We start from the raw sequence: 288358 nt of genomic DNA, 5'->3' as shown, positions 1-288358 counted from the left end.
TAGCTTGTGTGTTTTTTTTTATTCCACTTTCAAGGTGATGTAACTCTTTTTAACATTGTTATCAATTTTCACTTAGTATATCATTGGGTGATACTAAAATAAAAATGTCCAATAAATCTAGTTTAGCAAATGCATGCACAAATAAGCATCCGTTGTTCAAGGTAGTTTGCATCAGATTCCTTTGTTATTTAAATAGAAAATTGATTTACACTTATTTGTAATGTAAACTGCTTCCCATATCTAGGAAGCAAAGTATCAAATGACGCATCGCTTTCAATGGAAGTTGATAACTGTCAGTAGGGAGCCTCCAGGCGAGAGTTTGGTGGAATAAATCGCATCGACTGCCTACAAAAATCAATGTCTACCGCACAGTGGTTCTGGCAACCCTTCTATGTGGATCTGAGACATGGGTATTATACAGAAAGCAACTAAGACTACAGGAACGCTTCCACCAGAGATGTTTGCGCTCCATCATAGACATACTGTATACTGTATAAGGGGACATAAGGTCCTATAGTTACACTGGGCAGGGCACGTATCCCGTATTGTGGAAGAAGGTATTTTTTGGGTGAGCTGAAAGGTGGTCGATGTAACAGAGATCCCCACGGAAACGCGTTAAAGACCAGCTTAGCGCCAACTTGCTTTAAATAACAGAAGAGAGCACCTAGTTGCATGCTGCTTCAAAACGAGACAGCTGGATGTCACTAACAAAGGCCGCTGGATACACATTTGAGACCAAAAGAGAATCCGCTGTATAGGACAAAAGTAGACGGCGAAAAGAAAATCTAAAACAACCACCTGCGTACAATGGTTATGCCGGCTCTGAATTTGGCAAAATATTTAGGTCACAGTTGGGACTGCAAAGCTAAGAGAAATACTGCATTCTTCTTTGGAATTAATCTTTGGACTCGAAGACAAACCTTTATTATTATTATTAATGTAAACTAATAGATCCTTGGTTAAACTCACTATTTTATAGTGATTATATTAATTAAACTATTATAATAATTGAATCTGATTGTCACAATTTTCAAGAAGTTTTTCAAATGACATCTTAATAAATGGTCAAGGATAGTAATCAGTGCCATCTTCCAAATGACATGTAAGTCAAGACCCAGGACAGTAAATAGTGTAACCTTTCTAATGACACGGTAATCAAGATCTTAGATGACATTCGTGTGGCGGAAATAAAAAAAATATTTTTAAAAATCTCTTGAAGATGAGCTTCTATAGTGTTATGATGTTTCGGTGGACAAGAATATCGTCTTGACAGCACAATGCTCAACGTTCATGAGTGACGTAAGTCAAGCCATGTTGACGTCAACATTGAACCCCATGTCAAAGTGTGTGCGTGTTGGGTGGGGAGCTTAACCAGATCTCTGAGAGATAAGAGGGTGGGTGGGTGAGTATGGTGAAAGGCCCCAGGCCCTATACAGCACTTAAGATTGACAATCTCTGCTCCAGAGAGATAAGAATTTACATTCAAAATATTTTGTGCGATGTTTTATTTGTAGTCCCGTCCACACCTTGCATTCCTGACATCCCACAGTGCACCCGTCTCCGCCCCGCACACTCCCACGCCGACCCGCACACCCCACCTCACACGCTGGTACGACTGTGCTTCACTCCCGTAATAATATTTTAGCCTCCCACCCCACCCCCTTTATTTTGCCTCCTAGCATGCTCACACACACACACACACACACATAGTGGAACAGGTTATTGCAGTCACATTTCACACCATGTTAAAATCCATTAAGCGCCAGAGTAAATTTAGTTAAGCCCCACCCCTTTTTACACAGCAACCTCCCCCTCCCCAGTACACCTTCTTTTAATATTGAGACATAAGCAATACACTTTTTTTTTGGCAACAATTTAGGAATCACAGGTTGCGCCCACAGCGCCCCCTTCACCACCGTGTCGCTGAGCCACGGCTGTTCAAAAAAAAAAAATTGGCTCTGATACTCAACTACCAACCTAGCCATAGAATTTTTTTGTTTTGTTTCGCTCTAAACTTGCCGGACAGGTTTTTGAATATATTGTATTTACATAATATTATTAGTACAGGCTAGCTCCCAGTAGGCCGCGTGCTAGCCAACTACTGCTACTAGGTCCATCTTTCTTAAGTTCACATTTCGATGGGAACTGTGGCGAAAAAAAATAAAATTTTAACTCCCAACGGACAACGGCTTTGTCTGCATCAGATGAGACAAAATCTCTGACTGGTCCGAGCAGTCACTGATTTGGTGCACTCTAAGGACTGGAAGACTATCGTCATGGATTGCCTTTTAAACTATAACCTTTATTTAGCTTTATTTGTTATTATTATGTTGTTGTTGTTGTTTTATCTTTTTTTCTGCGTGAGACATACGTTCGTTTCTTTTCAATGGTTTAAGCTGTTTTCCAAGCTGTACCCTGTGTGAAAGTCTTTGTCAATTGACTAAAACGACATGTCACATCAAAGCAATGTGAAAACAAAATAGGTTTTAAAATCTGGTTAAAACATTTTGGAGTTACTTTGGTGCAACAGAGAATGACCAGTGCGCCCTGCACGACCTATAACGTTGCAGAACTAGCTGCAGAAGATTGGCTATGTTTTGTTGTTGTTGCTAAGGCGCATGGTAGATGGTGGTTAAAAACAACGCCAGAAAAAGGGCTTGTTCTGGATTCCCCCAAAGTCCAGGAGAGACCTTATAGCCACTAGTGCGAGATGAACCCTGGGTAATGACTTGTCAAGGAGCTACCTAAGTAGTACACGTGTATTGACTACTACGCTAGCCCCATCTTTCTGGACATAACATCACACATACCTCCATTTTTATCTCCCATTTTCTCACCATACGCTCTCCCCTCCCCCCCCTCCATCCTTATCTATCCCACTTGGTCTTCTTTCTTCTGCTTGTCTTGAATACTTCATCTCTCCTGCTCCCTTCCTTCTGCTAGTCTTGAATACTTCATCTATCCTGCTCCCTTTCTTCTGCTAGTCTTGAATACTTCATCTATCCTGCTCCCTTCCTTCTGCTAGTCTTGAATACTTCATCTCTCCTGCTCCCTTCCTTCTGCTAGTCTTGAATACTTCATCTCTCCTGCTCCCTTCCTTCTGCTAGTCTTGAATACTTCATCTCTCCTGCTCCCTTCCTTCTGCTAGTCTTGAATACTTCATCTCTCCTGCTCCCTTCCTTCTGCTAGTCTTGAATACTTCATCTCTCCTGCTCCCTTCCTTCTGCTAGTCTTGAATACTTCATCTCTCCTGCTCCCTTCCTTCTGCTAGTCTTGAATACTTCATCTCTCCTGCTCCTTCTCTCCTGCTCTCTCCCCATGTTCTGTAAAGCTTCCTATCTACCTCTAGCACGCCCATTTAACTCGACTACTCACAACCAGTCCAGTATGTTGCAGTAACACTTCAAGAAATTATCCCCCTTGTTAATGTCATTGACTTCAACAAAGACTGTCTGAATAGAAAAAAATATCTGGACCAAAATAAATGAAACAATTTTTTTTAAATATAAATTTCTAACATTTTACAGTGTCAAGAGGAGTCTTCGTTTCTGCTATAGTCAACTGGCATTCAGTGGACTGTTCTACCTGGCCAGTTGTGTTTCAGTGTGCAGGTTGTGATGTGCTGAGGATTAACTTGTGATACAAACGTGAGGGGTCGATGTGTAAGTGATCAATACACCGGCACAGTGATTGGTTTTGATGTCCAATGGTAGCAATCCAAGGTAAGAAAGTGACTGGCCAATGTATTTGTTTCTTTCCATTTTGTTTCAATTTTCTAGAAATATCCGAATGTGGTCGTTTAGTGAATACCCTTCACCTTCATTCACCTTCAACTAGTCCTTAGTCGTTTGGGGCACCACACTAGATCTGTTGACCGTCTTTCTCCATGTCTGTCTTTTGTCTTGGATAGAATTTCTTTCGATGGGAGGCCCTTCTATTTTTTTATGTTGTTAGTTTTCCCATCACTTTCTCTGTCTCTTACTCTTTTCCCTGAAGGAAGGTGTTTGCCCTGAGAACCTTGTGGTATGGCCATAGAGTTTTAGTTTACATTCTGCTTTCTTTGGACAGTAGTTACCAGTGAGTTACCAGTGAGTTAGCAGTGAGTTAGCAGTGAGTTCGCAGTGAGTTACCAGTGAGTTAGCAGTGAGTTACCAGTGAGTTCGCAGTGAGTTACCAGTGAGTTAGCAGTGAGTAAGCTACTAGGCCTTAAAGTGGTGCCGTTACAATAACACGGAGTGTTAGTTTATGTGGTGTAGAGCATAAAGGTATTTATAAGTAATTAATGCTTTAACGACCTTAAGAAAGTAAGAGTACTTTGACGAATTTGTCCTGGCATATGCAGTAAGAAATGTGCATTTATTTCGGAGTATTTTATTATGTTATGATTTTGTATTCGCTAGTTATGGGTCAGTGTTTTGTGTATGTAACATATTATTGCGACTTGACATAACAGTTGTTGTCTCTTCTCCTGCAATGAATCTAATTTTGTTCGTTTTTTCAATGGTGTTACTCTAGTCACATGTTAGTCATTCTTAATAAACCTTATGTCTCTAGTTTGAATCTGTTCAAGTCTCTGTGTTGAATAGACGATTGGTCTACAATATAGACTTAACTTATACCATAAAAATATAGATGTAGTTACTAATACACTATTGATGTAGTTACTAAATATCATGTTAATTATAAAATATAAGTGTATCTATTCGTTGCTTTTCACTCAGGTGAGCAACAGTAAAATGTTGTTATATTCATGGATATATATATATATATATCAGAGGCGTACTGGGGTGTGCAAGGGGGGTACTATACACCGGGCGCCAGCTTTGTGGGAGCGGGGCGCCACACATAGAGAGGCGCCTAAAAATAAAATTATTGTAGATATTTAAGTTAGATAAAGCATTCTAAAGTTATAAACACTTTTTATTTATAGGCCTATATTTCTATGTGTGGTTCATGGAAAAAAAAAAGGGGGGGGGGGGTCGCCAATGAAGTATCTTGCCCCGGGCGCACGTTTTACTCACTACGCCTCTGATATATTTATATATGTATGTGTGTGTTTGTGTGTGTGCTAGCGTGCTTTCAATATAATAATTGTAGCAAGGTATGTGTAATTATCATACTTAAACAATAAGATTCATGAACATAACAGCATTGATGAAATTATTTCACCTCTGTCGTTATTGCGTGATTGTTAATACTTGATTGGTGTGATTGGTGTTGCCTAGCGATAATGTTTCGTGCTTTTCATTTTGTATTTGTGACTATAGCATCTTCTGCATTATGGTCATCCGCACTATCATCTATCTTTTTCTCAGCTTGGACCTTTTTGTATTCATGTCTAAAGAGACCGACCAAGATCTTCAAATCTTACAAACAAATTCGAGACTCTGTATGTTTAGTTTCTACACCACCACACACATCTGTTTGTTTATTTCTGTATGTGTGTGCATCTTTTTCTGATTGTTTTGTAATGTCAGTAGTTTCTTGTAGATACCAGTATAAGTCACGTGACTTTCGTAGTAGAAGGGATTTGATAATTCTTTTAATTAAGACTCTTTCTCTCTCTCTCTCTCTTGTTTGTGTGATGAAAATATTGTACTCCGATAGTATGCACCTAGACCTGGGATGGGCAACCTTTTTCTATCGATGGCCGCATTACAAAAATTTTGGGACTGGGGGGCCGGATATATATATCAACGAGGGTGTCATGTGGCCAGCTCAACAACCAACTGCCTTTAATTTTCCCCAACTAATTTCAGGTACCCATGGACTCAGAGGCGCCCAAAGATCCTGAAATTAAAAATCCCAGTCTTCACCAGGATTCGAACTCGAGACCTCCGCTTCAAAAGTCAAGCGCTTTACCGCTCAGCCACCGCGTCTCCGTGGAATTAGCTTACTAGTTGTTATCCTTGTGGCTGCTTTCAAATTACAGTCAGTCAGCATCGACCTGTTCTTAAACTTGTTTATTTTCAAACAAAAAAAAAATGGCTGGAACTTCTCTTTCAGGTCATAATTTGCTTGGAGGCATTCCCTCTGGAGCTGAATCAGCTTCTGCATCCACAACCAAAGAATTAAAATAAGTCTTGTAATTTCCAACCATTTCACTAGAAATCGTTTCACTTTTCAGCAAAGGACAATGACATATCCTGTTTTCACTTGCTTGCCTGGAGAAATGAGAAACCTTTGTTTGAAAAGATTTAACATGCGCATACATTACATTCACATTTATGAAAAACATGAAGTCAGTCTTCCACTCCTCTTTAAAAATATTAGTAACAATGTCACGGTCAATGTCCTTCAATGAACATAACAATTTCTTCTTTGAGATCCTATATTTTTCTCAATACCTTGCCCATGCTAAGCCAGAGGATACTACTGTGGTACCGAACATCGGAATGTTTTGCTTCCAAATCTTCAATACTTCTAGGCCTGTGGTTAAAGACCCCTTGCTCTGTTAAGTATGATCGCTGAGATAACTAAGTTAATATGATATTCACTGCAGCTTACTCTTATTGTTCTTTAATTTATTTCAAAAAAAAACTTTTTTTTCTCAGCCAAAACACGGGCTCCATCAATTAATAACCCTTGCTATTTGATTCCTAGCTAACCCAAGACTTTCAACACAGTTCTTCAAAGTATAGTGGCCTGGGTTTGAATATTTAACTGAATGTTAAAAAATATTGCAAATAGGAAAACTCTAGGTTATTTTAAGCTTTTTAGAATGACATGTAGAGACAATGTTTCTTTCGCCTCTTCATCGTACGTGATAAGAATCAGAAATTTAAATAATTTTTATAGATACTTAAAATTAGTTATTTTTAATATATTTGCATTTTTGTATGTATAATCTGTGGCCACACCTGATTTCTGTAGGTGTCTGCGGACCGCATAAGGGAGTCTGGCGGGCCGCATGTGGCCCGCGGGACGTAATTTGCCCACCCCTGACTTAGACTAAAATTCTTGCATGATGTCAATAGAGAACAACCACTATAAAACTGAAGCCAACATAGTGCATAGGTTACATTACTCAAACCATTCAGAAAGAAAATGTGTTTAATGTATCTTAGTATAAGCTCTACATGTCAGATTTAGAAAATAAATTGAAGTGTTTTTAACAAACAAGATTTACAAGCAAGTACGCACACACTACTCCCTTTACCCACATTTTAAAAATAAACACGGGGCTTAACATAGTATAAACGTTTTGGTTTGTATGGGGCTGTTAGCCCAACATTGAAAACATCTATTGACCTGTGACCTTTGACATTTTATTAAATTTATTTCATCTAGTATATTGTCGGTTCTTTTCATCCATTGAATTAACTGTTTCTAGTTTACTTTGTGCTTCTTTAGATCTGCCGACTACTGTACATGTACTGCTATATACACCGTTGGATGCACCTATTATGATCTTTAGAAAATGCAAGTTGAAAACGATCCCATCTCTACCTAGTGATTTACTAGTGTGTTAAGTAGGCAGCACAATGAGATCCCATCTCTACCTAGTGATTTACTAGTGTGTTAAGTAGGCAGCACAATGAGATCCCATCTCTACCTAGTGATTTACTAGTGTGTTAAGTAGGCAGCACAATGAGATCCCATCTCTACCTAGTGATTTACTAGTGTGTTAAGTAGGCAGCACAATGAGATCCCATCTCTACCTAGTGATTTACTAGTGTGTTAAGTAGGCAGCACAATGAGATCCCATCTCTACCTAGTGATTTACTAGTGTGTTAAGTAGGCAGCACAATGAGATCCCATCTCTACCTAGTGATTTACTAGTGTGTTAAGTAGGCAGCACAATGAGATCCCATCTCTACCTAGTGATTTACTAGTGTGTTAAGTAGGCAGCACAATGAGATCCCATCTCTACCTAGTGATTTACTAGTGTGTTAAGTAGGCAGCACAATGAGATCCCATCTCTACCTAGTGATTTACTAGTGTGTTAAGTAGGCAGCACAATGAGCTTGTTACTTTATTGTTTCCCACACTTCTAGAAGTCATGTGATTTTTTATAGTCAATTGGTCTTACGAAATCGTTGATATCTTTTAATAGCCAAATGGTCTTACGAACTCTCTGATATCCCTTAATAGCCATGTGGTCTTACGAACTCTCTGATAGCCCTTAATAGCCAAGTGGTCTTACGAACTCTCTGATAGCCCTTAATAGCCATGTGGTCTTACGAACTCCCTGATAGCACTCAATAGCCATGTGGTCTTACGAACTCTCTGATAGCCCTTAATAGCCATGTGGTCTTAAGAACTCTCTGATAGCCCTTAATAGCCATGTGGTCTTACGAACTCTCTGATAAATAAAACAAAGTTTTAATGATTCAATGATAGGATAGGACATAATGATGGCTACACATAATGATTAATACTAAGTTATGTGCAAATATACAACATAGTTAACATTTTAGTCACGGTGCAAACAGTTGCTATAAGCTTTGTAATCAAAAATGCTTTCTATAATTTGTTTATATTAATCTTAGTTGTAACAATTAGTTTGGGAATACTTGGGCTATCAGTTGTTGCCGGTCGTTGACTAGTGGCACCAAACTTCTGGTAGACAATTAAACCGTTGTAGACGTAATAGATCTGAACTAATAAACTTGAAATGACTTGCGTAACTTTTTGTGAACAAAACTAAATCTAATTTTATTTATAAAATAGACAAAAATCAAGTAGATATAAATTAAATAAATGTATTAGACTTTAGTAATAATATTTCTTAACAAAATCTAACTCGCTACAATAGCACAACCTTTCAGTCTCACGTTCTGGAGTCGTCTGTCCTAAGACCAAATGATGACAATGACACCTATGTTGTATCATCTACAACCAATCGCTAACCTCCTCCCACCGTCACCATAGAAACACTCACACACACACTCCATGAAAACAGCATCAGGTTCTCCTCCATCATAACATGGAACGCGTGTTCGTCTGTCTGTCCGTCCGTCTGTCTGTCTGTTTTAGTGGTGAACACTAAATGTTCATCAAAGTTTAAAGTCACACATACACCCATACAAAAGCCTACACACAAATGTGGATGTCGATAACTTGTAAATTGTATCAAACTTCTGCTCCATTGGTCTCGCTGTGCCAAAAGTGCAAGACTGTTTTAGGAAAAAAAAAACATGCAACCCACATGCCTGCCTTCTCTCTCCAAGGGTCATAGTTCATATTATTCGAATACAATTACAAATCATGAATGGGAAGAAAAACTAAAGAGTCACGTGATGTTAGGCTAGGGTTACCCCCCCCCCTTCCCTTTCCTAAATAATATGGAAACGACTTTATCGCCTGCTGCCTATGTCACATGTTAGCTACCTGACTACCTATGTCATATGATGACAGAATTGTGTCGCCATTCAAGTACCTGGATTAGCAGACGTCTGGACCAAGTGTTCTATTCATACATCTGGTCAAACGTGTTGCTTCGTCTTCATGTTTACCACTTGAAATTCAACCTCAGGGAGGTGGGGAGCGGGGAGTTCGGGTGTGAGAATCATGATGAGAACTAAATAAAATCATCTTTCAATAGATATTTGTAAAGCAGGGCGGATTATCTTTGTGGAAGCCACGCTACTTTAACCTTCATCTAACCGTAACCCATCTAACCCCAAGACTTTTTCAATTTCAATAAGTTACTGTGAAAAATATGATTACAACCTTCATGTTGCGATATGTGGAAAAGTGCTTCGCTTCTAAACCGAGGAGGTCTCTTGCTTGTATCCTGGTCTAGACTATGATTTCGAACTTTTGATTTTTAGGACGTCCCTGAATCCGACTTACTGTATTTGGGTTCCTTACATACATGGCTAACCACACAAAGCCCTCGTTAACCCTTGTTAATAGAAACAGACGAATTACAGAGATCGCAAGGTCTGAAAGGGGTACCTTTACTTCGCAAGGTCTTTAATGTTACCTTTATTTCGCAAGGTCTGAAAGGGGTACCTTTACTTCGCAAGGTCTTTAATGTTACCTTTATTTTGCAAGGTCTGAAAGGGGTACCTTTACTTCGCAAGGTCTTTAATGTTACCTTTACTTCACAAGGTCTGAAAGTAGTACCTTTACTTCGCAAGGTCTGAAAGTAGTACCTTTACTTCGCAAGGTCTGAAAGGGGTACCTTTACGTCGCAAGGTCTGAAAGGGGTACCTTTACTTCGCAAGGTCTGAAAGGGGTACCTTTACTTCGCAAGGTCTGAAAGGGGTACCTTTACTTCGCAAGGTCTGAAAGGGGTACCTTTACTTCGCAAGGTCTGAAAGGGGTACCTTTACTTCGCAAGGTCTGAAAGGGGTACCTTTACTTCGCAAGGTCTGATAGGGGTACCTTTACTTCGCAAGGTCTGAAAGGGGTACCTTTACTTCGCAAGGTCTGAAAGGGGTACCTTTACTTCGCAAGGTCTGAAAGGGGTACCTTTACTTCGCAAGGTCTGAAAGGGGTACCTTTACTTCGCAAGGTCTGAAAGGGGTACATTTACTTCGCAAGGTCTGAAAGGGGTACCTTTACTTCGCAAGGTCTGAAAGGGGTACCTTTACTTCGCAAGGTCTGAAAGGGGTACCTTTACTTCGCAAGGTCTGAAAAGGTTACCTTTACTTCGCAAGGTCTGAAAGGGGTACCTTTACTTCGCAAGGTCTGAAAGGGGTACCTTTACTTCGCAAGGTCTGAAAGGGGTACCTTTACTTCGCAAGGTCTGAAAGGGGTACCTTTACTTCGCAAGGTCTGAAAGGGGTACCTTTACTTCGCAAGGTCTGAAAGGGGTACCTTTACTTCGCAAGGTCTGAAAGGGGTACCTTTACTTCGCAAGGTCTGAAAAGGTTACCTTTACTTCACAAGGTCTGAAAGGGGTACCTTTACTTCGCAAGGTCTGAAAGGGGTACCTTTACTTCGTAAGGTCTGAAAGGGGTACCTTTACTTCGCAAGGTCTGAAAGGGGTACCTTTACTTCACAAGGTCTGAAAGGGGTACCTTTACTTCTTTTTTTTCATGTTGCAATCTACTTTTTAATGGAACCACTAGCAATTAGGTGATTGAGCGGTAAAGCGCTTGTCTTTCGAACCGGGGTCAGGGGTTCGAAACCTAGTCAAGACTGGTATTTTAAATTTCGGGATCTTCGGGCGCCTCCAAGTCCACTCAGCTCTAATGGGTGCCTAACTTTAGTTGGGGAAAAGTAGAGGCGGTTGGTCGTTGTGCTGACCACATGACACCCTTGTTTACCGTAGGTCACAGAAACAGATGACCTTTACATCATCTGCCCTATAGACCACTAGGTCTGAAAGGGGAACTTGCAATAAGTTTTTGAATCTATTGAACGCGTGGATCGAATTCAATTCAATTCTCTTACAGTTTGGTTTTTAATTCATAATATAATAATAATATATTCAGTTTGGATTCCATTAACACTTTCTACATTTAGGATTACAGTTAATATAATTTCTTTTTCGCTGTCTGCGTCTGTCCTCGGCAGCGAATTTTATTTTGGTCTCAACTGTGTATCCCGCGGCCTTTGTGAGTGACCTCCAGCTGTCTCGTTCTGAGGTCGCATGCAACCAGGTGCCATCTTCTATGTCAGCTAAGACAAGTTGGCGCCTAAGCTGGTCTTTAAAGCGTTTCCGTGGAGCTCACCAAAAAAGACTGCTTAATCGATCACCGGTTATGCTTGCCCTGGGTGTGGCAAAATAGGTATCCACATCTCTCATTAAGTAGCATTTATTCCCCTTATTTCGAAATCAACCAAAAATAAATAATCACCAACAATTAATTAACTAATTGTTAAATTTTTGGGGGGATTGATTCATGCCTTGTCAAGTATAATGAATAATTGTGCAAAGTTTTAACTTGATCCGAAAATGCAAAATGGGCGAAAAAATAAGTTCAAACTTTTTACCAGACAGACGGACGGACGGACGGATGGACAGACAGACACAGTGAGTTGATATAATCTTTTAAAAAATCCTCTTTCCCTACTTTTAGGTCTCTCACACTTTTTTTTTTCGATGCATTGGCGACGATAAGAAACCAACGACTTTGTTTTTCTAAAGAAAGAGAGAGTGGCTCTTTTAAAAGAACAGAACATTCATTAGCTTTATGAAAGTCAACACATCAAGAAATAAGGCGGCAACCTTGGTTTGATGTTCAGTTAGGAGAGGAGAAGTGAGGAGAATGTTTACCAACAAAAAAATAAAAAATAATAAAAAACTTAATATAGGCTAGAACTAAATTATTTTTTATTAAATACCCTCATTAAATAAACTATATTATATATATATATATATATATATATATATATATATATATATATATATATATATATATATATATATCATGGGCGTAGCCAGGATTTTTTTTCGGGGAGGGTTTGGGGGGGGGGGGGGATTCCCCCCTGCCCCCCCCCCCCCGCGGAAAAAAATTATATATATATATGTGTGTGTGTGTGTGTGTACATAATTAATCTTTATTACATTCTGACCCTTTCGGAAGACGTTTATTGTTTATTGTAGACTCCCCGCCCTTGCAAGGGGGTCTGGGGGAGTTCGCAGCGCTCCCCCAGCGCGGGGCGAAGCCCCGCCGCCGAGCACTATTTCTGGTATTGAAAGCCAACAAAATGCATATTCTGAGGTATCTACAGTGCATTATCTTGCTATTAAAAAGTTTTATTTCAAAAACCTAATGTGCTATTCTTGCTGATTTAAACCCTCTCGCGCCTTTCGGCGCATTTTCCGGCAAGCTGTTTCCGACACTCTTATTTTGCGTAATCATTTTGTGTGAGAACATGTCCCGCAAAACCTCATGCGACGCTCTGTCACAACCTTACTAAGGATTCGACTCCCAGTTCGGCATATGATTTCTTTGATTTAGACCCGATCTCTATGACTGACTCCTAAAATCTATCTTAGTCATCTTTGTTGAGACACATTTAATGATTTTCAATTTCGTCAGAAGACTATTCACACTTTATTAATGGAGCCCAAGCCACTGGTAGAAATTTGTAGCCTTTCTTGAATACGCTCTTGGAATTACATGCCTGTATTTCGCTTTAGATTTTATATCGAAAAGGAAAGTTTTTTTCGTCAAATCATCTGTTGAGGGGTTTTAAGCTAAGAAATCTCTGGAGTTTTTTTGTTTTGTTTTTAATTCAAAACCCTATTTAGCTACGATCATAGAATTTGGTGACTGTAGTTTGCTTTAAAATAATATTGAAGAGAGAGGTTTTCAACTCTAAACGCTCTGTAGGGGAATTTTAAACTCAAAACCATCTGGAGGGGTTTTAAACTTTAAAGAAAAAGCCATCTGGAGGAGGGGGATTTAAACTCAAAACCCCTTTGGCTACGCTCATAGATTTTATAGTGTGTAATTTGCTTTTTTTTTTTATATTGAAGAGGTACTTTTTAGCTTCAAACCTCAACTGGAGGGGAGGGGGGTTTAAACTCAAAACCCCTTTGGCTACGCTCATAGAATTTTGAGTGTGTAATTTGCTTTTTTTATATTGAAGATGGGGTTTATCGTAAATTTTGGAGGGGGTTTTAAAATCAAAATCTTCCTCAACTGTGCTGTTGGAATTTGGGGATTGTTGTTTGCATTTTTTTTGGTTTTGTTTTATAGAAGAGGGGGCTTTAACTGCAAAAACCTCTGTTAGGGGGTTTAAAATTCAAAACCCCCTGTAGGGGGTTTCAAACTCAAAGCCCCCTGGTAGAAGGATTTGTATCTCAAAACCCCCTGATAGGTGTTTTTTAAATCTCAAAACCCCCTGGTAGGGGGATTTAAACTCAAAACCCCCCTGGTAGAGGGTTTTTAACTCAAAACTGCCTCGGCTGTGCTGTGGTAAGTGATGATTTAGTATTAAAATCTCACCTAAAATAAACAAAATGAAAGTAAAAATCAGTCACTTAATTCAGTCCCCCCCCCGCGGGGGGGGGGGATTTCATTTCGGGGGGGGTTTGAACCCCAAGAACCCCCCCCTGGCTACGCCCATGATATATATATATATATATATATATATATATGATGCCCTTTTTCCCGTGTGACCGAAATCCTTGTATTTGATAGGCCTATACATCGAAGACAAAGGTATATTATGTAGGACTTATTGTTTTTATTAAATATTCTCTACATCATCAACACATTTTTGTAGCATTACGAGGTCCGAGTACACACACGTAGGGCTAGCACATAGCTAGAAGCCATCTCTCACCGTAGCAGCATGTACGTACACAGATATTACATTCTAAAGATATTTATATTGCAAACACACAAAAAGAAACTCAACATCCCTCTATACAGTTTTATCTACAACTCAATAAACCGGTCCGACAACTCCGTCCCGCCTTCTGCGCTTCTGTCCCACACTCACCTAACACACACACACACACACTGTCGAAGAGCAGCCCTCCCCCCCAGTGTCGTTGTCTCTATTAAGTGAATGTTAACTTAGTGATAATACCAGTGCAGTGCAAAGTTAAAGTAGTCACCGGTTATAAGTAGACCGATAAAAAAAATAGTCCGTGCCTTGATGCGCGTTAATGATGTCCCACGGTATATGGACCTTGATGCGCGTAAATGATGTCCCACGGTATATGGATGGAAGTTTTAATTTTAACAAGATCTCTGGTTCAATGGAATCGGCCGTGCCAAGCGCCAGTTTTGGGTTTCTTCGACGAAACAACGGTCGTGGACGGTGGGTAATCGATAATTTAAAAAAAAAGCATTTTAACAATTAGACCTTCAGGAGAATATTTAGTCTTATTTTAATGAGTATCATAAGTTCGGTCTCTCCATAATGCGGTCCAATTGATCAAAGTTATATGCAAACATGAAGAAGATATGTTACCGTCAGCGTGAGAAATCCTACGAGGCAAATTAGAAAAATGGAGAATCATTTCGTACTTTTCATGAAGACGTATAAACATAGGGCAGCCTCCATCCTTTTTTAGGATGGCTGCCTGGTCGAGCGGTTTGCGCGCTGGACTGTCGTTCACATTTATCGATGGTCGAGGGTTCAAACCCTGCCCGCTCCCATCCCCCGTCGTCCTGCGGGAGGTTTGGACTAGGAAGTAATTATCTTCAACTCTGAAGGAACATCCGAAACATGTAAAACATTTTACAACAAACATTTTACAACATTTCGCACTTTGATGATAACAGATACAATGAATCCGATCAACATAGGAATTGCTACTAATGAATGATAAAAACAAATGCACGACAAATTCAATTAAAAGTACAGCAAGACGTGGCTAACAAAACTTGGATTCATCACATTGGGTTATTTTAGGATTTGGGCAACGTCCTAAATATTGGGATGCTTGAAATATATGAGTAACTTCCCTTTGTATCAGAGAAGAGAAATAAGTTGTACGACTTCAAATTGAACTCAAATGCTCAAGCCTCCTCTAGCCTTCACACTAACCACTGTGCCAGCGAAGTGCTTAGGAAAATAAATGCTTTTATTATGATCAATTGTTAGTTTCAAACCTTTAAGCCACGAAATAATTTTACTAAACAAAGTATTAAGGGGACTAATTCAAATAATGCCACCAAATCTGTCAAGTACTATTTATTTCTTAGTTCAATACTAAACAAAATAATTAATTTCGAATAGTTAATAAACTGATTCTTTTTTTTTTTGTTGTTGTTGTTGTTGTTTTTTTTATTATTTCTTGTTTTGCTAGGTAGGAAAAATATGTGCAACATTTTAACTTATCCGACATTGGGTGTGGGAGAAATAGCGTGTACAAATTTTTTACCAGACTGACAGGTAGAGTGAGTTGATATAAGCTTTGTAAGAATACCCCTTGTGATTTATGTGTCAGATAGGCAATCTGTTTCAATGGTCGATGGTCAAAATGTGTTTCATGTGACCAGCACAACGGCAAACCACGAATACTTTCCCAAAACTGATGTCAAAAGAGTTTGTGTCCGAAAAAAAAAACCCGTAATTCTCATTCACATTGTTTATACTGGGTCTTTGGTATGAAGCTCATAACACAACTAGACCGGTCCAGGCGTATTACATTCTGAATGTAGAACTTGAAATAAAGATAAACAAGCTTCTTTTAAAACAAAACTGAATAGAACTTTGATTCATCACCGGAGTTTTGAAAGTAAGACCCCTCGTTCGTAAGTCAAGCGCTTTATCACTCAACCACCATGATGGATTACAGCCTAATTTCAGGTTTATATCTCATTGAAGTTAAGATGTCTTTGAATTTTTAATTTTTACAAAGTTTTATCAACTCACTTTGTCTGTCTGTCTGGGAAAAAGTTTGTACCCGTTATTTCTGCCACACTCATTCTCAAATCAAGTTGGCATTGATGCATAGAGAGACATGAATCAATAAAAAAATAATTTTTTAGTCAATTAATTACTGGTAATTAATTATTTTGTTAGATACCGACAAGGGAAATTAATCTTTCCGTATTAACAAATGCGGCTAAATATGTAGGGTTTCGTTATCAAAGATAACTAAGCAAAACACGTAATTTTCCCTAACCCATTCTCGGATTAAGTTGAAACTTTAAACAATTATTTATTGTAATTAACAAAACATGAATCAAATTATAAAATAACATATTGTCCATTAATTTTTAGTGATTTTGCTAGATATTGAATAAGAGAAATAACTTCTTCATTATTTAAGATATATATATAGTTATTCCTTTAGATAAGCTTCGTTGTTGTTATATATATATATATTAATTTTATTTTGTTTGTTTTTTTTTTTAGATGTTTTACAGTACCGGGCTTAACTGGTTAATAAAGGTTGCTATAATTTAACACTTTTTAATTATCCCTCTGGCGACGCTCGTTGCGAAAACGCCCTTTACAAGACCCGTAACTCTAAAAAAAAAAAAAAGCTACTAGAGAAGTATTGACCCCTAATAGCGGGACCTGACTATTTTGGAATGTTCCACATGAATAGAGTCTTGTGTTGGACGTGAAATGCTTTACATTGTGTGCATTGCACTGCAAGACAAGAAGACAAGGTTGACGAAGCAGTTAGCAGTAGCAGAGACTTCTTTGAGAAGCGACTTCAGGAGTTTCTACCACAATGAATTGATTTACACTGGTTTCCATAAGCTCTCGTAACACGCCTTTCAAAAAAAAAAAAAAACCACTTTAATACATCATTCAAGAGAACACAGAAATATAAAGACAAATTAGAAATGTGGACTACTCTTTAAAGCCGAATAAGAGTTCTACAAAAACTTTTCAGCTTAAGATTAATGCAATTGGATCGCCCGCACATTCAGAGTAGGAGGCGCAGTGGCTGAGCTGTAAAGCGTTTGGCTTCAGAACTAATTTCGAATCCTGGTGAAGACTGGGAAGTTTTGGGCGCGTCTGAGTTCACCTAACTCTAATGGTTACCTGACATTAGTTGGGGAAAGTAATGGTGTGTTGAGCACACGATACCTTCGTTAGCAGTGGGCCAAAGAAACATATAACCTTACATCATTTGTTCTATTGGTGAAACTTTACTTTACTTTTTTTTTTTTTTTTTTTTTTCCTTGGACTTTCGCCTCTTTTTTGGGCTCTGCCTCTTTTTTTTTTTTTATTGGGGGGGGGGGGGGGGGGGCTATTGGCCTCTTTATTGAGCTTTTTTTTTTTTTCAAGAAAGATATCTTTTTTATTAGTAAGGGCATACATTAAATACTTACATTTTAAAATACAATGATTACAAACATGGCAATGGAAATAATTACATTAAGGTTGTCATAACATTTTAACGTTTTAAGTTGCTTTGTGCAGGTTATTCATCACATGGCATTTTTTCTCTAATAGCATAAAATGAATATGTTTTAAATATATGTATGTAGTGAGAATGTCAACAATAAATAATTCAATAGAACAATCTTTACTTCTCTTAAGAAGCACTTGACGTAACCGCGTCTAATGCTAATAACTCTCTTTCTGATCTGCGAAATAATAAACTTGTTAATCGAAATTTTAGTTTTACTCTCAAGAGTTACGTAACTTTAGAGTAATTCTCTGTCAATGTTAGCGGACTGTAAGACTGAAGAGTAGAAAATAAACTCTGCTGATTATATTTACATTTAGAAAGAAATTTCTATAAATCAAATAAGAACATAAAACTAAAATGTTATTTAACTTTGGTTAGGCCAATAATAGAATATGCATCCTCTGTTTGGGACCCCTCAACTCAAGAAAACATTAAGAAACTGGAACAGACACAAAATAGAGCAGTGAGATTCATAACAAACGAATATTCACATTTGACTAGAGTAACACCTTTAGTAAAATCACTAAATTTAGAAAGCCTTTAGGACAGAAGACTCAAAAGTAAAGTAGCAACTATACATAAAACACTGAACCATAATCTTCAAATACAAAAACAAAATTTAATAAAATACTCAGAAAGACACAAGATAAAGGCACATTCCTCATCCCATATACTAGGACAAATTTGTAAAAATACTCCTTCCATAGTGCTATTAGAGCATGGAATGGGTTGTCTGAGCTAGCCAGGAAAACCAGTGACTTGGCAGAATTTAAGTCATTGGTTAATATGCATGACTAAATGCATGACGCGTATGACGTAATCATCTTCTTTTTTGAAGTAATGTCTGTATTATATAAGATAAGCTAAACATGTAATGTAGCCATCTGAAATGACGGTTCAATGAAAATAATTAATTGTCGTGGATAATGTATTGTGCTTCAGACACTTCATGAATGATAGTAGCCTACTAAAACCATTTCAGGAAGGATTGTTTGTGCTAGAGAGACACTTGACTCTCCGTTGAAAACATTCATTGTTGTAGATTTGGATGAATGTATTGAGATTAAAAGTATTGAGACTTACAAAAACCATTTTACTGGAGCGTGTGTGTGTGTTTGAGAGAGAGAGAGCGTATGACATCAGGCGTTACTGTGTTAAAGAAAACCTGCCAGATCCACACTCCATCATAAGAGAGTTCCTCAATATCGTCTGACAAGTGACTTTAGGTAAACCATTCAAGTCTAAATAGTTGGACTTTTATGAGAAGTCAATGAATGTCAATCAGTGGCTAAATCAAGATGGGTGGTCTCTGGTGCTTGACTCACAACACCATCATAAATCAATGAAACACAGAAAAGAAATAAACTCAACATTTACTGTTTCAAATCTTTTGGGGGTCAAAATCTAAACTCTTTCACATGTGTAATTTGGTTTCTTAAATAGACGAAGTAGCGAGTCTTGTTCATTTCTCTTCTCTTATTCAAACATTGTGATCATTTTCATGTCGGAATTATTTGTGTCCAATAATCTTCTCAAATTTTGCTGAGGTTTTAATTTTGCAAACCGCCAACACAAACACACACACATACACAGATAGATTGTGTTTCCTAATAGTGTTACTGGTTCGAATTCGATCCAAAATCTTTTGTTTGGACATATTGGTTACTTAAAAGTTTGGACTATTACCATATAATCGACAGCTGACGAAACAATATTACTTTTCTTTTCCTTAGGAAAGTAAATTATCATTTCTTTATTTTTTTAAATATTTAAACCAGTACAATATGATCGCGCGCACTTTAAGATAAAATTAATTTGTTGTTTTTTTAGTAAACTAATATATTCGTTTTGTGGTTGTCATAGAGATCAAGCGTTTACTTTACGTCATCACAGTGTAACGCCAATAGTTCTCGTTCTGGTTTGGCAAATGATCTAGACCATAGACTTAAATATATAAGTGGTCTAGACATTGATACTCAGACAAAACAATTGAAATTTTGCAGTACAATGCTGACATGCATAATAATCTAAATCCATGTGACTTTAAATTAAATTGTGTCTGTCAAGTGAGTTTGAATAATTTTGTAACTTCTTTCAGATTTCGATGTTGCGTTTTTGGGAAATCCTAATAGTGCGTTTAGGTAACGCACGTAAATTGAATAAAGTCCAATGTAATCGATACCAGTCCAAGAAATAAAAAGATTAATCGATGCCACCAGATTGTAGCGTAATAATCAAAGGGCAACAATCAATAGGTGTATATTTACTCAATAGTTTATGGCAGGTTGGCTGGCTGTTCGTAAGCTATATATTTAGAACTGTCATCAAGATGGCGTCTCGAACTGTCATCAAGATGGCGTCTCGAGCTGTCATCAAGATGGCGTCTCGAACTGTCATCAAGATGGCGTCTCGAGCTGTCATCAAGATGGCGTCTCGAGCTGTCATCAAGATGGCGTCTCGAACTGTCATCAAGATGGCGTTTCGAACTGTCATCAAGATGGCGTCTCGAACTGCCACCAAGATGACTCAAAATTCGAGCCCCTCACCATCCTGTCAATACTGGAGTTACATATAGGTAACATAAGCTACAGCTGAGGGACCCCACTTTCCTTCAAATAGTATTTTGAAGAGCGAGCAAAGGAATAAACTGCCTTATAGCATGTGCCCCCCCCCCAATAGATCAAATAGATAAAGTGTAAATCCAGTCCTGGATCAATACATGAAGGGAAATAATGTCTTTCTAGGAAAGGTCTAAGCTCGCTAAGCCAAGTCAGGCTTTCAGTTCACCGCCACACTTATCTGTTCCTTATTAGCCGAAACAAAAATGTATAGAAATAACAATATTAATTAAAGTGCTGCTTAATGCTCTGCTATAATTCGGTTTAAATTTAAGTAAATATGCAAAGCAAAGTTTACTTTAGAGTAATGTAAATACCAGTTTCCGTTGCAAACAGTTAACGGTGTCATGTGACCAACACATTTAACCACAAGCCTCTGCTTTCCCCCAAGGACCCAGTTAATAAAGGGAAGAAGAAACTCTGCATATTCACTCTCTGTCTCCATTAGAAATTCTTTAAACTGGCGGTGGAAAAGAGCTTTAGTTATAAGGGAATCGATAGACTTAATCACCAATTCCATTGCACTTGACGGGAAATAGTTTTCTCTCTCTTTCTCTAGAACTGAACTCTACGTTATGTCAAGCTCGTCTTTTTTTTAAGCATTATTTTAAAATTATTATGGTTCAGGCGACCGTCTTGGCCTGCTTAAAGACGTTTTTGAGATTTTTCAGAAAGTGAAAGTGACGTTCCCGATATGATATATTTCTTAATTTAATCTAACCTCCTGAACTCTTAAATCTTTATAAAATGATCGGCCTTATGTTGCTTTGTAATTGCTAAATGTGTAGGCCCTACGGATGTAGGCTAACACAATATTAGGAAAATGTGTTACATTAAAATAGTATTACAATGTAGTCTGTAAGAGATTTTTTTTTTAACACGACGCTCAGAGGGCCCTTTTTATAAGGTTTTATAAACACTTTAACAATTTAATGCTTGCCATAGTGACATCCATGCGGCCCTTTCGTGTTCCTACCAGCTCATTAGGGTACCTGCCCACCGGGCATTTTCCAATGGGCCCATATAGACAGTCCGCCCCTGTCTACAGCAGAGGCGGACAAGCCCGTTAGCGTGATGTGGTACGGTATATAAAGACTCAGGCCCCTGCATATGAAACTGGCCCAGGGCCCAGCACTCAAGACCGCATCTGATGTATTATTGGTACTTCTCCAAGATACTCCCTCATCCATATAAGAGTTTGCAACCTTAGCTTACTGAACATGCAATAGCTATTGAATAGAGCTTTGGAAAAATACAAGTAGACTAGTTATATTTGTAAGATATTATAGAACTGTAAATAAAACTTTTTTTTTTATTTTACAGGATTGCTAGGAAACCGTCTGGACCTACAATGACTTAGCATGGACTATTTTATCCATTAGCTCAAGGAAATAATACATACCAAAAACAGACCAAGGAATACATTATTGTCGCAATTGAAAAACAAACGAAAATGTCCAAAAAGGAAATCATTAGAAAAGTGATTCAGATTGGAACATGGGTGGAAGACATTATCAGTAATGATTTCATGAAAAACATCGTCACTTCCGTTGCTCAAAAGCAGGGCAAAAAAAGGAAACTGAAGCTGAGCCAAGCTGGCCTCAAGTTGATCCAGTCCAGGTTTTTGCAAGAGAGCAAGTCGGTGTCTTTCCCCTTGTCCGAAATCAAAACGGTCACCAAAATCCCCGAAGCTCCGTCTTGCATCATGTTCGTCCTGGAGGACAAAGTCAGGCGTTTCAGGATTCTGGCTTTCCGGTGCAGCTCCGAGGAGGACGCTACCCAGTTCACGTCACTGTTTGATTACATCCAACTTGACCAGCCCAGGGCGGTGGAGCTGAAAAAGGAAGATAACGGAAACTGGACATTAAGGGAGAGAAACGCACACAACACCGGGCGGCATATGGCGGACATTTTCAACGCTAGGAGTCAGACCAACGGCGAGGTGAAGCCCAACGGGGTGGTGACCACGCACATTCCAGTGCTGGACCGCAATAAAAACTACACGATCAGCCAGGCTTCGCCAGAGCATGCAAAAAGCGATAAGCCTCGCTTCAAGTATTCCTTCAAGCGCAATAAGGGATCGAAGAAAGAGTCCCACGACGGGGTCGATTACAAGGTGGTAAAAAATAAAGGAGACGATTACGTGATAGAGACCGAAGTATCCCAGCATCCTCACGTGTCGATGACATCACACACCACCACCACTCTCGAACCTGAGTTCGGCGTTGTCAAGGAGACGACCCCAATAGAGGTACACATGCGGCACGAGAACCCATTCGACTACAGTGGGGATCCCAACCACATCATCTACGGTAGCAGCACCAACAGCAGCCGCAGGAGCAGCAACATCCTCCCTTCCAAACCAGTCATCTACGCAACCCACACACACAGTGAGCAACCTGTAGTGTACAGGGCCAATTCCAGAACGTACGACACTAAGCCTAGACCTGTCACCTACTACGCAGACCCTTGGGCCACTCACAGGAGATTTATGGGAGAGTATGGCGCGCACCTCCGACCTGTGAGCCACCATCCTGCAGGTATGGTATTAATGATTGGTGTAGGATTGTTTGTTAGGTCTCTGAAGGTCTGAATGAATTAGGAAAAGAAACATTAATAAACAACAAGCAAGGTCTTGGCAAAATGTATTAAGTCATTAGTTAACATGCTTGACAAGATTGACCTAGATCACGCGTGTGACGTAATCATCTTTTTGAAGTAACGTCTGTAATTTAGAAGAAGAAGACCAAGCAAAGGTTAGGAAGAATACAAATATTTAACGCGAGATTCCCCAGGGGTCTATGACTTCCAAGGGGTCTATGAGAGGGCAAAAAAGAATTGGGGATCTATGAGATGTAAATGGGGATCTACGATAGCGGATCTCATCTAAGCTGGTCGAGTCTTTCAAGTTTATTTCCTATTACCAGTAATGGAATTAATTCATACACACATATATTTGTACCTTAGTTAATCTTTTGAATTCAAACCTGATATTGGAATGAATTTTTAAATTTGTAAATGTTAACATTGTATTTAAATATCTTAATGTGTCTTTATGAAACATGGTCAAATCTAACAAGAAATGTAGACAGCACAGTGTTGATTATTTTAAATTTGGCTTCATTCCTATCTTCAATGCCTATGTGTCTATTATGCAACAAAGTAATGACGCTATGAAACCATTTAAGCTGGAGGATCATTTGAGACGATAATAATAATGGCAATGTCTTCGATTCCGAAGATAAAAGATGAGTGCTGTGTTTCACTTGACTACGCAAACCCAGTTACGACCTATATATTTTTCCGATCTCGTGCTAACAAAAGCCGTCGGTCTATTTAAGTTTTCTCTACGTTTTCTATGCTAATGTTCAGCGTCAGGTTTGAGGATATTCTAACTACGATAATACTTCAATGGATAATCAATGCATATTATGATGATTTATGAAAAACGGGTGTAACAATGCAAGTACTGTTTGGAATAAGTACTAATGAAGAGCTTAAAGTACAATTTAAATACTGGATATCACTCTGAGACTTATCAGAATATCATCACAAAGTTTCTAATTGTAATTCCATTTTCATATCTAGTGGTTACCAATCTTCTAATGATATTTAAAAAAAACTGGACATCTATAATCGAGAAGTTTTAATATTAAACCTAACTAAATTGAAGTCAAATATTGAAATTCCACAATCGAAGCAACCCACTAATAGGCATATATTTTTTATTTGGTAAATATGTGTAATAAATTTGATTTGGCTTCATTTTAAATTTCATTATTCCGTATTAGATATACACAAAATCATTGAGAAAATAAATACACATTTGAAGTTGATTTTATTTTGAAAAATGCATAATTAACTAAACAGGGTGTCTACCGAAAAGTGGAAAACATCATAACATTGCAAGGGGTCCACGAGACAAAAGAGGTTTGGGAACCACTGAAGTATAGACTATAGAGATTTACGGAATGTGATAAATAGACTAGCTTTACAAACAGGGCAATTTGGCAGGGCAAGTTTTTAGGTTCGGCCTGAAATTTTCTATGAAGTACCGTACTTACGATGTGCCAATACTTGTAAACATATTGTTTATGTCAAAAAATATTTAAGCGTTGAACACATTCTTCTTATCTACCTTAGCATTTATTTATTTATTTATTTTTTGTACAATAATGAACTAAGTTTTCTGTACCACAATTCTAATAGGTAATGATGAAACTATGGAATCAGTTTACATTTTTTTCTGTGTATACTAGATTTAGATACAAAGCCGTTAGTTGTAAAGGATGTTAGGCCTATTACTTCCTAGTGTCAAGACTTTTATCCAGGGCTTGATTTATAGTTGGCCTTGTATTTGTTTAGAATCCATTTTGCTTATTTCCTTACTTCCCATTGAGCTCAGACCACATGCTTCACATCGTACTAGAAGAACATTTAGACCTACCTGCTTCAAACGTATTAATACTATTAATATTAATTTGTCTTTTTATCTTATGTCTGTTAAGTTTTCCTAGCGCATTGGGCCTCTAGAGCCCCTCCTTCGTGACCGAAGATGAGAACATTTCTTGTCTCCTATGAACTCGAAGATGACTGCAAAAGTCCAATCCTCGCCTTTAAAAAGCTGGCCGCATACGTGGCATGGGTAGGCTTGGTCAGTTGCAGTTGAGGCCTGCTTCTTCACTCAGCTTTTTTATCGTTCTGCGCTCTTTTAGCGCTATTGACAAACATAGACAGTCAAGTACCTTGAGCCTACACTATGTTTGTCAATAGCGCTATATAAATCGAATTATTAGTGTTAGCACAATCATGCTTTACAAAGGCCTCGGGATACACATTTGAGGCCAAAAGAAAATCCACTGCCGAGGGCAGACGTAGACGGCGAAATCTTTATCGACCTCCGGCGGACAATGGTTATGTCTGGACTGAATGTGGCAAAATATGTCGGTCGCAGCAGGGGGGCTGCGTAACAGCGGGAAATGCATTCCTCATTAATCTTCGGATTCGAAGTCTTGTTATTATTATTATGTTAAAAACGAACGAGTGTCGTTAAAGAGAAACAAAATTCATTGTAGTCCCTTTATCATTTTCTACTGAGGAATTTTCTGGTGATGTGGTTATAATTATTATTAGTATTATTATCATCATAATTTAATTGCCAGGAAACAAAGTACAAAGTATATCTACCAGCGAGAAACATCACCTATTCATTGACACTCGTAACACAGAATCCCTTTCAGACTTTCCGATCCATAGGGCAGTGTTTGAATGACCGACAGTTAACGAGGCTGACATGTAGCCAGCACAACGACCAACCGAATTTACTTTCCCCATCTAATGTCAGGTAACCATAAAAGTTGGGTGGACTCAGAGGCGTCTAACAATTTATTAATCCCGAAATTCAAAATGCCAAGTCTTCACAGCTATTCGAACCCTAGCCCTCTCGGTTCGAAAGCCAATCGCTTTACAATTCAGCCCCCACGACCCTTTCTGTTTGAAATGGATACATCCTAGAATCGTCTGCCTTGACAGTTTTCTTCTCAAAATTAAGTCATGCTTAAACTAGTTGCCTTTTTCATTCCATGGAGAGTCATTTGTTTCGTATATCATTACAGGGATAAGTACTACTTTTTATCTTTCAAAATGAGTACATGAGATTGATAATAATTATTTGTATGTAACAAAAAAAGAACAAACAAAAAGCATAATCTTTCTCTCTTTTTCGTCCCACAGGTTCTGACCACGGCAGCGTCATCATGCGGGCCGAGACAGACTCGGTCAGCTCCAAGATGAGTAAGCGGTCCCGTGCCATGAGCAAGTCCGAGTATTCGGTCAAAACCACGGTAGAGAGGCCCATCGAGGCTACCTACGGCCGCCGGACAGTGGTAGTCAGGCGGACCGAGCCGGGCTACATGTTGGTGCCAATCCACCGAAGGTCCTACCACGATGTTGTTCTGTGAGCCAGCCCTAGCGACCACCACTACTGCCAAACTTTATTTCCGTTATGTTAGGACATCACTGTGACATCTCCTTTGAAATTCCTGTGACAACAGTGAAATTCCTGTCACAACAATGTTATATCTTTGTGACACTTTTTCACTTCCAGCATTCATCAAATAAAAATGTTTTCTTTTAGAAATGACTGAACAAAAAAGGTTATTAAAAATATGTTTGCTCTTTCCTTAAGAGAAACTTTTACGGCCAAACTTAGTCTTTGTAGTGGATAAATGGTTCTCTCCGATTGTGTGTGCGACTTTCAAAACTAGTGAGCTGTTTCTTTCAAAACATGACGGACTTAATTCATGTAAAGAAATGTATAAGTTTTTGAACTATCAAAGGGAAGCAATAATGAAAATTATCATAGTAGTGGTAAAATTTTGTGTCCCTTAAAATGATTATTAGAACGATCCTAATTGACAAAATTATTATTATTATAATGAGAAATGTTTCACATTCTATGGATCACGTAAATCTGGCGGCACTCTGTGAACAGGTTAAATGAAGAAGAAGAAAACGCTGTGTACTACTAGACAGAAGCAGCCTTTGGGTTGACAAGTGAGTCAATCGGCCCAGGATCCGCGCCTAAATGGGGCCCCGCGATAAAGAGAAACTTTTGTCATCGTCAGCACATCGTACAAATAATCGTGGCCCTGATATGACATTCACTCAGGGCCCTGGGCCCCGCGCAATGCCAAAGTTGCGTCCGATTAAGGTGAAAGAAGATGTAGAGGGTAGTCCTAATTGGAAACTCAAAGCCAACTAGAGATAGACGTTAGAAAGACGCGGGTGTACACTGTACTCTCCAGATACACACAAGAGTCAATGCTATCTCAAAAGAATGACTTTTAGTGTAAGCGATTTATCACTGTAGATGTACAGTTCTTAAAACACATTTGTTCTGTTCAATGGCTTTCGTGATAGGATAGGATTTCTAGTGTCATGTGTCACAGGTGATGCTTAAGTGGGCAAGCACAGCTAAATATCCATTCATTAATAGCATACAAGTAGTTCTATGTATGTATGTTAGTAGTTCTATGCATACACGTATGTATGTGTTTATGAAATATATCTTTATATGGATATGTGCGAGTGTATGTATATAAATATACATCTGCTGGGCCTTATTTACTTACTTCGGCTAACCATTTCCTAATGAAATATACATTATACATTTGTAAAACACCACTGATTAACTGACACATTCATTTATCACGAGACCTCTTAAACTGTCGTACGCATCCGCATCAAATTTCGTACAAAGGACCTTTTACCTCCTAGGTGCTCACTAAGAACAAAAACCTTTTGTAGTTTATTTCTATATAGAAAGCAGAAAGCATTAATAGAAATATCTGACAAATGTCGTATTTTTAAATCAATTTTTTTCTTTTTTCCCAAGTCTACTTATTTTTAATATGTCTTGCGTCATTTCCACTTCCTTTTAGACGCGGTCTAAAAAAAAAAAAATCCTAATAGCATTAATAAAATAGATCTAGAGTCTTTTTCTTTTTTTTTTTTTTTTTTTTGAGACAGAGCTATAAAGAGAGAGTAAGGAATGGTACTTTGTTACACTTTAAAAAAAAAATCCTAATAGCAGTGAAAAGGTCAATCTAGGGTCTATTGTTATTTCGTTACATTCCAAAGGGGTCAACTAAACGATTACAATGAATCAAACCAAAATGATATTTCTTTTTATTTAGAGAAGAACAAAATACCAAAATAAATGTAGAAAGGGGAAGGGGAGTGTGTACGAAGGACAAACTTTTTGTTGTTGGCGAGAAGGGGCCGGGGAGGGAGGGAGGGAGCGGAGAAGTCAAAAGTGCTACTAAAATTAACGGGCCTAAAATAGGAGAACGTGTATGTGTCAGGGGCGCATTATAAAGCGGGTCTTTCCTAATCAAGTCAAAAGTTTCAATGAGGGTTCCTGAGAGCGACAAAGAGAGCGGGTAGTGAAATTTCACTGTAACAGATTCACTCATTCACGGGCTAATAAATATGTTAGATTGATACTTAAAATTTGGCCCGTTTATTAAAATTTAAAGAAAAAAGAAAAAGGGGTATCCTGGCCATAATAAACAATATAAAGCCTTGGAACAAATCAACGGGCTTAGCCGGGGTGTACTGCTAGTATGCATGTAAAACAAAAGAAAAAGAGCGAAGTGAGATTTACGCGTACTATAGTTCTATCTTCACAAATGTGACTTGCTTATAGATGCAGTCCTATTATTAAGTCCATTCTATTTCAATTCGAAGAAGTTAAGCGCCCCCTCAAAGTTCTTAATATCCGGCACTGTACATCTAAGTGTTCTTTTTCCTCTGTTACTGTTAAATATTTTGTTCTGACACATCTGTTACTGTTAAATATTTTGTTCTGACATTTTTTTTTTAATGGGAAAGTTAATGAACGATCCGTAACCATAGTTTCATATCTGAATTCCTCATTTGCTTTGATCTTTTTAGCGTTGACGTTTCTGATTTCACTCGAGTTTCTTACCAATCACAAAGGTAGGCATAGGCTTACAATCGAAGCGCATCGGAGGTCTCACCCGACTAATGATATCACAAACATGTTTCTATGGGTCCGGTCTTTGTTTTGTTTTTATACCCTCAACTTCTATTCTTGACAGTTAAAAAAGGAAAAACCAGAACAGGAAAATCCTCGAGGTCTGAACTATTTAAATTAAGCACTACATCAAATTATAATATGTGTGTGTTGTGTTTTCTTTTGCACGTGTGGGCGAGTGGTTTTTCGCGTGTTATCAATATACACAGGCATCATGTGTTTCTAGTAGGCTAAAAAAAATGTTTTTTAAAATGTAAATAATCATCTTGAGCAAATAATCGAACATGTCATTTGTTTGAATGTGTAATTTGTTTGAATGTGTAATTTGTTTGAATGTGTAATTTGTTTGAATGTGTAATTTGTTTGAATGTGTAACTATATTCACATTTAGAATGTACACGTAAGGCCTACATCACATTTGTACAGGCCCTTACAATTATTGTATGGTTTATATAGTGCCATAGATGAGGCTGTCCTATAACAATAACAGAGAGCATATCTGAAGGCCTACCTTTGTTACGTTAAATCCATGTTCCAACTACGTGATTGTGATCACAAAAGAAAACACAAGATGAACATAATGTAATTCACATTTGTGGTATGTCTATAGTTATTCTACTGTACATTGGTATCTCCTATAACTTTATGATCTATGTGTATAAAGTAATGACCATTCTTGGACTAACGTATATTTGGCTTATCTGTGTGTAAATGGTGTATGGATATGTATGTATGAAACTAGGTCTGAGGAAGGGAGGTCTTCTTGAAAATAATCAACATAGATATGTAGATATTTTAATTAAAACAAAAATAACTATTAGAACGAACTGGCTTTAGTAGGCCTATAGTAGTTGCCTATATACAGATTATATACAGTCATTTTAAATCTGAGAAATGACAATGATACTGATTATGCTAACTATTAAATAAGGAAATTTAATAATTCAAAAAAATATCATTGAGGGTGTCTATTCGAACGGTTTTAGTACCAGCCACATACGTTATAAATATGTGTAAGTGTAGATAGCAGAGGTGGAGACGGTGAGTAGTTTCATATTTGACAAGACAGTGGGTCCCATATCTGACACTAAGACAGTGGGTTGTCTCTTAGCTGTTAATGAAACACTAGTATGAGAAAAAGTTATATAAATAAAAGAAACAGATTACGATGGTCCGGTCACCTCGAAAGAATGCCACAGGTCAGAGAAGCAACGATTGTTAGGCCGTATCTGAAAATAAGATAGCAGGCGGGTTGTCTCATATCTGAAAATAAGACAGCAGGCGGGTTGTCTCATCTGAAAATAAGACAGCAGGCAGGTTGTCTCATATCTGAAAATATGATAGCAAGCGGGTTGTCTCATATCTGAAAATAAGACACTTGGGTTATCTTAACTCAGAAAAAAAAGGACAGTGGGTTTACCCTATATCTGACAATAAGCCATTAAGTTGTCTCCTCTCTGACAGTAAAGCAGTGGGTTGTCCTATAACTGACAATAAAACAGTGGGTTATGACATTCATAGCATTGAGTCAGTGGCTTGTGTGTATGTGTGTTTGATTGTTTGAGAGGCAGCGAGTGTTTTTGATCTTATTATTGTTGTTGTTGTTGTTGTTGTTTATTTTTGCTACCAATATTCCATTTTATTTTACATGCTTGAAACTGGCACCTACAAATGGTGGACAAAGACCTATTGTTTAAACACATACAAATAGTGGACAAAGACCTATTGTTTAAACATCTACAAATGGTGGACAAAGACCTATTACTTAAACACCTACAAATGGTGGACAAAGACCTATTGTTTAAACACCTACAAATGGTGGACAAAGACCTATTGTTTAAACACCTACAAATGGTGGACTAAGACCTATTGTTTAAACACCTACAAATGGTGGACTAAGACCTATTGTTTAAACACCTACAAATGGTGGACAAAGACCTATTACTTAAACACCTACAAATGGTGGACAAAGACCTATTGTTTAAACACCTACAAATGGTGGACTAAGACATATTGTTTAAACACCTACAAATGGTGGACTAAGACCTATTGTTTAAACACCTACAAATGGTGGGAAAAGACCTATTGTTTAAACACCTACAAATGGTGGGAAAAGACCTATTGTTTAAACACCTACAAATGGTGGGAAAAGACCTATTGTTTAAAGACATACAAATGGTGGGAAAAGACCTATTGTTTAAACACAAACAAATGATGGACAAAGACATATTTTTTTAACACCTTCAAATAGTGGACAAAGACCTATTGTTAAGGACAATGAATCAAAGAGACTGTAATACTTTCGTACCGGTTAAATATATCAAGTATTTTTCTGTACACATAACAATAATTGTGTATTCTATATGTGTTTTTACTTTGTATTTTTACTGTTACCTGTACTACTTAGATTAGCGTGTAATATCTAATATTAATCTATATGGGTTGTTGTTTGTTCCTTACACCTCCATTAGTTATGTCTTATTTGTGTGACCTATAATACTGAAGTGTAGATCAAGTATCTGTTTAAGTTATTCTAAACTGTTATCTGCAATATTGGTTAAAGTCTATGTTGTAGTGAAGTGTGGATTCTTTGAACTGTACAGCCTGCAATATCAAACATTTGTAGCTACTGTTTCATGAATAGAACAATAAATTATTTATCTTTTTCTTTATTGTTCTTTGTTTTGTTGTATTCGACCTTGGTTTATTTATTTTAAACTGACTTTATTTTGGTAATGGATTTCAATCAAGTCAGGAGAAATAATGTACTCTCAAGGCACGAAATAGATTTTTAAAAATCTCCTACATCGACAACAATATAGATGAGGTTGCGTGTCAATGTGTTATGAGTCAGGAGGTCGATTGACTCCGGATTCAGCCTGCTTTTCTTTTTGGGTGTGCTCCCATAGCCTTTGATCATCCGAAATCATGTTCAGGTAGCAGTTGTTTATTTTCAGAGTTGTCTCTCCTAGATAAACTACTATCTCTAGCTAACGAACTTCATCTATCCGGGTTTAGAGTTAGAGCGCTACTACTATGAGACCTTATTGAAAATATAATCGAAAAATCTGACTTCATTCCAACAGAGCTCAAGAAAATAGTGAACTCTTTTCTACAAAATCATCTCATAAAGCCACCACAAATGGAGGAGCTGGAATACTCATTGAATGGCCAGATGGAGAAAAACTAGAAAAATTCATTACAACTGGAGAGCTCTCTGATAGCCACAAAGCAGAAAGGGAAGCACTACTAGCAGCTACCACGCTAGCAAAACACGCAAGTACCCCATACAGTCAGATTGTCTTTCTAACCAATGCGAAAACAACCCTCCAAAGCTTGGAAAATTCTGATTCCTTCTACATGAAATGAATCTGTACAGCACTTATAAAGCTCAACAACAAAAGCAAAAAAAAATGTCATTCAATAGATACCAGCACATATAGAATTAGAAGGAAATGAGAAGGCTGACACACTTGCCAAGTGTGGGAGAACAAACACACAATTAAACATTGCACCATATCGAGAAAAAATGAAACTAATTGTGAATAGAATAAAAGAAAAATGGACAAGCTCTCATCCGAATCATAAGGAAGGTGATGCCGACAAGACCAATGTCTAATCTTTCGACTCAGCACCGGACTCAGGAACGGACTCAACAGAATGAGACAACATATGTACCGGAAGCTCAAAATTGGAACCAGTGAAATCTGCCCATGTGGAGTGTCATAGGAGAATGCTGACCATGTCCTTCAGGACTGCATTCTCTAACAAGACACCCAAACAAGACACAGGCCCCAAAATACCCCAATAGAAAGAAAACTATATGGAGAGCTCCCTGATATGGAAGCCACTGCACACTAAATCTCATATATTGATCTAGTCATCTGAACACTCCAACAGTTCATCTCATATATTGGTCTAGTCATCTGAACACTCCAACAGTTCATCTCACATATTGGTCTAGTTATCTGAACACTCCAACAGTTCATCTCACATATTGGTCTAGTCATCTGAACGCTCCAACAGTTCATCTCACATATTGATCTAGTCATCTGAACTCTCCAAAATAACCATATGTCCATGATGGAGCGCAAGCATCTTTGGTGAAAGCGCTCAAGTAGTCTTTGTTGCTTTCGGTATAATAACCATGTCTCAGATCCATATAGAATGGTAGACATTGATTTTTGTAGGCAGGCGGAGCAACTCTCGCCTGGAGGCGCCCAAAAGCACTACTGGCCCTGCCCAGATAAATACCTGGGCATCAGCTATGGTCAGAACGATGTCCCCCATACAGCAGTTACCTTACTCTCGACGGCTACTGATTTTTTCCTCCCAAAGCCTTTCCCACGTTTGAGTAAAGCAGCAATTAAGGAAGGAGTGGTTTGACTTCAGAGTTTTCTCCTGGGTGGATATTTATGTGTTTGGGTTTCACATTTTTTGCGTTAGTTTTTCTTGTTCTAAAAACAAAGCATGCTTGTTGTTATATGAACTTGCCCTAAAAATGGAATAATTCCGTCTTTAAGTATTGCTTTGTTAATGTGACAAGTCAAAAACTCGCTGTCAGAGTCACTCTAAATTATCACAGCATTAATTATTATTTTTCATTATTTATTTATTTTATTTCAATTATTTCACCATCCTACCCCTAAGTTCTCCACCCGCCCCACCTTTTCCTCTATACCAGGCTAGACTTAGTCCACCACCTTGGAGAAAACTAGGCCAGTCCTTTCATTTATCTGCCCTTGATCGGGGAAAGATAATCACACTATCCCCTTTGTCTTATCCGCCGGATGTCTGACTGACGGTCGCGGTTGACACCACCTTGGTTTGAATGCAAGCTAATCCTTCTCCCCCCCCTTCTATCACATCTCTCTTTGATCTAAGAGATTACCCTGGTCAACACACCGCGTGATATTCCAAGGTGCGGCTCCCACCTCGAGTCAAATCCACCCACGTGGAAGATAATGCTAAGCCTAGGACATTTCCGGTTCCCGCCCACATTTTCCAGGCATATATAAAGTAGATCCAAATCAAATCAGGCTCTCTTTCATTTCTCATTCGAGCTGAGCTATCGAGTCTGGACTATATCATTTATTCTACCCCCTAGAGGAATACCTGGTGGTAAGCCGAACTTAATCACAAGTTCCATCTTAATTACTTTTGTGCTATTTCCATTGGATTTTATCATGTGTATTTTGCTTAGTTCATTTATATTTAATTAGTGCATTGTGTATTTCTCACTGGCGTAAGTAGAAAACATAAACATGCCCTATGTATTTATGAATTGCATTAATCTATTAATGCTACGTTGCTCAATTGATCGTTGATGCAACCATGTATATATTTGTACATCTTATTTTATTTCCTTTATCTCGGTTGATCGCCTTGATAATTTTGCTAGCGCACTAATACTGCGCTTAGAAAGGAGATATGAGTTATCTCCCCTGTATTGAATTATCTCCCCTTTACTCATTTTACTCTAAGGAGAGTTGCGCCGCTTGAAGGGACACCCTCTCCATTCAAGCACGCTTCATTGTTCTCGACCCACGGTCATATGTAAACAATCATCTGGGTCGCTGACCACCGCCCAATTCAACCCCCCCCCCTTTTCTTTCTCTATCCACCTGTGTTGTTCATTTGAGATTATTATTTCCCCTTCTAGGTACATTTTTATATTATTACTTTCCCTCTTATGTACATTTTTTTATTGCTACTATCAGCCATCTAGTATTCCAAATCCCATTTGGCATCATCTCCCCTTTGTGCTCTAAAGCAATTTTACCCAACTGACGAATGCACCTCAGTCGAGGGGCATCGATAAGATGCATGAGAGACATGTCCTAACTTGTCTTTATTTATCCGCAGCCTCCCTCAGGTGTCTGCCTATTTACCTTTGTGCTTAGTGCTATTCAGCACTGCACTAGCTCACTGACCTGCCTATTTGCCTACTGGCCTATTTAGATGCTTAGTGCTATTCAGCACTGTATTTGCCATCGAGAATCACCTATTGCCTAGTTATTGGATCAACGATCTATTTACCTGCATATGTGCTTAGTGCTATTCAGCACTGCACTTACCCACTGAGATCTACTCAACTCTACCACTTGGCGCTATCGGCATTGCCCGCCTATTCGACAGCCCACCTGTCATCTTATTAGGTGCGACGTCCCTATGGACTCAGGTCTGTGCGAGACGTCATAGCTACGCCAACCCTCTGCAACTCACTGGACATATCCTGTCAACTACGCTGCCCACGGCAGATCAGCTCTGCCCGCAGTAACCTTGTGCCCACGGTAGCCGGCCACCCGCCCTACTGTGCCCACTACAGATATTAGATTTTGGGGATTGAGACTCCACAAGAACTATATCATCGGCGTCCCTCTATCCGCTAGAGCGCCACCTCCAGCTGCAGAACCTCAAGCCAGGACACAGCCAGCTGCGACATCATCAGGAATACCAGCTAAGTCAGAGGACAAAGTGACATACTCTCTTATTAGGTGCAAGAGTGATGATTAAACATAGAATATACTAGAGATAGATGCAAACCCTCCCCCTTTTTATTCTTATATGTATATTTATGTAAATAAATATTCATTTTAACTTTTGTATCTATCTTTCATTGCTTTGTCTCGTTGCGTGTCTGCTCCCGATTCATATGCTGATAAGTGGGGGTGTGATAGCTTTAAAAATAATCATCCCCTAGACATAAAACGTGCCAAACACACGTCACATTTCCCCACCTGTCACAGTTAATAACGCTGTATTTCAGAAGAAAAGGTGTGTAATACTGAGATCCTCGCGAGAACGGGCCTTCCCAGCATTTTTACGGTCCTCAGGCAACGCCACCTGCGCTGGCTCGGACATGTTCGCCGGATGGAGGACAATCGCATCCCAAAAATCATTCTGTACTGGCAACTTGCATCTGGCTCTAGAAAAACTGGTCGCCCCCACCTCCGTTACGTTGATGTGATAAAACATTGAACATTGATACTGACCATTGGGAAGACCGTACTAGTTGGAGAGAGACGGTGACCAAGAAAGCTATAGTAAGTGAGAAAACATGGGCCTCGATTCCTGAAGAAAAGCGTGCCACATGGAAAATGGCCAGCTCCTCTACCACCAAAGCGACAGCCACCTTGACATGCAATATATATGGACGAAAGTGTCTCTCCAAAATAGGGCTCCACAGCTATATGAAAAGGTGTTCGAGATGAATCATAGTCATTTCACGACTGAAGGTGGCCAATGATGTTAATAACGCTGTATTTCAAGCAAATTTAGACGAAGTTTTTGTTTGTTTGTTTGTGGAATAATTAAACATATTAAAAAGGGGGTTTTGTCGAAAACAAAATTTGAAGGGAGTTTTAAACTCAAAATCCCTCTTGACTACGCTGGGCAAGTGATGGTTAAACATTAAAATCTCACCTAAATAAACAAAATTAAAGCAAAAAATTAGCCCGAAAATTCCACACCACCACCTCCCGGCTCTTCCCATGAAATATATAGGCCCTAACTACAATTAGAACAGAATTGTTCCTTGAAAAGAAAAGATAACTCCACAGATTTAGATTAAGGCTTGGAGTGTCGGTGCCGAAAACAAAATGTTTTCTAACAACAATATTTTTTTTTTTAAATTCATTTGTACGTGATTCATTGTGTTCACTACGCATGTTTGTAACTTGCTTTTGTTACAGAATGCACAGATCTGAACAAACATGTTTGTAACTTGCTTTTGTTACAGAATGCACAGATCTGAACAAACATGTTTGTAACTTGCTTTTGTTACAGAATGCACAGATCTGAACAAACATGTTTGTAACTTGCTTTTGTTACAGAATGCACAGATCTGAACAAACATGTTTGTAACTTGCTTTTGTTACAGAATGCACAGATCTGAACAAACATGTTTGTAACTTGCTTTTGTTACAGAATGCACAGATCTGAACAAACATGTTTGTAACTTGCTTTTGTTACAGAATGCACAGATCTGAACAAACATGTTTGTAACTTGCTTTTGTTACAGAATGCACAGATCTGAACAAACATGTTTGTAACTTGGTTTTGTTACAGAATGCACAGATCTGAACAAACAAAAATTCGGAAGACGGAGGCCCTATGCGAAACGGATTGCGCGGGACCCAGTCTGGGTAGTGATAAAGATAATAAGTGAAAATATAGATTTTGTATTAGAAAATAAATTCGTCTTTTGCATTACATTTTTTATTAAAATGAAAGATGACAATGCCTTTTTTTTTCGCGCGTAGGATTGGCGTTTTCGATATTCAATGACACCCCAAAATGACAATATTTTTATTAATTTTCTGGATATTTTGATAATTTCAGATTTCCAGGAGCGGTTATAATGGTTTATTTTAATAATTTACACAGAATTAGCGCGGGGCCTATGAAAGTGCAGGACCCACTACTACCGCCAAGGTTGCATTGGCCTAAGGCCGGTCCTGCGCACCGGTACGGCGTACCGGCACCTTTTTCTTGTATTTTAACGTTTATTATTAATTTATTAGTAGTTAAAAGTTAGACAATCCATTACTGCGTTACGGCTCTTATTTTACAAAAGAAAGCACCGTAGATATGTAACGAATTATGTTAACAAACTGTGATTTCTACACACACAAAAATTGGACCACTCCTCTCACTCGAAAGTTAAGGGTCGGGGGCGGGATTGAGGCAATCGTCTCCTAACCCCCACTCCACCCCCCCCCCCCAATCGAATCGGCCAACATACCAGAAGAGGAATGACATGATATAAAGATTGGTTAAATATTAATAATTAACTTTTATCATATCGATATAGCCTATAACTAATTATTTATTAAAATATTTATAATCGCACAGATTTATTATTATTTGTCCAGATCTATTACAAATTTATCTTATCTTATCTTATATAATACACACGTTACTTCAAAAAAGAAGATGATTACGTCCTAAACGTCATGCATTCAGTCATGTATATTAACCGATGACTTAAACTCCGCCAAGTCAGGCTAGCTCAGGCAACCCATTCCATGCTCTAATAGATCTAGGGAAGAAGGAGTATTTGTACAAATTTGTCCTAGCATATGGGATGAGGAATATGCCTTTATATTTGTGTCTTTCTGAGTATTTTATTAAATTTTGTTTTTGTATTTGAAGATTATGGTTCAGTGTTTTATGTATCATTATTATTGCTACTTTACTTTTGAGTCTTCTGTCCTGAAGGCTTTCTAAATTTAGTGATTTTACTAAAGGTGTTACTCTAGTCAAATGTGAATATTCGTTTGTTAGTAGGCCCTAAATCTCACTGCTCTATTTTGTGTCTTTTCCAGTTTCTTAATGTTTTCTTGAGTTGAGGGGTCCCAGACAGAGGATGCATATATATTCTATTATTGGCCTAACCAAGGTTAAATAACAGTTTTATGTTCTTATTTGATTTATAGAAATTTCTTTTAATAAACCCTAATGCTTTGTTTGATTTTTTTTATAGTTTCATCAATATGTGGATTCCATGACAGTTTTTCATGTAGCCTATTATAACACCTAGGTATTTTGCGTTTTTAGTCTGTGTTACTGGTTTGCCATGAATAAGATAAGTGGAATTAATGTTTTAGTTTTTTTTTTTTTTTGTTACTCTTAAAAACTGACATTTTTCTGGGTGGAAAGACATGCTCCAATTTGATTTCCATTTCTACATGACTGATCCAAACTAATTGATACACTTGATAGATCTATAATCTTTGCCATTTAAAAAAAAAAAATCATTTTTTTGTGTTTTTCTTGTTTATAGAAATTGTTTTGTTAAAATAAAATTATACGTAAATAATTATACTTTTTTAAGTAATAAGGGGAAGCAACGCAATGCTCGTGGTAACGAGAACAATTTCGAGAGTTCGCGTCATCCTGATAAAAAAGTGTTGTTAATGAGAAACGTATACACAATCTAGATTGGAAGATCTAGTTTGCCGGCTTTAAGAAATGGGATCATTTGATTTCCTCGATGAAGTGCGTCGTATGAATGGCCGACAGGTATGTTCTATTTTTAAACATTTAGACAACAGAATAGAATTTAGCTAATTTGATAGAAAAACAAAGTTTTAGTTTTATAATGAAATTTCAAATACGACGCAAAGTCCCTAAAAACAAAGTTGACAAAAATAGATTTATTTTATAGATCTAAGTATAAGATAAGTATAAATCTAGAATCTAGATCAGATTCACGGCATATGTCTAATTATCTAATAGTAATATTTAATAGAAGGGTAAATAGACCACGATATTGATACGCTAGAACAAATTTAACAAATTCGTGTAACAAGTGCAAAAAAGTGCTCCTTCTTCCGTACGTCCCTAGTCTAGTGCCATTAGAGAATGGAATGGGTTGCCTGAATCAGTCAAGAAAACCAACAACTTAGAGTGACTTACTCACTTAGACTTAGGACTTAGCAGAGTTAAGGGCACTTGATGTAAAGCTCATTAAAGAGGGTGTCATGTGGCCAGCACCACGACCAATCTTGTTTGCTTCCCCAACATATGTCAGGTACCCATTAAATTTTGATGAACTCAACTTCAGAGTCATGGATGTCCTAAAAATCCATAAGTTCAAAATCCCAGTCATCACCAGGATTTGAATGAGACATCCATTGGGAAGCCAAGCCCTTTACCACTCAGTCAGTACTTATGATGGTTTTGTAATTTTTTCAGTATGATGCCTTTAATAGCCAGTAGGATACTTCTGCATGTTACCTTAGTGAATTAGCATCTACTAGGAAACATTATAAATTAACAATTCGAATAAAAAATACATATCATATACTTTTCCAACCCAAAAGTAGAGCCATAGATGTAAAGGTATTTTATTCCTAGGCAAAATAATATAATAATACAAATAAATAAATATTGGTAGATCCCTTTATTTTGGTTGATTATGACCATCCACAAATATGGACCAAGTATATATATATATATATATATATATATATATATATATATATATATATAATCTATATATATACTCAAAATGAATGAAAATGCAAATAATTCTGCAAATTACATATCTAGATTTTTTTAACAGTTCTTTAATAAAAGATTGTATTTTTTTCAGTTGTACTACCAGGTTCTCAACTTTGGCATGATCGTGTCATCTGCTCTGATGATCTGGAAAGGTTTGATGGTGGTCACTGGCAGTGAGAGCCCTATTGTTGTAGTACTCAGGTAAAGTTGTTGTTTGAATTGTTGTATAGTGTTGTTGTTTTTTTTATAAAGTAAATGCCACGACATGGCCTAAATTGTGCCGATGTGCCTAAACTCAGACTAAAGTAAATGTCCTTTTAGGAACAATATTTTTTACTAATTTAGTTACATTTGACTTGTGACTTTATTTCATGTAGTTTGTTGTTGTTTTTTTACAGTGTTCCTTGTACTATTTATTTTGTTTTTAAATTATATAAGAAGAAGAATTTACTATTCAAAATGGATTGTTTATTGTTACAAATCTTCTCAAATATTATAATTATTATAAACTTAATTAACTAAGCTTTTGAGTTAAGCAAGGAAGTAAGGTACACCTGTTTTAATATAATGTTGCACAACAATATAGATAGATGCCTTGGCATGCTATGCATGATTATAGTTGTTGCTATAATGCATTCAAAATCTCAACAGTGGAAGTATGGAGCCTGCCTTCCACCGTGGTGACCTCTTACTTCTGACCAACCACAGAGAGGAACCCATTAGAGTTGGTGAGATTGTAGTGTTCAAGATAGAAGGAAGAGACATTCCCATAGTTCACAGAGTCCTCAAGGTTCATGAAAAGTAAGCCTAATTATAGAAACATCAACATTTCCTTTGTATACTTTGGGATAATGTTTTATTGTTGAGGGAAGTGATTCACACTCATAATTGAAAATCTCTACATTTCAGTTCAAAAATGTGATATTTATATTTTAACAAATATAGGGCAGATGTTAATTACGTATTAATTAAATTTATGGGCTATCATTTTAATGATGGCCAATTAATTTTAATTTATTTTTGCATTGAAATTAAAAATTCTATTTCTCTTACAGCCTCTTGACATTATACAGAAAGTTTTGTGCTGACAAATTTATAAAGTATTGCATAGTACTGAAACGGATGTTCCAAATATACAATTTAGAATATTTGCATAACAATTATATATGTGAATAAATTTTTTTTTTAAGCTTTATAAATGTAGTGACAAAAATAAAAAGGAAATTAAATTCTTCTAACAGATTCTTCTTCTTCGCAATAGTCTTTAGAGTTGAGTCTAAGACTATTGGAACTCTAGACCTATGGAAGCTTGCCTCTGTCTGCCTGTTAAAACAAACTTCTGTCTGGGAAAGATCCCAGGGGATTAAAAATTTTACATTCCTATTACTGATAGCTCATATTCCAGTTTGCAATTATCATTAGCCCAGGCTAGAATGCATCCAGGTTAACATATTGTTTTTCCTTTACCTCCACACAGAGAAAATGGCACAGTTAGATTCCTTACTAAGGGAGATAACAACTCTGTAGATGACAGAGGCCTGTATGCCAAAGGACAACTCTGGCTGGAGAAAAAGGATGTAGTTGGCAGAGCTAAAGCGTAAGTACGATTTTAAACTAGATAGAAAAATTAATACGCTTAAAATATAAAAAATATTTTTTTATTACAAAGCTTGTACCTCACTCTGTCTGTTTGGGTGGTTTCTTTAACATATTTTTTCTCTCACTTCCGATTTTCTGGTCAAAATGAAATTTTGCACAATTATTCATTGTCAATGACAACATATTAAGCAATTTAAAAATTAAACAATTAGTTAATTATATTTTGGTAGTTAATTAAATTTGTTAATATAGAAAAGGGAAATAAACCTTGCAATATTGAGAGATGTGCCGCTAATTGTCCTCCTGTTTTCTAAACAATATTTTTTTTTTATTATTATTGCTATGGCCAATAAAGAGATGGAATAAAAATACTGACTTTTTTGGGGGGGAGGGGGTGGGGAGGGGTCATAACATATTTAATTTGGCTTCAGTTTTGAGAAAAAGTAATTCCTTGTCAATTGTCCTTAGGAAAGATAATATTTAGTTCATCTCATTCTCAGCAACAATTAATGTTGTTTGACCATCACAGTCCCATTAGCTTATCTAAGCCAAGACTTCTTAGAGCTGGAATAATGAGGCCCATTCCTCATTCAGGACTAAAAGTCCCATCAAAACTTGAGCTCACAACTTCAAGATTTTTAGCCAACACTGAAGCAGTCACCTACCCCAGCCTCAAAGAATACTTGGAAAGGTCTAAATTCTCAATAATGTTCTCTTTCAGATTCTTACCTTATGCTGGCATTGTGACTATTCTTATGAATGACTACCCTAAGTTCAAGGTTAGTTACAACTCCTATGTTTAAAAAATATAGTTAAAAAGCATAATGATATTAAAACATGGTTATTATTAAACATATTTTTAAGTTTAGCTTCTTACTAGTTATAACCTATAGGTGTTTAAGTGTGCATGGGTTGTGGAAAAGAATTATTTTAGCTGCAGATTTCCAAAATGGATTGCATTGTCTCAATGCACACTTTGTTAAGCCTTTTTAAAAGTAATAAAGACCATACAAGTGTTAATTTAACTAATTACTTTTTTTCCTCCTTTAAGTATACGATTCACAAATACCTAGATTTATATTGGCTCATTTTTTAAAATATTTTTTGTGTGTTTGTTATGATAGGACCCCTCATAATGGGTTTTTTAAAAATTGCCACTTCTGCTTTAGATGATACCCTCTTCCACTGACCTATATTTCATTTTATTTGGGGAAAGTAGAAGAATTTCACAATATTCAGTCTTTGTTTCATCAAACTCTTATTTTATATTTTCTTTCGATTTAATGTATAACATACAAAGATTTAATATTATGTTTTTGGGCTTGTTTCTTTTTTTTTTTTTAATTAAAGTTAAGTATTAGGACTGCAATAATTAAGTTTCCTAATTATGGTAATCACTGGATGTCATAATTAGCAATTAGTTTAACATTGTTTCTTTAATGCTGCAAGTCTATTAATTTATTTATCTTTCTTATTATGAGATGATATAATGTAATTGTGTTGGAGAGATTTACAATAGTTAAGAATATAAACTTTTATGCTTTAAAAGTTAGTGACTGTGAGTTGTGTCTCTTACCCTTTGAATTCAAGAACTAATACTGTTGTAATCTCAGTGACAATTAAGGGTTAATTGTTATTTTTCTAACTAACATTGTTTTGTTTTGTCTTTTCAGTATGCTATCCTGGCCTTCTTAGGATTGTTTGTCTTAACACACAGAGAGTAGAAGAGATTGTATGTGTTAGAACCTAGAGAGTGAATGAGAAGCTTAAGAGAGCAAGACTAGTCATATGATATCTACATCAAGTCATAGTATGAATCAGACCAAGAGCATCTTATGTCAGTTTCAAACAACTGCTGTATGTTGGAGAATGTGTGTGTGTGTGAGTTTTATGCAGCTGAATGTTTTTTTGGATTGTTGTAATTAAATGAACATGTGACCCAGTGGACACAAACCACTTTAAAAAAAAATTTTTTTTTTGCTCTTATAGTTCTAAATTACGCAATGGGAAAAGATTACACATTTTCAACGTCTCTCTTCTAAAATGTGAACTAAATTATATTTATTTCAGGAGAAAAAAACTTTCTTATGCTCTTTTATAAATGTTTCTAAGTTTCCTCATATTAATCTACCCATAACCAATATAACAGGGTGTTCCTTTCATGGCATTGGTGCACATAAAGAAAGCATAGTCTTGTATTTGTGAAAAATTAAATGTTACTCTTTATTATTATTTTTTTTTTAGATCTTTCTTTCTAATACTTGTGTGCGACAGGCATTTTGTTAAAAACTCCTTACATGAAGTATTAAATCATAACTAACAGAATCAAACTTCTCTCTTGAATGTCAAAGAAATTCTTCAGAAGCTGGTGGCAAACAAATACACAATATAAGTATTGAACTTACCAATTATGATCATTAATGATGTCACTGTTACCAGACTTGTGGTGTTGAATTTGCATTCAATCTCTGGCACTTGTCAAAACCATATCTCCAGTATGATATGTCTGAAAATCCCAGACTTCCAAAGAATACCCTTTTGTTTAATGTGACCATTAATGTAATTTTGTATAAGTAATGATGATAGACATTGTTTCATTGGGTGTTTACATAATGTGTTTTTGTATTAGTAATGATGATAAGACATTGTTTCATTGGGTGTTTACATAATGTTTTTGTATTAGTAATGATAAGACATTGTTTCATTGGGTGTTTACATAATGTGTTTTTGTATTAGTAATGATGTGACTACATGTTTTGTTTTATTTTCACTCTGGTGGTGGAAGGATAAATGGCGCTTCGTCCATTGAAAAATATTTTAAATATTTTATTTAATCTCACAAGGTTATAAGGCTCATCATTGTCATTAAATTACATACAAATTGTCAAGAAATGGCTTTAGTACAAATGAAATTAATTAACTGCATGTGTTCAATCATAACTTTTAACATTTATTTTCCAGATATTTATGCCTTAAGCAGTCTGTACAATTTCATAAGTAACAGGTATTACAGTGTTACAACTTAGGAATGCTATCCTAGTAGCTTCATGTTTATGCTGTAACAATGAAACAATGTTGAAGAGCACAAACACTAGTAGAACATTTTTAATGTACTTCATTGTTTTCTGCTTTGTTGAAGTATTGGGTTTTGGGACAATAAAACATTTTCCCAACTTGAATCCAACTTGTGCATTTTATTTGCTAAGACATTGTAAGATTACACAGTAAATACACAACATATTTTTTATTTTAATGAAAAAAACTTTAATGACAAGGAATGACAAGGAATATGTACAAGAAATGAAGCCCTCATTTAGCATGTGTGTAAAATGATACTGAAACACAAAAGACATTGCACTAATGACTAAATGTCATCTCTTCATAGGAATTGATTACCATGTAGGTGCTGTATTGGCTAATCTTCGCATTCGCCTAAAATAAGTAAAAAGAAAATGATTTACAATAATTATTGTGAAGATTTAAATGGAAATATATGAATTAATAAAAATATTTGTTAAAAAGTAGAACAATATGGTTAGGGTTAGAACTAAAAAAAAAAAAATTTTAACACCCGATTTCCCGGGTAGGCATTATACTATTTGGTATCAACCCTTTTATTTTAAAATATTGCCAAAAAAAAATTCAATTCGATTTTCACTAAAATAGAAACTCTTATCTTCTCTTTCTGAACAAGATATGATGAGCCCTTACACGAAACAAAAAAGTACTGGTAACTTACTGCTGAATCATCCAGCATTAATAAGTGTACTATATACACTGCATTTTATCACAGTAATTATTGGGCTAAGGAACATGAATGTTAAAAAAAATATGATTGGTATGAACCTTGTATTTCTGTCCTGGTCTCTGATTTTCTTTTCCATTTCTGCATCTGTCAAGGTTTCAAGGAAAGGGCACCATTGGTCAGCTTCATTCTGATTTCTAAATGCTACTTCCACAACAGGTAGAGGTGCTTCACTGAGATGTAAACAATTTAAAACTCATTAAATATGTCCTGGCGAATTTTCAATTTTCAACTAGTTAGCATTTTGCATATACCCAGAGTTCAATAGAACTTTCATATTGATTTGCTACCATTTTATGCCAACAATTAAAATGAGGTAGCATGTGTTTCTTGGGGTAAGTTTAACCTTTTCAATATGCAATGACCATTTATCTATCTACAATAAAAGACCATGCCCCAATAGTCTGATTTATTTTTCTCTACCACCACGGACAGAAAACTAAAAACTGAAAAAAAAAAAAATTTTTTAAATACCATAAGATCTGTTACAACAGTTCATTTGTTTTAAAGGATAAAATGAAAAAAATTAACTTATATGTGTGGTAACAGTTGTTCATGCTTGTGCTAAGTATTTCAATCAAAAGTAGCTTACCTAAATGCATATGTTCTCTGGTGCCAACTTAACTGTCCTCGTATACTGTAGGCTATGGCAGTCACAAACTCTCCACCAAGTCCTTGCAAAAAAAAATTAATTAAATAACTTAATAAAGTAGGATTTTTATGTGATACGATTTTAAAGTTAAAATCTTGGCTTATCTTAGAGGCCAAAGATTAATGAGTTATGCAATATTTCCCGTGGCTATGCAGCCTCAGCTGCGACCTACATATTTTGCCAAATCCAGTGCAGACATAACCATTATCCACCAGTGGGCAAGTTAGAGATTTTCTTTTCGTCGTCTACATCTGCCCTCAACAGTGGATTTTCTTTTGGCTTCAAATGTGTATCCTGGGGCCTTTATAAGTGATCTCCAGCTGACTCGTTCCAAAACCCTGCAGCCAGGTGCTCTCTTCTGTCAGTTAAAGTGTTTCCATGAGGTACACCTCTGTTATGTCGACCACCTTTCAGCTCACCAAAAAGGACTGCTTTTGGCATACATTCATCCCCCATAAGGGATCATATGTGCCCTGCCCAGCATAGCTGTCGGACTATTAAGAAATCTCTCTATACTGGTAACTTACTGTTGTATTATTTCACATAAGTGTACCAGTAATTATTGCTGAATTTTTCAAAAGATTGAAATGAACCTGTGTTTTGGTTGTGATGCCTCACGCTGAGTTTAGGAAGTTGAAAATAGTTAGTGTCAATCAATCAAGTAATATAAGATCATTACACTGTTCAATTTGTACACAAAACTTGTTCTTGCTGCCCAGCCTCATCGTGGCTCCCGGGTGGAAACGGTCGTGAGAGGGGACGACTAGGCCAAATGGGTGGCGAAACAAAGCTCCCAAAAATTTTTTTGAGTGCCTAAGAGGGTGCGAGAGTATCCTCATTGCACTGTGCGGGGATGTAAAAAAAGCTCCCGCAGCGATCTGTCAACATCCAGGAGCCGCCCCTTGTTACACAAATGGCATGTCCCGCACGGTTAGCCTGGTAGATCAAAGGAAAATGGCGGGGGTCCCAGTGGTGCAGCCTTTGGCCGGGTCTCTAGTCAGCAAGTCTGGAGTGTCCATGTCCATTGGAAGTGAATGCAAAATCAAACTCTTAAGTTTAACCCCGAGTCTCACCCCCCCCCCACCTCCAGACAGGGTGGCGGGAAGGAGAAATTAGACGCCCACTTCAAGCTGGTGGAAGGGAGCTTTTGTTAGCTTTTGCTGGCCTTTAGAGTTCCAAGTGCGACAAACAACTCTACAAGACAATTTCAGATGTTCTTTTTAATCTCTCTGAAATGGGATCATTCTACACAGTTCATTTTTCTATAATGTGGGTGTCAATATTATAATTTCTGTTTTGTAACTTTAGTCACATAGTGCAACACTTTTAAAGCAACATCTAAAATTATTCTGAATAAAATCATGAGGCTTCCAAGAAAACTTTATTTTTTTTTTTAATTTAATATCAGAATGTGGATGCATGTTAGTGATTTTTTTTAAGAACTAAAGATTGTGGGTGTTGCCTACAATTGTTCTGAACTACAAAGTATATTTCAACAAATGACATAACGTCAGAAAATCACATTTAAAAAGAGTATCTTCTTTGTTTAATAATTAACATTTTATTTCCTGTAACAATATTAAAACAAAAAAAAATTGTTTGTTTAAAAAAAAAGAGAGGTTATCAGCAATAATTTAAAAGCACAAGTTATAATTTGAAATCTAGCATAATTTAATGACTTGCATTTTTCTTTTATCTTGTTATATGTAATTACATTTTTTTATCATATATTTTGTAATTAGATGCACAAAATGATTGTCTTGTCTAAAATCTTACCTAATTCAGCACACAATTTTGTTGCGAATTCTTCAGGACTGTTCAGAGATTCAGACATATCCCATTCAAACTGATCCACAAGAGATATATTGCCAACATGAATGTTTAACTGTTATAAAAAGTAATGAAAAGTTGGTGTTAGTTTTGATGTGATTTTCCTTCAATCCTAGTCAGCAGTAAAATAAAAGAAAAGTAAGAAATCCTCATCCTCACTTTGATGATAACTCTTTGGTCAGCTTGTTCTTCTGCTCCTTCAGGAACAGCTGTGTTTTCAATCTGTTGCCTAATAGCTCCAGCTATGGCTGGAATGAAGTTGACAGGATTCAGATCTAGGTCATCACAAAGTATTTCAGCAAACTGTTCTGGGGTAATTAAGGTTTCTATTGGACAAATATGAAAAACAAACAGTAACATTGAATCACTGTAGGTGATTTCATGAAGCAATTATTTTCATCTTTAAAATGGCAAAAGCAAAAAAAATAAAAAAAGAAATAAAAAATATATTAATAGGATAGGAAGTTATTTGAAGTGTTCTTTCCCTAAGGCTTTTTATTTTAACAATTTTAGAACTTAATATAAATTTAAAAATCATTTCATATCCTTTTTTTTTGTTCCTAAAGATTTAATCAATAAAATACATCTTAATTGATTGAAAACCAAAATCATATATTATATGGTCAAGGGTTCAAATCCTGCCCCCTCCCATCCCACGTCGTCCTGCGGGAGGTTTGGACTAGGAAGTAAACTATCTTCAACTCTGAAGGAACATCCGAAACATGTAAAACAAAACATTTACAAACATTAATACCGTTTTTGTTCCATGTAAAACAATCCCTCAGCTTCTGTCCTTCTATCTCCATATCCAATCGTATTGGAACCAATTCCTCTTTCTGATTGGAGTTTTCATGAATCAGTGATGGATCTGTGTCATCAAAACTAAAGTGACAAGTAATTTAAAAGAAATTAGGGAAATTCATAAAACAGGGGAAAACTATTGCTCAAGAATTTTTCTTTAATTCATTAGAAATATTTTTGATTAAATAAATGTTTATTTTATTTTTAAACATATTGAAATAAAAAAAAAAGGTCATAAAATGAAAAAAAAAAAAAGTCTCATAATTAAGGAACTAGAAATTTAAATTTCACAATTCAATAAAGGTGTAGCTCACCAGAGAGGAAAAGTTCTAATTTTTGTTTTAGACAATCTGTTTCTATTTATATGTGTGGAACATGGCACAGCATCCAAGTGGTGGGAACTACTGGGAATAGTGGGGACCCAGCTGTTGCCTCTTTTACTCTTAGCTGTTTGTCTACAGAAAAATAAACAAATAAAATCAATGAACAATAAAAAAAAACCCACTAAAAATAGCAAACATTTTGAACAATATGTACATGTAATAAATATAGTAAAATCTTTTACTATATCTATATATATATATATATATATATATCTCTGTGGCATTTTACGTCTCGAGAGACAATCTTTTCCCTTTGCAACAATATAAAATGAGAAGTGAATGTTAATCAAAAGTCACCTACGTTATAAAAGAAGTATCCGAGCTAAGAGCCACAGCTTTGTATTTCTCATCACAGCCATTAATGATTTCATCTACTTCATTGGCTTTGAGCAGAGTTATATTGGTGGCCAGAGAGTGATGCCCATAACCTAAAAAAAAAATGCAAGCATTTTATTTCATAATTCTTTTAGTAAAACTTCCAAACATTAGAAGAAAATTCTTAAAATCAACAAACCCATATATATATGTTAAGTTGTGTAATTTTCCGAGTTAGATTTCAATTATTATTTTCTTTTTTACATGCCAAGCGTATCATGTCATAAAAAGGAAGTATCATGTCAATAAAACGCAAAGTAAATAACACTTTTGACTAGACTTAAAATTTAATATCTGATCTTTGATTGTAATAAATTGGAGCAGGTAACTGGGACAGAAGACAGAGACTTACCCATAGATGCTAGTTTTTTCCTTTCGTCTATTGTTATTAACCTCCTCCACATAGAGGGATATCTTTTATACAAGGAGCCACGGAACATGCGCAGATAATTACCAACCTGATAGAGAAGGCCAAAATAAAATTAGATGTTAGTTCTTTTTTTTTTTAAACCTGGTATCCATACATCAAGAATCCTAAATTTTAAAATGTAATTCCTTATCCTATCAACTAATATGAAATACAATCTTGAATTTCACTTTAAAAGACCCCATTTCCCCTTTCCCTTACTACTAACCTAGCTACACCATAGTTTGAGAAACACTGTCACTGGTCTAAATCTAAACTGACACTTTCTAAATCTGATAAGCTAAAATATAATCTTTATTGAGTTAATTGCTAAAGTGACCTAGACTGCCTAGAGCCTTGAGGAATGACAATTATTAATAATATTAATAATTAATACTTTTTAACAATACTATAGCTATAGTATAGATCTACTATCTAGTTCTACTTTTTTTAATTATTTTTTTCAGTCAAAATTATTTATTATTAATTAATTATTCCTTCAGTTCAGTGAACTGAGACTACTGAGAAGAAAAGAGATGTCCCAAACTTTTCAGTGTTCACTACTATACTGTGACTTAGACTACTAGATCTAGAATCAGTCTACTCACAGACAACTGCTACTGTGTGATGTGTTACACCAGCGGTTCTCAACCTTTTAGGCTTGGTGACCCCTTCTTACAACCCCCCACTCTGCCGCGACCCCCCTCAGGCAAACACACACAGCAATAGAAGAATAGACAAAAACAATCCATTTTTTATGGTCTTATCCGACCCCTTGCAAATCGTCAATCGACCCCCCAAAGGGGTCATGACCCACAGGTTGAGAAACCCTGTGTTACACTAACTGTAGCAACACTGATCTATGTCAAGACTCAGTGTCATTTTATTTTTAGTCTTAACTTCAGTAGTTTAGTGACAGTTTAGTGACGTTTAGTCAGACTAGTAACTAAGTCACAGTGGACTTAGATCTAGTGACCTAAGATGCCTAAGTGATTCTAGATCTATCATCTAGTCATTCTAGTTGATCTAGATCTAGTCACTGTCAAGACCAAGTAAAAGTTACTTTTTTAAATTCTAAACTTGTCTAAAATTCTAAAGTGACAAATCTAAAGTCAGTAGAGTCTAGAATAGTCTTTGTGTGACTAGCGACTTAGGCTAACTTAACGTTTTTCTTTTTCGTTTCACGGTTTTGGGACAGAGAGTGAGAGTACAGTGGCTGACTCAGTGACTGTCACTGACTGAGTCTGAAGTTTCTGACTTAGTGACTACTCTCAGTGAGTGAGTGACTGAGACCTAAGTCGCCTGAGACTGAGTGAGTGAGTGAGCTGAGTGCCCGTGAGGTTTTCGGCAATTTAAGATCTAGATCTATAAAAGAAAACAAAGCCAAACAATTAAGTTTCACACCTCGGAACCAATATAATATGAATCCCCATCTTCTTCTATTTTAAAAGCTTTTGGTTTCTCGCCATAAGTTTTGATTCCGCTGACCGGTGTACAAGGAGTAGTAGGATTTGAGGGAGACGCCATTGTTGTGTGTATTAATGTACCAGAATTTTATAAATGTTAGATCTAATGCGGTAGCGGCAGGTTGACACATGAAAATTAAAAAAAAAAAACTGACAACACAAGAATAAATTATAAAACTAATCAATTAGTTAATTAACAATAATTTTAAATAATATAAAACCTTAATTTGAAAAAAAAAATGAAGTAAAATTATGTTTCTGATGTGAAACATATATTGAAAAAAAAAAATCACCATTTAAGATTTTGTATTAATTTTCAGAAATTTGAAAAAACATGAGCAATGATTCATAACAATGTTTAAAAAAAAATCAAGAATCGCACATCAGATCTCATCTTATTTTACAGAGTCTGATTACTGACATTACTTCAAAAAAGAAGATGATTACGTTCAATGCGTCATGCAGGTTAATCAATAACTTAAATTCTGCCAAGTCATTGGTTTTCCTGGCTAGCTCAGGCAGCCCATTCCATGCTTTAAATAGCACTGGGGAAGAAGGAGCATTTGTACAAATTTGTCCTAGCATATGAAACGAAGAATGTGCCTTTATCTTTCTGAGTAGTTTTATTAGAAATTTCGTTTTTTTTTTTGTATTTGAAGATTATGGTTCAGTGTATAATTATAACTTTTATATAGCGCTACTTTCATGCTTTTGTGGACCAGTGATGGTGGGGAGGTGGGCATCTGGGAGGTTTTCCGTACTGCCTTTCAGCACACAACTCTGCCCATGTCGGGTGTCGAACCTCGAGCCCCTCGTATGCAGCCAAGCCAAGTTCAAGCATACTTACTCACTCGACCACGTTTTGTACTTTACTTTTGAGTCTTATATCCTGAAGGCTTTCTAAATTTAGTGATTTTACTAAAGGTGCACATTCTATTATTGGCCAAACCAAGGTTAAATAACATTTTAGTTTTATTTTCTTATTCTATTTATAGAAATTTATTTTAATAAACCCTAATGCTTTGATTTTTTTATACCAGTAGTTTCATCTATACGGGGATTCCATGACAATTTTTCATTTATTATAACACCTAGGTATTTTGCGTTTTTAGTCTGTGTTATTGGTTTAACATGAATAAAATTTAAGTGGTATTTGTTTTATTTTTTTTGTTACTCTTATTAACTGACATTTTTCTGTGTGGAAAGACATGCTCCAATTTGATTTCCATTTCTGTAATTCATCTACTCTTTTTGTAAAATTTCTCTGTCTTGTGTTGTTTTTATTGTTCTATATATTAAGCAATCGTCTGCAAATAATCTGATTTTTGTTCCTGAACTAATGCAATTTGGTATATCATTTATGTAAATAAAAAATTGTTGAACTAAGACTGTTCTTTGAGTTAACTGTTATTGGTGTTGACTTAAGAGTCATTTATTATTACAGTTTGTTCTCTCCCTATCAGAAAATCTTTAATCCAGTAATGCAATGGACCATCAATGCCAAAATATTTTAATTTAAATCAAACTATGGTGGTAAGCTTTGTCAAAATCTTGGAAAAATCTAATAAGATAGCATCTATTTGTTATTTGTAAAGATCAACTGGCTTTTTTAGTAGCGCACAGACACTTAAACAATGATCGCACATATTGATCAATACTCACTAAAGGAAAAATATTCCTAATGAACAACTAGCTAATACAAGAGTTAATTGAAGATGATCATGGTAACCTCTGTGTCATGCTCCTGAATGAATATCAGTGCTATAAACTGACACAAATGGAGCTCAACTAAAGCTTCCAGAAAACCATTTTTTCAAAGATTTAATTAAAAAATATATTCCAACTTCATGAAAACTCTTTAAAACAAGGCCAGGCAATCAAATAATGTCTGGGCACTTAGACAATCAGAAATAGCTTCCAAAATTTATCACTATATTGTTACGTATTTCTGATTTTCTGGCTAAATGTACTAGGCACACAAATAAAAGAAACACTGCAAAGAACTTGACGACTCAACTTTCAGCTTTAAATAACTTTATTGAATTATAACTATAACAATTTGTCACTGTAACATGTAGCGTATACGTCTTACATCGACTGTATCGACTGTAACGGCTCAAGTCCACTCTCTTCTACTGTCTCGCACAGTAGAGAACAGTATCGACGACTGTACTGACTCTTTTCACATGAACATCTCTGGTTTATAAAGAGTCCCTAATCGCTTGTCTATTGTTGCAAAAACACTGCTAGTACCCTCTGGAACAACATGGGAGGAAACATCACATCCTGTTGTTGTTTATACATGTCGATTCCAGAGGATGCCTGCAGCAGTGTCATCTCGCCGAGGTCACACGTAGTGACCTCTAACTGTCACTGTTCATTTGTCACAATGCCCCCCTTCGTAAATCTGTTCGTCCTCTGGAACAACACGTGAGGCACGTCCCATCCTGTCTTTGTTTACATGCATAGATTCCAGATAACACTCGGTGCTGTGTCATCTCGCCGGGGTCACACATAGTGACCTCTACCTGTCACTGTTCATTCGTAACACTGCCCCCTTCTTAGATCTGTTCGTCCCGAACAGATTCTATTTCACCACGGTACTGATGGAGTCGGTCAACGTGGACAACCTTCAGCTTGGACCGTGGACTTTTCTGTATCCGGTAGACCACGTCGTTTATTCTTTTTACGACACGATATGGACCTTCCCAGTCTCTTTGGAGTTTCGGGGATCTGCCTTTTCGTCTCTGTGGGTTATAGAGCCACACTAGATCATTCTCATGGAACCCCGACGTATTGGCCCGTTTGTCATACCTCGTTTTCATCAGGTCACTGTTGGTCTTGATGTTTCTGCGGGCCAATACATGAGCATTCTCCAATCGTCTTCGGAGATTGGTGACATATTCAGTTGAAGACACTGGCGTATCTCTCGGAATCCCAAATAACAGGTCACATGGTAGACGAAGCTCACGACCAAATAACATCTTCGCTGGGGTATATCCTGTGGTGCTATGAACGGATCCTCTGTATGACATGAGGAACATGGGGATATGGCTGTCCCAGTCGTCTTGTCGGTCATCAGTAACCTTAGACAGATGTTGTTCTAGGGTTCTGTTGAATCGCTCCACCATCCCATCAGATTGCGGATGGAGAGCTGTCGTGTGAGTCTTTTCGATGCCAAGTGTCTTGCACATCTCCTGGAAAACTTTGGACTCGAAGTTCCTGCCCTGGTCAGAGTGCAACTCATTAGGTACACCAAAGCGACTGATCCAGTTATCCACGAGTGTTTCGGCCACTGTGATAGCTTCTTGATTTGGTATGGCATAAGCTTCTGGCCATTTGCTGAAATAGTCCATGACTACCAAGATGTATTTGTTTCCTTTCTTGGTTTCAGGAAATGGGCCTGCTACATCTATTGCGATCCTCTCGAATGGAACACCAACATTATACTGTTGCAAAAGACCCCTAGTTTTGCGTCGAGGGCCTTTTGCTGCCGCACATATGTCGCACCTTCGACACCATTCCTCTACATCCTCTCTATATCTGAACCAGTAGAACCGCTGACGAACCTTTTCCAGAGTCTTATTGACACCAAGATGAGATCCGCTAGCGCCATTATGCATCTCTTTCAGTACTTCAGCAACTCTCACCTTCGGTAACATCAGCTGAAGGCGATTGGATGTTCCATCAGCAGATTCCCAAACTCTTTTGATGACACCATTGACTAACGTCAGCGAGTCCCACTGAGCCCAGTACGCCTTGGTGGCTACCCCCTTCTCAGAGATGTCTTTCCAATCTGGCCGTTGTCCATCTTCTTTCCATAGAAGAATGGGAGCCAGATCTTCATCTTGCATTTGGTCCTCTCGAATCCTTTTATCACACCAGGGTCCGGAAACATCTACTCCGAGCCGAAGACAATTGACAGCTACCTCCTTTTCTTCAGCCCTCTTGCAGTGCTTACATTCTGCTTTGCAGGGTCGTCGAGACAGTGCATCAGCATTTTGGTGAATTTGCCCTTTTCGGTGCTTAGTTTCAAATTCATAGGTTTGAAGACGTTCGATCCACCTTGCCACCTGACCTTCAGGGCTCTTAAACGAAAGCAACCATTGCAGAGCTGCGTGATCTGACCTTAAGATAAATTTCTGCCCGTATAGGTACTTGTGGAAATGTTTTATTGCATCCACAGCAGCCAGCAATTCACGTCTCGTCACACAGTAGTTCCTTTCAGCTCTCGATAGGCTTCGACTGAAGTATGCGATGACTCGTTCAGTTTCATCCACCTTTTGGGACAAGACTGCGCCTATTCCAGTGTTGCTTGCATCTGTGTCGAGTATGAATGTCTTCCCTGGAATGGGGTAGGCCAATACTGGTGATGAGAATAGTGTGTTTTTCAGCCTCTCGAAAGCTTCTTGACATTCAGATGTCCAAATAAATGGCCTCTTTTGCTCTGTCAGTTGATGAAGGACCTTACAGATGTTTGAGAAATTTGGCACGAAACGTCGGTAGTATGTACAGAGTCCCAAGAAACTTCTCAGCTCATGGATATTACTTGGCGTAGGCCATCGTTTCACTGCCTCAACTTTGTCAGGGTCAGTGCTGACTCCGTCATTTGACACAATGTGACCAAGGTACTTAACGTTTTTCCTGAATAAGGAACACTTCTTTGGGCTGAGTCTCATTCCCGCACTTCTTATCCGTTGAAATACTTCCTTCAGATTTGCAAGGTGCTCTTCAAACGTTTTGCCAATGACAATAATGTCATCAAGGTAAACAAGGCATGTAGTCCAATGAAGTCCTCGTAAAACCCTCTCCATCAATCGTTCAAAGGTGGCTGGTGCGTTGCAGAGACCGAATGGCATCACAGTAAATTGCCAGAGGCCATTGCCAGCAGAGAAGGCGGTTTTCTCTCTATCATTGGGATGCATTTCAACTTGCCAATACCCACTCTTTAGGTCGAGAGTAGAAAATACCTGGGACCCTGCAAGCGTGTCCAAAGTATCGTCGATTCTAGGAAGTGGATAACTATCTTTATGTGTGACTTCATTCAGTGCTCTGTAATCTACACAAAATCGCATAGATCCATCCTTCTTCTTTACTAAGACAATAGGCGAACACCAAGGACTATTTGAGGGCTCAATGATTCCTTGCTGCGTCATGCCCTCTATCATGTCCATAGCTTCTTGTTGCTTTGCTAGCGGCAAGCGACGTGGTGGCTGTCGAATCGGTCTGGTGTTTCCAGTGTCTATTCGATGTTGTACCATGTTTGTCCGTCCGCAGTCTGTTTCATCAGATGGCAGAATATCTTCAAACTCAATGATCAACTGTTCCGCTTTGCTGAACTGCTCATCTGATAAATTCACTTTCATTTCTGTCAGGAGCTTGGTAATTTGTGGATTGAAAGGTTTGGTGGAATTAACGATCGTGATATCATTATTACAGTTTCTTATCAGGTCAAGAGTATTACATATTGCGATGGGGCTGTCTTTCTCTAGATGTCTCTCCTGTAGGCCGAGGTTCATGATTCTGACGGGCACCTTTTGATCTTTTCCGACAAGGACCAATGTTTTTCCTACTGCCATTCCGCTGTTGTCATTTTCAATGCCTTCCACTATCGCCGTCATCGTTGCAGTTTGACCATGCTCTAACTTTCCCCAGATAATTGCTTCAGACTGAGCTGGCAAACTTGTATCTTCTGTTAAAAGGATTCTTCTTATTTGACCATTCTCTTCATCTTCATCCCAGAGCAAGGGAATCTCAACATCACCACATTTCAAAGTACCACCTCCGATGTTCAGAGAGAATTCACATTTCTGCATAAAATCGAGCCCAATAATACAGTCATCCGTAATGTTAGCGATCAGAAATTCATGTATAAATGACTGATGCCCGAGCTCAAAGTTTATATTTGTCAGTCCATGTATAGGCATCATCTCTCCACTGGCCGTCTTCAAGGAGTAAGAGTTCACTCTCTTGATTTCGTTCTTTTTGACAATGTCTGGACGAATGACTGAACGTGAGGCACCAGTATCTAGAAGAAAACGGTAATTTCGAGATCCAATTCTACCATTGATGTACGGACTTTTATTCTTCCCTAACACAGCGACTGGAATTATAGTTGCAGGGGCTGTCATGTTCTTGATCGCCGATTTTTGCCCCATAAAACCGGCGAAAGTTAGTTTCCCTGGTAGACATGAGCACCTGACCTTGCATCTGTCTCCGGTCTGTGCTGATACTCTGTTTGTCGGGGAAACCTTCTCGTGCAGTTCCTTTGTAGATGGCCAGGTTCTCCACAATTCCAACAACGTACACTGGTTCTATTCTGTCCTTCTTGCTTCTTATTTGGTCTGCGTTCTTCTAGCACTTCAGTTACCCTTCTGAGAAGTTGTGTAAGATCTTCTTCTTGGACTTCCAGCATACGCCCATGATGGATATTCTTAGAGGCGTCTTTGGCGGCTTCATAGGAGAGGGCGTAGACCAGAGCTTCGCTGGATTTGCGCTTACCACTGATTCTTATTGCCTTCTTCAGTTCTGGATCTCGAATAGCATCAGTGATAATGACGTCCAGAAAGTCTTGTGCTGCTGTTGGATATGCCAAATGAGCAAGACGTTCTATGTCCGCCTCTAGCTCTTGCAAGGTTTCACCGGAGCGTTGTTGTCGGGTTTTCAACTGAACTCTATAAACTTCTTGTAAATGTTCGTCTCCGTAACGGAGCTCCATAGCCTTAACAATGGCAGCGTAATCTTGTTGATTTGTTATTGACTGAAGCAGTTCTGCTGCCTTCCCTCTTAAAGCTAACACCAGAGCAGTCGCTTTCTCTTCTTCAGTGTTCCAGTTATTAACCTTGGCCGCTGCCTCAAACTGTCTTTTGTAAACAGTCCATGAGATGGATCCATCAAACACAGGCGGCTTTATCTTCCCAGAGATTTCGGGCACTAATGTTTTTGTTCTAGTACCCCGTTCCTTACTCAGTTGTTCTTGGACATGAGTCCTTATCTCTTCCATTTCTTTTTCCACAGTGTTGACTCTCTGGTCAATCTTCTCGTTCATAGAGCTCATCTGTTCATTTACTTTTTCATTCATGGCGTTTATTTTCTTGAGGCTCTCCTTCATTAAGTCCATCTGGCCCTGCATGTTACTCAGGATCTCTGTCATATCTGGGTTTAATTCAAATATGTATTCATCTGGATCTTGATCTTCCTCAATAAGGGCCTGTCTTAGGCGTTCTGTTAGTGTTTCTTTGTTACCATTGAGCTGCAGACCTCTCTCACGAAGTTCTTGCCTTAATTCTTTGATCAACAGCTGGTTAAGTAGTTTCCTCGAAGACATTTCAGCCAGAAAACATCCCACTTCTGACACCAATTGTTACGTATTTCTGATTTTCTGGCTAAATGTACTAGGCACACAAATAAAAGAAACACTGCAAAGAACTTGACGACTCAACTTTCAGCTTTAAATAACTTTATTGAATTATAACTATAACAATTTGTCACTGTAACATGTAGCGTATACGTCTTACATCGACTGTATCGACTGTAACGGCTCAAGTCCACTCTCTTCTACTGTCTCGCACAGTAGAGAACAGTATCGACGACTGTACTGACTCTTTTCACATGAACATCTCTGGTTTATAAAGAGTCCCTAATCGCTTGTCTATTGTTGCAAAAACACTGCTAGTACCCTCTGGAACAACATGGGAGGAAACATCACATCCTGTTGTTGTTTATACATGTCGATTCCAGAGGATGCCTGCAGCAGTGTCATCTCGCCGAGGTCACACGTAGTGACCTCTAACTGTCACTGTTCATTTGTCACAATGCCCCCCTTCGTAAATCTGTTCGTCCTCTGGAACAACACGTGAGGCACGTCCCATCCTGTCTTTGTTTACATGCATAGATTCCAGATAACACTCGGTGCTGTGTCATCTCGCCGGGGTCACACATAGTGACCTCTACCTGTCACTGTTCATTCGTAACACTATTAACAAGCTTCAAGATGAAAACTAAAGCAAGAAATTTTAAAATAAGACAACACATAGATGATATCTGGAAACAATCAGAAAGGTACAGATCTCAAGAAATAGAAAAAGAACAGAAATATTGAGATGTGATTGATGATGGAATGAAGAGTCTAACACCTGGAGAGAAATTAGTGAGAAATTAGTTATTTACTTCACTAAACATTTAATGAAGACAAAAAGAAACAGGTAAAAAAAAGTGACAAGATGTATTTAAGAAAAATAGAACAAAAAAAAAAGTCCAAGAAAACAGTTATGTGTATCACAATACAAATAAGCTCAAGGCACAAAGTGTTTTAAATCTTTAATAGCGGATGCAGTGGATAAATGTGTGGTAACAAGGCTAGGATATATTACAAACGATGGAATGTGCATTGAAAAAAATGTCAGTTGATACAACTATTACGGTGATGAAATACATAAAGTTAACAGACAACTGGGTAAACATAACTATTTACATTCATTCTTTATTAGCTCTGAGTAAAATAAAATGCTACTTGAAGTAAAGTAAACTTGTTACTTGTTAAAAACCAAATGTATAGAAATCGATGAAACAGAAATTAACACTATCATGATGATGCTACTCTGAAAAAAAAAAAAGCTTTAATCAAGAATTTTTGTGTAACAGTCTTTTACAAAATTTGAACTTACATGGTGTAATACTAAAGGTTTCTTTTTTTTTTCTTTTTTTGTAAATGATGAAAAAATCTTTATAAAAATAAAGTCTACATCTATGTCTTGAAATGACTAACAAAGTATCACTGTATTAAGGACTTCACTATACTACCACTACACTAGAAATTAAATCTAAATTATTTTGTTTGATAAACAACTGACTTTGGTAAATGGCCACCAAAATTGAGTGACCTTCATGACCTTAAAGACCAGTACAAGCATCCTGCCGAACATTGGCATATAGGTCCCCAACAGCAAGTGAATCAAACTTCTACAGTCTTATTGACATATTTTTTCCTAAGGCAAAATATGCAACATCCCTGTTAGAGTTAAGATGTTCAGCCTAGTCCTACTCAACTAATTGGGCAAAGACATTGTACAATACATGTACATTGTTGTCTAGAAGATAAACCTTAAAAAAAAAAGACACTCTTCAACTGATCATGCCTTAATTAATGGTTTGAAGGAAATACCAGGAAATTAACGAGCCCAGATTTGTTAGTGTATGAGAATTCTACTGTTATTCAAGTTTATTAGAATATTGAAAAGAAACCACTGTCTTAAAAAAGAAAACTAAATACGATCTATCAATATTTATTGTCATAGGAAAAGTATAAAGTTAATGGGGTATATGTTGACATTTGCCAACTATAATCTTTCAAGTTAAAAATGCCTGTGATGAGAGTATGGTATCTGATCTAACAAGCAAAACTTTTTTTTGGGAGGGTTAGATAAAATAACTTCAACTTCAATAGTGTAAACACTGACAGACTCTGGATTTGAGCCAAAAAATTTCTTACATGCAACTAAATGCTTTTTTTACCCCTCAGCCACACATGTCCTAAATACCTAAACATGTTATTGAGGGAATAACACTGAAACAAAAGATAAATCTATATACAATCATATCTTTATGAATATTTATTCTTTTAGTGTTCTCACAAAATATACAAGACATAGCAGTTGTAAAATATTTAATTCAGTTGACTTAGATTTTAAACAGTTGTAAGTGCAAAACTGATATTTACCAAAGTTATTTTCAAGTTACCTATTATTTTCTTATTTCAGTGTAGCATAAGAAAAATGTATGAACAAAGAAATATAAATTAAAAAGAAAGGAAACAAAATAAAAACTGTCAGAGTGATGTATAAGATAAAATTTGAAAGATCTAAGATTTTGCTGCAAAAAAATAAATATTCATTGACAGATCATGTTAATATTCCTATAATTTATTTATACATTCTGAAAAATACTTAAAGCTTTTAATTTCTTTTATTCAACCAAAAGTTAGGTACCGGTGTATAAAAGTATTTGCATGTGACAGTATTCTACAGTACTGTGATCAAGAACATGAACTGATTACTGACACTACAGACTTGGGTTTGACTTCCACTTTGGACTAGCAAACACCCACTGTAAACTGTCACACCATCTGATTTTATTGAAATTATTACTTTTTTTCTGCTACCTGTACATAAAGATTAAGAGCGCCATTGAAAAAGAAAAAAAATGAATTGTATCACAATGGGAGTATGCTCGCTCAAAGGAAAAACAGAAAATTGATTTTTTTTTGCTCCACTAAGAAAAGTTCTAAAATTATTAAAATATACAAAATATTGATACAATGTTGCACTGATATTAAGGGGGAAAAAAAATCTGAATTTTCCTTTTTCTGATTCTTCTCTTTATGGAATCTTTTAATTTTTATTAAAATTCAAGATAAGCCCAAAAGATCTATAAAAATTTAAGTGTCAAAGCCATAAAGTTGTCTATGAACAATAATGCCAAGAAGGTTATTGATCTGTATATTATTTGAATTACAGAAAATCTTAAATTTTTAAGAAATAATTTTCAAAATTAAATGTTTGTTACAAATAAATTTTAAATATGTTTCATGCTGATAAGAAATCAAATGAAATTTGTCACGTGTACAACAAAACTTAACTTCATAAAAAGAGTTTCCCAAACAGATGCTTTGACTTTTAAATAACTGCAGAAGAATAAGTGAATATACACATTGTAAATGTGACGAAAATAGTGTCAGGATGTGACTAGGTCAGTTAAGGTTAGAGATTGAGCAATGCAAATAATCTGCACATCAGACAAGATCTACTTCACCAGAGCTGATAATTACTTAATACCTATTTACAAATTCAAACAAAAAACTCACATGAAAACTGATGGTAAAAGATTTAAAAGATAAGGTATAAAATGTGTAATCTAAGTGATGATTGCCACAATGTCCATATCATCATTAAAATTGATAAAATTTTTGATCATCATATTAAAAAATGTCCACCACGAGTAATACTAAAAATAAAATAACAGATCTTATGCTGCAGCACAAAAGATGATGCCCACTCATACAAACTGTTAACATTTTAACCAATCAAGTAAATACAAATATATATATAGGTAATTATTTCTTTAGGAACCAGCCCACTTTGTACAATCTAAGAAAATAATGTTACATCTCGTCATAAAGTTTAAAATCTCCCAATAGTCTGATTACAACAGCTGTTCAAAGTATAGCACACACAAATCCAAGCACAAACATATTTTACTTTTATTTAAAAAAAAAAAATGTACACATTTTTGCATCACTGTAACCATCACATAGCACAGTCTTAAATTATATTTACTCCATCTCCTCTGTTGTCTAGTTCTCTGGCCATTTCATCGAGCTCCCGCAGCCCTTCTGTATGCCTCTGATATTTGTGAGCCATCAGCCTTTTGTAGAACATGAGCGAGAAGGCAATGAACAAAATTCCAGCGGGGATGACTATAACAGTAGAGGCAATGGCAGTGTTCTGGCTGATGGTGAAGAACTTGACCCAGCACAGTAAGGCTATCTCCAGGAGAAAGAGGAGTATGCCCAGACCAGTGGAGCAAACCCAGGCCATTTCTACACAGACTCTCATTTCATCATGTGGAGACTCGTTGACAGCCTGAACACTGTGCACATTGCTGACAGCCTCTATGTTCGGCAGGATGCAAGTACTGATCATTAAGGCCATCAAGTGTACAACTACTAAAAGGGTAGTACAAATACCAAAGACAATGAGCAGTGCATCTGGGATAGGATTTTTCTCCTCCGCTGATATGGTAATCTCAACCATGGCCACCTGCAAATAAATAAATAATAAAATAAAGAAAAAAGCTTTAAAATAATATTTACCTTACAGAATGTATATGTGTAGTTCTAAGATCTATATGTATTTCCTTCTATCATCTACTTCGGTTTAGTTATCTCTGTTTAATAATATGGGTTCAGCTTAGTCATTTACGTGCATTTAGTTCTATCATCCGCAGCATATGTGTTTAAATTCCATAATTTATATTTGCTTAGTTCCCAGTCAGTTAAAGCCTGGTGAGATGCCTTTATATACCCTGTGTGTTAAATTATTTACTTCTAATTTGATGATAAAAATATATATATATATATATAGGGTGCGTCAAAAAAATGTATACACACTTTAAACTGTCATAGACAATTTATTTCCCGTTCCACAATGCTAAATTTCTGGACATGGAAAGCTTAATGTCCAATGGGAAAAATAAATGTGATTAATGCGAGTAATGTTCAAACTGGTGGCCTTCAGCATCAGTAATTGCAACATGGCGGACATGCCGTTTGAGTTTTGAAGCGCGGAAGCAGATAAGTGGTACTGGAAGTTTGAGAATTTTGCTGTGGTTCGAAGACAGTGGAGACGTGAGTATGGTACAGAACCACCTTTAAGGTTAACAATTACACGTCTACGAGACAAATTTGAAATTCATGGAACAGTGTGTTATCTGCATAAAGGTCATCAGGACGACATCGTACAGCTACAAGTGATGAGTCCACAACTGCGGTCTTGGAACTTTTCAGCATTCACCTAAAAAATCGTCAAGCCAAGCCGCACGTGAGAATGTGCTATGTATTGTGAGGAAAGGCAAGTTTCATGTGTACATTCCAAGGCTGGTGCAACAGCTAAGTGACGACGATCCAGATCGAAGGTTAGAATTTTGTGAATGGGTTCAGGAGAGGGTGAGACATGAACCAGGATTTATGGGTGGCAAAATTTGGTCAGATTTATTTTTCCAATTGGACATTAAGCTTTCCATGTCCAGAAATTTAGCATTGTAGAACGGGAAATAAATTCTCTATGATAGTTCAAAGTGTGTATACATTTTTTTTGACGCACACTGTATATATATATATATAAATCTTACATTGATCATTCTGCACTATTCAATTAGGGTACTTCCAAGCGAGAGTGTCAGAATAAATTGCTCCACCTGCATTCAAAAATCAGTGTCTAGCAAACAGCGATTCTCACCACACTTTTGTATGGCTATGAGAGCTGGGTGCTGTATAGAAGACATTTAAGGCTCCTTGATCGTTATAGTCAAAGGTGCTTTCATTTCATAATGGACATTATACAATAGCAGGACTACCTTACAAATGCTGGACGATGGTGAGGACAGCATAGAAGCAATATTTACCTTTGAACAGTTATCCCACAGGGAGGAATGACTGCATGCCAAAGGCAATTTTTAGTTAGCTTAGAGGAGGATGGCATAACAGATGTGCCCTTCATAACTCATATACCATTTTGCCCTCACAGGAAGAAAGGAAAGTGGCTGGCAGCAGATGGCTTATGAATGAGACGGTTAGCCCAAAGAAAAGCCCTGGCCTTTGCCCTTGTTTTCTTTAGAAGACAGGCACAGAAGATGTTTGTAAAGACCCCCCCACCTGAAAAAAAGGCTTTGTCTGCATCAGAAGTCGGAATAATATGCAGGTGACAACTTGGTTTGAGTGGCCATGTGAGACAGTCACATTGCCATTCAAATTCAATGAAAATCATAATGATTATAGATTATATTTAGATATGTGAAAATCTGTAAGACCGGAAGTAAAAAAATGGTGTAAAATCTTGAGTTCCATTTTTCTTACTTTCTGTACAAAGGCCCTTGATTGAAATCGATTATGATTTTAAATCCATTGAAATCATTGGTAAAATGGGTGAATATGGATACATTTTATATTGAGGAACATTTTTTTCATATGGACTTTAAAAAAAATGTGTATTTTCTTACTTTTTTTAAACTTGAAAGTATACGTATTTTTATTTTTACTGATACTCATTTCAGGTTACATTATAGAACTTGATTTTTTTTTGTGCTAATAGAATATATATCTGGCCATATTTCTGCCAAGTTTTATCACAATACCTTGCTCACTTCAATTGTTATCGATTATAATGATGCATAAATTTGCACTGCTCCCTATGGGATTTTAATTTTTTTTTGAAAACTAAACTATTTTAAGAATAAAATCATGCATAGGCTAGTAGATATAGCAATTATATATAGGATTTTAAAGAGTTTTTTTGATCGCTTCTATTTTTTTTTTAAATTTTAAAGCGCATTTGAAAAAAATTGTTTCAGGCGATTTTGATCCCACTTTTAAAATATTTTGTTATTTCTCCCATCACAACACCCCCATTTTGTCCACACCCCTATGACATTTCTTGTAGCTCTAGACCCGATAATTTGTTTATTTTATCAATTTTTACACTCTAAACAAGTGAAGTTCATAATCATAAATGAAATCACTGAAATCAGATTTGTGAGCTCGAAATTTACTTACAAAACTAGATCTATTATATTTCTTATTTAATAAGTAGATCTATCATCTATGAAACTCAATTCCAACTTTTTAACTTTTTGAGCGGGGGTGTGACGGTGTGTGTCTCGCCGCTCTCATCTTCAAAAGTTCATTGTTCCATGTCAACCAATGTTAGGTCAAAACGCCACAAAAAAATAAAAACTTTCTAACTGTTTAACTTACATTCATAATTTATACGCCATTGGAAACTTCTTTCAGAGTATTTTAATGATGTACTAACGAAAATGTTTTTTTTCAAAGATAATTATTTTTATTTCACATCCCTATTTATAGGGATGTTACAATATCCGGTGACACGCCCCTTTTATTAAGTCAAAAAACTGTTTCGACTTTTTTCTGACATTTTTTTTACATACCTTAAAGGTGCACTTTGTTAACCTATTAATTGAATACTTCTCTGTAAAAGAGTTATAGTTTTTGATTGACCAATAAAAATGGCTTCCGGGAATGAAATTACGCTTTCCCACGTGGAGTAGAAGGTTTCGTTTTATTAGACTTAAATAAAGGTTCGATTTCCCTTGTGTATAGTTTAAAAAGCTCAACATTCCCACGCCTTTTGACTCTCCAGTATTGTAGAGCATTTTTCTGGCTAAATTTCAGTGCTTTACTTTTCACATAATACTGTGCACTTTGGATGCTATTAATTTTTTAATATTTAGCAGTTGAATCTAATGCTGGAGACTGGAGGCCATTGTTAACCATTGTAATTTTAGCCTTCTTGTTTACATGCCAAGATAATAGTGATTGGTCAGATTGGTCATGTGACATCAAACAATTTTCTGATAGGTTGAATTATTTTAGCAGTTTAAAAAAAACTTAGACTGAAATGATGTCAAAATGGCTGACATTGATTTATTTCTGCAGTTACTCATTTTGAAATAGATGTAGATTTAGATCTAATGAATATATAATATGCAGCTTAGTGTTCAGATATCTTAATAACAATAAACTTTCATTTGAAACATGTTTTTGGACTAGTTGATTAATATATAAGAAATGGCAAGCATATTTATTCAACACATTCAAATCTCCTCACATCGTGCCCATTGGTTGCTATGATAAGGACAAGCACACATAGAAAATTTATTTTCTTTCAACCAGGAATCATACATACATAATTCATATAAATTTAGAAGGCTCTTTCAAATCTACAACATATCAGACAACAAGATTCTTAAAATAATTTTTCTGAAAAAAATTGTAACATCCCTACTATTTAGATATCTAGTATTTTTTTTTTAAATTATATTATTATAATATTCTCTGGGACCTAGATATAATAACTTTAATAAATTATAGACTATATAGATCTAAATCTAGTTTATAATTTGTAACAAATTTTACTAAGCAACATACCATTGCAAAACCAGATAAAAGGGCTGAGGTTCTGCTGCTAGCTTTTAATTTCGCCCGGCTCAAATATAGCCTTCTCCAAGAGAGTGCCGTGTTTGAATGAGTTTGAGACATTTGGTTGATGTAAGATTTTAGCAACCACTCTTGATAAGACTCTGCTCTGTTTTGCATCTGGTTAGAAGTGTTTTATTTGTTCTTTGTTTACATTTTAAACAAGATGGACATTCGGTGAATACATAGTCTAATAGCTTGTTGAAAAAACGTGAAAAAGATGACAACAGAAAAAAAATCTTGCCGACAATAACAAAACAGTAAAGTTAACTTCCGTTTCCTTTCTAAAATTGAAATCTCTTTCACCAAAGAGCTGAAACAATAAAGATCTATATAGGTCTAGACTACTCTAGATTAGATTATCATTAGATATAGATCTAGATCACATAATCATAGACATAACGTTATAAGAAATATAGGTGCACCGAAATATCGATAAATGTCTATGATCTATGTCTATATGTCTATATAGATTCTAATTATCTATGGATCTATATATAGACTGGCCAACAAGATAATTTTTATTTGTCCATTTTAGTGGGTTATTTATTTAGATCTAAATCGTTACGTTAATAATAAAAAAAAAAAAAAAAAACTTTGCTAGTTAAGGATGTTCCTTTAAACCATATTCTTTTTGAATGCCCCTTCCTAATCCACCTTAGGCAGACCACTCATGCCCAACATACCAACACCCTGTACGCAGATGCGGCCTTAGCAATGCGCGGGGCACAGGGCGAATGTCATATGTGGGGCCCTGAGTCGAAGATGATCTTGCATCAGGGGTCGAATTTGTCAAGCATCTCAACCAAGCTTAAAAACTGTTTGGCGCATGAAGTTTCTCTGTTCTCCTACGAAATGCGCTGTTTGTTTTTATTTGGCAAGGTACTGAACGATCACTAGAATTTTTGCTAAGACAGTGCGCGCCAATGTAGTTTTTATTTTCTAATTTGTTCTAGCATTAAGTTATCCATCGCGCTACCATTGGAAATTCTCATACATAGGCTATAGGCTAAGTATGGATAGCTGCATGCCAAAAAACTAACTAGAAAAAGAAAATACTCCCTTTAGTCTTTGGTATAAGAACAAAGTGCACAGTGGTCCATTGACTTTCGCAGATCAGACTTTCTGATGAAAAAAAAAATACACTGAAACACGGGTTTTGAAAGGCCACTCGATGTATATGCAAAGTAGCATGTTGGGAAAAAATGAATACGTCATCGTCAAGCTTTCTGGATGCTAATTGGCCGATATTACAAGCTATGTCACAGTACCAAACAAGGGATCCTTCGCACACAATTCTGGTCATTTTTTTTCTATAGCGGACTAAAGTAACAGTAAATTTACTTTACACGTAAAAATGTAAAGTTCCCCTTTCATACATTGTGGTCTATAGGGCAGATGATGTAAAGGTCATCTGATTCTGTGGCCTACGGTTAACGAGGGTGTCATGTAGCCAGCACAACGACCAACCGCCTTTACTTTCCCCCAACTAATGTCAGGTACCCATTAGAGCTGGGTGGACTCAGAGGCGCCCAAGGATCCCGAAATAAAAATCCCAGTCTTCACCAAGATTCAGAAGCCAAGCGCTTTACCGCTCAGCCACCGTGCCTCATACACGTACCAATTCCTTTTATACTATAATGCAGTGGTTCTCAACCTTTTATGCTCAGCGACCCCTTTTTACAATCCCCCACTTAGCCGCGACCCCCCCCCCCCCCGCACACACACACAGCAATTAAAGAATAGACAAAAAACAATCCATTTTTTTCGATGGTCTTTGGCGACCCCTGGCAAATCGTCAATCGACCCCCAAGGGGGTCGCGACCCACAGGTTGAGAACCCCTGCTGTAATGCGACATGACAGTACTGTATGACTCTTTAATTATGAAATAAAGTTTTGATTGGTAGCATCTGTCTACGTATTGTTTTTTTTTTTTTTGGTTATGCCAAGGTAAACCGTTAAATAGTGATAACCGCTTAGAATATACATATCATAAGATGCTGTCTTTACCAAAACTGAACAGTATTTCGACAAGGGAATCTCCTATGTCAGTCTCCGAATATTGCTATCTTGATTCGCATATTTTTTTTTTTACTATTGTGGTAAGTGTGGAAGCTAAGTTTTTTTCAAACTTACTTTGATGCAGAAATACTACGATCAACAATGACGAAATTACAACTCACTAATTTTGGCAATTTCGTCTATTGAACATGAGCTAGTGGAAAATACTGATTTCGATAAAATTATCGATAGTTTGCCTGGACATTACAATTTTGTAAAATCGATTCTTTGCGAAATAGAAATGCTTAAATAATGACTACACTTTATTTCAAAATTAGAAACTTTTCGCTGTTTTAAAACCTTTTTTTTTGGGGGGGGGGGCATCATGAGGAACTGCCGCAAAGGGCATCAAATACTGTGTATAGATCAGGGTTTCTCAAACTTTTACCTTCGCACAGTCTGAGTATTTGGAGGAACACTTTGTTTATTTTTTTAAAGAGATTAATGCTAGTTAATTATTCCAGTAGTTCCCGGAACACATATTCAGGTCTCGCGGAGCACTTGAGTTCTGCGGAACATAGTTTAGAAAACACTGGTGTAGATCTAGGCCTATACATAGATCAGGTCTCTTAAAAATAAATGTTATAACTTATTTAAATGCTTAAAATGGCATTCAGGCTAATTAACATAGACTCTAGACCTAAATTCTGCATTCAAAGATTACACATCTAGATTATATTTTCAAAAACGACAAAAATATTTGTTTAAAAGTCCCGCGCCTAGTCATGCTGTTTTAGAATCCCTAAGACGATGATTATGTTAGTGCGCATGTGCTCTGACCTAAGTACGAGGTTTGTGCCTTGACCTCAGTGCCATTTTTATGACGTCACGTTAATGTGTACATGAGAGAAAATTCATTGTTTGCAGCGATTAAAAACTTTATTTGTGTTATAGTTTTAGATATTTTCACACTAGATTGTTAAGTGCACTCTCACAAAATGGCAGAGGATAACGATAGTGGAAGAAGATTGGTAATTCTGTTTTATAAAACATTTTTTTGATCCGTATATTTGTATGGTTGGCAATGTATCGCTAGGGCTCAGCGAGGTTCAATAATAAGCGAATACTTCGGAATAGTCTTAGTCTTACTTAGCCTGGTAAAGAATAGTGCTGGTAGAAAAAAATACGGACGTGACAAATCGCACATTATTGAATAACCTGCTTTATTTCTACTTGATATCATAAATCAAAGATAGATCTATTTTTGATAAACGAAAACATTATCATTAATTAGAAACAAATGTTAAAATTCTAATTTAGTTTTTATTTTTGTCTAAATTGAAAGAGTAGTTTTATTTATTTAATCTGGACATTACAATTTACATGAATTTGGACACTCGCTGTGTTTGCGGTCATTAGATCTTTATATTGATATTTAATTTAATATGAAACTAGCGCAATGTATAGATCTAGATCTATTCTAATGTGCCTGTCCATTTTCTAATGATTCTAACCCTATTTCCTTCCATTTAGCTATCTTTTTATGTAAGAAAAAAGAATTTCAAATTTTCCATTTAGCTATCTTTCTATGTAAGAAAAAAGAATTTCAAATTTTTAAGTCAGGTTGTTGTTGTTTTTTCCTATGTTACCCGGATGACTTTACCTCTTCCTAGGGTTAAGGCTATATTTTTTGGTTGGCTAAGACGGCTAAGTCTGTCTATGCTAATGAGCCCGGCAATATTCCATACAAAAAAAAATTAATAGGGTGTTAAATTAAATTATGATTTTCTTAATTCTTACCAAAATTTATTTCGGACAGCCAATTTTGGACATCAATGTTAATGATCTTATATTATGTTGTTTTTTTTGTTTTTTTATAGAGAATAAATGGGTAAATGTGTGGAGTGAGCTTGGTACATTGAATGAAGTTAAATGCCTAGATCTAAACCTACTAGATAGATCTAGATTTATATAGAGAGAATAGAGGATTCAGCTATTTAGGCAAGAATGGCTATCCTAACCTGTACTATACTACAAAATATCATCTGTATTAGAAATTTATTAAATGAATATAACAAAAAACACAAACATTCAACATACATCTAATCATGTAAACATAAGTCTAATAGGTGTAATATTATTACTAGAGATCTAATAATGAAACAATTTTTTTATAAAAAATAAAATCTTTGAAATACAGAACTGTCAGATCTAACAGTTTATTTCACTATTTGCAAAGAATTTGAATTGACTTTAAAACTTATTGACTTATTATTTATACAACTTATATAAGTAGTACCAGGTGGCCGAGCCTCACTTGGTTTAATAATTTCTTAAGGAAGGTTATATACCCAAAGTCATTTTGGGAATATTTTTGTAATTACAAAAATGAACGATCGGATAAAGACTACTAATCTGAAGAGTTGCTTTAGTGTTCTGTTTGTTCTAAATGTAATTGTACATGGCAATTAAATATAAAGTCTCTTAAGTCCTCCTACAGTCTAGACAAACCACAGCTCATGTGTCTGTCTTATAGTTTTACAATGCATCTTTTAGGTAAAACTATTGTAGGTCTAGTATTAATGGCTTGGAAGAAATTCTTTACAGTGTAACTTCTCAGGTGGTTACGTTCTGATATTTAATTATGCAATTAGTATATTCATTACGGCTTTAGTGCGAAACATCAGGTGACGCAAATCTCTACGTTATAGGGTAAAACAGGCACTTTGTAACAAAGTAAATTGGCACATTTTTTCTTAATAGACTTAAATCATTGCATTAGTTTAGTAAAGAAACGTTTCTGTGGGGCACCTCTGTTATGCCGAACAATATGTTCCCCCCCCCCTCCCCATACGGGATACATGCCCTGCCAAGCCTGACTGTCAGACTATTACAGCTTTTGCCATCCATCCATCCCAGTGGTGCTACAGCCCGTGGGGGGATATGGCCTGCTTTTACACATCCCTCCATTCAGATCTCTCCTGGGCCTAACCCCAAGCTTTTTACCAAGTTTTATAGGTAATCGAAAGATGCTGCAAACTCATTGACTGCTAGCTAGATATCATGTTCAGTGTGAGCAAGTAAGGCGTGGAGAAGCTGTGTTATGAACATTTCCTTTGTTTTGGTATGGGGCAGTAGACACCGAAGCATGAACACATGGTAATAATTCACCAGCAAAATAATAATAATAATAAAGCGTGTCTTCGAGTCTGAATATTAATGAGGAATGCAGTATTTTCCGTGGCTACGCAGCCCCAGCTGTGAACTGGGAGACGAATCTCAGACGAACGTATGCCAAAAGCAGTCTTTTTTTTGTAAGTTAAAAAGTGGTCGACGTAACACTGAAACGCTTTAAAAACCAGCTTAGGTGCCAACTTGCCTAAGCTGACATAGAAGAGAGCACCTAGTTGCATGTGGCCTCAGAATGAGACAGCTGGAGGTACTAGCAAAATAAACAACTAAGTAAAAGGTATCTACACCGCTCTACGCAATTAAAGTGTAAAAAAATTATTAAGCACTTAAAACACAATAACTACATCGGCACATTTAATTTCATTCCTTTTATTTCATAGTTCAAATAATAAATCAATCTACAATAAGATGGTTTAATTAGGTCTATTGATTCTTTAAAACTCGTTCTTGTTTGCAAAGAAATATTTTTGTGTACTGCGGTAAGCCTAGTGACGTAAGGAGCGTTTTTCCCGTTCACGTCATGGAAAATTTTCATTCATAAAAATTCTAGCCAAAATTAATTTTTCGATAATGAGGCATTTTCAAACCGATATAACAGTCGACCTCGAGTTTTCCCGATGTGGCCAATGATTTGAGATTTAGTTTCCATTAATATGCACATACCTTGAAATTTTAAAGAAAATCGTTAGAGCCGTTTTCGAAATAAAATTTATATATAAATATATATACAAGAATTGCTTGCTTAAGAGTATAGGATATGTATTCTGTATTGTATACACAGCTATATTTGAAATTTGATTATAGTATACTGTATACACCATCTGTCATATAGTCTATACAAAAATATATCTAGTAAATCTACTTAATATATTCTACTAACTTTAAACTTTATCCACTCTATCTAGAATCTAGATTTCCAGATCTAATTTTAAAATTGTAAAAGTAAACAGTTTATCCAGTCTAACTAAGTACCCTATGGCCTAAAAGGATAATGGAAAGAAAAAAGAAAAGTTCCCCTTTCAGACCTTATGATCTATCTATATAGGGCAGATGATGTAAAGGTCATCTGTTTCTTTGTCCTATGGTTAACGCCTTTACTTTTCCCAAACCAGTGTCATGTACCCATTAGAGCTGGGTAGACTCAGAGGCACCCAAAGATCCTGAAATAAAAAATCCCAGCCTTCACAAGGATTTGAACATATATATATATTATAAGAGCAAGGGCACTGATTTGATTGATTCACTGATTGACCTTCTATATCTATTCTATCACTAATTCTTCCACTTGCTGTGGACAAAAAAATACAAAAATTTAAACAGTTTTTATTTTCTGTATGCCTAGGAAAATTAAGCACCTTTCATGATCAAAATTGCAGTGATTAAATTTAATATATAATACAAACGATTCTTTATTTGCGATTTCAACCCAATGTGTTTTTCAAAGATTATAATCTATTACAAAATTACTACTTCCTGTTTGCTCCAGCTTATAGTTATAAGCCTAATTTTAATTCTACACATTTACCTACTCCTTTTTTTAACTATGTTAATCTTGACAAGAAGTCTTGAGCATCGAAGGCCTATTTTATTATAATTATCATCTGTTAAAAGGAATGTCTGTAGTGAATGATAAATGATTAGATCTAGATGGACATGTATTATAGATAAAACTAAAAATCCAACAAATTCTGTCAGTATTCAGGCATTAGAGTACTTTGTTTTTTGTACCTCAATTTTTAAACACTTTATACTTTTTATGCTTAATTTTCTCTAATAATAAAAACACTCAATTAGCTCAGTCGGTAGAGCATCAGACTTTAAAATCAGAGGTTCCTGTTCAAGTCCCTAATTGCGCAAAAATTTTAAAAAAATATATTTTTTTTTTTAATAAATAGTGCTTTCCACTATTTTTAATTTTAATTATTCCATCTACTTGAAAGTTGCAGTGGAGTTTATAACCTCGATCCTAAACTCTTTTAAAAAATTGATGGTGTCCCAAAGCATCTGAGAGCCTTTGGATAAAAAACTGACAATTACTAAAACTAGCTGTCCTTACTCTTATATTTTATTGTATGTAATAAAGCATTTTTTTTAGCATTTTACTTACATAAGTAGACACATAGATTTTGATGTAGTTACTCTTTTTATCTTTCAAGCGAACCAAAGAGAGAAAAAAATATGTTGACCAAGAGATAGATGAAGATGATATTGATGGCAGGCGTATGTATAGTGTAGAAGAGAAACTTCTGAGTGACAAATTTAATGCCAATTTGGTTCAGGAAATGAAGGGACCAGGTCAGTTCATACTTGAGTTTATTATTTTGAAAAGATCATTAGGTCATGAAGACATGCCTTTTAGTTTAGAGGTTCATTTGACCATAGGGTTTAAACGTTAAATGTTAATAGGGGCAGTTGAGACCTAAGCAACCTGACCATTTCATTGAAGAAACTATAGTGGCCAAAAACTCTTTTTAAAAGCTTTTGTTTGATAGACACTATCAGTTTCCAATGTGGCACTAGAAAAATTCTTCTGAACATATTGTAATGTCTTTGCTGTGGCAATTTTTAGACCATACAAACTTGAGGTTTCAGCCAATTTATGGGCAGCATATGATGTTGATGTTTGTTTGCAATTACAAATTGAAGAGAAATTGCTAGATTGTATCCTAAAAGGGTATTTTATAAATGTTATAAAACCCCACAGAAATTTTTTATTACAAAGACCATAAACATTTAGGTCAAGAATCTCTCTTTTTTTTTTTCAGTTAATTCAATTGTATGATGATTATTATATTTTTAATGCCAGGATGAATCTAATTTTATTTTTCAGAATTCACAATGGATTGGATGCAAAGGAATGGCCTTGTAAGACCAATTGTTTTCTTGGACAAAACAGGCTTAGGGCTCAGGTAAAGCCATGATGCATTGGCTAATTTAGTGTAATTTGTTAAAACCCTGGATTGGATGTCTACCTGTTATATTATTCTATAGTAATAGTTTAGTTTGTTTTTATAGTCATAAAGTGATTTTGTTATAATTTATATAGATCTAGGTTAATGGCCTATGTTTTGAAAGCATTACCATTTTGCAAAGATTTTTGTAGTTATAATGATTTAATACTTCTTATATTTTAGAGTACCCAGTGAAAATTTCAAAGTTAGTGATGTCAAGCAATGTGTTGGTAAAAAAACTTTAACAGATTTCTTTTAGTCTTGTCTGTGTGGATTTCTAAAATATGTTAAATTTTTAATCGTTTATTTTTTGTATAGATGTTTTCTTCAAAGTTTTTTAAGTTCTTCCTCATGTCTGTGACTTTGATTTCTCAGGCAGTCGAAGGGTATTGGATGTGATGGATGTCAACACACAGAAAGCAATGGAGATGTCCATGAAAGATTGGGTGAAATATTATGAGAACCCAGAGAGAGATCGTCTCCTGAATGTCATAAGTCTAGAGTTTTGTCACACCCGTCTGGAAAATTACGTTGACTCTCCAACACTAGTAAGTCATGTTCTCATATTATTGTTGATTGTTCAGCTTAAAACTTTTGTACATATTTTCTATTTGTCATAGTGTGTTGCTTATAGTGCACTTACTAAAAAAAAAACTTTTTGAAATATGGGTTTAACTCTTTCTCTCCTAATCGATGATACCATTGTTGATTTGACCTCATTAAATTTAATTAATATTTACCTTTAAAAACCTTTTTTTTGTGTTATATAGAAGGAGTATGCATTCCCCTTTAATTCTATACAAAATAAAACATTTTCTGATCACAGCGAACAAAGCTATTGAAGCTTAATCATAATATGGTAGTGAAAAAGTAATGAGCAAAATGAAGAATTCTGTCTGAATGTGCAAAAGTAATTACGGAGGGAAAGAGTTAAGTCCTTTAAATTTAGAATGTTAATTTCAAAACTTTATGAACATAGTCAAACTTAATTCTATTGTTATGTTTAGTGTTGAAATGGCAACCCTGTACCAATTTGTGAAGCTTGAGGCTAAGGTTGAATGAAGGTGATTGCAAGTCTAAAAAATATACTTTTCATACTTTCTTTACTTTATTATGACTATTCCTTTGTAATAGAGTGTAAGTTGTCATGTATTTTATTTTGAGGATTGATTATGTACTGTGGGTGACTAAAGAAGCGTGGTCACTTTAGGATGTAGAAGACAAGGACTAACTACTGTGATGAGAGTGGGAAGGGCTGTGTGCTTAAGACCAAAGTTGATACATTGGGGATAAGTGTCAAAGCAAAACTGCTGTATTTGATATGTTGTGGCTAGGACTTCACATTCTAACTAAAATTATACTCCAATGTTTTGATGACAGGTGCGTCAAGTTGATTGGGTTGACAGGGCTTGGCCAAGACATCTGAAGGAATGTCAAACTGAATCTACAAATGTTATTGAGAAAATGAAATACCCTAAAGTGCAAAAGTAATTTTTCTTGATTTGTTTTTTTATTATTATTTTGAAATACTTATGTTTTTCTACAACAATACAATTAATACCTTGAATAAAGTTGTCCCTATTATACAAGCAATGCAGTGAAGGGACTCATAAAATAACAAACTGTGCTCTGCTTATTAGACCCAAAACTAATGCTGAGCTCATAAAATAACAAACTGTGCTCTGCTTATTAGACCCAAAACTAATGCTGAGCTCATAAAATAACAAACTATGCTCTGCTTATTAGACCCAAAGCTAATGCTGAGCTCATAAAATAACAAACTATACACTGATTATTAAACCCAAAACTAATACTGAGCTCATAAAATAACAAACTATACACTGCTTATTATACTATTATTAAACTAATGCTGAGCTCCAAGGTAGAAAAATACATTTGTATAGGCAGAACGATTAAAGGGCTGGGCTGGCTAATTATGAGGCTTAAGTTCTAAATCCTTGTGAAAACTGTGATTAATGAAAGATATATAAGATCTAAATAAGTAGTCCTATCAGAGCATAGTCAAGTTACAAAGTTACATGTCTTCTTGTTGGCTTTGTGACTTTTCTACCCTGTTAGTCATTTGTAACCTATTGTAATTAATTTACAATTTAAAATTGTTTTTTCTTTTTTTTTCTAATTGTTTTTTTTTCCAATCAATACATATTTTACATACAGATATTGCCTGATGAGTGTTGCTGGCTGCTATACAGATTTTCACATAGATTTTGGTGGCACATCAGTCTGGTATCACATTCTCCATGGTGAAAAGGTGAAATTAACATATTACATATACAGTTTGCATTTAAAAGTTTAGATATTCAAGAATTTTTTTTTTCCTTATTCCAAGTTGCCCACTGCCACAATTTTGTTTGTACCTAAAATTTTCTTTTTAAAATACCCATCATTACCCTAGAAAAATCATTTTTTTTTGTTTCCTGAAATAGTGGACAAAATAATAGACATAAAAATAATAATTTACAATGACATGGCTTCAGAATGTTTTACCACCTATTTCACTTGCCAGTTCAAACATTTCTAGTACATCTAAACAATGCTATTAATACCTATAATAGTGTAACAATGTTGATCCATGGCCTTATTCTTCAAGGTAGTAGAAATAAAATATTAGTAATATAACTTTCTGAATTTTCTGATTTTGATTATTTCCTATTTTTTAATTAGAAATATTTGAAAATAGATGAGAACAGAATGAAGTAAATATGCACAGCATGGCTTTGGGATTTTGATGCAGTATTGCTTATTTTTCATCTTAGAAACACTTTTTTGTTACTTTCTCAAGCTTTGACATTATTTTTTTTTGTTTTTGGTTTCTGTAGATTTTCTGGCTGGCTCCACCTTCTCCCAAAAACATAGACAAATACACAGAGTGGACTCTTTCAGCTAAACAAGGAGAGACATTTCTGGGAGACTCCTTGGAGCAGTGTCAGAGAATAGTCTTGTATGCTGGGAATACTTTCATTATCCCCTCTGGTCAGTAGAGCTACAAAATGGCATTTTTATCTTTTAGATATCTGATATTGAACATAATTGTTTTCTTTGTACTGTTAGATATTTTTTTAGGAAATAAAAATCATTCTTTGATCAATTTTATATTACACTATACACTATAAAAAAAATAATCTTAGCCTTTAATGAACTTGCAAATTAAAAAATACATTTACTAGTAAACCATGCAGTCTATAGGGCAGATGATGTTACGTTCATCTGTTTCTTTGGCAAACGGTTAATGAGCAGGGTGTCATGTGGCCAGTACGACCAACTGCCTGTACTTTCCCCAACTTAAGTCAGGTATCCATTGGAGTTGGATGGACTCAGGGCGCCCTAAAAATAATGAAATTCAATATCACAAGATTCAAACCCAGGACCCTTGGTTCGGAGGCCAAGTGCTGAACCACTCGCACAAAGCACCCCTAATATTTACTAGTAAATTATGTTTATTTCAATAAAAATAATATTTTTATTAAAGGTTTATTTGTAATTTAAAGCACCTGAGTTCTAGGGTAATAAAAACTATTGTATTGGCATATTGGTAATTATAAAGGGATAGTTGCTCTACCAAGAGGCTTAGTCACAAATTGACATGTCTTGATTTTAATTTTGTGAGTTTTCAACCATGTTTCAATTTGTAATGTGTGGCAAAAAAAAATGTTGGGACTGTCAGTAAAACAAGCAATAAGAAACAAATGGTGCAGCTATTAATACATTAATATTATGTAAGCTGTTAATTTGATGTCTCTACTCTATGTTTCAGGCTGGATCCATGCAGTTTACACACCCAAAGATTCTCTGGTGTTTGGAGGCAATTTTCTGCACAGTTTCAACATTGAGAATCAACTGCTGGTCTCACGTATTGAGGACAAAACATATGTACGCATAACTTTTTCAAATAGTCAGAATTTGTTTTTTTTATTTGAAAGCAAGTGTAAAGGTTTACATTCCTTGCACATTATATTTAAAATTGGTTTCTTTTAAAGTCATCAAAATTTGATTTTCTTTTTAAAATAAAAACTCATTTTAAACACATTTTTTATGCTAAGGTATTCTTTGAATAACTCTTATTATGTCACAGGTGCCATCCAAGTTCAGATATCCATTTTTCTCTGAAATTATGTGGTATGTTGTTGACCGCTACATCAGCTGCCTGACAGGACATACTTATCTAGCTTCAGTTGAAAAAGATGAAGTGGATGAAGATGATCAAGGTCTTATCCAGGTCGATGAAGATTCTAGGCCTCCATCTCGCAACCCAGACTCCAGACCACCCTCTCGCACCATGGATGACAGTATGGATTCTAAGGTTGAACCACTTCTAAACAATTATCTTTCTTGTAATGATTGAATCAAATGGCTGCCTTTGTTCATCTATGTTGGTATTTTGTGTTTTAACACGTCAGGCTTTTCTCATTTCAAAAAGTTTATAAATGTTTGTGCAGTAAAATGTGCTTTGTGTTCATAGCACTTGAGGCAATGTGGTAAAAGCTGTCCAGATGAAAAAGTAGCATCAAATTGTTTTTAGTACTTGAGTTGCCTATAGATCAAACACTGTTTTAAGTTATTTCTATAGTCTCATTTCTTAAAGTCCCATACAAAAAGTTTTGACTCATACAATATTCTTAATTGAAACAAATTCTTATCATTCATCATTGCTCATGTCTTACCAGTGTTAGAAGCTCTTACCTACTTTTTGTTTCTTTGGATTGTTGATTGCCAGTTGAATTCTTGAGGGGAAGGGTTATATTTGTCTAGATCTGTTGATGAACATTTATGTAGGTATGTCCAATCTTTATAATTTTTCTCCCCCAAGATTTGTCCAACCTATTGTTGACAGACTTTAAAAAAAAATTTGTACATTTTTCATTTTCAATATTCTACAGACATCCAATGATGAATTTCTTACTTGATATGATGTGTGAAAAAAATCTAGTTTGATCATTTTTAGTGAATAGACTTACTTGTATACTATCTGCATAAAGTTTTGGTGCTGTCATGGTTAGTCAGTTGTTTTTTTTTTTTGCTTTTATTTACATTTAACTTACATATAGAGTCTATATTTTTATAATCAGATGAGTGGAGAAGATGCCCCAAAGCTGTCTAAGAGTGTGACTATTGAACTGACCCGCATTGACCAAGCACTTAAGAGGTCTCAAAGTGAGGATGAAAATCAGCCCTCTGTCACAAAACCCAGGGTTCCCAGAAAGGCAGTTTCTGACTCAAACAGCTCCTGGGAAGGTGGCGGGGGCACCCGCAAGTGGGTCCACCTGACACCAACTGAGTTGCGTGGTCTTCGACAACTGGTGGACTACCTTCAGGGATTGATGGCATTGCCAGTGAACAAGCGAGGGATACCAAAAGAGCTCCTAGATCCTGATGCTGTTTTGAGGGAGATAAAAGTAAGGACCATTCATTGATTCTAGAGTCAGAGAGCTTCATTTATTGAAAAACAATTAGGATTTACAAATGTGGTGAAAGAAAATTAATAGTAAACCCATTGACTGTTTGTAATTATGAACGAATACTCAGACCTTAATTACTTAATGATTGGCATTTTATGTTTTATAAATAGTAATGATGAAAACTAACCATTTTTGTTTTCTTGTAGTGTAACAGAGTTGTTTATTTTCTGCATGTGTCTAGCGTGTCAGAAAGTCATGTCCAGTGTGTGTGTGTTTGTAATATTTCAACAATGTGAGATGTGCTTGTATTCGTTCATTGTTTACAGTAGCCTAATCTTGTTGATTAAATTGTAATGAAATAACGAATACTAGAAAACCACTATATTGGCTTTATTCAACAAAATTAGGCTACAGTAAACAGTGAAGAGCATCTTGGTTTTCCTATATAGTGATTTGATTCATATAAATTAATTTCTTTTGTTTTGTTAGCAAATTCTAGAAGATCATAAAAATGATGACCCAGATCTAGCAGTGACTGGTGATCCAGTCATCGGATGGCCAGAATCAGCTAAAGTAAGTAGTGCCTCTTACAAATAATATTGTATTCTAAATGAAAAAAAAAGTAGAGAAAACATATTTGACTTAGCTTGTTACAAATCTAAATGATTTCACGTGCAACTTTTTTTTCATTTCAATTGAAAAAGCTTATTTTTTTTTTTTTTTAATTTCTTTTCATGTGGTTGCGAATGTTTTTAAATTTTTATATTACAAAAGATTTTGTGTTGTATTTATTCTCTTTCTACTTTTATAAATTTTTTAAAAAAAATATTTTTTTTATTTGTGAAACTAACAAGGGAAGGTGTTAAGTTTGTGCTAAAAATGTATAAAATTACATGTATTCTTAAGATACTCATTAAAGACATTGAGGAAATTGTCTTTTATTTTAAACCTGTTTCCTTGTTCTCAGAAAAAGCAACAGAAGTTAAAGCTGGGATATAAAACATTCAAAACAACTAAGACAGCAAAAGGTACAAGCTCGAGTTCTTCCTCAATACGACGCCGCAGAACTCGGTGTAAGAAGTGTGAGGCCTGTACCAGGACTGAGTGTGGGGAATGTACTTTCTGTAAAGATATGAAAAAGTTTGGTGGGCCTGGACGCATGAAACAAACATGTATTAGTAGGCAGTGTATGGCAGTAAGTAAAAAAATATCCACTTTTCATATTTTTTATTTATCAGTCCTTTGCCTATTTCTATCCAAAGGTTCTTATAATTTTCTATCTCCAGACATTACTATTTTGTTTTTCATAGTTTCTTTGTCTTCTTTAATAAGAACCTGATTTAAATAAAACATTTAGATACCTTGTAAGCTGCATTGGAAGTTCATGTTTGTGGAACTGTTATTTACAGCCAATTTTGCCCAGTTCATCAGTGTGTGTGATATGTAATCAAGAAGGTCAGCCCAACCCGGATGATTCAGAAGATTTTTCTTGCTCGCTAATGGAGTGTGGCATTTGCTGGGAGATTGTCCATCCATCTTGTTTACAGAAAAAGTAAGATTTCCCTCCCCCCTTTTTTTTTTGGTCTAGTTGCAGAAGTAGCCTAGTAATAATAACTAACACCAACTTGACTTAAGCATATATTTAAGATATTAGAAAGTTATAGTTCTATTATTTCAGTTGTTTGGGTTCTTTTGATATTATGTTTAACTACAGCTGTTTGTTGTTTCAATGAAGAAATATTTAAATTTATAGTTTGATATCACTATACTTTGTCTTCTTAGGCCATAGTTATAGTTTTCTGAGGCCAGTAAATTTGATTTCTTTTTAAAATAAATAATGTGTAGTAACAAAAATTATATGAACTTATAATCAGAAAGATAAAAATCTTGTATATTGCATTTTGATTATAAGTACTTCATAAGTCCATGCAAAAAATGATACAAATAACAATATTTGTAGCTTTTAAATTGGTCTAAGTCAACTTTGATAGCTTGATACTATTTGACAGATATGAAAACTTGGACAATGAAGGTGTTGTGAATGAAGATCTACCCAATAGCTGGGAATGTTCTAAATGCTGTAATGAAGGCAAACAAGGTCAACTTAAGGTAAAGGTCGTTCTACTTGCATTGTGTTTTATAACTTTTGGATATTCTTTTAGAAAGGAAGATTATGTCCTAGTCCAAACCTCTTGCAGGAATGGAAGCAGGTAATGTTCGAACTTGGGACCACCATAACAGCAGCCCAAAATGCATCTCAGTAGACCATCCATCATTTAATTGGAAATTTTCTGTCATTAAATCTTAGTGCAAATCTTGATTCTTTCAAACTATAATGATGATTCTTACAACTTTTTTTTTGAACTTTAATCCTTTCAACCGGCATGGATGGGAACCTCTTATAGGTCTTAACTGTACCTAAAATATTATTGTCAAATTTTCTTACAATAGCAAAACTGTTTATTCAAAGAAAGGATAAACAGTCACATGAACAACTGTACTAAATTTTTGATAATACTGAATTAAAATAATCCATGAAAGTCTTCCTATAGAAAAAGGTTTCACTGATTAATTAACTATCATGAACATTTATATTGTTCTCAGCCTCGTGTGCGTCCAGGATGCACTAAAAAAATCAAAGTTGAGGAGCGCCGACTGTCTGCTGACAGTGATGGACTGCAGGATGATGAGCCCATGTCTCCCATCAGCCCTGTGGAAGGCAAACGGGTTGTCTCCAAGGAAGGCCACAAGAATGGTTCTAGCGATGGTCAGTACATTAAAACAGAACCTGGTGCCACTAAGTGGACACCACTTTCCAAGAAAATATCTTTACCTGATGTGAAAGTGAAAACAGAAGAAGGAGTTTCACCACCCCAGCATGCTTTCACATCGTCTGGCAAAGAAGATGGACATAAGAAAAAAACTCAGTCTCATTCTTCAGTTAAAGATCAGAAGAAAATTAAAAAAGAGAAGGTAAGGCATTTTACAATATTGGACTTAACTTGGGTGGTGTGGTGGTTTAGCGCTTGGCTTCTGAACCTGGGTTCGAATCTCTATGAAGAGTGGGATTTTTAATTTTGGCATTTTTAAGCACCCTTGAGACCACCTAACTCTAATGTGTACCTGACTTTATTGGGGAAATTAAAGGTGGTTGGTTGTTTTGCTCGCCACATGACACTCTGCTCGTTAACCATTGGCCAAAGAAACAGACGACCTTAACATCATCTGCTCTATAGTTCGCAAGGTCTGAAAGGGGAATTTAACTTTTAACTAGTTCATTCCTTTTTTTTAATATAAAAAAAAATCTAATTGAATAATTGTATTTACATTAGGATAGTAATTCATCAATAGTTATCAACAGAATTCAGTAGATAAGTAGAATCGATAATAGTGAATTAGTTTAAATGTGAAGGAACGTGGGTTGCTTGGATAAGTGAAAATTGATTCAAATGTAAATTTTGTAATCTTGTCAGATCTCTGCCCCTAATTCACCCACAAGTTCTGACAGCTCTACTCGGCACCAGCGAAAACGCCCCTCATCTATGCCAGGGAGCAGTGGAGACAAGACATCTTCCTCCTCTCAGAGTGAGCCTGGAGGCAAGAGGCCCAAAAGAGAGGTAGTTGTTCCTCGCAGATTTTTAGATTGAGATCTCATTATCATTCATTTAAAATCTTTTTAACCAAATTCTCTATTTTTTTATTTTTTTTATTTTTACCTTCATTTCACTTCATCATTTGTAATTGTGCACATATTGAGCAAGGAACTGGTAGCATTGGGTTTGAGTCACTCAATGTCAGGGTTACAATACATTGTGTTCTATAATATTTATTGGAAAGTAATATTTGTCTTTGTCAGTGTTATTTTGTTGGCTTAGCTTTTCAATGCATGAAACTTCTATTCCCAAAACCTGTGTTTTTTTTGTTTTTTTTCTTTATTTGAAACTAGATTTTTAAAATATGGACTTTATTACTTTTGTTTTTTTTTAATCCTAAATTCTAGTTTATTGTAAATCTAAACTATTTCCTATAAGTTAATTTTTTTAATTTTTTTTACCCCTGTGTGTCTGTAGCAATGTCTTATTTAGCTCTGATCTCATTTGTTTATAAAATTAATCTTAAATTATTTTCTTTATTTGTATACACTGTTCTTCTCTAAAGATTATATACAAAGTCTTTTTTTTTGTTTTTGTTTACTATGCAATAATTAAGGCGAAGAATGTTTGAAGATAAATATTTGAATGCAGTCAAACCTCAGGAACATGTTTGAGCAATGTACATACATTGTATTCCCTTGATATGAGAGCACATAGATGTTTTTCACCTTGACTAATTGTAGTTAGGGCATTGTGTATATATATATATATAGTCCCATTGTATGTCTGCAGAGGCAGTCTCAGAAGCATCATGTATATAGTTTTGATTTGGATTGGAAAGAACAATCTTTTATAACTATGATTTTCAATAATGTAAGAACAAAATGATAATAAAGACATTTGCTACCTACACTTTCTCCTTCTCTTCCGCCATTTCTTAGCTCCTTCATTGACTTTTTAGATAACATTTTTACTTGTGTAATCATTTTTTGCTGCTTGCTAAGCAAAGGTGACAGTAATGAAAAATGATGCACATTTGATCTGTAGATAATGCCATTGGGAAACTGATCTCAACTTAGTTTGAATAATATTACTGGCTCTCAAGTCGTACCTCAACAGAATTATAATCTATGTTTTCCAGTCTTTGCATGTTGTGGGTTTTTTTTAAAGGCATTTTTAAGGACAACATGTATATATTTTTATTTTTCAATTTTATCTAAAATAGTTGATGCAGTTTTTTTTATTGACTAAATTTATAAAAATATTTTTTCAAAAACCATTCCTCTTTGTATTTCAATGAACTAGTTCATGTGTAAATAGTTATTTTTAACACTAAACCTTATGGCCTTAGACTTGATATCAATTATTTGTACATGTGAATGTTTTAAAAATGTTCTTCATAATAGTAAGCTTAAGAAAAAAAGTTGAACTTGGGTCTATGGGCATTAGGCAGCAAGGTTGTGTTTGTTCAGACACTAAATTTCAGTTAGGCTGAGCATCATCTTTCATCAAGTGTTTCTACACGTACCTTTCAATATAATGTGTCCTTGAGATCAATGTGAATGTGTCTACTCAAGATTTGCCATTAGATCATATGTTGAAAAAGCCATGAGCACACTTTACAATGTAATGCATTAATTGCTTGATAACACACCTGTTAGTAGGTAGACATCATTAGGTTGATTCAAAGTTCTTAGTAAATGGAGAAAAAGTCTACTAGGTCAGATTAAAGCTAAAATTCAAGCATTAATCATCTTAATTTGGGTGTTCGTTAACTGCTATTCGCTGGAGCTAAGGAAATTGTTTCAATGCTGATATCACTGCCTTTACCACACAATTCAATACTGAACAGTATTTACTTCTTTGAAAACCTAGTTGATTATGTTAAATTCACTTTTTTTTTGGTGTGGACAATGGTTAAAGCTGGCATCATGTGGTCAGCACAATGACCAACCTTCTTCATCCTTCACCCAGGATTCAAACTTTTTACCTTTAGCTTTAAAGCCAAGAAATTCACCTCAAGGCCACCGTATTGCAACAGTGTTGTCAAAATGTATCTGTCTCATAATAAAGTGTGCTATCCAGTGTGACTAAGGATGAATGGCTTTATGTATGTGTCACTAACGGTGTATGGCCTTATGTATTAGAAAGGTATAACTATATGTATCTTTGACTAATGGTGTATGGCTTTATGTATAAGTGACTAAGAGTGTATGACTTAATGTGAGAATGATACAACACACTTGTACCTACCTCTTTCAACATGAAGATTTTAGCAAAACTAATAAAAAGTAAATGGCAAATTTCTTTTTACATATTCATTTTATTATGTTTTTTTTTTTCTTTTTTTTTTTTAATCTTCTGTCTCTATGGCAAGACCTCAAGTTTATGTTGTGATGTTAGGTTATTTTCATTCAATTTTTTTTTCCAATCTCCAACAAGTGAATAATTCCTAAATCTCTTGTGCAGTACACCAAATACAAAGTTCCACAATGTTTCATTGCAAGAGCTGTTGTTTTATAACACATTATAACAAAGATGTTCTGCAGCACATTTAGAAAGTGGTTTAAAACTACAATATAATAAAAAAATTGAAGCTTGATTTTTACCCAGTCAAACTTATATTAAAACAAAATGAGTCAAATTAAAACTGGTTTATTTTCTTTGAACTGAACCAGATACATTTGTTATGTTTGTGTGCTCTTTGTGACATCTGACTAGTTGTTGTTTTTTTTACAAAGCTTATATCAACTCCCTCTATCTCTGTGGTAGCTTGTCAAAAGTTATTTCTCCCACTTCCCTTTCTTTATTGTCGATGATCATATATGAATCAATAAAAAATTAACCAATTATGTAAACAGCAGTAATTAATCAATTGTTTTATATAGGAAATGTATTAAGTGAAGGGATATATATATATATTCATTTCTCCTATCCTATGAGCTCAAGTCCTTGTGAGAGTACGAGGTTGTTCACTAAAAATCTGATACTAACAATAGATAACTATGAAACCTATTTTTACAAGTATCGAATAACTCAGTTTCTAAGTGGTTGGCCTTCCATCATGGAGGCCTGAGACTCAGGCTTGAGCAATTAACACACACACCCTGCCATCTGGTCCACCAAAGTGACTAGACTATAGCGCACTGAGCATGTGCTTCTAAACATATTTCCAATTATACAAATTTATTATTGTAAGTCTAGATCTATTAAAAATAGATTAAATGATTGATTCAAAATAAGTGATACTATTCGCTCAATATAAGCTTTGTTGTTGTTTTTTTTTAAATATTTTTTATATTTTACTTGCTAGGTGTTTAACAGTTAGTTGTTTGCTGTTCTTTCATTATGATATAAAAATTATACTGAAATGACACACAAAATTTTTTGTCTGCAATGAAATGTTTATCTTGTTGGTACTTTATTCTGCATGTTACTCTTCTATCATCCAGGCAAGCAAACGTTACACCACTAGAAAGAGTTTAGCCTAGTGTGCTAGTGTTTGTAAGAAAAAAAAAACACACTATTTCTACATTTTCTGTTTCAGAAACTGACTGTTTTTGCTTTAACAAATACATAATGATCATTTAAAACTCTCAGGAAGAGTTGAAATAAACTTGAGTTTGCTGACTTTAGTTTCTCTTGAAAGTAATCTACTTATTGACTGATTTTTGTTTATTGTAAATGGAAGTATTTCAGTCAACTTTCATGTCACAAGTTCATTTCTCTTTTCACTGATAAAGATTTCTTTGGGTTAAAGAACTTTATGGAAGAACATTTTGTTTCCTTGTAACATACTTAAAATTTAGTTTTTAAATGTTATAAAAATGTACAGAAAATTAAAAAATTTATATAAAGTCTTGTTAATTCTATTAATAAACTAATGTTCACTTCTTTGCTAAAATTTATTGCCCTTGGTTTTATTTGTTTCACATTTCTTTGTGTTGATCTTACTTTCACTTTTTGTTTTTATATTTGATTTTTTAAAAATATTTCAAATTAGAAGTTTGACTTTTGTTTCTGCATGCTTGCATCCCTTTTTTATTCTGTTGTGTAACATAAGTAATCATGGCTCTGAATGCCAGCCAGTTTCAATGAACAAAGTGAAGAATGACCACAGAGCTGGGAAAGAAACTATCAATACTATGAGAATATTAAAAATGTTTTTATAGATTTTGTCATACAATGTTCTACGAGTGAAGCTAATTCTAAAATGTTCCTTAATTCGTTTTAAAAACAAGCTTTCATTTGATGTACTTTTCTATGTTGTAATTATATTAAAACTATGTCAATCAAAAGCTGTAAGTTAAATATAAACTCATCAAACCAACCTAGAACCATTAATCTAAATAACATTTCATTATCAACCTAGAGCCTTTAATCTAAGATTTCGTTTTATTTTTCTAAGAAGATTTAAATTAAAAAAAAAGATTTTTAGCTTTATTTTTTATTGTAATAGAAAAAAATATTGTTTCAGGTGTACTTTGCCTGCCTTTTTTTTAGTATGATAAGTGACAAGTTTAGTATTTAACACCAAACTAGTTGTGATAAGTTTGTGTTAAGAAGAAAAGAAAAGGACTTAGAACAAAACTTTCCTAGAAATGTTTTTGTAGGAAAGAGAAAGTTTAGCAAGTAAGTATGAGGGGGCTTGTGTTGTCATCTCTGATGCTGATATTTAATAGAACAGGATCCAAGTATTAATGAACTAGCTAGCTTGGGAATTTCTCTAGTCATCAATTATGTATGTAATCAATTTGCAAACAAATTTATTGAGCTGACTTGTTATGTGAGAATGAACAGGCACAGAATATGACACTGGTAAACATTCTTCCTTTAAAGATTACTTCCAATCCTTTGGACTCTCCTAATTTTTTTTTGTTCTAGTAAAGGCCACAATTCATGCAAAAGCTAAACTTTTTAAATTGAGGAAGTTTTCATTGGCTATCATGCTGCTAGCAATCACTCAGCATCTGAGAACAGTTTGCCATGGCTTGTATGCTGTTTAGTATATCAGGATTTATTATTAGAACTTAGCATATTATGACATGGATTTTGTATTATGCTTCATCAAACCATTTTATATACAAATCACTCTTAGTTTGCAACATAAGACCAAGTTTTTAAATGGATTTAGTGTAATAATACTTACTACTAATTAGGATGAATAAACATACAAATGTTAGTTAATGTAGAAAAGTAAGTAAAGTAAATGATTGTTTGAATGTTTCAAATTTCTTACTTGAGTACCTCAATCATATTGGAAAATTAAGTTAAAGTTCAACTAATTAAAAAAGGAATATTTTAGCTTTTAGAAAAATGACTTGCCTGTTTCCTAAAGATTAACACAAGCATTTAAAACAATTTGGTAGTTTATTATTATTATATTGTTTGTTGCCTATTCAAAATATACTTCATTCCTGGAAACAGTTTTTCAATTTCTCTCAGGGTCCTGCGTGTGTGATGGGTGAAGGAACTATGGATTTTCAAGACAGCCTTCTAAAGCAACCTGAAGAACTCCATGGTGCATCTCCTAGTGGTAGTGGTGTTAGCTGCTATAAGAAGTCAAAGATGAAGCAAGGAGTGTTTGAATCATTTGATGCTATCGCAGCAGCCTCACCATTTTCTTCCTTTTCATCCTTATCTTCACCAGCTTCATCACAGGCAGCCATCGGCATGCAAGGTGCTATGCCACCACTGTCTTCTTGTGCTGCTGGTCAGACACCAGCAAGTGAACTTCCCTCTGGTCAGAAAGACGAAAGTAAAAATGGCCTTCAAGACTGTGGTGGGGATCAGGTACCTCGTGTCTCTGCTGAGAAACTACACTGGGGCACGGACTATGCCCCCAAAGTTCCTTTAAAGAACTATGTCATTCGCCCTGCTCCTCAGACAAATATTCCAGAATTCGTAACCATGGCTGACAATACTCCTCATCCACTCCCACACGCAATTTGGACCTTGATCTTCCATTACCTCCCTCAATCTGACCTTGTTAAACTATCATCTGTTTGTCGGACTTTTGATTGCTGGGCCCTAGACCCAACTCTTTGGTATCAGATCAATCTTTCTCGTAAAAGCATCAAACAAGTGCATCTTAAAGGTGTCATGCTTCGCCAGCCAAGATCCCTAAAATTGGCATCATCTGTTATTTCCTATGCCCAACTATCGTGGCTCATCGCTCGGTTGCCTGGTCTACGCCATTTGGATTTATCCAACCTGTCTTGGGCTTCAATTTGTGCTCTGTGCTCATCTGATTGTCCACTTCTTCGTTCGCTCAACCTCAGCTGGGCTACGGGTATCAGAGATTTATGCTTCAGAGAGCTGGCTTCACCTCCAATCAACCTCAAGCCTGGGCAGCGAAACATCTCCCGCCTCTCCTGTCTAGAGAGACTCAGTCTCACAGGGACAGACATCAATGACCAGAGTCTGGAGGTCATTGCAACGCACCTCCCAAAACTGATGGCTCTTGACCTGACTTGCTGCATGCGGGTTACTGACCGGGGCATCAAAGCTCTAGTCCAGTTAGGCGCACCATGCCACCTAAGGGAGATAAAACTAGTCAAGTGTGTGCAACTAACTGAGCGCTGCTTAGAATCTTTGGCCAGTTGCAGGGACCTTAGTTTTTTGGCTCTGACAGACATACCAGCAATTACTCAGGAAGCTTGTATGAGGTTTTCTAGAAATTACAAGTACAGAACACTCAGAGCACATGCACAGGGCATCATTAGTGTTTAAACAAATATACGCTCATCACAATGTTGGGATGGCGTTATTGACCATTTGTCAAGCATCAGGGAAACACAGGGCCTACAGTGGAAAGGATCTGTAATACTTTTTTTTTTCAACAATCTTGCTTTTACATAGCACAGTTAATGTTTGTGGTGACCCTAGATTATTTGATTGTGTCACAGACAGAACATGTATGTGTTTTTTTTCACAAGATGATAAATAAAACTTGTGGACTAAAAATTTTTATTATTGAATATATTTCGTACCGTTTGGTTGAATGCATTGCATTGCATTGAATATGCTGTTAATTTTTTAGATATCATTTAAAATTATTTTTTTTTGTATAGAACATTTATCAATAATAGTCTTGCAAAACAAATGGTTACATGCTGTGTATATTCTAGAATTGGAAAAAAAAAAAAAAAATTCTGGAAATGTATTTTCAGATGGTTATTTATGTGTCCTATGCATTTGATGGTTAGCTTCAGACTTTCAGAGCGACACGCTGAAGAAGTAAAATTTTAATTCCTTTTGATATAAATGAAAAATTATGTAACAAAATGGGTGACACCTGAAACTGTAGATTAATTCTGTTGAGAGTCATAAGTTGTTTTTCTTTTATGATTTTACATTTGCTATCTTTTATTGACTCCATTTCTTTTGTATGTGCCCCTTTTTCCTTAACTTTTGGGTCCCTTGTCTACCATTCATTGCATTAGATTTCACTCAATTTGAACCTTAATCATTTGGAAGCTGATTTTAAGAAAAACCAGTTTCAGTTATCTGGGGATTAAAATCACTCTTTTTAGATAATTTCATTAGGCCTTTATAATCACTATGCTTTCGGGTGATTTCATTTCATTTTTAAAATCAGTTTTCAGGTAATTTAATTTGAACTTAATGTAATCCAGTGATTACATTTGAGCTTTACAATCACTATGTTTTCAGGTAATTTCTTTCAACCTTTAGAATCACCATGTTTTCTGGTAATGTCTTTTGACGTTTAGAATGATCTAGTTGACCTTAAGTAGTGTCTAATTTTGTTTTCCATCTTTATTCAACTGAGGCTCAACTATTGACACTATATGAAATTATGCATTTGTGGAGATGATACTGTTCAAGTGTATGTGGAATAGTCATGTTCATCTCAAAATAAATATTGATACCTACTATCATTCACTGACTGCATGCATCAACCTTGGGGTTGCAAATGTATACAATATTGGTGTGCCCAGCCTTTATTGGTTTCAATGTCTTATAGCTTGTGGGCTGTAGGTTGAGCCTCACTGGTCAAAACTCATTACTTTTTTGTACACTGTTGTAGTTGATATTTAAATGTAATTATTTATCTATATTATGCTTAAAATCAATTTACAAGATTAGGTTTTGATTGATTTTATTTTTATTTGCAGTTTTTTTTTAATAATGAAAACAAATTTCATATGCAAACAAAATATGTCAAGCTGGAGCTTAGTAGTCTCCCCTATTCAATGTTTGTCCTGGTATAAGATGATTTGGAGTGTTCATCTTTAGACCTGGTTAAAGACACATTGATTGTGTGGTTGTGATGCCCTTGCTCTCTCATTCTCTAGAAACACCTCATTGGTCCAAATTTTTACACTTTTTTTGTGGTTGAAATTTTCATTTCTATTACCATATAGATTCAAATTTTCACAATTAAAAAGTTCTTTTTTTTTTAAAATCCTGTTTGTATATAAAGAAATATTGTTTTTCACATTCGTTTCTGTTTTGTAATAAAAAAATTTTGAAACATAGGTTCACATTTTGGGTTTGGAATTTCTTTGTGTGTGTGTGTTTTTTTTTTCCTTGCTTCTATTTTTTGTGAGTTAATGTGAAATAAATGATTTTAAATTTGTAATTGTACTATTCAACTTAATCATTTTTAGAAATGAGTGCACATTAAATACTGCTTTCTGGTACTTGGATAAAAAATGATAGCTTGGAGTAGAGTTAACAAAACATGTCGCTGAAGAACCTATTTAATGAAATAATTAGCAAAAAAAGTTTCCAATCAGAAATATATGGCCAAATACAAATATCAAGTTAGGGGAAGTAATCCAGATGTAATAAATTTAAATATTCAAATTCAATTAGTTATTTTAAATCATGTTCAACACACCATAATCTATAAATATCTCTAATAGAGTTCAAATGTTAATCTTTGTTACACATTTAGACTTCAAAGTTTGTAATAATTAAAAAAGTGGAAAACTGCTATCAATCATTATTGTAATAAGCATCTTTTGAAAATGTTTTAAAGTAGTCAATTATTGTACTTTTGAGGACTTACTTTTTACAAATCAAATTATTAAACGAGGTAAAGTAGTAAAAGCTACCTTTCAAGTCCAAATGTTTAAGAAAAGGTTCTCTGCATCACCTTTCTCTATGCTCATAACTTACAATGATATTGTATAACCAGGTAAAGATTTTTTTATTCTTCAACACTTCACATTTTAGGCTGTTGATTTCCTAACCCATCTGTTGATTTAGTAGCTATAACATTAGCAAGCCGAACCACTTTTCATAACCAGACAAAACTCAAAATGTATGTAAATTCAAAGTTATTAGGCTGAAATAGTAATCAACACTTTCATCCTTTATATTGGAAATGAATTTAGACAGTTATTTATGTCTCCAATAAATAACTCCAAATTCTGATCGTTTATTTCTACATCTTTTTTTTATTTATAGACTGAAACAAAACCTGTGGCCATTGAAAAGACCATAGCTAAACATTCAGTGAACATTGAAACTAAGCATGTGGATTCTGTTCTCCGGGATAAACACGTGAAAAGAAAAAAGGAACGTTCCAGATCTGTTTCTAATACAGCAAAGAATTCATATCCTGATTTGAAATGTAGCAGTAATGTAATGAGTGGTGATACAGGTGAAGATGACAAATGTGAAGGCATTGTAGTTGCAGATGAGAATAGAAATGATGAAACAAGTGACAGTTCATGCACAGTTGATGGTAATGTAACATCAAGTGATGTATCTTGGGGTGATAATTCTCATGTCACGCCTTCATCAACATCATTAAGTGAAAGTTCATCAGTCCTTACCTCCATCTCCCCACTTCCTGTTCCATATTTCCCTCTAAGTTGTGTAGACCTTAAAGATGACCATCATCAAGTACCCTGCACCAAACCTCAGCAAATTTTCAAAAAACCTCAATTAGAACTTAATAAATATCATACCTCTAATCTTGCTCAGAGTAGCCACCTGTTGAAAACAATAGGATGTGTCTCAACTTCCCCTGTCTCTTCGATGTCTGAGTTTCAACCGCAGCGAGGAAATGTCTGTTCCAACACCACCATGACATTGACAACACACACAGCCACTATCATCAACCCTGACTCAATATTTCACAAGCATTTCAGTTGCCGGACTGTATTTCATCCTGTTTACTCTGAGCATGCCTACTGCAAAGAGTTTTCTGTATCTCAGGGTTGATCTCAATTTATAACCAATATTTAAAAAATTCATTTTTAGCACCAAAATTAATTTAGCTTTCAAAATAACCAACTTGATCAACAATTGCTGGAAACCTTTCTTCCTTGCAGTTGTCAAGTATTTCACTACTTCGGTGCAGTCCTCATTGGGCTTTGAAAGGAAGAACTAGTTGTAAACTCACTATCATCGTGAGTAGCAATCCTCTTTGCTTTAGTCTCTTCTTTTGTGTTAATTACCCTTTAACCCCAGATAGTCTGTGCTGTGAGATAGTCTAAGGCTAGCTTTTCTGTTGATTTTACCATTTAAAAAAAAGTTGTTATGAGTGTATTTTACAAGCTCATAGACTGATTTTGAGATATCTTTAAGCTTCATAGTAACTAATGATCTGACCTTATAGATTTTCCCAACATGGCAGATCAAAAGTTTGTATTTCAAAAAAACAGTTTGGTTATTCACTGCAAGTCTGTTACATCCTAACCTCTGATCTTATGGATTTTCCCAACATGGCTGATCAAAAAGTTTTTGCTAGAAATTTTCCAGTAAAATCTTGTTTACTCACAATAACTCAGTTGCATGAGCTACACATTTTTAAAAAAGGACATTTGAAATATACCTTTGTACAATATGAAAAGAAAACATAATCAGATAATTATTAACCTAACCTAATTCCATTAAATTTCATATAACTTTGTGTTGTAACACACAGGTGGAGAAATAAACTCCTGCAATTTGTTTTTCACTTTGTGAAGATTTACCATTTGGATAAGAAAGCATTTATGTAGAAATGTTTCATGTAACTAACATACATAATTTTTAACTGACATTTCCTTTGATAACATAACATTTCTTATTAACACATGCAATGATTGATGACATATTTGTATATATGTAAAGATAGTTTGTTCATTCAATGAATCACTTTATGTAAGACCATTGAAAAAAACAACTTTTTGTATTGTATAAAAAACATACTTCATTTTATTTCTTGAAATATTTTGTTCAATGTAAAAAAAATTTATAATTCATTAAGTCATTTGATTTGTTTGTGCTCAAGGAGTCATCAGTAGCTGTTATAAGTAAAGGTAGCTGTTATTAGGTAACTATTACAGTTTTTATATGGAACTGCATTAAGAGTTGCTTTGAAATTATTTTTTTACATTTATTATAATGTTATATATTGAGACACATTATTTTAATGGGCATTGTGTAATTCCCATTGAGGCATTGCAAACATTTGAAAATTGTGCAGTCTCGTAGTAAACTTCTCAAAGCAAACTTTTGTTTTTGTCTGGCAATGCACAAGATTTGTCCTCAAATGTTTTGTTATTTACTTAATCACTAATTCTGAGCTTTTTTTTTTTTTTTTTTTTTTTTTTTAGAATTCCGTTGAGCAGGATTTATACAAATGTCAGACAACTTCAAGATTGTTTTTTTCTCTTTACAAATATTCAGAAGTTCAGAGAAATATTTTTTTTTTTTTGAGAGGAAACAAAAACAAAAAAAAATTGAACTGTTTCTATTTTTTTCTAAATTTTTTAAAATTATTTTTTATTTTATTAAAATATTAGACTATTCCTTGTAAGCAGATCATTGTGACATTGTCATTTTATCAAGAAGAAAATGTTCTTTGTTTTCTGTGATATTTGTTTTCCTGACTTCATTGTATTTCTTCCATCATCACCTTTGGTGCCATAGGTTTATGTAAATAATAATAAAAAAAAAACTTTTAAAATTTCAAACAAGATATTTTTTTTCTTAATTTTGCTGCTACGTCAGTCTACACTATCGTTGCAAGAAAGTTGTTCTTTGGACTTAGACCACTCAAAATTAAGAAGCTCCCTGGCTCAAATGCCTTCAGACATTTTCAAGCTGTTTCTCTTCACCCTTTGGAATTTTTCACTATAAACTAAACTAGACGCTAAATTTAACTTCATTATTGCCAAGTAAATTAAAAAAGAAATGAGTTCTAATTTTAACAATATCCTAATATCTAGTGACAGTTCATCTTTGTGTCTAGTCTCGTTTACTAAAGCCAGTTAATTGCCCTTTTTTCTGAGAAAGTTTAAAATCTAATGATTCTCCATATTGAAACCGTAATTCACAAATGCAAAAATAAAATCAAATTAAATACTTAGGAAGACACAAAGATAAAGGTACATTTCTTATGCCAGATGCTAGAATAAATCCGTATAAGTGTTTCTTCTTCCCTAGACCTAACCTAGAGCATGGAATATGGGTTTGTCTGAATCAGCCAGGAAAACCGACTTAAAGTCATTGATTATTTACTAACATGCATGACTATATTGACACATGAAACGCGTGGGACGTAATTATCTTCTCGTTTGAAGGGAGTATACTTTTTAAGATACCATTAGAAGAGCTTGTTGACATTGTTTATATGAGTAGCTTGAATGATTCCCCTTGACTAAGGGACTGAATGTTGGGAATGTTATGTGTCATGTGTGTTAACATAGTGTGTAAATAAAGTCACTCATGAATCTGGCGTTATAGTGTTGGCGTTGTTTATTAAGTGTAGCGTTCCATGTTTAACAAATGGTAGCAGAGCTGTAAGTAAAATTATTTACTTTATTGATCCAATTTGGAGTAATAATGGCTACTAGGATAGAGATTCCATCATTTATTAAAGAAAAGCCATACGAATTGTATAAACAAGAGTTACTCGCATGGAATGAAATAACTGACCTGAAAGAAGAGAAAAGAGCTATAGCCATAGCCCTTTCACTACCACAAAGCAGTGCATCTGGGATAAGAGACAAAGTGTTCGAACAATTAGACCTATCAGAGCTCAAGTGTAGGGAAGGCTTTGAGAGACTTTTGCAGTTTCTTGACAAGAACTTGGCCAAAGACGACCTCGCAGATAGCATTCACAAATTTGACGAGTTCGAAGATTTGAAACAGGGGGAAAACCAGTCCATACAGGATTTCATAGCAGAATTTATACAAAATATAGTAGAATAGAGAAGAAAAAGATGAAACTGCCACCTGAGATTCTGGCCTTCAAGTTACTAAGGAATGCAAGAATAACTCGAAACGAAAAGATGCTTGTTTTGACTGGAATGAATTTCGCCAAACGAGAGACCTTGTATGAGGAAGCTAAGTCATCTTTGAAAAAGTTTAAGGGAGAAGAAAGTAAGCTGAAGGACCAAGAGGCATGTATCAAACTTGAGCCAAAGTTTTTGGCTGATAATGAAGAAGCTTTATGGGCAGCGGGATACCAAAGACGCGAGAACTTCAGTAGCTTTGGAAGACGAGAAGATCAGACAAAATGTAACTATAAGCCTAAAGTCGGACATCAAGTAAGAGGTGGAGGACAAGGAAGGGGCGGCACCCGAGGTTTTGGATTCCCAAAAGCTCAACGAAGTTTGAAAAAGATAAACCCAGTTGGTCCCGACGGAAATGTCTTAACATGTAAATCATGTGGATCATACAGACATCTTTTGTCCAAGTGCCCTGACAGTTGGGAAAACATGTCTAAAAGGGTCAATGTTGTAGACCAGGAAGAAGAAGCCTGTTTGTTCACTGGAAATCACAAAGATGAAACTTTCCAATTAGGTGTCGAAGCTTTTAACTGTGCCGTATTGGACAGCGCATGCAGTAGTACAGTGTGTGGAATGACATGGTTGGATGCATTTTTGGGCTCTTTAGATGAAGAGGACCGCAACAAAGTGAAGTTAAGAGAAGGTCACAGAATGTTTAAGTTTGGTGGTGGGACAATAATAAAATCAAAAGGTGAATATGAGTTACCTGTCACAGTGGCTGGAAAGAAGGTAAAACTTCTGACTGATGCTGTAGAAACAGACATACCATTATTACTCTCCAGATCTGCTATGAAGTCAGCAGGAGTAAAAATGGATTTAGAAAATGATACAGCTGTTATATTTGGGAAAGAGGTTGCCTTAAACTTAACATCATCTGGCCATTATTGTATTCCCATTGACAAGACAGAAACAATTCAAATTGAAAAGGTCAACACAGTAAAAGCATTCGACGAATCCCCAGAAAAACGCAAGGTAACTATTAGAAAACTACATCGGCAGTTAGCTTACCATCCAAGGGATAGATTTATGACTTCACTTCAAGATGCTAACATTCGGGGTGAGGGTTTTGAAGAGGAATTAACAGATATAGAAAGAAGCTGTGAACTGTGCAAAGTAATTGCTAAGACACCATCTCAATCTGTAGTGGCTTTTCCTATGGCCAGAGACTTTAATAAAAAAGTTGCAATGGATCTCAAACAATACAAAGGTCAATGGATACTGCACTTGCTAATGAAACTTGAGACTGAAATTTCAGACGTAGATCTGGAAACTCTATTCTGGGCAAATATTGCTAAAAACTCTTTGCAAATGAGAAATGGTTATAGTAGCCATCAGCCTGTGTTTGGTAGAAACCCTAATTTACCAAGCATTCTTCACGCAAAACTACCAGCTTTAGAGAGTAGCACAACAAGTGAAGCCTTTTATAAGCAACTGCCCGCTCTCCGCGAGGCACGTAACGCTTACATTCAATTAGAGTCAAGTGAAAGAATACGAGCCCTGCGTTCTAAAGTTCGAGCATCAGAGCAGGTGTTTCAAAATGGTGACAAAGTTTTTTACAAGCGTGAAGGCAAAGAGAGATGGTTAGGACCTGGAAAGGTGGTATTTCAAGATGGAAAAGTTGTTTTTGTGAGACATGGCGGTGTGTTTGTCAGAGTGGCACCTAACAGGCTTTATAAAGCGAGCGTGGATGAGGAAGAGAGTACAGAAGATAATGAGGAGAACACAAAAACGATTCATGACGTCATCAAGAGTGGTGTAAGCGAAATATTTGATGGAGATCGTGAAATTATCAGAGATCTTATCTTATATAATACAGACGTTACTTCAAAAAAGAAGATGATTACGTCCTACGCGTCATGCATTTAGTCATGCATATTAACCAATGACTTAAATTCTGCCAAGTCACTGGTTTTCCTGGCTAGCTCAGGCAACCCATTCCATGCTCTAATAGCACTAGGGAAGAAGGAGTATTTGTACAAATACAAAGTAACACAAGGACAGACATTCATTCTGTAACTTGTTTGAAACCAAATGAACAAATAGAATACAGAATGGACGAATCAGAACAACGGACCAGTCTCGAAAGAGCAGGCAAAGCCACAGGAAAGTATAAGTATTGGTATAACATAGACAATCATGTGGACAAAGAAAGAAAAAGTGTTTACCTTAAACGAATTGAGAGGAAGTATTCAAGGGGAGGCAACAGCGACAATGTATGTTTATCAATGGTTGAATCAAGCAAATAGATAGATGAAGCCAAACTATTGGAGTTATTGAAATTAAAACAGTTTGAAGCATATGAAGAGGTTGAAGACTGTGGACAAAATGCTATTTCTACACGTTGGGTTATAACAATGAAAAATGGTTCACCAAAAGCATGTCTAGTTGTAAGAGGATTTGAAGAGCAAGACTTAATACCAAAAGATAGTCCAACTGTTGCTAAGGGTTCCATGATAATTTTTTTGTCAATTGTGTCTAGTAAACAGTGGCTGATTAAAACAACAGACATCAAATCTGCATTTTTACATGGAAAACCCCTGGATAGAGAGGTACATATTATACTTCCAAAAGAGTAATACTCCAAGTAATGTTATTTGGAAATTGAAGTATGGACTCAAGGATGGTGCAAGACAGTTTTATTTAAGTGTCAAAGAAGAGCTTATTGAACTTGGTTGCAAACAGTCAAGCCTTGATCCAGCACTGTTCACATTAACGACTGATGGAGTTGTATGTGGCATCATTTGTTGCCATGTCGACGATTTTCTTCATGCTGGCAATAACGTTTTTGAGAAGACTATGTGTGTCACCGATTTGTGTCAGGAAAGACAGAAGAGCGAAATTTTTATTACATCGGATTCGACATCAGACAAGTCACAGATGGGATCATGCTGGACCACACAGCGTACATCGAAAAACTTGATCGCCCAAAGCTAGACCCAGCAAGATGTTTGCTAAAGGAGTTGCAGTTGAATGATACAGAACAGTCTTTGTATAGAAAACTCATTGGCCAGTTAAATTGGGTCGTTCAAGGCCCCAGACCTGATATGACTTTTAAGTTAGTTGATCTCAGCACAAAGTTAAACAAAGCTTTGGTTACAGACCTAATGCGAGCAATAAAAGTCATCGGAAAGCTAAAGGACTTAAGACCCATACAATTGTTCTGCGATGCCGCCTTGGGTAATCTTAGTGGTGGTACAGGAAGTACAAGTTCCCATATTGTATGGATTAAAGACTAAGACGGGCATTATTGTCCCATTTTTTTTTGGCTAGCCTCGAAGATCAAAAGGGTAGTGAGATCTACCATAGCTGCTGAGGCATTAGGCTTGCAATAAGGCCTAGAATCTGCCATCTTTTACAGAACTGTAATAGAAGAACTCTGTGGTATTGAGAAAACAGTCGTTGCCTATCACAGTTTTCATTGAAGCGCTTCAGATCACCAAGCTAGTGGAAGACAAAAGGCAGCGTATTGACATTGCTTCCATCAATGAGACGCACAGGACTGAAAGAATTGAAATTCGCTGGTGTCCAAGAAGAGCACAACTAGCTAATGTGACGACCAAACGGGGCGCATCAGGACTTCTACTTCTGACCATACTGCAAGAAGGAAGACTCCCGGATGAGTTTGTGTAAGCAGCACTATTATTTCATTTTTTTTCCTTACTCACCATATTTTTATTTCTAGTAATGTAAATATACCTTTGTATAAAAAGCCCTGCCGTATTTGTTGTTGAAATATATCATTATTCCTAGTCATGTGAATATGCCTACTATTTCATTTTGTTATTCATCATATGTTGTTTTTGAAAAAAAAAAAAAAGAAAAAAAAAATGAAGAAAAAAAAAAATGAAGGAAAAAAAAAAAACATGAATAAAACAGATTTTTGTAATTTGTTTGATTTTCGAGTTATTTTGCTTTACACAAACTCTTTTACATTGTACTATTGTCATGTATAAAATACTTGTTAATATAATATGTACTATCCTATTTCTCGGTTGATTTTCCATTCTTTTCTGATTCTGGATTTTTGCCTTTAAAGTTGAAAGTAAGAATGAGTGAGAAAAAGAAAAGAGAAATTGTAATGAATGTTGACATTGTTTATATGAGTAGCTTGAATGATTCCCCTTGACTAAGGGACTGAATGTTGGGAATGTTATGTGTCATGTGTGTTAACATAGTGTGTAAATAAAGTCACTCATGAATCTGGCGTTATAGTGTTGGCGTTGTTTATTAAGTGTAGCGTTCCATGTTTAACAGAGCTCTGGCGTCACTGACACGTTTTTATCAAATCTGGGAAATATTTTCTAGAGATTTACTCGGTGAAGTTGTCAGTCAATCTCGTGCCTAACCTTACCCTTCACTTTGACTCTTGGGACGCTGATCAGTATCGAAGTGAAGAAGTAGCTAGTGCCTTACCCTGGATCTAATAAATGATACCACGTGGGTTTTCATACATCATTTTTTCCTCTTGTGCAGATGACAGATTCATCATTGAATTCGTGCAGTATTTCCTTCTGTTTCAACATTGTTTGGAAGGATTCAATGCACACAGCAACAAGCTCCGTTCTGTCAGCAGCGTAGATCTCAGCCGAAAAAGGATTGCGGTCATAGTTATTTAACACGGGTCATTTAATTTGTGAAGCTCATTTAGAACTTGACATGGATGCGAAGTTAATTAAGTCTTGATTAAAATTTGTTCTATGGGGATAACTCTGTATAGTAGCAAAAAGGGTTGTAAGAACAATAAAGCACACGAGTACCACTATTACTTGATTGCTCTCCCTTTCTCTTCCAAACCAGAATAAGATTTTTAGAATTAAGATTCTCACATCGTTACTTTGCTTGCTCTACTGTAATAAACGCCTTGAAATAAAACGCTCTAAAAATCTGAATTGAAAACAATGCTAAAATATTGCCTGTAAAAAAAGACAGTAATTTAATCTTTCGAATGCCTTCGAACTTTATTCTCTACATGGCGTTACATTTTCTGGACACTCCCCTGCTCCTTGGTTCATGCCAGTCCACGTCCCAACAGAATCCACCATGTTAATGATCTCGTTCTCTAGGCACTGGTCAATGGGCTGAATGATCTCCACACTATACTGAATGGCTTTGTCGCGAGTCCAGCTGAAGCTGTTGTCAAACACCAAAGTATCTGAAGGATAGGAAAAAGTGGACAAGATATTTGGTATCTTGAAAGTTACGTTTACTGGCTTCACTAGGGGTATGTGGGGGGGGGGGGGTGCGTGACATGCTACCTTAGTTTTAAATTGAATTACTGAAACTATCATTCATGGCAACGTAAATGCCACGACCAATGTATTCAATAATTTAAATAATATTACCAAAAATGACTGACATAAAACATAACTTTTGCACTCCACATGATGTGCGAAAATAATGCATTCAGAAATGCAAGGGAAATAGGAATTGGATACAACTTTGTTACAGTAACTCTTTCCCAGCCCAATACAGCAAACAAATGAATAGCTCAGAGGCGTAGCTAGGGTGGAGGTTCAAATTCGCATTTCGCTTGTGTATGCATATTCAGTAGATAATTTGCATATTAGAATATTAAAATGTTGGTAAATAAAGTGAGCTACCAGGTCTCATAGAGTTAAACGACTTTTGAAACAAAGGCCAATTTTATTATCCCCCATCTTTTTTCTAACACATAACAATAACGATACCATAGTCAAGCCTAGGCTCTCATTAAAATATTTGAAACGAAAATTATCATGTGTGGATGAACATAAGAATAGCCACGTCGATATCACGTGACGAACGGTGTTATGCTCATTAAATGTAAGAACTACTAGAGAGAGAAACTTGTTTGGCGACGTAGTAAGGAAACCAACCAATCAACTTGCCTCAAGAGTATACACTCCACCTTATCATCAGGACACAAGACATAAAGGTTTGTATAAAAATGAATGGATGTGGTATGCGCTCTGGACCGTTTCTATAGTTTCGAAGGTCCCGGGTTTGAACCCTACCCGCTGCCATCCAACGCCGTCCTGCGGGAGGTTTGGGCTAGGATAAGATAAGATTATTGGTCCAAAAAAATGGAAATTCCGTTTGACTACACCTCAGCGTAACAACTGTAACAATAGGCCTAATAATATAGATAAAGGCTGTGACAAGAGCCATGTAATTACTTTCAGTATGTGAAGGAACATTTGAAACATTTAAAACAAACAATGGGTGCACTTAATTCGGTCTTATGGCAAGCAACAGACCCTGGCTGCCTGGTCGTGTGGTAAGCGCTCTAGACTGTCGCCTAGATGTTCTCGGGCTCGAAATCCCCTTGGCCGCCGACTTTCTACGCCACGCCGTCCCGCAGGAGGTTTGGGCTAATTCTGAAAGAACATTCAAACCAATTAAAACAACTTTTAAAAAAACAAGTGGGATAGGCCTATTAGTGACCTTTCTATCTCATTATCTCATAGGCCTCCTTCAGTAAAAGCAAATTATTGATATGAGTTTTGCATTTTTTCACTAGTAGCTTTTTGGGGTTAGCCTAATATTTGGTCACATATTGATCTAGATCCAAATAACTACACAGAACAAAAGCAAAGGAAAAAAAAAACTAATTTAAGATACTACTACTACTAGACCCGCACATCTCTAGTGCTTCTCTTTCCCGTTCCTGACGTGTTCGTGTCCGAAGCTTGGCACGTCGTCTGCCTCCTCGACCGACATGACGTCAACGAAATACTGCAGCCTTTTGTCTCGTACTTTGCTGTAGGAGTTGTCGAACATGACAGAATCTGTTACAACCGACATTGTGATATGTATAATTGAATTAGAAGTTTACTAGTGTACTTCAATAAACAAAAGAGTGGGGGAGGGCAAAATGAGAAAAGCAAAATGGTGGCTCCTGAAAAAAAGAAGACTGAGAAAAAATAACAATGGGAGGGCAAAATGAGAAAAACAAAATGGTGGCTCCTGAAAAAAAGTAGACTGGGGAAAACGCTTAAATCTGTTCTGATTAATATAAATTAAAATTTAGATTATCATTATCCATTATGTATTTAGGATAGAGCGCTGAGACGCTCAAGTTTAATGTTAAATGTGTATGTATCTAGACAGGTCAAGAGGCTAGTGGTTTCTAGGACCCGTCGAATCGGAATTCAAAAAGTCGAAGAAACCCACGTGCTGGATAGAAACAAAACATCACGTGACTATAGCATGTGATAACGTTTTTTTTTAATGTAATCTCCTAGTTAGGTTTATAGACGTCTTCAAGCCTCATTCCATTTCAGTTGTTCTCAAGTTGAACTTGCATTAATGACTAGAATAGTTTCCTTATCAGAGTCTGACCCACTGCCAGACAGAACGGTGTATACGAGAAGGAAGCTCTTGTACGCTTTTGCTGGCCTTAGGGTTCCAAGTGCGATGCACAACTCTACACGACAATTTCAAATAGGGGACCAACGAATGCCAAAGGCACACCTCAACACACTACGAGAAGACACAATAAGAAAGACAACTCTGCACACAATAAGAATGACAGAATTAGAAAGACACTTCAACATACTATAAAAAATACACCTCCACACACTATAAGATAGACACACCTAAACACACAATAAGACAGACACCTCCACATACAATAAAGCAAGACACTTTCACACAAAATAAAAAAGACACACCTCCACACTCAATAAGAAAGACAACTCTGAACACAATAAGAAAGACAAATTCACACACAAAATTAGAAAGACTCTTCTAATTCTATAAGTAAGACACCTCTACAAACATTAAGAAAATACACCTTTAAACACAATAAGAAAAACACCTCCAATGACCTCTAAACAAAAAAAGAAAGACACACCTCCACACTCAATAATAAAGACACCTTCACACTCAATAAGAAAATCACACCTCCACACACAATATGAAAGACACCTTCACACTCAATAAGAAAGATATCTTCAGACACAATAAGAAAGACACCTTCAAACACAATAAGACACCTTCAAACACAATAAGACACCTCCACACACAATATGAAAGACACCCTCACACTCAATAAGAAAGATACCTTCAGACACAATAAGAAAGACACCTTCAAACACAATAAGAAAGACACCTTCAAACACAATAAGACACCTCCACACACAATATGAAAGACACCTTCACACTCAATAAGAAAGATACCTTCAGACACAATAAGAAAGACACCTTCAAACACAATAAGACACCTTCAAACACAATAAGAAAGACACCTTCAAACACAATAAGAAAGACACCTTCAAACACAATAAGACACCTTCAAACACAATAAGAAAGACACCTTCAAACACAATAAGACACCTTCAAACACAATAAGAAAGACACCTTCAAACACAATAAGAAAGACACCTTCAAACACCATAAGAAAGACACCTTCAAACACAATAAGAAAGACACCTTCAAACACAATAAGACACCTCCACACACAATATGAAAGACACCTTCAAACACAATAAGAAAGACACCTTCAAATACAATAAGACACCTTCAAACACAATAAGAAAGACACCTTCAAACACAATAAGAAAGACACCTTCAAACACAATAAGAAAGACACCTTCAAACACAATAAGAAAGACACCTTCAAACACAATAAGAAAGACACCTCCAAACACAATAAGAAAGACACACCTCCGCATACAATAACATACTAAATTTGAACACCTACATTTCCCAGGTACATCGCAGGTGTAGTTTCCATCCTCTGGAACCATGTGACTGTTGACCCGCTCTGGTTCCACCACGGTCACTTTCTCAGGACCTTCTTGTCTAAACACTCCAAAGCCAATGTCGTAGCCGTCTGTCTTGAACTCCCACCTTTTAGGACACGAGAGACAATTAGCAAGGATCCTAGACTGCTACGTAAACATGACATTTACTAAAACGTACCTTTTAATAATCAGTTTAAATGTCCATTTTGTTTTAAAACATCTCACAACATAAACAGAGAATTTCAAGACTCAATTAAAATCATGAGCATTCAAGTTTTCCGTTCTTTCAAGGCATCCCATATCAGCCCTATCTGAATCATAATACATCTACTATGGTAAATATTCCTCCCTCCTTCCTACACACTTTCCACTAGAATAGCCTACTCATAAGAGACTTTCGCCATCTAATTGTATACATCAGGAAATATTTCTCTTCACGAACAGCTGGGCGAAGCAGACGATACAGGAGCAAGAGCGCGTGAAAGCTCTTAGTGTACATTGTAAAATCCTTTAAAGAAAATTTTAATGAGTCTATAGGATGAGTTCTTACAGATTGATTGGAAATGATTAAAATAATAGGCTGTCAAAGATCTAAAGTTTACTATTGATGCTGTTTTTTTAAGTAAAGATATTTTAGCTAATTTTACATATATTATAAGCTAATTAAAAAACGACCAACACAACCTCACGGGTCATAGCTTTTTAAAAAAGTAAATAGACAAAGATGGAACATAGATCTTGACCTCAAAACACTTCCCGCTTTCGTCACGTCCAAATCAATCGACAGTTTATCTCCTCTTGCTACTGTCGCGTTCTCCATTTGTTCTGAGTTTTCACATTCTTTAAGATAATACTCTTCAGGGACCTGGCCACCCTGACAGATCTACATAGTAGTGAAACAAAAAAAAGTATTTTGTTAATGAAATTTGGATCTAGAGAGATCTATACATTGATTATTTAATTGGCAAAGGAACAAAGATGAACATCATTTTGCACAAGGCTTACTGACTGGAATGGATGCGTCAAGATACGTCACTGTCACGCAGGTAGACGAAATAAAGATCTGGTCTTAGCAGAAACAATACAATAGGGCAGACTTTCTTAGCAGCTGAAAATGTTGCCTTTTCGAAATATTCTTATAGTGAGCACAATAAGTTCTTGTCATATATTTCACACATGCACACACACACAAATATAAGAAAACCTCCTCAGTGAATTACAATATCAATACCTGTAACTAACTCTTCCCTATTTAACTCTATATAATGTATAATAAAATAATATGTAACCAAGTTTTAATTTGAATACTGAATGGGATTAACTTAATAATCTAAGTTTCGTTTGTTTGTTTGTGTTTCAATGAAACTTTTTAATATTTAAAAAAAATATTTTTTTTTTTTTTGGGGGGGGGGGTAGGGATGCGGATTAATTGCAAAAGAACATTTTAATCTATTCTAATGAGAAATAATAAAAAGTTACAGATGACAGATATTTAGATTTATACTAAGAAATGATGCCTATTAGCAGTGTTGTGTCCCTCCCTCATTTCCCGCCATCAGAATCACGATAAGATATTTACAAGAAACCAAAGACAGTATTCCTACCAATGTTGTACATCTTGGGTTACCGTCCGGATCAGTCTTGTTCCCTCCAAGATACGCGGGCAGCTCGTCTGCATCAATGTATTTGAGAAGTGTAGAGGTGTAGTCAGCTGGAAGTAAAAACTTTCCTTTGAATCTGCAGTTCATACTTTGGAAAACGTGAGATATCTTGGTTATAGCCTGCATACTTATAGGTATTATGTTAGATATCTTGGTAATAGCCTGCATGCTTAAACGTGTTATGTGAGATACCTTCGTTATAGCCTGCATACTTATACGTAGTATCTAGTATCTTGGTTATAGCTTGCATAATTTGTTTCATAGTATCTAAATAACTTGGTTACAGCATTAGCGAAAGCTGAATACTTTCTTCAGGCGATTGAATTTTAATATCTTTGTAGGCTGCATCTGAAAGTCGAGTTCATTTTGCTTCATACTATCTAAGTAAATTGATAATGGTGGAGTGTAGCCAAAGATTCATACTATCTAAGTAAATTGATAATGGTGGAGTGTAGCCAAAGATTCATACTATCTAAGTAAATTGATAATGGTGGAGTGTAGCCAAAGATTCATACTATCTAAGTAAATTGATAATGGTGGAGTGTAGCCAAAGATTCATACTATCTAAGTAAATTGATAATGGTGGAGTGTAGCCAAAGATTCATACTATCCCCAAGCAAGTCAAACTTCATTTAAGCCTGTGTATAATATATCTAAAGAAATTGTACAGAAACTTGGCAAGAGCGGAGTATACCACAAGTCACCTATTTCTTCAGGGTAACCAAATTTAACTTCGTTATAGCCTGCACCTTAAAGTCTGAGATTCATCTTCCTTTGGGATATCTACATGATGTTATAAAGTCAGGGATTCATCTTCATTTGGGATATCTACATGATGTCATAAAGTCAGGGATTCATCTTGCTTTGGGATATCTACATCATACATGATGTCATAAAGTCAGGGATTCATCTTGCTTTGGGATATCTACATGATGTTATAAAGTCAGGGATTCATCTTCATTTGGGATATCTACATGATGTCATAAAGTCAGGGATTCATCTTGCTTTGGGATATCTACATCATACATGATGTCATAAAGTCAGGGATTCATCTTGCTTTGGGATATCTACATGATGTCATAAAGTCAGAGATTCATCTTGCTTTGGGATATCTACATCATACATGATGTCATAAAGTCAGAGATTCATCTTGCTTTGGGATATCTACATCATACATGATGTCATAAAGTCAGGGATTCATCTTGCTTTGGGATATCTACATCATACATGATGTCATAAAGTCAGGGATTCATCTTGCTTTGGGATATCTACATGATGTCATAAAGTCAGAGATTCATCTTGCTTTGGGATATCTACATGATGTCATAAAGTCAGGGATTCATCTTGCTTTGGGATATCTACATGATGTCATAAAGTCAGAGATTCATCTTGCTTTGGGATATCTACATCATACATGATGTCATAAAGTCAGGGATTCATCTTGCTTTGGGATATCTACATCATACATGATGTCATAAAGTCAGGGATTCATCTTGCTTTGGGATATCTACATGATGTCATAAAGTCAGAGATTCATCTTGCTTTGGGATATCTACATGATGTCATAAAGTCAGAGATTCATCTTGCTTTGGGATATCTACATCATACATGATGTCATAAAGTCAGGGATTCATCTTGCTTTGAGATATCTACATGATGTCATAAAGTCAGGGATTCATCTTGCTTTGGGATATCTACATCATACATGATGTCATAAAGTCAGGGATTCATCTTGCTTTGAGATATCTACATGATGTCATAAAGTCAGGGATTCATCTTGCTTTGGGATATCTACATGTCTTAAAGTCAGGGATTCATCTTGCTTTGGGATATCTACATCATACATGATGTCATAAAGTCAGGGATTCATCTTGCTTTGAGATATCTACATGATGTCATAAAGTCAGGGATTCATCTTGCTTTGGGATATCTACATGATGTCTTAAAGTCAGGGATTCATCTTGCTTTGGGATATCTACATGATGTCATGAAGTCAGAGATTCATCTTGCTTTGAGATATCTACATGATGTCATAAAGTCAGGGATTCATCTTGCTTTGGGATATCTACATGATGTCTTAAGACGAAAGTCTTGAATTCCGTCGGGGAGAATGGAGTTTTTCATAGGGTCAACTGTCTACATAAAGGGTCTCAATTTTTGAGAATAATCACAAGTGTTATAACTGACACTAGATTATGTATAATGATTATTAAAGATCCTGCATAAGCTACGACACTTTCGCTGGCAGTAAATACTTTGCAATGACACGTATGCTTTGAAGTATAGAAAAATACTTACATCCTAAAACATGTATTTTGTTCTTTGTGTCTTGACTTATCAGTGGTCTACAGAGTTTGTACAGCAAAGGAAATATTCTCGGAGCTTGAAGAAACAGAAACTCATGTGTAATGGTACAGACTTTTAGTTTGAAAATATAACTCATATATTTTAGAGTAAGAAAATTATAGGCATATGAGCATAGACACGCCACATTCACCTGAAAGAATCTAAAAACCGTACAACATGAGAGTGCAATTTCCAAAACCTTTTCATTAGTTTTCAAGGCTTAGCGATGCTATTACGCAATCTGAAGGTCGATCCCAGATTAGATAATCCCAAATAAACAGTCTCACTTCTGAATTTTCTCAATCTGATTAGCAATGAAGCTGTACCTTATGATATGGAATCGTGACCCTATGTTTTACATGTATTCTAATAAGGTTTTCTTTCGAGTCCGAAGATAAATGAGGAGTGCAGTATTTACGTGGCTACACAGTCCCACCTGCAATCTACATTTATTGCCACATCCAGCGCAGGCATGACCATTGTCCTCCGGTGGACGATTTAGGTTATCTTTTCGCCTTCTACGTCTGACCTCCGCAGTGGACTTTCTTTTGGTCTCAAAAGCATATCCCTCGGCATTTTAAGAAATCTTCAGCTGTCTTGTTCGGAAGCCGCCAGCTGCCAGGTGGTCTGTGGGCGCCTAAGCTAGTCTTTAAAGCGTTTCCGTGGGCATTTCTGTTGCGCCGACCACCTTTCACGCCAAAACGATTGCCTTTGGCATACGATCGTCCCCATACGGGATACGCGCCCTGCCATACGTAGCAGTCAGACTATAAGAAGTCCATCTATGCTGTCCATACCGGCATTTGCAAGAACATCGCAGTTTATAATGTGGTCTTGCCACCGTATGTCCATGATGCAGTGCAAACATGTTCGGTAAAAGATTTCAAGAAAGTTTAGATGCTTTCTGTATAGTACCTATGGCTCAGATCCTTACAGAAGGGGTCAGAGAACCATTGCTTGGTAGGCAATGATTTTTGTATTATATAGGCTACCTATAAACGGAGCTATTTGATTCCCCCGCCTTCCCACAGACACATTCCTTGACGTCAGTCTCTTCCCAAGCAGTCCCTGGAAAGGTGAAGACAAAAAGTAATTTTACATGTAAGTTTGTACATACCGTTAATAACGAACATTCGTTTCAACATTTCCGGGTAGTTATCTTCCAACAGAGACACCAAATGAAGATACATCTGTAAACCTAATAGAAGACAGGACCTAGGCAGTCAATCAAGGTCATAGCAGGAGTATTTTTTAACTAGATCAAATAATTTTTGTTGAAAATGTTTCTTTAAATACAACTTCAAACATTTGGCCCTCACAAAAGCAAGAGCTTAAAGCCTAAGTTGACATTTTTGTTCTTTTTTTTTTCTTTAAATTTTTTTTCCACATTTTTACATAATATTCAATTAAAAAAAAAAGTTTGGCTTGGGTTTATCTGGGTTTAAAGGATTAACCTGGGCGTGTTTTATTTTCTTATGTGAGAAATTTTCCTTAATCTTTACACGTTTTGTTTCTTTCTACGCATCAAATTTCTGGCCATTCTAAATGTTGTTATGGATAAGCATTCGACTGGCAGAATTTAAGTCATTGGTTAATATGCATGACTGAATGCATGAAGCGTAGGACGTAATCATTTTCTTTTTTGAAGTAACGTCTGTATTATATAAGATAAGATAAGACTGTCTATAGAAAGATTATTCTGTTTGACGATTTAAGAATGTGTGTGTGAAAAAAAGGGGGGATGACAAGTGAGGGGGAATGCCTAAATACCATTTAAAATTGGTGCTTCATCCTGCTAGTAAGCTTGCCCAGTTAAAAAAATAACGGGTGAGTATAATTGACTAATGTAAACGTCTTACAAAAACGGGTTAGGGTATGTGTTGTGTATAACTGCATTTGCTTCGAAGCGTGAAATCTATTTAGAAGAAATAATTTTATTTTTTTTAAAAGGCCTTTGTGCGGATCCCTTAATAGGATGAGGTGTTTTAAGATACAAGTCTAATCAACAGCAGATATCTTGATATGATGAATAGTTTCAAGATACAAGTCTAATCAACAGCAGATATCTTGATATGATGAATAGTTTCAAGATACAAGTCTAACCAACAGCAGACATCTTGATATGATGAATAGTTTCAAGATACAAGTCTAATCAACAGCAGATATCTTGATATGATGAATAGTTTCAAGATACAAGTCTAACCAACAGCAGACATCTTGATATGATGAATAGTTTCAAGATACAAGTCTAATCAACAGCAGACATCTTGATATGATGAATAGTTTTAAGATACAAGTCTAATCAACAGCAGACATCTTGATATGATGAATAGTTTCAAGATACAAGTCTAACCAACAGCAGACATCTTGATATGATGAATAGTTTCAAGATACAAGTCTAACCAACAGCAGACATCTTGATATGATGAATAGTTTCAAGATACAAGTCTAACCAACAGCAGATATCTTGATATGATGAATAGTTTCAAGATACAAGTCTAACCAACAGCAGACATCTTGATATGATGAATAGTTTCAAGATACAAGTCTAACCAACAGCAGACATCTTGATATGATGAATAGTTTCAAGATACAAGTCTAACCAACAGCAGACATCTTGATATGATGAATAGTTTCAAGATACAAGTCTAACCAACAGCAGACATCTTGATATGATGAATAGTTTCAAGACACAAGTCTAACCAACAGCAGACATCTTGATATGATGAATAGTTTCAAGATACAAGTCTAACCAACAGCAGACATCTTGATATGATGAATAGTTTCAAGATACAAGTCTAATCAACAGCAGACATCTTGATATGATGAATAGTTTCAAGATACAAGTCTAATCAACAGCAGACATCTTGATATGATGAATAGTTTCAAGATACAAGTCTAACCAACAGCAGACATCTTGATATGATGAATAGTTTCAAGATACAAGTCTAACCAACAGCAGACATCTTGATATGATGAATAGTTTCAAGATACAAGTCTAATCAACAGCAGATATCTTGATATGATGAGATGTTTTAAGATGGTCTAGTCAACAGCAGATATTTTGATAGGATGAGATGTTTTAAGATGGTCTAGTCAACAGCAGATATTTTGATAGGATGAGATGTTTTAAGATGGTCTAGTCAACAGCAGATATTTAGATAGGATGAGATGTTTTAAGATGGTCTAGTCAACAGCGGATTTTTTGATAGGATGAGATGTTTTAAGATGGTCTAGTCAACAGCGGATCTTTTGATAGGATGAGATGTTTTAAGATATGTCAACAGCGGATCTTTTGATAGGATGAGATGTTTTAAGATGGTCTAGTCAACAGCAGATATTTAGATAGGATGAGATGTTTTACGGTGGTCTAGTCAACAGCGGATCTTTTGATAGGATGAGATGTTTTAAGATATGTCAACAGCGGATCTTTTGATAGGATGAGATGTTTTATGATATGTCAAAAGCGGATCTTTTGATAGGATGAGATGTTTTAGATACTGTTCGAGACGATGTATTTGTGTGTGTTTGGTAACAAGCTGCTTTACCACTCAGCCACCATGATGGCAAGAAAGAAAATGTTTAAAAAAGCTATTTACCAGGTCGCCATAACATTTTACTGGACACTCCTTCCATGTCAAAGATGACTACCAGACCATCCACTCGTCTGTTTAACTGAGTGAGCACAAACGTAAAATAGCGTGAGCCAATAAACACAGCAACTTAACAGTTTTATTTGTTTCGTTTAAATGAGTGCTATATAAAGTACAAACTGTGAACTGTATAGATTTCTACTAGCATAAGACTAGAAATAAATGTTTGTTGAAAAATACCCAAAACTGCAAATTAAAAGACATATTCTTTGCGGGATGTGCGTATGGTCAAGCCTTCAGCTCTTCAAATCTGATGTAGGCCAACTTGAACTTTTAAATTTTGAATGAAATGTTTTGGACCTAAAGCATACATTTATTCTTACAATTTCGATAAACCGATCGTCTGATGCAACAAAAACAATGTTTAGAGTTTAGATTTATAACAATGTGGAAACTCCAAGGATACAATAATCTCTTTTCGAATATATTTTAATTTTAAAGATAATGAATATAAAATATAGGCCATATTTCTCATTTTTATTTTAATACTGAAAGCTAGCAAAGAACTGGATACAGTCAAAGTACTCTATATTGACATAATGGATGCCAATTTTTTTTTTCTTGCAACGGAAACTTTTTTTGTTCTAAATAAGCAGAAGACTGCTGCTCATTTGACGATACTCAATGCATTCCCAAAGATCGACCCCTAAATATGCATAAAGTGAAAGATTTGAATACTCTTTTGAGTTCTGCAAACCTTCTTAGACATGATCTCCCAGTCCTTCAAGTGCTGCTCACATTGCTTCAACTTGACCTTCTCCAGGTCAGACTTTCTGGCAGAGTACATCAACCCTTTCATGTCCAGGTGGCCAAACAGCTCCACTCTGACAGGTGACCCCTCTTTGTCGTGTCCTACATTACCTCCGGACATGTACTTCTTCAAAACCTGTCCATAAAAATATTTACTAGGCGTGACATGAACATGTAATCTATTGTCTTGGTAAAGTTGCCAGATAAATATAAACAGGATGTTTTGTTACACATTGTTCTGTGGTAGCTTCGAGTTTCCACACCAAGGGCTAATATAGGAAAGATAACTAGAGTGTCAATAAGGGTAAGGTTGCGCCCTTTTTTTTATAACCCTTGACTAAAAAGTAAGCATTTACTCTTTTTGTTACCGTTTGTGCACTACTAAAAGATTCGATTACTTTCAGGTTGGGGATACTTTATATAGAAGAGACGAGCTTGTACCCCAAGTTCAATGAGCCAACACGTTTCAAGCTTCATGTTAAGTCTACTGAATCTGAATTCTATTGGGTGTTATTATATAAAGTATTGGTTCTTAGATTTTAGGATTTCAACTTAAAAAATTAAATTCTTCTATTTCGAAAAGAGAAGCTCTGCTGGTTCTTCATCCACAGCATACAAACAGATATTGAGTTATCATTGTTATCTGATTTAATTTCTGAAAATAGCAAGACGTTTTCACCACCCAACTCCAATGTAACATTCAGAATATTACAATTTCAGAAATAGTCTGTCAAAACCTATTGATATTTTAGTGCACGGTGAGTTGTGGACTGACACATGTCAGTTGTTTTAAATATCTCGGAGGTATCCTCTCAGATGAAGGAACCAAACCTGAGTTACTGTCCAGAATTGCACAATCTACAGCAAAACTCAAATCAATATGGAAAGACAAGGCCACATTCGTGTATGCTTTGGGAATCTTGGATACTGACTACAGAAACAGGAGGAAGATCCTAGCAATGGAATTGAGATACTACAGAAAGATCCAAGGTATCAAATACAATTTCACAAACAAAGAGAGAGACAAGATTAGTTCAGCGATCGGACCCCACGATTATCTGCTAATTACCGTAAAAAAAACACAAACTAAAACTCTATGGCATTATATTCAGAGCTCGCAAAAACAGTAACAGGAAAAAGAAGAAGAGGCAGAGAAAGCAATGGGAACACTAAAGAATGGACGGGCCGGTCATTGAAAGACATTCTGACCAAGGAATGAAGAAGGATATCTTGTGTTGTGCCCTAACGGATAGGTGAAGGTGAGTTGCGGAACATTATTGCGTTTTATGTAAATAGAACAAAGTATATAATTTATATTTATAACAATGATACATGTTTTAAAACGAGTAAATACAGTGATTCCCGTTTGAGACTATTTCATTTCAAAATACTAATCACTTAGTGCTAACAAATAATTACACCACAAATCTTTCAACTATAAATTGAACAAACTAAATGGAATAGTATGTAACTCACTTTACTCGGAGATTAAAAAACGTACCGTCTCTATCTTTATCATGTGAAATTGGAGAAAGTTTTGGCCATAAAGAACGACATTATGTTGGCTCATGCTGGGACAGATTTAAAGCAATTAGTAACAGATATCGAAATATATAACTACCTAACACTTACTTCGGGAGGTTCGTAGTCAGTCAGAAGTGTATCCACCTTCATTTTCTCTCTGTACGCCATACTCTGTAAGAAAGTTGTTAGAAACATTCCTGACGTTCATTATAACAACGACAAGAGTTACAGTAGGTCTAGTTGGTATCCATATGTTTTTTGTCGTTCTTGTTAAATAAAGACCTAATTAAAATCTACATAGTTATTAGATCTGAAGGCTTATTTAAGTAATCCACACAATAAGCACTAGGAAAGAAAGAACACTTGTATGAATTAGTCGTAGCATAGAAAGCAGTGTGCTTTTATATTTTGTGCCTTTCCAATTATTTGTAGACTAAATGTATATTCTAGTTTTGTATTTTGACAATAACTCTTTTCTAGTTATACTTTCGGGGTGGAACCTTCTGGATGGGCAAGGGTGGGTGGACGCCTTTCTTGAAAACGATTTTCCTAAAACAACTGATGTATATCGTTGAGAAAAGAATGACAATGTCTTTGGTCACTCTGGTTTGACCGTTATCATTTTTTAAATTATAAAAAGAAAAGTATTTCAATTTGGTTAGAGAACTAGAAAATCTTTATCTTGAACAAAATGTAACTCCGCATGTTGAATATTTGTTTTATAAATTAATGTTCAGGAACATTTTGTGAACCGTCTAGATATAAAAGGCCGTCATTGGAATATTATAAAGATAAGTAGATTTATACATTCGCTTAACCAGGATTTTTTCTAGGAATAAAAAAAAAGGGGGGGGGGAATGAAAGGGGGTACAATCGGTTACATTTTTTTTTATAATCCGAAAGTGCTCAGCCTCCAATAAATAATCGCTCTTTAAAATGTATATAGTATTTTTTAATGTTTTTGTTATGGTTGTAAGTTATCGTTTTGTGCTTCAACATTATTGCTTCTTTCATGTTGCATTCTCTGATCTGAAGATTTCCTAAGTTAAGCTATTCCATTCCATCGCTTTTTTGTTTTGTGGGGCTTGTGAGTGTCTATTCTACTTTCTGATTTTTCAGATTTAAAGTAATAAAATGAAAATGCATATTTTATTATTGGTCTAATGTTAAATAGTATTTTAGTTTTATGTTCTTGTTAGGGTGAGATTTATTTCGTTAGAATAGCAAGGAATGGATGTAAGCTTGGTTTTATTTGGACATTTTCTACTGCTGGCAAAAATGTCGTGATTAAGAGGTGTACGCTTGCAACAGGCAGTCATGTGAATTGTTTTAGATTGTCTATGCATTAACATTTCTGTACAATCGTTGCCCCATTTGAAGGTGTTTGATCAACTTACCGTTCGGAACATAGCCTCCGCTTTAGTGACATCATAGTTTCTAGCTTCAAATACAAAATAAACTGAAGTCAATTTGAGATTTATTTTTAAAAAAAGACACTTGATTTAACCATAAAGTAAAATGATGAGTGATAAACCACATGTGTTAGATGTGCACTAATCAAATGACAACTTTATGACAATAGAATAAACACTTTAATACTAAAAGCTTATTGATAAGTAAATTTATTATTAAAGCAATATTTTATCAAACAGTCTAACAAATAGCTTGAGTGACTAGATAGAGATAAAATGTTTAGCGATCTTCTTTCTAAAGCATAGTATTTTTCAAAACTAAAGTGATCAATGAATTCCTAAACTAGGCTTGTATTTTAGTTTTCACCTTGAAGCCACTTTTTGAGGCTGTAATCATCTTGTGATGTAATCAAATCCGAGATTTTTTCTTTGAACTGTCTCAGGGCTTCCTCTTCCTTTAAGCCGGCATCGCTTTCTTGCTTTTTTAGTGAGTGCTGTGGAAGGCAAGAACAAAATTGTAAGACTGGAGTACAGTGTGTTTGAAATATTGAACTCTCAGTAGATCCAATAGTTTGAATTAAAACCCTTATGAGTGCCAGGGACAAAGACATTCATTCTCGAATGCTGTACTATTCTCCAGCACTTAAATAAACATTAACGCGTGATATGACCCCCCGAAAGACAAAGGTTCTCAAATTTTTTTGACCCGTGATTCCCTTTACATAGTCGAAAATTGCCCACGAAATCTTTAGTAAAAAAGCTAAATAAACGCAGAGTATATAAATAACATGGGTAGATTTAAAAAGAAAAACATTTTGTGAGAAAAGTGATTAATGAAATTGAACTTCTGTTTAAATGAAATATTTCAAAAGTTAATGATTTGGAAGAGGTTGAGATTTAGTGAGTATATTTATGTCCTACTCAATGTTAGAAAGTAGCAACCACATATCTCCACAAGCAACAATTTATAGTCGGCTTCTTTTGTAAAAATGTTTATGTTTTACATGTTTCGGATGTTCCTTCAGAGTTGAAGATAATTACTTCCTAGTCCAAACCTCCCGCAGGACGACGGGGGATGGGAGCGGGCAGGGTTTGAACCCGGGACCATCGATAAATCTGAACGACAGTCCAGCGTGCAAACCGCACGACCAGGCAGGTTCCTAACGAGCTGACTCCACAGTCTACTAAATAATAGTAAATAGGAAGACGGAACAGCAGTTCACAATTTTCGTACACTAACCCACAATTCAGAATATAAAAGTGTAATCTGATTGTGTAACCATGGAACTATACTAACCAGTATTTGTGCTATCTTTGTTCGAACATTGGTTTATGTTCGTCAGTCGTCAATTGTGTATATTTTAATAAGCTACTCTAGCATTGGTGTGGATTCATCTGTGTTTGAAATCTTTGTCCACGCATACAAGAGGTCAACACCCAATCGGGAATTTCCAAGTGTAAAATGTCTTCACATCTTTGGTTTAGGTCGTCAAAACAAGTACGAGATAGACAGATTAAACTGCAGTTAGGGGCGAGTTGATGATTATTAAAATTATCCGATCGGATAAACTGGCTTTTAGCGAAGAAATTATTTTATTTGAATTCGATTTCCATACTTCTGCGGACCCCTTACGGTCCACTCATGGACCACTGCGGTACGCGGACCACCGTTACTGTGTCATTACCATAAACTCATGGGCGTAGCCAGGATTTTTTTCTCGTCAGTTCGTTAGGAACCTAATCACAAATCAAAGAAGCCGACTATAAATTGTTGCTTGTGGAGATATGTGGTTGCTACTTTCTAACATTGAAGCGTTAGGAGCTCCCCCAGCGCGGGGCGAAGCCCCGCCGCAAAACACTATTTCTGGTATTAAAAGCCAACAAAATGCATATTCTGAGGTATCTACAGTGCATTTTCTTGCTATAAGAAAGTTTTATTGCAAAACTTAATGTGCTATTCTTACTGACTTAGACCCTCCAGCGCCGTTCGGCACATATGCCGTCAAGCTTTCTCCACAAAAATCTCACTGGTAATGTCTGAAGCCTCTTCCCACCTGCTCTGAGGACCTCCATGATTGTGTCGAGCCAAGTTGTTCTAGGATGTCATCGCAACTCTTCATATGCGTCATTCGTTTAGTCGGAGAACATGTCCCGCAAACCCCATGCGACGCTCTGTCACAATCTTACCAAGGGGTCGACTCCCAGTTCGTCATAGGATGTCCTTGATTTAGACCCGATCTCTATAACTGACTCCTAAAATCTGTCTTAGCCATCTTTGTTGAGCCACATTTAGTGTTTTTCAATTTCGGCAGATGACTATTCACTGCAGTTTATTAATGGAGCCTCGCCACTAGTAGAAATGTTTAACCTCTCTTGAATACGCTCTTGGAATTAGGTGACTGTAGTTTGTTTTAGATTTTATATCGAAAAGAGATGTTTTATCGTCAAAATCATCTGTTGGGGGGTTTTAAACTAAAAAATCTATGGAGTTATTGTATTTTTTTTAAAATTCAAAACCCCATTTAGCTACGGTCATAGAATTTGGTAACTGTAGTTTGCTTTAGAATAATATTGAAGATAGAGGTTTTCCCACCTCAAAACGTTCTGTAAGGGGATTTTAAACTCAAAACCACCTGGAGGGGTTTTAAACTTTAAAAAAAGGCATCTATTGAAGAAGGGTTTAAACTCAAAACCCCCAATGGGCTTGGCTACGCTCAAATAATTTTAGTGTGTAATTTGCTTTTTTTTTATATTAAGAGGTATTTTTTAGCATCAAACCCCTCTGAAGGGGGTTTAAACTCAAAACCCCTTTTGGGAACGCTCATAGCATTTTGAGTGCGTAGTTTGCTTTTTTTTTTTAAATGAAGGTGTATTTTTAAGCTTCAAACCCGCTGGCGGGGGGTTTAAACTCAAAACCCCTTTGGTTACGCTCATAGATTTTAGAGTGTGTAATTGGCTTTTTTTATATTGAAAAGAGATTTTTAGCTTCAAACTCCGCTGGAGAGGAGTTTAAACTCAAAACCATTTGACTACACTCATAAAATTTTGAGTGTATAATTTTTTTTTGTAATATTGAAGAGGTATTTTTTACCTTCTAACCCAGCTGAAAGGGGGTTTTAAGTCAAAACTGAGTCAAAACCCATTTAGCTACGCTCATAACATTTTGAGTGCGTAATTTGCATTTTCATATCGAAGAGGGGGTTTATCGTAATTTTTGGAGGGGGTTTTAAAATCAAAATCTTTCTTAACTGTGCTGTTGGAATTCGGGGATTGTCGTTTACATTTTTTTTTGTTTTGTTTTATAGAAGAGGGGGATTTAACTGCAAAAAACCCTGGTAGGGGGTTTTAAACTCAAACTTATAGTATTACACAACAAAGTGCTTTTGAATAAACAAAAAAAAAACTTGTTTACTATCGAGTTGCATATAACATCAGTTTATTTATTAAGTTCTACTTGTTTTGGTGTATTTTCTTGTCAGTGAAATACACGGGCAGCAATATGGCAGAATAATTTGAAAGAATTTAAAGTTCGTGTATTTTCTGTTGTGAAAACCATGTACTATATATATAGTCTACGGTGAAAAAGTATAGGGCCAAGTTCTGGTGGGCTCACAGCACACTATTGCACTTCTAATAAAGTTGAACTAGTCCTCACCTGTTCCATTTAAGAATATAACAAGCTTCACAAACTCCAAAGTACACTATAAATAAAGAAATGTTCCACTTGTCTATTGTTTAGACTTCCGATTCAATGTTCTTCCAATATTAAATATGTTGTTATATATTTCATATAAAATTTTAAAAAATTAATAAGATGGAGAATTATTGGATCATGTCAATTTCTATACTTATATAGAGCTAGTATTTATAATTTTTTCAATCAAAAATAAATGATTAACATTTAGGGTTTTCATGTTTTCACATGAGACTGAATGATTGTCTGCCAGAGTACATAGCGAGAACAGAATCCTGATCAAAACAAGTATCTATAAATAATGACTTATAGTGTGTGTCCCACACTAAAACTATGTACTCGTGTACAAGGGACGCAATCGCAATCACATCAAAATGACAACTAAAGAACAGTATGGAGAGAGGGTAAGATTTATCGAACCTGACGAAGCGCGAAGAACAAACGACTTGAGTCAGTTTGTTAGGCGGGGACCAAAAACGAACACAAAACCCAAGTAAAGTGGCCTAGATATGGATCTGTGTGTGTGCCTATAGATTCCTATATTCATTCTCATGTATACAATTAATTCTTTTGTTGTTGTTGTTGTTCATTCCTTCAACATGGTTTTAGCTTAGATAACTTAGAAAAAATAACAAATAATCAGACAAGTTCAACTGTAATTATTAATCTGTTACCCAATCTGATTTTCCAACAAGAAAAATAAAAAAATTATCTTTTCAAATGGGGTGAAGGACTCCACACTTAGAGTTTTATTTGTCAATAATGTAGAAGTTATTTCCTTTTTGATATCTAACAAAATAATTAGTTGCCTATAATCAATTGATTAATTGGTTAACTTTGGATTGACTCATAGCTTGTTAGATACAATACGATATTCATCTGTTACCCAATCTGATTTTCCAACAAGAAAAATAAAAAAATTATCTTTTCAAATGGGGTGAAGGACCGGCGGCATAGCATACGCCGCTATTTTGCAGGGCCGGCTTAGGCCACTGCAACCTATGCGACCGCAGTGGGCCCCGCACTTTCATAGGACCCGCGCCAATTCTAAGTGTATAAATTATTAAATTAAACCATTTTATAACTTATAACAGATTTTCCGCGGCCTACTGATTTACCAGGAGCTCCTGGAAATCTCCTGAAATGGACATCATTCACCAATCGTAAACAAACACCATTTAGCCACATGATTCTCTATCTCTTCTATACAAATTACGTAATACACTAAGGCTGTCACGTGATACGGTTTTTTCGTTGTTTTATCAATATTGTCACGTGGCTAAATGTTTTTTGTTTACGATTGGTGAATGAGGTCCATTGCAAAATATACGAAAAAGTCCTGGAAATATCCGGAAATTCATTAAAATCTTTTGAAAACTCATACAAATCTCATGAAATATATAGACAAAAATTTTCATTTTGTGGTGTCATTCAATATGGAACCCGCCAATCCTACGCGCGATAAAAAAAACGGCATTATACAATACCGGTAATTGTGGAATCTAGTGAAAGAATCTTCCTGCTCCTCGAACTAATGAAGAATTACTTAAGGTCAACAATTCTCAAAGATAGTTTGACACATTTGGTAATTCTTGCTATTGAGCGTGATCTATGTAGGAAACAGAATTCTTATGATATACTGTATGACTTCGCTACACGCAAGGTTTGTAAAGTCATTCTGTACGTAGTAAAGAATGAATAAAATGCAAAGACGAATTTATTTTTCTAATACAAACGCTTAATTTTCACTTATTATTCGTATCCCTACCCAAACTTGGCCCCGCGAAATCCGTTTCGCATGGGGCTCCACAATGGTTAAGTCAGGCCCTGCTATTTAGTGACGGGTGAATACATAATAGATTACTTGTTCTCTTTCCATGACTTCTTGGTAACAATGGTTAGGTCCGGCCCTGCTATTTAGTGACGGGTGAATACTACTTGTTCTCCCCCCCCCCCCCCTCGCCTCTTAAATTACGTTGGGTAACTCTAGTCCGTCAGACTTGCAAAAATAAAAGAGTGATCTTTCCTTTAAGTGGTGTCCAAACTCTTGAGCCATGAAGAGAATTATATATATATATATATATATATATATATATATATATATATATATATATATATATATATATATATATTATTGTTGGAAGTTTCAACTTGATCCGAGAATGGGTGTTGAAGAAACCCTGTGTACAAAGAACAAAACCCCGACATATTTAACTATATCTGTGAATACTGAAGGATTAATTTCCCTTGTTTATATGAAGCAAAATTTAAAGAACCAGTTATTAATCGACTAATTTGTTGATTTTTTTAAATTGACTGATGTATCGTCTATCCTAAAAAAATGACTGCAAAGTTTCAACTTGATTATAGAATGGATGTGGGGAAATAACATTTTTAGACTTTTTACCAAAAAAACATGCTCAAACATTTTACCAGACAGACAGAAAAACAAACAGAGAGAGTTGATATAAGCTGCGTAATAGAAGTGCAAGCAGATCTATCCACTGGCGATACTAATTCGTGGAGTATGCATCTGTTACGGCAGCACCAGACAATGCTCTCCTCTAGAACTAGAAGGCCAAACCCTGAAAGACGTAACTACATTTGAGCTATTTCAGTGTGTCTATTTACAAGTTTGACGATTGTGAGCTGCCACTAGACTGTGACTAGACTGCCACTAGACTGTGACTAGACTGCCACTAGACTGTGACTGCCACTAGACTGTCACTAGACTGCCACTAGACTGTGACTAGACTGCCACTAGACTGTGACTAGACTGTCACTAGACTGCCACTAGACTGCGACTAGACTGTGACTAGACTGCCACTAGACTGTGACTAGACTGCCACTAGACTGCGACTAGACTGTGACTAGACTGACACTAGACTGTGACTAGACCACTAGACTGCGACTAGACTGTGACTAGACTGCCACTAGACTGTGACTAGACTGCCACTAGACTGTGACTAGACTGCCACTAGACTGTGACTAGACTGCCACTAGACTGTGACTAGACTGCCACTAGACTGTGACTAGACTGCCACTAGACTGTGACTAGACTGCCACTACACTGTGACTAGACTGTGACTAGAGCCTCTATCAGTCTACCAGCCCTCTGTCATGAGCTAATAAGGTGCAAGAAGAACACTTCCAGGTCAAGTTAAACTTCAGCTCCTCAATACAGTGTTAATAGTCATTTTTGCGAGCGCTTGGCGTTGAATGGAATGCCTGATACAAACCAATTTGTCATTTTACAATTTTACTTAATAAAGTATTTGTAGGAAACTAAAAAAAATAAAAAAATTCATAAAATTTTGTTTGGTCTTGTTTATACACAAAAATGTTTTGCTTTAGTATGTGTGTGTGTATGTGTGTGTGAGTGTATGTGTGTGTGAATGTTTTCTAATTATAGCATGATGAAGCTGAAAGTTGATACATAATGTTTCACCTATACTCTTATTGTACAGTAGTTACGCTGATGTCAATTGTAGTCAAACTGAATTTCCATTTGATTAGATCAATAAAATTATCTTATCTTATACGAGAATGAAAAAAAAAAGATCAGGGCCAACAAAATAAATGTAGAAATCAACAATGTTTAGCTTGGAGATGAGGGGACCGGCCTCGTTTCATACACAAATGTGAAGGCATATGCACAGAAGTGGAGCACTTTGATTGCTTACACCGTTTTACGACTCCCATGAAGCAAGTGTAAAGTGGAAATGATTTTATTAAAATGATTTAAAACCAGAAAAAAAACATTTAAAATACTTATAGCGTTTACATCTTTCTCCCACCGCTCCTCTCCCGCGTTTCCCAACTGGTCCAGAGAAGTGATAGGATCATAGTGAAAAAACTAAAAGCATGAAATAGCGCTAAATAGAAACAATTGGTAAAATAAAAATGTTTATAATCGCACAGATTAATTAATGAGCTTTATATATATATATATATATATATATATATATATATATATATATATATATATTAAATACTTCGCTCATTTACCCTGCTGGCTGCTGGAGATTTAGATCTAATAAGGAGATGTACAGGGCGGAGTCCTCCAGACAAGTCCTCACCCAACACGCATACTCCACCGTCCTCAGCCCGCACTCTCATTACAAGAGTCAGAGAATCGTGAGGAAACTGATTAAAACTAATGACTATAGAAAACCAGATTCTAATTTAGAAGATAGCCCCCGCCCCCCCCCCCCTTTTTCTTTTTCCTTTCTTTACGTTTACGTCTGCAACACGCCATGCCGACTCTTAAAGCGTGTTGCCATGACAACGCAAGAGAAACAACTCAGTAGAAAAAAACACAGACATAAGCTCAAATTGAAAATGAAAGTTGCAACAAAATAAAAAGTTTATATTTTGCTGGGTTCCTTCAACTTACCCACACACAACGTTGTTTGTTTTATCACTACTTCAAGACTTGATGTCCTCATTGAAAGATATTTTTTGTACATCTTTGTAAGGATAGGACTTCAACTAAGTCTCCTACTACCTTCGTTGGTTGGTTTCCGTAAGGACTTTCAACCCATGGGAGTAGCCAGGGGGGTCTTGGGGTTCAAACCCCCCCCCCCTCGAAATGAAATCTCCCCCCCCCCGGCAGAAGGGGAAGGATGGCATTTTGTGACAGATTTTCGCTACGATTTTGTTTATTTTAGCTGAAATTATTTTAATATTAAATCCTCACTTGCCCAGAGAAGCCAAGTGGGGTTTTGATTTTGAAATCTCTTTCGAGGGGTTTTGCGTTTTTCTATAAAAAAAAATTGCAAACGACAATCTCCAAATTCCAAGAACATAGCTAAGGGGGATTTCGATTTTAAAAGCCCCTCCGAAATTTTTTAACGATAAAACCACCTCTTCAATATTACACTAAAGCATAAATCAGTCACCAGATTCTGTGACCGTAGCCAAGAGTAGTTTTGTTTAAAACCTCGCTGAAGCGGGGTTTGAAGCTAAAAATCAACTCTTTAATACAAAAAGAGCAAATTACACACTAAAAATTCTATGAGCGTAGCCAAGGGGGGTTTTAAGTTTAACACCTCTCCTCCAGAGGGCTTTAAGTTTAAAACCCCTCCAGATGATTTTGAGTTTAAAATCCCCTCCGGCTGGGTTCGGAAGCTATAAACTACATCTTCAATTCAAGAAAAATCAAATTACACACTCAAAATACCATGAGCGTTGCCCAGGGGGGTTAGACTTTAAACCCCCTACTCCAGAGGGCTTTAAGTTTAAAGCCCCTATAGATGGTTTTGAGTTTAAAGTCCCCCCCCCCTACAAAAAGCTTTGAGGTTGAAAACTCCCTCTTCAATATTATTCCTAAAGAAAACTACAGTCACCAAAATTCTATGAGAATTTTTAGTTTAACCCCCACTCCCCAAAGATGGTTTTGACGATAAAACTTCCACTTTGGATATAAAATCTAAATCAAACTACAGTCACCAAATTCCAACAGCGTAGCCAAGAGAGGTTACAAATTTCTACCAGTGGTGGGCTCCATTAGTAAAGTGCAGTGAATAACCTGAAAGTCGTCTGCCGAAATAAAAAAAACAACAACTAAATGTGGCTCACCAAAGATGGCTAAGACGGATTAATCAATAAAATCCTATGCCGAACTGGGAGTCGACCTCTTAGTTAGGTTGTGACAGACATGTTCTCAAACAAAATGAATTACACATATCAAGAGTTGCGATAACATGGATGCCATTACGAGGAAAGCGCAAACAGGACATCCTAGTATAACTTTCGCCACACTTTCATAGAGGACCTCAGAGCAGTGGACACCAGGTGGAAAGAGGCTTCACACATTGCCAGTGACAGATTTTTGTGGAGTCCTGAGTAAGTAAGGATAGCAGATTAAGTGTCTGATCTCAAATTTTTTTAAAGCAGGATAATGCACTGTCAGAATATGCATTTTTTAAATACCGCAAATAGTGCCTGGCTCCGCCCCGAATCACTCTGGGGAGGTTCACAGCGCGGGGTTCAACAGTTTTTCCACTAATTCCAGGAAGAACCTATTCTAGAGTACAATAAACGTCTACCTGAAGAATGAAGGGTCAGAATGTAAAAAAAATTAATTAGGTTTACACACACATACATACACACACATACATACACACACACACACACACACACACACACACACACACACACACACACACACACACACACACACACACACACACACACACACACACACACACACACACACACACACACACACACACACACACACACACACACACACACACACACACACACACACACACACACACACACACACACACACACACACACACACACACACACACACACACACACACACACACACACACACACACACACACACACACACACACACACACACACACACACACACACACACACATATATATATATATATATATATATATATATATATATATATATATATATATTATACAAATTACTCCAAGACCTCATTTCTACCAAATCTATTTTCTGCCAGGCCTCGTTTCTATCAATATATAGTTACCATCAGGCCTCATTTCTACCAAATATAATTATCACCAGGCCTCATTTCTACCAAATCTAATTTCTACAAAATATAATTACTCCAAGGCCTCATTTCTACCAAATATAATTTCTACAAAATATAATTTCTACCAGGCCTCAGTTCTACCAAATATAATTTCTACCAGGCCTCAGTTCTACCAAATATAATTTCTACCAGGCCTCATTTCTACCAAATATAATTTCTACCAGGCCTCATTTCTACCTAATATAATTTCTACCAGGCCTCATTTCTACCAAATATAATTTCTACCAGGCCTCAGTTCTACCAAATATAATTTCTACCAAGCCTCATTTCTACCAAATATAATTTCTACCAGGCCTCATTTCTACCAAATATAATTATCACCAGGCCTCATTTCTACCAAATCTAATTTCTACAAAATATAATTACTCCAAGGCCTCATTTCTACCAAATATAATTTCTACAAAATATAATTTCTACCAGGCCTCGTTTCTATCAATATATAGTTACCATCAGGCCTCATTTCTACCAAATATAATTATCACCAGGCCTCATTTCTACCAAATCTAATTTCTACAAAATATAATTACTCCAAGGCCTCATTTCTACCAAATATAATTTCTACAAAATATAATTTCTACCAGGCCTCAGTTCTACCAAATATAATTTCTACCAGGCCTCATTTCTACCAAATATAATTTCTACCAGGCCTCATTTCTACGAAATATAATTTCTACCAGGCCTCATTTCTACCTAATATAATTTCTACCAGGCCTCATTTCTACCAAATATTATTTCTACCAGGCCTCAGTTCTACCAAATATAATTTCTACCAGGCCTCATTTCTACCAAATATAATTTCTACCAGGCCTCATTTCTACCAAATATAATTTCTACCAGGCCTCATTTCTACCAAATATAATTATCAACAGGCCTCATTTCTACCAAATCTAATTTCTACAAAATATAATTACTCCAAGGCCTCATTTCTACCAAATATAATTTCTACAAAATATAATTTCTACCAGGCCTCAGTTCTACCAAATATAATTTCTACCAGGCCTCATTTCTACCAAATATAATTTCTACTAGGCCTCATTTCTACCAAATATAATTTCTACCAGGCCTCAGTTCTACCTAATATAATTTCTACCAGGCCTCATTTCTACCAAATATAATTTCTACCAGGCCTCAGTTCTACCAAATATAATTTCTACCAGGCCTCATTTCTACCAAATATTATTTCTACCAGGCCTCAGTTCTACCAAATATAATTTCTACCAGGCCTCAGTTCTACCAAATATAATTTCTACCAGGCCTCAGTTCTACCAAATATAATTTCTACCAGGCCTCATTTCTACCAAATATAATTTCTACCAGGCCTCAGTTCTACCAAATATAATTTCTACCAGGCCTCAGTTCTACCAAATATTATTTCTACCAGGCCTCAGTTCTACCAAATATAATTTCTACCAGGCCTCAGTTCTACCAAATATAATTTCTACCAGGCCTCAGTTCTACCAAATATAATTTCTACCAGGCCTCAGTTCTACCAAATATAATTTCTACCAGGCCTCAGTTCTACCAAATATAATTTCTACCAGGCCTCAGTTCTACCAAATATAATTTCTACCAGGCCTCATTTCTACCAAATATAATTTCTACCAGGCCTCAGTTCTACCAAATATAATTTCTACCAGGCCTCATTTCTACCAAATATAATTTCTACCAGGCCTCAGTTCTACCAAATATAATTTCTACCAGGCCTCATTTCTACCAAATATAATTTCTACCAGGCCTCAGTTCTACCAAATATAATTTCTACCAGGCCTCATTTCTACCAAATATAATTTCTACCAGGCCTCAGTTCTACCAAATATAATTTCTACCAGGCCTCATTTCTACCAAATACTTTACAGCCCTGCACCATGTCTTATAGCCAGAGCTCTATCAACTCTGCTCGACTTTTGCGTGCTATTGACTCTCTCAAAGGGCGGCTACTTCGGACAATCAGATAAGAATTACATCGATCGAACTAAAGGTAATAGGATTGCATGAGGGAGATTCTTTAATGCACACAACCTAGGATTTGCTCCCCCAACCCCAACTTAATTCAGGTAACTTGGCTGACAAATAACTGACCCACAGCTCGTTCTACTGCAGTCATCCACAGTCCCGCTGAATATTATGGTAAACACAATTACTTCTTGTAATATGAAATGAATACATAGCATGTCAAGAGAGTTTCATTAATTGCAGTATTTCACGTGAATACGCAGTCCAAACTGTGATGTACATATTTGGCTCAAAATAAACTATGTTAAAATTTGAAACCTACAATACAGAAGGTAGTAAATCTCCCAGAAAACAAAACGTGTAGGCCTTGATATTCAGTTTCGTTCGTCTCACGCTTCTTTAGCACATGCTGGGTTAGGAACTTTTTCAAACATTAACTCTAATTTGTAGTCGCAGCGACTTCAACCAATAAGAGACAACAATTATCATGAGGCCCATATTCTGTTGCGCCTAGTTGTTCGCGGCGTTCCAGTACCACCTCATCGTGGTCGCCGCGTGAACACTCCGCTCTCTGGGAGTGGCCAAGGGTACTGGTTGCTTGCCGCTGATGAATGAGCAGCCGGCAAGTGTAAAAGGAACTCAAAGGGGTTATGTCCAGCCCCCCCCCCCCCCTGTGGGGCCCCGGGGCAACGGTTAGTAAGAGACCACGGGTTCTCCGAAAAGCGGATAGCGCTGGACACCAACTCGAGGGTTGGTCGGGTTCTCCTGGGACTCGGCTGATTCGCGGGTCTCACTTTGGGCAAAGACTGGATTGACTGGCGCGGCCTTAGCGGGCTGCGTCGGGCGGACCGGTCGGCGTCCACGAGCTAGGCTCTAACTAGCCCGTTCCCTGGCGCGCTAGTGGAGGAATCCGCCGCGACCAATGGCGACTCTGACACTGGGAATATCGAGAAACGCGTGCCACCCCACTCCTGCCTCGCAGGAAACTTATATGCCAATCTGTGGCGGTGATTGCTTGGGCAGGTCTCTGCCTTGCCCTTAGTGGCGACATAAGTATAGGCCATGCACGCTGCTGCATTAGAGCAGTAACTAAGGCCGCCAACGGCCTTAACCATACAACCATGATTGACACAGACACAGTAAAAAGCGGGCACGAGCAGACCCGAACAGGCTCCGTGCGCCGGGTAGTGGGCGTCAGGCCTGGACACGAAAAGTCAGCTACTAGTCGCCCCGCGACCTCGATGAGGGGGAATTTGTCAGGTCGTGAAAAGTTAGCTAAAATTCCTCCACCTAAGTCCTCTTCTCAACGAACACTGCATTCGTACCTCCTTCGGAGGTCCGATTCGAATAAGGTTGATGGAAGTCTGCCACAACCTCCTGCGGACCTAGATACACCGCAGGCAAATATGACTGGAAGCGAAATAGTGACGGGAGCCTCCGGCCCACAAACAACCCAAATTGACACTAGTGGGATCCAACCCACTCCAGGGACTAAGCCCATAAACACAAGGTCCCTCCTGATCTTACAAATTAACATCTGCGGGGTCATCCCAAAGGTGTTAGAGCTCTCAAAACTCCTCCACGAGAGGGCAATAGACGTGGCTTTACTACAAGAGACACTAACTGGCAAACGCAATGCCAGTATCACCGGTTATACTGCATTTAAGTGCAAATGCACAGACTGCCGAGGGCTCATCACGTATGTACGCAACAATCTGGTTGCTACACAAGTCCCCGGTCCACGAGTGCATGGGCGTACCGACGCCATCACCCTCGAGATACATAAATTAGGGCGCAAACTCACGGTAACTAATCTGTATAACCCCCCCCCCCCCCCAAGCATGAAATTAGTCTCGAATATGACTGTACTAATATCAATACTCACAACGTCATCGCAGGAGACTTTAATGCTAAGTCTCAGCAGTGGGGCTATGATTCAACCGACTCATCGGGACATAAAATTCATGAACTGCTAAATAATTCTAATTTGTTCTGTCTGCAAAATAAACATACTCCCCCAACTCTATACCATACCGGAAATGGCAGCCAATCTAGACCAGACCTTACTCTAATCACAGCTAACCTAGAATCACATACTCAGTTTCAAGTCCTAGATGACATTGGAAGTGACCATAGACCCATATTAGTCACAATTGCCCTCTCAGAGGCCAGTGGTGTAACCCCAAAAGCCCCGCGTAGATGGAGTTACACCAAGGCGAACTGGCCAGCCTACGAGGCAGCAGTCAACACTGCCCTTATGAATATTGCAGTGGAGGATAGGGACGTTGACATCATATACGGCGAAATAACAGCAGCTATGTTGGGTGCGGCCAAGAGGTTTGTCCCGCGGACTTATCCTGGCGTAAGGCAGAAACGCGTGTGGTCTCAGGAATTGAATAAGCTGGTCCTGAGACGTAAGCGAGCCCGGAGGCTTGCTGAACGGAAGGGTACCCCTGAAATCCGGCGGGAGTACAATCGGCTCTGCAGAGCCACGAGTGAACTGGCCCGACGCGTCCGGTCGGACCATTGGAACGCTGCCTGCGCCGGGATGGATCTTCGGGATACCTCGAAAGCCTGGCGTCTTCTGCGAAACCTAGAGGCCAAAGACACAGCGCGAACGGCTGCCCCTCTATTGTCACCCGGAGGGCCGGTCTCGACGGTAACCAAAATGGCCGGCTTGTTGAATCGACATTTTGCTAAAATCAGCAAGCCCGAAAAGAAGTCTGCCACGTCCAAAGCCCTCAACAAAGAACGTAAGAGGCTCGAGAGGGAGCCAGATGAGCCGGAAAGCCAAGCAACGTGCAACGCGCCCTTCTGTCGTGCTGAGCTGGACAGAGCGATAGCTAAGTGCAAAAATCGAAAAGCTCCGGGGCCAGACAAGGTTACCCCCGAGATGGTAAAACACCTTGGGGGCATTGCGAGAGATAAACTCCTGGAGTTTATGAATCGAACCTGGGCAGAGTCCAGACTGCCCGGGGCCTGGAAGAGTGCTGTCATTGTGCCAGTCCTTAAGAAGGGAAAAGACGCGACTAACGTGGAGTCCTACAGACCCATTTCACTAACCTCAACCCTTGGCAAAGTTGCTGAGCGAATGGTTAACGAGCGGCTAGTTTGGTGCTTTGAGAGTGCCGGTATCCTGGCGCCAGAACAGGCCGGCTTTAGGGCAGGCTTGAGCCCGATCGATCAGGTTACGACATTCGCACAGGAGGTGGCCGACGGGTTCCAGAGGTCCGAGAGCACATACGCGGTGTTCATAGACCTAAAACAGGCCTACGATCGTGTGTGGAAGCAAGGCCTCTATCTTAAGCTAAGAGCTATGGGTGTGCGGGGCAAGATATACAATTGGATACAATCCTTTCTGTCAGGGAGGAGCACACGTACAAAATACCAGCACTCCCTTAGCAAGCCAAAACAACAACTTAATGGCCTGCCTCAGGGCTCTGCCCTGTCCTGTACACTTTTCATAGCCTTTCTTAATGATTTGCCCAGCTCACTACGGTCCAAAAAACTGCTATATGCTGACGATATTGTCCTCTGGTCAACCGGGAAGAAAGCCGACCAAATTCAGGCGGCACTTCAAGCAGACCTCCATACCATCTCCTCGTATTGCGACAAATGGCAGATTCAGATAAACGTTGCCAAAACGACCTGGTCCCTGTTCAGCCTAGGAATCGACATCCTTAAGGCTCCATTCGAGCTTCAACTCGGTGGGCTGCGACTCCAGCGTGAAAATACGCCAAAATATCTAGGGGTGACCCTGGATAGAAAACTGTCAATGCTCCAGCACGTCCAGGAAGTTGAACGAAAAGCCTCGGAGAAGTTAGCGTTATTAAGAAAGCTGGCCAGCACAAAGTGGGGTGCCAAAGCTGACATGCTACGCACATTGTATCTAGGGGCAGTCAGATCACAAATCGAATACAGCTATACAGTTCAAGTATACGCTAGTAAAACTGCCCTCGAATCACTCGACCGGGTACAAGCACAGGCTCTACGGTTCATTTGTGGCACCTTTAGGACAAGCCCAACAAACGCTGCTGAAATATTTACAAACGTGGCACCCTTATATCTTAGGAGGGAGAGGGCAGTACTTACGGCCTACGAGCGCTATAAAAGGGGCGACTCTAGGCTACCCACCTCAATTTTAGTGCGACAGTGGAGAGAGAGGAACCGCATTAAAATGCGATCGTTCCTACATATAGCGGCCAATTTGTCAAATACAGCTGGACTCTCCACTGATAGAATCCCTATTAGGAGAATCAGTACGTGCCCTCCGTGGAGGAGATTGCCGGCCCCACAAATAAACCTGTCCCTGTTAGGGCAAGAGGGAGCCACCAAGAGGCGATTAACACCTGCCATTCTCCAACATCTGGCATCCATAACTATAAAATCCTACCCATCAGATGCCATATTCTGTTATACCGATGGGTCGGTAATGAGGGACCCCGATAGATCGGGGTATGGGGCCCTTATTGTCTACCCCGACCGGACTGAACCAGATAGGCTCTCTGGTCCATGCGGCTACGCTGCATGCTCCATGGATGCCGAACTTACAGGGATAACTAGGGCGTTCGAGGCCATTAGGGCCCGAATGCTCGAACGCGAGACTAGCGCCACTACGGTGGTGTTGGTCACTGACTCTCGCTCCAGTCTCCTAGTTATGGGTGGCGGCGGGGGAGGGTCGCCCGTAATAGAAGAGGCAATCGGCGCCGCAGATAACATCCGCCGAGCTATTGGAGCTGTCGTTTATATGCAGTGGGCGCCCTCACATTGCGGCGTGAGGGGCAATGAAACGGCAGACGCCCTCGCAAGGGAGGGTGCAATGGCAGCCACACACCTCGAAGCACCAAGCACGTACTTACAAGCAACGGCACAAATCCGAGCACTCATTCATGAGAAGTGGTTAAAGTCCTGGGAGAAATCCGACAGAGCACGTGGTGTCTGGCAGCGCATGCGTCACCCAGATCGCGACGATCCATGGTGGCGACTGAGGAGGTCAGAGCAGTCAATAGTTGCGCAGTGCAGGACGGAACACTGTCCTATTGGGGCATACTTTGCCCGGTTCCGCACTAACTTTGACTCCCGATGCCGTCACTGTGGAGAGAGCGTCGAAACAGTGTCGCATGTCTTGTACGAGTGTCCCCAGCTCCGCGAGCTAAGGGGGGACTTGCCTGTGCAGTCACTCGACTTGTATGGTAGCTATGAGGCACTACGCCGGACGGCTAAGTTTCTTGCCAGAGCACTACGGGAGGACTAGTCCTTCCTGCTCTGATTTTTCAATAGGAGTTCATCTCAGGTTGCGCCTAGTTGAGATGAAAAACTATTCACATTCACGTGAACTAAAATATGTCTTTGAAATGTAAACTAGTGCTCTCACGTGACTATATCACGTGGCTCTGATGAGCTAAAGCCGCTAGACATAAATTATGTTACGTACTAGGTCAAGGAGCAACACATCTGGAAAAAGAGTATTGGAACCATAAATTGGACTCTAGAGAATATTTCACCAGTAATGTTAGGCGTCTCTGCGCTATGTGACTGTCTTATGCAGTTAAGTCTAACCGGAGGTAACACTCAAATAACATAATACAGGCAAAAGGCCAACAATATAAAGATAGTCGACGCTGATAAACGATGTCGAACAAGAAGTTTAATACTTAATGAAGGGAACCGTCGAATGTCGTATTATCTAAATATCTACTTCAGAAACTAAAGCCGACCTTACTCCAGATCTGCCAAAAGTCTTCTGTTTACCTTTCGCTACACTTCCTAAATCCTTGTCTTGTTTTTAATAGTCACGTCACAGTCTCTAAGCAAAACTTTAAACTTTCCTTTTTAATGAAACAAATTTTCGCGACATATGCCTTATCGAGCCATAACAGTAACAGGCTATCGAATCATGTTAATTAGTAAAAAAAAATACTAGTCTTTATCTTAATGTTAGGCAGTAATAAAAACTTGTAGGTTTTAAATATTGACCAGAATACGTTGAGCTTTTTTTAAGGTTTCTTCAATAAAAGAATGACATAATAAGACTAGTAAGGTCAGGATGAACGCAGGGGCGCATCTAGGAATTTTCCATCGTTTGAAGACCCGGAGGCTTGATCTCTTTGGAAGCCCCCTGCATTTTGCTTAATATTTATTTTTAATGTAAAAACACTCAAGTGGTGTACGGGAGATTCTCAAATTCTCGCCCCTCCTCCCCCACGCTAGCTACGCCACTGGATGAACGATAAACTAACCACTTGGCCTCTCCCAACCCCCACAGAAAAAAGGGTCTTTGGGGGTTTTGTCTATGATGGTGTGAGAGAGAGAGGGGGGAGATAGAGAGATTAACTGAACAGGAAGTTGAGATATTTTAACCTAATTATAAAAAGTTAAGTTCCCTTTCAGACCTTGTGTTCATCTGTTTCATATGACCAGCACAACAGCCTTTACTTTTCCCCAACTAATGTTAGGTACCCATTAGAGCTTGATGAACTCAGAAGCGCCCAAAAATCCCAAGATTAAAAATCCCAGCCTTCACCAGGATTCGAACACGGGACCCGGTTGGGAAGCCAAGCGCTTTACCGCTCAGCCACCGCGCCTCCTTAACCCTTAAGACGCGTTTGGTAGTTTAGCCTCTAAACTCTAAACACTAGAATTGTAATTCCATTTTGTAAGCACTCTTATAAAAAAAGCTCAGCACTTCAATGGTTAACCTAATTATGTAAACATTGAAAAAGAGGGAGCGAAATTCGACAGATGGAAAAGATTCAGGAAACTTGAAAGTAGAAAACAGACTTGAATAATCTCTAAACAGAAAACAAACTGTGAGCGACTGAAAATGAGAGAGACCGGAAGTGCGTAAGCTAGGATTGTTTTCTTAGTCATTTCAGCTTGGCCTTCAAAATAACGATCCCAAAAAATTCACATCCACATCTCTATCGTAGAGACTCACCTTCTTCTTGAACATACCAAAGAAGTTTTTGAACTAAAAATTAGTCAAACCACCACCGATAAAGGCTTGACAAAGAACACTGCAATAAATCTTGTCGCGTAAATTGATTGTGCGATCTCTTCATTGAAAGAACCATTAGCTTTTAAGAAAAGAAATATGAAATGAAACAATTTTCTGCCGTGTAGCAATCAGCACAGAAGTTTTATTTTCGAAAAAAAAAAATCGGATCACAACAACACGCCCAGTGAAGTGTGTGTGGTGAAAATATCACCTGCTGAGAGTCATTGGGTCAGGTACTCAGTTGGGCATTATCAGTGTCCAGTTGTCTCGTGCAAATATGGCCATGACCTCTTCTCCTGGGGTTAAGTTTAATAACTTTGTAAATCGCTTTTTATTGAGCAGCCTTAGCCTTCTGTGGAAAATATTGTGATCTTTTATTTTCAAGAAAAATAACTTTAAATTATCAAAACCAACTAGCTTTTACCTTTTACCAGATATGTTCTAATAATTTGTTACTCTTGTATTATTGTTTCAATTAAAATTTAAACTTAAACCAAACTTCCCAAAAAATTCCAACATGATCATACCTCTATTTTTTCATTGCGATTCGGACATCTTGATTTATAAATACACCATATATATATATATATATAGATAAGGATACCCGTGGTGACAACAGAATAAAGTTGTTAGTAAACTGATGATATAAATAACATCAAAGGTCATTTTCAACCAAAGGTCTTTTCTTGATTATTTCGCTTCTCTGCTAAGCCCTTTGCTGTATCGGCCAACAAAATAAAAACATTGACGGTGTCATATATCTAATTAGCTTATATTTGGCGACCCCTTTTTATAGTAACTAATAGGTTGTATTTGTTCAATTAGTTGCTACAGAAGTTCCGTTAGGGACAAGACCGTGTTCAATGTTCTTGCATCCCATATTATGATGACAGAGAGATTATGATGTATCATCGCAATCTGATGACAAAGTGTAGACATCTTACACTTCAAGGGAGATTATAGAATGACATCCTGCTTAGAACAGCTGCTGACCGAAAAAACGGTATTGCAGTGGGGACATGAGAGTTTATAAGCAAAATGAAGCTTCCTGTTCGAGTTTGTATTCCATAAACACTCTCTGTTTCGAAAGGTCAGGGAAATCACTCTTGACCAGCATGGATACTTGCACACCTAACCCTAACGTTGTACATTTTTAAGTCCGATTTTTTGTGTAATTCTTTTTATTCTCACCAGCCACATTTGAGTTGTTTTTACTTTTTCTAAAAAGAAATCGTTGAAGACAGTCGATTAGACAGAAATCATCTTCGTCCTTATATTAAAACATTCCTTGGTTTAATAGTAGTTGTAGAATAAGAGACAAGTGTGGCCTCGCAACTTCTGTTTAATCATGGAGGAGTCAGAGATTCAAACCGAGGCTGAAGTGTCTTAAATGTTTGTCTGCAGATAGAATTGACCTAAAAAAAAAAAAAAACACCAGCGGAAACTTGATCAAGTGAAAAGGTTTGACTTAACATCTCTCTGAGTTGCATTAAAGGCATTTCATTAGCCTAGGCAGGCCTAGTACAAATAAAGCTTTAGTCTCTAGTCTTTGATTTACCTGTGAGGACAATATGTGTGTGTTCTATGATGGCAGGTGGGGGTGTACAACTAGCAATAGCAAAATTATTGAAAAGTTTAAGATGTTTAACTTGATTAGCCTCCCCTCGTACACACACACACACACACACACACATGCGTAGGCCACCCAGACCTACTCGTTCCATGCAATACAAAGTCTTACTTAAAAACATTTAAATTGAACGTTTATCTGATTCTATATTTAGTAGTAACTTCTGTTCCAATACTACAAATCATGATTTTTTTAGTTTTGATTTTTCCATCACAATGTGTTCAGACCTGAAACCTAAACAATTCTACTCAAAAGAAGTAATAAAACCTCTAGATCTAGGAAAGCGGGGTCGAGAGGCTAAGTACGCTTGAACTTGGCTTGGTTACCTATGAAGGGGGCCCGAGGTTCGACACCCGACTCGAGTAAAAAAAGGCAGCACGGAAAACCTTCTCCCAGATAACCCCCCCCCCCCCCCCAACTGGTCCACAAACAAGATTGGATCATAGCGCTCTGAGCATGCTATAAGCATGAAAGTAGAAACTAGAATTTATAATTTATTTTATCTAGAAGATCTAACATGTGTTGAGATTCTTCACCCTTTAAGATGAAGAAATATTAGAAGTAATCCATCAGGCTTGCCACCAGAAATATTTGGGTCCCAGATAAATGGGAACATGTGCGCCCCTCTGCACCGCGTGAAGTGGCTCCCGGGCCCTTTCTGTTGGAGCCTTGTCGCAGTTAATTTTGGTGTGGAGATTATTTGATAGTTTTCGTATGATATAAAATGGTACACAAAATGAGAGCGCCGCTTTCTTCTATAGTGCGACGTTTCTTTCTAGGTGCTGGGTGAGTTTCGATGACGTCATTGGCAACTGGAGTTATTTAATGTTGAATTTTTTTATTTCCCTGTCGCTACGTCATGATTTCTTGTTACGCCAGTTGACATCTCTTAGTTTCGGTTGCTATTCGCCATCTCTAATTTATAACTATATGGAAAAAGCCGTGTTTCGGGTCAGGAAAAGTTTTTTGGGTTTTTAAGCTAGGGGACATGCAGCCTTGTTGTCTTGGAACTATTCTTTGGTAGGACTCTTTGACCCTGTTTAGAGTTTTATTTCATATTTACGATGATATTTTCTAAGAGGATTGGTTCGTATTTCTAGTTTTAGATTTGACTGTCTTTTTTTTTTCTATAGGATTTCAGTGTTGGGTTACACCAGTCAGTGTTGGTGATATCCTTGTAGGCTAAGTGTTGATGATATCCAGATAGGCTAAGTGTTGGTGATATCCAGGTAGGCTAAGTGTTGATGATATCCAGGTAGGCTAAGTGTTGATGATATCCAGGTAGGCTAAGTGTTGATGATATCCAGGTAGGCTAAGTGTTGATGATATCCAGGTAGGCTAAGTGTTGGTGATATCCAGGTAGGCTAAGTGTTGATGATATCCTTGTAGGCTAAGTGTTGGTGATATCCTTGTAGGCTATGTGTTGGTGATATCCAGGTAGGCTAAGTGTTGGTGATATCCAGGTAGGCTAAGTGTTGGTGATATCCTTGTAGGCTATGTGTTGGTGATATCCTTGTAGGCTAAGTGTTGGTGATATCCTTGTAGGCTAAGTGTTGGTGATATCCAGGTAGGCTAAGTGTTGATGATATCCTTGTAGGCTAAGTGTTGGTGATATCCTTGTAGGCTATGTGTTGGTGATATCCAGGTAGGCTAAGTGTTGGTGATATCCAGGTAGGCTAAGTGTTGGTGATATCCTTGTAGGCTATGTGTTGGTGATATCCTTGTAGGCTAAGTGTTGGTGATATCCTTGTAGGCTAAGTGTTGGTGATATCCAGGTAGGCTAAGTGTTGATGATATCCTTGTAGGCTAAGTGTTGGTGATATCCTTGTAGGCTAAGTGTTGGTGATATCCAGGTAGGCTAAGTGTTGGTGATATCCAGGTAAGCTAAGTGTTGGTGATATCCAGGTAGGCTGAGTGTTGATGATATCCAGGTAGGCTAAGTGTTGGTGATATCCAGGTAGGCTAAGTGTTGATGATATCCTGGTAGGCTAAGTGTTGATGATATCCAGGTAGGCTAAGTGTTGGTGATATCCAGGTAGGCTAAGTGTTGGTGATATCCAGGTAGGCTAAGTGTTGGTGATATCCAGGTAGGCTAAAAGTTGGTGATATCCAGGTAGGCTAAGTGTTGATGATATCCAGGTAGGCTAAGTGTTGGTGATATCCAGGTAGGCTAAGTGTTGGTGATATCCAGGTAGGCTAAGTGTTGGTGATATCCAGGTAGGTTAAGTGTTGGTGATATCCTTGTAGGCTAAGTGTTGGTGATATCCAGGTAGGCTAAGTGTTGGTGATATCCTTGTAGGCTAAGTGTTGGTGATATCCAGGTAGGCTAAGTGTTGGTGATATCCAGGTAGGCTAAGTGTTAGTGATATCCAGGTAGGCTAAGTGTTGGTGATATCCAGGTAGGCTAAGTGTTGGTGATATCCAGGTAGGCTAAGTGTTGGTGATATCCAGGTAGGCTAAGTGTTGATGATATCCAGGTAGGCTAAGTGTTGGTGATATCCAGGTAGGCTAAGTGTTGGTGATATCCTTGTAGGCTAAGTGTTGGTGATATCCAGGTAGGCTAAGTGTTGGTGATATCCAGGTAGGCTAAGTGTTGGTGATATCCAGGTAGGCTAAGTGTTGGTGATATCCAGGTAGGCTAAGTGTTGGTGATATCCAGGTAGGCTAAGTGTTGGTGATATCCAGGTAAGCTAAGTGTTGGTGATATCCAGGTAGGCTAAGTGTTGATGATATCCAGGTAGGCTAAGTGTTGGTGATATCCAGGTAGGCTAAGTGTTGATGATATCCTGGTAGGCTAAGTGTTGATGATATCCAGGTAGGCTAAGTGTTGGTGATATCCAGGTAGACTAAGTGTTGGTGATATCCAGGTAGGCTAAGTGTTGGTGATATCCAGTTAGGCTAAGTGTTGGTGATATCCAGGTAGGCTAAGTGTTGGTGATATCCAGGTAGGCTAAGTGTTGGTGATATCCAGGTAGGCTAAGTGTTGATGATATCCTGGTAGGCTAAGTGTTGGTGATATCCAGGTAGGCTAAGTGTTGGTGATATCCTTGTAGGCTAAGTGTTGGTGATATCCAGGTAGGCTAAGTGTTGGTGATATCCAGGTAGGCTAAGTGTTAGTGATATCCAGGTAGGCTAAGTGTTGGTGATATCCAGGTAGGCTAAGTGTTGGTGATATCCTTGTAGGCTAAGTGTTGGTGATATCCTGGTAGGCTAAGTGTTGGTGATATCCAGGTAGGCTAAGTGTTGGTGATATCCAGGTAGGCTAAGTGTTGGTGATATCCAGGTAAGCTAAGTGTTGGTGATATCCAGGTAGGCTAAGTGTTGATGATATCCAGGTAGGCTAAGTGTTGGTGATATCCAGGTAGGCTAAGTGTTGATGATATCCTGGTAGGCTAAGTGTTGATGATATCCAGGTAGGCTAAGTGTTGGTGATATCCAGGTAGGCTAAGTGTTGGTGATATCCATGTAGGCTAAGTGTTGGTGATATCCAGGTAGGCTAAGTGTTGATGATATCCAGGTAGGCTAAGTGTTGGTGATATCCAGGTAGGCTAAGTGTTGATGATATCCTTGTAGGCTAAGTGTTGATGATATCCAGGTAGGCTAAGTGTTGATGATATCCAGGTAGGCTAAGTGTTGATGATATCCTTGTAGGCTAAGTGTTGATGATATCCTTGTAGGCTAAGTGTTGATGATATCGTTATCGGTGACCCGACAAAATAGCGCCAACTTATATATGATGTGCCTAAAAGTACCGGATTTATGTACGTGAAGATTATGGGCAACATTTCTAGTTGATGTCTCTATCGTCTTCAATATCATTAGATCTAGAAATATGTCATATTTGCAGGAGAAAGAGTTTACTTTAAAATTTTATCTCATTTCCCTTTTTCACCGATGTTTAAGATGTATAGCCTAACTTGCTCTAAAAATATGTTATTAAAGTGTGGTGACCCCTTTCAAGGGTCGGGTATGCTGATGAGTGTGTTACACATATGTGTTATAGTAAAATTAAAAATCTTGATTATCTGAGGCATCTGCGGATCAAACCAGGGAGTCTCTTGCAGCAACATTGGCAAACTTAGATGTGGCAGGATTAGTTCAGCTGGCGATCACTTATCTCGCCAAATGTTTGAGTAATCTCATTTGTTCTACCTGCCGATGTAAAAACTGCCCTCGAGGAACTAAATGATACTCGGCCAGATGAAGGGAATTTGTATGACTTTTGGGAGGACAACTATATTGGTCGCCAGAGACGAAACCGCAGAGACTCCATCCGTGGCTTACATTGCCAATATAGCTGCAAGATGTCTGTTAAGTTGGAGGTACTTAATCTTGCTTGTAGCTTTACTTCGTTCTCCAGCATTGTACCTCAGAATCTTGTTCTCAGTGTTCTCCTGTTCTCTGAGGAAGTGAGAGATTAACTTGTAGACATTAGGGTGATGACCGTCAATAGACAGTTGAAATGAATGATGCCATCCTTCCACTGAATTGTTTGTTCGTGGCAGATTGTCCGTACTAGATCTCTAACATTCCATAGAAAGTAAGCAAGCAAGACTAAAGTTAGGGTTCATCTAATGGGATTGGTTGAGTAAGTTCAGTTAATGTTTAATTATAATTTGGCTTAACAAATATATCTTATTGTGATAAAACTATAAGCTTATTCTTTTTAGATTTATTTGAAATTTCTATTGGTGGATGTTTTTGTGTTTTATTCACTGCAGAGTTTCGTTGTAATTACAAGAGGATAAGGAATCCGTTAAAATAAAACAAATGAAATCAGAATATACAAAATCCAGAGGAACATCGGTACGTGACGTTTTGGCGCCGCCGTTTTGGCGATGCCGTTTTGGCGCGAGCCGTTTTGGCGACGGGACGTTTTGGCGCGAGATATCATTTGACGATAATTTAATACGCACGTAACTTTTATAATAATAATTATTTGACTCTACCATAATAGTGTATGTATAGTATGAATTCTAACACCGTTCAGAGAATTGGTTTTTTTTAATCATAAAGGTTTTGCTATTTCATGAATATAGGCCTATAATAGGTCAGATTCCTGAATGGTAATGACATGCTATATGTGAGTTCTGGATGACATTTTTGGATTTCTTTCCAAAAGATTTTGTTTTTTATTTGACATTAGTGTAATATGCGAATTAGCTAAGTGTCACACTGTAACACATCTCGCATTAACGCAGGTAGAGATAAACAAATGAAGACAAGACCAGCACCGAGCACTGGTCGTTGGCGTCATGCGTCTGGCGATCATCTCCTTGGGAATGGTCATTACATGTGACACCTATCCCGCCCCCTCTCTTCTGCTCACATTTCACTCCTTGTATATACTCTTTCCTCCACCCCTCCCCTCTCTCACGCGTAAGACGATAATGTTTCTAGCACTCCACTTGACATTCCTAGGTGCGAATTTATAATCCTTAATCTTTAATTCCGAGAGCGGCCCAAGGTCTACCCCTCTCTTTCAATCTCTTCGCCCCTACGTCTTTATAAGCTCGCGTAGTTTGGACCATTCACTAATCATGTTTGAAGCAGTGAAAGAGTTGTGGCCAGATCTTAACCCTTCATCTGTTTCTATGGACTTTGAGCAGGCTGCTATCGGAGCTCTTCAGTCAACATATCCGTTATGTGCAATACTTGGCTGCTTGTTTCATCTGACAAAAAATATGCGAAAGAAATTGGCAGATGAAAATCTTCTTTCAATGTATAACAATGATCCAGAATTTGCTTTGGCAGCTAGAATGATAGTTGCATTAGCATTTGTTCCCATCGAGGACTTGGATATGGCTGTTGAAACTCTGGCAAATGAGCTGCCTTTACATCTTACTCCGATAATCAACTGGTTTGAGGACACTTATATTGGACGTCTAAACCGCAGTAGAACACGACGATGTGCTCTGTTTCATCCTCCTATGTGGTCTGTCTATCAGAGAACACTAAATGGGGATAATCAAACAAACAATTTTGTGGAAGCAGCACATCGGCGACTACAAGCCGAGTTTGGAATGAGCCACCCAACCCTATGGAAATTCATTGATGGAATACGAGCTGTCCAGAAAGGCCGTGACCTTATATATGAACAATATATCCGGGGAGACCAGCCGCCTTCTAAACGAAAAAAGTATATTGACACAGACAAAAGAATCAATGTAATTGTACAAACTTATCAACAGAGGTATTTTGAGAAACATGGTACATGTATTATATTTTTACTTATTATTAGCAAGTGGAGATACCATACAGTCATTAAATAAACCAATGTTAATGTAAACAAATAATTGCATCAAGTTTTAGTCCATCATTGTTTCATTTTGTCTTTTATTTCTTTTTTTTTTTTTAAATTTTAAAGTAATATCTTAAAAAACTTTTTGAAAATAAAAGTGTGCCTCTTAATAAACACACATACACAAGCCAAAATGTTTATTAAAGAAAATGATGTGAAAAACAAACACACATTTACATTTAGTACGTGAAAAATATGTCTTAACACAAACACTCGTGCAAAACATAGATATGAATAATTCTTTTAAAAGAAATAATACAATAAACGTACATAATGTATATCGCGCCAAAACGTCCCGTCGCCAAAACGGCGGGGCCAAAACGGCGGCGCCAAAACGTCCTGCTTCGAGGAAAATAACACTAGATTTCATAATTACACACAGCTGAAACCCTTTTTAAATGTATTTATAAAGCATGAAAAATCAATTGCAACGTTATTTTCTTTTATAACTAAGACTGTTTACATTTCAATGTTCTATTCAATGTACATTATGGATAGACATAGAGTGGATGTTTTGACAATTAGCTTCTTAAGGAATGTAGCAACAATGAATCCAAGTGTTGAAAAGAGAAAATGAATAGCCAGGAAATGGGGGTCCATCTTGACTAGGAAAGGGGTAGATCTAATCTTATCTTCAGCCTTTTTTTAAAGCCTTCCCACTGCAATAGCAGGATTCAATTTTGTTCTCTTTTGCTTTGAAAATCAAAGGGCAAAGTCTTTAGCTAAAAATGCAATATGAAAAAAAATATTTTTTTTTGCTATCTGCCTTGTTATACAAAAAGTAAGTAAAATAAATTTCCTCTAAGAGACCTTATTGCCTAAAGGGCAGACGACGTTTAGGAGATAGTTGATAAACAACATGAACAAAAAACCTGTCAAGTAACCAATAAAACTATAGAACTAGAGAAAACATCTATCCATTTTTGAGGGAGAAAATGATAAAGAAATATAAAAAGGACAAAATTGCTAATTAAACAATGTGATATGTAAATTTTTTTTTAAGAGTGTGCAGGAATATAAATAACGAAATACTGATTATTTATGGAAATTGAGCAGAACTAAAAAAATATCATTTGGTATGAGTATCACAATATGATAAAAGAATATTTCAGAAGTTACATGAAACATATACTGTAAAACATTGATGCAAAACATTAATAATCAAGCATGTTGATAGAATCGATACATCATTAAATTTCATATTTTGCTAATAGATTTAATAGTCATGTAGCAATAATTAACAAAGTAAAAAAAAATGATGCTAAATTAGTATAAATAAAATGTTTAAAAAAAAGTTTTCTCTTGTCCATATTACACCTTCTTGATTATGCAGATAAAGTTTCCTGAATATCACGAGTACAAAAATGTAAAACCTGAACATCAAGGAGAAACAATACAAATAAAAAAAAAAAAAAAAAGAAGGTTGACAAGTGCATTTTAAATTATGTACCGGTATACAAGTGTCAACATTTGTATGTCATGAAGTAAGGTAACTAGGATCACAGAAATTATAAATATCTCTATTGCAATGAGATATACAGCATTTATATAAAACAGCAAATAAGCAATGAAACAGCAACATGTAGCTATGATGAACAGTGCATTTTGTTTCTGTCATGCAGGCATTATGTCAAGCTAAACTAAACTACATAACTTTTGTGATGAGCAAAAGCAACATTTTTGATAATCTTTAATGCAACATTTTGTTATACTAGAGATTTATAACAATACAACATTGGAATATAAATTATAAATATATATATATATAAATTTATTTGTTCTAGGATTTTAAAAAAAGTCAAACAGTAAATAAGGCTACAGAAAATTATATAGTCATATTAATGGAGCCACAAAATATCAAGGCTGTAAAATGTCAGACGATCCCATTAGAAAATTGCAAATAAATTAGGTGAATTTATAAAATATTTTTTAAAAAAGCATGTGTACATGTCAATGTCTCGGGAGAAGTGTAAAAAGGAAGTTTACTTACACATGAGTTTCTTGAAGATTCAAATTTCTACAAAGAATGGTAAACATGTAAAGGTAGTAAATTATTGTAAATGCAAAGTTTTTATGTTATATCCACTGGGAGAAGTTTCAGTTTGAAACCTATAAATAGAAGTGACTAGTTTGTTTGGGGGTCAAGACTGTTCTGTCTATAAGTTACAAGCTTCATGTTAAGTGCACTCTGGTGAATACAGTATTGCATTAGGACTTATTAATTAATTAATGCTTGATAGCATTTCTTTTCAAGATTTCTACTTTAAGGATTAAAAGTATTTTCATTTGAAAAGAGAAATTCTAAACAAGAGCTTACTTAGGAATTCAGGTCCCTGGATTGAACTTCTAAAAATACCAAGACATATTCAGCACTCAATTTCATTCACAGTGTAAAATAAATCAGTAAAAATTCTGATTTATTAATTGCAGATAACATAAAATATAATGAATTTATTTTATTATGATTAGACTATAATACAGACTTTAAAAAAAAATATTGAAAGAAAAAAGAAAGTGGTTTAGTTAATTACATTAGTTTGTGCACAGAAAAAAAAGTGGATGGCATCATTAACCTTACTAGATTTCTCATTTCCCTTACAGGTGGATTCTCATGACATTAACATGTGTAGTCTTCATTATCTCTACAAATGGATTCTTTATTACAGCGGTTCTCAACCTTTTTTTGTTCCGTGACCCCCTAATATAATTTCCAACTAAGCGGCGACAGTAAATTTTTTTGGTTATAATTAAATTAATTAAAAAAAGGGTTATTATTCCGACTTACACTTATTTACTTTTCTATTGCATATTCACTATATACACACTTAAGTGACAATTTGACAAATATGGTGAAGTGTGGTTAACAATCTTTGATACAGTAAACTACATTGTTACAGAAATAGTGACAGTATTTACAAACACACCTATGATAGTGCGAAGGTTGAGCTTGTTTCCGTTCCACAGAATCTAGTAGCACAACGAATCAAATTCTGCATCTGAATTTGGACTTAATAACTAAAAGCTGGAAAACCTTGGTTCGCATAGATTTGTTCTTGGAACTGGAAGAAGAAGGTGCATCACAATATTAAACAGAAAGGGATATGAAATAGTTTTAATACCAAGTAGCGTTCAAATCTGCTGGTTACAGCACATTAGAATTGACAAAAAAAAAACAACTTTCAATGATGAATAGACAAAAATTCCAAATTTCCGAGGGTCTTAGGCGACCCTTGGCAATTTGTCATTCAACCCCCTAGGGGGCAGCGACCCACAGGTTGAGAACCCCTGCTTTATTACCTTGAATTTTTTTAAACACTTTATACAAAAAACAATTTAGAAGTTATGTCATCATCATTGTTGATACAAAACTTCAGCCATTTTGGAAGAGTTCTAGCCTCCATTTGTAAAAAAAATCCCCAAAACTGTTGAATAAACAAATTTATGTAATATTGTAATAAAGGCAGTTTCAGTTAGGAGCACCTGTTTCTCTTTCTTTGACAATGAAATCTAACTGCTGTGAACCTTTATTTTTGACAAAGCACATAACTGGTAGAGAGAGACAACTATTATTTATTGTTCAAAGGTTCACAGCGTAACTTTTTGAATTTCCTGACAAATTTGTCACCCTCTTAACTCAAATTGTGACTGAACTAAATGCAAATGTTACCCATGCTTTCTATTTTAAAGGTGAGATAGAATTTTAAAAAAATACAATTTTGAATGAATTACAAACATTTAAGTTTGGGGGGGGGGGATGATCAGTTAGACTTGAACCACATATTGAAAGACAATGTAGCAGGATCTACTCTTTGACCTACTTCTCACAGTTTACAATTAGAATGAATTCCCCATCAAGCCAACTATTGCACATAGTGACTATATACATATACATTAGTGTCTTTTAAGTATTCATTCTGTCATATTGAAAACATTTCCTGTAGTTACATTTTGTTTAGACTGCACATCTGTTCTCTTGTTGCTCAATTCAGTAACAGCTGTTTTGTTTTGTTCAGCCTTGCTGCTGGTCGTTCACATTTAGGAGGTATAATATATGTGCTTTGATGTAAAAGAACTGAAGAAAAAAATACAGAGATAAATGAGCTGATGGAACTTTGAATAAATTAAACACATTTTTGAGAATGAAGTAAATGAAGTAAACAATGTTCAGTTTGAAATGAAGTGTGTTAGATTGTTTCTAAGAAAGATTCTGAAAAAGTCCCTTGTATGATTTAGATTTCAATAAAATTGTTTAATTAATGACATTTAAAGAAATTATCTACCTAAATTTTCTAATCATTCAGTATAAGTAAAGATCTTTATAAGTAATTATATTTATCTATTAGTGTATCAAACAATAAACGTTAAATACAAACTCTTTACTGGATAGAAAATCATATTTACAAATTTCAATATTTTTTAATGAACCATCATCAAAATATAAATATACTACTCAATTATTTATTCACTCATACTTCCTAAACATAATTCAGTTGAAGAATATTAGTGTCATGTAACGTAAAGCAGTTTTGCACTAGTTTATTTTTAGATTGAATATTTGCATCGTAAGGTAATAGATGTATGTTGTTGACAGAATTTCCGTTTAAAAATAACATAGAAGGAGTGGTTGGGAGATTGGATGGTTCCAGAAAAAGGTAAGAAGATGTAGAGCGATTCTGAAATTATAACATCAGAAACGCATTGGTTGATCAACACAACCTCATTGTAACAACAAGCAACACAACGTTGTCATTATATTGTGTCAATTATCTAGAGTTTGTATTAAAGGTTACACGCTAACAAGTATCTTACCTCCACCATGCTACATAACAGCCTGCCAGTAAGTAGGACAACCAATATCAAGGTTTGTATGAATTCAGGAAAGATTAAAACATTCATCAACAACTGGGAATTGGAAATATAAAGCCAAAGTGGCAACAGGTGTAGACTCCCAACAGTGAAGAATCCTAAATGTGTTTTGAATTCTGCAATATAGACAAACAAGTTATTGCATTTTTAAGTGATCTTATTATAAATATTTTCAATAATCCTTAGACTGCATTACCGCTGATATTTCCACCTAGCTGTTTTTCTGTTTGTTATCAATGTTGACATACAATATGACTACTATATGTGGATTGCTGTTTTCTTTGTTACCAATATTGACAAACTATATGACTACTTCATGACTAAATGTGAATTCTATGTAAGAACTTGGATGTGGCCTTTGTGGGACCAGTAAGTGTGACTAATAGTACTAACCATCTGCCATAACATTCTTTACAAGCCATGGAAAGTTGTCCCTAGGAATCTTCCAGTGTTCCCCTCTAGAATGAGTGGACATGAACGTCATCCATTCCAGACAAGCTATCAAGTATCCTCCCTGTATAATGTGAAAGAGAATTAGGTATACACAGATATAACTGTAGAGCAATATAACAAAATTCTATGTAATTATAAATTATTTTAAAGACAGGAAAAAAACATTAAAAAATGTATAAAAAAAAACAACTAAAGCTATCCAGAGAAAAAAATCTTTCCAGATGAGGAGAGACCTGTGTAACCATCAAACTGTTGACTAAGCTATGTGACAGGGTTTATGTTGTTATAGCACATGGGAGCACTGAGACCTTATAGGCAAGAGTCCTGCTAAGGATAAATAAACCATTATATCATAATAACACTGGCCAAAACATTTGACATAGCATCAAATAGCCATTGTAGACAAAGTCCCTCATTAGTTTCAGCAAAGATTAAACTTGACTGAGAATGTTGTGGGGACATTATAAGCAAACAGCTGTTGAGAGCTCTTTGTAAAAGAATATAGAGCAAAGATATAAAACAAAAAATATAGAATAAAGAATAGATAACTCGGGTTTATTTTCCATAGAACAAAATGTCATCTTACCTAATTTACATACTTCTAATGTCACTTTCCTAAAACTGTTTCATAATCAGCCATTGTCATATACACAACCATTTCTATTCAAGAACATGTCTTAACATACCTTGGTCACTTACAAATTCCTACCATTTTAAATATTAACAAAGTGCAAATAGAATTTCAGATATTGAAAGTCTCACTTAGGCCTATTTTATCAAATGTTATAGTACTATCATCATTACTTTAGTCAGCCAGCTCACAACAAAGCTGACCTACACTGTCAAGATTAACCTAGTAATTTTACATGATTGTACTAGTTTATGTGTGTTAGTTAAGTTCTTTAGAAGTCTCATATAAGTTATGAGATTTGGTTGAACAACAAATATATCTACACTTTTTAATATGTCTATTTTAATTATGGAAATAGCTATAGCATTTGTATGTTGGTTTTCTGTCGTTTTTTTTTTTCAGTTCACTGCACTGCATAAATTTATGACACTTTTCCTGAATTGCAAAGATTAAAGTTAGGTTTTTAGCTTATACATATCATGAGGTTACCTGGAACAAGGCACACCAGAGATATCCTCTGGTAAAGAGATCAATCACAACATCAAACTGAAATGAGAAATTTTTTAAATACAAATTTGTGCATTATTTTTTCTCACAGCCATTCTAAATATATTTTTTTCAAGTTTTTTTGTTTTTTTTTATTCATAAAAATCATTTCAGTAAATTTCTCTTTTAACCCACTAAAAGAGTTTCTTTTTCTTCATCCAAGTTTCAGTCTTATCTAAGTACAGGTGTTCCTTCAAAAGAGAAGATAATTATGTTCTTCTGGTATAAATTAGAAAGGAGGGGCAAAGGAACCAAGACAAGGCAAGTCACTCCACTAAAGAAAAAACATTTTTAAAAAGTGCAATTTATTTTTTTCTTTTTAGTCTTTGATTATCAGCATCCTTTCTTGACAGGAATAGTTTGATTAAAGTGCAGCCAAACATTCTGGGCTCACAAAGAACTCACCAGCCATATGAGGAGGTACATTAGTGCAGTGCAAAGTCCTCTGCCCCCTGGATGACAAAAGTGGTCATCATTGTATTTTGTGGATGAATACAGTGTGATTGAGGGTAAGAGAAAGTGGTATTTAACTACTAAGACTATGAGTGAAGAGCTCCCAGTCCACAGCTGTCTGCCGAGTGAAATCCTTCTCAGTTGTCAAAGAGTTCATGGGGAGTGATGCTCCTACATCCTAATGGATGCTTTTGAAGGCAATTAACTACATTCAGATGACCACTTAACAATGGATAGAGTGAGATTTAAAAACAACTTTTCAAAAGTAATTTATTTATGATAGTAAATATAGTTATATATATTTTTTTTTTAAGTAAAGAAAAGTTTATATATCCTAATTTAATGTTCAAAGACAAATTAAAACACAAATTACCCATGCACCAAAGGCTGAACATTGATGAAGTCTGCGAGCTAAATAACCATCAATGCCTGAAAATTAGAAAAGAAATTAATATTTAGAATTATAAAGACAATGATAATATTATATACTCTATCTTTTACATGAATCAATATTTTGTAATCTGTTTTAAATATTAAGGAATCAATTTCTAGTCTTAAGTATATGCCTAGCTTGATGTCATATTTTTTTTTATAATGCAGAAATTCAGACTAGCTTATAATATTTTTTTTAATTTCTGAAGGAACTTAAAACATAACAATTATAAAGACATCAAAAAGAACTCTTTGGAAGAGTGTGGCCCATGCTTATGATAAAACCAAATGTTATCATTAAATAAGATGTAGCTGACACAGACTGATACAGACAGCAGTTTCATTTAGGTCAAAGTTTTTCAAAAATCTATAATATAATACTATCATATTTTCCTGCACCATTCTACCATGCAACCATCCTCACAAATATTAACATACCATCTAATGATATTGATGCTGTATAAAGAATGGTGAACCAAGTTGGATCATGATAAAACAGGAAAGCCCCAATAGCTAACAGAATCCGTACATATCCTATGAAAGAAAGATCAGCAGCTTTTAGAAATTATAAATCATCAAGTAATTAAATTTCAACACTTTTATCTAAAAGCAGAAGCCTATTTTTTTAAATTTCATCTTATTATTTTACAATAATGATAATATAAATATTATCGTGTCAATTGTAATTTTCCTGACTTTATTTGCAAAAAGGTTTTAGTTTATTCATTATACATCAGAACAATTCAATTTATGCAGCATGCCTTTTTGTTTATTTTGCAAAACATCTAAGAATTATTATTATTATTATACTATAGTATAGGTATAGTCTAGTATAGATCTAGATTCTAGATTCTATATATAATATAGATCTATATCTAGTAACCTAATTACCTATTGATTAATCTAGATCTAGTATATAGAATAGAAGTTGAAGTTAAAAGTATAAATTACTATTATACTAATCTATGTAGAATGACTAGAATAACTAAAACTAGATCATCATAATTATCATAAAAATTGTTATATAATATTATAATAGTTAGATTTTTTACTAACCAATTACGTTGGGGATATAAAATAAGACCTCTAAAGCCATCCCATTGAAGAATTCTTGAGGGGGGGGGGTTGCGTGAATTAGATCAAGACTAGACTCTAGATCTATTTAGATTCTAAATCTAGATTATTTTCTACAGCTAGATATCTATACTAGAAGACTAGATCTATATCCAGTCATCGTCAAAGAGCTGTTAAGTAATACCACCTGCCTTGTTTACAAATTAAAATTAAACTTTGACCTTTGAGCTAGATTCTTGTATTTTCATTCGCTGTATTTGTACTTTTTTTTTTTTTAATTCATAATCATTTCTAAATTATTGTCGTTGCCAATTCTCCCTTCATATATATTTCATATCCGATAGATATGACACTACTTTTTTTTTGCTAATTAAATGCGTCAAGATTCAGATCTATATTTTACGTGTTAATCTATCAAGATATTATTGTAGCCTATTTTTACGTTATATATTATAATACACTGACACCATCAAAAAAAAAGGAGGAAATAAAATTAAAGCAGTGCGCTAAATCTGGGGATAAATCTAATGTAAAAAAAAAAGAATATATTTGATACCGACATGACTGATGATAGAACAGATAGTATTAGTGGCAGTAGTAACAACAGTGATGAAAGTATTGATGTCAGAATTGATGGTGTCAAAAGTGTGAATGTTAACGACTATGTTTTGTCTAAGTTTGAGGTGGGAAAGAAAACAAAATATTTAGTTGGTTATGAAAGAAGAAGATGAGGATGGTGATATTGAAGTTTCTTTTTTTGCGAAAGAGTGGGAAAAAGGTTGACAAGTTTTTTTGGCCGACAGTAGAAGACATTGGGACAGTCAGAATAGGACAAATTAAAACAATTTTGCCACCACCAGTAAATTGCAAAGGAACAATAAGAACAGAAAGATATCTCATTTGATGTATCTTAAAAAAAAATATTAAATTTCTTTTAAGCTTCTTGTCTCTTGTGTCGATATCCCCTAAAGTCGGTCCGTTTCTCCCCACAGGTGGTCCATTTCTCCCCATATTGGTGTGGTATTTGTTTTCCTCATGTATGATAATTTTTATTTCTTTATAGACTATATTTTGAAATAAATGACTTCTTTATTCAGAAAAACAAAAAAAACGTACATCTCTGAGTTGCTGTTATTTATGTTTTTATGTAACTTTTAGTAAAAAAGTAAAAATGGTGGACCATTTCTCCCCTAGACCAAAACATATATTAAACTTTCACTTATTCTAATAAATTTTATAAATGTTCAGCACCCTCTTGAAATGTTTTAAATTATGTAACAACATTAAACTAGTAAATGGTTGACATTCTGTATTGTTAATTTGATGATCTTGTGCTTAAATCTGATCACATGGCTGGAGGCTTGGGCCATGATGTGGACAAACTTTTCTAAACATTATCTCCCCCCCCCCCCCCCCCCCAAAAAAAAAATAATTATAAAATGGCCACATTTACCAACATTGTTTGTCTAGTTTTTTGCTTTTGCTATCATTGCCAGTAGAGTTTATTTTCCCAGAGTTTGGTAGATTTTATATACCATACAACAAAACATAACTTGTACATCCCACTTACACACCCTGATGAATGTTTTGTATTCAGCTGCTATGTTGCTGCAAGATTTTAACTTTTTCTTTTCTGCCATAAGGACAATCTTGAAAAACAAGGTCCTAAATACCTCAGTTAACATCATCCTAAATAACTAGGTGAACATTTTAAAGAGACAACATGGGAATATTTTTACTTTTGGTTTTGCTGCTCCATGGGAACATGACATCCTAACACAAAAAAGCAACAAAATAAAAACCAACAAAATGGAAAGAGTTTGCTTACTTATATTTTATGTAAAATTAATGTATATAAAATAAAAAAGCAGCAATGTGGTTTCTTAAAATGTTAAATAAGTGAATAAAAACTATATGTCACAGCACAGAATAGAGCACATTAATAAAATATACTTTAAAAACTAAAACTGTTTCTTTTTATTAAGCAAAAATTTGACTACCAGCAATATAGTGGATTTTAAATTCTGGTGCACTTATCACTAGAACTACTGTAATATTAGCTTCTACCAGAAAAATATTTTAATAATAAATAAACATAGTCCTCACTTAACAATGGTTCCGCTCAAACAGCCAATAAGCTAATATGTAGTAATGTCTGGAAAAGGGGCTAAGTATTTTTTCCTACCTATATGTTTTTATTTTCTCTCTTGTACATTTCTACAACATTTGCATGCATGTACAGTACACATTGTGTTAGTGTACTGCAGATATTTGCTGTATGTGATTTAAAAATAAGTCTTTCTGTAATTCATTGATTTGGAAATTGTTGTTTTACCATACAGTAGTATAGTATATGCACATGAATGACCTGAAGGTCATTATGCTGCTCCACCTGCGAAACTACAAGATTTCATTGCAAATTAAAAAACAAAATTGGTATTTATAACTGAGTAAGGACTACTTGTGTTATCAAAATTTCACTGTAACAAAGAAAGGGAAACAAAGAGAGGGTTTGGATAGGTTAACTCCCTTATTGACAAGGATTTTATTATTTTAAATGGCCTCATATCAACCGAAGTTGTAGTTCTAATTATTCATTGAAAAATAAAAGAGGATTATGCATTCAAATTATTGTAAGCAATACCAGTAAAAAATAGTGATGTTGGTTTGTTTGTTTCACTTTTCTCTTCATTATGTTGATGTACATTCACTAGTCTCACTATTCTAGACACTCATTTTGAAAAGAAAATGTAATATTGGAATTCAAAATGTCTGAAAATTCTTTTTGTTTTCTTGTTTTTTGTTGTCTAGTGCAAAGATTAGAAGTTATGACCTGTTTCTAGAGACGACATACAACAAAACAATTATTTGCAGCAACTTCATAAATACATCTGCCAGCAATAGTATGTAATATAAAGACTTTTAATTTGATGATCATATTTGTGTTAGTCCTTTGATAAGATATGTTGATAAGGTAGGCAACATTATTTTTTAAAAAGATATTATCAAAATCTTTATGATATGCAAACAAATATATGTAACAAGATAGTTCCTGGACATTTTATAACAGGCATATAATCGTAAAATGTGTTAACATAGATTTTATTTTGTGATCCCTTTTAAAAAGAGAAAAAAAAAGAACAATTCAAAACAGAAGAGATTTACATAATCAAATCAGTATTCAGACAGCACATCATTCAAACTTATATTCTAAAAAATGTATTCATTTTTTTATCATAGTTTAAGTATACTAGGGGACGCAGTGGCTGAGTGGTTAAGCACTTTGCTTCCAAACATAGGATCCTAGGTTTGAATATTGGTGAAGACTGGGATCCTTAATTCTGTGATTTTTAGGGCCCCCCTGAGTAAACCTAACTCTAATGGATACCTGACAATAGTTGGGGAAAGTAAAGGAGGTTGGTCATTGTGCTGACCACATACGCCCTGCTCATTAATCATTGGCCAAAGAAACAGATGACCTTAACATCATCTGCCCTGTAGATGGCAAGGTCTGAAAGGGAAACTTTACTTTACTTTTTTAGTATTCTAGAAGGACAGGTGTTAATGATGACGAAAATATAAATAAAGATAATATGGCAAATAAGCATTTATATTATATATATATATATAAACCCTCTTGATCATTCCAAGCAGCAAATACCAAAGAAATTAAAGTAAATAAAAATATATTAGATCTGGAATAAGCATTGTCCATATTTCATGCAGCCAGTAATGTGAAGCTGCTTTCACTATGTTTAATCATAACAAGGTTTGTCTTCTAGTCAAAATTAATAAGTGCAGTAATTATTTTAGGTGAATTTTACATTAACTTGAAAGATACTCTTAGCCAAGGAAACATCTTGCAGTGTGTCCTAACAAATCATCCCAGCATTTCTTGCTTTCAATAATGGACACTAAGACACAAGCAACGTTTAGTACCATAGGGAAAAGGGAAAATACTTTTTCAGGACAACGCATTTTTATATCTAATAAAAAGATGATACCAGTATATTCAATTCATAAATTTTGTGCAATATTTTTCTTTCACACTCAGAATAAAACAGAGCAGCAGAATAAATTGAGAGTATTGGACAAAATTCTTAAAACTGACAAAAGTCAAGCTTGGCAAAAGCAATTGAACATTTCTTAGAATTTGTTCAAGGGGAAATTCAGTTTCAAAACCAACAGACTCAAGTACAAACAAAAAGGAGAATCCAGAAGAGTAAAAACTGTGTCTGAAAAAGTGCAAAACAAATAAAAAATATAAACATATACATCATGGCAAGAGAGAAAAGTGTAAAATGTTTTATAATTATATATCATTGTTCTAGTCTTTGTTCCGGTAACATTGTGCTCTTACTCAACTGTGACCAAAATAAAATAATATTCTTAGTTTAATTATGTATGAGATATATGCCCAAATAGAAAGCTCTTTAAAAATCAATAGATATAGATATAGTTATACAGTCACAAGTTTAGGAGCACAGAACTCTAGCATGCAAACAATTATTTCAAACATAATAAATAAATAACAAAAAATTGAATAATTACAAAATATATAATAATAATCTTTAAAAAGTAAAACAATAATTAAACAAAAGCAATAAACAATAAAAGTTTTGTTTCAGTGTTATAATTTTAATCAGTCTTTTTTATAAAATGATTGAGTCCATAATTTTTTTTATTTACTTCCCAAAGTGTTTGATTTATTTATATTATATATATATTTTTTAAATGTACACAGGAACAGTTTCATTCATGCTAAGCATTTGTTTTCCATTCTTACCACCATGCACTGAAAAAAAACAACGAAATCAGTGCAATAAATGTCAGCAGTCTTAAAGGAAATTTCTAACAATTCCTACTCTGGAATGTGAGCCCTCTCATTAACTTTTTCCCAAGACAAACAGGAAAACTAAATGTTAAGCCACTGGGTCAGCCGCAGTAGCCCAATAAAGCTGATACACAGCTCACTACAGGACAAAACTACATGATTTGTTGTGCTCTTTTAGTGCAATACCTTTTTCAAGATGTAAATATAACTTAGAAAGAAAAACAAATTCCAACAAATGTTATTTCAAGCTTACAGAATGGTTTTAAAATATATATATATAAAAAAAATGTTCCCAATTATATAAAAAAAACAAGAATAAGTTTTGAGAATTTTATTGGAAGATCATATGCATAGCATAGAGAAATAAGGCCACATTATCCCAAAACTCTGTATAATATCTAACAGTGTATAATGAAAACAAAAGTTCACATCAAGAGAGGATTTTTTTACAAGTAAAAATATAATTTAAAAAAAGAGTTATGTATAAATATGTATTATAGTCCTCAACAGTAGTATTTACTTTAGATAGAGAAAAAAAAATTAAAGATGTCAAGGGAAATGACAAGATGATTTCTAAACTACATATCTATGTAATTTTCAATATTTTTCAACATTACAGAAAAAAAAATTAAAGTTCTAAGTACTTAGAAGAAAACAAAGATCTGTGTTGACTGTCTACATTTCCTGATAGAAAGCTTCTTCTTTCAGTCAAAATCATTCAATAAAAATGAGTCTTTTAAAAGACAGTTATACAGACTAGTCATGATTTTAAAAAAACAAAAACAGAGATATGGTTCAATTTACAACAATATAATGTCTCACATATCAAGCTGTTATTATTATACAATACAATATATAATATCAGATTTAAAAATATTCCTATAACTCCACAAACAGACAAAATTGCTGCTGACTCTTGCCTATATTAAGATGACATTAAACAATCTGTAATATAAAACAAAATTGTATACAAAATTAATATTAAAGGCATAAAAAATGTTTCTAAACAATTCACGGCTTTTAATAATAAACAATTTCTTCCACCTCATATTATTTGGTCTCATCAGTCCTACAATGACTATGACTCATCACAGCTTTCGGGACCAAAAGATCAGCAATAGAATACATTTTGGGATCACTGGTGTAGCAGGGTCTGTTAAGTGTAAGACAGTGGGCCTGATTCATGTTGAATCCAATGCCTTTCCCAAGTTTGGGTTTAGCAACAAGGCAGTGGAGGTTTAGATTCAGATTTTCCCTTCTCCTAGGTGGGTAGCCAAAAAAAGGTTAATTAGCCCCCCCCCCTTAAAGCTTTCTGGTTTAGGCCCCAAATGCTCGCTCTTACCCCTTCTCCTGTTAGTGTTAACAGATCACACCAGACCAATATGAAATTGTAATGTGCTGAGTGCACTTTCACAGTGGCCAATGTAAACTAGAAAGTATGCTGGACTTGTACTGAGAGGTCTGGGGGAATCATCTCCCACCCCCAACACTAAAGCAGTCTTCACACTAAAGGGATTGGGGGGGAGGTGATGTAATTAGTCAGGTTGTAGTGTATAGGTCTAAATGAATAGAAACAATTGTAACAACTGATTGCTGAAGTCTTCCCCGGTTTATACCTTTCAATCTAAATCAGAAGGAAAATATTTATTTAGAGGCCCTGTAATTATATGAGCTATTTTCATCTTTACAAAAATTTTGAGGGTTATAGAATTACAATCACATACAACAACCTCCATTGTTATTAGCAAGAAGAGATGCATATTGATTCGTGACAATATAAACAAGTGGTAAATACAAATAGACATCATTAGGATATAAAAGTTAGGCTTTATTTTTAAAATAAAATATTCTCCCCACCCCCTCAAAAGTTATGACTTTATCTTAAGAAGAAAGAGATAATAAAACCTTGATAAATATAAATTCCACCATGTCAAATTTAGAGACATTTAGCAACATCTATATTGGTCATACTATTTGACCTTAAAAAAAAAAAAGCCTGCTAAGTGATAATCTGCAGCCAATGTAGGCTTACAGATCCCAATCAATGACTTGCTACTATAAAACTCTGATCAGAGACCACAAGCAGTAACTAGTGAATGACTTACTTCAATGAGTGGACTCACTCCACACAATGATGCTTTCTTAGTTAAGTAACACAGAACATATTTGCCTGCACTCAAACTCATCTGTTGGTATGATGAGAAATGTACAGACACTGGATGTGATGGAGACAATGGTGTTTTAGTGTTGGCCCAAACATATGTCACAAATGAATCAAAGTCTTGAAAATCTTCCTTTTACAAAAAGACAGAAAAAATAATAATTAAACACTTCTTTAGTAGAAAGGAAAAATAATTATGAAAATGCAGTAGTATTTAAAAAAGAAAACGGTTGTATTTTGTTGCACCAATATTGCAACTCATGACTGAAGTCACTTTATCAAAATATGCAACAAAATGAATGTGTTTGTGTGTACAAAGTTATTAAATTGTGATGTTATAAGGACTAGATAGTCATGGAAATATAAAATTGAGAAGCCAAAGAAAGGTCAGAGCAGAAAAAATAATTGTAGACAGTTATAAAACAAATTAAAAATGGTAAGTGATAAAACAATGGGCCAAATGCATGTATGTTGTGGAAAATAGAAAAATAGATCTACATCTAGATATAGAAAAAAAAAAAAAAAAAAAATATATCCTTAAACAACTTGTAGCAAAAGTCAATAACAGCCTAGACCCTCACCAATTTGCATACAAAGCAGCTAGAGGAACTGAGGATGCCATTCTATTGCTTTTGGACCAGCTTTATAAGCATCTCGATATACCCAAAACATATGCACGAGTCCTCTTCATAGATTTCTCCTCGGCTTTCAATACCATACAGCCACATCTAATGATAAACAAACTGAGTAACTTAAATGTAAGCCCTTACTTGCAAGCATGGGTTCTAAACTTTTTAACCCAACGGCCCCAGTATGTTAAAGTCAACAACACCAAATCGTCAACTCGAGTACTATGTACGGGTGCTCCACAAGGTTGTGTACTTTCTCCTGTGCTATACACTCTTTACACTAATGACATAAGAAGCATCTATGACTCAGTTAAACTCATTAAATTCGCTGATGATACTGCCATAGTCGGTCTTATTTCAGGAGACGAAACTCAGTATCGAAGCTCGATAGAAGAGTTTACAAACTGGTGCACCGACAACTTTCTAGAACTGAATGTAACAAAAACTAAAGAACTTATAATAGATTTTAGAAAGAAAAAACAAACTATACGTGAACTGCAAATAAACACTACATCTATAGAACAAGTAAAGGCATATAAATATCTAGGCATTATCATCAACAACAAGCTTTCATGGGAAGACCACCTTGGAACTCTGACAAAGAAAACAGCCCAGCGACTCTTTTTTCTATACAAACTCAACAGTTTTAAATTAAATAAGAAGATCCTTGAGACATTTTACGGCGCGACTGTACAAAATCTGCTAACATACGGAATAAGTTGTTGGCAAGGCAACGCCTCATCTAAACTGTTGCAACGTCTAGAAAACATCATTAAAAAAGCATCAAAAATTACACTCACAACATTACCACATTTAAAGGAACTTTTTGAACAAACGTGCCTAAGAAAAATCGAAAAAATCTTGGAAGACAACGGCCACCCGCTCCATCAGAACTACGCCAGGTCGTCGCGAAGTGGGCGACTGCTGTCAATCAAAACAAGAACGGAGCGGTACAAAAACTCGTTCGTACCTCACTCGGTCAGACTCTATCACCGCCACTCATTGATCAGGGAACATGAAATGCACCAAGATACCTGTGTGTAGTCGCTGAATGAACTCTTTATGTTGTCTGTTGTATTTATGTGTATTTTTCTGTTGTGTTGTCTTTATATGAGAAACGAGTCCTTGTAATCACAACAAATTTCCGTAAGGATCAATAAAGCAGTCTTAGTCTTAGTCTTAGTCTTAGAATAGAGAAGCCAAAGAATAGAGAGTGTATGTAGGAGGTGAGGTAAGTGGTACTTGACTTCATGACAAGCCAAAGAATATAGAGTGTGTGTAAGATTTTGAGGTGAGGTAAGTGGTACTAGATTCCATGACAAGCCAAAGAATAGAGAGTGTATGTAGGAGGTGAGGTAAGTGGTACTAGATTTCATGACAAGCCAAAAGTATGTGTAGGAGAGTGTTTGTGCGTAGGTTATAATATTCTAGCATCAATGTTTATTAGGTGCACAATTTTTGAACGCACTTTCTTTGTTGCCTTGCTTTTAAGCTTATGGAGTTGTTTTGTTATTATGCTGGTCTAAAGTGTCTTTGAGATTCTTCTGTGTACCCATGTTTAGGGTGAGTATCTAAGGCAGTACTGCATTTCGCAGTTGTTTCGCTGCCATAGCAAATTACATTAGACCATCTTTCAATTTTTCTTAGTTAGTTAGGGATTAGGAAGTCTATACTGGAGACTAGAGTCAGCAGTGCGTAGTGTTGTGCTTGTGCGTACTAATGTCTTACGTTGTGGGACAGCAAGGTGCGGAATGATTAATGAATTAATAATACAATTATATTATAACATTTGAGCTACGGCTTAAACACAGCCCTGACAGAGAGCATTTTAAAACAGGCTATTCCACTGGATGATAGGAAAACAAAAAGACTTCTAGCCAAATAAGAATTCAACTATTTTAATATGAGAAAGCAAAAGTATCAAGGATACTGGTATTCACTAACCAAGAGTACATCTGGGGGAGCATTGAAACTTGGTTATAAGCCAAAATTCACTTTTTGACAGGGCAAGAGAGAGGTGGGAGAGTGTTTAAAATTTTGAAACAATTGTTTTTGAAAATGTTCAAACAAAGAGTATTTTGTGATAAATCAGGGTACAAATCAACAAGAGCAGCTTGTGGGTAAAGCTAGTCGTTTAATACAAATGACAAAGAGAGGAGATAACTACAGCTCTTCAGTCAGTACTGTCTTACCTTAAATAGTCCAATCCAATCTCCTGAGTTCATTCTAAAGTCTTTCCTAACTAAATATGAGACAGTCTCTTCTTTCTTTTTGTTCCAAACTTTGTTAGGAAGTCGGAATGTTATTAGATTTATAGTCCCTTTGGAAATAGCCTGCATAAAAGAAATAAGAAGACTCAAAAAAATGTAACAAAATTGTCTGAATATAAAGCTTAACCCTTAAAAAGCTGAGCTATTGTATAAGGAGTGCATACAAAATGGAATTATAATCCTAGTTGTTAGAGGCTTAACTACCACACACATCTAAAGGATTAAGAAAAAAAAATGAACGATTGTGACATTAATACAAATGGACTTGATGTTATGACTCAATGTAACTCAAAAAAAAAACAAAGAGGTTGTATCAAGGAGATGCTAAAGAGTTAACATTAAGAAATGTTCAAGAGTGGACATAAAGTTTGACATTAACATTTTATGACATGAGGACAAACAGAGAAATACATTTTTAAAAAGGAAAAACAATAACACTAATGGCTAACATTTCAAAGAAATGCTAGAAGATCACACAAGAAAAAACCAGAGTGGCCTATTTTAAAACCTAAATGTAGTTCTTGTTCTAGTACTCATCTAGATTAGATAAAACATTCAAGTCCAAATAAACTTGCAGATGCTCATCGTCATCATTGAAAATATTCTACAATGAATATTAACAATAAGTTTACAACAAGCAAAATAGAAAAAATCCTTTTTGTTTTTAAAAAAAAAAAAAAAGCTTATCTAAAGGGCAAGAACTTCCATAATGTACACCATATTTCCCATATTTGATATCCAACAAAATAATTAATTTCCAATAATTAATTGACAAATTGGTTTTTTTTTTCATTTATTTATTTTTTGTTAGGTACAATAAATAATTTTTTAAAGTATTAACTTGATCAGAGAATGCACGAGGGAGAAATAGCGTTAACAACTAAAGGGGAGTGAACCCAACAAATTTAGCCATATCTGTGAATATGGAATAATTAGTGATATCAAACTAAATAATTAAAATTACCATTAAATAACTGACTAATTGTGTTTTTTTTATTCATGTCTTGTCTATGCCAAAGAATATTTGTGTAAAGTGCATGGGAGAAATAATGTGTACACTTTGACCAGACAGACAGACAGGATAAGTTGCTAGAAGCTTGTGAAAAAAGAAACAACCTGTTGTTTCTCCCATGTGGTATACTTTTATATTTCAAACAAAATGTTCAGTATACAAAGTATGAAATGCCAAAAAATCAGACACTAGTAAAAGTAGTGTTGACTAAGTGCTTGTGTCTAAGTGATACAAACCAAGGAGTTTCAGGTTCAAATCTACCATGGAGACAGGAAATTTAACTCAAGCTGAGTTGTGTTTGTTTGCCCACGACTAGACCAGGGTGCATTGAGTGCTTAAGTAGCTTGGAGAAATGGTATATAAAAATAATAAAACTAGTCCTTCCCCTGGTGAGATAGGGAGCTTGGTGAAAGCCTTGTCTGAAGTAGCACTTCTTCTTGGACAAACTATAGCAAGCCACCTTTTTAAAAGGAATAAGAAACACTTCAACACTTTTATTTTTTATGTTCCAAGTTCCCAAGTAAGTTTTTACATCAATGAAACTCACTTTTATTTCCATTGCCAAGTCAGGTTAATGACTTATTCTTTTCATATCTATTAAAAGTTTTTCCTTCAAAATTTTAAAAATTAAAAAAAGTATTCTATATGAGTTTGCTTTAGTGCAAAGACTTTGAAACATTAAAACATTTGAATCTAAAAAGTGTAGAATACATAAAAAAAAAATTCAATTTAAAAAGAAAAAAAAAAACACTTATAAATTAAAAAGTGTATTTTCCCCCCACAAAGTGCAAGTTATTTGAACTTAACAAAAAAAAAAAAAAAAGATACATACACCCACAAAAAAAGGTTAATCTATACTTAAAAATGTATTTACTTTTAAGGATTAGTTTGAAAATCAATTGTATTTGTATTTTTTGTATTTGTAAATCTTATAGCTGTTGTGGATATGTATGTATGAACATCACAATACAAATGATTGGAAGAAGTTTTCTAGTAGTGATTTCATATAGCTTTAAAATTGTATTATCAAATAAAATATAACTCAAAACCAAATGGATACTTAAAAAAAAAAAAATTAATAATGAAGACCTCCAATACAATGGTTCAAGTACTTACTTTGAATGAAATAATTGCAGAAACAGGTTTATGATCGCTCATTTTATATTCAGGATGACAGATATACTCTATTAGCTTTGCTTGCAATTTGAGATTGCCATAAGCTGTGTCATGAAAATGATAGAGTATTCTGTCACAGTAGGCAGGAATCCTTCGCTTAGCACTGCGGAAAATTAATATTTTCTTTACAATCACACATAGATTAGATAGCACAACTTCTTAAAGCAAAACTTAAGTCAATGATATGACCTGAATATTGCATAAATAGTACCCAATTATTTAACAGTATTCTGGGGTTAAAATTTAGTAATTGAAAATTTGTTTCAACAAAGAAGTTTTAACATAGGCCATGTGGGGTCTGGACAAGGGAGGAAACTTTGGTGGTCTGGCATGATCCACATTCAGGTGGATGGCCTCACTGGTCTCTTTCCATCTAAATCTCTCACAAACCGTTTCAGCGAGTGAGCCAAAGCCAAACAATGTGAGGGGTCCTGGCCAGGGAAGAAGAGTCTCAACTAGAGATGGAAAACGAACCGAACACGAACCGAACTCGAACCTCACTTATGACCAAACCGAACCGAACCCGAACTTTGAAACTGCTTGGTACGAACCGAACCAAACGAACCCTCCTTATCTTAACCGAACTAATTTTGAAATTTGTACATCCTTTTTTTTTTAATTTTTGGTTTCAAGAAATATAAAAAAAAATTACTTAAATATTTTATTTAAATTCTAATGATTCCATTATACTTTGAAAACTTGGGAGGGGGGGGGGGTATTTTGAAAACTTTAAAAAGAAAAAAAAAGCGGCGCGCTGGGGTTCCCATGGGTTTTTCCGTATGTGCCGACTCCCACCTGGCCTTGAATTTACGCGCGGCTGTTTGCAATATTGGTTTTGAGTTGAATAGGTGCCCTCTAATTAGATCTAGATCTAGACTCTAGTTCCTAGTAAGTACAAAGTCAACATTAAAATATTGTCACTTTTATTTGAGATGGCTGTTAGTTGAGAGTAGAATAGTTTTGGCCAATTAGAGAGTGTAGATATAAATCTACAATAAGTTCATTTGTGTTCTAGTTTAAAATAAATTTTAATTATCTTCTATTAAGTGATTTATTTTTAAAAAATTGTGAAGTATTCCATATTGGAATATTATCAGTGGCGTAGCAAGGGTGAGGGAGGAGGGGGGGAAATGTATAATCTCCCCGGGCCCCCACTTGCGGGATGTGTTTATGCATTGAGTATGATGAAATTAGCGTAATGCAAATGTGAAACGGCAGACAATCTTGAGACCTAGATTTCGTTTAAATATCAGTATATTTCATTAATATTACATCTCTATCAAAAGTTAAATATGTGAATATTGTAATAACAGTTAGGCTATATTGAGTTGTTCACATAAGAACTTTATTTTAAAGTTTATTAAGTTTATATGTTATTATAAGGCTTGTCTTCGAGTCCGAAGATTAGTGAGGAATGCAGTCCCAGATGTGACCTATATATTTTGCCACATCTAGGGCAAGCATAACCACTGTCCGCAGGTGGTCCATTTAGTTTTTCTTTTCGCGTCTGCGTTTGTCCTCGGCAGCGGATTTTCTTTTGGTCTCAAGTGTGTATCCCGAGGCCTTCGGGAGTGAACTCCAACTGACTCGTTCTGAGGCCGCATGTGACAAGGTGCTCTCTTCTATGTCAGCTAAGCAAAGTTGACGCCTAAGCTGGTCTTTGAAGCGTTTCCGTGGGGCGCCTCTGTCATGGCGGCCACCTTTTAGCTCACAAAAAAAAAAGACTGTCTTTGGCATATGTTCGTCTCCCATACGGGATACGTGCCCTGCCCAGCGTAACTGCCGGACCATAAGAAGTCCCTCTATACTATCCTTACCGGTAAAAATATAAAACGCCTTTATTGGTTCAATTGTACTAGCTGTTTGTAAGCGACAAACCAACGACCAACTAACAAGGAGAGGGGGCGTCGAAAAAAAATATTAGTATAATTACATGTTTAAAAATTAAAATATATTAAGTGGAGATGTCATTTTATCTTCTAATAAGACCTTGTCAACTGTAGACTGCTTTTTGCGAGGCGCGTATGCACAATATGGGTCAAAACGTTTTGAAGAAAACATTTTAAAACATCTCCGCTATTGAGATTCTTCTGCATTTTTTGTCTCAGTATAGTCGAATCTCTTCCGTATATTGCAATTTATTATAGTGACGACTTATGTGTGAACAAAAAATCCTCGATAGAGACGTTTTTACACGAAGAATATTTGTTTTTTTATTATGATGAATAGTGCGTTCTGAAAGAAAGCACATCGATATTAGCCTTTAAAAAAAATATTTCTTCTTGCTAAGAGAAAAAGGTTAGAATACGCTTAACGCCGAGTCATGCCCAGAATTAAACCACTTGCCGACTTGAGCAAAAACCTGCTGCATCTTCAATTCTATCTCCATTAAGAAATTTTTTACAATGCTTAAAATGTATGTAGGCAACATTATTTTGGAAAAAGTATTGCCCATAGGCCTATTATCTGTTGCAAAGTATTTGTTTTATGTAAAAATTAAACTTAAAGTGTTTTATCTGATAAATTGTATTAAACCTTATAACTTAATTTTGCTATTACATAATTTCATAACATCGAACCGAGCCGAACCCGAACTTTAGACCTGACCGAACCGAACCGAACCCGAACTATACTCGTCATCGAACCGAACCGAACTCTAACTTAAATCTGACCGAACCGAACCGAACCCGAACTTTAAAAGTTGGGTTCGATTCCCATCTCTTGTCTCAACATTGACAACAACGGGCACATGTTCATGACCAAGTCAATTGGAGGCATTCAGCCCTGGTCAGGCATGGAGAAAGATGGTGCGGCAGTATCTAAGTCTTGTTACACCGCATGAAATGATGATCATAATGGTCAACAGAGCATGTGCAGTGCCCTAACAGTTCAACTGACTAAGGGACAGGTGAAGGTGAACATAGATGTGATAATGGCCCACACACAGGCAAGGAAATCAGAACAAAATATATGTTTTATATTATTATTTAATGTATTTAATGTGTCCTTTTTAAATTCCAAATTTTTAAATTATTATTACTATCGACATTATGATAGATTCTATAACATTCTACCCAAGTAATCTTAATATATGATTTCAAATTTATTTTCACTTAATTTAAAGATGGAAATCCATTCAAGAAAATATTGATAGCAAACTTTTTTTTAAATGAATGTACATGTTTTGCTACTTTGATAAAGTGGACATATGTTGACCATATTGGCTATATTTTTGTTTTAAACAGATGATAATACAGCATCACCCATCCATAAACTTTTTGACCCATGAATTAAAGTAGCTATAAGGATGAAAAACATCTGCTTTGTTCCTTTCACAGATGAATCTCATTCCACAATTCAGTTTCCCCCTAACACACACACACACATTCTTTGGCCCATAAGTTGTAGCTGATGAGAATAAAATATCTCTATACTTTGTCTCTTCCCAGTGAACATGTCTCTGGACCATAGCTCATACAGACACGCACACACATTCTTTGGCCCATAAGTTGTAGCTGATGAGAATAAAATATCTCTATACTTTGTCTCTTCCCAGTGAACATGTCTCTGGACCATAGCTCATACAGACACGCACACACATTCTTTGGCCCATAAGTTGTAGCTGATGAGAATAAAATATCTCTATACTTTGTCTCTTCCCAGTGAACATGTCTCTGGGCCATAGCTCATACAGACACGCACACACATTCTTTGGCCCATAAGTTGTAGCTGATGAGAATAAAATATCTCTATACTTTGTCTCTTCCCAGTGAACATGTCTCTGGGCCATAGCTCATACAGACACACACACACATTCTTTGGCCCATAAGTTGTAGCTGATGAGAATAAAATATCTCTATACTTTGTCTCTTCCCAGTGAACATGTCTCTGGACCATAGCTCATACAGACACGCACACACATTCTTTGGCCCATAAGTTGTAGCTGATGAGAATAAAATATCTCTATACTTTGTCTCTTCCCAGTGAACATGTCTCTGGACCATAGCTCATACAGACACGCACACATTTATTTGGTGCACCTTGCCAATTATGGGGCAAGTGATTTAAAAGTCATCTGTTTCTGTGGCCCATGGTATATGTCAGGCACCCATTAGAGTTGGATGGACTCAAAATCCAAGATTCAACTCTCAGAGACCTCAGATCTAAAGTAAAGCACTTTACAAATCATCCGTCAGACCCCCCCCCCCCCCCATTATGGATGAAACTTTTTTTTGCATTTATCCAATAAAACAGTTTAAGAGGAAATCTTCATTCCACAAACCAACTTGCACACAACATTTTTTCTTTGTTTTGTGATTTCCCTACCCTAATAAAAACTGAAACATTTTTACCAAAACATTTGCATCCCATATATTTAAAATATCATTGCTTTGTCTTCTTCTCAACTAATATAAAAACACAAAATCCACCACATTCTAACAGTTCATAGACTTTATTTTTAAATCTTAAGTCTGGATCTAGCCCATTTACAATGAAAAAAACATTTTCACCTTTTAACAATCTACTTCTTACAAACACTTATGAAGATATTCCATAATTTAGAAAAAAAAAAAGTATCACAACTTTTATAGTGTTTTTGTTTATTTTGACTATGTCTACTCAGTAATAAAAAAAAGCAGAGTAAATAAAACATGATAGATTAAAGAAGCTTTGTAAACAGAAGGAAAACCTATATAGAAAATTTAAAGAAACTGAGGCAGAAAGAGTTTATAAAAAGTATATTAAAATTAAACACCTAACCCAAAAAGTAAGCAGACAGCTTCAGAGTGAAAACATAAGCAATGTAATATCTAAGGATAACAACAAAAACTTATGGTCATACATTAAGTATAAAAAAATGGAAACAACAGGCATAGCACAATTAAAAGGAGAGATAACTTAACACATAATGATAATAAAACTAAAGCTAACATCCTAAATAAATACTTTGCATCAGCACTCTCGGCCCCAGGAGACAAAGACATATTACTTAATTTGAACCCAGCAGACAACATAGGAGATATAGAAGTACAAGAAAAAGGCTCCAAAAACTATTAGCGAACATTAAACCGAAAAAAGCATCTGGACCTGTTCAAAATATTTTTTCAGGCATCTCTTAACCATGGCAGAGTACCAAGGGACTGGAAAGAAGCTAAAGTCACCCCCCTATTTAAAAATGGAGAAAAATCTGACCCAGGAATCTGAGGGGGCAACTAGGCTAAATCAGACCTGCCTACCAAAAAAAGTCCAAATGCGTAACACTTACGGTCAAAATGCGTATTTTGGCACCAGAATGCGTAACACTTACGCAATCCACTATATAGGCCTATATATATATATATATATATATATATATATATATATATATATATATATATATATATATATATATATTATATATATAATATTAGATGTCATGATTAGATCTACAATCTAAATCTAGATCATTACAGATGATATCTAGACTAGATCTGGAACTATGTCTATATAATGATAATGAATATAATCTACTCTAGATCTAGGCTCAAGAGTGTTACCGATGCCGTGGATCCGCTACAAACTTAGACCGTAGGTCTATTCTATACTAAGACTAAGAATATAGCCTAGATCTAGACTATATGGTAGTTATCGATCTAGATCTAGTCAATCTAAATTTTAAATCATACTAAAACTAATTTCTACTAATGAACTTACAAAAAAAAAAAAAAAAAAGTCACGTTGGTGTTTCAGCTAACTGACGGTACCAACCTGGTACCAACCCGCCACTCCCTCACTCTCGCGTTCTTCATTTCTAGACATCTAATTGCTATTAAGAACCAATCAACGTATAGATCTGGGCACATTGTGTTCACCCCACCTTTTCTGTTTCCCCTCTCTCCCCACAGGTGGGCTTAGCTCTATGTCGAAGGCGCCGCTTAGCGTGACCTCCTTGACCGCTTGTAAGCTAGTCTAGAGAGGAGAAAAAAAAAAGGATACGAAATGCGTAACGCGACGGGTTAAAAGCGTATTTGCGTACTGGCGGTCATTTTGGGGAGATTTTGCGTAACGAATACGCATTTTGCGTAACGGTAGGCAGGTCTGCTAAATGAATGTCGAAACATAATTCCCGTGGGGATGCCTACGAGTAGACGAGAGTCCACCTCTTGCATGGGCGGATTTGCAAAAAAGTCCCCACAACCTGTCACACATCCATGCGCTGTTCCTCAAAGGGACCGTTACATAAATGGTGAGTCCCCCATGGTTAGCTTGGTATAATGAAGGAAAATGGCGGAGGCTCCCAGTGTCCTCGGCCTTCGGCCATGTGCAGCCAAGCATGCGTCGGGGGCCAAAGGCATTGGAAACAGCAATGCTTTCCATAGGCATTGACTCGGGTCTCTCTCAAACAGAACTGTGTTCCCATAGGTTTGTTTTAGTTTTTTTTTACTGTTTGGCGTCCAAACAGGTTTTTTTTTTTCAAACTTAGAGCTCGAAGAGCCTTCGGCTCAGCTCTTTAGACGATCAAACGGTTCAGACGGTAGCAACATCATAAACCACTTAGACAAACATAATGTCCTTACTCCATACCATCATGGCTTTAAGAAATATAGATCATGTGAAACACAACTAATAGGACTAATTGATTATTTTTCAAAAGGTATAGATAATAGTGAGCAAATAGATGCTATCTTACTAGATTTTTCCAAGGCTTTTGACAAAGTTCACCACCATAGTTTTCTTAAAAAATTAAAATATTTTGGCATTGATGGTCCATTGCATCAGTGGATTAAGGATTTTCTGATAGGGAGAGAACAAACTGTAAAAATAAATGGCTCTAAATCAACACCAATAATAGTGAACTCAGGTGTACCCCATGAACAGTCTTAGGTACACAACTATTTTTAATTTTCATAAATGATTTACCAAATTGCATTAGTTAAGGAACAAAAGTCAGATTTTTTGCAGACGATTGCATAATATATAGAACAATAAAAACAACACAAGATTCAGAAATTTTACAAAGAGAATTAGATGAATTACAGAAATGGGAATGAATAGGAGCATGTCTTTCCACCCAGAAAAATGTTAGTTATTAAGAGTAACAAAAAAACTGAAACAAATTAATTCCACTTATCTTATTCATGGTAAACCAGTAACACAGACTAAAAATGCTAAATACCTAGGTGTTATATTAAATGAAAAACTGTCATGGCATAGCTATATTGATGAAACTATCAAAAAATCAATCAAACAAAGCATTAGGGTTTATCAAAAGAAATTTCTATAAATCAGATATGAACATCAAACTAAAATGTTATTTAACCTTGGTTGGGCCAATAATACAATATGCATCCTCTAATTGGGAACCCTCAACTCAAGAAAACATTAAGAAGCTGGAACAGACACAAAATAGAGCAGTAAGATTCATAACAAACGAATATTTACATTTGACTAGAGTAACATAGTAAAATCACTAAATTTAGAAAACGTTTAGGATAGAAGACTCAAAAGTAAAGTAGCAATTATACATAAAACACTGAACCATAACTTCAAATACAAAAAACAAATCTAAGACTAATTTGTACAAACACTCCTTCTTCCCAAGTGCTATTAGAGCATGGAATGAGTTGCCAGAGTTACCCAGGAAAACCAGTGACTTGGCAGAATTTAGGTCATTGGTTAATATGCATGACTAAATGCATGATGCTTAAGACGTAATCATCTTCTTTTTTGAAATAACATCTGTATTATATAAGATAAGATAAGATACAACTAACCTAGAGTCATATTTGTCTGTCCCAGGATCAAATTTATATGTTGGTGGGAAAGTAATTGTCCCTTCTTGAAACATATCAAAAATAAGACCTTCTTGTATGGCTATGTAGAGCTGTAGATGGAAATATATAAATGATAAAACCATCTTGCATAGCCAACATTTACCATATATATATATATATATATATACACATAAAAAAAGACTTTCCTGTAGAGATAAATAGGAAAAATACATAGTAAAAAAATGTAGACTTTAAGTAGTAAGGCTTTCTCCTTCACCTGTTAAGTAATCTGTGGAACTTTAGGACCATACATTTTTTCAGACCATCCTTTCATTCCTGTTTGTTTACTCAAGTCCAAAGAAATTCTTCCACACCATCTCATTTGGCTTTTTAATTGGACTAATTTCTAATACTTTTTTTTTAAAACTTAGTTACAATTAATGTACTTAGTAATGTATAGTAATGTAATATAAGCTCAAAAATTATCTTTTAAAATTATAGAATTAAAAATAGCAGAAAATTTTGAAACAAAAACCAAAGGTAAATAATTGGTCTTTTTATACCATATCTGTCCTGAGTTACCAAAAATTTCATGAATTATTGCACACATCCTACTGACCTGATCATTCCTGTATAACTTTTTGAAATTTCTCAGGTCGATTAGCTCCAGAGTTTTTTCATATGTAGTCTCCTCTATGCGGAAATTCATGTCCCCCATCCAGAAGATATAGCTTCAAAAAGAACAATCATTTGAGTAAATCAAAATAACAAGCACAGGCTCAATAATAAAATATCTAGTGATGCCAAGTAAACATTTTTTTATGAGATTTTAAGGGGCAGGGGCAAAAAAAACTTCAAGTGTTTCTATTGTCAACAACTTATGGCTTAGTCCTGTGGGTCATACTAAGATCTCAGGTAGAACAGGATAGGCTCAGAACTATCCCTCTGGTCCTTGCCCTCTACTTGTTCTTTACTTTACTACTTGACAAAAAGTGCATTACAAGTTAACCTCAAATACTGCATTCTATCACCAGAAGAGTTAATGTGTTCAATGGATGTTGGTGTATCTGTAAACAGCAACATTTTTTTGTGGGTGCCTATAGATAAAAAAAAGTGAAACTGTACTAGGCTGCTTAAGCTACTAATGACTAGGATTTTATTCAGAATTTTAGGCCAGCCCCTAATGGCATGCAGCTCAAATATCTGACCTTTGATAAGGAGAGTAAAGGTAGTTGTTTATTCTGCTCATTTTAACATTCTCACTATGAGATCTTATTGTGCTTATTGTATAATAAAGGCTTTGAAAGTCTAATACATTTTCTTTAATTTCATTTTTATGAGGTCTTTCCTAATAAAAGAATTGAAATGAAAAGTTTTAAATGACAAAAGATTAATAGGTCAAATGTTTTTGTGTAAAACAGCATCAATGGCAATATATTTCAGTGTTTGAGTCCTACTATGGTAGTTTGTAAAAGAAAGACTTTTTGTTATAAGAAGAGCTCTTCCTATTTAAAGCAGAATGAGATAAAAGTTATTTGTATTGAAGTGAGAACCTCAAGTTTTTAGCTATTCTCTATTTCTGTTCAAATAAGAGAAACCATTTCTTGGTGTTTAAATAAGAGAAACCATATCTCAGTGTTAAAGGCCAACACTGACATCTAAAATCATTGAAAGTAAAAATTGTTAGAAATTCTAATTTTTTTTTTTATTTTAAAAATTTTTTGTTTTTTTTTTTAGGTGGTGAAGTTCAGAGCCAGAGCAGGATCAAATAAGTTAAACAATGATTTAATTAATTTGTTTTCTTACTCATGATCCAGAATGTTGTCTGTGTCAGGATCTCGAAACTGCTGTGTACTGAGAATTTGGTCAATATTCTGTGAATAAAAAGCATTATTTTTTGGCTTACCTAAGAAATACTTATATTGTTATTCTTACATTCAAGAGAGAGATTTTAACAACACCCTACCTTTTCCAAAGGTTTTAAAGGTCTTTAAAACTTGAGATAGGTAATATCTCATAGATCTGGTTGGCCCTCCTTCCCTTACCAAGCCATTTATTCAAAAACATTTTAAAGTACCTGAATATCTAGACATTCATACTTAAGAGATAAGGAAAAAAAGCCCATTACTTTTTTTACCAATGTATTCATATGTAATTAAAATCTCTGGCCTTCATTTACAACTACAATTCATGATCGAATTATTTTCTCGCCCATTTCTATCAACAATTCCTTATACAATATTTGACAGTTATCTACAGTTTTATTAAAAATCTCTTATAAAATCTTTTGTCAGTTTGATATTTCTATTAACACTTCCTTTTAAAATCTTTGTTCTACATTTCCATCAACACCTATTTTATAAAATCTTTTATGTCCCACTATTGTATTAATAAAATCCTTTGTCTGACTTATAGCTAAAGCATCAATTTTACCACACCTACATGATGTCATCATTTACAAACGTTACTTCAAAAGAGAAGATAATTAAGCCCTGCACATTTCATATGTCAATCTAGTCATGCATGTTAATAAGTGAAATAAACTCTGGTAAGTCAATGGTTTTCTAGGTTGATTCAGGCAACTCATTCCATGCTTTAATGGCACTAAGGAAGAAGGAGCATTAGTATGAATTTGTCCAAGCATATGGAACGAGGAATGTGCCTTTATCTTTGTGTCTTTCTGAGTATTTTATTATGTTTTTCTTTTGCATTGTTACAATATGGTTCAGTGCTTTATGTATTATTGCTACTATACCCATTAGTCTTCTGTCCTGAAACATCTCTAAATTTATTGATTTTACTAGTAGTGTTTTCTAATCAAATGTGAATATTCATTTGTTATAAATCTCATGGATCTATTTTGGGTCAGTTTTAGTTTCTTTTTGTTTTTCTAGTTGAGGGGTCTAAGAAAAAATAATTCTACTTGCACCAAATCAGCTATACCTCTCATGAATGCAGTTTTGCTTATAGCTAATCAAAAACTCACATTAAGACGCTCAGCAACATTCTCCATATGTGCTGCCAAGTGACAATTAACCACAATCAAATTCATCCCCATAAAATCCATCCTAATGCTGGCAGCTCCTTTGTTGCCCTAGAAGTAAAACAAAATGTGTAACATAAATAACCCATCATATGTCATGAAATAATGGTATACAATAAATAATAATAATAGATCTCTTATATACTGACGTAAAATCCTGCTAAACCAGATCTAGTTAGCTCTGATTCCACACTTGTCACATGCTGCAAACAGTTTCTATGCACAAACATAATGGTCAGAATTCCAACAAGCTGACGGCTCTTGATCTGACCAGAAGAGATTTAAAAAAACATACAAAAACAAAAAAACAAAGCACATGTAACCTATTGAATTAGTGCCAATGGCACACACACATTTTTTTAAATATACAAAAATATATAGACTGCACTGCAAAGCTCCCCAAGCAGGGTTCAGGGTGGAGACTCAGTGCCAAGTGTTTCTTGCATTGATTGTGAAAAGGTACATTTGTAATGGACTTAGATCACACTGGTGATCTGGAGAACAACTTAAAAGAGCATGCTTTATTTTCATATAAAAAGTAAACAATGGGAGAAATTTGACCATTCTGAAGTGAAAAAGAAGCATCTTCTTTTTAAATGTGTGTTTTGAGTCAATTTTGTTGCAGATCCCTCTTGTGAGAATGGTATGAAAGGTTCCAAATAGTTACAATAACAGATGAAAGGACATCTTGTAACTCATTTTAATACCCAAATCAACTGCTGACCACAAGTAAAACCTGGATACACAAGTTTGAATTTTTTCAATGAGTTCTTTACTTATGTAACCTAGATTTGTCTGTCAAGTCAACTCTCAGTCAAGTCTATGTATATATTATGATTGTAATTATATAACATATTTACCTTAACATAGTCAAAGGGCTTTAAAGCAGCCATCAAAGCAGATTCCCAGCTCTGAACTCCCATCTCCTGCAAGCTTAAAAAAAAAAACATATAAAATCAATTGAGAAAAATCATCATTTCTCTAGATGTACTCACTGATCTAAGCTATTTGAAAAGCTTGAACTCAAAATGACTTACCCTATACAATAGATTTCTGGCAGAGGGTTTCTGTTCAACTGCAAGAGGTCAGTGAAGTCAGAAGGAGGAGGTTTCCCATTTACATTCCAAGTCACTAAATAAATGCTTCAAGAAAAAAATAGGAAAACAAAACATGTAAATACAAATACTAAATATATTAACTAACTGCTAAGCAGGTTAATGAATTATAATCACTGTCTCTATGAATGGGATCCAATCAATGTCATGAAATGTTAATGATAGTCCACAAAATGTTACGCAAGTCTGTAGAAATAACTCAACTTTTAATCAAGAAATATCATGTACTTTTCAGTAAAATAAAAAAAAACCCTACTTTTAAAGAAATTGTGGCAAATACTGTTATAGACAACTCTTTGAAAACGTCGGTTTAAAAGACAATAGTTCATTGGTTCTTTAATTAATATCTACATGAAAGAATTATTTTTTTTTAATAATTACAAGCAATTTAATTTTGAAAATTGTTCAGTTTTATATTAATAGATGTCATTAGATGAAAAACAAAAATACAACTTGATTTCAAAATGAGACATTCTAATCAAAGTTCTTACAAGAAATTACTATTCTTTTTGTTGTAGTTGGCTCATGCCATTCTAAAGCTTAAAAGAAAATAGTGCCAAAATAATTTTTCTTTCAAGTTTCAAAAATGTGTTCAAAGAACTTGATCTTAAATGATGTGTATCACAGATGAATGTGCGTGTGTATATATTTATATAATCTAATCTTACTTATATGGGTTAGTTGAAATGAACGAGAAAATGACCATGGATGAGTAAAGTTGACAATGTGTGATGTGAACGGTGATGAAGTCTGTGTATTCATTGGGAAAGAGTTCTTTGGTAGATTTAATAGAATTACAGCAGCACCTAGACAATATTCTTGTTGATATAGTCTCAATATATTAATTTTAAAAGAGCTGTAACAATGTGGAAGATAACTTACCAACACAAGTACTTAAATAGATCTACAGATTTAAAGAATTACACCTACATTAACAGTGTTCTACACTGTAAATGCAAGAAGCAGTGTTTATGAATAGGCAAACCTGATCACTAGTTCATACACTCTAGTTTTTTTTTTATTCATTGGGTTAAATATCAGGTGCCATTAATATAGGCCATATGTATTATTAAGATTCATTAAATTAATTGAAGTATTTGCATCAAATGAAGTTTATGCACAATCTTCATGATCGTCCTTAAAACAGTAGTTTGTTTTTTTTTTCTTATGAGGAAAAAAAAACAACAACAAGAGAAAAAAAAAAGTTGAATTAAAACACAAATTTCAATGAAATGGATCATTTGAAAGTGTATATGTGTGTACACAACAGATGAACAGAAAGCAACTGAAAAGTTGTTCCACCTAACTACAGTAACATTGCCAAATCTTCTATTAAAGTCAGTTGGTGTTGAATCATCATATGCAAATCTTCGTATGCTGCAAAAGAAAGGAAGAAATGCTAAAATACAATAAGTATAATTGTCACATTCACAACCTGTAATGACTTTTTTCATGCAAATCTTGAGTTAAAGTGACTCAAAAAATATAGGTATGCATGTTTCAAAGGAAGATCAATTTTATGAAGTACACTATAATATTCTATCATTCTGAGAAGATTCCACATTTGAAACAGGTTCAAGTCCATAAATACTGTATTAGAAAAAGAAAAGACTATATATAGATAGAACGTGAAGAAGTGTGATAAAAAAATGGGAACTGTGGCCTTAAACAGGAAGATTCATAATCTAACATATTTGCCCTATTCCCATTTCAAAAATGAAAACACTAGACTTAGACATTTCAATACGAATTAAATATACTTACTGGGTTGTTAAAGAAGTAAAAACATCTGAAACAGAGTTCCAAAGAGCCATGGTTAGGCAGCTTTGAGTGGTTTAAAAATATCTAAGTGTTGACTTGTTCAATAGATGCCAGGATCATCTAACAATATAAACAAGAAAAGTAGTTAACAAATATTTTTTTTAAATAGAACAAACTCAAATGGTAGGTTCTATATCATTATAGGGTTTCCCTGATAAATTTTCAATTATTATAGCACTTCTAGGTATTTTTAAGTTTTTAGTCTGTGTAACTGGCTTCCATAAATAAGATTTAGATCTAGATTATCTTATAAATTACAGAAATTACTTCATAGGAGAAGATAATTAGTCCTAAGTGACTAAGTGTGACGATTTCTGTTTTCATTAGTGCCAATATTTGTTGATGATTTTATATTTTTTTTTATGATTGTTTCAATTCATTACATGTCTTTCTTATATATATATTAATTATTATGGTCCAAACAGTCACTTGCAAGGGATATATATCTATATCTATATATATCTAGATCTAGATATTTCTAGTAAGATAAGTATCATCTAAAGGCTACATTGAAAACAGAGATAGATAGTTTACCCAAGCGGAGAATGATTGTGTACAGATCTATATTCTAGACCTAGATCTACTTATAAAATAAATAAGTTTTTGTATGTTTTTTGTTTCCATTATGTAAGCTATACGTAGACAAATAGTACCTACCAATAGAAGTTAAAATGTTTTCTGTATACTAGTGTAGATCTAAAATTAGTAAAGATATAGATCTAGTATAAATTTCGCTGTCTTCTTTACGTTTTATAAAATGGAAGTAGATTTTAGATCTCTTTTAAAAATGTGTATATGTATTCTTAATTAAATGTATAGTCAAACGTAAAAATATATATATATAGAGAGAGAATATATATATATATATATATATATATTTAATATATATAAAAACACTGAAGAAACCCGAAACTTCTGCATTCTTTTTTTCTTTCTTAAATAACCTAAACCTCTAAATTCAAACAATGCATTGATTTTCAATTCAGCATTAACTTGTCTTGACATAAAATTCTTGTTAGTTACACTGTGACTGTAGTAGTAGTCTGTAGTTATACTGAGACTGTAGCCATGTAGGTGTAACTAATCAAGAATGTCTAGACGTGTCTTAGAGAATAGATATATTATTATTAGTATGATTCTAATCATCAATCATCTAGATTAGTAGATTAAATTAATAAATAGATAGTCTACTCTAAAGTGACTAAAGTCTAAGAGTCTAAGATAGTCTAGAGTCTAAGGCTACTCTTATTACTCTTAATATTTTGGCTTAAGTGCCTTAAGTCTACTAACTAAGTTAGTTACCTAAGACTGGCCTAAGGCTAAGGCTTAGGCGCCTTAGGCTAAGACTAAATTTAGTAAGTCTAAGTCGTCTAAGACAAGTCTAGAACTAAGAAAAATCTAGATTCTAGATGTAGTTTATTTATTTCGGACATTACATGAATTCGGACATTCGCTGTTTTTGTGGTCATTAAATAATTATTTTAATATTTATAATAATTTATTATAAAACTAGTGTGCTGTATAATGTGCTTGTCCATTTTCAATGATTCTGACCCAATTTCCTTTCATTTAGCTGTCTTTTTATGTAAGAAAAACAAATTTCAAATTTGTTAGTCAGGTTGTTGTTTTTTCCTATGTTACCCGGATGACTTTAGACTTTACCTCTTCCTAGGGTTAAGACTATATTTTTTGATTTACTAAGTCTATACTAATGAGCCTGGCAATATTTATTCTGTTTTTGGAGCTGATTTATTTGATTTATAAGCCAAGTTTTTTAATTACAGACACAAAACAATTAATAGGGTGTCAGAATTAAATTACGATTTTCTTACCAAAATTTATTTCGGACAGCCAATTTTGGACATCAATACAAATGATCTTATATTATATTATATTTGTTTGTTGTTGTTTTTTTAATAGAGAATAAAGGGGCAAATGTTTGGAGTAAGCTTGGTACATTGAATGAAGTTAAATGCCTAGATCTAGACCTACTAGATAGATCTAGATTTATTTAGAGAGAATATAGAGGATTCAGTTATTTATTAAATTAATAAACAAAAAACACAAACATTCAACACACATCTAATCATGCAAACTCCAAACATTCAACACACATCTAATCATGCAAACATAAAATGTCTAAAAGTCAGTGCAGAAATCACTATCCCAATGACCTAATTTTGGTAGAATAAGTGTTTTTTATTTTTATTTTTTGTGTTCGTATTTATGCATAGTTTGAAAACATCGTAATGATTTCATGTGAGGGGCTATGCCTGGGGATCTTAAAATTTAAATAATGTTAATATAGAATTAAAATCTGAGTTTATTGATGCCTAAATATAGAGACTGTCTGAAATAAATTATGGTGTCCGGAATCAAATAATGTGGGTCAAATTTGTCCGAATTAAATGAAAACACACAGCCTGTTTGACCTTAAATATAATAACAAATATAGGTTAGGGGTACAAATATAAGTAGTCATCCTTATTCTCCTTTAACTAAAGAAGATTTTGATACTTCATTTCTTTTCTGTCAAACCATTGTAAAATAATGCGCTGTCAAAGTCAAACTTTCAAATTTGGGCCTATCTATCTATACTATTCTATAGATAGGTGTCAGAATAGCATAAACTACTCTAGATCTAGATATCTAGATATAAATTTTATAATATTGTTACCATATTGTTTTTGTACAGTAGTCTGAGTAGTTTCGCTGATCTTGTCAATTGTTATTCAACTTAAATTGTAGTCAAACTGAATTTCCATTAGGATTAGATTGGATCAATAAAAATTATCTTCTTATAAAGTTATATAAATGATCTTCTTAAGTATACTTAGAGTATACTATTACTCGACTCTATTATCTATATTATTCTATTTCTATATTTAGTATAGACTAGTTACACTAGTAACTTTTTACTAACTACTAGAATGTTACTAGAAATAGAATATATCTATCTATACTTATACCACTTATACTAGACCTAGTATTATATACTAAACTACTAACTGTAAGTGTAACTATTAATTTATTAAACTATTAGTACTGAGTATTACTATTACTACTAAAAAATACTACTATTAGTCTTATTACTTTTCTATATTACTATTAGTAGTAATTATTTAGTAATAGTTCAATAGTCACTACTCTTTAGTCTCTTACTCTCACTCTGTCTGGTCTAGAGTCTCAGTCTAGACTACTCTGTTATGTTAGTAATACTAATAGTATGTTACCTGTTATAGAATCTATATTTCTAGTAGATCTAAACCTAATTGGCTATTAAATCTAGATCTAGAGCCAGAGCTAGATATTATGAGACACCCAACGAATGTAATTATTTTGTAAGAGGATCTTAGATTTTTTTGTATTTCGAATGTTATTAGGCCTAAGTCTAATTTTTAAGTATCCGCAATGTTGTTGAGGTGAACGTCACAACAATATGTGTTGAAAGTAGTGCAGACAACTGTAATGATTTTCTAGATCTAGATGTATCTTCGATTTACATTACAATAAATGTTGACTAGTAGGCCATCGCTGCCCTCCCCCACCTAAATATTTACGTTCGTCCTCCCTTCACCTTACCCTTAGTCTGTTAACAATTGGACGGAGAACATCATGATCGCTCCATTCCTTTTTTTTTCTCCGCCCATTCCTTTATTGCTTGTAAAATGTTTACAAATTTCGGATGTTTCTACAGAGTTGAAGATAATCTACTTAATTCCTAGTCCAAACCTCCCGAGGGACGGCGGGGGACGGCGGAAAGACAGTCCAGCAAGCATACCGCACGACCAGGCAGGATGATGTCTTTCCATTGTAGCTATAGAGGCTACCTTTCCCTGTAAAAAAAAAAATGTCTTTGTAAGCCTTGATTTGAGGACCTCGTGTTACGATTTACAGTCCTTTCTTTTTTTTTTTGTATTTGATAATGGCTAGAAGTTCATTGTGGTGCCCAATATATATCTATTATGATTCTGTTTCAGATTTCCTCTTTTTTTTTCGGCCTTTGTAGGTGATAATAGAATCCTTCTAAATTATAGCATCTAGATTCTGCAGAATAATAAAGGAGGTTATAACCATGCCCATGATATAAGCCTAACGAAATAGCTCATTCATAACAAAAGAATGGCGGTGAAGGTAGAACTAATTGATAAAAGAGCTAGCGTTCCTTCATGACCTTACAACAGATACATACCTAACTTAAAATTCAGGCCTTCGTTACAATTACTACACATAGGGCCCATATTTATAACTTAATTGAACTAGCCTTTTGTGCAATGTTCCCATTAATACATCGCCATCCAAAAAATAAAGTTAAATTCTGTATTTTTTGAAATTTTAAAATTAAGTGCAACGAAAGAAAAAAAAAAAGAAAAGACAAAGTTAGGAGAAAAGAAAGATAATGTGAATAAAAATGCTAAGGCATTATCTGAAAGATGAAAATCTAAAAACAAAATGAAAGAGAAGCTAGTTTCAACCTATATACAAATACGTACGTGTAATGCTAAGGCAGCTAAGATCAAACGCATTCTACATTGGGGAACTAGCTATCGTTATTAGCTCTTCAACAAAGGTATAAGAGTAAACTCGATGGTCATATATAGGTTGTTCATTGGCCATTCTTTTAATACAGAAACACGTCCACAACGATAAAGTTTAGTCAGCTGTGAAGGCATTTATATAAAGTATAAAAATACGGTCGAGTTAGTGTGTGTGTGGAAGGGGAGTGATAACATTATGATTAATATATTTATATAATAAAATACCTGCAGCTAGAATGGAAAGACACAAATTTACTAGCTTAACTCTGGTAAGGTTTCAAAATGTAATTAGGCTGGCATCAGATCAAACCTCGAAAAGTAGAACTTATAGCCTATAAAATAAATTATAATTCGTAGAAAAATACGAAAAACATCTTTGTCGAGTCATATGATCGAATTCATATCAGATTTAGGCATTCTGCACCTTTATTACAAATTATGACAAAGTAGCCAGATTATTAATTTTCAACAACGTTTTACTAGGACTAGATGACTAGGTTGAGAAGGAGAACGGAGTTTAGCAAAGGTTCATATGCTTGCTACCTCTTATTAATTTAAACATCTAACTAAAATCACGATTGATATGGGTTATGGAAAAGTAAATTAGTTTTGGCAGGAAAACCATGCACAAACCTATACAATTCGCAGATGACATAAATGAAAATAAACTAAAAGGGCTTGCTAGTTTATTTTATATGTTGTCAATTAATATTAGGCTACGTCCTAGTAAAAATCTCATGCAGGACAGCAGGCACGAAACGTGACCTTCGTGAAGCTAACGGGGCTCAAACTCGGAAGCATCGTGACGACAGTCCGAAGCGCACAGACCTAGCACACGATCGACAGAGTGGCCAATAGTTTGAGCGAGCCTGTGTCCTTTTATTAATGTCCCACAAACTTGATGGCATTGTTGAAACAGTCGACATATCTCAAATATTTCTTACATCTATCTGGTAGATATAGAACTGTTTTTATTTTTTTTCTCTGTTATCTAACCATCCGTCGTGGTTCTCATTCACACTTCATTTGGCGAAAGGTAGATGTGGTAGAAGGAACAAACAAAAAAAGTGGACAGTTGAACTAACTCTTCCACTGATAGACTAGTTTAGGCAAAACATTAAATGTTGAAATTGCACAATGAAAAATAAAAGAACCTGGATTATAGACATTAATTGACTTGCTTATATATATACAGTCGCGTGAATTTAGTTGAATCTGCCCAATGGCTGAATGTAGCGTGGTAGCATTATTTTGTTGCCACTGCTGGTTAACATCTGTGAAAAGGTAGTAATTAGTAAGTCTCCTTTGCCAGTAGATAGCCTCTCCACAGCAAGTTCTATGCCGCACCTCCTCGTAGTGATAGACGGAAACTGTTGAGGCTGTGAAACCTCAGGCTAATCTACATTGCAAGGGTCTCGGAGAAGGTTTGACACCAAGACGTGAGGCAGTCATTGCCCGTCGGCGTGTGAACAATCCAAGGTACCTCCTAACAAAACCCCTATTGCCCTATATATTGCCTTGTGTGTGTTCGTGTAAACAGGACCGGAATTAGAAGCAGACAGGGCTCAAAGTCGGAACCATCGTAATGATCGGCAGTCCGAAGCGCATTATAGACATAGCACACGACAGGGTGGCCAGTATAGATAAAGATCTAAGCTACTAGAGATTAGGGAAATCTGGGCCCCTTGTATACATAGTCAACATAAGGCAATATATTCCTTTGCTTTTTCTTCAAAACAATCTTTGGGCCCCCAAGCAAGTGCCTATCAAGCACTGCCTGTCAAGTCTAATAATAAGGCTATAAGAAAATCCTATTTTGGGGACCCGTAGGCGGGTAAGATCACTGCTCTTTGGAATCTCCTGCAGCCACTTGGTTCTAAATTGCTATATGGCGTTCCATCACTAAGTCTACATATGGATCCAGTCAGTATGGAAGAGAGGCGAGCGTTGACAGCCCAGCACTAGCATAATTATCCCCCATTCTCTTTTCAATTTGCAAAGGGTAACTATCGTCTCTCGAGACCTACAATACAACATATATTTTACTTGTAAACACGCCACTTTGTTAAATAATAGGCATAATTGTATAATGCATGCCATTTGACAACATCGTTTTTGTAAGAAAAGCAGTTTACAGCATTTGGCACTGTAAACGAGACTAAGATTTTTAGTTTTACGTTTTGTTTGCCAGGTTGTAATGTTCCATATTTCATTTCATTTTTTTTTACCGATACATAAAAACAAAAAAAAAAAAAAGTCATATAGCTATTTATTGGTAAATTTATATCATCATATGCTAATAACAGAGATACTAGATCTATATTTATTAAATTTCATTAGATTTAGATTATAGATTTTAATATAGAATTTAAGCAACCTTAATCTAAAAGAAATAATAATAATAATATAGTTTGACTTTTGCGGTTGCTTTTCTTCCGCTGTTGCTGGTGGTAAATACGATAAGAATCAAAATAAAAGACCTAGAATCCTAGATCTATCTATACCTAAACTGGCCTAAACTCTACATTCACATTGACTACAAAGATCTAGATTCTAGATTTAAATGGCTAAACTAGATTGGTGACTATCTATAATCTAGATATCTTCTAGATATAAGTAATATATTTTATAAGTCAATAAGTGAATAACTTCAATAAGTTTTTATTTAAAAATTATAACAATTTAATTTTAATATCATTTAGTTTAGATTTTAGATCTATTCTATAATTATTTATAATATATAGTATATATACTAATAATATAGATCTATCATTGTTAGATTGTTATTAATTAATGATCATTATGATTATCAAATATTAAATATGATTTATTGATTATTATTATTATTAAATACTATTATTATATTATAGTATAGTTATAGGATTATATCATTATAGTAAATAATAGTAACTTATCATTATAGCTTAGGCTAATAAAGTTAGTTTATTATAATTTATATTATTATATTAATTATAATATTATATTTATAATTTATTTAATTTGTCTAATGTCTAGATCTAGACTATGACTATATTTATATTATACAAATATTATATAGATCTAGTCAATTTTCTAGTCCTAGACTCTAGACTAGATTCTATTTATATAATAATATAGCTGTGCTTGAATCTGCATTTATATTATAATTATATAATAATATATATATATTTAATATTATGAGAGCGCTACTTCTTCTACTTCTTCTAAGTTCTAGCCAGCTTGTTGCTTCTGAGCTGTGAGCTCTTTTTGCAGACTGTGCCAAGGAACAATAATTTGAATAATGTGCTGTTCTCTTCAACTTCAGTTGTTCAGCACTGCTGTGTTGGTTATGTTGGGCTGAAGTGGTAGTAGGTTCTGCCTAAGGTGGATTAGGAAAGGGCATTCATTCAAATTCAAAGAGGATATTGTTTAAGGTTTCATATGTGTGGGCGCAGTGTCAAGAAGGGGTAGGTGTTTGGGATTTATTTTGTCAAGATGGTAATTATAAACAAGTGGGCACTTCTTTACCAAAGTTAACATTGTAAAATGGCTTTATCTTTCTCTAAAGACAATGGATCTGCATCATCATGATCATGCCTCATCATCATGTGCCCAGATAAATCACTAGTTTTAGTTTCTTCTTGAGTCCTGTCTTGACACTTATTTGTAAAAAGTTGTAACAGAATTTCATAGAGTATAAGAGCACAATTAGAATTAGATCTACTTGTAAAATGAAATATATATATATATGTATATAATATGTACTGATACACACAGGATGTTTCAGTTTGTTTTTTGTTGCACTCAGCCTTCAACTTCAAACTTTTGGGTGTGGGGAGGGACATATATTCTTAAATGTGGACCCACTGGTACCTTGCTATACCACTATGATGGTGACTATCTATAACTATAGTCTAGTTTTAATAAAAGTATTATTTTAGGTGGAATTTTTCATTAAAAATCTCAAATTTTGTATTGCATTTTTGTATAAAGGCACACATCTGTTTACTCTATATACATACATATATTAAAGTAGTAGATTTAAATTGAACTTTGTATAAATGGAAATCAGCAAACATACTTTACAAAACTTATTAATAACTGATGCAGTTCTTTAAGTATGGTTGTTGTTGTTGTACCAGTACTCTATGCACCCAAATTATTATTTTCATTAATAAAATATATTTAAATAAAATGATTTCAATAAAAATATTTGTGTCTACTTCAAATTCAGTAATATGATTATTCTATAAACCAATTGTAACTATATATAACAGTGCTATTTATTATTATGTTTTTTGTTTTTATATTCAGCAATCCATGGTGATTTGACATTCAGTCGCTAGAGCAACTAGAGTTGTGAGAGAGACAACATCCAGCATCAATTGTGTTTCTGAACTTCAAAATATTATTCTAATGTCTAGAGACAGTACATTCACAGTCAGCAGTACGAGACAGAATATGTTTAAGTATCGTACTCCACCATGGAAAGAGACATACAGGAAGGTAAAGTAAGAATAAATCATTTGACTTAATTGTACTATAGAAAGTGTCAAAATTATGACATACTTTCTTACAATTATAAATATTGCTGGTTCAGTTGTTTTTTTTTCTAGACTTGTCACTAAGGGAAGTTTTCCACAGAATTTTATAGTTATTTATTTATTTATAGTTATTAATGTTTGTTTTGTTTTTTTGACTTGTACAAATATCTAATTTTTGTATCAAACATTTACAATTCCTTCATCCTTTTTCCTCCCACCATGCACAGCAATGTTTGGATAGGCTGAAGGAAAGTAGGAACAAACAGCAATCTTTGAGACGTCATATTTGTTTTGACAATCCAGGTGATGCTGCTGACGCCGGTGCTACAGTTTCAGACATAATTGACATTGATGCCATCATGAAGGAAGAGTGGAGAAAACTGCAGTCCAAACATTTTGATATTGTGGAGGTTAGCATTCCAAAATACTGCTAAACAATTTTGGAGAATCTGTCTGTGAAAAAACAAAAAAATGGGTGTAATTAAATAATACATAATGACAATTTAAATATTAATCTCTTGGGGACATTAAAAGTAAGCATTCTCTGTGTTGCACATTTTATTTTTTCTTTTAACTACTTATCTCTCTCTATATATATATATATATTATAATGTTTCCCTAGAATGACTTAAATGGAGACAGCAGTGATGAAATGTTTGCTTTCTATGAGTCAATACACAGTGAAATCAGGAAAGAGTTGGAAGCTGATCTTATCAAAGAAGGTGAAGCTTCAAAATAATCAACCAATATTTGAAACTGTTGTGCAAAGCATAGCATTCTGCAGTGTGTTCCCAAAATGCAGACATTAGTTGTGCAAGTTTAGAAAATTCATTTATTTTTTTAAGTTACATATATTCTTTTCCCCCTTCTTCTTCTGTCACAAAGATCTTAAATAAATATGGAAAAAAATTCCTAATTCTCATAGACCAACAAAAGAAAAGAAAATAATGAAAAATCAAAATAGTAAGTCACTCACTGTTCATAACAATCAAATGATCGTCATCACTGAGACCACACTAGAATGCGAATGTTGTGTAGAGCTTCTAAGGAGTAACACAACAGATATTAAAATTCACTCAGTAACACACTTGTCAGCAGACAATATATTTTTTAATATAAAATAATAATACATTGGCGATCCAGCCATAAAGGCTCTATAAATGAATGAATAATAGCTTCAAGAACTAATTATAAACCCAACATCAAATACACTTTATAATGATGCTTAATAATACTTTACTCCATGCAACAAAATATCTTTTCCAAAATCATACACCCTTCCTCTCTGAGGGCCAAGTAATGAATGTCTTTTTTACCTCCTGGCCTCAATTCAGACCGAGATTTTCCACGTGAAAAGAACACAAAATATTCTTAGTGAACACAACGTCACAACGAGTTAGCCCAAAGACACGAGAGAGTGGCAATTGAACAGTCAACAGAGACTTAAAATAATGTACTAAAGAGGACTAACTCTTTTTGACATTACAAGTAACTACACTTATTATCACTCTTATCCATATGACATTTAGAAAAAAAACAACAAACAATTTGATGGTAAAAATGGAGTATGATCCTGTGAAACTCTATCTGTTTGATTTGTCCTACAACTTTTACAGGAAAGGATTTATTCATTGACTTTGAGTTTTATTACAACTTATGTTTTTCAACGATGTCTTACAATGCTGATAAAAAGAATCTCTTTCTTACTTAAACTTCTTTTTTTTTTTTTTTTTTTTATGATTCACAGTTGTCTACAAATTATGCAGTTTCTTGCCAACTTTCGTGCCAACTTAGAAATATGTGTTCTTCCTTTTTAAACTTTCTTGTAAAAAAAAAATGATTTTTAACACTAACACTGTATAAGTGTATTATACAATGTATGAATTGTCTGTTTATTTTTGTCCTACATTTATTAGAACAAAGATTATTGAGCTTGCAAGATATTTGTGATAAACATATTCAAGAAGAGGAAGAACTCTGTTCTGCATTATCAACTTTAAGTACAGATGAAGTTATCTGTCCTTTATGTGAAAAGTAAGTTGTCACTTGTAGCTTATTAATCAATAGTTAAGAACCTCCAAATATTTAAATATATCTTAATATACTATTAGTCTTTTTTTTTATTCGCATTGAAATTTATTTAAATGAGTTTTTTTTTCATCTATACATTATCTAATATAAAGTAGAATGTAAGGAGTATGTATGTATATCTCACATAGAAGTAAAACCGTTTGACCAATCTTGATAAAACTTGACATGAATCTTCCTTTAATCATTGAAGAGACTTTATTGTATGTTTAATGACCCTCCCACAACCAAAAGGCCCTAAAATTAAAAAAAAATACATAAATTTATCTCTGTTAAAGAACAAAACTTTTCAACAGATAGTGTAAACCCGTTTACACTGTATTTTTTATTAGATATCAATATGTTGGCTAAACTGGTAAACCCATTTTCACACTCTATTTTCATTTTCATGGCAAAAGAAAAAATAAGGTTAAGGGAACACTCGCCATGTTTGACATAGATCTAAATCCAATCCACTAGATCAGTGATGCTCAACCTTATCCGGCCTGCGGGCTATTTTAATTTCGGACACTCGTGTTGCGAGCCATATCAACATAAAGGTTAAAAAAATAGGAAATATATAATACAGCATATATAGTAGAATCCCATGAACCTAGTAATTACATTAATTCATGAGACGTTTTTCCTAAAACACTTTTCAAATATCTGGCAGCATAGATGAGACGCCAAGTTGGAGCTTGAATTTAGAATTCTAGTTTTATGTCCGTGAGATAATTACATACCGGTAACATAGGTTTCACACGATTCGTCACCGAAAAAGTTTTCCTCACAAATAGCCGCTTGTAATTTTTAGATTCAGAAAAGTTTCTGCAAGCAACTTGGAGTAGAAGTCAATTCTCTGAATCACTTGAACTTTCTCAAACAGGGATATCTAGCTTTGTCAATCAGTTCCAATTACAGCGCTGTCAGGGCACCTGACACATTGGACGTGTATGAATGTTGGAAACGACTTTGAACATGATCATCCTCACATCAACACCTGGCCACACAGATTTTATGGTGAATGAAGCCACAGAGGCTCAATTCCATTTGTCTCACAATTTTCTAATAACTCTTGCTGTCAACCATACTTGTGGCATTATCAGTAGTCATTCCCACACATTTGTCCCAAAGAAGAAAAAGAGCCTCTGTGATGGTTGAAACTTTTCTTAGGACTTCGCCAGTGGTGTCACATGAATGCTCCTCATAGCTACTAACTTCTTTGATTTCAAAACTGCTGTTTTTACCGTGAATAAATACCAAGCTTTTGAACAGTATCAGTTATGTCGGTAGACTCTTCAGCGGCAATAGAAAACATTTTGAGATCTGGTTTGTCTAGTCAGTTTTGAATGGAGATATTTACCCATATGTTTCCCTCGCAATTGTCATGAGAAAGGTTGACAGCTTCAACGACGTTCTTCTTTTTACAACACTTTTCTATGCATTCGCAGTCGGAAAATGGCTTCTACTTTTACAATGTAAACAACTCTGTAGCTAGCCTTACAGCCGACCCATTTTCTTGTCTCTTTCTGGTAAATTTTCTCCACTCAAGATGTAATCTAACAATGGCGTCTCAAATAAAAAATGCCCCCTTATTTATTTTTGTGTTTTGTTTCATAAAGTTGTTGAATGTTATATTCTTTCAAAAGAGCCACTCTTTCTTTATAAAACAAATATGTTGGCTTATTATCTGTACCAATCCATTTACCCTAACATGGGGAAAGAACTTTTTAAATTTTTTTTTTTTTTTGGAGAGGGGATTTTCTACACTTTTTGCTGAAGTTTCGGCAGGCCGGATAGAACTACGTCCGGCCCGCAGACCATATTTTGGGCATCACTGCACTAGATCAGTAATACCCAAACTAAGGCCCATAGGCACAGGTCATATTCAGCTAATTTGTTAATAAATATAAATGTTACTATCATTTTATCCAATACTTGACTATTTTGTTAGACATTTTTTGTTTATTGATCTCACTAGAAATATTCTGTTGGAGCATATGGGTGTGATAGTATGCAAATGTGGACTAAGGATAAACACTGAGGTAGGTGGGATTTTTTTTTACTCAACATTCTGACATGGTTATATCAGAAGCTTGCAAGATCCCCTAAACTAGTTTCATTCATCCCATGATTTATTTGGGATTCATTCAGTCTATCCAGACCATGATGAATGCACAAAGCTATTATAAAAATCTTACAAAATTTGTCATGAATGCTATAATTTTATGACAGACATATGTTGGGAAGAGTATGGTTGTTAGTTGATTGCTACTCAAAAGCCATATCAACCACTGGATACAAAAACTGATGAACATTTCTTTATCGTCCTCAAAGATTTACAAGTCTTCCTTTTCTAATTTCTTCTTACTTGTATAAATACATTATTTTCTGAACAAGTTATTCACATAGATATTTGATTAATTTAAGGATGTGTATCCTTTGGTTACTATTACTATTAATTATTAATTTGACTTTAAAAAAAAAAGGCAGAGGAGTTCTTTTTCTTCTTTCTCATTTATATTGCAATATAACTTAGGACAGGTCTTTATTAACAGGACATCACAAGTATAGTTGATAACAGTTGTCTTTAAACACAGCTTCTACTCAAGCTTCTAGACTTAAGCGGAATTCTACAATGTCAACTTCCTTCTCTTAGATCTGTTCGTGCCTTGTGTGTAACAGCGTGCTGGTGCACACCATAAGCGTTAGCGTAGGAGCAGAGTTATAACAATATGTTGGAAGGTTTGGACGAGCAGTCCTACATCTTCTATGAACTGCACAGTGGTTTCCAGATCTGGCAGCTTTCATATTGTTTTTCTAAAGAGGTTTTGGGCCAGTGTCTTATTCGTGCCTCTCGATAGAGTATGGTGCTTTGAAGGACATGGCTTGCGTGCTCTGGTGATGCTCCAGAAGGGTAAATCTCTAACTAGTCCCTATTTTTAGCTTCTGTCTCATTCTGCTTGGCCTGGTTCTGAGATGAAATATTATATGTTGAGGAGACAGCTTGTAATAGGCATCACTTTTCTTGAAATTTGAGTGAGAGCTGGTCTATTTCTAATTTTTCTCTTCTCCCCCCCCTCCCCATTTCTTCTGGGTAGATAGGGAAATTTGATTGTTTAGCCAATATGTTTGCTTTTTCATTGCCTTCTATTTTGATGTGTAGGCAATAGATTGAAAAACCTTTAGAATATAATCCTCTTATAAGTCATAACATAGTGAAAATATTGCTGTTTGCTCTTCTCATTTCTTTCATCTTTTCTAGTTTGCCAGTAAGTGTTATATTTAATTTTTCTATTTTCAAATACTGTATTTTATTCTTACTTTTGACTTCAGCAAGACTGCATTACTTTAAAAAATGTGAAGGCCAGCCTGGAAGCTGGAACATCAGAACACAGTGAGAGCTGTCATCTACGGCCAACTTTTCATTTATCTCAGAACTTTGGAATATCAAATCTTTTGATGGCTTGTGAGGTAGGAGAGCAAGGCTTTAAGTCCTCTGGCCTTTTTTTTTTTTAAATTAGAGAATATAATTAACTCACAGCAATGTTAATTAATGTAAATAAAAGAAAAATAATGATTGTCTTGTGAACTTGTGTTTTTCTCTGATAACATAATGCATTGTCCTAAAAAAATATATGTTATGATTAAGATATTAATTATGTATGTTTTTTGTTTTTTTTGCTAACTCAAAATAATGAATAAAAAAATTGGTTCAATTATTAATTTATAACATTTCACTAACAATAAATGGTGCTGAGGGCAATTGCCTTGAGACCTGGAGTATCTAATTTTGTTATTGCTCTTTTTTTGCATTTATGGTCAATTGTATTTTTGTACTCAACACAAAAAAATCCTCTTTAAGACCTAGAGTTAATAGTCAGGCTTGTGACGGAAGGTTAACATATAGTTATGTGAACATCTCAAACATATAGTTATGTGGACATTACAAACATATAGTTATATGGACATAACAAATCCTTTTAAATGTACATCAAAAATGTTTCACTATAACTGGAAGGACTGTGACATCTTAAATCCTGTTTCAAATTCTACTACTTTCCTAATTTTTAACTCAGTTTTGTAGCTGAATGTTTTATCATAAATCATATTTAGAAATCTAAAATATGCCTGTTCATAAATAAAATATATTAAATGCCAGTATGCAATGCAATGCAAGTTATGTAACAAGTATCATGTAAACATGTTATGGCTTTTTTAATGTAATAAAACTTTTTGCAAAATCCTAACTGGCATGTTTGTTGTTGTTTTCAGGTTTGTGATTTCCTCTTCATAATAGTGTGATAGACCTTGAAACAGGAAACTGTAGCAGTGAAAGCTACAAGTGCAAAGGTACAAGTGCAGCACAAGACTTTATGGCTATGTTTACATGAACACTGGCTGGACCATTGATTGCTTTAACTGTTGATGTAAATACCGACTGGATCATTGACTAGCACATAATCTGTTTTGCTGCACAGTAGAACACTGTGGCCGTGTTGGTGTAGGGTGTTAAAATAGTTGATTGATGGGAAGCTATTTTGTGTTCTGGTTGCATTTGAAGGTAACAGGTTGAATGCTTGTAGGACACGTTTATGACTATCATAGTCAATGTTGATACCTGTTTGAGGAGGAGAAGTTTGATTTGTCTAATTATTAAAATCTTTTCAAATGCCTTTTTTAAGAAGTTGAAATGTTAATATTTTTTTTTTTATGTAAGATATACCCTGTTTCTATGGACCATGTGTACAGAAATGATTTTTTATTTATTTTTATGTCCTCTTTAATTTTTTTCTGATAACATTCAATTATAAATGCAGAGACAAGTAAACATGAGACTAGCATTAAAGACTATTTATTGCAAGTACCGATAACTTTTGCAGAAGTTTTAATAAAGTAATATTCAGATTTTTATATATTTTTTTATTGACTCAACTTTATGAAATGAAAAATACCTAGTAAAATATACTTTATAAATTAGAAAAAAAGTGTAACTAAACAAGCAACACTACCATTAAGTCTAACAAACTTCCTGTGTTAGATCTGCTCTATATTTTATATCTTGATATATTTTCTTCGCTCCTTTGTCAAAAGATTCAAATATTTTACAGCAGAGTACTTGGTTAACTGAATCTGAATTTAGTGCAATACCATGATATATTTTTCAAGAAAATGAAACAGGTGTACCAAATATGTTTTTTTTTTAAATAAATATTTAAATTATCTAGACTCAATATATTTTTTGTGTGGTTAGAATGAGTGTAGAACACATGTGATTTGCAGTGAAGCTGTGGATAGATTGACAGTGTAATGACTTGACAGAGTAATGACTTGACAGATTTGGATGATGACATTCCTTTTTGACCTGAATACAAAGTTTTGTTTTGTATATATTCTTTTGAGTTGAATGCAAGCATCGTTGTGCTGTTTATCTATACTGGCTTGTATTTAAAATATTGATACAGTAGAACCCAATAGTTTTGTTGAATTTTCTGTTTAAGTCATGAACCTTGCTATGCAAATAAGGGAAACTTTTTAAATACAATAGAAAGTACTTTGGGGTTTTCAAACTGTTCTGTGATTTAGTATTTATCAATTTTTGTATGCCATTAATGGGATTCCATTGTAGTGTTTTTAAATGATTAGTCTGTGTTGACTCTTCCTGTGCTAGCTGTAGGTGTAGTATGTAGGTATTGTAATGCAAGTATTGGCCTGTTGGTGTAGTAAACAGTTTACAGATAGCTTAGGTCTGTCTGGCTTGAGAAAGTGTTGGTGTAGCTTAGGTCTGACTTGTTTGAGAAAGTGTTATTGTAGCTTAGGTCTGTCTGGCTTGAGAAAGTGTTGGTGTAGCTTAGGCCTGTCTGGCTTGAGAAAGTGTTGGTGTAGCTTAGGCCTGTCTGGCTTGAGAAAGTGTTATTGTAGCTTAGGTCTGTCTGGCTTGAGAAAGTGTTGGTGTAGCTTAGGCCTGTCTGGCTTGAGAAAGTGTTGGTGTAGCTTAGGTCTGTCTGGCTTGAGAAAGTGTTGGTGTAAGGCTTGTAGTGTATAGACCAGTAAGTATTAGAATGTTGCATAGAACTGTCAGTGAATTGTTAAGCGAACAGTGCATGTTCATGTACAGAGAAAATGTTGAGTCAAAGATTAAATAGAACGTTATATCTAGTGTGTTTGTTTTCTTTATAAAATTTTGATTAGGAACCTCCTTAATGATTTAGTATCACTGTTGAAACTTGTGAAGACCTCATGATGGTCATTAGTTTTGTCCAATTACACTATGTTTAAACAAAGAGGTAAAGTCAGCTTCAGCAAGCAGTTCCTTACAAAGGGAAAAAAAGGAAGGGAGCCAAGGAACTTGAAAAGTGGCAAAAGCTTTCATTTTGGTGTGTGTGCGGTGGCTTCCGAACCTGGGTCCTGTGTTCGAATCTTGGTGAAGACTGGGATTTTGAATTTCGGTTTTTTTAGGATTTTCAATGGGTACTTTGGGTAAGTAAAGGAAGTTATCTTGACATCATCTGCCTTAATGCTGAAAGTGGAACCTTACTTACTTAACTAATAAGCTTTTTCTCTGACTCAAAAGTATGGGAATAGATGTACTGGTTTTCTACAAGTTCAACCAAAAAAAAAAAAGTTTTTTTAAAAATCTAAGCTTATTTAACTATATCTCTCAATAATGTAGAAGTAATTTTCCTTATTTGATATTAAAATAATTACCGGTACCGATAAATTAACAGACTAATTGGTTATTTTTTTAATTGATTCATGTTTTGTTTGGAACAATAAATACTTGTTTAAAGTGTCAACTTGATCCAATAATGGATGTGGGAGAAATAACGTGTTCAATTGTCTAAGGGGATGAAATGCTACATAATTAGTCATATCTGTGAATACTAAAGGATTAATTTCCCTTGTTGGTTTCAAATAAAGTAATTAATAACCAGTAATTAAATGTCTAACTGGTTAAATATTTTTTCATTGATTCATGTCTTGTCTATGCCAATGGATAATTGTGAAAAGTTTCATCCGAGAATGGGTGTGGGAGAAATCACGTGTACTAACGTTTGAGCAGACAGAGTTGATAGAAGGTTTGAACAAATGTCTGGGATACAGACTGCAAACTGAATTGAAAGTTAATACCGGTACAGACCTTAATTATAGCACTAGTAGGAAAGTACCCCTTTCAGAAACAGATGATGTAAAGGCCATTTGTTTTTGTGGTCCACGGTTAACGAGGGCGTTATGTGTCCAGCAAAACGACCAACCGCCTTTACTTTTCCCCAGCTAGTGTCGGGTCTGGACTGAGTGGCGCCCTTAAGATGCCGAAATTAAAATTCCCCAAAACACCAAGCGCTTTACCGGCTCCTTAATTTTTTTTGAACACTGTAAGAAAACTTTGCTGATACACATACATAGGCCTACTAAGGAACTGTTCTCCAATACTATGATTAAAGCAAAGAAATTTGCGTCCGAAATTTAAGCAACGAAGAGTCAGATGCAAGAAAAAAAAAAAAACATTTCGATTATGATAGTAACGACGAATCAATATCTAGGTCTCAGAACTGAAGACTTGTTATGATCCAAGATCGAGCAGTGATTTTAATGGGGAAAGAAAAGATTTGAACAAATGAAATGATGATGACTTCATCTTTGTATTTCTGTATAACTTGAAAAGTTTCCTTATTGAACAATGATGATTTGTTTAATGTTTTGTATACACTTTGGGAAAATATGTTAGGGTCTGTTAGGCATAAAAGACTCCAGCGATATGGACAAAATTGACGAGTGTGCTAAATTGACGCTTTTTTTTTTCTTCGAGAAAATGTATAATAGCGTCTCTGTAGTTCAATAGTGTATTCGATATGTTTGACCCATTCGAGATTCATTTCCCAAAATTGCTGCCGCATACCGAAGTATGATGATTCCTGCGAGGAAACAAAAACGGATTGGAAAGACTACGTGGGTCTACCATTGCGAATTATTTTTTTCAAGCATGGGCATTTCTGTTAAAGGAATATTGAAGGGGTAGGTGGGAGGGGCGCTTAAAAACTTCGGGTAATAGGGTCGCACAAATAAGTGACAGAAACAAACATTGATACCAGACGTATGCAAACAACACATCAAATCAGTTTGTTTCAAGTGGCCTGACCTCACCTCAGAACACATTCCAGCGGTCCGACATTGTTTTTAGAACGCATTCTAGTAGTCCGACACTGTTTTCGCGGAAAGGAAAATTAGGGAAAGTTCCATCTGACATCTCCCCCCCCCCCTCTTTTTTTTCCCTTTTTATTTCTCTGTGTGTGTGTGTGTTACGTATGTGTGTCTGCGTGTGTAAGGTGTGAATAAAACTACGATAAAGAAGAACAGGTTTGACTGAGAGACAGCTGATAGAGAGCGGTTAGAGAGAAGGAAACTAAAGTGTGACAATCCTTCATTCCTCGCACTCTGGCGCCCTTCTGTCAAATCGTTCTCACAGTAGACGACAGGCGATCTGTTAGAGTGACATCTGATGTCAATGGGTAGGAGTGCCCCCCCCCCCCTCGCACCGTCAAGCCACTTGGTATGCCTCTAAACTGAAGATGAGGACAAGGTTTGATGATACAAGGCACACACTTCCTGGTCTTACTCCTAGAGACACTGTGTAATTGTGGTGTATTATGGAAAGTTATTTGTTAGCGTAAGACAAAAGACCATGTCAAATATTTGATGACATTTCAGGGGATGGAAAGGAGTGAATGGATAGGCCTACGTTTTTTTTTTTTTAGGAATTAATTTCTTATCATTAACAGAGTGGCTTAAAAAGACAGCGGCCTTCAACCTGATCTTTGTCATAAATTAGACATTTACATTTTTTAATTTAAAAAAAAATAATGAATAATCTTTTTATACAAATTTTTATTATCGTTTCAAAACATATCCAAATGGTCAAATATCATTTGTTGAATGGTTCTATTCTTTAACCAGTAGAACAATGCACTATCTATAGTTATGTCTGCGTGAATCAGACATTATAAGGAAAATATTCGGCAGTAACAAATCTGGTGAAGGAGTTAAACTAGAATCTAGAATAACATCAGGGCACATCTACATCGCACTAAATATAGATCTAAAAAAGAGAGTGAGAGGGTATATTATTACACAATTCTTATTTAAAATAAATTTAACTTACAGAACTGAACATTTGTTACATAGGCGCTATAGTTCATACCTTAGTCATACACAGGCATACTCTAGCTCTTGTCTTTCGTTTGATAGCAGTATGATTTTTATTTGATAACAAACAAGCACATAATAAAAAATACTTTTAAAAAAACTTATATTAGGGAAAGAGATGCACAATTATAGCCTGTAAGATCTTTCCCATTTTTGGTATAAAACACAATTAATTAATAACCACTCATTCATTAGTTAATTAATAGGCTAATTTTTTTTTAATGATTCATGTTTTGTTAAGGACAATCAATAATTGTGCAAAGTTTCAACTTGATCCAAGAATGGGTGTAGGAGAAATAACGTGTAAAAAAAAAAAATTGTACCAGACAGACAGAGGGAGTGAGTAGACATTAGTTTTGTAAAAATCTGGCTATGATCAGTTCAGAAGCACCGATACAAATTACTTTGTAAATAAACAATAAATATTTTTAGAGAAATTTAGAAAAGTTGATTTTATCTGAAAATTAGATTTACAAGCGTTATAAATGCCAGAAGTCAATGTTACCAATAATAGATTTTTTTTTTAGATTCTGCATTGATCACTCTAGCCTACATATTTTTTAAATGGCTCTTATTTGACTGACCGTAGGCCTAATATAACATTCCTGAAACGACATAACCGCAGTTACAAAATTATCCATAAAAAGATTGTAAACAGTATAGCAAGATACATTCATATGTACGAGAAAGGTCGTAAACTAATGTTTAATATTAATTACACCCATACACCCCCAGCGTAGATACATTTTGCAATGCATAGATACTCTGTCAACAAATCGATCTAGAACAATTGAACTAGAGATAAACTTTATTTGTATATGATCATACAGTTCATTGAGCAGATAAGTAGATCTAGATCAAATTGTTTTTCAAGTTGAGAGAGTAAAATAAAGAGAACAACAAGAAGCATTGAGAATAAATAATCACAGGTAACATTTGGCTTTTAGTAAAATAATTAAACTTATAAGTATATCGGCGTAAAGAAACTTAGCGAAATAATAATAGATTGAACAATACACAGACATAGTCATAGGCCTACATACATTTTTGTCTATGTCATATATATATATATATATATATATGGAAATTATAAAACTATAACCAAAAAAAAATAACATATCATTTATATCTATATCGTATATCCAAAGAGTACAAATAAATACATTGTATATAGCAATAAATATGTAGTCCCAGCTGGCTCAGGGAAACCATGTGAAAACATCATTTTTCTCTCGGACTACTAGGACTTGACTCCGTAGCACCTGTCCACGGAAATGATCAATTCAGTCTACTGTAGTGACATTGTTCAAAGTTCAGGCTGATTTCCCTCTTACCAAGATTATCCACAATACATTAAGCTACGATAAACTCTTTGTACCTGCTAAAAGCAACATTTGAAGTTTATAGGGCAGTGTTTCCTTGTAACGACAACCATAAGCATGGATCATGCAAACATAGTCCATGTGTTATTTTGACCAATACTTTTAAGCACTTAATATTTGTTTATTTTTTTTTATTAGTTACCTTTTCACTTTGTAATTAAACGAATGTTACAAAGGGTTAGGGGAATGAGTAGAATTTATTTTTATATCCTGTGCAACATAATTATTTCGTACCTTCAAAAAGCAATTCTTAAAAAAAAATTTTTAAATGATTATTTCAAATTTACAGAAAACTAACAAAACAAACAAATGGAGCAAACGTAAAATGCTTTGATTGTAAGCTTTTTAGAAACGCCATCTCAAGATTAAACGTCGTTTGCCTTGACACACTTGAAGCCGGAACACCTGTTTACGTCACGAAGCCACGACAAGTGCTGCAGACAATTTCCTTGAGGTTTGAATCAACACAGCATCCTTAGGACAATTCTCTAGAGTTGCTACTCTAGAAAGACTCAATCTGAACTGCCTTGAATATTTTGTGAGTCAGCGTTGGTGTCAGAAGTTGTAGTTGGTGTGGACATTTCAAGTGGCGTGGGTGAGGTTTCTGTTGAGGGCTGAGATGTTGTGCTGGTCGTGGCAGCAAGTGTGCTGTTATTTTGTTGGGATTCGACTCGAATGGGGAGAAGCTGCAATGGCACAGACATTTGATGAATCTGTTCTTGTGGCTGCTTTAGAATCCTTTCATGTAATTGTGAATTTGTCTGGTCGTGTGGTTGGTGCAGCTGGTCATGTGACTGCTGCTGGAGCTGACTTAGAGACCTGTCCTGGGAAGTTAACTGAATTTGGTCGTGTGATGGCTGCTGGGGTTTACTTGAAGACTTGTCCTGGGAAGGCAACTGAAACTGGTCATGTGATGGCTGCTGCGGTTGATCATGTGACTGATGGAGTTGTATCTGGGGCTTCTCGGGTGCTTGCAGTATAAATCGATCTTGTGGTTGTTGTTGGAGCTGATCACGTGATTGTCGCTGAAGCTGCTCATCACGTGGCTTCTGAAGCTTATCAAGTGGCTGTTGCTGCGACAGATCAAGGGGCGACTGGAGCCTTCCTTGAATCTGTTGATTTTGGTCACGTAATCCCAGGTTTTGTAGTCTCTGAAGCTGATAATGCATCTCTGAATTTTGCAATGAACCTTGACCTTCAAACGAACTAACTCTACTACTCCTGACTACATCAACACTCTCAGCGATATTTTGCACTTGCCCAGTTACCGACTGCGTTCTTCTAGCCTGAAGAGTTATGGACTGAGAAGACACTTTCAACTCTGGTGTGCCAGATTTTAAAACATCCATAAGTACACGGCGGTTCTCTTGTGGAACAGCAGCATCAGCTTGTTTACTTTGATTAGTAGCTGTTTTCATAGTCTGCCCTTGTCTATCTGCTGCTGTTGCAGTCTGCTGTCGACTTTCCAGATTCTTGGAATTAGAAAATTCTCCTAGACTTGCCGAACTCGGTCGTATGTTACGGGAGGCAGATTTTTGTGATAAAGAGCTAGGAGGAGGCGTTGTTCTTATTTGGCCAAGTTTGTTGGTATCACAGGATGTACATCTGAGTCTGTTGTTATTTATAGGAACCTGAACCAAAACAAAAAAAAATCATGAATAATTAGGAATTTAAATGATTGAATAGATTTATATCAGTTAAAAAAAATGAAACTATAATTGTTAAACAATATTCATATTCACATTAATCTAATTAATATATTAATATATATATTAATATAAGAGTAGAGAAATCATTTGGCAATATTCTGGAATCTTATTTGAAAAAACACTGAACATTTAGAATAAACTAAAGGTTATTGCCTGTCAGAACCGTTTGTATAGCTATATTGAACGGGAATTTAAGCTAAATCGTGGATAAGAAGTGAATTTATATATGTAAATAAAGTATAAAAACCTCAAAAGCGTACTAGTCTCTGGCTATGATAGCGTTTCCTGCCAATTGGGACTATTGTCTGGACGCCGTTTGGATACACAACTATAATGAAAAAAAACAAAAAAAAACAAGTAAAATAAAAATATTTATTCAAAAACAAAATTGCAGCTATTATTATAAATCCCCGTCATTATTTTAGAATAGATCTAAACTAATAATATATTTTTTGATAAGAAATATTTTGTATTACAAAGCTTATATTAACTTACTCTGTCTGTCTGGTAAAGAGTTTGTCTACGTTATTTCTCCCACACTCGACCTCGGATCAAGCTTAAATTTTGCACAATTATTTCTTTTACATGCCAACACAAGAATTATAAAAAAAAAAACAACAATTAGTTAATTAACTATTGGTAATTGTTTTTTGGTATCTCGAACAATGGAAAGAAATTTTACTTGACTGATAAGGTGGTGTAAGTTGAATTAGTCCCCTTTATTGTTTGTAGAAAGAAAAGTTTGTAAATAACTATAAAACCTATTTTCATAAGCAGCTGCCTGGCACAGAGGCATACCGTTTTTGGCTTGATAATGCAGAGGAGGCCTTAACCCTCTAGTTCGAATTCAGGTCATTTAATAAAAAAAAAATACATTAAAAAAAAAAAAGCGATCACCCAGATACCCTCTTCTTTCTTTCCCTACTCCTTTCCAACTTTCCAGACAAGTGATAGGGTTATATAGTATCGAGAAAGCTAAAAGCATGAAATTTCGCTAGACAAAAACAATTTTTAAAATATTTCTTATCGCACAGATTTATTATTGTCTAAATCCAAATCCAAACCAATTAACACAATTACACTTAATATATTTTTTTTTTTATTTTGCTTGTTATCAATTGTTTTTGTTTGGTGTAATTTTTATTCTTATAGCATGCACAGTGCGCTATGGTCCAATCATTTTTGTGGTGGAGGAGGTAGCTGAAAGAAGGTGTTTAAAAAAAATTTTGAGTCTGAATCTGAGCTAGAGGTCCAGAGTCTCCATGATGGAAGGTCGACACGTTAACCAGTAGCCTACAATGTTTAACCACTAACAAAAATAGAAATGGTTTATAGTTATCTATCGTTAGTTTCAAATTTTTAGTAAACGACCTAATTCTGGAAACAAAGCTTATCTCCTCTTAGCTTAGTAGCTTTTTCTGTATGAAAGAAATTGAATTATATATGACTAATTAATTAACGAATTGGTTACGTTTTTAAATTGATCCATGTGTAATTATCGACAATAAATAATTGTGCAAAGTTCAACTTGATGGGTAATGGAAGAAATAATGCGTAGACCTACATTTAAGCCAACAAGATTCCACCCAGACAGAAAGAGTGAGTTGATATAAGCTTTGTAATAAAAGACTGCTTTAAAGAGAATAACCATTTATACCATACCAAACCCCCAAAAAATTTTGTTTACAATAAAACATTTCACAAAAATAGTTTAACAATATTCAATCAATGAAACGAACTTAGATGCACCCTCGCATAAATCAGTTTGCAAAAAATCACTCAAGCAATCATAGTGCATTGTTGAATTAGTTATATTTTTGTTCAATTATTTCCTCCTTTCTGAAGTTGATGGTCGTCTAGAATTTCTCGTTCTGTTCATCTCTTGTCATGATTTATTAATGCAAGAAATCTTTCCAGTGAGCTTTGCAAAAGCGAGCTCTTCTATTAACAGTCCACCTAATGACTTCTACACACAAAATGATGCGCATGAAATTTGAATATACATTTATTTATTTAGTTAACTCCTTATTGAATACAACGAAAGATTTCAGACGTAATTTTCTCTTAAGTGTGCTTGAAATTAAAAAAAAAAGACGAAAGCCGAATTTTATTTCAAGATGATTATCTTTTAACAATGTTTAACGGTCAAATCAGAGTTTTTATTGTGTGGCTAATTAGGTAGCTATTTTATTCCCAGAGTTAAAATAAAATGTCAGAGACGTTTTCGAAATATCAATCCAGTGTCCAGTCCAGTGTCCAGTTTTCATGCAGTGTATTTGTCCTGTTTGAACACATGAAGAGTTTTGCAAGCTAATAGGAAGAATTTTAAAATTTCATGTAATTATCATTAAATACTTTGATTGTTAAAGAAGTTTTTTTTATTACATCGGATAGCCTAGAATGCAACTTCTTTGCGTTAATGTAAAGAGAAACAAGAACATTATTCAAACAAGTGACAGATACAAACAGCAAAAAAAAAAAACCTACACATACAAACAGAAACAAACGACTGATAGAAGCCCAAACAAAAATCAACTTACCAACATTGTTTCTCGCTATCTGCACAAAGTATCTTAAACCTCTCTCGTTGACAATAGGTGTCGGGTCAATGACTCCCATCTGGATCTTTGTCAGGATCATCGACTCAGGATAAGAACCAAGCTCTCCATTGAGCTGCAAAACTGAAAGTGAATTGAACCAGATGTCATGTAGTCCCCCTAAACTGAACCATATGTAGTAGGCAGCACTAAATGCAATGAATTAGATGGGTGGCTTCAAACACTAGAGATGGATGAATTCAAGCAACAGAGTTGGCTGGATTCAAGCAACATATTTGGAAGGATTCGGGTAATAGTTGGGTGAATTCAAGAAATGAATAAGAGTCTTGCTCTAAGAATAACAGATGTCTTCTCTCTTCTAGCTAAAAGATGTGCCTTCTAGGGATATGCACATATTGAGTTCAAACAGATTTACGGCAAGTTGATATAAGAAGAGACATTTCTGTTTGGTAAAATGAGTTGTGTGCTCCCTTTACCGTTATACTTAACAACATTATGAGTGAGTTAAAGTTGTATCCTCACATTGTCTGATTGAGTAAATAAACATCTTTATTTAATATGTTTGACATATTTAAAGACACTGATTTTGTATTGAAACATAGAAGAATAATTAGGTAGGAGTTTTGAAGTTTGACAAGATGGCCAACAAGTTAACAAAAAGGTGGCTCAAATAGTTGTTTTTTTTAAACTGATCCAATGATGGAAATGAGATGTTTAGACCTTACCCAATTCATCAGCACTGACAACAAACATCAACACTGCAAATACCAGGACTACTGGAGACATCTGTGGACAAAAATATATAAGGACTTGGTTGAAGTGATCGACTATTACAACATCTTTACTGTCACAATTCAGCTAACTTTTTTTTTCTACTCTCTAGACATTGATCTACAATTTTTTACCCCCTCCCCATTGGAGTAGCTGGGGGTGCGCCCCCCCCCCCCCCCCGTGAAATTTTGTGATTGATTTTTTGCTTTGATTTTGGGTTTAGAGTTTAAAACCACCTCCAGCGGGGTTTGAAGCTAAAAACCAACTCTTCCATATTAAATTAAATCAAACTACAGTCACAAAATTCTATGTGCATTGCCAAGGGGGGGGGGGGAGAGTTTACCCGCCCAATCCAGAGGGCTTTAAGTTTAAAACCCCCTCCAGCTGGTTTTGAGTTTCACGAACATAATATATATTGTATTTATAAAGTAGAATAGAGGCAAAGAAATCAAAACCGTTTGACTAACTTTGTTTATCTAAAAGCATTTAGAAGAAAGAAATTCTTGTAAATTAAATCTCACTTTCCTATTAAAAAATATTTAATATGCATATTTTGGTTTTAAACAAGGTTACAAAGATAGTTTGTGTGGAGACACAAACTCAAAATCGGCCCCCGAAGTGGTCCACCCAGACAGGTAAAAAGGCAGGTTTCAATATATTCAGAAAGAACATCAGAATGAAATTCTATCAAAGACAAATGACAGAGAAGAATGGAGAAAGAAGGTTGACGGATCTTGTGTGGTGCCCCAGCCGTTCACAGACCAAAGGATAGGGGAAAGTGAATATGAAGTCAGATGTGAACCTGACCTAACCTATGTCTCTAACTCTTATTCCTCAAGAAAAAACATTTCCGTTAAAAATAATTCCTTTAGTTCCGTGTTCTATCATCATAGGGCAGCCGTGCAGTTCACTCGATAATATGAAAAACTACTTATTAATTGTTGTTTTAAATTATGTCCAATTTATATGCATACTAAATAGATTTTTTTCTCTTAAAAAAAAGTAAACATTTTTTTGTGTGTAAATATAGTAAATAGTATAACAGAACTTACGTAACTTAGCAATACTAATGAAAAAAAATCTAAAACAGTTTGCCTAAATGTGTTATACTATGATAAAGTGTGTTCATCCTACTAAAGAGCCTCTCGTGTTTGTTACTGTTAATAATGAATGGTTGTAAAAGTGGTGTATTTTATTAAAAAACTGCTTGCATAAGTGATTTTAAAAATTAGATTTTTCGATTTCAGAAAAGAAAAAAGTAGCCATTGCATCAACTTTGAATGGGCTAAAATATTATGATGTCGGATTTTAACTATCTTTTCTAGTTTACGAGATCTAAATGGGACGAACGGACAGACATTCCACACAAAACTAATAGCGTCTTTTCCCCTTTCGGGGGGCGCTAAAAAGTGTATATTTTTGAGTTTGTGGAGGATAAGGCTCTTGGTAGACGCATTGTCATAAATCCGAGCACGCTAAAAGCGTACACTTCTTAATCACGACATTTTTGCCAACCGTAAAAATGAAGAAAAAATGTTAGAAAAAAAACAAAAACTTAAAAGTTTCTGACCCGTAGAAATTCATATTTTTAAATAGAAATTATTTATATTTTATCTCTTGTGGAGGCCCTTTTCTTTTAAAGCCCCTTGAGCTGTAGCCACAGCCAACATCACGGAGGTCACGCTGTAGCCAGCCTGCCCTCCTTTAAATTGGGCCCCGGGTTGGTGACTCTATTTATTTAATTATTAATACTATCATCATCATTATCATCCTCCTCATTAGTATTTAAATTATTAATATTTTGTAAACAGTGTATGCTAGCGCTATTTATTGCGTCATTATGTTTATCGATCTTATGAACTCCAATGTATTCCAGTAAAAATTGTATAATAATTTGTCAATCATCAAAGAAACTTTTCAAAGGCTAACGTTTACAATACTAAATAGGACTGAAAGCATGCCAACTACGAACCCCAAAGTCCATTTCGCCTGTTGTGTATTTGTTCCACGCTCAGAGCCGCTTGCACAATCAGCGCTCGCGCCGTGTCGTCAATGAAGACAATACTAATTTGGCCTCTGCTGGGTCTTTTGTCCTGGCCATCTGAAGTGGCAAGTGCTAAGGAATTTGAAATTTATACCAGCTACAAACATTTTTTTTTTTTTTTTTGGAAAAGGTGTGTCATTCATAACTTGTCGTCTGACCTACTGAACTGAGTAGGACAACAGGTGTAGAACCAATACATTCAAGACTCTTGATTAGTCAAGGTGTCTACATTTTTAACGTGTGGTGAACTTTATTTTTAGTAATCCCAAAGAGTTTATCACGTACGTCTGTCTGAATTTAAATTCTTGTTATGATTTTGATTCGTTAAAGTTATTCATATTTTTTAAAAATATCGTTCGTAGAATGATTAGAACAGACTACTTGACCCCCTCTTCCACCGGGTTACTTAGGCCTACAACAAAATATGTCATTCAAAAAGAGACTTGCAGACAAATATGACAATTTGAGAATAAAATAAATGAATAGGCGAGAAAGTAATTTACACAAGTTTAAATATTTACTGACGACGACTACGCAGGACAACAAAAATAATTATAAGATAATGTTTTCGATTTCAGAATACTGAATAGCAAATTTATACACCCAAACACTGACAAACACACATGTGTTATGTATATTTTATATACGTTTATGTTTGTATTATAATGTTCGTCAATACAGAAATTTCGTTGAGCACTCGTTCTCCAGTCAGTCTGCTGATAAAACTGTGCGAGACTTTATGCACTGTAGTTTGGTAGCATGCTTGTGATTCTGTTATCATTATGCAATTATGTAATTTGGACTCTGTGCTAATATGTTTATATTGCTTCATTGTTTGTTGTGGATGTTTTCGTGAGAAAGTACTTAAAATAGATGTGACGTAATAAAATGATAGTCTTCAATGTTGATACTCATCAAAACGAAGTCTCTGTTCATTAATTATGTTTAATTATCTAAAGTAATTTATTTATTTCTCTGTGACAACACAACAGACTCGAAGACAAGCCTCATATAGATATATATGTAGTTGTATTACTTTGTCGTAGCCTACTTATGTATTGTGTTATTTAGTGGTACTTATGTATTGTGTTATTTAGTGGTACTTATATATTGAGTCATTTTGTGGTACTTATTTGTTGTTATTTAGTGATACTTATGTATTGTGTTATTTAGTTGTTGTTGTTTTTTCTTTCACAACCATATAGGAGTACAGAGACCATTAGCGAAGAATATAGTTTTAATTTTACTGAGAAGCTGATGTTACTCTTCCTAATTGTCCACGGTATGTTCATGGCTGCGGATGCCAAGTTTAAATGGGGTTTTATCTCTATTATTGATCCTTCTTCGCTTGTTAAGTTTGACCCTAAATATTTAAATGAGTCAACTTCTTCTAATGTTTGGCCATTCAACAGTATATATATAATATGATTGTGAAAGCTGGACACTGAACGTTGTGGCGGAAAGAAGAATCCAAGACTTTGAAAGTCATTGCTACAGAATGCTACAGAAAATGTTGAATGTTCAACACTCTGAATGCCACGTGATTCTCTGTTTCTTCTATACAAATTACGCAATACACACAGGCTATCACGTGACAGTTTTTTTTTCGTTGTTTTATCAATATTATCACGTGGCTAAATGTTGTTTGTTTACGATTGGTGAATGAGGTCCATTCTGTGAAGAAACAAAAGCTGTGCTCGATTGGTCATATCGTAAGTCAAAAGTCATTCTTCAAGGCACAGTGGAGGGAGCAGGAAGAAATGGTCATCCAAAGTAAAGCTGACTAGATAACAAAAGAATAGACCGGCCTCTCTCTTGATATTCTGCTAAGAACAGCTGCTGATAGGGAAAAGTAAAGGGATTTTGGTTTCGCAAACTGTTGCAGCACCCTAGGACGAAAGTCAAGATGAGATCTAGTTGTTAGTTATCCGTACTTTTGTAACTGTACACTATAGACTAGTTGCATTCAATGTAAAGAGAAATGTTTCACAGTTCTTTAAATGTGTATAAGAACCAAATTCCGTAGTATTTTCCATTAAAAATGTTTTGTTATTGTCATGTGTTAATCTCTTATCGACTCAAGCTATAGACCACTATGTGGCTATTCACAAAATGATAAGTCGGTTGTGGTAATTTAGTAAACAGCACACCTTTGGTGACTATGTAGACCTATGTATTATGCATATAAGATATAGTCATGTGTGTGTCTCTGAGAGAGAATGAGAGAGAAAGAGAGACTGACAGATAGAAAGTGAGGCTGTTAGTTAAAGAGAAAGAGAGTGAGAGAGAGAGTTAGGGTGTCAGTGTGTGATAGAGAGAAGGAGTGAGGCAGAGATAGTGAGTGAGACAAAAAAGAGAAACAGAAAAAAGGCATAAATATTTATAGATATAATTCACACAAAAAATGTAATATGAAATGTAAAAATGTTAATTAAGAGTAGCATTGAAAATTTAAATATAGACTTGGTAATTGTGATACGAATTCTATTATATGAATTTTATATTTGGCAATTACGACGAATTTGAATGACATGTAAACTGGGCGGACTGGGTATCAAAATCGGCCTGGCATTACCATATAAACCGGCCCACAAATGGCATGTCATATATTTTCGGGGGGGGGGATTTTTACCGTACTCGCAATTTATATATATATTAGTGAATGTGTGTATATGTAATTAATCTTCATTACATTCTGATCTTTCATTCTTTCAAAGTTTTTTCTACCCTAGAATACTCTCTTCCTATAATTAGTGGAAAGACATTACACACCGCCAAAGGGCAGCTAGGGAGTCCGGGGGAGCGCTGTGAGCTACACCCAGTGGCATTATTTCGTTATTTTAAGCTTTAAAAATGCATATTCTGAGGTATCTACAGTGCCATTAACCCGCTACTCTTCCGCTAAACAAATTCGAAAACCAAATCTGCTATTCAATGGAGTCCAGCGACTGGTAAAAAATGGTAAAATGCTTTAGTTTTTGTATTGGAGGGGGAAGGGAAACCACAAAACCCCTTTTGGCTGCGCTCATGAAATTTGGTGACTGTATTTTGCTTAAGTTGGCTGCACTGGGGCAGTAAGTAAAGTTTCCCTTTCAGACAATGAGGTCTGAGGCAAGTGATGGTTTGAAGACCCTCCCCTGCCGGCTACGCCCATGTGTTCTATTAGGCCTATAGTTTAAGCCTAATTCTCTATAAAATGTATAAAGTTTGATAACGCATAGAAAACTGAATGTATGCATTCGTAGGATTACACAATGTATTCTATTTATACATGTATGTAGTCTGAAAACTATAAACAATACAATAGCAGCCTAATGAGTTTGAAGCTTTTTGGTATTACTTATAGACTACAGACGTTTCTTCAAAAAAATAAGATTGTTACGTCTTACGCATTTCATGTGTCAATCTAGCACTGGCGGATCCAGAACTTTGGAGTGGGGGGGGGCGATTTTTTTCCAAACCCTAACCCTAACGCCCAGTAAACCCTAACCCTATGCATAAACGTGCGTACAGCATATATATATATATATATATATTCGATATGTGAGAATAAAATAAGACTGTTTCTCAATCTTCGGCGAAAAAAACAGAAAAAAAAACAGTCTTTCTCTTGCAAGCTTGGGGGTCTGGGAGAGCGCTTTAAGCTTCTTCAGTGGGGTTCAGGGCGAAGCACCGACGCCCAAAAGCGTTTTCTTGCAATTTCCTCTGCAGAAACGCATTCTTCTGACATCTACAGCTCATTATTTATCAGTGGGGTTCGGGGCGAAGCCCCGACGCCAAAAGCGTTTTCTTGCATTATTCAAAGCTAAAACGCATTCTCCTGACATGTACAGCTCATTACCTATTAGTGGTGTTCGGGGCGAAGCCCCGAGGCCAAAAGCGTTTTCTTGCATTATTCACGGCTGAAACGCATCCTTCTGACATCTACAGCTCATTATTTATCAGTGGGATTCGGGGCGAAGCCCCGACGCCAAAAGCGATGTCTTGCATTTTTCACGGCTGAAACGCATTCTCCTGACATCTACAGCTGATTATGTATTAGTGGTGTTCGGGGCGAAGCCCCGACTCCAAAAGCGTTTTCTTGCATTCTTCACTGCAGAAACGCATTCTCCTGACATCTACAGCTTATTATTCATCAGTGAGGTTCGGGGCGAAGCCACGACGCTAAAAGCGTTTTCTGGCATTCTTCACTGCAGTAACGCATTCTACTGACCTACAGCCTATTATTCATTCTATTATAAAGTGCATTTTGAATAATGAGAAAAATATTCTAATATGAATTTATAGTCCCTTAATACATTGCAAATAAAACCGATTTGTTCTTTGAAAAGATAAGATACCCCACATATTTAGATTAAGGTTTTCAGGATAGCCGCCGAAAAAAAAAATTCGATTAATAATATTCAATAAAATTTAAGCATAAATTGTGAGTTATAGTCCTAAATTTATTTAACTAGAAAAATATGAGATAGAGTAAAGGTTGGAAAAAGTCGACTAGGAAAAGATTATCTGGCTTTTGAACTTATCTCAACCGTGACTGTTATATTGAAAAATTTCGTTTGAATTATAACTTTTCCAAAGCAAAGTCTTTCTTAAAATAGTTATGATAAATTCATGTCAAATTACACAAACTCTGTCTGAAAGGGGAAGGGCGGTAAAATGATAACGATTAGTCCTCGCTCCTTTTTATAATTTCTGCTAATGATTGCATTTTGCATTAAAGAATAGGGGTTTGGCGACTCGATATAAGAATTTACTTTATAGCATATATAAATTATATTAGTGACAGATTTTTTAAATTTTGTAATTTCTTACTATAATACAAATAGAAAAGTATTGATTTGTCCGATGGGGGGAAGGGGATTGCATGTATCGCACTTCCACCTGTTTATATTATATAGATATTCGACTAATTTTGTTCACATACTATGATTTCTCCATAAAAGTAGGACCGCCCCCCCCCTCTCTGGGGTTTAGATGGGAAGGGCAGTGGAGGTATTCGTTCCTCCCTTTCCAATCGGCCAACAGGTGAACGAAATTATATATAGACCGGTTAAAATACCAATAACAAGTTTTAATCATATAGATATTTAATTGATTCTGTTAGCTAGCTGTGATTTCTAGAAATAAATAAGACCGCCCCCCACTCGAAAGTTTATGGCGGAGGGGGGGGGGGCGGATTGATGCCATCGCCCCCTTCCGACCCTACCAAATCGGCCAAAATACTAGAAGGGGGGGGGCGAAATAATCTAAAAACAGGTTGAAATATAAATAATTAGTATATATTATTTACATAAGTAATAAATTCGCATACAAATTGTGTGAATTCTATACTATAATTCGTCCGCCCCCCCCTTCGGGGGGGGGGGGGGGTCGGCCGAGTGGGGGGGGGGGCGGTAGGGGCGATCGCCCCCCCCCCTGGATCCGCCAGTGCAATCTAGTCATGCACGTTGATCTGTGACTTAAAATATGCTAAATCATTGGTTTTCCTGGCTGACTCAGGCAACCCATTCCATTAAAAGATAAGAGAAAGCAGAACGGTTAAAGAGGTACTTACTTAATGTGAAAAGCTCTTGCTTCCTCCTAGTACATTCTCAAAAACGCGATTTGTATATGAATATACCCTGACCCACTGTTTAAAATATAAATCTCCTTTCATTAAATATCGGATGTGACAGCGCTATATAAATTATTGTAATTATTGTAATAATTTTCAGCATTAATGACTTAAGTGACATAATGACATAAGTTTGCCATTAATTATAATCGTATAAAAATTGATTAAGATCTAGATTTATTTTTTGTAATTAAATAATATATTTTTTTGTAAGCCTTAAGTGTAGTATTTTTAGATCTATGTTATTAAAAATAAACAAAAAGAAACTTACTTTTTCTTTTCAAATCGCAGAAAGTAGAGCTTTATACCCATATTGAGCTGTGAATAAGTTGGGTGGTTTGCAATTTCTCGGCTGTGTGTATGTGTTAAAGTTAATTTCTATTAAGTTTTGTTAAAGAGCTAATTGTCGCGCCTATCTTTTTTTTTTTTTTGCTGCGTTATATAAATGTTTTCTAACTTAACCTCTCTCATCCCTCTTTTTGGTTAAACACAACCTCGAAGACATCAAAGCAGTCCATGCCGCTCGTTCATAGCAGAAAGTACGGCCTAACGTTTTGCAAATGATAATACGTACAGTGTATTTGTTTTATATTCTTGTTGAATTTCAAACAAAATTAATTGTAATAAGAATTTAAAAAAAAACACAAGAAAACGTGTTCGGGCCTTTGTGACTTGCTGCTGTCACTTTTTTTTTAAAGTTGTCTACATGGAATTTTTTTTTTCTTTGGTCGCGACCAGAACGGCCCATTTGGTACCGGCCCACCGGGCATTTGCCCGTTTGCCCATATAGCCAGTCCGCTGCATGTAAACTTAGTAATGAAGCTCAGAATTCAGTATGAAAAGCTGATTTTAGCTCGACGCAGCCCCAATCATCTCCTCTCTATGTGTGCGCTGCTATTCTTTTGAAGCACAGATCGCAAACGACCGCTTAAAAAAGAAAGAGAACAATAAACAAATATAGGTCTAAGATATAATATAGAAACAAATGTTGAAACTGATTATCTGCAAATAATATTTTACGTTTATTAGCTAAACATATTTTAATTTAAGTCCTCCTTGAAATCAACTAGCATTAAATGTAAACAAAATATTCAATTCAGATTTAATACTGATAGTTCATAATGAAATGGAAAATGGAAATTACAGTAGAATTAGTTACTTTTTCATATTTCAATCAAAGAATGTTGACAAATTTCATAAAGAAAATGACAAGAGGCCAACTGCATCGGAAGAAGACTTGTAAGACTATATATTAAACAAATATTGAATCCCATCACTATTGTTTTAGAATTATATAATGATTTGTATGCCAAATGATAATGCTTTTTATCCCAATTATATCTATATATAAAATACATTTATTTATATCGAAGCGTGTGTATAAAATACTAATTTTTAATTAATTAACTGTTTCCGCGGACATTTTTCAATATTGTAGTTTCCGACCAACATTTCTCTACGACATTTCGATGTAGCCTTCCATGGGACAGTATGGGTTGTCGTTATTTCTTTGTTCTGTGCTATTTGTAAGGCTCAGTATAATCACGAGACGAGAAAACGCTTCTAGGTGCATTCCAGGCGTTTCATTTCGGCCGCAGTGTCGGCTAGTCTTTTCTTGGAGCGTTCCACCATCTTCTGCGATGCTCGTATAGTAGCTGTAGACTTCCTGATCATCATGTCGCAACGGTTCAGGTGAAAACTAGAGCGTCTGACAAACTCGTTGGCGTTAGGTGCTTTAGAGTCTGACCGATTCGCCCGGAAGCGGCTAGGGACTGGCTGCTGTTTGGTGCTCCACCCTTGTGCATCCTCCCTGCCGTGGAGCGCCGAGGTCTCTTCCCAAAGGCTTTTAGCGACTTTTGGAACGACACATATTTCGCCCTTGACCTGGCCTCTTGCTCTCTTGCTGACACTGGCTTTGGGGGAGGTTTTCTTGAAGAACATTGGCGTGGCTGCACCACGGCGCTTACAATGTTTGTACGTCTGGGTACAATTATTGTCGCCGACCGATCGAAGCGGCTGTGCTGATATTGCCGAGTTATGCAGCTGAAAAGACTGACTCTGTCTCATTTTGTGTAGTGTCGATGTTGTGCGAGGGTCACTGGTAAATGTTTCTTCTTTTCTGATCAGGTGATAGGGCTTACTTTGTACGTGAGTGAATTTAGAACCCAGCTTTTTCACACGCTTGGGTGACCCACTTTCAGAAGCGTATTGATACGCAATGATGGTCTTCTCCATCGAGTTATCTTCAGAATCAGACACACCACTGATTTCTGAACTTTGAGATAAACGAAATTTGTGTTTAAACCAATCAAAGTTGTCATCAACCTCGGCCGTAGAAGTTAAGCTGTGTTGGGGTCTTGGGTTTTGTGTAAACACTTTTGGTTTCTTGCTGGTTTTTTTTTGCGTCTTGTCTGAATCATGAGATTGCTTTTTGTGTGTTTTGCATGCTACATTTGGCTCTGACTTAACATATTCTTGGAGCTTGAGCTTATGACTGTACGAAAATCCATGGTGTAATTTAAGCCTTCGTTTTTTAGTTGGCAAAGCGACATTATTGTTCGAGTCTGATCTTGGTGTTAGTGCAACTTCATTTTTTTCGTCTTCCGCCTCCAGATTTGTATTATTTTCTCCGTGGGTTGTTGTGGCTTGAAAGTTGCTTCCCATAATTTCATTCGTTGGCATAATAAGATAATTCACTTTGCTTTTATCAGTGGACACTTTTACTACATGCTCGCTGATGTCCGAAGAAGAGCTGGACTTTAAGCGCCCACTTTCTTCTTCAGAAGGGCTCTCTGTCATCCACTTAATCTTTCGAGGATATTTCGTACACGTAGCGTCCTCATTGCTACTACCGTTGGGATCTTTCGTTGAAGCTTTAACGGAACCAAATTTTCCTAGCCGCTTCAGACCGTTCTTTAAGGTACAAGTTTTATGGCAAACTTGATGATCTTTGGCAGCCGTTTTGAAGCCGGTAAATGATTTCGGAGATTTCGATGTGATTTTGGTAGGTCTCATGACCTCAAATTTTATTTTCAACTCAGGGGGTTGTTCTTCTTCTGACGTTGTCACTGACGACGTTCCGATATCAGAAACTGACAGAGAGAGACTGTTTTCTTCTTCGCCTTTTGTTTCTGATGCTTGTCCATAACAACGAGTATTCATGGGCAAATCTTCTGTATCCATGCCCGGATACGTCCCAGTGCGAACTAGGGTTACAGCTTTGCTATCGGGCTTTTGTAAGCGTTCTTCCATGGACTTGTCTATGGGTCTTTCCAGTGTGACTTCACCCTTGCCTGATGAAATATGATTTACCGTTGTCATTGCATGTCGCTGGGAAGCTGAAGCAGATTTTGAGGTGGAGGCGATAAATGGCTCAAGTAATTCAGAAGGATACTTAATGTCATCGAGTGTGTCGCCAGTACTGTCGCCTGGGGAAGAGAGAGGGGGAGATGGAAGGCTGAGTGCACCTGCACACCTCTCTTTGTCGATCGAAGCTTGGCACTCATCGGCGTCATTTTCAAGCTGTACATTTTGGGATTCAGCTGCAACTAAACGTTCTCTGTCCGTGCGCAGTACGCTGCAAGACTCGAGAAGTGAGACGATGGTCTGCACCTTGGTTCCAGTGACGGAGCCCATGTAGGGCGAGTTAGGCGGTGTTTTCTTCAGTGCTTCTGCCTCAAGAATCTTAGCTTTTCTGGATTTTTTATCAATGCTTTTATCCAGGAGCACCTCGTTTGCCCCAGGTGCGACCTCATTATTTTGTTTGACGCACTCTGCAGCATTCATGTGTTCACTGATGCCGAATTGATGCTCGCCGTTATTTCTAAACGAAGATTGCGCCCCAGGGCACATTTCGCCGTTATTTCTAAACAAAGTTTGCGCCCCAGGGCCCATCTCTCCATTTATGTCTGTTAAGTCTGAAAAACTGGGGTATCTTTTTAATGTCACTTCCTGAGAAAGCATGGCCATCACATTTTTACTTAGGCGTGATTCTCCGTGCACCGTTCCGCTAACCTGCAACAAGCTCTGAGACTTGACTGGCACGGACGGTGAGGCCGCTTCTTGGCTGTCTTCGGTGTGGCCCTTCCGATGCCAGTCGTTACGTTGTGGTTCTGAGCTGCGATCATTCTCGAGATATGCAGATCTGATGGTGCAAACTTCATTTAATTCTTTATCATTGGCTTTCTTGTGAATGTTAACATGTTCTTCGGTTGTATAGTTCGTAGCTGCTGATGATGAGTCTATCTCCTGAAAGGGCTGCTTTCGATACTTGGATGTCAGTGAAACATAGCGTTTGCTGCATCCCTGACTTTGCATCACTTCTACGTGATTATCATAAGTCCTGTCGCTACTTAAAGCCGATTGTTCACCAGAATGTTGAGAGATCTCGTCATCATTTATAATTGAAATGTCATCCTCCTGTAGGCTGCCCCACTTCGTCTCTAAGTCAACAATTTTACTTCTGTTGCTGGCAAATGTGTATCCACTTGCTCTGCCTACTAGACTAGCGACGCCAGAGAAGGACCACGATTTTATCAGTTTAATTTCTTTTTTACTCTTCCCGCAAAAATTATTGACCTTCTCAAAAATATTCTTCGGGTTCATCGATCTTGCTTTGGCTCTTTTAATAATGTCTCTAGCTGTCTCGATATAAGATGTGATAAAGCGTTGCGTAGTCTCTGAGCTGTTCAGGTGGAAATATGACCTGAGGTTTTTACTTCTGTTCGCGCTGTACTCCATTTCCCGCTCTTGTTCTTCGGGATCCCCATTGGATTTTAAATCCTCCAAATCAGACATCCTGGTGCGTAAGGACATAAATGCCTCCGGTACACTCAAGAATTGATCCACAACACTTTCGGATCCGGACGAGTTGATGGGCGTCAAGGAGGAGGGGGGTGAAATCTTGAACGAGATCTCGTTGCCCAGCAACTCATATTGAAAGCAACTATTCGCAACGGTCGACTGTTCTTCGTCGTTCTGAGCTTTTCGGGAAGCAGGTCCTAGAGCCGACTCTTTGGAACCGCAATGGTCAGTTGGTTTGTCATCCGAATCTGTATTTTTGCAGTTGATATCTGGTGCCCCGTCATCATTTAAGGAATTGTTCTGGTTTCTGGAATATCTCTTGCCACTAAATGTATTAAACACATTGGCGTTCACATCTATGAAGTGTTTAGGACTACTGAATGTTTCGTGAACGGCGTTATCCACAAAGACGTCACAATTGACTTCGGCATTGGTTTGGAAATGGAAGTGACTGACTTTGTTACAAAGTCTTTGCAGCTGGCCTGCCTCCTCAACGTTCCTAAAAATAGCATCACTGCATCCAACGCTGCCTACGTCCTGACAGAACTCTTCATATGCGTCGAACATATCTTCGGAGGAGTTACTGGCAGATAATGGATCATAACCTACCAGCGCCTCTTCTTCGTAATCGCCCTCAATACTATGATTGCAATTTGTGTTTTCGTTGCATAATTGTGTCTCTCCCGAAATAACGACTGCGCCTTGATTGTCGGTCGGGTAACATTCGTGCGCCAAGTCATCATTACGCAATCTGTCGCCGCATGATTCTCCCAAGCAACAAGTGACGGTCGCGACGGTCGCAGCGTTATTGGATTTACCAATCTCGCTTTCCATCTTTAAGTCGCACGATTTCTCGTGGGAGAAATTACCCTGGCCTTCAGGGACGTTGTAGATGGACGTTACGCCGGGGCTGCTGTCGGGCCCGCTTTGAATGATCAGTGTCTTGAGCACGTCAATAAACATCTTGTCGATGCTGGGGTACCCTTTCGATCTAGACCCATGGTACGGATAACAGGGCTCTGCTGTGGCGTTGATAGCATTTTCTGAACACTCTGGATAATTATCTAAGTTAAGGTTATCAAAGTCTATTGCACTGCCTAATACATTGGAAGGATCAATGGCGTCTTTAGACAAAATGTCCATGTCCCCCTGTGCTTTTGGAAGTCTCAGCTGCCTTTGTATTCGTGCATTTTGCTCTAAGTGTTTAGCCGTGTTTATTTCGTTTTCAACCAAACTTCCGGTCTGAGTCTTTTGCTTTAACCCTTTGAAACAAGCCCTAAGTCTTGAAATGGTTTTTATTTCACCAGAACGTTCTTTGGATAATTTCCTCTGAGGATTAGTGGACATTTCGTCGGGTGCATTTTTATGAAGGCTGGTGGCACGCCTTGGGGATTTTTCTCTGGGTTTATGAGCATTTCCGAAAATCAGCGGCGAGACGCGCTCGTCATTACCTGCTTTGATCAGAACCTCTCCTCTTTCCAAAGAAGCGTTTTTAACGCAGCTAACGTCTTTGCTTCTTCTCGAATGCTCGCCCTTCTTGCCTGCCTCTTTCTTATCGAGCGTTGCGCTTTGCTCTGGAGTTCTCTGGCGGGGGCTCGGTGATTTAGTCGGCATCGAGGCTCGTTTCCCTGGCTTGTCACTTTCGCACCTCGCATTCACATTACTGCCAAGAACCTGACATACGCCAGAGGTTTCCGCACTGCCTTGAGACCCTTCAAAGCTCAATGAGATCTCCGTGTGACTAGACGGGCAGCCAATGAAGGCTAGCGTCACGTTAGCGGCATCCTGGTAAGGATTCAACGTTAGACCGTCTTCTTCGGACTTTGAGTTTGAAAAATCAACAGCTCGGAAGGTTGAAGGCATGGCGTTTTATTTCTTACATTTCAATGTCCCACGACTAGAGTCCTGAAGAGGGGAAAAGATTACGAATGTAGTAATATAGTCTCTCTCTCTCTAATCTATCTATCTATCTGTCTGTCTGTCCCTCTTCTATCTATCTATCTATCTATCTATCTATCTATCTATCTATCTATCTATCTATCTATCTATCTATCTATCTATCTATCTATCTATCTATCTATCTATCTATCTATCTATCTATCTATTTATCTATCTATCTATCTATCTATCTATCTATCTATCTATCTATCTATCTATCTATTTATCTGTCTGTCTGTCTATCTATCTATCTATCTATCTATCTATCTATCTATCTATCTATCTATCTATCTATCTATCTATCTATCTGTCTGTCTGTCTGTCTGTCTGTCTGTCTGTCTGTCTATCTATCTATCTATCTATCTATTTATCTATCTATCTATCTATCTATTTATCTATCTATCTATCTATCTATCTATCTATCTATCTATCTGTCTTTCTATCTATAAATCTATCTATCTATCTATCTATCTATCTATCTATCTATCTATCTATCTATCTATCTATCTATCTATCTATCTATATATATATATATATATATATATATATATATATATATATATATATATATAAAATATATATATAAAATATATAAATAAAATCAAATTTAATCTCTTTCACGCTGTCTTACACTAGAGAACACGAAGGTGTGTTTTGTGTACATACCCAAAGGGAGACAAAGAGAAGGTCAATGCCTTGCAAAGGAAGATGAAAAAATACATGACAAACTAAACACCAGAAACTAAGTCAGATGAAACATCAAATTAAATCAGACGCTATCAAACTACTAGGCGAGATCAAGTATTTTATTTCATAGACTTGACAAAAAGACTTTTCGCAGTTGTTCAGCATTCAATGTAAGGCCTACATCCAAAAAAATCCATGTAAACTAACCAACTTATCCGTTTAAACATACGCCTGCCCACACTATGAGACTGAAACACATTGAGATAATTTTCAAATTGCTATTAGGAATCATGAATTAAGCAGATAATAATGGTAGTGGGGAATAAAGCTGCGTTCTTACTAACAGATTTATAGAAACATCAACTTGATCAAAAGGAAACTTCTTGTAAAAGTAAACATTTAAAAACTTGTGTTGCCTACATAATCGAGATCTAGATCATTATTGCATAAACAAAAGTTAATAACAGAGTTTGATTTGTTGAGATCTACAACCTTCTCGTGATGCAATGACAGATTGCTTCCATTGTTTCAATAAAAGCTTCATCATAAACCATTGCTCTTTGCACTCGTGCAAATTAAAGTTTATTTTCTCTACTACTTATAGATCTAAGTTTGTATAATACTTGTATTTTTGCTTGCAATACGAGGGAGGGAGATAATAGAATCTAGATATTACATTTGGATGTGTCTGTCCGTCGCATTTTACGTCTTGAGGGCCGTCTTTTCCTTTTCAACTTTTCGTGTGACTTAAAAAGACCAATCCATGATACACAACTTCGGTCACAGGCTGGACATCTGTAATCACCTAACGTCGCAGCATTTCACCTTTCTTTCTACTTTTGGTGTGTGTACTATCCGCAATCCAGGACCTATCCTTCATGTTTAGTCTCCTTGTAGACCTATCCAGTGCTTCTTTCTTCCAACTGTTCGTGCAGTGGCGTAGCAAGAAATTTGAAATTATATGGGGACCTGGGGGCTTGGCCTCTTTAGTGGGCCCTGCATTTTGCGTAATATTTAATATTTAAAGTAAAAAAAAACACACTCATTTGTATTTTCAAATTCTCCCCCTTCCTTCCCCCACCCTTGCTACGCCTCTGTATTTGTGTCGATTCTGAAGAACTTCCCTTTGTCTAGATTTACATTTTGAATTAATCTATATCTTTAACTTTTGGTGCTGAAACCTCCCCATTGAAAGAAATACGAAATACGAGCCTATGTTTAGTAGGCCTACAACAGAGAAACTAAATACAAAACTTACATTCTACCAACCAAATCAAAACTGTGGTCCTTAGTAGTAGTTCTCACTATCGAGGAAGTCAATGGCATTGGAACGTTTGAAGACAGTGCGCTACGTAGCGGAAGTTCAAATTTGTCTCATTGAAAGAAAGTGGATAATTTGACCCAGAATGAGGCATGTACATATAGGCATATTAATGTATATGTCTATGGGCATGCACATATAGGCCTATTAATGTATATGTCTATAGGCATGCACATATAGGCCTATTAATGTATATGTCTATAGGCATGCAGATATAGGCATATTAATGTATATGTCTATGGGCATGCAGATATAGGCCTATTAATGTATATGTCTATGGGCATGCACATATAGGCCTATTAATGTATATGTCTATAGGCATGCACATATAGGCCTATTAATGTATATGTCTATAGGCATGCAGATATAGGCCTATTAATGTATATGTCTATAGGCATGCACATATAGGCCTATTAATGTATATGTCTATAGGCATGCACATATAGGCCTATTAATGTATATGTCTATAGGCATGCACATATAGGCCTATTAATGTATATGTCTATAGGCATGCAGATATAGGCCTATTAATGTATATGTCTATAGGCATGCACATATAGGCCTATTAATGTATATGTCTATAGGCATGCAGATATAGGCCTATTAATGTATATGTCTATAGGCATGCACATAGAGGCCTATTAATGTATATGTCTATAGGCATGCAGATATAGGCCTATTAATGTATATGTCTATAGGCATGCACATATAGGCCTATTAATGTATATGTCTATAGGCATGCACATATAGGCCTATTAATGTATATGTCTATAGGCATGCAGATATAGGCCTATTAATGTATATGTCTATAGGCATGCAGATATAGGCCTATTAATGTATATGTCTATAGGCATGCAGATATAGGCCTATTAATGTATATGTCTATAGGCATGCACATAGAGACCTACTTTGGATCAATATTGGCGTCGTAAAGCTTCATCACTGGCTTGTTGTCGTTCTATTTTTAATTTTAAATATATAAAATAATAATAATAATAATAATAATTGCAGAACATCTTCAAATTGTGTAAGATGCAAGTTTTAAAAATACGATCAAAACTGCTCGCCTCCAGCAACAAATTAGTTTCCTACCTACGGAAATACGACTCCGATGCAACCCCTCTGAACCTACACAATGCTGATGTCAATGTCGGTTTGGACGACGTAGGGCATGAGATTCGCCAATGGGAAGAAAAAACACTCCACGGAAAATTCCCGGCTTCATTACATGGGGACAACATCGACAAGGCTGCTTCCTTAACATGGCTCAAAGCAGGTCATCTCTACCCTGAAACAGAAGGCTTTGTTACAGCAATACAGGACAGAGTAATCAGGACAAAAAATTACGAGAAGCATATCCTGAAACTCAATGTTGTCGACAAATGCCGAAAATGTGAAAATGTGGGCGAGTCGATTGAACACATTATGGCAGGATGTCCAGCCCTATCAGAATCAGCCTACCTAGGTCGCCATAACCAAGTTGCAAAGTTAATACACCAACACCTGGCTTTGACGTACAAATTGATCGGTAAGGACACTCCCCCTTATTATAAATACTCTCCGCAAGAGGTTCTCGAGTCTACTGAACATCTGCTGTACTGGGATAGGCCTATTCTGACCGACAAAACGGTAGATTTCAATCGCCCGGATCTGCTGTTCATCGATATAAAAGAAAAAACCGCTACCATTATCGATATCGCCGTACCACTGTCTCATAATTTAAGAAAAACTGAGATAGAAAAACAAAGAAAATATGGGAACCTAGGCTTGGAGATTAAGCGTCTATGGAAATTGTCCAAAATAACAATATACCCCATTGTTATTTCAACCGAGGGGATAATAACAACTGACCTCACAGACACCTTCAAGGCCCTTAACATTCCTAGGAACATCTTCGTTGCCTGTCAGAGGGCGGTACTGCTGCAGACCTGCCACATCACCAGAAAATTCCTCAGTGGAAACTGTTAAAGGGACTACGATGAATTTTGTTTCTCTTTAGCGAAACTCGACCCTGGCAGCGCCAGAGAATGACTACTCGTTCATTTCTAACATAATATTAATCTTTATTATCCGTAAGGAAATTTGTCTTACAATTTGTGCATTACACTAAACAAAAAAACATTATAACTATAAAAAAACGTGACTTTTTTTGGCGCTAAATATCATAGACAAATATTTGATGTTCTTTTCATACTTCGCTCTGAAGTGTTACGCGTTTATTAAATCGTAAAATATTTGACATTTTAAAAAAATAAAATGAAACTTTTTACGTTCATAATATGTTTGAGTTTTGAAAAATATCAGAACTTGTAGCGCTCAAATATCAGAACTTGTAGCGCTCAAATATCAGAACTTGTAGCGCTCAAATATCAGAGCTTGTAGTGCTCAAATATCAGAGCTTGTAGCGCTCAAATGTCAGAACTTGTAGCGCTAAAATATCAGAGCTTGTAGCGTTAAGATATCAGAAGTTGTAGCGCTAAAATATCTAACGATAAAACCTGGCGCTCGTCTGCTTAGGTCTCCGAAAAGGACGACAGTTTTTTAATACCTTGAAGAAATGTCCCATGGTTAATGAGGGTGCCATGTGGCCTGCACAACGACCAACCGCCTTTACTTTTCACAAATTAAACTAATCTCAGGTGGGTGGACTCAGAAGCGCCCAAAGATCCCGAAATTAAAAATTCAAGTCTTAACCAGGATTCGAACCCGGAACCCCGGTGGGTTGTGTGGGTTGTCTGGTCAACACGTTTCCTAAAAAAAAAGTCTGAAGGACATTCCCGTTGATTTGTGAAGGCAGACGATCTTGAGACCATTTGAAGGTTACAGAACGACACGGTGTGTGAACCGTCTTGGAAAGTGAAGACAAAGGTGGCGACGATTCTATGAAGATCTAATTAAAAGGGGAGGGGCGGCCTCGTGATATTTGACCAACTATTGCATCATATTACTACATAAGGATATCTCTGTGTGTGTAGTTTATTTATCATCCACAAACTCTGGACAAAGTAGAAGACACAAAAAGAAAAAAAAAAAACTACGGTTGTACGTAATTCACGCATGCCTCCATGCAGCGTGCGACTCCCCAGACCTGCCGAGACGGAATTGAGTCTAGGACTAGGAGAAGGAATGCGGCACGGTTTCCTCTTCCTCCCTGAAAGGTAGGGGGGACCACCGAGAGTTAAAGCTTGGCCTGAGTCCTGCAAAGTACGAACCAATGGCTCGTCCTGTATTGAGCATTGGTGATGAGTTAAGACTCCTCATGTCAAGCGTACAACAAGATTAAACTCAATTCATTATTCTAATTCCTGCTTGCTAGTACAAATGTAAATGAAACCTGAACAAATAAAATATGATGTTAAATTTGACCATATCTTTATTTATCATCATCACTTTCAAGTACAGGCATAAACAAAATGATCTGTTGAGTGTACACAGGAATCATTATGACACCTATGATGTTTGACTTGGTGAAATAAATACATGAATATCAGTAGAACCAATGGGGGGTGCATTCAATCCATTAATCTCATACAATTTCTACTATTGCTAATGTATCTGGTCACAACTTCAGTCAGAATGGCTATACAATGAGTCAACATCAACATCTATGTATGAAATCTAGTCTGATGGTGCACTGGCAAGAGGCAAGTTTAAAAGTCAGTTAGCGCCAGAAACTAAAGCAGAAGACGAAAAACAAAAAGTGTACATGTCAATTAGAAACAAAACAAAACAAAACTAGGAAAAAAAATCACAAATCGTATTAGAAAACATTTCAAACACAATGAGCAAGTTTTTGAAAACAAAACATTCCATAAGAACTAACAAATGTCTTTTTTGTTTGTTTGTTTTCAAACCATTCATAAATAATAGCATAAGAAATGCAAAAGTATCAAACCAGACACTAAAAACTGTGATCCTGAGGAATATCTCTCTATATATATATCTTGTGTTACAACCAGACAAGGTGTAAACATGTGGTGTGAATGTCAAATAATAAACAAAACAACACTTAATCCAATCCCAAATTTTAAAACAATGAATAGGTTAAAAAAAAACAACACTATAAAAAATATTGACTAATACTAATATTTTCTTAATTAAACTGACTATGAAGTTCCTGTGGCTCACAAAGTCTTGCTGGAACATCTAAGCATTTATTATAAAGATGTGAACAACAAGAATAGATCTTATAATCAGCCAAGTAAAAAATTCCCATACAGTAAACTTGCTATTGCAAGCAACAAGTGATGAAACGTTTCATGTCACCAGCACAAGAATCAACAATCTCTACTTCCTACACAACAAAGGTAAGACCAGAGTGAGCTCATAGACATGCTAAAGCCTGATTTGAATTAAAACAATTAACAAGGGGAGCTAACTAGATTCCTCTTTCCTGGTTGAAGGGAAAGAGGAAGAGGGGGCACAGAAAAGATATGAATAAACATAATATTTAAAAACATGGAGATTTTTGCATTAATAGAAACTAGAAAAATGAAATTAAATTATTTTGTCACATCCATAATGGCTGAGCAGATCATTTCTTCTCAGAGACAGCCTGTAAAGGAACAACCAGGCTGTCCAACTCTCGCTTGTGTCCAGTCTCAGACAGCCAGATCTGATAGAGAGAAAAGATCTTTCAAAGTAATGTTCAATTTTAGTAGTTACATACATCTCTAAGATTTAGCTCTTAAAATTTTTTTAACCAGAAAAAGGAAAGAATGAAAGAAAATGTTAACATTTAAAAAAAAATAAATTCAAACTATAAACATCTACATTTAAAATGTGCAGTGATTAACTTTTATTTTCTTTAGCAATTGCTACTATTTTCCTTAGCAAAGACACAAAAAGTTTGAAGCTCTATACAAATGACATAAGAAGAAAAAAAAACAACAAACAAAACCTGTTAAAATTATAAGACATAATGCTGGTAATGATAAAAATGTGGGTTCAAATGATAACCATTGGTATGTAGAAATGACATTGATTTTAAGATTGTCTGTTAAAATAATATACTTGAATTTGTAGATAGATTGGGAATGTAAGGGAGTACATTTCTTATGGGGCAATGGTCATGAATTCTCAAAAGCCAAGAGGTTTAGTTGAATTTCAGATATTCTTCTTCTTCTTCTAGCCAGCTTTATTGCTGCTGAGCTGTGAGCTCTTTTGCAGACTGTGCCAAGGAAAAATAGTGTGCTGTTTTCTTGAGCGAATTTCAGATATAGTGAAAGCAGAAATAAAAGATATCTCTTTAAAAGAGACCTTTAAAGTCCATGAAGCATTTAAGTTTCAGTTGATTTCTTTCAATGGATCAATAGTTAATGAAGAAATTAAATAGCATTAGGACTTACAGAAACAAGAGCAGTAACACATGACAAACTAAATAATGCAATTAGTATAGGAACTATATTAATCTTTGTTTTTTTCCTCTAACGATGAGATATCCTGATTTCCTATGAAATCAAATGAATTTCTTACATGAAATCTAGACTCTACCAGAGTCTGAAACTCTTTCCTCTGTTCTCTTGACAATCCAGCATCTTTGACCATGTGCTGCCATGTGTCAATCTGCTTTTGTCTTTTGTTTAACTCCTTCTGATAGTGTGCTGGGAGACTGCAGGGTATAGACTGAAAGCAAATATCACTTTGATCAAGCAATTATTATGTTATTATGCTCTGTTCAAATATTCAACCATAAAGCAGAATTACACTAGACTTCAAAATAAATTTTAAAAAGAACAAGTAAAAAGAATAGAGATTTCAAATACTTCAGTTCATAAATTCTACAAGAATTATCACACGTTTAAATCACAATATGGAGTTACATAAATTCTACAAGAATTATCTCATGTTTAAATCACAATATGGAGTTACATAAATTCTACAAGAATTATCACACGTATAAATCACAATATGGAGTTACATAAATTCTAAAAGAATTATCACATGTATAAATCACAATATGGAGTTACATAAACTAGATTTGTTAAGGCAAACTAGAAATATTAAACTAACCTCATTGTGCCCACCTGTTAAATATTTACAAACCCCAATACCTTTGAAATAAATCATAACCTGAACCTTCCGGTCTAGTTCTATATTTATTCTAGTGACTTGTAGTGCACATGATTGTAGACTAACTATTTTTTATTTTCACTATTAATATTGAAAGACTTGGTTAAGCCTATTGCTCTGGTCTGTGACATTTGGTTTACTTTTTGAACATTCTTCTTTTTAGTATTTAAAGTTCCAAAAATTTCATCACTGACCTTTGTTGAACCCTGCATCTCAAAAGGCACAGAAAAGGGATAAAACTCAGATTCTGGTAAAATTTGCCAAACAGGTTGATCTTCCCTGTGGTCTGGCCCTGAAAACATGTAAATACACAGACTCAACAATCTACCACACAACTATATGTTTATCTAAAAGGAAACTAGAATCAAGAAATTAAATGAAAAAAAAACAGCAAAAAAAAAAATTTACAAAATGACAAGAGCATAAAAAAAATTAATAAAAACCTACAGTCACGTACCAATACAGAGTGGTTGATCCCATTTGTTGGGCACTATTCCAATGCCAGCTTTTAACATGTGCTCTTCCAGTGATGGATAGAATGTATGATATGGCGCCAACATGATAGTGTCATTTCCACTCAGAATCAATGGACGGTTCGGGATGAGGAGGTAGAGTGTACATAGAGTTGACCCACTGGTGCACAGCAAGGAAAGAGAGTTAGATTATAACATATCACTTTCTTAAATTAAAATGTGCTGTCTTCTCTACAAGTTCAGGAGCTATGATTTTCACAGATGTTGATAGTAAAATGATCCTGTGGTCTGTTGTTAATGTACATAGTAATTGAGTAGATCTAGTTAGCATGTAAGTTTTATTTCTACAGAAAGGGAAGGATATTACTCAATGATGCTGATAGTAAAATGGTTCTTTTGTGTTGTTATTGTTTGTATGTTTTTTTTGTTTATAGAAGGGGAAGGATGTTGATATACATATTACTAGAGTTTTGCTACTTTGTGTATGCTAGTAATGTCCTTGGTTTCAACTGGCTAGTTAACCAAGATGTTGCCTTAATAAACATCATATTGAAGGTTACAGCCCCAATCTAGTATTTCTTCTTTATGATATTTAACTTTAATTAACGCCAACATTAATCTGTTGTTTTGTTTTTTTTTACAAAAGGCTTCAATGTCAAATGTAAATTACACATAAGTATATGTAAAACTTTTTTCAAAGATAGAAGGCTTAGCTTTAAATTAGACTCACATTACCTAAAACAGAATTTAAATATATCTATTTGCACAATTTTCATCCAGTTTAGTATAGCAATGTTGATTTCTTTCCCTACATACCAGACACTTTATAATTTGCTTTTTAAATATTAGTTTTCTTCTTCTTCTTCTAGCCAGCTTTTTGCTGCTGAGCTGTCAGCTCTTTTGCAGTCTGTGCCAAGAAAAAAGTAGTGTGCTGTTTTCTTTAGTTGTTCAGCACTGCCGTACAGGGTGTTGGTTATGTTGGGCTGGAGTGGTAGTAGGGTCTGCCTAAGGTGGATTAGGAAGGGGCATTTTAAAAGGGTAATGGTTTATGGTTTCATAAGGGTGGGTGCAGTGTGGACAAAGGGGGAGTTGTGTGGAATTTATTTTATTGAGATGGTAATTTAACAGAGGAAATATTAGTTTTAAAATGGAATAAAAGACTTAACAAAATGAAAACAAGGTTTTCTTTGATTGCTCCAAATGGGTGTTATTTTAATATTTATTTTTTCTGTTGCCTTAGCTTATTTATTGGTGAGCCTATCAGTCATTGAAAGCATTGTCTTAGCATACACATTTCTTTAGCAGACATTCAATATATTTTTTTTAAATAGCGTCTTGTTATCTTATCTTATACAGATGTTCCTTCAAAAGAGAAGATAATTATGTCCTATTAGAACACTCCTTGTGTTACTCTAGCCATGAAAAAAGCTTCTGAAATCTATTCCTAATCCTGTAATTCTTGTGGATTTAAAAGAACCAAAGGAAGAATTTATGTGTAGTATAGCACCAAGCTTAAATAAAAATTAGTTTTTGTTTTAATGCTAATGTTGTAGATCACATGGTCAGAGATTAAAGTTACTTAAAAAAACTACAAAATATTTATTAATTATTCTTCAATTAGTGAGAGCAATAAAATTTAAAATGTCTATTATAACTTAAAACCAAATCATTTTTATGAAGTACTACTTTGTTCAACAAATTTTAGAGAAATGGTGCAAAGTTTTGTTATATTTAAAAAGAAATATTTCTGACCTGATCATAAAATTCCTACAAGGTGCAATGATGGTGACATTCTCGCAGCCACTGACATGCACCGTTGCCTCCACAGGACCAAGTATCAGTGTTGTGTTTCTACATTTTTCAATTGTCACTGACCTGGAAAACATAAGGGGGAGGGGGGAGGAATAATGACATTCATGCTTCTGGTGCAGAATTTAATACATTAAATTAAATTATAGCTTTTATATAGCGCTACTTTTATGCTTATAGCATGCTCAGAGCACTATGGTCCAATCTCGTTTGTGGACCAGGGGGGGTGGGGGGAGGGGGTATCTGGGAGAAGTAAACACAACTCTGCTCGAGTTGGGCGTCAAACCTCGAGCCTCCTTCATGGGTAGCCAAGCCAAGACAAATTCAAGCGTACTTAGCCTCTCGACAGAATGCTAAAAGTGGAACAAAGCATTAGGAAAATTCATTGAAAACTAAGGTTTTTTTTGGTGCTTTGTTTTGTTTGGTGAACATTTCTTTTTCTTCTAGCCAATTTTTTAATGCAGCTTTCTCTAGGCTCTTGTGTAGTTTGTCAACATCACAAGTATTAAGGTTTTCAAGATCTACCAATATTGAGTGAGCTACTTTCAATTTAATAGTTCCCTTAAAAGAAAAAGCTTGCTACTGTGTTGATATTTTCTGTCTGTATGTGTGCCATGTTCAAATCTCAAAAATAATAAGTGGTATTGAAACTCTGTCCACATCATCACCATCACCAAAAAAAAAAGGTGTAAATTTGTATTTTACCTTTATTGTTCTCAAACTAGGTGCAATGGCTATGTTATGGAATGTGTATTTGTATTGACTAATGAAATACACCGTGCTGACTAAGATGCTATCGCAGGCAGCAAAAGAAACATGCATAAATATTGAATGTCAAAAACAGTATATATAAGTGACTAGCATTACACACTGGCTAGGCCCATTGGTTGGTTGGCCTTTAGTTCATTTTGTAGAACACTTGTAAATGTTATTGTGGAGCCCTATTTTGGAGAGACATTCCTGTACACATATATGGCAAGTTAAGGTGGCTTTCCCGGGAGAGAAGCCCATGGATTTGTAAGTAATTACACCAAGTTCAATTGTACAATTAGAGATCCATTACAAAATAAAATTTGTTTAGGATAAATTAGTTGACTGATTTATCTTCAGCAAACAAGACATCATACATGTCATTGTAAAGCTAACTACAAAGGTGATGATGAAATATAGTCTCTATATTTGCAATAGTCCATTACTGATTCAAATAGGGAAAAATAAGGTTAAAATTGTGGTGAAGTATTTACACATAACCTGAAAGGAGATAAAAGGGAGACTATCTAGTCAAAAGTCTCCAACTGACCTGAGAGGTGACAGTAGGTAGAGGAATGAATGGTGACTGCGATGTATTTTCACTGTACTCATCTCCAGAGTTCCAGAGCTCTGTGGAGAAAAAAAAAAGATTCAGAACATTAATGGAATTAATGTTTAGAAAATTTGGTTCTTGTCCAGTCCACTTTTTCTTTCCCTTTTGTATAGATAAAATGATAAAACTGGAAGCTGCTTTTAAAGACAGAATAGTTTATGAGTAAAACAAAAGTAGTTCTATGAGTTGTTGATATTCTTCTTTCTGTTATTAAACCATTTAAAATCTACTCAGTCCACTGTTTTCCTGGTCTGTTCAGGCATAAGTTTCATGGTTGAAAGGTTCTTGGAAAATTAGATTTTGTATAGGTCAGTCTTGTCCAAACTTTCTCTGCCTGGGGGCTATATACATTTCTAAAACACAAGTCATAGTCCAAATCACCTAAAACCATCATTGAATCCAATGGAACCAACCCTAAGCAGCTACTTAATGACCCGTGGACTGGAGTTTCGAAGAGCCAGGTAGCAAAGCAGCATTTGGAAAAAGTTATTTTATCTGTGTCTTTCTGAGCTGACAACTTTCTGTATGCTGAAATGTGTACATTTCATATTATGTATTATTGATGAATCAAAATATGGCCTTTAAATGTGAAAAAATAAATTTGTGCATAAAGCATTACAAAAAGCAACAATGACCTACCCTGGCTATAGTCTGCTTACTGATTTGACTCATGATTATCATCTTGTTTCTGAAGGGGAAAAAGAAAAAGAAAATAAATGTTGATACGAGAGAGTGGGAAAAAAATCTATATCTAAAATAACAGACAGTATGAAAAAGAGAACATCAGACTTCAAAGAGTCAAAGGGATACAAGAGCACTGACTTTATAACTAAACTTTAAAACTATTTTCCAGGATATGTGTTTGATGAGCAGAATATAGGTAAATAAAAGACATACATTAGCCATACATATTTACAACTGATAAGGTCTTGGTAAGGTACAATCAAGCCACATTGATTAGAAGCAAGGACATGAATCATTTATTGTAACTAGTAAGTTTCTAGACTTAACATGTTTGGTTAACAAAAAAATATCAAGACTAGAAATTTGGTAAAGTGTCACTATCATAGACCCATCTGACAAACAAATGTTGATCAGTACTGTAGATTTTACCTATAAAAAATTGAAATGATAGGTATTGTGTTAAAAATGTTAATCTATGTGTTCAATTGATGCATTCAAACATCAAGGGAAAGCATCCAACTCTCCCTCCTAAAAATGACTTTTTTTTTCTTAGCATTTTCAGATCTTAGTTTTCAGACACAATGATCGCTACTACAAAGTATCTTTATAATGACAATAAAATCAATCACATACTACAATTAATTTTAGATAATTTTAAAGAAATAAATCTTCTATTCAAATATTTTATTTGAAACAACAAGAGAGCCAAACTCTAGTAGTTTAAAAAAACCCACTAAGGTAGCTTGCCATCTATGGTGCAAATGATGAAAAGTTCATCTGTTTCTGTGGCCTAGTGTTAACACAGGTGTCATGGAGCCAGAGCAATGACAAACCACCTTTCCGTTTCCCCATATAATGACAGGTAAGATCTGATAGACTCAAAATCTGTTTTCAATGGTATTTGATCCGAGACCCCTTTATAGGAAAGCTAAGTACTTTACCATTCATTCATCACATCCTCACTAGTTAAATAATAAAGTAACATCGTTTTACCCTTTGATATGCTCTTTAGGAACAGTTGGGGCATTGGTGGCAATCTTCCCTCTTTTATGACTGTGTTCAGACTTGACATCTTCCCCTGTTGATTACATTGCTGGTTACACATGGTAGTGCAAAGTACATCATCAAATAACAATACATAGCCTAGACAGAGTTTATACAAAAATACATTGTTTAGAAATATTTCTAAACAGCAATATTAAAGTTTCTGCATTTGTATAATGTCACACATAGATTCTAAATCTGAGCTTTATTCACTTGAAAGTCAAGTCTTATGAGAACAAGGAATCTGCTAAATTTAATCTTCACAATTGAAATACTCAATAAAAACAAATGATTAACTTGAACTCCAAGTTTTATAAATAATCCAAAACTCTCACTGAATGTGATGTAAAATATTTTTGTGAGCAAATAAACAATCCACACAAGTTAAACAGTTCATACCTATAAATGGCCAGGACAACCTTGTGCCAGATGCTATACATGCAGACACATTGTATGGGTTTTGAACCAGGCATTCTTTTAACCACACAGTGAATTGTCGAGTTAAAAACATCTTATTGGCCTGTTATTTTGAATATAAATAAATTTAAGACTCAAATAAATAACTGCAAGACTTCAAAATAGTATTAAAGTTTTCTAAAAAAAATATTTGTTTCCCAGATGTTTAAATTACTGTCTTTTAATTCAACTAATGGCTAATTGGTACTAAACAGAAACCATTTACTATTATAAAAACACATAAAGAGAAAGTAATTACTTTGACTCATCAAAAAAAAAAGACATAAAAATGGAGACAATTTCTTCTTGAAAGGGACCAAATAATCAGAGAAGTGAAGTATTAGCTCAAGAGACTCTACCACTTGTTCTCTAATGCATCTATAGGGCAGATGATGTAAAGGCTCCCTGTTTCTAAGACTGATGGTTAAAAAGGGTGTCATGTGGCCAGCACAATCACCAACCACTATTACTTTCCCCAACTAATGTCAGGTACTTTGGGTGGACTTAAGGACATCTTACAAATCTCCAAGTTCACCATCCCAGTTTTCACTGAAATTCAAACCAGAGACACCTTGGTTCATTAGTCAAATGTTTTACCACTCAGCGACTACGCCCCAGTATTATATAGAGACACCTTAGTTCATTAGTTAAATGTTTTACCACTCAGCGACTATGCCCCAGTATTATATAAAATGTATGTTAAATGAGTTGAACACTCTCACCTTCTGATAGCCTGACTGCTGCTGTACTGTCTGCAGCATAGCCAGATCTTGAAGTTGTATCAGTGAACTAGAAATTTGAAGAAGAAAATTGTATATAGCATTTTCACCTAAATGTAGACAAATTAAGACATAATGTTAGAATTTTTTTATTCAATACCTGGAGTTATCTAACTTTCCTATCAAAACAAAACCAAGAGCTTCAACTGCTTCTAGAGCTAAATACTTTGTAGAGGTTGCTCCCCCTGCTGCAAAAAAAAAACAACAACATAATAAATAATAAAATTTAAATGGAATCTCTAAATATAATTAAACTTTTGTACTTCTATATTTAATTGAACATTAACATATTTTCCCACATATACCCCATTTAACCCACACATGCATATACCTAGCACAAATTTACAAAATAAGTAAAAACAAAATCATACAACCAGCACCCTTAAATTACCCTGCATGTCCAAAGCATGACTTGCTGTAAACTACTGGTATATAAAGTTTATGAGTAAAATAAATTTTGAACCCCACACCTTTGCATACCCTACACAGCTGCCCTTTTTCTGCGACAACGTGTATAACCTGCAGGTTAATGGCAGATAGAAAATAAAAAGCACCAAACCTTCATCTGAAATTAGGTCAGTAAGCTCTCCAATATTGTTCTGAATAAACATGTGATGGCTATGATCATCTAATGACTGAAAGGTATAATACATGTGTTGATTTTTTATGTTAACTTTAATAGTATCCTAAAAAAAAAACTTAATAAAATACTTCATAAATAATGATGTGTTTATACCTGTACATGACAAACTTGTTAAAACAATCTATTTCATTGCTGCTCTAACAGAGTTGTCCTTTAAAACATAGCAATACAAGTGTTGCAAGGCAGATATGTGGTTGGAAACAACAGGAAACGAGGAAAATGGGCAGGCTTAAACAAACCTGGAGTAGGTTTGCAGTAAAGCTGAGAGTACTGGAATGACATGGGAGCAGATAAGAAAGCTACTCAGCACTGAGTTCAGTCGAGAGGTGTATTTCCAACTTTATGCTTGCCCAGGGGTACACAGGATTAAGTAAGTAAGTAAATGATACAAAAAGCATAGGACTTAATTCACCTTGCTTGTCCCACCTCTTGGTGTAGAGCGTCCATCTAGTTCACACGTTGTTGCTGAGCTGGACGTACTCGGCCATCTTACCAATGAAATCAAGTCCAATAACTTAACAATTAAAATAATCAGGATTTAAGCTTTCACCCAAAACAACCAAAAAATTATTTAATTTAATTTAAAGAATTCTAACCAATAAGCATAATGCATCTGTATTTAGACTTCTAGGATAAACCAAAAAACCCAATTAAAACCCATTTGACGTTAAAAAATTTTAAAAGAATAGCAATTAATGAAGCGAAACTCTTATCAAAAGAAGGAGACTTGTGTAAAGGATACTCATCTCCTGCAACTAAAGATGTTCTTAAAGACATTCTGTACAACTGCTGCATGCTTAGAAAAATGACAAACTTGTACAAATCAACTGACTCTGAAGCCATCATTTTATCTGATAATACATTTGAATAAATATAAAGTTTCTGTTAGGAACAGTATACTTTAACATTTACACATATGGAAAATTAATATTTCACACACACAATAAAAAAATTATATCCTACATTTAGTAAGCCCCTAAAAATAAATAAAAAATATTCATTTAATAAATTTATAAAATTTCAGTTTTAAACTAAATTTAGATTAAATTTTATTATTTTTTAACAGTAAAAAATTGTTAAAGTTTAAAAATCAAACAAGTTGAAGGTTAGGTTCAATAATTTTTTTTTTCTCCTTTTCTAACATCTCAAATTCTTTTTAATTATGTTTTCAACCCAGCAAAAGTTTCCAGTTATTCTAATCCTATAGATTGCAAGGTCTGAAAGAGAAACTTATAACAAAAACCTACTTCTGTCATGCTGATCTTTAATCTTTGCAAGCTTTTCATCTTTCTCTATACATTCAACTGGAGAAATACTTTGGGTAAAAAACTGACAAGTTTGGAAATACCTGAAGATAAAGAACATAGATGTCAGCCATCACTGTACTACTTGACAACAGTGGTTCACTCAAGCCTAATTTTCATATTAAAAACTGCATTTTAGTTCAATCCATTGTCAAAATTTCGTGTCACAGATCACCTTCACCAAAAAAAAATGTTACTAGAAGTAAATCCCCCAAAGTATATGTGACCTGTGGGTTTGGAATCATTGCTTTGTAAATATCTAAAAGTAAGAAAATCAAATTATATAAAAAAAAAGATTGTTTTTGATTATTGTAATTTGTAAACTGATGTCTACATTAAAAAAAAAATTATACTCTATTAAAAAATGTAGCTAAAAAATGGGTAGCAATTACTTAAATTCTAATATGTATTTTTATCTATTTTTTTTTTCTTATCAATTTTGTTACTCTTAAGAAAATGAAAATGATAATTATTTTTTCCCCATAGACTTAAAAAAAAAAAAAGACTTACATCCAAGCAAGATCTTCTGATAAATGAAGTTTATTGCAAGCTATATGCTGCCACATTGTGTAGCTGAAAACAAAAAAGAATAAATCAAATGTGCTGTTGTTGTTTTTTGCTACATATATATTACATTTGTATTAATCCTACACTTTAAACTATTATTTTATAGGCACTTTCAAATTGGGGCTAGACGTCAGGTATTATATTCTTGTTTGTTACTTTCAATGTGTCAGGTACAAATCCTGATGTTGATCCTTTATTGTTGGTGCTGACTAGAAACCTAGAATCAAGTCCCAGACTTTAAGCAGTAAGACTAGATGTCTTAGCCACAAGGAAAGTAAAAACCAGCTACTTACTGAGCTGGCTACACATTAGTTTCATTTGGGATAGCCTGATAACCATGTTCACTCAAAGGTATCTTAATTTTTAACTTAAGTTACTTCCATGAAATAAATTCATTCTGAAAGTAACCAAACAAAGTTTTCATAACTTACCTTAGCCGTGGAAATCCAGCACTGCCTTTGTTCTTAGAATATACAACAATTTTGCGAATATTCTGAAAATAACAAACCAAATATATTACGAAGAAAATAAGTGTCCCTATCTATGCAGTCTTGTCAATAGATTGAGAATCAATACATAGAGTGATACTAGTCATTAAATTGTGTAATAACTTAGTTATTTGCAAATTGACAATGAAAGATTTTTTATGTTTATTACAGTGAATATTGTTATTAGTAACATAGACAAAACATATATATATATTGGTTAAAGAAGTACAAGCATATTTATGATTTCACATTATGTCACTAAACAAAAAACTCAAATACAATTTACTATCCATAAAAATGTTTGTTTAAAATTCTAAATTTGAGGCAACAGTTAAACAACACTCAATAATTGAAATGATTAAATGCTAAATATATCTGTATCTAAAATACAAAATAGTTCCATTTCAAGATGGTAATTTAAAGATCTATGGAACAAAAGAAATATTCTCTTTTTTTTTTTTATTTTGCAAATGTTGACTTGCATCCTTTTGTGACTGAAAATGAACTATCAACATTACAAATTGTAATTTTTTACTTTTACTTTTCTGTTTTCTTACTTTCCTTGCTTGTTTGTTTTTCAACTAGGAAGGTCAAAAAATCTTTATAAAAGATCTCAATGGAAATGATTATTTCTTTAAATTTTTTTGTTTACTTTATTTCAATTCATAAAATGATTGAAGCCAGAAACTAGGCTGGTTGAGTTATTGACACAAGCGGTAAAAAATTTGGACTGCTTACAACTTATAACAAAAAAAAAAAAATCTGGTTCTACATGTAATCATAAAAAGAGTCACAGAGACTTTTAGCAATGTTACTAGGTTGATGATCAGTAAAAATTGAACTAATTTAGTTTATCCACTTACGGTGCTATTTAGCCTTGGATGTGGTGCAACTGGAATTGTTCCATAGCTAAACGGCTCTGCTTTTACCCAAATTGAAACATGTTTTGAAGCCATTCTATTTATTACAATGTATAGAAATATCAGCTTTCAAATTCAGAAGTTTTAATGATGTCAAAATCAAATATCAATGAGCTGAAATATAAACAATTAACCAATTAATTTGATTCAATAATTAAATTGAATTTGAATCCTATTATTTTTAACATAAACCTGATTAGAAAAATAAAAAAAGTTTTAATGAATATCCATTTACATTTAAGTTACCCCAAATTTTGTTTTAGAAAGAACTACTGATTTTAAAGTCCAAGCTTTTGGTCTACAACAAAAAAACAAAAGTGTTTATACACACATAGTCTATATAGGAGTCTCCTGCATGTCAGTCCTACTCACATGAGTATTTTTACACTATTTATTATTAACATTTATTGGCTCAATTAAGATTTGCAGCGATTGAGTTTTATTTTAATTCTATCATCACACACAAAATACAAAAATTTAATCAATGTACATGTGGAACAGGCTGTTTGAGAAAATAATACCATTTCTGCCTATTACACTGGCCCACTATTTCTAACAATGTTGATCTAGATTAGAAATAGGACAATTAGTGTAAACCATTTTTGTTATTTTTTTTACTTGATCTAGATCTACAGTAGTACAATTGTTGTCTAAAATGTCTCTAGAGTCTTATTTATTAAATTTAAGGCAATCCATATCAGAATCTGAATCTAGATCAACACAATAACTATAACAGTTAAGTCACCCAAAGCCTCTATATAAATCTAGATTCAGTGTAGACTAAAGTGTACCAACTAAATACACATCAAACAAAATAAATAAATGCTGGTTTAATAATAGATTAAAGAAGCTTTGTAAATAGAGAGAAAACCTATATAGAAAATTTATAGAATCTAAGGCAGAAAGAGTTTATAAAAAGTATATTAAAATTAAACACCTAACCCAAAAAGTAAGTAGACAGCTTCAGAGTGAAAACATAAACAATATAATATCTAAGGATAACAACAAAAACCTATGGTCATACATTAAGTCTAAGAAAATGGAAAAAACATGCATAGTACCATTAAAAGGAAAGATAACTTAACACACAATGATAATGAAACTAAAGCTAACATCCTAAATAAATTAAACTCAAGATAACATTAAGAAACTGGAACAGACACAAAATAGAGCAGTGAGATTCATAACAAATGAATATTCACACTTAACCAGAGTAACACCTTTAGTAAAATCACTTAAATTTAGAAATCCTTCAGGACGGAAGACTCAAAAGTAAAGTAGCAACTTTACATAAAACACTGAACCATAATCTTCAAATACAAAAACAAAATTTAATAAAATACTCTGAAAGACACAAAGATAAAGGCACATTCCTTGTCCCATATGCTAGGACAAATTTGTACAAATACTCCTTCTTCCCTAGTGCTATTAGAGCATGGAATGGGTTGCCTGAGCTAGCCAGGAAAACCAGTGACTTTGCCGAATTTAAGTCATTGGTTAATATGTATGACTAAATGCATGACGCGTAGGACGTAATCATCTTCTTTTTTGAAGTAACGTCTGTATTATATAAGATAAGACGATAAAATACTTTGCATCAGCATTCTCAGCCCCAGGAGACAAAGATATATTACTTAATTTGAACCAAGTAGACAACATAGGAGATATAGAAGTACAAGAAAAGGGGATCCAAAAACTATAAGCGAACATTAAACCGAATAAAGCATCTGGACCTGATGATATTCCAGCTAGATTACTCAAAGAACTGAGCAATGAGCTAGCACCAGTGTTCAAAATACTTTTTCAGGCATCTCTTAACCAGGGCAGGGTAACAAGGGACTGGAAAGAAGCTAATGCCCCCCCCCCATTTAAAAAAGGTGAAAAATCTAACCCAGGAAACTACAGACCAGTATCACTAACCAGCATCACATGCAAAATCCTAGAACACATTATATGTAGCAACATCATAAACCACTTAAACAAACATAATGTCCTTACTCCATACCAGTATGGCTTTAGGAAATGTAGATCATGTGAAACACAACTAATAGGACTAATTGATAATTTTTCAAAAGGTTTAAATAGTGAGAAAAGAGATCTTGCTATATTATTAGATTTGTCCAAGGCTTTTGACAAAGTTCACGACCATAGTTTGCTAAGAAAATTAAAATATTTTGGCATTGATGGTCCATTGCATCAAGAGATTAGGGTTTTCTGATAGGGAGAGAACAAACTGTAATAAAACGGCTCTAAATCAACACCAATAACAGTAAACTCATGTGTACCTCAAGGAACAGTCTTAGGTCCACTACTATTTTTAATTTACATAAATGGTTTGCCAAATTGCATTAGTTAAGAAACAAAAGTCAGATTATTTGCAGACGATTGCATAATATATAGAACAATAAATACAACACAAGATACAGAAATTTTACAAAGAGAATTAGATGAATTACAGAAATGGGAATCAAATTGGAGCATATCTTTCCACCCAGAAAAATGTCAGTTATTAAGAGTAACAAAAAAAACTAAAACAAATAAATTCCACTTATCTTATTCATGGTTAACCAGTAACACAGACTAAAAACGCAAAATACTTAGGTGTAATAATAAGTGAAAAACTGTCATGGAATCCCCAATAAAAAAATCAAACAAAGCATCAGGGTTTATTGAAATAAATTTCTATAAATCAAATAAGCACATTAAACTAAAATTTATTTAACGTTGGTTAGGCCAATAATAGAATATGCATCCTCTGTTTGGGACCCCTCAACTCAAGAAAACATTAAGAAACTGGAACAGACACCAGAAAAGGGCAGTGAGATTCATAACAAACAAATATTCACATTTGACTAGGATAAAATCTTTAGTAAAATCACTAAATTTAGAAAGCCTTCAGGATAGAAGACTCAAAAGTAAAGTAGCAATTATACATAAAACTCTGAACCATAATCTTCAAATACAAAAACAAAATCTAATAAAATACTCAGAAAGACACAAGGATCAGGGTACATTCCTTCCTCCATATGATAGGACAAATTTTTACAAATCCTCTTTCTTCCCTAGTGCTATAAGAGCATGGAAAGGGTTGTCTGAGCTAGCCAGGAAAACCAGTAACTTAGCAGAATTTAGGTTATTGGTGAATATGCATGACTAAATGCATTACGCATAGGACATAATCATATCTTCTTTTTTGAAGTAACGTTTGTATTATATAAGATAACAACCTCAACTTGATTTAGACCTAATCCAGACAGTTCAAGATTTTAAACCAGGAAACAAACCAGACTAGTTTAGAAAACATGGATAGCTGCCTGCTTGTACAATTTCACACTGCAATTATCTGTTGTCCAGAGATGGCATTAGCAGTGTGCAGGGCCCTGGGCGAATGTCATATATACGAGTAGACTATATATATTGTACCATGTCACGCTAGCGAGATAATTTTACCAAGCATTTCAACCAAGCCTAAAAACTTACAGATGTTTAGTGTATAAAGTTTCTTTTTTCTTTCATTTTTAAATTTGAAGGAACATCTGAAATATTTTATAAACATTTTAATGTAATTTACAGAAACCACATGTTGCTGAATAGTATTATCAAGATGTTTCCAACAGCAGCAGCTTTCATTTGATAATTGGCCTCCAGTAGCTATCTAGCCAAACAACATACTAAGAAACTGTCTTAAGTCTTCAGTACAAGAGCAAAGTGTACAGTAGGTCCTACAGTCGTCCATTCACTTTAACAGATCTGACTTTCTTATGAAAAAAATACATGCGAGTTTGTTTTAGTTTTTTACACTGAAAACACAGGCTTTATACATGGCCACCCAATGTATATGCACAGTAGCCTCTTGTGGAGACTGATTGGCTGAAATAATTATATTAGCTAGGCCACAGCAAAAAACAAGAAATTCTTCTCACACACCTCTTCCCTTTTTTTTATGGCGGACTAAAGTAACAGCACATTTACTTGATACAGACCAATTTTTTTTATACTGTAATGCGACATAACAGTACCGTATGACTCTTTATTTACAAAATAATTGATTTTGATTGATTGCTTCCTGCTGCATGTTTTTTTTTTTATGCCAAGGTAAACCATTAAATAGTGATAGCCACTTAGAATGTACAGGTCATAAGATGATAACTTTACCGAAACTGAACTGTATTTCGAAACCAAAAATGCCATGACAAGAGCTGACATGATTATTGGTATCATACAGGTGCCAGGAAATAGTGAGTAACAAGTCCTAGTTTATGAGTAATGGTCTGGTTTTCAAACCTGACAGTGACAAGGGAATCTCCTATCGCGGGGCCCCCTCTCAGGTGGGGGGCCTGGGGCAACTTGCCACCCCTGTTGTCTCAGACTCAATGAAATTCCCAGGTTCAAACCCTACCTGCTGTCAATGTGTCATCCCCCAACATCTTGTGGGAGGTTTGGGCTAGGGTGAAATAATTTACAATTGTGAAAGACAAATCGAGACATTTAAATTAAATTTAAAACTAATAAATTTGACTAGTTAGTTATTAGAGAAAAGAGCATGATATTTATTTTATGCATTGATAAGATTAGTCACTAGACTGTATTAAGTATAATTAAGTATATACTCATAGACTTGTATTAAGTATCATATTAGTATAGGTCAATACAAAAATTGCATATAAGGGGTTAAATATAATTTATATAAAGTATAATAAATAAATACTTAAAATAGACACTTTAAATTTAATTTAAAATTTTAAATAATAGAATAGTTATAGATTCTTGATCTATTAGAGTCTAGTCGCAGTCTAGAGTCTTGAATAGTTCCAAAATTTTTAATAGTAATAGTTTTATAACTTAAATTAAGTTAAGAGATTTAGAGATCTTTTCTAGATTTTAAAACAAAACATTTTTTTTTTAAATTCAGAATACGTGTAACAATCTACTCGAGAAATTTATTTTTCCGGAATGTCTAGATATCTGGATCTTGATTTATATTCTACTTTAATAAGGATATAAGATTAGATATAGATCTAACATCGATTAAATGTTTTCACCGTCCATTTGTAAACAAAACGTTAAGGAAATATGTGTTCTTAGTTGTTTCCCTTTGATAGAATAAAAAATGTGTCTCGGCGTTTAGTTGACGGTTCAATTCTTTTTGTTAATGACACACATAGGGTTCCCCATAGTTGTCTATGTCATGGGCGTAGCCAGTGGGGGGGGGGGTTCAACCCCCCCCCCCCCCCGAAATGAAATCCCCCCCCCCTGGGGAGTCGGAATTTAGTGACTGATTTTTTGCTTTGATTTTGTTTATTTTAGGTCAGATTTTAATACTAAACCATCACTTGCCCCAGCACAACCAAAGGGGTTTTGAGTTTAAAACCCCCTACCAGGAGGGTTTGATTTTAAAACCCCTACCAGAGGGGTTCGAGTTTAAAAACCCCACTAGGGGTTTTGAGTTTAAAACCCCCTACCAGGGGTTTTGAGTTTTAAACCCCCTACCTGGGGTTTTTGCAGTTAACTCCCCCTCTTCTATAAAACAAAACAAAAAAAAAATGCAACGAAAATACCCTAATTCCAAGAGCACAGTTAAGGAAGATTTTGATTTTAAAACCCCGTCTAAAATTTACGATAAACCCCCTCTTCAATATAAAAAAAAAGCTAATTACGCACTCAAAAATAAATAAAAACAAAGCAAATTTTACACTAAAAATGTTATAAGTGTAGTCTAAGGGGTTTTGAGTTTAAACTCCCCTCCAGTGGAGTTTGAAGCTAAAAAGTACCTCTTCAATATAAATAAAAGAAAATTACTCACTCTAAGATCTATGAGCGTAGTCCCTGGCGGGGTTTGAGGATAAAAAATACATCTTCAGTGTAAGAAAAAAAGCAAATTACGCACTCAAAATGCTATGAGCGTTGCCGAAAGGGGTTTTGAGTTTAAACCCCCATTCAGAGGGGTTTGGTGCTAAAAATACATCTTCAATATAAAAAAAAAGCAAATTACACTCTAAAATTATTTGAGCGTAGCCAAGCCAATCGGGGGTTTTAAGTTTAAACCCTTCTTCTACAGATGGCTTTTTTTTAAAGTTTAAAACCCCTCCAGATGGTTTTGAGTCTAAGATCCCCCTACAGAGAATTTTGAGGTGGAAAACCCCCAACAGAAGATTTTGACGATAAAACTTCTCTTTTCGATATAAAATCTAAAGCAAACTACAGTCACATAATTCCAAGAGCGTATTCAAGAGAGGTTACACATTTTTACCAGTGGCAGGGCTCCATTAATAAACTGCAGTGAATAGTCATCTACCGAAATCGAAAAACACTAAATGTAGCTCAACAAAGATGAGTAAGACAGATTTTAGGAGTCAGTTATAGAGATCGGATCTAAATCAAGGAAATTCTATGCCAAACTGGGAGTCGACCCCTTAGTAAGATTGTGAGAGAACGACGCATGAGGTTTGCGGGGCATGTTCTCCGACAAAATGAATTACCCATAAGAAGAGTTGCAATGATATCCTAGTACAACTTGACGCCACTCATTCATGGAGGTCCTCATGGTAGGGGGGTAGAGGCTTCAGACATTACCAGTGACAGATTTTTATGGAAACAGCTTGACGTCAAATGCTCCGAACGGCGTGGGAGGGTCTAAGTCAGTAAGAATATTATTATTATAGCTTTTATATAGCGCCACTTTCATGCTTATAGCATGCTCAGAGCGCTTTTGGTCCAATCTCATTTGTGGACCGGTGGGGGGGAGGGGGTATCTAGGAGTTGGTTTTCCGTGCTGCCTTTAGGCGCTCAGTAAACACAACTCTGCCCGAGTCGGGTGTCGAACCTCGAGCCCCCTTCTAGGTAGTCAAGCCAAGCCAAGTTCAAGCGCACTTGGCCTCTCGACCAGCACATTAGGTTTTTGAAATAAAACTTTTTAATAGCACGAAAATGCAGTGTAGATACCTCAGAAAATGCATTTTGTTGGCTTTCAATACCAGAAATAGTGCTTGGCGGCGGGGCTTCGCCCCGCGCTGGGGAGCTTCTAGCGCTCCCCCAGACCCATTTGCTAGTAATGTCGGGAATCTACAATTTTTCCACTAACTCATGGAAGAACCTATTCTAGGGCACAATAAACGTCTTCCGAAAGAATGAAGGGTCAGAATGTAATAAAGATTATGTACACACACACACACATAAATACATATAATGTTTTTTCGCGGGTTGGGGGGGGGGGGTCGGGGGGGTCCCCCCCCCCAACCCCCCCCCCCCCGAAAAAAAAATCCTGGCTACGCCCATGGTCTATGGGGTTCCCTTACTTTTATTCCTGACGGATTTACTTATAGTCCCTATAGCACTATATACAGTTCGAAAATATCCAGAGTCTACTATTCACTAATTTCACTACTTTCAATCAATTTGTTTCGAAATAAAATAAATAAGTCATCATCATAATCTTTCCTTTGAGTTCCTCATGGAACATAGGGCCTCAGTGGCTTCCCAGCTCTTTCCTGTCCTCTCGGCTTCCTCTGGTATACTGCGCCGCCATGTTCTTTTTGGTCTTCCTCTACGTCTTGTTTCCTGGGGGTTCCACTCTAAGGTCTGTCTAGTTCTTTTGTTGGTATCTCATCTTATCTTATCTGATACAGACGTTTCTTCAAAAAAAAAAAAAAAAAAAAAGAAGATGATTACGTCATACGCGTCATGTATTTAGTCATGCATATTAACCAATGACCTAAATTCTGCAAAGTCACTGTTTTTTCTGGCTAGCTCAGGCAACCGATTAAATGCTCTAATAGCACTAGGGAAGAAGGAGCATTTGTACAAATTTGTCCTAGCATATGGAGCGAGGAATGTGCCTTTATCTTTGTGTCTTTCTGAGTATTTTATTAAATTTTGGTTTTTATATTTGAAGATTATGCGGTTCAGTGTTTTGTGGATAATTGCTACTTTACTTTTGAGTCTTCTATCCTGAAGGCTTTCTAAATTTAGTGATTTTACTGAAGGTGTTACTCTAGTCAAATGTGAATATTCGTTTGTTATGAATCGCACTGCTCTATTTTGTGTCTGTTCCAGTTTCTTAATGTTTTCTTGAGTTGAGAGGTCCCAAACAGAGGATGCATATTCTATTATTGGCCTAACCAACGTTAAGTAAATTTTAGTTTAATGTTCTTATTTGATTTATAGAAATTTCTTTTAATAAACCCTAATGCTTTGTTTGATTTTTTTGATAATTTCATCAATATGTGGATTCCATGACAGTTTTTCATTTATTATAACACCTAGGTATTTTGCTTTTTTAGTTTGTGTTACTATCTTTTCTAAGGGTGTGACCAATCCATCTACACTTCCTCTCTAAGATCTGCACCTCTATATTTTTCTGCCCACTCATCTCCCATAGTTTGGTGTTTTCTACTTTGTCGTACCAGGGTATTTGTAAGATATTTCTCAAACATCTGTTGATGAAAGTCTGTAAGTCATAATTAATTGTAAATTAATAAAAAAAATAGATAAGTCTCTTTTGTAGTGTGGTGGTGGCAGCGGGGCTTATTAGCTATGCCAACACATCAAAATTTCTTGAACAGAAAAACTAAATATATTTATTTAATTCACAAACAACTTCAATCCTGCCATCTGCTTTGCGTATAATTGTATTAAGCACTTCAGACATTGCCAGTGACAGATCTTTGTGGAGAAATGTTGCCGCCCAATGCACTGAGCGGCGCGGGAGGATCTAAGTCTAAAGTCAAGCACCACCAATAGTAAAGATGGACCTGATCAACTATTCTCAATAAAACCTACATATTACAAAGAAACCGCTTCGATAGCCTTCTCTCTCTCTCTATGGCCTCTCTCGGCTGCAAAGCGACTATGGATCATCTCATTGTGTCTTTCTGGGTATTTTATTAGGTTTTGTTTTTGTTCAGTGTTTTATGCATAATTGCTACTTTACTTTTAAATATTCTATCCTGAAGTGTATCTAAATTTAATGATTTTACTAAATGTGTTACTCTATGTTATGAACCTCGGTGATTGAGCGGTAAAGGCTTGGCTTGGGCACCTCTGAGTCCACCAAGCTCTAATGGGTACCTGACATTAGTTGTGAAAAGTAAAGGCGGTTGGTCGTTGTGCTGGCCACATGAAACCGTCGTAAACCGTTGGCCACAGACCTTTACATCATCTGCCCTAAAGACCAAAAGATCTGAAAGCCATGCCTCGGGGCCATTTTACTTTCCTGTCATATTGAAATTACCATCATAGACTTGGCCTCGCAGTTTGTTATATCTCGTTTTGAATCTGTGAGAGCTTTGCTTTTCTGTCAAATATCTCAATATTCATATCAATTTAAATGAAGTTTTTATATTAATATGATGTTGTTGAACTATGATCCAAGTTTCAACCAATTACCATTGGGCAATCTGTAACGATCCCATTGCGAATTATGAGCGCTAGTAATATTAAATATAAATCCTTTTTTTTTCAGAAAAAAAGAAAGAAACAGATTGAGCTTTGAGAAAGTTGAATAATTTGTAACTGAGTCAAAATTTTGTATTCGTATTAATCAGGTCAAATTTCCCTTGTTCGAGATACCTAACCCAATAGTTAATTAACTAATTTTGTTTTTTTTTAAATTATTATTATTGATTCTTGTGTGGTCAGAAAAAAAAATTCTGCAAAATTTCAGCTTGATCCGAGAATGGGTGAGGGAGAAATAACGTGTACAGACATTTGATCAGACAGACAGACAGACAGAGTTGATATAAGCTTTGTACAAATGGTGCCAGCTGGCAACAATTGAAACCACCAACGCATGATTAGGACTAGCCACCATTACAATAAACCTGATAAAATAAGGCAGATCTTTACATCAAGGCAGTCTAGGCTGCTGCTATACAAACTCTAGTACAGTTTAACGTTTTGAAGTTGGCGTTTGGTATAAGGATGTTTTGGGAAGGCTTTTATTTATTTATTTTTTTTAAATCGCCTTTACGAAAGTGCAATTATGTATTCCAATTCCGTTTTAATCCTCAAGGGCTAATGTGGGCCCCAACTGGTTATGAGTCATGGGCCAAAACGCAATAAATCCATTTGCGCAGTGGTTGGTATGTCACAGACTGTGGGCCCCTAAGGGTCGTGGTCCCGGGTTCATTGATCCCCTTCGCGCCATGTATGCTACGCCACTGAGTGAAGGGAGGACTGCATCAATGTTAGCTTTCAGTTTTGAAGATATTCTGAGTCCTCTCCGTTGCCAGACTTTTTCGTGAAGTCTGCCAGAAGCAAACCTGTCACCTCGTGAACTAGATTTTCATTTTGCTGATATGGCAATATCCCAAATAGTCAAACTTAAGGTAACCTAGTCCATTACAAACATTCTTGTCCTTACATACAATTGTTTTACAATAATAGATTTTACAGATATAAAAAACAACAACTTTCAGTCGTAAAATGAATATGGCTTATCTGATTGGGATAAAGATCCAGGGCATGTAGAAAAGTTGTTACCAACAAAGCAGTTGCCACAGAAGATCAGGGTTCAAACTCGGGACAGTCGTGATGACACTCCGAAATGCATTCCACACGACCAGGCAGTCACCCAGATAATGAGACATCTACTTGACAATAACATAAGACTGACTTTCTTTGTACCAGACAAATGTTTTTAATTTTATACATGAAAATAAATGATTTTAATGCGTCACTGTAAGGTATGTATCTTCGCGTCAGCGCCTAACATAAGAGTATTTGTTTGTATCAGCGCCCAATATAAATGTAAATGTTTGTGTCAGTGCCCTAACATAAGTGTATATGATTGCGCCAGCGCCCAAGTGTGATATTGTCACTAGTACTTAGCATATGTGTAGGTTTCATTCAGTGTTTAGATGTGTATATTTGCGCCTGTGGTGTCGCTACGCAGTCACAACTCATTACGTTTGCCACGAACTCAACAAGGATGTATTCATCTTTCACCATTCTGTGACATCATTCAGTCCACTAGGTCAATGAGATCACCGCAGCAAAATTTAAAGTTGGCAGCAACGATTTCCTGTATAGATGCAGTAAACAAAATTTACAAAATGACAAAATGTAAACAGGTAACATAAGAGAAGTATTAACAAGAGGGGAAAACAACATTCAAATTTGTATCGTTGTTTCTGACAATGTGGAGTGATTGTTTCACTGGACCGATACAAATGTTTTCACATCTCAAGGCAGAGCATCACTTACAGTATTTACAATCTTAAATTTACACAACTGACGGTGGCGATGTCATGAAGCCCATTGCTAGCATTTTCTTTTTAATTAGGTGGAGGGGAGGGAAGAAATGTGACTTGAAGTAAACTCAGATAAAGAAATCCTTAAAACTCAATGGATGAGGCGAATTGCAAAAACATTTTTAGTAACCAAGAGAATGTTGGATGAAGACTGGACCATAAGTCACTCAGCCAATTACGTATCTCCAAACATATCTAGGTGATCAAAGTTGCGAGGATTGATGAACAAGTTGGAAGTAGGGAACCTAAAGCCAGCAGTAACTTTTTCTCCTATTCCTTTCAATCCCTCTCGTTTTATCTCTTTCTTCTTTTTCATTTTCTTACTTTCTCTTTTCGTCTCTTTTCGTCTCATAACGTATCTCTATTTTATCCTTCTTTCTACATGGAGCTTGGAACATTATTCTTGATAGGAATCTACATTTTCATGAGGGTTTTTATTTCCTATTTTTACCGAAACCAGTATGCAAATAACACTCTCGCTTTCATTCTTTCTTTTCTCTCTCTGTTATACTCTCCATTTTCTCCTTCCTCACCCTCTCTCTCTCTCCCTCACTATTTTTTACACACTCTTTATTTTACGTACTCTCTATTTCTATCGCCTTTTCTCTGCCCCCCTTCTCTCTCTTACACGCTCTTTCTTTTACTTTCTCTTTCTCTCTCTATCTCTCTCTCTTTCGCCTTATCTTTTTCTCTTATTCCTTTATTTCTTTCACCCGCTCTCTCACCGCCTCTTTCTCTCTTGCATTCTTTCTTTCTCTTTTTTTTATCCCCCCCTTTCTCTCTCTTTCTCTTTCTAGCTCTTTATATCTTTTTCTCTCTCTTTTCTGTCTCTTTATTACTATCTCTATCTGTTTTCTTTTTATTTTTCTCTTAAAATATGTCTTTCTTTCCCTCACTTTCTCACCCTCTCTTAGTCCATCTCTTTCTCTCTTTCTTTCTGTCACCATTGTTTTCTTTCTTCCTCTTTCTCTCTTTTTATTTCTCTATCTCTCTTTCTCTCTCTTGCTCTTTCACTTTCTCATTTTCTTTTTCTCTTTTCTTATCGCACTCTCTCTCTCTCTCTCTCTCTCTCTCTCTCTTGTTCTCTTCTTCCCTCTCTTTCGCTCTCTATCATTCGTTCTCTCACCAACTACTTTTCTCTTTCTTAAACGTTATTTCTCCCCTCTCTCAGGGCCTCCTTCACGTTAGTCTCCCAGACATGTGACATTTGTATGACAGGAATTACTCACAGAAATGATAGTCAAACGGATGATGTGGAACCGGGAACCTTGGCGCCAAAGGAACTAATGGAACAGGAGCAATGTCAAAATGTGGAGGTAAATAAGCTGGACCTGAATCCAAAACATTCATGTTAGTATAAAAACAAATTGTAAACTATAACTTTATAATATATAACTCTTTAATAGCTACATGACAAAAACAAATTGTAAACTATAACTTTATAATATATAACTCTTTAATAGCTACATGACAACACTTGAATTGTGACGCAATCTGTATTAGTTTTATTCTTCTAACATCAAACTCTCTTGGTTGTCTTAATAAGTACGTGTTCAACAAACACATACGTGAAATGTTATTTTCGAATGTCATTAGAATGCTACCAAATAGCCCATAGGCCTCTGGTCGAGATACATCTATACTAATTAGATTTCATTGGTGATATTAACCTTCATATCTTAATCGAATGCCTAAGTGATAACCTTACCTGGTCTGTGATAAATGTCTGGATCTGAGAATTCTGTAAAAAAAAATATAAACCAATTTTATGAACTGCTAATTTTCAGATACAAAATTGAACTATGCAGTATATTTATTAATTAATTTAATATGAATTAGAGGCATTCTGTTTCGGACAATAGGAGCTCATAAACTTGCTTGGATCTTTTGATTTTCATTCAATAACTCTTCATTTTCCTTCCCATTAATCCAACGGGCAAGTTTGCTGGGACACCATTTGTTGACCTATTCAATTTACCGTCGATATCTGGGTAATGGGAACTGGTATTTTAATTATATGTATCTAGCTCTATATTTTTTTAAATACAAATTAATACTTTGAAATCACATGTTTTAGAAGAGCGAGGATTTCAGCTCCAGTCGCCTCAATGTAGCGCCTCTCTGTAAACGTCCGTTTTATGGATAGCGACACTGTTCCCTATCGTGTAACCTCAGAAGTCTGGGAACCAACGCCTTACATGCATGGCATCCCAGCAGAGATCCATTAGCCTAGTCTAAACCAGCCGTCAAACCGTTTCACGAGGACCGCCATCAGTACCCTTGAGATGGAGTGGATGGCGGTCACATAATAAAAAGAAATTCACTGTCGGTGCGTAACTACCGGCTGCTCTAATAGTGGGTTCGCACTGTGTATTTTTTGAAGGTTTTAGAGAGGGGATGACACAAGGGTCACTTGACACTTGACATACACTCATTTTTTGGCAAATATATATTTGAAATGGCAACCTTTCTTTTTAACACGACTCATAAAGATAACTCATTAACGAAGTACGCCCTACCTGTGACTCGAACAGCACTGACACCACCATAGGCGTTCCGAACATATTTCCGTTCATGGGAAACTGGAAAGTACAATGGAAATAATTGTATCAAGTTATAATAAATTAGTAGAAAACACAATATTTTCAATTACTAACCATATTTTCGATATTTATTTCATTTAAAAAGCATTTTAATTTTTTGTATCTAGAGTATCATCACTTCTAACTATTTTTGCTATAATTACTATTCTTATCTTAAATCAGAATAAGATCTTTTGAATACACACACACACACAAAAGAATATTTATCAAGAAGATCTTTACATGTAACATTCTAACATCTCTAAAGTATGAACAGAATTTATTTTATTTAATGTTAGAGAAAGGATGGAGGCGAAATGAAAAAAAAATTGTTTTAAAAATTAATTATTTTTTTTTTTACTTTGTTTGAAATTATTTTTTACATTATTGAAGATAGCATAAAAAAATCAAATTAAGAACACTTAAAAATAAGATAATAAACTCATATTGAAAAACATGCTATTATTTAGTATTTATTGTAACTAACAGATGAATTATAGTTCTTCTCAATAATAATAAGGCTTGTCTACGAGTCAGAATGAGGAATGCAGTATTGTCAGTGGCAAGGCAACACTAGATGCGTTCTACTTAGAAATATAGAATGTGGGCAGTATTTCACGTCACTATGCAGAGTCAAACAACCAGTTCCATGTTTTTTTTTTTAATTTGCTTTTATATATCGTATCTTTCATGCTTGTGGCACAGATAATATCACAGTAGGAGACTATTTTTGTTTGGTGGACCACGAAAAGGCTTCCGTGCTGTCATCAGTACATTAGGCGCCAAGCAAACAACTCTCCTCTTGAGATTTGAGCTCTAGCCCTCTTGTTAGGTGGCTACGCCGAAGACAAGAGGTTTTGGTCTCTCAGCAACACACCTAAAACTAACTAATGACTCCAGGATAGATGGAGCACTTGTACGAATTCGTCCTAGAATATGGAATAAGAAATGTGTCTATATCTTTGTGCCTTCCATTTCATTAGGTTTTGTTTTTGTATTTCTAAATTTACTTTACTTTTTAGTCGTTTGTCCTGACGCGCATCTCAATATAGCGATGGTGTCACTCTACTTCAATGTGAATATTTAAGTGTTATAAATCTCATGTCTCTATTTTGAGTCTGTAATATTAACTTTATTATTAACTTTAAATATTATTATATATTAACTTTATTATATTTATGGACGAATATCCTAATATTTATAATACCAAGGTTAAATAGAATTTATTTTATGTTCTTGTTAGATTCGTAACAACAACACAAGGTCCTTATCCAGCACTAAGGTATGGGTTAAACTATAAGGTCGTAAGGCTACTCACCGTCAAATGACTGAAGTTGACCATAAGCGTTTCTACTCATAAATTTTTGGTCGGGTGCATCGTAGTCAGGACCTGGATACCGATGAGCAATGATGAAAGGGGAAAATGACATTTATTTACGAGCAATGTGAATAGAGTCAGAATTACTGGTCGTTAACTCGATTGGATAACAAATTTATTTGAATTCCTAGTTGAAGTACTACAATTAAATAAATAAACTGACCTATATAGAATGAACACGCAAATGGCAAGATAGCGACCAAAAATGACAATGGTTTAAAGAACATGATTCGAGTGTGTTAGCTGTAAATATAAAACATTATGTATATTAAATAAAATCTATCTCAGGCTTAAAGTTTATTAATTTAAAGTACAAAAAATATTTTTATTTGAATTAGAAGAGGTAACATATTCTAAAAATATCAGTCTAGTTAAGTGGACAATGTAATTTAAATGGACATTGCTATCAGACAGACAGTCCAGTTAAGTGGACAGTGTAATTTAAATGGACATTGCTATCAGATAGACAGTCTAGTTAAGTGGACAATGTAATTTAAATGGACATTGCTATCAGATAGACAGTCTAGTTAAGTGGACAATGTAATTTAAATGGACATTGCTATCAGACAGACAGTCCAGTTAAGAGGACACTGTAATTTAAGTGGACATTGCTATCAGATAGACAGTCTAGTTAAGTGGACAATGTAATTTAAATGGACATTGCTATCAGACAGACAGTCCAGTTAAGTGGACAATGTAATTTAAGTGGACATTGCTATCAGATAGACAGTCTAGTTAAGTGGAAAATGTAATTTAAGTGGACATTGCTATCAGACAGACAGTCCAGTTAAGTGGACAATGTGAAATTAATTGGATAATTGTAATAAGTTGATTATGTAATTAAGTGGATAATATAATTACGTGGAACGGGGTCTCAAAGAATAATCTGACCTTGACAATCTTAGCTTGTTATGGTACTTGGCTGACTAGATATATATTAACGTATTTTGTTTTCAATATAATTGTAATTCTAATTGCAACATACTTTTTCTAAACTCTTTCTGCCTTAGTTTATTTAAATTTTCTATATATTTTTTTCTGTTTGTAATTTGAATTTATTATTAAGCCATCATTTATTTAATTTGTTTAATGAAATATTTAGTTTATATTTGATTTTCTATAATGTCTTTCAGATGGCCTTTAATGAAACTCCAGAGGCCATCAGCTGGTTGGTTAATGTCTTTTTTTTTTATAAGAAAGTTTCTTGATAGTTGAATGCAGCTTGGTGTAATTGTGTTAGGTTGCATTTGTTCGAAAGTAAGGTTTTTCTTTTAGGTTTTCTATTGGTTACTGTTTTTATTTGACTGTCTATTTTAACGACGTTGAGTGTTAAGTGGAATAAAAATCAAACCGAGTCTTCATGTACGCAATAATGCATCAGTACATGTACAAAAAGACATTCCAATGTAGGTACTATCTTTTACGAGTTTCATTACATTCAATTCAGTAAGACATTATCTAAATTCCATGCATTAAAAATTGTTTTGGTAGTTTTGTTTTTCACTTTTAAAGGTGCTGTTAAGGGTCATGACCCCGCTCGCATTGAACCCCTTCGCTAGATTTGTTGTCACGCCACTGCCTTAGATGATCCTGATTGGCTTGATTTCTTTGTATTAAAATCGGAATATTTGTAAATCAAATTGGACGCCAAAGTTCTGCTGCTCATTCAAAGGGCCGATAGTCATGTGTCCCTTACTGTCTCGAGTGACCTCTTTTTTTTTTACATAGTTACACCAATAACTCATGAAATACGTAATTAAGTTTTCAAAATGCGTTCGATAGTGCACAACTATTAATAGATCTATATGTAAATGCAGCAAGACATTTGTTGACTAGGTAGGCCTACTTCTTTGTCCATTACTTCGAGTAGATGCAGTGCAAAACGAGGCCAAGATACGAGTCTGGCCTTACACAAGGTTTGATGTAAACTAGAAGGGCTCACCCATGAAGGAAAGCATAGATAACATTTGTTGCTGCTTTTTTTTTGTAACGAAGTGCAGCAAGCAATTTAAATAAAGTATGAACTTATAATGCTTACTTACTTCTCAAGTTCTCCTCAGTCAACAGTGAATTCCTTCTATACTACACGTTATATATAGGCCTACACTTTATATATAGGCCTACACGTTACTACTCTCATTAATCCAGCCTCGGTATCTATAGAAGCCGAACCTGTCACCATTCAATCTCATGCACCTACCACAGTACTGACACGAACACATACACACTCTCATTCTCTCCATCCCATCTGTCTCTTTTTCTTTTTCCAATACACACACACACACACTCCATTTATACTTCAAGCTGTCAAAACCTGGACGTTCTCAGTGCAACCCCTTTGTATTACTTCCTGCACCGGACACACTGGCACACCTCTGACCGCGACTCTCCTGTCTAAGAGGTAAAAATCTAACTCACGATAAGCGAGGGCTGTGTCAGTCAGTTGTCATCCTGTTGGCATGTCATCTGTCATTTCATTGTGTTCCCTCTACTTGATATATTTTTAAAAATTCAAAATTTGACTTTGTTTGGAAGTTGTTCTTCTTTGTTGTTGTTTGTTTTATAAATATTTGTTTTGTTTGCTAAGAACACATTCATTAAACCGTATTCACTTCTATTCACTCTATATCTATGTCTTTTTATATTCGATAAGAAAAGTTGTTTTTACAAATAAGTTAATGCCCTATCCAGTTCCTGATAAAAACAAACTGATCAAATGACAAGATAAATATGTGTTTTATGCATATGTTCTCTGTTCTGTACAATTAATATACAAGAAAAGTTTACCAGGCCCTAATGTAAGGTTCAATAATCAGTTTTAGACATAAAAGTGTGTTTTTTGTTGTTCTTTTTTACATCATTACTAAATGCTAGGCTTTTATAAGAAGAAATATTCTACATCGATCCCCCCCCCCCCCCCAGCGTTAAAATACCAACAGTGAAGATTTGTTACAGTAAGTTTGAGGGTTAACAACGAGACAGAGAAATGCTGAACTGTGTAGGAAGTGAAGACAGAAAGCGAAAGTAGAAGATGGAAAATTTTTAAAAAACTAGAAAGAGATCTTTGAGCTTTACGATCATTTCAAACATGCCATAAGGACAAGGGCTTGGGATGAATCTCCTCATTCAATGTTTGGCAAATAGTTTTCACACATGAATGAATTTCAGTCTTTGAATCATTTCTCACTCATTATTATAATTATTACTTTTAAATCTGTACACACTACATTCACAAAAAGGTTTCAAATTTTACACTTTTTTTAAGTAATGGAAGCTCTTTCTCTCTGTGTGTGTGTGTGAATCGTGTCTTGTGAATTCTGAATTGTTAAACTTGAATTAATATGTTATAATGTAAACTATTAATGTTATTTAGATGGATCTAGAGATCTTTTGATTTCCTGACCTTCCCGTATCAACTTAATTGTATGTGGTTGTGTTGATAGAATCTGTAAGTTAAATGTCCTGTTATGAATTTTAGTGACAAGTACTGCACTGATATCAATGTTACCATAAGGAAGAGTAGAGACTACACCCAGAACATTACCATTTTCATCTCTAGAAAAGCTTTGTTCGTCTTTATTCTGTTGCTAATTGTGAACTGATATTACTTGCCAACTTCGACACGAATGTAAACGTACGTTAGATTTCGAGTGCTATAATTTTTTAATGTTCTCAGATTTAGAAGATAAGCAAATCAAGAGATACTTAACATTAGTGGACGCGCCATTATTCGCAGGGACTAATGATTAACTTTCACCCATCCCTTCCTCTGTTGAACCGTTGGGGCACCACACATAACCTGTTGTCATTCTTTGTCCATTCCTCTCTTGTCTTTTGCCTTGACTAGAATCTTTTTCTTTTGTAGGCCTGTCCATTTTTATGCTGTCTTTCCATCGCTTTGTCTGCTTCTTTTCCTTGCAGTTTAAGTTTGCGTTGAACTGCTGACCATAGTCAGAATACGCAAAACGCATAAATTATATTTTAAAAATCTCTATATAATTCTCTTCATGGCTCAAGAGTTTGGACACCTAATATTGGAAATATCACTCATTTATTTCTGCAAGTCGGACAGACTAGAGTTATCCCACAAGTAGTATTCACCCGTCACTAAATAGCAGGGCCGACTTTACCATTGTGACCAAGAAGTAATGGAAAGAGAACAAATAATCTACTCTGTATTTACCAGTCACAAAATAGCAGGGCCGGAATTAGCCATTGTGAGCCCAATGCGAATCGGATTTCGCGGGGCCCAGTTTGGGTAGGGATACGGATAATAAGTGAAAATTAAAAGTTTGTATTAGAAAATAAATTCGTCTCTGCATTTTATTCATTCTTTACAACGCATAGAATTACTTTACGAGCCTTGCGTGTAGCGAAGTCATACAGTATATCATAAAAATTCTATTTCCGACATAGATCACGCTCAATAGCAAGAATTACCAAATGTTTCAATCTATATTTGAGAATTGTTGACCTCAGGCAATTCTTCATTAGTTTGAGGCGCGAAAAGCTTCTTTTACTAGATTCCACAATTACTGGTATTGCATAAGGCCGTTTTTTTTATCGCGCGTAGGATTGGCGTTTTCCATATTGAATGACACCCCAAAATGACAATTTTTGTCTATATATTTCAGGAGATTTGTATGAGTTTTCAAAAGATTTTAATAATTTCCGGATACTTCCAAGACTTTTTCGTATATTTTGCAATTTCAGGAGATTTCCAGTAGCTCCTGGTAAATCAGGAGGCCGCGGGAAATCTGTTATAAAATGGTTTAATTTAATAATGTGTACACTTAGAATTAGCGCGGGTCCTATGAAAGTGCGGGGCACACTGCGGACGCATAGGTTGCAGAGGCCTAAGGCTGGCCCTGCAAAATAGCGGCGTATGCTACGCCGCTGGTCGACTAGTACTCTATATTTCACATCATTTATTATAAAAAGGTTTATCTAACGAAAAAGAATATTAAGATTAAAAAATGTGTTTCTTGCATTTGGGTCTGGCTAAAAATATTGGGCATTATTTGCTAAATTTTCACTGTTTAACTTTTTGTCACAAACGTTGGTCCTAAGTATTGAAATTGAACGATCTTGTTGTGCAAGCAACTGAACAGAAGCCACCATTGATCGATAAAACTAGGCCAAGCAGTCAACTTGTAAGCACCCCGGACTGTCGTCGCTACGGTTTCAGGCTCTAACCCTACCCGAAACCATCCTTTGCTGTCCTGCGGGACGTTTGGGCAAGGATGTAGTTGCTATACATTAGAGGAAAAGCTTCTAAAACAAGGAATAACAAGTCCTGGTTCATGAGAACTGTTTCCGAGGAGATCCACCAAACAAACAAATGAAACTTCCGTTTGACTACAATAGTCCACCACAGCATTACTGTTATAACGATAACAATATAGATGCCAAAACTTATATACGTAACAAAATCACACACGACCAGCGCTTTATGAATTAGGCCTCCGTGGACTTCTCGGTGACAAGTGACACTGAAACACCGTGACTGAAAGTAGAGTTGTTCTTTTTTTAATCTTTCTGTTCTAGCCTTAGTGAAGAGGAGCCGATCACTTCGTCCAGTCCTGACATAACAGTGACTTAATGGGTGCAAATTGTTTATAAGAATTTTGTTTGTTTTAGAAAGGAATATTTCATGAAAAAGCTCTTCAAGAAATGGTAGCCACGTTCGAGTGATATAAGGATGTATTAACTAGTGTATTTAGTCGATGTCTTTGGGCCAGTGAAGTATTCCAGCTGGTAATGGCAAAGGTAATCAAAGTTATTTTTCAGTTTATAAAGGATTGGTACAGTGCAAGTTCTATGGGCACTGATCGTACAGGGATAGCTAGGGCATTCGAGGCTATTAGAACCCGAATGTTCAACAAAGAAACCAGCGCGACTACTGTCATGCTGGTCACAGACTCTCGCTCCAGTCTCTTAGCCATGGGTGGCGGTGGGGGAGGGTCAGCCGTAATAGAAGAGGCAGTGGGCGCCGTAGATAAAAATCTGCGGATTTATTGGAGCTTTTGTTTTTATGCAGTGGACGCCCTCGCATGCGGCGTGAGGGGCAATGAGGCGCAGACGTCCTCGCAAGAGAGGGCAGTTGGCAGCAACGTATCTCAAAGCATCAAGCACGTTTTTAAAGGCTGTGGCAGAAATCCGAGCACTCATTTATAAGAAGTGGTTTAAGTCCTGGGAGGAATCCGACAGAGCACGTAGTGTCTGGCAGCATATGCGTCACCCGGATCGCGACGATCCGTGGTGGCGGTTGAGGAGGTCAGACTTAACAACCATTACGCAGTGTAGGACGGAACACTGTCCTATTGGGGCATATTTTGATCGGTTTTGTCCGAGCTATGACTCGATGCCGTCACTGTGGAGATAGCGTCGAAACGGTGTCGCATATCTTGTACGAGTGTCCCCAACCCCTTTGGGTTAAAGGGGGGGGGGTGAAGTGTGTGGACAGTCATTGGACTTGTAAGGGGGGGGGGGTACGAGGCATTTTGCTGTACGGCCCAGTTTCTTCCCAGAGCACTACGGGAGGACTAGTCCATCCTGCTCTCTTTCCAACCGGAGTTCCTCTCAGATACAGTACGTAATGTGTGGCATAGGCTTCCGCATATTTGTATGAAGGTCAGTCACGAAACGTTGCTCCTTCAGGCGGCGGACCGATGCTCCCACTCGGAACTATCAGAAGCTACATACCTAGATCTATGCGTATGCAAACTTTTCTTGTTAGACAATCAAACAGGATTTAAATTGTACTCTATCTATTATGCCAAAGAAGATTGTAAAGGGATAAAAATAACAAACAATTAGGATCAATTTGTACCATATTTTCTTTATTAACCCAGCTATGGATAAAGTTCCTCTGTACACTACCTCCAGGCGCGCGACATTCTCCGATCTCTTTGCTGCACGACTTCGGGATTTTCCGACACACTGTGTCCATTGAATGTGTGATGCTCTGCATTATTTACACACCTAAATGAATACACACACACGTCAATATAATCAACAACTTACTTAATATAGCCCACATATATGTTGAAATTCTGTAGCACTCGCATAATTCATTTGCATAAAAACATTAGCCGGATATGACCCGCAGCCTGCGGGCCTTAGTTTACTGATCTAGAGGATTGGATTTAGAACTATGTTTCCTTCACATTTTTTTAAAAATTTTGCTACGAAAATAAAAGTGGAGTGTGAAAATGGATTTACCCGTTTTGCCGACATATTCATATCATATATAAAACATACAGATTAAAACGGGTTTACCCGATTGGTTTAAAAGGCTCGTTCTTTAACAGAGATAAATTCAGGTATTATTATCTTTTATTTTTAGGGCCTTGTGGGATGGACGTTAAACACACACTACGATCTCCAGCATGATCTAAGGAAAAATTATGATGTTTTATCAAGATTGGTCAAACGGTTTTTATTTCTATGCGGGACACACATACATACATACATACATACATACATACTCCTTACAATCTAATTTATATAGGCCTATTAGATAGCCTATATCATATAATACACATTTAAGAATGTTGCTATTAGGAAGAAAAGGTACCCAGACATGGAAATTGCTAGGATTTCAGACATTGCTTCAGAAATGTCCAAACTTCTTACTGGATGGTATATTAAGTGTAATTGTATCAATTACTTTGGATGTGATTACATTTGTAATGCGCTATGATCGTATAATTTGTCTGGACCAATTGGGAAAGGAGGGTAGGGAGTAAAAGAGGGGTATCTGGGTGAAGTTATCTTGATCGCTTTAAACGCATCAAAAACGTGTTCACTCAGAGGTCAAGCCTCCTTAAGGGGGAGTAATTCAACTTATAATACCACATCTGTCAAGTACGATTTCTTTCCCTTGTTGTATACCAAACAAAATTATTAATAACCAATAGCTAATTAACAGATTTTTTTTTTAAACATTGATTCTTGTTTTTTTTTCAGGCACTAGAAAATGTGAAAATTTCCACTTGATCAGAGATTGTGTGTGGGAGAAATAACATGTACAAACGTTTTACCAGACACAGAGAAAGTTGATATAAGCTTTGTAAAAATCAATTCACAATAATTTTGAATGAGTAAGGTTTCACTTACCTAAATATTTTCACCCTCAAGATGATATTTAGACTGTCAATAGAAACGACAAGCAAACATTAGAAAAATTTTCACAAAGTAAGAGTCTATAGCTAGTAGGAAACAAATGTGTCACAAAGTAAGAGTCTATAGCTAGTAAGAAACCAATGTGTCACAAAGTAAGAGTCTATAGCTAGTAGGAAACACATGTGTCACAAAGTAAGAGTCTATAGCTAGTAAGAAACCAATGTGTCACAAAGTAAGAGTCTATAGCTAGTAGGAAACCAATGTGTCACAAAGTAAGAGTCTATAGCTAGTAGGAAACAAATGTGTCACAAAGTAAGAGTCTATAGCTAGTAGGAAACAAATGTGTCACAAAGTAAGAGTCTATAGCTAGCAGAAAACAAATTGAATTAGTGTGAGATTACTTCCTGCATTGATTTGGGGTATTTGTTTTTTCAGGCATGATCGGTCTTAGATAGTTGAAGGCCTTATGCAAAGTGAATTTGGTTGCCCCAAATGAAATTGAAAAATAATAAAATAGACAGCGAAAAATTAAAGGACCAATTTATTTAAAACTTTGTGTACTCCAACAACAGAATTGTACAAGTTTTGCTATTTCTTCCCTAAAAAAAAATAGTTGTCAGTCCTAGTTTTCGCTATTTCTTCACTGAAAAAAAATAGTTAAGTCAGTCCTAGTTTTCGCTATTTCTTCACTAAAAAAATAGTTAAGTGTTCATTTCCTGTTCTGGGAGGGGGAGGGAGACTAAGGATTTACTAATAATTTTAGTTTGTATTGAAGGGTTTTTGTTTTAAAATAATATATCAGTTTTTTTTACTCAATAAATTCAGTTTAAAACCGCACTCTTTGCGTTTATACACTTATAGGCAAATTTTCGTATTGATAGAATACTTCAATAAATTGGCTGATCCATTTTGATCTGAGTGTTTTGAAAGTGTCATCTATATTTAATAAATAGAAAATCTATCATTAAGCAAATGAGTAATTGACCTATGTTTAGCTGACAAGTGATTGATCTGATTTTGGCAAACGGCTAATTGATATATGCTTAGCTAACAACTGATTGATCTACGTTAATTATCGAATAATTGATCTGTGTTCAGGTAAAGTTTAATAGGTGCTCGCCTGTGCGTGTTGTGTATGAGTGAAGCTGATGGATAGAATATCGACATTGAATGTTTGATGGTTAAATTATGTTGGTAAACTATTTGGAACATGTTAAATATTTAGATAATAGTATCATAAAAACAACAACAACCGAAATGTGTGCAGGAAAGAGTGGAAATAATTTGCTTTTTAAGATTATTTGATGAATGTGTAATGGTCAGGAATAATCGACTAGCTGTTAACTATTAGAAATTTTCATACTAAGTATTTTACACAGTAATCTGCACTTTGTTTACATTTTAATTTGCTTAATAGGTTATTGGAGATTTCAACGATAAACTAATTCATTTCGAGGACGCTAAATTGAACTTCACTGTTGCCAACTCCTTTCATGTTGAAACCATAGACTTATATAGACTTATATATTGTATCTAGACTGGAAACTAGAAGTAAATTCTTATCCGCGGTTGGTCGATTCACAGACCTATACATATATAGATTTTTATGTAGGTAAACTCTTTTTTTTCAGGTTCTAAGGGGAGTCGCCCAATCAATCTTTTCTGTCTTAGAAAAGTAATGATCTTTAGTTTTCAAAGTTTAGAAATAATGCAAAATGATTTATCGGATATTCACGCAAATATATGAAACAAAGCCATTTCCTGTTTGTTTCTTTTGAGATAATGCTTCAAAAATCCTAGATCGAAATAATTCATGTCTGTTGATTTTAATCATCTTATGTACATTTAAATAGATTGATTACCTAGATCTTTTTAGATTATGTATCTAAAAATTGCAAAATAATAATTATGCAACTTTTCAAGCGATTTATGTATTTCCCTATTAAATATTAAAGTTTAATCATAGACTTATATATTATATCTAGACTGGAAACCGGAAATAAATTCTTTTCCCCGATTTATCTATTCACAGATCTATCTATATATAGATTTTTATGTAACTAAATTCTTTTTTCATAGAAAAGTAATGATCTTTAGTTTTTAAAGTTTAGAAATAATGCAAAATCATTTCTCGGATATTCACGCAAATAAATGAAACAAAGCCATTTCCTGTTTGTTTCCATTGAGATAATGTTTCAAAAATCCTAGATCGAAATAATCCATGTTGATTTATATCATCTTATGTACATTTAAATATATTGATTACCTAGATCTTTCTTGATTATATATCTAAAAATTGCAAAATAATAATTATGAGACGAGAGTACTCTTATTTTTGATGTTCAATTACTAGATCTAGATCTAAAAATTAAATTATATGTTACATAGGTTAGGGTTGAAAAACAAAACAACTTTACTTCTTTTAACTACTTTACAAAACCTTGATCCAACTTTCTAAAAAATTTTCAAATTTTTTGTAGTGTTAAAAAGTCTCCATCTCCAGTCTAGAGTAGTATATACTAGTCTATGAGTTTAATCCTTTCTTCCGGGTATAGAATATAGAAACAATAATTTCTCAAACCTAAAAAAAAAATTGATGAACCAAAAGGTTTTCCTTAATATAAAATATATTTTTGATTATTTATAAGATAATATAAAAGTATTACTTCTCAATTTGATTTTTTCTTCTTCTGTAACAATACCAATAACAGCAGGTTTGGAGTCAGCGGGAACTGTGGAGGTTATGAAACAGTTAAACATACCTCTAAGTATGTGATTTCTAGATTGAAATGAGTCAATCAAATGTTACATACCTCTATGTATGTTGTTTTTAGATTGAAATGAACCAATCAAATGTCACATACCTCTATGTTGTTTCTAGTTTGAAATTAGCCAATCAAAAGTTACATACCTCTAAGTATGTTGTTTCTAGTTTGAAATTAGCCAATCAAAAGTCACATACCTCTAAGTATGTTGTTTCTAGTTTGAAATTAGCCAATCAAAAGTTACATACCTCTAAGTTGTTTCTAGTTTGAAATTAGCCAATCAAAAGTTACATACCTCTAAGTATGTTGTTTCTAGTTTGAAATTAGCCAATCAAAAGTCACATACCTCTAAGTATGTTGTTTCTAGTTTGAAATTAGCCAATCAAAAGTTACATACCTCTAAGTATGTTGTTTCTAGTTTGAAATTAGCCAATCAAAAGTTACATACCTCTAAGTATGTTGTTTCTAGTTTGAAATTAGCCAATGAGAAGAGTGAAACAAAGAGAAGGTGAATAGGCATGGGACTTATAGCACACGTAATTATCTCGGGGGAATGTATGCATTTCAAAAGATGTTAAGAAAGCCCTGAGCCAAATCTCTTAGTTATACACTAAAAGTAATTATAACATCTTATCTAAATGTAACTTATCTAGCCGTAACCTATCTAGTTGTAATTTTGGTGGTTGTAACTTATCTAAAAGTAACTTATCTAGTTGTTGAACAATTGTGTATTTCTAGATCTTTTGTAGTCAGAATAAAGTCATACTTAGTCTCTTGAAGGATTCACGCCATTGAGTGCCAACTAGGTTGGCTACGAAGTGTCCTAGTAAATGACCAACTAGTACTTTTTAAAGTGATAGCATAAATAAAAGAAACAAAAAATGCTTACGCTTGATTATTTTTCCATTGTCGCCGTTGTCATAGCGACCTCCATTGTCATAGCGACCACCGTTGTCATAGCGTCCGCCATTGTCGTAGCGACCGCCATTGTCGTAACGACCACCATTGTCGTAACGACCACCATTGTCACGGCCGCCATTGTCACGGCCTCCATTATCACGGCCACCATTATCGCGACCACCGTTGTCGTATTTTCCGTTGTCGTAACCACCTTTTCCACCGTTGTCATTGCGCTTGACCAGGCTGTCAATCACTTTGACAGGAATAGAGGCCACGCCCAGACCTGGGGCTAAATTTGTAAACAACATGAACACAACAATGATGAAAACACTTTATAATTCACGCTTAAAGTTAATCACAGTAATGAAAACACTTTATAATCCACGCTTAAAGTTAATCACAGTAATGAAAATACTTTATAAATTCACACTAAAAGTTAATGAAAGTTATCTGTTCATTAATATCCAGTTACGTTTTTTACGCGGCCGTGTTGGCCAAACACCAAAGTGCTTGGTTTTCCAACTGAGGGATCTCGGGTTCGAATTCCAATGAAGGCTGGGATTTGAATTTCGGCATGTTTAGGACGTCCTGGGTCCTCCTAACTCTAATGGATACCTGACTTTAGTTGGGGGAAAGTTGTCCTGATAACCGTCTGCTACAGAAACAGATTGTATTTATATTGTAAGGCCTTAGAGGATAACTTTGATTTCTACATAAACTTTTTTAAGCAACAAAATTCAATCGTAGAGAAAATAAGAGAAAGAAATTGAAAGTTAGCGATATATATAATGCCCCCAGAAGAAAAAGGTCTTGATCACACGTACTATGTCAACGATTCAAAGTTTTATTTGGAAGTAACAATTGTTATTAATAACAAAAGGAATGTAAGTTATACAGGGGGGGGGGAAGAATTGTTAGATTTCATAAATAATTTTGTATTTCGAACTCGCCAATTACTTTTTTTCTTTAAAAAAAATAATTTTGGGTGATAAAATAAAAAGTTGAACGACCTGAATTCAAACTTGAGGGCTCAAGCCTCCTCGAACCAACATACTAACCACAGTGCCAGGTGTGTGCTTATGAAAATAGAAGGTTTTACAATTATCTATTGTTAGTTTCAAACTTTATAGCAACCACTTATTTCGCTCTACACAAAGTAAAAAGAGGACTAATGCAACTTATACCAACACATTAGTCAAGTACATTGTTTTTCCTTGTTCGATATCAAACAAAATAAATAGTTACCAATAGTTTTAATTAAGAAATTGATTACATTTTTTTAAAGTGATTCTTGTTTTGTCTAGTAAAAGAAAAAATTGGGCAAAAATTCTGCTTCAACCGAGATTGGGTGAGGGTCGGGTGTACAGTCAGACATATACGCTTTGTTGAAAACGAGCCCACACACAAATAAAACCTCATTGTGCCTACAGTTTAATTTAAATATCCTTAATGAAGATTTGGATACTAACGTTTATTCTCGGTTATCCGTTGTTGTTTTTTGTTTACTTTTTGAATATGTATTTTATTGTACAGTACTTAGAAAGTGCAAGAGAATTATGATTCGGTTATAAAAATGTGTACACCTTGTCAACATTACTTTACACCGGATACACCAAATAGCTTGATACTTATGTATTTGTGATACTCTTCAAAGAAGATGGCATAGTAGATAACGCGCTCGACAGAAAAGTTAACATTCGTTTGAACATCTTTATCCACTAAACAACATGCGCTAATTTGAGATGAGAAAATGAGATTCTTATATTTGCACTAAAACATAAACGTGAAGAAGGCACTAGACAGCAGTGTCACCTGGAAGCTAGTTCGGAGAGAGTTAGCGGTGGCAACCCAGAGACGTCCAAACAAAACAGTAAAAATAAAATTATCATATGCATTATATATTAGGAAATAAATGATAACATTTCAATCTGAGTTTCTCTTACCATTGTCTGAAACTTTCAGGTCAAGGTCACCATTGACGATGATGCTTCCGGGGCCATACTTGCCGCGTCCGTTGTCGTAACCGTTGTCATACTTTCCGTTGCCGTTGTCATATTTACCGTTGCCGTTGTCGTATCTGCCGTTGCCATTGTCATATCTGCCGTTGCCATTGTCATATCTACCATTGCCATTGTCGTATCTGCCGTTACCATTGTCATATTTGCCATTGCCATTGTCATATCTGCCATTGCCATTGTCATATCTGCCATTGCCATTGTCATATCTGCCATTGCCATTGTCATATCTGCCGTTGCCATTGTCATATCTACCGTTGCCATTGTCATATCTGCCATTGTCATATCTGCCGTTGCCATTGTCATATCTGCCATTGCCATTATCATATCTGCCATTGTCATATCTGCCATTGCCATTATCATATCTGCCATTGTCATATCTGCCATTTCCATTGTCGTAACCGCCGTTGCCGTTGTCGTATCCTCCATAGCCATTGTCGTAACCAATGAATCCTAAAAAGAAGATTAAAAAATAAAAAGCTATCAAATAAATCCTTTAAAAAACTATGTCAGATGAAGTTGATGCAATAACATCATTGATACCCTGAAATAAACTAGACACACGACAGAACGTCAAAGGAACACAAGCAGGGGCAAAGTGGGTGTCAAAATAGACCCGGGCATTTCCATACAATCCGGCCCACACCAAGTATATGCAACATGATGGGCATCCAATTATACCTGTCCTCAAGAGCATTGTGTAAAGGTTAATAATGTATCGAAAGGAGTTTTCTATATGAATAGTTTATTAGATGATTTTGAAACTATCCGAGAATTGCTACAACTAAATGAATAAAGTACAACACTTGGAATGGGGAATTTCTTTATTGTGAACTAATTCCTGCTACCATGTACATTAACCTATACAAGTACATAAATATCCTCCATCAACGAACATTTGATAATTCAGCTTCTCGCCAGACCTATGGACTTCCATTTACAAATACAACTCTTAATCCTCCATTATTCAACTGCCCACCTCACAAGGGCGCAGTGGCCGAGTGCTTAAGCGCTTGGCTTCCGAACCTGGGGTATTGGGTTCGGATCTCGATGAAGACTGGGATTTTGAATTTCGGGAATTTTAAAGCGCCCCTGAGCCCACCCAGCTCTAATGGGTACATGACATAAGTTGGGGAAAGTCAAGGCGATTGGTCGTTGTGCTGGCCACTTGACACCATCGTTAGCCGTAGGCCACAAGCACAGATGACCTAATCATGAAGCAGAAGTACTGTGGAAGTTAGCTACAGACTCGCATTACGTTAAATATAGACAAACCTGCATCTACTGGTCCATACGTGTCCAAACTCTGTATAACTGAAGAAGTAGATATATATTTATATTATCTATCTATCTATCTATCTATCTATCTATCTATCTATCTATCTATCTATCTATCTATCTATCTATCTATCTGTCTGTCTGTCTGTCTGTCTGTCTGTCTGTCTCTCTGCACATATTTATGTATTTATTTATTTTTTAGAGCTTCTGAAAGATCTATTTAGTGCTAAAAATAAACTTATACAACTAAAAGACTTTGCCAACGTTTACACAAGGCAGCAATCTATTAGTGATCATTTAGCAATTGACTTCTAGTGAAATCGTTAAGTAGATAGATTACCTTGTACCTAGCACCTTCATTTTGTTGTACTCAAACGTATACCACCTCTTCCCCTCATCCCAAACGCATATCTCTATTCACTCCCCCCCCCCCCACACACACAGACAGGTGGGTGCCAGTTTTTGTCTAAAGGTTAAAACTTAATTTGAAGTTTTAAAGTAAAAAGTAACGTCCCCCTCTTTCAGTCCTACAGGGCAGATGATGCTAAGGTCATCTGTTACTTTGGCCTACGGTTAACGATCAGGGTGTCACGTGGCCAGCACAACGACCACCGCCTTTATTTTCCCAACTAAAGTCAGGGTTGGGTGGACTCAGTGGCGCCCTAAAAATCCCCGATATTCGAAATCTCAGTCTTAACCGAGATTCGAACCCAGGACCCCAGGTTCAAGCGCTTAACCTCTCAGCAGTCGCGTCCAATCACCCCCAAGTTGTGATAGACTATTCAAATTACTTTATCAACTTTAGTCTTTTTAGAAGCCACATAATTATAAATAAATAAATAGATAAATCAATAAATATAAATATAAGTGCACCTACTTCGTTGTATTGTGTATATTTTATATTCTACACATACTTTATATAAATCTGTGAACACATTGACAAACACAATAACACAACTCACCGACTCCTTTTTCTCTAATACTGGGCAGAATGTCGTAACCACCACCTTTAGAAACATCAACATGGTTTATAAGAATAAAGTACATGTAAATAATAATCAGACCATAGATGAACAGTAACTACAGACGTGCGTAATTTCATTTTGTGTTAATTTAATAATTTTAATAAGAATTTAATAGGTAATAGGTCCTGTACATATACATCATATCTCATCTTTCAATTTGAATTCTTACTTATAAAAATAAAAAATTTTGAAAAGTATTTTCATCAGGAGAGAGAGTCTTTCTATAATACTTAAATTCTGTTTAATAACATTGATATTTTAAAAAAATTCTACTGGAATAGCTGCCTAGTCGTGTGGTATGAGCTCTGAGCTGTCGTCTCGGTAGTCTAAGGTTCAAATCCTGCAATCCCAGTCGTCCTATAGAAGGTTTGGACTACGATGTAATAAACTTGAATTCTGTTTGTTTACATGACTCCTAACTTAGTATTTAGTTCTCCATTGCTCTACTGTACCCACCTGAAGCACTAGCACTAGCACTTGCGGAAGCTGCAGCAAGACCACCAAGACCTCCACTGCCACTAGCACTGGCTGTTTCGTAAAACCAAACAAAAAAAAAAAAAAAACAATGATTTAGTTTAGATTTACTCTTTTCGTTTGCAAAATAAAAAGAGAAAAATAAAAACATCAATTTAAAAAAACGTCAGACAAAACAAACTGTTTGATTCTGCATAGTTATACAATTGAGATCCAATGCCTAGCTTCATCTTCTGAGTTGTAGATTTAAAAAAAAAATGAAGGGAGATAACAAATATTGTTGATTTGCTTTTATAAACTTTTCAGAGCCACTCTTCAATGATAAAGACTAGACTTAGTTCTACATCTTAAAGTATTACCTGCCGCTGCAGCACTGGCGCCTGCGTAACCATCGATTGCTGAGGCTGAGGCAGAGGCTGAGGCTAAAGAGAATCAAGACGCAAGTACTTAGAGAGATTAGACAGATAGATAGATAGATATAGATAGATAAATAGATAGATAGATAGATAGATAAATAGATAGATACATAGAACATGAAAGATAAATGAAGGAATAAGCACATATCATTACTGTTATGGACACTTAACATTATCGTCTTTGAAAACGAATACTTAATAACGCAAGATGAAATGATACAAGTTTGGTATCTTATTTTCTCTTATATATTACAGACGTTACTAGGCCTAGCTATGTGAAGATACTGACATGTATTTGTCCCACTACTCACCCGAAGCTCCAACATCAATGTTACCTGACACAATAAAACGTAGAAGACATTAGTAGACGCAGTGACTTTAGAACTAAGATCTTTCGACAAATAGACTTCTATTATACTGTATCATTGAACCCAGAGAATTTTGTTGAAGCTAATTATTTATTAACTTATCAATTTATTGTTTGAGTTCTAGTGCCTTTATTTCTATCCTGCGAAGTATTCAAGAGTAAGAAATGCGAGTACAAACATAGAGTCTCACCTCCACCTCCTACTATAGGAATGGGAACTCCTTTTGTGTTGTCGATAATTGTAGGCCCTCCATATGGAGCTGAAAGAAAAGTTGGCATACATAATCTGTTACATGTATAATGTGTTACAGTGAGATATCTAGGGTATTTGATGCCTAATGCGGCAGCTCTAAAACATTAAACACCGAACATATATATATATATATTCAAAAAAAAACTCCAGACTTCAGTGTTTCTCCAACTTTTACTTCTTATTAGTGGCGTCACTAGGGTGGGTGTCACCCGGTGCACCCCTTAGTAACACAACTGCTTCTGACACTTTCAGACAAAATAATTTCCTGTCGCGTCTCAACCAGCAAGAAGGCATGGGGGAATGTTGTAAAACTCCGCCTGAAGGTCAGAGATGTAGTCCCGGGGGCATTCGTTTTTCTGCTTTATGAGCTGTAGGAAAGCATTAAACTCGTGTCTAGAGCACACTAAACACAATAGAAAAGAGGTGATCCGGGCTGATACTAATGTGTGAGGAACATTCGAAGCACATGTAGCTAATGTGTGTTTTGAAATGAGCTATATGCTCGTAAACTCCCCTTGGTGATAATCATGGCGTCTTGTAGTGGATTTCTGTTGATCTTTCAAAACAAAACGTCAACAAGACGATGGTGTGACGTTTCATGATAGAAAATGTTGTTTCCACATATTGAAGACAAAATGTTTTAACAAAGTTATGTACTGTATGCCATCAATTACTGAACTAGCGTCAGTGGATTATGTAGGATTAATGTAACGGAAATGACTGGCACATCCGATTGACAGAAGCGTGAAGTCACAAAGATGAAAGTTGACACTGCTGGACAGTCATCTTATTTCTGGAGGGACGGCTTAAGGACGTCACATACATCAAATTCCTTGGAATTTTGTTTATGAGGTTGCACGCGTTGGTACGAAAAGGTTACCGGAGAGTGACGCAAAAGTGAACAAAACTTAGCCTAACATCTGACTCACATCAACTCAAAAGTATTCGTGCGTGCCCATTCGGACACGGGGTATTGGAGAGTGGAAGGTCACTTTTGAATATAAATTAAAATTGCTTAATATGTTTGACATAAAAAAGTTAATATAATAATAAAAACAATATTAAAATTTCCGTCTCTGTCTTTCTTTCTGTTATTTTTATATTTATGGTGAATACAACAAAGTCATCTACTTGCCGTCAGTGAAACGTTCACGTGACCTAGGATTTATAATGTCCAGTTTGTAATGACCAGACATACATATGACTTCATATATTACAGATGTTTTGTATTCACTACGAGGCCTACATTTCTGTTACTTGGAGTGTTACAGTAACCTTCCATGTTTTCTTGTCACACATTCACAATGGCTGCAATAAGTCTATACACGGGATCTGACATTGACAAAACACTTTATCAGATGACAGTGTTAAAGGTTACCATAGCAACATTTCTAATAATAGCATATATTTTTTATTTCCATTATGATTACAGGAGTATTTTTTTCTTGCGAGGAGGATAACTTTAGAAGAACAAACAATCACAAAATTAAAAATTTAATTGCGATTGTTTTTGAACTCTACATTTATGCACATTACGATGTTCAACAAATGCATAACTTCGCTAGTCAAAAGGATTTTTAAAAGGTTACAAAAGATATTTTTACTTACTTGTGTATGAAGTGAACGCTGTAAAAACAAAAAGAAAAGTGAAACAGGTTAATAAAATTAACAAAGTATATAAAATCAATGAAATTAAACAAGGGAGTTAACTCATGACCATGCTAATGTGTCATATATTATTGTGTAGTAGGAGTTGAATTGTCTCTCTTTGTTGAGTTCCGTGTACACAATTAGACTTTGCGCCTTTAAATTTCGTACAAGAAACTTACATTTTAGTATGAAATAGGCCTACATTTGTAGATACCAATAGAAACATCCAAAAGAGTTGATTTTGTTTTTATTATAGTCCTCTCCACAACCCTATTACTAAACTAAAAAGTTGACTTGATCGTGCGGGGATAAAAAATATGGAGGAGATAGAGCAATTAGAATGCCATCTTAAAACACTAATACTAAAACCAAAGTGAAAATATAGTGGTGTTGTCTTTAAAAAAAATAAAAGATCCAAAATTTAAGGTATTGTAGGGAGTGTGTAACAATTTAAAGCATCAAAAAATTATAGGTAAACAGTCAGTAAAAACTTAGGGCTTATGCTTATTTAAATACAATATTGGAGAATGAAACCAAGATATCCACAATGATGGAATATTCATCTAGATTTTGGGTGAATCTGGTGTACAGGATATAGAAAGTCTTGATAAGCTATGTATTTTTTTTTAAACGTTTGCAACAATATTATACTGCTTTTTCAGCACTGTGAAATCTAATTTTTAAGCGCTTTCACATGCAGCAAAAACTCTTTTTTTAATGTTTAGTTGGCAACTCTGACCTTTCAATATGACATCTTAGACATAGTTATTTGTCTTTTTAGCCTAGACATTCTTTACTTGTCTATTTCTTCTAGACATTGTCTATTTGTCTATTTATTTGAAAATCTTTCCCAATGTCTTTTTGTTTTTTATTGTGTTTCCTTATATCGTCTCCACATTTCTTCATATCTCTTTCCCTTCTTCTTCACTGTCACTGTATTTTGTTTAATGTTTAAAGAATGTAAGCCGGATCTTAGAAATGAAAGTACAGAGATAGACCAAAGTCTTGGCCAAAGGTCTCGTGCTCATTTCTGATGACCACACATCGACTTTTAAAATCTTTATAAGAAGCTGCTTGATAAATTTTTAAATTTTGCCTCAGCGTCTGGCAATAATTCAAGCAAGCAAAATATTAAAATTAAAAAAAAAAAAGACAGATTAAATAAGAGAAAGAACCGCACATTTGCCGTCATATGTCTAAATACCGTAAGATTTATTTATTACTATTTTTTACGTTACCAAAAAGAGCAAATAAAATCAATGTCTGTTTTAATTTCTGCTTTTAGTTAGGAATTATTTCGCGTGTAGGCCTACAACTTAATTAGTCAAATAGTTCGTTGAACACTAAGTTATACTAAATAGAATAGTAATGTTCCGAGGCTGGGAAACTCTGGGATATAGGCATATATGGTCGAGAGGCTAAATGCGCTTGAACTTGGCTAGGCTATCTATGAAGGGGACTCGAGGTTCGACACCCGACTCGGGCAGAGTTGTGTTTACTAAGCGCCTGAAGGCAGCACGGAAAAACCTTCTCCTAGATACCCCCCCCCCCCCCCACTGGTCCACAACTGAGATTGGACCAAAGCGCTCTGAGCATGCTATAAGCAAGAAAGTAGCGCTATATAAAAGCCATAATTTATCTTATTTTATTTATATACTATAATTTTTCCTATTCCTCACACCCCATCTAAGAAAAAAGTTTAAAAATTAGGTCTGGAAAATGTCATGAGTTAATATTGCAAACTACGGGGTCAGATGTGTACATATTGACATGCTTTTTCTCTGAAATAATAAGCGAGGTGTGCGAAACTCACAAGATGACATCCATCAGTTTTTTTTTACAAGCTTACATTATCTCACTCTGTCTGTTTATCTGTCTGGTAAAAAGTTTGTACACGTTATTTCTCCCACACCCAATCTCGGATCAAGTTGAAACTTTGCACAATTATTCATTGGCATAGACAAGACATGAATCAATGAACCGATTTGTCAGTTAATTACTGTCACAGTCTCAGTTGACATTGCCTGATCTAATGTCATGTTAAGAGTTTAAAAGACACGTGGAATTCCTGATCTAGAAAACAGGAAGTAGAATGAATAAAGTTGACGAGTTCAGTCAAGTAAAGTCAGTCGAGTGCCATCCTCTGTACGAGGCAGTTATGCATACTCTGTTAGTCGAGTTGTAACTCTGAGTTAAGATTTATCTTTTAGGCAGTTGATGCCAGTGGTCTTTTTGAGATATGTATTTATAGTTGTTAATCGGTATTATTCTGCACAGTGTTGCCCGCTGAGATGCGGACGTGATTTGTAATATACTCTAAAGAGTTTAACGTATTGGATATATTTGATACCGCTGTTATGCGGATAGGATTGTTTATTATTTCTTGACTTGCAGTACTAGCAAGGAGTGCAGTATTATTATGTTGTAAAATAAACTTTATATTTGTCTGTTGAAACTGACTTAAGTCAGTTTGTAGTGTCTATATTTGTCACGTGTCAAGAGTAGGAAGCACGAACCCAGCATTCCACGACATTCGCATTCTTCAACACTACACCATTTAACTTCATTTACAATTACTAGTAATTAATTATTTTGTTTGATACCAACAAGGAAAGCTAATCCTTCAGTTTTCACAGCTATGTCTAAATTTGTTGGGTTTTGTCTCCTTAAAAAATAGTTGTTCAAATTTTCCACTTGATCCGAGATTGGGTGTGGAAGAAATAACGTGTAAAAGCCAGACAGACAGAAAGAGTGATTTAAACTTTATAAAAAAAAATGTCTGTTCTTCACATAAATATTATCAACGCAAATGCACATACAAACTTTGATTGTATCATTCTTTTTCAATACGAATTAAATTTAACGTGTCTAAAAGGTGTAACACCGAACTGTCCGGCACTAAAACAGCGGTGCGCAAACGTCCTGCTTCGCATGCCGCGTACCAATCATGGCGACTCCTACTCATTATCCCCACCACTCTTAGACTCCAACAAAATATAATTACAAATAAATGGATAAATTTGTCTTACGGAATGGTTGAGCAATGTCTGTTATATGCTGGTTTACAAATGGAATTTCTGAAAAATAAAAGTCAAAAAGTTGTTTGTTTTTTTTATAAATATACTACAAGTTTAGGCAAAAAGATCTATACACATATTTACTAATTCAAAGACTCATTCAATGAAAAGCTATAAATAGATTCTCTCACAAAATATCTCATTGCACCGACTTACAGACAGCAAAGAGTTAAACATTCGGATTAAATGTCACTGCCTTAGCCGGTATTAGATCGAGAATCTTGGCTTAGAGACTATGCTCTTAATCCTCTTAAACGTAGTTGTCATTAAACGCAGTTGTCATTAAACGCAGTTGTCATTAAACGCAGTTGTCATTAAACGTAGTTGTCATTAAATTAAGTTGTCATTAAAGGTACTTGTCATTAAACGTACTTGTCATTAAACGTACTTGTCATTAAACGTAGTTGTCATTTTACGTAGTTGTCATTAAACGTAGTTGTCATTAAACGCAGTTGTAATTGGGAGTTCCCCTACTTTATAATGTATGTTAGTCCAAAGTACATGCCCTTGGAATGTATTTTTGTCGTATAACTGAAATAAGAATTGTTTAATACGAAAAACAGAGCAATCTGAATGTTCTTTCAATAAAAGTGTGGTAAGACGTGAAAAAAACACTGCTTGGTAGACACTTTGTATGCAACTGGAGCGATTTATTCCAACACACTTGGTTAAAAAGTTCTCTAGAAAGTGATGCGGGGGGGGGGGTCCATTCACTCTAGCAACATAACGCCATAGTTAACCCTCGGCCATAGAAAGAGATGAGCTTTCCCCCTTCCCCCTCCAGATCGAAAGGTCTGAAGGTTTTACCTTTCTCTAACATGCCTTCCAGTAAATTGTATTCCATGGTTTAAACATGATTCCTTACCTTTAATAACTATAGGCTTGATGATTGGTCCTACAATTGGAGGAGGAATAGGTGGCCTAATAGGAAAAACTATAGGCCCAATTGGAACAATGGGACCTATTGGGCCAATGGGTCCGAAAGGTGGACCGCCAGGCCTAAATCGAGGACCTGGGCCACCTGGAAAAGGCCCATGAGGAAAAAATGGTTTGCCAAAGCCTGGTGGAATCAAACCTGTAAAATAAGATGGCGAAACAAAAATGAACAACAATGCATACTTTTTTGAATCTTCGAATGCAAATGATCATTACATGATATAAACGCTTTCCTATTTCAATTATTCTATTATAATTGTAACAAAATTTATGTAAAATAAATAGGGTGCCAGGCCAGTACTCAGTGATTAGGTGCCGGTATTCAGTAGTTGATTGCCTAACTTTTAACTACTAAAATATAATAATATTCGTTAAAATACAAGAAAAGTAATACTTTTTTTTCAAAAAGGTGTCGTTACGCCGTACCAGTGCGTATCGTCACCAAAAAAGCTCTGTTTATATATATATATATATATATATATATATAGATAGATAGATAGATAGATAGATAGATAGATAGATAGATAGATAGATAGATAGATAGATAGATAGATAGATAGATAGATAGATAGATAGGTAGATAATATTTTTTCTAAGGTTTCAGCTAAGTCTCTAACACAAGTAGGTGGTAAAAAGAGACACTGAATAGATCAACATGGAGAGCAATCATAAAGGAATTGTCCCGGATGGCAGATGGCGTACACACCAGAAGTAGAAAGAAGGGTGAAAGTGCAACAGCCCCTGGTGATTACAGAAACCTAACCTGCGACCGCAGCTGTGTATCCAGGATTGGCCTCTTGAGTCACACAAGTAGTAAAGGGAAAAGATCGTTTCACGAGACGTAAAATGCCACACACACTTTGAACAAATAAATCTAAAATGGCATTTCTTCTGACCGGAAGTCTATCAACAAAATTTTGGTCTAAGTGAAAACTTCGATCTATCAGTCTGAATCCTTTCACCCCGAATTGGCCCGAATGCTAATGTAAATGCACTCATTGTACCACCTCAGTGTACCATCACAGTGTGCCTGCATCATTATTTATGGGCTGATTGCCTAAAGGCAGCACGGAAAACCAACTCCCTCCCCCCCCACTGGTCCACAAAAGAGATTGGACCAAAGCCGCTCTGAGCATGGTATAAACATGAAAGTAGCGCTATATAAAAGCTATAATAATAATAATGATTCACAAGTAGAACTAGACAAAAAACGTAATCACAGCATAGCATTATATCCAACACTTGTATTGAATATTCTCGGTCGACTAGCTCTATATGATCAGATCAATAAATAAACAAACAAGCTGCCTAAATTCTCTTATGAAAAAGAAAACATAGTTAATGTTCTAAGACATTCCACTTGGTTCCTCCACTTACCTCCATAACTTGATGGAACTACCACGCCGAGGGTGAAAATAACAAAGGTCAAGGCCATTTGAAACATTTTTGGACGTCTGCAAATTTGCCTTGTCTGTGGGGGAAAAAAGTTAGAGTAAACATACATGCACACAAATATAAATACAATCTACATGTCTACAACAAACATTTCCACATACAGAAATACAATGTACTTCAACTAAGACTGTGAACACTAAAGACTTTCTTGGCTTAAAGTGTACATAAAGTAAACAAGAAAACGTTCCCAGACCTTGCGGTCTACAGGGCAGATGATGCTAAGGTCATCTGTTTCTTTGGCCAACGGTTAACGAGCAGGGTTTCATGTGGTCAGCACAACGACCAGCCGCCTTTACTTTCCCCAACGAAAGTCAAGTACCCGTTAGAGTTGGGTAGACTCGGGGTCGTCTTAAAATCACCGAGATTCGAACCAATTACCCTAGGTTCGGAAACCAAATGCTTAACCACTCAGCCACCTCGCCCCCAAAGTTTAAATAGCACAGACAGATTATGCTAACATGATTTCTGGAAAAAATCTTTTGAAATGAAAATTGAAAACGCAAGTGAAAGAAATAGCCATAGACTTAAATCTACTACTGGACTGGAAACCGGAAATAAATTCTTATCCGCGACTGATCGATCGTGAACGTTGTGTAGAAAGTTGGATCAAGGCGTTGTTTTGTCAAGTAGTTCAAAGAAGTCAAGTTTTTTTTTCAACAAAATACACAAAAAATCACAATTTAGTGTTGCATTCAGTCTTTTGATAAAGAAGATTATGTATCTAAAAATTGCAAAATAATAATTATGAGACGAGAGTACTCTTATTTTTGATGTTCATTTACTAGATCTAGATCTAAAAATTAAATTATATGTTACATAGGTTAGGGTTGAAAAAAATTGCCTCTACTTCTTTTAACTACTTGATCCAACTTTCTAAAAAATTTTCACATTTTTTGCAGTGCTAAAAAGTCTCCATGTCCAGTCTAGATATAGTATATAGGCCTATATAAGTCTATGAAAATATCTTTCTATTTTGTCACTCACGTGTTGTAATATTTATATCAAATATGTAAAAGTCATTAATATTGTGATAAAATGAAATAATATAGGAATGTTTTATTCTACAATATTATTATTATTACATAAAGAAGGGATCAATTTTTTATTTCAAATTTTACTTTTTTTTTAAATTTACAAATATTATATGTTTGTAAAATGTTTTACATCTTTCGGATGTTCCTTCATAGTTGAAGATAATTTATTTTCTAGTCCAAACCTCCGGCAGGACGACGGGGGATGGGAGCAGGCAGGGTTTGAGCCCGGAACCATCGATAAGTCCGAACGACAGTCCAGCGCGCAAAATGCACGACCAGGCAGCCCTAAATCAATTCACTTTCTAGTACCTATTTAGTACATGCTATTTCTCCCACTTCCCATTCTCGGACAAAGTTAAAACTTTGCTCTATTATTCATGGTTAAAGACAAAACATGAATTAATCGAAAAATTAACCGTTTAATTATTTATTTGGTGGAAATTAATTAATTTTGTTCGCTTTAGAAAAATAGAGCTTAATCTTGCAGTAGTGATCAATATGGTAGTAATTGTATGGTTATTTCCCGTTATATAAGCTTTTTTTTAAAGCATTTTTTTAATTATTATTTTTTTTGCTTTGAATGCAAGAACTAGAGAAATAAATTACTCAAAGTATTCTCTTTCTAAAAAACTTTTTAACTAACCAACTAGTATCACGTGACTAACTTACGATATGACCATTGACTAATATTCAATTTTTCTTTTTGTGATTCCCTTTCATATTTCTACTATCTATATCTTTAATATGTAGCATATATCCTTAGAAACCTGTGGGGTGGAAACAGCAATACAAACTATATAACATGTTCGAAGCTGCTTTGTAAGTTACTTAAAAGAATATAGATTTCAACTACAAAATCCCCAGATAGACTCTCACTCACCCGTGTGTTGTGTTGCTCGACTGGAGGAACACTGTGACACTATGGGGGATGACCCTTAAATATGACCTCAAAGGCCCGACATTGGATCATCAATCATATTGAAGGATTTGCCGCCTAAAGAAAATTAAAAGACAAAGATAAAAATTGTATATGTGTGTGTCTGGAGTCAAGGCCCATTTACCCCCTTACCTTAAATGACACTAGATCGTAATCATCAAGTATTAGAGTAGCTTTAATTTAAAAAAAATGAAATATTGGTTTGATTATTTGCTATTTGCTATTTAAGTTGTAGACCAATATTATGTGCTAGTAATTTAAGGACTGTGGGCATTGTGGCTTCCGGTGGGTGTTATCTGCTACTGCACCACTTAGAGGACACATCGGGTATTGGCCAGGGATTTCATGACATTTCGCAAAGTGGCCAGCCAAAGTAGAATAAACACTTCTAATTCTAAGTTCATCCGGTATTAGCCAAAATGCTTCGAAATGGCTGGCTACTTTGTGAACTAGCAACACTTCGGGTTCTGGACGTAATATATATTACAGTTCTTATGTATACTTCGTACCGACTCTACAATTATTGATCGAAGGCCAATGCTACACCCGATACAATAACTTTGGCCAATCATCGAACTGACAGGCTAAATCGCGATCTGGCAGGCCGTTTCGCGCATTGGCCATTCATTGTAAAGCGCATAGGATGGCCAGATCTCGACTCGGCCAATTTTGGTTTAAATATAAATTTAAATATATAGATATATACGTATGTATGTGTGTGTGTTATTAGCTTTAGAAATAAAATCCATAGATCGATTGTAATAAAAAGTTTACTGTGTGAATGTTGAAACTACTGGAGGGTGTTCATAACTTGTTGAATATTTAAACATCTGATAAAGTCTTTCAAATAACTTTATTTAGTTGTTTTAAAAAAAACCCACCTTTAACCCTTACTATCTTCACTGCAGAGCTTAGATGTTCAACGTAAAAAACATTTCTTGAGATACATGGACTCCAAGAGTTAAAAAAAAAGGTCGGCTGTCTCGTGACATGACTATCTTTGGCGCAATAAATTCATAAACGTCCCCTGTTCACTGGTCTGAAGCGGTCATTCAGTAACTCGGAACTACAGGTCACAGCTCTTTGTCGTACCGAAAATGGCTTAAAAGTTAATCTGAGTAAATCCCATCAAATCCAGAGGCGACTGACAACATATGACCACTGAAAGTAATCGCTTGAGCACGTGGCTTAAGAGAAATATTTCATTGTTTGTTAAAAAGTTGAGATGAAAGTGTTAAGTTTTAGCTTACAGTGAATCTTCCCTGATGTAGAAATTAGCTTACAATGATCTCTTCTAATGTGACATTAGCTTACAGGGTTACAGTGAATCTCCAATAATGTAGACATTAGCTCACAGTGAATCTCCCCTAATGTAGACATTAGCTCATAGTGAATCTACCCTGATGTAGACATTAGCTCACAGTGAATCTTCCCTAATGTAGACATATGCGTACAGTGACTTTTCCCAGATGTGACATTAGCTTACAGTAAATCTCCACTGATGTGACATTAGCTTACAGTAAATCTCCACTGATGTGACATTAGCTTACAGTAAATCTCCACTGATGTGATATTAGCTCACAGTGAATCTCCCCTAATGTAGACATAAGCGTAGGCCTACAGTGAATCTCCCCTGATGTAGACATTAGCTTACAATGAATCTTCCAAGATGTGACATTAGCTGACGGGAAATCTCCACTGATGTAACATTAGCTAACAGGAAATCTCCTTGATGTGACATTAGCTAACAGGAAATCTCCCTGATGTGACATTAGCTAACAGGAAATCTCCCTAATGTGGACATAAGCTGACTGGAAATATTGCCTAATGTGGACATTGCTAACATGAAACCTCCCTGATGTGGACATAACTAACGTGAAATCTCTCCTGATGCGGACATTAGCTAACAGTGAATATCTCCTGATGCGGACATTAGCTAATAGTGAATCTCTCCTGATGCGGACATTAGCTAACAGTGAATATCTCCTGATGCGGACATTAGCTAATAGTGAATCTCTCCTGATGCGGACATTAGCTAACAGTGAATATCTCCTGATGCGGACATTAGCTAACAGTGAATCTCTCCTGATGTGGACATAACTAACGTGAAATCTCTCCTGATGCGGACATTAGCTAACAGTGAATATCTCCTGATGCGGACATTAGCTAATAGTGAATCTCTCCTGATGCGGACATTAGCTAACAGTGAATATCTCCTGATGCAGACATTAGCTAATAGTGAATCTCTCCTGATGCGGACATTAGCTAACAGTGAATATCTCCTGATGCGGACATTAGCTAATAGTGAATCTCTCCTGATGCGGACATTAGCTAACAGTGAATCTCTCCTGATGTGGACATAACTAACGTGAAATCTCTCCTGATGCGGACATTAGCTAACAGTGAATATCTCCTGATGCGGACATTAGCTAACAGTGAATCTCTCCTGATAAACTAAAAACAAACAAAAAAATTAGGATGATTAGATGCAGCTCAATGAGGACCAGCATTAATGGCCAATTTTTCTCAAGGGGCCATAGAAATTTCTTTTCACGTGAAACACCAAGACAAAACTAAAACAAAATAAATACAAACCGTACATTGGAACCAAACCTCCACTATTAATTAATCAAGCAGAGATGTTGAGGGGGGCTGTTATGACCCATTGGCCGTTGTTAATATTGTGATGTAGATTTCCAAGACACTTGATAAAATAAAATATTCATTATATTTAAATAACAGTTGTTCAAAAATTTTTCTGCTTATTAATAATTTCATGTTTAGAAAGGGTTTGGGGGAACTTTGTTATTGTAGATATTTTTGATAATATAAACAAGGTTACAAAAGACAGTTTGTGTGGAAACACAAACTCAAAATCGGCCCCCGAAGTAAAATGTTTTACATAATTCGGATAATCCTTCAGAGTTGAAGATAGTTTACTTCCTAGTCCAAACCTCCCGCAGGACGACAGGGGATTGGAGCAGGCAGGGTTTGAACCTTCGATCGTCGATAAATCCAAACGACAGTCCAGCGCGCAAACCGCACGACCAGTGGTCCACCCAGGTAGGCTTCAATATTTTCAGAAAGAACATCCGAATGAAATTATATCAAAGACAAATGAGAGATAAGAATGGAGAAAGAAGGTTAACAGATCTTGTGTAGTGCCCCAATCGTCCCGCAGATCAAAGGATACGTGAAAGTGAATGTAAAGTTAGATGTGAACCTGGCCTAACTAGTTTGTGGTCTATAGGGCAGATGATGTAAAGTTAATCTGTTTTTGTGGCCTACGGTTAACGAGGGTGTCATGTAGCCAGCACAACGACCAACCGCCTTTGCTTTTCCCCAACTAATGTCAGGTACCCATTAGAGCTGGGTAGACTCAGAAGTTGAAAATCCCAGTCTTCACCAGGATTCGAACCCGGGACCCTCGGTTCGAACTAAATAAGTTAATTGTTTTGAAAAGGCTCAATCTCGTATGCGAATCCTAAAAAAAAAAAAAAGATTTCCGCTATATAGAAAAAATGTGCACAAAAATAATGTTTATAAGATTACTATTCGTCTTAAATTAGGTCTAACATATAATGCATACTAATTAGCTTTTTCTTATAAAAAACTGCTTGCATAATTGATTTTAAAAATTAGAATTTTCGCTTTCAGGAAAAAAAAAGTAGCCGTTGCATCAGAACTTTGAATGGTCTAAAATATTGTCTAAAATATTGTGAAGTCGGATTTTCAATATCTCTTCTAGTTTACGAGATCTAAACGGGACAGACTAAATTTGAAAAAAAACAACTGTACTGGGTTTCTTTTGAGTTTTTTTATCCCTCGCCCACATCTGTTCCCCTTTACCGCATTGTGGTATCTACTTTCTGCCACTGTTCCCCCATCTGTTCCCCCCATTGTGGTATCTACTTTCTGACACTGTTCCCCCATCTGTTCCCCCCATTGTGGTATCTACTTTCTGCCACTGTTCCCCCCATTGTGGTATCTACATTCTGCCACTGTTCCCCCCATTGTGGTATCTACATTCTGCCACTGTTCCCCCCATCTGTTCCCCCCATTGTGGTATCTACTTTCTGCCACTGTTTCCCCCATCTGTTCCCCCCATTGTGGTATCTACATTCTGCCACTGTTCCCCCCATTGTGGTATCTACATTCTGCCACTGTTCCCCCCATTGTGGTATCTACATTCTGCCACTGTTCCCCCCATTGTGGCATCTACTTTCTGCCACTGTTCCCCCCATTGTGGTATCTACATTCTGCCACTGTTCCCCCCATTGTGGTATCTACATTCTGCCACTGTTCCCCCCATTGTGGTATCTACATTCTGCCACTGTTCCCCCCATTGTGGCATCTACTTTCTGCCACTGTTCCCCCCATTGTGGTATCTACATTCTGCCACTGTTCCCCCCATTGTGGCATCTACTTTCTGCCACTGTTCCCCCCATTGTGGCATCTACTTTCTGCCACTGTTCTCCCCATTGTGGCATCTACTTTCTGCCACTGTTCCCCCCATTGTGGTATCTACATTCTGCCACTGTTCCCCCCATTGTGGCATCTACTTTCTGCCACTGTTCCCCCCATTGTGGTATCTACATTCTGCCACTGTTCCCCCCATTGTGGCATCTACTTTCTGCCACTGTTCCCCCCATTGTGGTATCTACATTCTGCCACTGTTCCCCCCATTGTGGCATCTACTTTCTGCCACTGTTCCCCCCATTGTGGTATCTACATTCTGCCACTGTTCCCCCCATTGTGGCATCTACTTTCTGCCACTGTTCCCCCCATTGTGGTATCTACATTCTGCCACTGTTCCCCCCATTGTGGCATCTACTTTCTGCCACTGTTCCCCCCATTGTGGTATCTACATTCTGCCACTGTTCCCCCCATTGTGGCATCTACTTTCTGCCACTGTTCCCCCCATTGTGGTATCTACATTCTGCCACTGTTCCCCCCATTGTGGTATCTACATTCTGCCACTGTTCCCCCCATTGTGGTATCTACATTCTGCCACTGTTCCCCCCATTGTGGTATCTACTTTCTGCCACTGTTCCCCCCATTGTGGTATCTACTTTCTGCCACTGTTCCCCCCATTGTGGTATCTACATTCTGCCACTGTTCCCCCCATCTGTTCCCCCCATTGTGGTATCTACATTCTGCCACTGTTCCCCCCATCTGTTCCCCCCATTGTGGTATCTACATTCTGCCACTGTTTCCCCCATACACTCCCACTATGTATCCAAGATTGATTTAGTGGCAGTGTGTGGCAGTGGATTGAGAGGAGGTCAGGGCCATACCTTTACGTGCATATTTTTCTTGCACCCATCCATTATTGTATAAGATCAGACGACAGACGACAGACAGACCAATTCTTGTCGTTGATGTATCGTGTGCTGTGTGGTCAGGATTTAAAATGAAAACTTGTATTTTAACATTGGATTAATGACGTAATCATTTGGTAAACGTAAAATGTGAACCGGAAAAATAAAAGGCCACGAAAGTGTGTCATCCGTGGGCCCCTAATTTTTACAAAGCTTATATCAACTCACTCTGTCTGTCGATCTTTCTGTTTGTCTGTCTGGTACATATTTTGTACACGTTATTTCTAAGCTTATATCATCTCACTCTGTCTTTCTGTCTGTTTGGTAAAAAGTTTGAACATGTTATTTCTCACGCACACATTTTCGGATTAAGTTAAAACTTTGCACAATTATTCATTGGAGTAGACAATACATGAATAAATAAAACAATTAACCAATTAGTCAATTAATTAATGATTCTTAATTATTTTGTTTGATACAACAAGGGAAATAAGTCCTTCGGTATTCACAGATATGGTTAAATGCGTCTGGTTTGTCCCCTTGAGTAATTGTATATGTTATTTCCTCCGAACCATTTTCGGATTAATTTGAAACTTTAATCAATTATTTATTGTAACCAACATACATGAATCAATAAAAAAAATAAACAAGCTAGTCATTTAATTATTGGTAATTATTTGTTTATTAGATTTTGAAAAGGGGAAATAACCTCTACATTGTTAAGTGATAGGACTATAGTTGTAAGTGCAGATATGATTTTTTTTTCAATAAAAGGATTTTTAAAAAATATTTGGCTTGTTATTTGAATGATTTTAGTCAATAGAAAACGTTCGCCATTTTAAAAAAAATGAAAACTAGTTTTTTGTCTCGTGATATGAATAAATAAAGAAAGTAAAATAAAATAACTCCTTCAAACCCAAAAAGATTTTTTTATAGGACAGAATTCAATAGATTAATTCAAGCACATCTATATTTTCTTTTAAATCATAAACCAACATTTTTTACTTTTAGAAGTTTGACATGAAAACACACACAGACAGACACAAAAACCTTAAATTACTTCGACATCATATACTTTTTGTCAATTAAAAACTAATAACGAATAGACTCTACTTTAAACGAACAGGTTCTTTTGGATACAACAAATACATTTGAACGATATCTTTCCGCATTTTAAACAGCTGCTTTGTGCTTTCTTCTATGCCAGGGACTGCAAGTTGACGCTGTCATTTTGTCACAATGTCTTCCTTAAAACTTGCTAGGAAATAGATGGCAGTTTGCATGCGGTCGTCTCCATCTAGAATTCTTTTGTTTCTTTGTAAGAGTTGAGTCGAAGACTCTTGAAATTCTGGGTCAATGAAATGTCCTCTCCATCGCCCTGTTTTGGGAAGGATCCAAGCAGATCGGGTTCCTTTGTAATTCCTATTATTGGACTGCTTCCAACCGGGGTCCACGTTGAGGCTGAGAAGCAATTCCCGGGACCCATGCAGGATAGAAAACATGTTTGTTGAACAGTACTTTGAGTCTCTACACTGTTCTAACCGGGTTGCACCCTAACACTCAAAAGGGCCTGGCTAAAGAGGACATAAACGTGGGTAATCTTCGCTATCTCAGACACATTATCTACATAGATTGCATTATCATTTACAGACGTTCTTCAAACAAAATTATGTCCCTCTATATACTCATGGCTCCAGATGTCCATGTTAAGATTTTTTCAGTACTAATTTAAGCAACACACTTCAAAGCAATGTGAAGATTTTACTTCAGTAAATGATACATCTGCTGTTCAAAAGTTAGGCTAAATCTTGCAAGATCAAGCTTTCATTTGTCTTCTGATCTTTGTCAAGCCTCGATGAACCTGCCGAGTTGTTAACCTTGAATGAAGAACGTCAAGGCACGCCATTAGTCAAGCCACGACGAGGCTCTAGCACCAGGTGACATGAACTTTTCGCCTGATACTCTGACACCCCTGTCAGCACCAATTTGTGACAGCCCCAACTTTCTCTGTGGCTCTAGCTTCAAGCTAGCTTCTACCCTGACAAGAAATTTCTATAAATCAAATAAGAACATGTAACTAAAATGTTATTTAACCTTGGTTTGGCCAGTAACAGAATATGCATTCTCTGTTTGGGACCCCTCAACTCAAGAAAACATTAAGAAACTGGAACAGACACAAAATAGATTTACAGACTCACATTTGACTAGAGTAACACCTTTAGTAAAATCACTAAATTTAGAAAGCCTTAAGGATAGAAGACTTAAAAGTAAAGTAGCAATTATACATAAAACACTGAACCATAATCTTCCAATTTTGCAGCAAAGATTACGATTACTGAGAAGACTGTCCTCGTTCAATGTTAGTGAAAAGGCTTTGGCTATGTTTTATCACGATCACATCTGCAATATTTTAAGTTT

The 288358-nt window shown here is 35.6% G+C and overlaps 14 protein-coding genes across 32 annotated transcripts; 4 read left to right on the top strand and 10 right to left on the bottom strand.

Annotated features, from left to right (window-relative positions):
- Positions 1-3495: 3495 nt before the first annotated feature.
- On the top strand, positions 3496-31588 carry LOC106056205 (uncharacterized). Its single transcript, XM_013212818.2, has 3 exons — positions 3496-3722; positions 21685-22901; positions 26095-31588. The coding sequence occupies exons 2-3, from the start codon at positions 21815-21817 to the stop codon at positions 26319-26321; spliced, it is 1314 nt and encodes a 437-aa protein (XP_013068272.2). The 5' UTR covers positions 3496-3722; positions 21685-21814; the 3' UTR covers positions 26322-31588.
- Positions 31589-38786: 7198 nt separating this feature from the next.
- LOC106056209 (signal peptidase complex catalytic subunit SEC11A) lies at positions 38787-44709 on the top strand. The gene is made up of 6 exons (XM_013212822.2): positions 38787-38947; positions 40023-40132; positions 40583-40732; positions 41409-41528; positions 42252-42309; positions 43204-44709. Exons 1-6 carry the CDS (start codon positions 38897-38899, stop codon positions 43252-43254), a joined length of 540 nt encoding a protein of 179 aa, XP_013068276.2. The 5' UTR covers positions 38787-38896; the 3' UTR covers positions 43255-44709.
- Positions 43757-51338, bottom strand: LOC106056207 (SWI/SNF-related matrix-associated actin-dependent regulator of chromatin subfamily B member 1-A-like). The gene is made up of 10 exons (XM_013212821.2): positions 51187-51338; positions 49729-49834; positions 49303-49429; positions 48933-49073; positions 48572-48699; positions 47977-48143; positions 47764-47872; positions 45928-46009; positions 45377-45508; positions 43757-44962 (listed from the first exon to the last, which is right to left on the bottom strand). The coding sequence occupies exons 1-10, from the start codon at positions 51307-51309 to the stop codon at positions 44923-44925; spliced, it is 1155 nt and encodes a 384-aa protein (XP_013068275.2). The 5' UTR covers positions 51310-51338; the 3' UTR covers positions 43757-44922.
- An 8212-nt stretch (positions 51339-59550) lies between these two features.
- LOC106056210 (protein orai-2-like) lies at positions 59551-67287 on the bottom strand. Its single transcript, XM_056005845.1, has 2 exons — positions 66970-67287; positions 59551-63064 (listed from the first exon to the last, which is right to left on the bottom strand). Exons 1-2 carry the CDS (start codon positions 67135-67137, stop codon positions 62567-62569), a joined length of 666 nt encoding a protein of 221 aa, XP_055861820.1. The 5' UTR covers positions 67138-67287; the 3' UTR covers positions 59551-62566.
- Positions 67288-69881: 2594 nt separating this feature from the next.
- LOC106056201 (lysine-specific demethylase 2A-like) lies at positions 69882-95898 on the top strand. 2 transcript variants are annotated; one of them, XM_056005808.1, is made up of 18 exons: positions 69882-70050; positions 74368-74506; positions 75042-75120; positions 75346-75392; positions 75538-75710; positions 76543-76649; positions 77341-77434; positions 78003-78156; positions 78938-79053; positions 79256-79483; positions 80250-80576; positions 81069-81152; positions 81547-81774; positions 81989-82131; positions 82589-82688; positions 83184-83552; positions 84053-84196; positions 89618-93031. In XM_056005808.1, the coding sequence occupies exons 1-18, from the start codon at positions 70018-70020 to the stop codon at positions 90902-90904; spliced, it is 3852 nt and encodes a 1283-aa protein (XP_055861783.1). In that variant the 5' UTR covers positions 69882-70017; the 3' UTR covers positions 90905-93031. The 2 variants fall into 2 exon arrangements, with proteins under 2 accessions (XP_055861783.1, XP_055861784.1); XM_056005809.1 differs by lacking the exon at positions 89618-93031 and adding an exon at positions 93611-95898 and having other exon boundaries at positions 69883-70050.
- A 6465-nt stretch (positions 95899-102363) lies between these two features.
- LOC106056211 (retinal-binding protein-like) lies at positions 102364-136883 on the bottom strand. Of its 6 annotated transcripts, XM_013212827.2 has the most exons (13): positions 136677-136883; positions 117871-117997; positions 117489-117532; positions 116200-116262; positions 114515-114703; positions 113764-113839; positions 111282-111362; positions 110117-110200; positions 107762-107868; positions 106901-107040; positions 106115-106263; positions 104052-104198; positions 102364-102583 (listed from the first exon to the last, which is right to left on the bottom strand). In XM_013212827.2, the coding sequence occupies exons 1-12, from the start codon at positions 136689-136691 to the stop codon at positions 104056-104058; spliced, it is 1218 nt and encodes a 405-aa protein (XP_013068281.2). In that variant the 5' UTR covers positions 136692-136883; the 3' UTR covers positions 102364-102583; positions 104052-104055. The 6 variants fall into 6 exon arrangements, with proteins under 6 accessions (XP_013068281.2, XP_013068278.2, XP_055861812.1 ...); XM_013212824.2 differs by lacking the exon at positions 104052-104198 and having other exon boundaries at positions 136677-136881; XM_056005837.1 differs by lacking the exons at positions 104052-104198; positions 136677-136883 and adding an exon at positions 135462-135480.
- An 8170-nt stretch (positions 136884-145053) lies between these two features.
- LOC106056212 (uncharacterized) lies at positions 145054-153242 on the bottom strand. 2 transcript variants are annotated; one of them, XR_008773947.1, is made up of 8 exons: positions 153105-153242; positions 152487-152582; positions 151990-152045; positions 151107-151163; positions 149927-150047; positions 149477-149649; positions 148613-148739; positions 145054-148089 (listed from the first exon to the last, which is right to left on the bottom strand). XR_008773947.1 is itself a non-coding variant. In XM_013212830.2 (7 exons), exons 1-7 carry the CDS (start codon positions 153142-153144, stop codon positions 148677-148679), a joined length of 606 nt encoding a protein of 201 aa, XP_013068284.2. In that variant the 5' UTR covers positions 153145-153242; the 3' UTR covers positions 145054-148676. The 2 variants fall into 2 exon arrangements, 1 of the variants encoding a protein (XP_013068284.2); XM_013212830.2 differs by having other exon boundaries at positions 145054-148739.
- A 1694-nt stretch (positions 153243-154936) lies between these two features.
- On the bottom strand, positions 154937-182345 carry LOC106056213 (inositol polyphosphate 5-phosphatase K-like). Of its 3 annotated transcripts, XM_056005832.1 has the most exons (14): positions 182171-182343; positions 178881-178997; positions 178419-178493; positions 177039-177143; positions 176862-176934; positions 176151-176267; positions 175945-176052; positions 174765-174832; positions 173578-173689; positions 172959-173068; positions 165145-165307; positions 162939-163079; positions 160062-160250; positions 154937-158901 (listed from the first exon to the last, which is right to left on the bottom strand). In XM_056005832.1, the coding sequence occupies exons 2-14, from the start codon at positions 178928-178930 to the stop codon at positions 158893-158895; spliced, it is 1320 nt and encodes a 439-aa protein (XP_055861807.1). In that variant the 5' UTR covers positions 178931-178997; positions 182171-182343; the 3' UTR covers positions 154937-158892. The 3 variants fall into 3 exon arrangements, with proteins under 3 accessions (XP_055861807.1, XP_055861808.1, XP_055861809.1); XM_056005833.1 differs by lacking the exon at positions 178419-178493 and having other exon boundaries at positions 182171-182341; XM_056005834.1 differs by lacking the exon at positions 154937-158901 and having other exon boundaries at positions 160076-160246; positions 182171-182345.
- Positions 182346-185906: 3561 nt separating this feature from the next.
- Positions 185907-196220, top strand: LOC106056216 (RPA-interacting protein B-like). Of its 2 annotated transcripts, none has more exons than XM_056005844.1 (8): positions 185907-186055; positions 187769-187960; positions 188226-188408; positions 188621-188720; positions 189915-190032; positions 192047-192110; positions 193402-193539; positions 194341-196220. In XM_056005844.1, the coding sequence occupies exons 2-8, from the start codon at positions 187871-187873 to the stop codon at positions 194368-194370; spliced, it is 723 nt and encodes a 240-aa protein (XP_055861819.1). In that variant the 5' UTR covers positions 185907-186055; positions 187769-187870; the 3' UTR covers positions 194371-196220. The 2 variants fall into 2 exon arrangements, with proteins under 2 accessions (XP_055861819.1, XP_055861818.1); XM_056005843.1 differs by having other exon boundaries at positions 185919-186091.
- Positions 196221-198936: 2716 nt separating this feature from the next.
- On the bottom strand, positions 198937-207786 carry LOC106056217 (putative cyclin-dependent serine/threonine-protein kinase DDB_G0272797/DDB_G0274007). Its single transcript, XM_013212839.2, has 5 exons — positions 207662-207786; positions 205644-205704; positions 204901-205041; positions 202621-202688; positions 198937-202282 (listed from the first exon to the last, which is right to left on the bottom strand). Exons 1-5 carry the CDS (start codon positions 207671-207673, stop codon positions 201164-201166), a joined length of 1401 nt encoding a protein of 466 aa, XP_013068293.2. The 5' UTR covers positions 207674-207786; the 3' UTR covers positions 198937-201163.
- Positions 207787-214348: 6562 nt separating this feature from the next.
- On the bottom strand, positions 214349-222141 carry LOC106056215 (uncharacterized). 2 transcript variants are annotated; one of them, XM_013212835.2, is made up of 2 exons: positions 222048-222141; positions 214349-220058 (listed from the first exon to the last, which is right to left on the bottom strand). In XM_013212835.2, the coding sequence occupies exon 2, from the start codon at positions 220014-220016 to the stop codon at positions 214914-214916; it is 5103 nt and encodes a 1700-aa protein (XP_013068289.2). In that variant the 5' UTR covers positions 220017-220058; positions 222048-222141; the 3' UTR covers positions 214349-214913. The 2 variants fall into 2 exon arrangements, with proteins under 2 accessions (XP_013068289.2, XP_013068287.2); XM_013212833.2 differs by having other exon boundaries at positions 222037-222110.
- Positions 222142-226060: 3919 nt separating this feature from the next.
- On the bottom strand, positions 226061-243816 carry LOC106056202 (TBCC domain-containing protein 1-like). 4 transcript variants are annotated; one of them, XM_056005815.1, is made up of 20 exons: positions 243725-243802; positions 242182-242237; positions 238645-238815; positions 237725-237786; positions 237237-237299; positions 236670-236770; positions 236165-236273; positions 235835-235910; positions 235339-235414; positions 234880-234967; positions 234723-234789; positions 233944-234064; positions 233494-233578; positions 232456-232504; positions 231754-231833; positions 230397-230519; positions 228629-228804; positions 228366-228463; positions 227575-227724; positions 226061-226714 (listed from the first exon to the last, which is right to left on the bottom strand). In XM_056005815.1, exons 3-20 carry the CDS (start codon positions 238735-238737, stop codon positions 226634-226636), a joined length of 1698 nt encoding a protein of 565 aa, XP_055861790.1. In that variant the 5' UTR covers positions 238738-238815; positions 242182-242237; positions 243725-243802; the 3' UTR covers positions 226061-226633. The 4 variants fall into 4 exon arrangements, with proteins under 4 accessions (XP_055861790.1, XP_055861788.1, XP_055861791.1 ...); XM_056005813.1 differs by lacking the exon at positions 242182-242237 and having other exon boundaries at positions 243725-243816; XM_056005816.1 differs by lacking the exons at positions 242182-242237; positions 243725-243802 and adding an exon at positions 243544-243667.
- Positions 243817-249313: 5497 nt separating this feature from the next.
- Positions 249314-256098, bottom strand: LOC106056218 (uncharacterized). Its single transcript, XM_056005848.1, has 7 exons — positions 255953-256098; positions 254074-254153; positions 253851-253922; positions 252470-252532; positions 251659-251691; positions 251180-251281; positions 249314-249721 (listed from the first exon to the last, which is right to left on the bottom strand). Coding segments are annotated over exons 2-7 (336 nt in total). The 5' UTR covers positions 254138-254153; positions 255953-256098; the 3' UTR covers positions 249314-249719.
- Positions 256099-260731: 4633 nt separating this feature from the next.
- LOC106056204 (loricrin-like) lies at positions 260732-280672 on the bottom strand. 5 transcript variants are annotated; one of them, XM_056005818.1, is made up of 16 exons: positions 280563-280672; positions 278571-278664; positions 277123-277332; positions 276210-276257; positions 273139-273156; positions 271469-271537; positions 271222-271245; positions 270854-270916; positions 270477-270548; positions 269958-270002; positions 268993-269031; positions 267646-268170; positions 265692-265991; positions 264704-264769; positions 262032-262064; positions 260732-260894 (listed from the first exon to the last, which is right to left on the bottom strand). In XM_056005818.1, exons 2-15 carry the CDS (start codon positions 278635-278637, stop codon positions 262060-262062), a joined length of 1551 nt encoding a protein of 516 aa, XP_055861793.1. In that variant the 5' UTR covers positions 278638-278664; positions 280563-280672; the 3' UTR covers positions 260732-260894; positions 262032-262059. The 5 variants fall into 5 exon arrangements, with proteins under 5 accessions (XP_055861793.1, XP_055861794.1, XP_055861797.1 ...); XM_056005819.1 differs by lacking the exon at positions 280563-280672 and adding an exon at positions 280352-280376; XM_056005822.1 differs by lacking the exon at positions 264704-264769.
- Between the last annotated feature and the right edge of the window lie 7686 nt (positions 280673-288358).

Source organism: Biomphalaria glabrata, chromosome 12 (genome assembly GCF_947242115.1).
Source record: "Biomphalaria glabrata chromosome 12, xgBioGlab47.1, whole genome shotgun sequence".
Classification (NCBI taxonomy): domain Eukaryota; kingdom Metazoa; phylum Mollusca; class Gastropoda; family Planorbidae; genus Biomphalaria; species Biomphalaria glabrata.
This window is presented reverse-complemented; position numbering and strand designations above follow the sequence as displayed.

Bases quoted from the DNA above. Each gene is read 5' to 3' on its own strand.
- LOC106056205 (XM_013212818.2), top strand. From the start codon at position 21,815: ATGTCCAAAAAGGAAATCATTAGAAAAGTGATTCAGATTGGAACATGG. The intron at 22,902-26,094 runs GTATGGTATTAA...TTCGTCCCACAG, and splicing joins TGTGAGCCACCATCCTGCAG to GTTCTGACCACGGCAGCGTC.
- LOC106056209 (XM_013212822.2), top strand. From the start codon at position 38,897: ATGGGATCATTTGATTTCCTCGATGAAGTGCGTCGTATGAATGGCCGA. The intron at 40,733-41,408 runs GTAAGCCTAATT...ACCTCCACACAG, and splicing joins GTCCTCAAGGTTCATGAAAA to AGAAAATGGCACAGTTAGAT. The intron at 41,529-42,251 runs GTAAGTACGATT...GTTCTCTTTCAG, and splicing joins GTAGTTGGCAGAGCTAAAGC to ATTCTTACCTTATGCTGGCA.
- LOC106056207 (XM_013212821.2), bottom strand. From the start codon at position 51,309: ATGGCGTCTCCCTCAAATCCTACTACTCCTTGTACACCGGTCAGCGGA. The intron at 46,010-47,763 runs GTAAGATTTTAG...TTTTTTTGCAAG, and splicing joins AAAATTGTGTGCTGAATTAG to GACTTGGTGGAGAGTTTGTG. The intron at 44,963-45,376 runs GTTCATACCAAT...TACTTATTTTAG, and splicing joins GACCAGGACAGAAATACAAG to GCGAATGCGAAGATTAGCCA.
- LOC106056210 (XM_056005845.1), bottom strand. From the start codon at position 67,137: ATGCAAAACAGAGCAGAGTCTTATCAAGAGTGGTTGCTAAAATCTTAC. The intron at 63,065-66,969 runs GTATGTTGCTTA...ATTTATTTGCAG, and splicing joins TTTTATCTGGTTTTGCAATG to GTGGCCATGGTTGAGATTAC.
- LOC106056201 (XM_056005808.1), top strand. From the start codon at position 70,018: ATGGCAGAGGATAACGATAGTGGAAGAAGATTG. The intron at 78,157-78,937 runs GTCAGTAGAGCT...TCTATGTTTCAG, and splicing joins TACTTTCATTATCCCCTCTG to GCTGGATCCATGCAGTTTAC. The intron at 80,577-81,068 runs GTAAGGACCATT...TTGTTTTGTTAG, and splicing joins CTGTTTTGAGGGAGATAAAA to CAAATTCTAGAAGATCATAA.
- LOC106056211 (XM_013212824.2), bottom strand. The intron at 111,363-113,763 runs GTAAATAGCTTT...GTCTTCTATTAG, and splicing joins TAAAATGTTATGGCGACCTG to GTTTACAGATGTATCTTCAT. The intron at 106,264-106,900 runs GTCAAGATCTAT...GTGTCCTAAAAG, and splicing joins AAAGCGGGAAGTGTTTTGAG to GTGGGAGTTCAAGACAGACG.
- LOC106056212 (XM_013212830.2), bottom strand. From the start codon at position 153,144: ATGGCTTTAGAGGTCTTATTTTATATCCCCAACGTAATTG. The intron at 152,583-153,104 runs GTTAGTAAAAAA...TTTCTTTCATAG, and splicing joins TTATATCCCCAACGTAATTG to GATATGTACGGATTCTGTTA. The intron at 148,740-149,476 runs GTAAGATACTTG...TTTTTTCTTCAG, and splicing joins TGTTATGTAGCATGGTGGAG to TTCTTTTACATCAAAGCACA.
- LOC106056213 (XM_056005832.1), bottom strand. From the start codon at position 178,930: ATGGCTCTTTGGAACTCTGTTTCAGATGTTTTTACTTCTTTAACAACC. The intron at 176,053-176,150 runs GTCAGTATATAA...TTTTACTTCTAG, and splicing joins CTGGTTTAGCAGGATTTTAC to GGCAACAAAGGAGCTGCCAG. The intron at 174,833-175,944 runs GTGAGTTTTTGA...TTTTATTCACAG, and splicing joins ATGTTGCTGAGCGTCTTAAT to AATATTGACCAAATTCTCAG.
- LOC106056216 (XM_056005844.1), top strand. From the start codon at position 187,871: ATGTCTAGAGACAGTACATTCACAGTCAGCAGTACGAGACAGAATATG. The intron at 188,409-188,620 runs GTTAGCATTCCA...ATGTTTCCCTAG, and splicing joins AACATTTTGATATTGTGGAG to AATGACTTAAATGGAGACAG. The intron at 193,540-194,340 runs GTAGGAGAGCAA...TGTTGTTTTCAG, and splicing joins ATCTTTTGATGGCTTGTGAG to GTTTGTGATTTCCTCTTCAT.
- LOC106056217 (XM_013212839.2), bottom strand. The intron at 205,042-205,643 runs GTAAGGTCTAAA...ATTCACTTTCAG, and splicing joins TGTCAGTGCTGATGAATTGG to TTTTGCAGCTCAATGGAGAG. The intron at 202,689-204,900 runs GTAAGTTGATTT...TTTTCATTATAG, and splicing joins GATAGCGAGAAACAATGTTG to TTGTGTATCCAAACGGCGTC.
- LOC106056215 (XM_013212835.2), bottom strand. From the start codon at position 220,016: ATGCCTTCAACCTTCCGAGCTGTTGATTTTTCAAACTCAAAGTCCGAA.
- LOC106056202 (XM_056005813.1), bottom strand. From the start codon at position 238,737: ATGGCTTCAAAACATGTTTCAATTTGGGTAAAAGCAGAGCCGTTTAGC. The intron at 236,771-237,236 runs GTAAGTCTTTTT...CTTTATCTTCAG, and splicing joins TCAGAAGATCTTGCTTGGAT to GTATTTCCAAACTTGTCAGT. The intron at 235,911-236,164 runs GTATCCTTTACA...TTCATTGGTAAG, and splicing joins TCTTTAGTTGCAGGAGATGA to ATGGCCGAGTACGTCCAGCT.
- LOC106056218 (XM_056005848.1), bottom strand. From the start codon at position 254,137: ATGTTCTTTAAACCATTGTCATTTTTGGTCGCTATCTTGCCATTTGCG. The intron at 253,923-254,073 runs GTCAGTTTATTT...ATCGGTATCCAG, and splicing joins TGCGTGTTCATTCTATATAG to GTCCTGACTACGATGCACCC. The intron at 251,282-251,658 runs GTAAGGTTATCA...TTTTGGATTCAG, and splicing joins AGACATTTATCACAGACCAG to GTCCAGCTTATTTACCTCCA.
- LOC106056204 (XM_056005818.1), bottom strand. From the start codon at position 278,637: ATGTTTCAAATGGCCTTGACCTTTGTTATTTTCACCCTCGGCGTGGTA. The intron at 276,258-277,122 runs GTAAGGAATCAT...TTTATTTTTCAG, and splicing joins CAAGCCTATAGTTATTAAAG to AAATTCCATTTGTAAACCAG. The intron at 270,549-270,853 runs GTAATACTTTAA...TTTACGAAACAG, and splicing joins CGCCAGTGCTGCAGCGGCAG to CCAGTGCTAGTGGCAGTGGA.